The sequence below is a fragment of the Hippopotamus amphibius genome, chromosome 6 (genome assembly GCF_030028045.1).
Source record: "Hippopotamus amphibius kiboko isolate mHipAmp2 chromosome 6, mHipAmp2.hap2, whole genome shotgun sequence".
In the NCBI taxonomy this organism is placed as follows: Eukaryota; Metazoa; Chordata; class Mammalia; order Artiodactyla; family Hippopotamidae; genus Hippopotamus; species Hippopotamus amphibius.
The window spans coordinates 149,198,327-149,486,684 of record NC_080191.1 but is presented as its reverse complement, the minus strand read 5'-3'; the positions used below and the strand labels follow the sequence as shown (position 1 = coordinate 149,486,684).

Below are 288,358 nucleotides of genomic sequence, written 5' to 3'. Positions count from 1 at the left end.
TCTCATTTTCCACTTAGAACAGAAATTCAGATATCTCAGCTATTTGAAAAAGGAACGACACATCTCTTCCCTTCCCATGCTTACAGAAGACATCAGTATGGATCACCAGGCTCTATCCTGCTGAGCCAGGTATGGCCTCAGAATCTTTCTCACCATAGCACCTGAGACCGCCACTACCATTATAGTGAGATGAAACTATTTGCCATCCTTATTCTGAATTTCCATTAGTATGACCTTGCTTGATCCAGATTCTATTGCTATAAAATGAGGAGAGTAATATTTATGATTTAAATCAAAGATTCAGGAGTGCAGTACTAAAACCATCATGGCATCTTCTAGCTTCAAATGACACAGAGACCATGTGAATTACTATTTGCTATGCTTTTTGAGTGCATTTGGTGAAATAGGCTGAAAGTGCACAGTGATACATTATTATTTTCAAAACGTGTTTTTACTTGCCTACCCCTAGCAAGCTACAAAAAGACATGCAAGTTTCCTAAAATGATACATAATGCTGAGATTTCAAATAGCTGTAGTCAAATCAAAACAAATATCCCTGTTTATGACATCAAAGAATTCTGTTTTTTTTAACAGACATTTCATAGGTAATCTTTTATTTATTTATTTATTTATTTTATTTATTTATCTTATTGGCTGCATTGGGTCTTCATTTCTGTGCGTGGGGTTTCTCTAGTTGCGGAGAGCAGAGAGTACTCTTCATTGCAGTGCACAGGTCTCTCATTGCAGTGGCTTCTCTTGTTGTGGAGCATGGGCTCCAACCTCGGGAGCTTCAGTAGCTGCGGCACGTGGGCCTGCACTCTAGAGCCCACAAGTTGTGGCTTGTGGGCTCTAGAGTGCAGGCTCAGTAGTTGTGGCGCACAGGCTTAGTTGCTCCACAGCATGTGGGATCTTCCCGGACCAGGGCTGGAACCTGTGTCCCCTGCATTGGCAGGCAGATTCTTAACCACTGCGCCACCAGGGGAGCCCCTGTTTTTTTAATAATTACTTCTTAAGCACTATTTCTTCCTTGGGGTAGACCTTCTAATATGTCCACCCCAAAATCAGAATGTTAATGTATATTGCTAATACAGAAAACAACTTTTAGAACAAAAATTATTTGCGTTGTTGATAAATCATCTCTAATCTAATTCCCTGTCATTTTGAAATCCAAATTTTTTTTTCTCCAAGGTGACCAATTTACTAGATTCTCAACTAGAAACAATCCCTTATTGAAGATCAGTTGTTGATGCCAACAATTGTTAAGTAAAAATGCAGTAGTTGTGTAGATAAGGTGGAAAAGTCAAATGAGAGTGATATAGAGTCACAGAAAGCAATAGTCAGAGAAAGGAAGACTATATCTGCCATTTGTATACTTTATTTTTTATTTGTTCAGGAACTTTTATTGAGCTATAACTGACATACAATAAACTGCATATATTTAAAGTGTACAATTTGATTTTTTTCTCTTATTAGTAATGTATATATGTTAGTAATGTATATATACCAATTTCCCAATTCAGCCCACTCCAACCCCCCTTCCCCTCCGCTTTCCCCCCTTGGTGTCCATATGTTTGTTCTCTACATCAGTGTCTCTACTTCTGCCTGCAAACCAGTTGATCTGTACCATTTTTCTAGATTCCACATATATGCGTTACTATATGATATTTGTTTTTTCTCTTTCTGACTTATTTCACTCTGTATGGCAGTCTCTAGTTCCATCCATGTCTCTACAAATGCCCCGATTTCATTCCTTTTTATGCCACTTGTATACCTAAAAAAGTATTGCAGTGAACATCCAGGCAAGAGATTGAAGACATTCCCTTCTCAGGTTCTCTAACAAATATTAACAAAAGTTTTTGTTAGCTTAAAATAAACAACTAATACGATTTTAGCTATAAAATCCAAAATTTAAGACAGTGAAATACACTAAGGAAGATTAGAGAAATGAATATTTCTAGACTTTTCTTGCTGCACTCAGTACAAATTAAGTCTTAACAGAATTAATTCAAATTAAATATATCTTTTTTTGATAGCCTAGTATTTTCTGCAAAATTGCTAAGTTTATTACAAATACACTAAAAATCTGTCAAATTTATTTAAAACATAGGAGGCTTTAAACTCTGCTAATTTTGGCAAACCCAGTCATATATTAAGAAACTGATTTATAAAAACTATCAACAGTGATTTGGTACCTTTTAGTAAGGATTCATCAACTGACTTTAGAAGTCCTCAACTTCTCCCTTTAATTTGGGTTTTCCTGGCTCATCAATATCAGTATTCTCCTCTGGGCACACAGACTACTTTCTCTAGCCTCCTTGTAGTAAGGCTGGGTCAACGTGTCCATCTAGGACCTGTTTTCTCCCAGATCCTTCCCCTTTCCCTTGACAGGTCTGCATTGCAGGGCACTGACCCCTGCAGCCTGTCTTTCCCAGTCTTGTAGTAGTAGCTTCAAGCTGGATTTGGCAAATGAGAGGTACTGGAGGAATATCAGGGCGTAGGAGGAAGGGAAAGACTTGCATGGCTCCAGCTCCCACAAGACAGTGCCACCATGATTTCAGCTTTCCAAAAGCAACATGACCTAGATTCTGGTAACCCTGCCTCCTCTAACGGGAGGAGGTAACAGCTTCCTGCTATTGCTAATCCCTGAGGTTATTTATTGTCCCTTGTTTGGCTTCTCAGCTCTTTTATCACCTGTACAATTTTCTGTATTAAATTTCTTGTAACAAATTCTTTATTTTAAATCCTTAAAATATGTTGCTTTCTATCTGGTTGGGCTCTGACTGTTAATACCATGTTTCTGAATTCTGATCAAAATAATATGAGCAGAAACGATGAGTGACATTTCCACTAGGACTTCACATGTGTCATCCTCACTCCTTTTTTCTTTCCCCTGCTGACCAGAAATGACTGGCAGGACTCATAAGACACGAGTCTTTAGCCCACTGGCATATATTATATTTTGACATGAACAAGAAATTAAACAATTATTAAGTCTCTGAGCTTTCAGGGTGAATCTATTACAGTATCTAGCATTTACCTTAACTAATACAGGTGCCTTTTTGCTTTTCTCATGCCCTATGATTCTCAGGTCTCTATACTCACACATGGAATTATGACTCTTGTATTTCTTAATGTCCAAAATTAGAGTTCAATAATATTTACCAGGTAATATAATTTTTGGATTAATTCTTAGTAATTCTCTCCAGAAAAAAATTATTAAAAAGGTGGAGTCAGACTTTGATATATCTCATCTGTTCTTTACGGTGAATCCTCCAAATTTTTGTGAACCTACCTCATGTTAACATAATGATCTTACTATCTTTTAAAATACATTGACTTAAACAAAATAAAAAATTATGTTTTCTCTTATATGGATAAGCAAAGATAGTCCAGTGCTAGTAGGATGACTCAGGGACATTAGGGCTTTTTTTTTTTTTATCTTATCTTGTACCCTTGTTTTTTGTCCTTGGAGTTATTGTCAAGATGGCTCCCCACCATATCCACACTCCAGCCTCAGAGAGGATAGAATGCAAGAAGAATGTTAGGGTAGAGAAGTGGAGAAAGTTCTTTTTATTCTGGATGCCCAAGCCAGAAATTGTACATATAGCTTCTGTTTACATCATATGGGCAGAACCTAGTCACTTTGTCATAGCTGTAAGGGAGACTGGAAATGTGTTCAGCCCAAACCAGTGTTACTGTAGGAAGAGGTGACGTATATGGGGACAGGAGGGGTAGAAAAGCTACTGCTTCTGCCATAGAGGCCTGAAAAGCAAATTAGATCAGACTGTTAGACAGTTCTGTACAAACATCACGAAGAAAGTGACTCCCTAAAACAAATACTAAATTAAGGAAGCTGACAGATCTTAATGAAAGGCTTTACTGAAAGATCATACACATTTTAATATCATATTTCATTGACTTAAAAGCCATCAATGAGATGATTAGTAGATGTACCACTATCTTAAAACCACTAAGAAAAATTCCTATTAAACTATGCCACAAGCTTTCTTATTATTTATTATTTTATGCTTAGTGTATCAGTTCTTCAAGGTTTATTTATATACACATTTTAGCACATATTGACTGCTGTTTCCCATCTTTCTACATACACAATAACTCTTTGTATTATTGCTGAATCATAATGTACTCTTCCTGATATTTTAGACAGCAGTTAAACTCAATGCATGTAGTACCAACAACGTGAATTATTCAATTGAAATGATGATATTATGAGCAACTGTGATTAAGGTTTCATATAAGTAGGCAATAACTACTAGATCACTGACCATTGCCTGACCAACAATAACTATAAGGTGCATCCCCAAATTAGAGGTGTTCAAATGTTAAAAACAAAAAGCTCACCTTCAAATGACTGAAATACAGTAATTATAATGCATTACATGTACCCTCCCACTGTCCCTCTACCCACCTCCACCATTTCTGTTAGTTACATTTCTTTCTGAGCAACACAAGTTTTGTGCTGTAAGAGCACACCATCTTCTTTTAAAGGTTAAATTTTACTTTTGTTTTATGGTGAATATTTACATAACTTTGATTTTATATATGTTGGCTATTGTTTCTGTTTCTAGATACCACCTATAAGCATAGCAAGGAAGACTGATATATAATAATAAAACAGAAGGTGAGTAATAATCTTTGACAACAAAAATATAAAGATGTAGTAATAGGCGATTGAGAATTGGAGGTAACAAGGAATGATGAAGGAATATATAAGGGCACTAAATCCTTCATTTTACATTCTGAAAATGCAAGCAATGCTGTCTAAAGATGGCAGATGATAAAGGCTTAAGATGGTAAATAAATCTTTAAATTTAATGAGATCTAAAAGGAAAATCACAACTAGCGGAAATATGCACATGCAGAAAAGAGAGAAGAGAAAGTACAGACCAAGTGAATTGAATTCTTCATCTGTAATGGTGGGGAATCAACAGGTAGAGTCTATTCTTCCCAGCAATTAGGTGAGGAAAGAGAGAAAAGGAGCTATTCATTTTCATCATATAACCTCTATCATTTTGAATTTTTTTAAATTTTTAATTTCAATGATTACATTTTAAAAGTTGTTTCATTCTTTTTCAAGAAAAACTGAAAGTTTTTAATGATTACTTATTGTTTTCACAATTTATATTCCATTTTTCTTTGCAAGTTGCATAAACATTTAACTTGTATACTTTATCTGGTAATTCCAATCACTAAGGTCCTTGGAGATCTACATCTTGATGTTCCTTCCACATCAAGTTGCTTATTGCCTTTTGTTTGCTATTGGTTTTATTTTATTTGTGAGTTCATATTTTTTAAATCTAACTTTTGGGAAGAATTATCCTAAAGGCTTGAATTGGGTAAACCTCTCAGGGGACTATTGCCCTGTAGCTTCACGGTCTCCTACCTTGCAGTGAAACCCAGTCTTGGTCCCCTATTCCCAGAAACAAGTCAATATTTATCTTAGGGTAAGATTTCCATGCACAGGTTTTAGTTTATTTCATCCTTGGAAGTATCTCATTTCCTGAGATGTTAGTGATTCAAGCAATACGTTAAAAAGTATATATTTTAGCTTGAATTTTGCTGTATTGTAGTGGGAGAGTCCTTCATAATATTCAGTCAGCTGTGCTAGTAGAGGTAGAAGAACATAAAATTCTATAATGATTTATTAGTTATCCATTACTGTGTAACAACTTATCCCAAAACTGGGTGGCTTAAAACAACAAACATTTCTTAGCTCATAGTTTCTGTGGGTCAAGAATCTCAACATCAGATTGGGATGTTAGCTGGGTGTCTCTGGCTCAGGGTCTCTCACAAGCCTGCAGTCAAAGTGTTGACTGGAGCTTCAGTCATTTCAAGGCTGGACTGGAGGATGCTATGCCTCCAAGCTCACTCATTCACTCACTGAGGTCTCTGTTAGCTGTTGGCCAAGGTCACCAGTCCCTTGCCGCATGGGCTTTTCCACAACCTGACTGCAGGTTTCCCTTAGAGCAAACCAGAGAGGAAGCAAGCAAGGATGAGTTGGAAGCCACAATCTCTTTGTAACCTAATCTCAGAAGCAGCATCCCATCATAGTCTACTCTTTAGAAGAGAGTCATTACGTTTAGCCCACACTCAAAGCAGAGGGTTACACAAGGATTAGAAGGCAGAAGTCACTGGGGGCTATTTTAAAAGCTGCCTACCAAAATGACAAAAATACCTAAGTTTCAACAGAATAAATTTGGTGTTTATATAAATCATTTATCACTATTATTGACATATCTTTCCTTGAGTCCTTATTACTGTGTTACTTGACTGAATTGCCCTCCATGAATCTCTTCTAGCTATTGTATGTGTATGCTTTTAAATTATCTTTCCTGCTTACACGATACTTTCATCATGCAATTCCTCTTCCATAAAGCTTTCTTTAGCTCTTTATTTCTGACCACTTCTCTGTTACCCTGATCTATCCTACTTGATCAACCTTATTTCCTCTCCTCCCTAGGAAACATTTTGTTCTTTAACTGGTGCATTCCTTGCCACTTCCCTACCTTTACTCAAGTTATTTCACATGGCTGTTTAGCTTTCCCTATTTCTGGCCTCCTAACAAGTATTCTCATAATCTTTCAAGATCTAGTTTGTTCCATCTCTTCTACCTACACCTTCGCTTCTTCCAAGCTCATAGAGTGACATTTTATTACCCACATCAGTCATTTGACAGTTAATCACATACTATTTTGTGGCAGCTCTTACAAGAATATTGCTTTCAACTCCCACTGATATTTAATGTAAATATAATATTTCTTCAGCTAGTTATTAGTACCTCAAAAGTAGAAATTAGTTTTCCAGAATTATTATATCAGCCACAGTGTACCTAGCATATAGATGTCAATCAAAAAAACATCTGAAACACTGACTTATACAGAAATAAATGAAAACTTTCACCTTTAAGACTACTTTTAACCTACAACCATCTGAGGTCTAACCTACCCAATGCATTAATGAATCTTTTTGTATCCCAACAAAATAAATTTTTTATCAATTTACTGTGGGTGGTCAAATGTATGAAAAATTGGTATCAAAACAAAACACATCAATTAAAATCAATAATGAAGAAAAATCAGTGATGACACTTTCAAAGTTTACATGGAATTAAAAAGAGTTAGGAAAATCAAATTTAATGATAAACCTTTACGATCTTAGTTTTCACAACTATGAGTGCCTAATTTTCTAAGTGCAGACATTCCTAAAGATGTGAGGGGGAAAAATGAGGGGGCTAGTCATAAAAGACATGGAACATGAGTAGAAAATTAGCCATAGGAGGGTTCTAAATGATTAAATAACCTTAAAAATGAAAACCAAAATTTAATCTTATTCCCACTCATGCAACAAAGATCAGGTTAAAATGTTGGTAGTCAAGTTCTCTTTGTGGCATAGTAAACCTGCGTCACAGCCTCACCAGGGCATGGGCAGTGGATGGTTTCCCTATTACCTTGCTAGAGGATGACCTAATGCAAGGCAACAGACAAGAAAATGATCGGTTAGCCATACCCCAACTTGAAAGATGGCTTCTGAAGAGATCTTCACTCTGAGTCCAGAAAACTTTCAATCTTAATTCCATTACAAATTATGCTTGAACAAATCACAGCAGGATACCCAGGATCTCAAGTACTTTAAGAAAACAGAGGAACAGCACAATGAGGAAAACTGAAGTTTTCTCTTTTCAAATACAATTTAGTTTTGAAAAAAGGAAAACCTTACTAGGTTACAATGTGTTAAGTGAGGTGTCCAAGGGCAGAGAATGACTCATGACAAGGCTAAGAATAAAACATGGGTTTTACACCCTAGAAAACATTTATTTAAAATAAAAATCAAAAACCTATGTGTAATTGAAAAAGTTTTCTTACGAATTTCTAAGTGTTTCACAGGAAACGTCCTCTTCTCTCTCTCTCTGCCTCTGTCTCCTTGCTCTCCCTCTTTCAATTTAAGGTTAGCACTTGCAAAACATGTTATTACTCTCAGGACATAGAGGCCTTAAATATAGAGAGCAGAAAGGAGAAATGAAAGTGGGCAGGGAGAATTAAATGAAGTTAACATTTATGATTTTTGCTATAGTTGGACTAGTCTAATAGGCATTTGTTTTTAAAAGAAATTGTTGTGTAGTACAAAGAGCATAAGTTCTAGATCAAAAAATCTGAGCACAAATGCCTGTACTACCCTATGAGACCTGAGTCTCACTTAGACTGAGCTTCAAGGTCCTTATCTGTAATTTGGGTTACTGCCCAGCCCAATAGAGATTTTGTATGTAAAAATCCTTTGTAAACTCTAAAGCTTACATAAACATTAGGTCATGTTTGGCTTCAAAGATTTTACATTTTCCTTCCTAATGCATAAAAGGATAGAAGCTAGCTTTAGCCAAAACTGTCCAATAGACCAAATTTGATTTCATGGCTCTTCCATTTTCCATGTTTCACCCTCTTCATTATTTCTCACCCATGTCTGCTGCCATAGTGGAAATACAATTGCCTCTCCCCTTCTGTTACTTCCTTCCTTTTCCACACTCAACCATGATGAGAAGGTCCATATCTGTATGAACACACACACACACACACACACACACACACACACATTGGGTTGGCAAAAAAGTTCATTCAGATTTTTCCATTACATCTTATGAAAAAGCCTGCACAAACTTTTTGGCCAAATAAATATCTCTCTTTCCCTGTAGTATAGCCACAGAATGAGGAAGCCTTATGGAAGAAGAAGTAAGATCTTCCTCCCTACTTGTAGCAGTTTATCAGTGGGCTCCAAAAAAAAGTGTCCCCTATGCATATTCCAGAAAATTTGGTGCTATGATGCAGATAGTGGACCACGTGAAACAAGACATCCCAGCAAAACAGGAGTTTGGGGAGAAAGCAAAACTTTCTGCGGCCCTATTTGCGGAATAAGACATCAGCCACGGGCACACGCCTTTCATTTACTTTCTATTCTGTTTTTAGAAACAACTTAAAGATAATTTCTGGGCACATGGCTATATGCGTAGGGTTCTAATTGACCTTGATGGAGTTTGACACTAGAATCACTAAGGTGTTTATGAACCAAAGTTACCAAATATGAACAGTATCCATTTTTAAAGATGGAACTCCAAGTGGTATTAAATAGCAATTTGAATTAAAATATAGTTCAGCCAGATGTATATTTACAGGTTGAATGATTGCCTATAAATATTTTCCCTTTTTGTCCTGGAGATATTCTAAATGTATGAAAAGCAGCTTTTCCTGCAATATGCAGAAAAACTAAGTGAAACAATAAAAAGCAGCTCACCACAATCCAAGTGAATTGTACTGATAATGCTACTAGATTTAAGCAACTATAGAGTCTCTAGTAGTTTTCTGATTACCATTTGTTGATAAAATGCATTTTAAAAGAATAATTACACACTCCAAGTAAGACGTCTATACTATCCTTGTGCCAAGAAATTTTATAACATTATGTATATACACTCTAGAGGATCCAGGGGTTTCTCCCTATCTCATACATATTATTTCCAAAACCACTGGCTTCTAACCTGATTATGAATATTCATAATTTTGACATTAGTGAAAACTGCTTCAGAGGTTGATTGCTATTAATAGCATATATTTTAATACTGTCAATGTGTTTATTTTTCATGTACCATATGTAACCCTATTTTTGTCTGCCTCCATATTTATGCTCGTAAGTTATCAATAAGAGACTTTACAAATCACATACGAATAACATTTTTTTCTGACTTTCAATGATTATCCTCTAGCAATTTTTAAATCCATTTCCTATTGCTTGTAATATGTGCCCCTTCATTAGGAAAGTGCTACACATATATCCTCCTAAAATATGTTTATGTATAATAAGTTCCCATTATAATTTTAATTTTCATCTACTATCCCAGCCTTTTTCTACAATCATGTAGTGTTTCAACATGGCTGAGACAATTTTGTCCTGGCATGAGCACAGGATGGAAAAGAATTTCCAGACACTTAGCATTTCAGAAGAGAGTGAGTTCATTGGGAACAAAAAGCAGAGTTTAGTGAAGGGTGTTGTAAAGACAGCAGGACGACTTCCTGGCAGGCCAGGGAGAGCGGACCCTCTCTTGGGTTCGCAGCCAGCTTTTATAACCAAAAGACAAAGAAAATTCCTGCTAGGAAAATGGCATTAATTGACTGACCAATGCACCATAAGGCAAAGGGTGTTGTTAGGCAAATGGTCAGGTTGCTAGATATTGGATATTCTACTTAGTAAGGAGTTGGGGGCTCTTTGGCCAAGGTCAAGAGAGCCCTTGCCAACAGCTGCTATTGGACTCAGTCCAGGGACTTCTTCTGTTCTGTGTCCTTGCCATAGGCTCCACAAATTTGTAATTAATTTATTTCTAGTTTTACAAATTTCATAAGAAAATCTCAGCAAGCACTTGTCTTTGGAAATCAAAATTCCTATGTGGGCCTTTTATTTGAAGAAATAAAATTCTTCTCCATGTCCTTCAATCCTCAACTCTTCATCTGAAGATGGGAAGTTCTGTGTCCCCATGTTCCTCAATCCTGCCTCTCTGGCCATTCGTCACACTGCCTGGCACACCCCAGCCTTAAATAAATTTCACTGCCTGCTGTCTCAGCCTCTATATCAGTGCTTCTGAGCGCCAATGGAGAAAATCACACAATGGCTCAGATCGATTCCAATTCCAATTTATGGCCTCCACATCCACTGGGCACTCACAACTGCCTGGCAAACCTTCTGTGTTTCCCTAGTCATCCTATCTCTCAGCCTCAAGTTGGCAATTTCAAACATCCTCCCCTCTCCTCATCCCTCCTACCTCATCTCCTGATTTGTCATTCTCAACACAAGGTTTTTCTTCCTATCCAGAGCCTTTAGACCCTCCTCACTGCTGAGCTGTTCCTCCTCCCAAGCCTGGCTGGCCCCACCTGTGTCCTGGACCCTGGACGTCTGGCCTCCTCAGAGAACTTGCCCTTCCACTCAGGCCCTGTCCCTCCTGCTTTTGCAGAATCCCTCTTCTACTTATGGCTTCCTTCTCACCAGCATTAATCCTCCCAAGCGTTACGCATGTTAAAATAAATGTTCCTGATCTTTCCTATACTAGTTGCTTCCATTTACTCTCCTCCCCTTCATTTCCCAGTTGCTCACATCTCACCCCATCCCCAAACTACCAACACTTCCCCTGCCAAGTTGCCAATGATCTCTTTTTATTGATCCAATAAATGCTTCTTAATCCTACTCATACTTGATCTTTTCGGTCTATAAAGACTTTTTATTTGTCTTTCTTACCTAAAATTCTTTCCTTTTGCATCTTCTGTGACATTACACTCTCCAGATTTTCCTTGTCTAGTATTCAATGCTCTTTCTTGCTCTCCAATCAAGGTGTTCTGCCTATCCTTTTCAGGCAGGTATCAAGGCTCCACCCTCAGCATAATTCTCTTGTTAGGTTAAATATGGTTCCTTGATGATTTAATCTATTTCTGTAGACTCATTTACCATTTAAATGCTGATAACTTCCAGAAGTATAGCCCAGCTGTCTCTCCTGAAACTCAGACTCACATATACAACTATTCACTAGGTATTTCCACTGAGACGTGAAATAAAATCCTAAGATTCATAAGGTCAAAGCATAACTGGTCAAGTACAAGTTGCCTGTTACAAATCCATCTACATTCTCCTGGTTGTCTGTGAATTTCTCTGGCTTAGTAATTGGCACCTCAAACTTTCTCACTTTCTTAAGCCAGAAACTTATCTATGTATTTATATATAAATTGAGTAATACACACACACACATAAATTTTTTCTGACATCATTTCACTTTAAACATAAAATCCATGTAATTCTTCTTTCTCCATATACCTTGATTCTATTAGTTTCTCTCCAAGCCCACTGCTGCTTGCCTAATTCACACCATCATCATGCCAGGGTTAGTGCTGGTGGGAAGGAAGCCATAAGCAGAAGAGGGATTCTGCAAAAGCAGGAGGGACAGGGCCTGAGTGTGAGGGCAAGCTCTCTGAGGACGCCAGACATCTGGGCTCCAGGACTCAGGTGGGGCCAGCCAGACTTGGGAGGAGGAACAGCTCAGCAATAAAGAAGGTCTGAAAGCTCTCTCTCTCTGAATGAGAGGAGAGGTCTTATGTTGAGAATGACAAATCAGGAGATGAGGTAGGAGGTGTGAGGAGAGGGAGGAAGTTTGAAATTGCCAATTTGAGACTGGGAGAGAGGGCACCTAAGGAAACTCTTCTAGCTTACTGTTACAGCTTCCAGCTTGTCTCTCTGCCTCCTGCATGGTCCTTCTTACATACTGCACGCTGCAGCCAGGCTGACTGTTTAAAATACAAATCTCCTTTTAAAAAAAGCTTCAATCCCTTTCAATAATCTTCAGGAATTTCTAATCTGGGCATGGCCTGAAGACCATCACAGTCCTGGGACTTCCCTGGCAGTCCAGTGGTTAAGACTTCATGCTTCCACTGCAGGGGGTGCGGGTTTGATCCCTGGTTGGGGAACAGAGATGCCGTGTGGTACAACAACAAAAAAATCAAACTCACAGTCTTGTCCCTGCACCTCATCCCTTGTCACTGCCAGCTCCTTCACCCACCATCCCAGTCCAACTGAAGTCCTTGAAATGCCCCACAAGTGTCATGTTCTCTTTCCTCTCAAGCCTTAGCACATGTCCATGCCTCTGTCTAGAATGCTGCTATCTCCCCGTCTCAGCCTGTCCTCTTCTTCTGTATAGTTCCTCCTCCTGTTTCCCCAGTCTTTCTTTGGAGGTTATCACCTGCAGTAAACCCTTCTGCTATACTCCCTGCCATAAGTAGGCTGTACCCCACAGTGGTCCCTCAGTACCCTGTGCTTTAGCCCTTTATTGGTATGCATACTGCATCATGATTTTCTCTTATTTTCTTTTCCAACTAGCAACATAGCAAGGCCAGAGTCAGTGCTATGTAAACAATTTTGAATGAATGAAAAATTAAGTCACCCCAAAGCAGGTATTTGTTGTACAAGTGTTTATACCAGTTTTTTTTCCTTTGCATCTGCTTTTACTTATTTTTTGACATACAATAAACTGCATATATTTAAAGTGTACAATTTGATATTTTTTCTTATTAGTAATGTATATATGGCAACCCCAATCTCCCAATTCATCCCACCCCAATCCCCCCACACCCGCTTTGCCCCATTGCTGTCCATAAGTTTGGTCGCTACATCTGTGTCTCTGTTTCTGCCTTGCAAACCAGTTGATCTGAACCTTTTTTCTAGATTCCACATATATGCATTAATATACGATATTTGTATTTTTCTTTCTGACTTATTTCACTCTGTATAACAATCTCTAGGTCCATCTATGTCTCTAAAAATGGCCCAATTTCACTCCTTTTTATCGCTGAGTAATATTCCATTGTATATACATACTACATCTTCTTAATCCATCTATCTGCTGATGGACATTTAGGCTGCTTCCATGACCTGAATATTGTAAATAGTGCTGCAATGAACATTGGGATGCATGTGTTTTTTTGAATTATGATTTTCTCTGGGTATACGTCCAGTAGTGGGATTGCTGGGTCATACGGTAATTCCATTTTTAGCTTTTTAAGGAATCTCCATACGGTTCTCCATAGTGGCTGTATCAATTTGCATTCCCACCAACAGTGCAAGAGGGTTCCCTTTTCTCCACACCCTCTCCAGCATTTACTGTTTGTAGGTTTTCTGATGATGCCCATTCTAAACAGTGTGATACCTCATTGTAGTTTTGACTTGCATTTCTCTAACAATTAGTGATGTTGAGAAGCTTTTTAGGTGCCTCTTGGCCATCTGTATGTCTTCTTTGGAGAAATGCCTATTTAGGTCTTCTGCTCATTTTTTGTTTGTTTGTTTAATATTGAGCTGCCTGAACTGTTTATATATTTTGTAGATTAATCCTTTGTCTGTTGACTTGTTTGCAAATATTTTCTCCCATTCTGAGAGCTGTGTTTTTGTCTTGCTTATAGTTTCTGTTACTGTGCAAAAGCTTTTAACTTTCATTAGGTCCCACTTATTTATTTTTGTTTTTATTTCCATTACTCTAGGAGGTGGGTCAAAAAAGATCTTTCTGTGATTGATGTCAAAGAGTGTTCTTCCTATGTTTTCCTCTAAGAGTTTTATAGTGTCTGGCCTTACATTTAGGTCTTCAATCCATTATGAGTTTACTTTTGTGTATGGTGTTAGGGTGTGTCCTAATTTCATTCTTTTACATGTAGCTGTCCAGTTTTCCCAGCACCACTTACTGAAGAGGCTGTCTTTTCTCCATTGTATATTCTTGCTTCCCTTGTCATAGATTAATTGACCATAGGTGCATGGGTTTATCTCTGGGCTTTCTATCCTGTTGCATTGACCTATATTTCTGTTTTTGTGCCAGTACCATATTGCCTTGATTACTGTGGATTTGTAGTATAGTCTGAGGTCAGGGAGTCTGATTACTCCAGCTCCATTTTTGTTTGTTCGTTTTTTTCTCAAGATTGCTTTGGCTATTTGGGGTCTTTTGAGTCTCCATACAAATTTTAGGATTTTTTTGTTCCAGTTCTGTAAAAAATGCCATTGGTAATTTGATAGGGATTGCATTGAATATGTAGATTGCTTTGGGTAGGATAGTCATTTTTACAATATTGATTCTTCCAATCCAAGAACATGGTATATCTCTCCATCTGTTTGTGTTGTCTTTGATTTCTTTGATCAGTGTCTTATAGTTTTCTGCATACAGGTCTTTTGCCTCCTTAGGCAGGTTTATTCCTAGGTATTTTATTTGTTTTGTGGCGATGGTGAATGGGATTGTTTCCTTCATTTCTCTTTCTGCTTTTTCATTGTTAGTGTGTAGAAATGCAAGAGATTTCTGTGTGTTAATTTTGTATCCTGCAACTTTACCAAATTCATTGATTAGCTCTACTAGTTTTTGGTGTCATCTTTAGGATTTTCTATGTATAGTATCATGTCATCTGCAAATGGTGACAGTTTTACTTCTTTTCCAATTTGGAATCCTTTTATTTCTTTTTCTTCTTTGATTGCTGTGGCAAGGACTTCCAAAACTATGTTGAATTGTACTGGCAAGAGTGGACATCCTTGCCTTGTTCCTAATCTTAGAGGGAATGCTTTCAGTTTTTCACCATTGAGAATGATGATTGCTGTGGGTTTGTCATATATGGCCTTTATTATGTTGAGGTAGATTCCCTCCGTGCCCACTTTCTGGAGAGTTTTTATCATAAATAGGTGTTGAATTTTGTCAATAGCTTTTTCTAAATCTACTGAAATGATTATATGATTTTTATTCTTCAGTTTGTTAATATGATGTATCACGTTGATTGATTTGCATGCATATATTGAAGAATCCTTGCATGCCTGGGATAAATCCGACTTGATCATGGTGGATGATCCTTTCAATGTGTTGTTGGATTCTGTTTGCTAGTATTTTGTTGAAGATTTTTGCATCTATATTCATCAGTGATATTGGTCTGCAATTTTCTTTTTTGTAGTATCTGTGTCTGGTTTTGGTATCAGGGTGATGATGACCTCATAGAATGAGTTTGGGAGTGTTCCTTCCTCTGTAATATTTTGGAAGAGTTGGAGAAGGATAGGCATTAGCTCTTTTCTAAATGTTTGATAGAATTCACCTGTGAAGACATCTGATCCTGGACTTTTGTTTGCTGGAAGATTTTTAATCACAGTTTCAATTTCAGTACTTGTGATCGGTCTGTTCATATTTTCTATTTCTTCCTGATTCAGTCTTGGAAGGTTATACATTTCTAAGAATTGGTCCATTTCTTTCAGGTTGTCTATTTTATTGGCATATAATTGCTTGTAGTAGTCTCTTATGATGATTTTTATTTCTGCAGTGTTCACTGTAACTTCTGTTTCATTTCTAATTTAATTGATTTGAGTCCTCTCCCTCTTTTTCTTGATGAGTCTGGCTAAAGGTTTCTCAATTTTGTTTATCTTCTCAATGAACCAGCTTTTATTTTTATTGATCTTTGATATTGTTTTCTTTGTTTCTGTTTCATTTATTTCTGCTCTGATTTTTATGGTTTCTTTCCTTCTACTAACTTTGGGTTTTGTTTGTTCTTCTTTCTCTAGTTTCTTTAGGTATAAGGTTAGATTGTTTATTTGGGATTTTTTTTTGTTTCTTGGGGTAGGACTGTATTGCTATAAACTTCCCTCTTAGAACTGCTTTTGCTACATCCCATAGGTTTTTGGATCATTGTGTTTTTGGTGTCATTTGTCTATAGGTATTTTTTGATTTCCTCTTTGATTTCTTCAGTGATCTCTTGGTCATTTAGTAACATATTGTTTAGGCTCCACGTGTTTGTGTGTTTTTTTACAGTCTTTTTTTCCTGTAATTGATTTCTAATCTCATAGCGTTGTGGTCAGAAAAGATCTTTGATATGATTTCAATTTTCTTAAATTTATCAAGGCTTGATTTGTGACCCAAGATGTGCTCTATCCTGGAGAATGTTTCGTGTGCACTTGATAAGAAAGTGTAATCTGCTATTTTGGATGGAATGTCCTATAAATATCAATTAAATCTATGTGGTGTATTGTGTCACTTAAAGCTTGTGTTTTCTTGTTAATTTTCTGTCTGGATGATCTGTCCATTTGTGTAAGTGGGGTGTTAGAGTGCTCAACTATTATTGTGTTACTGTCGATTTCCTCTTCCATCGTTGTTAGCATTTGCCTTATGTATTAAGGTGCTCCTATGTTGGGTGCATATATGTTTACAATTGTTATATCTTCTTCTTGGATTGATTCTTTGATCAATATGTAGTGTCCTTCCTTGTCTCTTACATTATTTTTTATTTTAAAGTGTATTTTATCTGATATAAGTGTTGCTGCTCCAGCTTTCTTTTGACTTCCATTTGCATGGAATATCTTTTTCCATCCCCTCACCTTCAGTCTGTATGTGTCCCTAGGTCTGAAGTGGGTCTCTTGTAGACAGCATAAATATGGGTCTTGTTTTTGTAGCCATTCAGCCAGTCTGTGTCTTTTGGTTGGAGCATTTAATCCATTTACATTCAAGGTAATTATCAATATGTATGTTCCTATTACCATTTTCTTAACTGTTTTGGGTTTGTTTTTGCAGATCTTTTCCTTCTGTTGTGTTTCCCACTTAAAGATGTTCCTTTAGCATTTGTTGTAGGGCTGGCTTGGTGGTGCTGAATTCTCTTAGCTTTTGCTTGTCTGTAAAGCTTTTGATTTCTCTGTCGAATCTGAATGACATCCTTGCTGGGTAGGGTATTCTTGGTTGTAGGTTCTTCCCTTTCATCACTTGAAATATATCCTGCCACTCCCTTCTGGCTTGCAGAGTTTCTGCTGAAAAATCAGCTGTTAACCTTATGGGAGTTCCCTTGTATGTCATTTGTCATTTTTCCCTTGTTGCTTTTAATAATTTTTCTTTGTCTTTAGTTTTCATCAATTTGATTACTATGTGTCTTTCTTGGTGTGTTCCTCCTTGGGTTTATCCTGCTTGGGACTCTCTGCACTTCCTGGACTTGGTGGCTATTTCCTTTGCCATGTTAGGGAAGCTTTCAACTATAATCTCTTCAAATATTTTCTTGGGTCCTTTCTCTCTCTTCTCCTTCTGGGACCCCTACAATGTGAATGTTGGTGCGTTTAATGTTGTCCCAGAGGTCTCTTAGCTGTCTTCATTTCTTTTCATTCTTTTTTCTTTATTTTGTTCCACAGCAATGATTTCCACCATTCTGTCTTCCAGGTCACTTATCTGTTCTTCTGTCTCAGTTATTCTGTTATTGATTCCTTCTAGTGTATTTTTCATTTTAATTATTGTATTGTTCATTTCTGTTTGTTTGTTCTTTAATTCTTCTAGGTCTTTGTTAAACATTTCTTGTATCTTCTCCATTCTTTTTCCAAGGTCCTAGATCATCTTCACTTCACATCTTTTTCTGGAAGGTTGCCTACCTCCACTTCATTTGGTTGTTTTTCTGGGGTTTTATCTTGTTCCTTCATCTGGTACAAAGTCCTCTGCCTTTTCATTTTCTCTCTCTTTCTGTGGCTGTGGTTTTAGTTTCATAGGCTGCAGGATTATAGTTCTTCATGCTACTGCTGCCTGCCCTCTGGTGGATGAGGCTATCTAAGAGGTCGTGCAGGCTTCCTGATTGAAGGGACTGGTGGTGGGTAGAGCTGGGTGTTGCTCTGGTGGGCAGAGCTCAGTAAAACTTTAATCCACTTGTTTGCTGATGGCTGGGGCTGAGTTCCCTCCCTGTTGGTTGTTTGCCCTGAGGTGACACAGCACTAGAGCTTACAGGCTCTTTGGTGGGACTAATGGAGGACTCCAGGAGGGTTCATGCCAATGAGCACGTCCCAGAACTTCTGTTGCCAGTGTCCTTGTCCCCATGGTGAGCCACAGCCTCCCCCTGCCTCTGGAGGAGACCCTCCAACACTAGCAGGTAGGTCTGGTTCAGTCTCCTGTGGGATCACTGCTCCTTCTCCCTGGGTCCTGGTGCACACACTGCCTTGTATGTGCCCTCCAAGAGTGGAGTCTCTGCTTCCCCCAGTCCTGTGGAAGTCCTGCAATCAAATTCTGCTGGCCTTTAAAGTCTAAATCTCTGGGTACTCCTCCTCCCATTGCCAGATCCCCAGGTTGGGAAGCCTGACATGGGACTCAGAACTCTCATTCCACTGGGTGGCCTTATGTGGTATAATTGTTCTCCAGTTTGTGAGTCACCCATCCAGTGGTTATGCAATTTGATTTTATTGCTATTATGCTCCTCTTACCATCTCATTGTGCTCTTTGGATGTAGGGTATCTTTTTTTGTTAGTTCCAGTATCTTCCTGTCAATGATTGTTTGGCAGTTAGTTGTGATTCCAGTGCTCTCATAGGAGGGAGTGAGCACATGTCCTTCTACTCTACCATCTTGAACCAATATCCCTATACCTTTATACATGATTAAATCCCCAAAAAATATTAAAAAGAAGGCAAAATGTTTATCCTCCTTAGATGGATACATATATTCATTTTAAAACAAAGAATCAAAACATATGATAATATCTCAGCAGGTGGTAGGGACAGAGTATATATGAAATCTGGATGTGGTTTAAGACTGCTGAACTCAGGCAGGTCACAAGCCTCTCTTGTTTGCCATCAATAATAAAGCCTATCAATCAGTGGGATGATGACAGAAATGTCAGCAGTCAGAAGAGCCAACGTGTGGCTCATGCTATCTAGTTCATAGACTGTAGCTACTAAATATATAATAGGTTAACAAAAGAGAGTAGTACAATAATCTTCTGCATGACCATCATTTTTCACAAGCAGCTGAAGATTAAGAAAATACTGGGACAGCCCAGTAGTTAAATGTTACACTTACTAAAATTTTAAACTCTTCTAAGTTTTCTTTCTCCATTTTAATATACAAACTACAAAGTTATTCAACTCAATTTCCAAGCCAGACACAAATTTAATACATTCTGCTTTAAGTAAAAGGTCTAATAGCTTTTCTTTCATCTCTCTCTTCTTCTGGTAACAGACCTTTCCTATCTACCACTCCATGTAGAGTCTTTAAGTCTATTCATGGATTAGCCTGGCAACTTCTTATGTCAGCACTAAAATGTCACACAATTTTGGTTTGTTGTTGTTGTTGTTATTTTATTATAGAAGTGGTATTACAACCTGAGCAAAAAAAGAAAAAATGACACCTTCTCCATCCCATGCTGCATAGGTATCAAACAACTACCTGGCTTCTGTCTTTACAAACTAATGTTCTATTTTTTGCTATAACGCCCTACTTGTCCAGCTTAACTTGTTGAGACAGAATAAGTTGTTATTTACCGTTATGTAGAGTTGCCAGACAGAATACAGGACACAAAGTTAAATTTGAATTTCAGATAAGCAATGAATAATTTTAAGTGTAATATCCCTGCAATATTTGTAATATACTAAAAATTATTCATTAATCAACAAAATTAAATTTTAACTGGATATCCTCTAATTTTATTTGCTAAATCTAGTAACCCCAGCTGTGAGGAGTGAAGCCTGGAAGAGATCATCTCAAAAATCACTTTCTATTTCCCAGCCAGCCACATCCCACCTGCTATTACCACCATCTCATCTCCTTACCTGAAAAGTCTCACCATAAAAGTTACCAACTCAGAGATGCAGCAGGGAAGGGTTTAGCTATTCAGGTCCAAGCCCAAGCCCAACAACCTCATTTTCCCTTAAGGAAATGGAGGTTCAGCATTCAATGGCTTGAACAAGAACACACAGTAATGGGATAGTGGAGCTGGAAGGGGTCCCAGTTTTGTTGTTATTGTCATTGTTGTTAGTTACAAGCCTTGCATCCTAAAGGTCTTAGTGAAGAAGAAGAAAAAAAAAGCAGAATCATTTTCTTCAGAATGCAACTAACAAAGATAGCTAATCTTGGTTGGCTGGAAGATGGTTATGGATCCTCTCTTAGAAAGTAGAAAGGTCATATAAATATCTACTCAATTGAATTGCATGCAATAAAATGCTCAGCAAACCAGTGGCTAAACCAGGAATTCAGATATGGGTATGGAGGTATAGCAAGAGAACACAGAAAAGAGTTAACACTAGAGGTGTCTACATGTCTAAGGAAGCACAGAAGCCCCTGGTGACCCTGATGGTTTCTGCTCAGGACTGTACAAGAGACTTTATAAACCAGTGATGGGCTTGTGTGGCACAGCTGATACTTACCAATGTAATGGTGCATCAGAAAACAATCAACATAAAATGATACATCTGCATCTGAACATATTCAACTTATTTATGCTTAGAGACAACAGCCTTTGTGGATCCAAGTGTGGGCCTGGTCTTCCCATGAACTTTCACTCTACTCCCCCGCAGATAAAACATCCATCTATACATCTGTTATGTTTTCCTAAGGTGTACTATAATATTAATACTGTAAACTCTCAGACATATGATTCTTAAGATCATACCCCCTTGCCTCCAGGCTCCTGAATGATGCAGCTATCAAAGAAATCAATGGAAATAACACTCCAAGCAAAGAAAGGCCTCATCATACATGAAGCTCAGAAACTGTCTGCTGTCCTGAAAGTGTGCTAAGTGGGAATTTAGCATGTGCTTTGGAACAAGAAGGAATAATAGGTTTACACTGTGCTGGTGGCTGGAGTGACTTGATATAATCAGGCACAAGGAAAAGGCAGTGTACATGATCAGAGAGATCCTTTGACTATGTAAACCACACAGAGAAACTGGCTTGGAACTAGCCAACCAAGCAAAAAGAAGACCTTGTCTACTCGTAAACATAATTTATAAAAAATTAAAGGAGATAGAGAGAAAAGGATCAGGTGCAAAAGCCATAGTGGCATCTAGGAGTGAAACTCAGATGTTGTCTATAAAGACAGACATATACAGGGTGCTGAAGCCAGCTCTGGCCAGAGTCTCAGGGCCAACTGTGCACTTCTCTTCCCAATGCCTCATGCTGGTAGTTTGAAAGTGGCCATGGTAGGAATATTTATACATGGAAATTGGCAAATGCTACTAATCAGTGTTTGATTGGTTGGTTGGTTGGTTGGTTGGTTGGTTGGTTGGTTTGCTTTCTTGAGAGCCAGTTTAAATGCACAGCCCAGCCCACTATCTAAAACCCAGTAGAAGAAACATGACAGGGACAGTATAGTGCCAACAAGCCCAGGATACCTTCAGAGAAGATGGCCTGGGGCCAGAGGATGTGTTCATTGAGGCAGAAGAGGCAGACCCAGAAACAGAATTGGAAAGAAGAGTCTGGTATAATTTCCCCAGATTTAAAAGTCCTACCAGAATAAAGAGGGTGGCAAACTAGAAGGACATGGAATGCATCCCTCTCCACATATGCATCAGGAATACATCAAAAGACACAATAATTCCCACAGAGAACCAGCTGAACACCAGTAGACAACCTTGGACACCAGAATGGACTGCAAAGATCCAGACATAACTGGGTAAGACAGAGGAGAACAAAAAAAAGGAGAAAGAGGAGGAGAAGAAAGGAAAGGGACAGGTCCCATACCCTGGGGCAGGGGGATCTGAAACAGAGGAGAGATTGCTAAATTCAGGGAAACGTCCCTTATCTGATGAGGAAACCCCTTCTCCAATGGGAAATTTCCCTGGGTCAGAAGGGAGGCATTTGGGACTGTTCAAAGAGGGTGAAGCTGATGATCTGTGGCAGACGGGAAAGAGTGAGAAACACACGGAGGGTCCTCACCACAGCTCAGCGTGTCCAGACTGAGATGTTGGTTCACAGCTGAACAGGGGGTCTAGGAGCTGGAATGTGGGGACCGGAGAACTGGTTCAGGGTGAGAAACATTGTTGGCAGTGGGGAGACGGACTGAGAGGACAGGAGGGAAGAAATCCACAGCGGAGAATGCCTACTGTGGAAAGCTGGGCAGCCATGGCAGTGGCTCGATACTGCTGACTCACAAGCAGGGGGGAGGAGCTGCAAGTGTAGCCTCTCTCTCAGTACCTGTGACAGAGAAAGGAAGTACCCATCTGGGCCTGGTGCCCACTCTCACCATTATCATTTAACATAGTTTTGGAAGTTTTAGCCACAGCAATAAGAGAAGAAAATGAAATATAAGGAATCCAAATTGGAAAACAAGAAGTAAAATTGTCACTCTTTGCAGATGACATATTATACATAGAAAACCCTAAAGACGACACTAGAAAACTGCTAGCACTAATCAATGAATTTAGTAAAGTAGCAGGATACAAAATTAATGTGCAGAAATCTCTTGCATTCCTATACACTAACAATGAAAAAGCAGACAGAGAAATTAAGGAAACTCTCTCATTTACCATTGCAGCAAAAAGAATAAAATACCTAGGAATAAACCTGCCTAAGGAGGCAAAAGATCTGTATGCAGAAAACTATAAGACACTGATGAAAGAAATCAAAGACGATACAAACAGGTGGAGAGGCATACCATGTTCTTGGATTGGAAGAATCAACATTGTGAAAATTACTGTAATACCCAAAGCAATTTACAGATTCAATGCAATCCCTATCAAATTATCAATGGCATTTTTCACAGAACTAGAACAAGAAATCTTACGATTTGTTGGGAAATGCAAAAGACCCCAAATAGCCAAAGCAATCTTGAGAAGGAAAGACGGAGTTGGTGGAATCAGGCTTCCTGACTTCAAACTATACTACAAGGCCACAATGATCAAGACAGTATGGTACTGGCACAAAAATAGAAAGGAAGATCAAAGGAACAGAATAGAGAACTCAGAGGTAAACCCAAGCACACATGGGCACCTTATCTTTGACAAAGGAGGTAAGAATATACAATGGTAAAAAGACAGCCTCTTCAATAAGTGGTGCTGGGAAAATTGGACAGCAACATGTAAAAGAATGAAATTAGAATACTTCCTAACACCATACACAAAAATAAACTCCAAATGGATTAAAGACCTAAATGTAAGGCCAGACACTGTAAAACTCCTAGAGGAAAACATAGGCAGAACACTCTATGACACACATCAAAGCAAGATCCTTTCTGACCCACCTCCTAGAATCATGGAAATAAAATCAAGAATAAACGAATGGGACCTCATGAAACTTAAAAGCTTTTGCACAGTGAAAGAAACCATAAACAAGACAAGAAGAAAACCTTCAGAATGGGAGAAAATACTTGCCAACGAAACAATAGACAAAGGATTAATCTCCAAAATATACAAGCAGCTCATGCAGCTTAGTACCAAAAAAGCAAATCCACAAATGGGTGGAAGACCTAAATAGACATTTCTCCAAAGAAGACATACAGATGGCCAACAAACACATGAAAAGCTGCTCAACATCTCTCATCATTAGAGAAATCCAAGTCAAAGCCACAATGAGGTATCACCTCCCACCGATCAGAATGGCCACCATCAAAACATCTAGAAACAATAAATGTTGGAGAGGGTATGGAAAAAAGAGAACTCTCCTGTACTGTTGGTGGGAATGTAAGCTGGTACAGCCACTATGCAAAAGAGTTTAGAGGTTCCTTAAAAAACTAAAAATGGAACTACCATGACCCAGTAATCCCACTCCTGGTCATATACCCAGAGAAAACCATAACCCAAAAAGAAACATGTACCATAATGTTCATTGCAGCACTATTTACAATAGCCAGGACATGGAAGCAACCTAAATGCCCATCAACAGATGAATGGATAAAGAAGATGTGGCACATATATACAATGGAATATCACTCAGTCATAAAAAGGAATGAAATGGAGCTATATGGAATGACACAGATAGACCTAGAGTCTGTCATACAGAGTGAAGTAAGCCAGAAAGAGAAAAACAAATACTGTATATTAACTCATGTATACGGAATCTAAAAAAAAAAAAAAAATGGTACTGATGAACCCAGTGACAGGGCAAGAATAAGGATGCAGATGCAGAGAATGGACTGGAGGACATGGGGTTGGGGGGGGCAGGGGGTGAAGGGGAAGCTGGGACAAAGTGAGAGAGTAGCATAGACATATATATACTACCAACTGTAAAATAGATAGCTAGTGGGAAGTTGCTGTATAACAAAGAGAGATCAACTCGATGATGCGTGATGCCTTAGAGGGCCAAGACACTGAGGGTGGGAGGGAGTCGTGGGAGGGAGGGGATATGGAGATATATGTATAAATACAGCTGATTCACTTTGGTATACCTCAAAAGCTGGTACAAATGTGTAAAGCAATTATATTCCAACAAGGAGCTTTAAAAAAATTAAATTTGAAAAAATAAATCAAGTCCTACCTATCTAAATCTAATTCAGAATAAAATTTAAGAAGTTTATCTCAAATTACGTTGAGACAGAGAAAAGAGAACATGCAAATTTTAAATAATATTTAGAAATCAATGCTCTGTAAACATGTAAATATTTTTATTTTGTTTGCTTCCTGAATTTTCTTTTAAAAAATTCAAAGCCTGTGTTTGCTGTTCTAAGGAGTATTGCTTCTAAACCTTAGTCTTGATAATCCCAAATGATGTTGCTAGAGCCAGGGCAGGGAGTGGGACAGAGACACCAAAAAGGCAAGAAGGATGTAAAGTTAAACTCTGCCCATTTCCAAACAGAAACTAATAGCTATTTGACCAAGCAGAGGTATACCTGGAATTTGCAAAGCTGCCTCAAGAGGGTCCACTGGACACTCACACACCAAATATATTAACAAGGCCTCAGCCTGTATCCTCAGGGGTAGCCCCTGAATTTGCTCAACCACGTCAAAATTGCCCATTAATTTGCTTTTCCTGTAACTTCAAGACAAGGACAAACCTTAAACAATCTGCGTTTGCATGGCAACCAGATGATCACTTTTACACTTAAGCAGGAAGTAATTGCTAAGCCTATTCCAAAGAACAGAAAAGAAACGCACTTCTCATATTTTCTGTACCAAAAGTTTTGCCAATCCTGATCATTTTAAAAACAACCCTGATTATGAAATAACCCAGTATGTGCAAGAGAAAACATTTATCTCTTTTGCTCTGATAAGAAATTATTTTACTTACTATTGCAAATGTAATAGTCATTTTATAAAGAATATGTAAAATAATGACTCGGGATACTATCAAAACTAAGTACAATTATGTGGTAAACTGTGTGTGTGTGTGTGTGTGTGTGTGTGTGTGTGTGTGTGTGTGTGTGTGTTGGGTTCTCTACTTTGAACTCAGGTGAAAACCTCCTTGATGTTTCCTTTTAAAAACATACTTAAAAATCATGATTCAAGAAAATTTTCATTTTAAAGTATATATATGTATATACAGTTTTAGAGTAGAAAAATTATCTTAGTAATTAATCAATTCAAAGCCTAAATGCTACAAATGAGGACACTCAGCTGGTTTGCTAATGGAAGAGCTCAAGTCCAATCTTCTAGTTCTGAAACCAGTTTTCTTTCTAGGACTATGAGAAGCTGCTTCCCTGAAAAGAAATAACTTAATAATTATTGACTGAAGGGTATAAAATATTAAAGTATGTGGTATATTTAACAATTCCAGTGGAGTGAGGGCAAAGCAGGTTAACCAAAAGCAAAATAATATGAAGCCTGGATAATCCTGACTCCTACCTTCAGCAACCAACGAGAGCCTCAACTGGTGGCTTAAATTAGGGCCATTTGCAATCTTCAATCCTTCCTCCTAACTTCATGCTGAATGATTTTGATGAAGTAACCACAAAGGGTAATTGCAAGACAAGATGGCCTCTAAAATGGTTTCTACTGTAAAACGATCATTGCTAAGTGCATGGTCACTTTCTTAATCATCTGAGTACTTTCCTATACACTGGCTCACCAAGTAACTGCTGTTATAGAATCTGTATTGCAATTGCCTGATATTTATAAGAAAACATCCTAGTCTCTTTTGATGCTTGAGAAGTCTTTATATACATCCACAGAGAGTGTTTTAACTGTATTTCTCTAGGGACAAACTTGCTTTAAGTTTTTTTTCTCTTAGTATTATTTTATGCCTTCTGGAACAACGAATGACCCTTGATGCATCAAATTTTTGTATCAATTGTTTTGACAGCTAAGAGCAAAGTTCAGAATGAGGTTTCTAATCCAACATCACTTATTCTATTTCTAGTTTATACTGACCTATGCTCAAAAATCACTTGTTATTATAAAAAGTAAATAAATATTAAGAAATTGCTGATGATGCAGCTGTGAATCAGCAGAATTCCAAGGGATGCCATTCAAGTCATAATGGATGTGGTTGGTGCCCCGTTTGGGGTTGTGTCAGGTATACCCTGCATGGCCATGTACAGTGGCATGATCTCCTTGGGGACTCATTTTCCATTAATTATGGAGTATAAGAGGTGATCTCATGTGTTTTGCACTCTTCAACAACTACTTATTCCTCTGCCCAGTTTTTCAAACTCTCCCCCAGAGTCTCAAATTTACAGATACCGTATCTAATAGAACCTCAACTACTAGATCTGTGATGATGGAGGGAATATTTTTAGCTCAAAACTATCAAAAGTAGAGGATCTAAGTAGGAATATGCAGGTTCAAATGTTCATTCAGCAACCTGAGCAAGTCATATATGGACTCAACCTCATTTTCTTCAGTTGTAATGTAACAGTAGTGGAACCCGACTTTCCTCACTTAGTTACTGCAATGAGGTAATGAAATTGAAATCATCCATCACAATCCTGTCATCTACAGGAAGGTGTAGGGGATTCAACAGATATTAAAGAACACTGAAGGAATTCCTATGATAGTCCTGAGATTTAGACCAATCGTTGACTTAAGGACCACAATTCATTTATGTTAACCTAAGGGATTCAAGCACAACAGGCTGCTTATTAATGGAGAAACCAACGTCAAGACTTGAGACTGCAGGAAAATGTATAAATAAATCATAAGAGAAATATAAATTAATAATAAACATGCATAATCAATGCTACCTATAATAAAAGGAGTGCAAATATAAACATTGAGAAAATATTTCTCACCTACCAAATTAACAGATTTTTTAAAAATGTTGAGGAAGTTGAAATGAGATACTATCACACACTACCAGCAAGACTATAAATTGGCATCATTTTTCAGTAAAGCAATATGACAGCAGAACACTGGACCATTAAAAAGTTAGTGCTCTTTCATACATACAATGGAATATCACTCAGTCATAAAAAGGAATGAAATGGAGCTATATGGAATGAGGTGAATAGACCTAGAGTCTGTCATACAGAGTGAAGTAAGCCAGAAAGAGAAAAACAAATACTGTATGCTAACTCATATATACGGAATCTAAAAAAAAAAAAATAGTACTGATGAACCCAGTGACAGGGCAAGAATAAGGATGCAGATGCAGAGAATGGACTGGAGGACACAGGGTTGGGGGGGCGGGGGGTGAAGGGGAAGCTGGGACAAAGTGAGAGAGTAGCATAGACATATATGTACTACCAACTGTAAAATAGATAGCTGGTGGGAAATTGCTGTATAACAAAGGGAGATCAACTCAGTGATGGATGATGCCTTAGAGGGCCGGGACAGGGAGGGTGGGAGGGAGTCGTGGGAGGGAGGGGATATGGGGATGTATGTATAAATACAGCTGATTCACTTTGGTATACCTCAAAAGCTGGTACAAAAGTGTAAAGCAATTATATTCCAATAAAGAGCTTAAAAAAAAAAAAAACAAGTGGTTGGCACACGGTTAAAAAAAAAAATTTAGTGCTCTGACTTAGGAGTTCCACTTCTAGGAATAATGCTAAAGATATAACCCAGAGATGTACATAAAAAGATATGCAAGAGAATACATATGTTTGGGAGAAATTGCTCCCCCCAAAAAAGCCCTGTACTTTCAATAAAATCATCCAACGGATTGGTACATCCATCCAATAGACTATAAGGCAAAAACTATTTTTTAAAGCAGAATGTTGTGACATGCAAAATGACTCTATACAGTATTAAGTGAGGAAGAAAGGATATAGACTTGCAATATATGTAGATAGTATATGGAGTGTACTTTGTAAAGGATAACTATAATCAATGGCAGTAACAGGAAAACAATGACTGGACTATTTTTATAAAGTTCAAAAATAGGCAAAACTAAACTATGGTGTTAGAAGCCAAGACATTCATTACCTTTGGGGAATAGAAAAGGGATAGCGATTAGGAGGGTCTTCTGGGGGTGCTAAGGATGTTTAATTTCTTTTACTTGGTGGCAGTTATCCTGGTGGGTTTACCTTGTGATAATTCATTTGTAATTCATAGGTACATTTTTCTATACCTATGTCATACTTCTGTAAAAGTGATACATATATTATTCGTTAAACTATAAAAAAAAAAAGCAAGGGAATGTTTGTCATACAATTCATGACATTGTGAGAAAGATGCAATCCTTATTTATTGTTAATGTTTTACTTCCAAAAATGTGTGGAAGGTACATGGCTCATCTTTCAAAAATTTTTAACTTTTTAATATGCACAACAGGACTTTAACTCCCACATAGGTATATTTTAGAGTAAAAAAAAGTTTTAAAGTATTTTTCTTTAAAAAAGAAAAGGTATACAAAATTTTATAAAGTGTATTTATGTAGATCCTATCTATGCCTTTATGTATATGTCAAAGAAGCAGAGAAGAAGCACGATCTATTTGTTTTTTATCTATCTATTCATGGTAAAGAGACTGCAAAGATGGTCTTAGTATTTCTCTAAAAACTACAGGTTATCTTTACTTTATATACATCTTTTTGTATTTTCCAAAGTATTTTTAACGATCATATTACTTTTAGAATCCGAAAGGAAAAATACAAACTTTTTTACGATTGAAAAAAAAAAACAAACCAGGTGCCACGCAGGTGTCACAGGCAACGCTTGTGGGTGGGGCCGCGCGCGCAGAGTCGGGCCGTGCGCAGAGGGGCGGGGCCACGCGGAATGTGACGTTTCAAACCTGGGCTTCCGGGAGAGCACAGAACAGAGTGGCCTCGGATTGGGACGTTTGGACCGGGGCTTAGCCAGATGCGGAAGCTGGGAGGAGTCCAGGACTATGCCCCGCCCCCGCCGGGCTGAGCCGCAACTGTGTAGGTAGGAGGCGACTCAAGTCTTCTCAGTTAAAACTTTTCCACTCACCTGGCTGGGTGGGAAAAAAGGAGGCTGCCTTTCAGGAGGAAGCTCTAGGGAGTTGGAGAAAGTAGGAGCTCCTTTCTTCCTTCCCACCCGAGGAACGAAGAACGTTGCCTGTTGATAACCCTAATAAGTAGCCAAGAAACCATTTCCTGCAGGCAGTTAGAAGATGAGGAGTTCCAAAGTGGGTCCCTGTCACCTACACGGCACACCCTGTCACATTTGATGAGAAAGGAAAGGCCAAGATCCTATTTGGCTTCCAAGTAACAGACTTTTAACTTTTACCTGGTTTTGTCCTAACTTGCATTCTTTGATAAAGTGTATAATATGAGGACATTTAGTTCTGGTCAGGCGAAAGATGATCACTATTTCAGAGGCCAGATTTTATTAGAGGCTGTTGTCTCCCTAACTCATGATATTACTGTGTCTGTAATTCATGGTATTACTGAGGAACTGAAGATGTCCAATGTCTCTGAGTATGGTTTTAGTTAGAGAGACAATCTGAGCTCTCTAAGACACACACCATGTTTTCATCTGTGCACTGTAACATCACACCTGGCATAAAATGTGTGCTCTGAGATGTTTGATGTATGAGTAAGTGAGTGAATGTTTGAATGAATGAATGTCTTTAAAAGAAATCTGCCATTCAAAGGTGGTTCAGCATGAGTGATGAAAAATAGTGTCAAGCTTGTTTGAAGTTCACTTTTCACATTACTTGCCTATAGAATATTTATAGGTATCCGTAAGAATCTGTGTTTTGGAACATCAACAAAATATTTGCCACTTTTAGTAAGCCACTAGTTTTAAATAAATGCATAAAAACTTATTTGTAATGATAAATATTTTTGTTTAATCCCCTATGATTAACTTTAATGTGCTACTAATATTATTATACACACCAAAGAGCTTTGGATCTTTCAGATTGCACCATTAAGACCTTGGGTGCCATAGAAGTGCTCTCTTTTAAGTATTATTGCAGGCTGGATGGCCTGTTTTCCTGCAAATGGAAAAATAAATTAGGACCCGATAATAATATTTCACACAGGTTTTTGTTTTGTTTTGTTTTGTTTTTTCCCTTCATGTGCTACAAGAGCTCAAGGATTTTTGTAAAGGGAAAGGTAAGTAAAGGTACAAGAGAAAAAGAATGCGCTGGAAGCAAGAGATGGGCCAGAATCCTTCTACCCACCTAATTCTGCACACATTATGTAGTTTTCCTTCATTGTCCTGATCTGAATAAGGAATGGAATGTTGATTCTGCTATGGGAGAAAGGGATACTACTGGAGGCAAGATTGTGTTGTGTAGTATTTCAAAGAGGTTTTTAATTTTTAAGCCTCTTTTTCAAGTGCATAGAACCAACCTAAACTGGTGACCTGTCATGGTGTATAACACAAATACACAATCAAGATAGAACTGAGAATTTTTTTTGTTCCCAAAGTGGACTTTTCATTGAAGTACCTGTTCAACCCTGTTCAATCTGTTACTTATCAGTGTTATTATACCAAATATCTAAAACTTGCAAACTGGTCATTTTCAAAGATGTTTCCAAAGAGAAATAATTTTAAAGGCCATTCAGGAAAAGTACCCTCTTTTTTTTTTTTTTTTTTTTGGTCACAGTTTGGAATGGAAAATAACTACTTGTAACAGTAACTGCCCTAAATTCATAAAGTTGTTCATCTTCTGAGCAGTGACACCAGTACGCTGGAAATTAATTACAACTTAAAAGAAAACAACAAATGAACATGAATAATAACCATGATATATAGGACCTTAAAATGGTCTCCAGGCATAAACCCACAGTTTATTCCTTACAACAGGAGAATTTTTTCTAATTAAGAAACACAATGACTAAAGCCACATCTCTCCACATAGAATTTGACTGCAGTTTCTTTTTTTTTTTAATTCTTTTATGCGACATATCAGTTGAAAATAGGTGAATAGGTACCCAAACAATGGAAGGCTATGGTAACAAAAGCCCATACAAACACCATATGCTCAAGGGTGTTTAAATCCTTTTACATCAGGGAGCCCAGATTATTGCCTCTCAACCAGTGTAAAATATATTGAGTCATCTTCCTGGAAAATAACATTCAAGTTGTAGCATTTCGAACCCGTGAACAGCCTTGTTGAATTTTTTTCAGGGATGTTAATAAAATATTACAGCAGTCTAGTTTAAAGATCACTGAAGTAGAGACTATAACTTATCACAGCTCCGGCTAAATTTCAAAATACACATGATAAATGAGCATGAGTGAGGGGTCCAATAGAAAGAGCATTTTCCTAATTGTCTAATTTTTTAAATTACTGAGCAATAACAACACTAAAAATGATTATTACAATAGTATAACAGTTAGCATTTTTCAAGCACTTACTATTACCAGGCAACCTTCTTCTGTTACTCTTCTCAACAAGCACATGAGGCATATATATTATCATTAACCTCATTTTGTAAATGAGGAACCTGAGAACACAATGGCTATTACTGATATCAACATCATTCCAAATTCTCCATACCATGGGAAAATATGTGTGATGGAAAAGATTCAGCTTTACGTCTACATTTTAGAATGCCTTAAGGGATGAATTTATTTACATGCTATATGATGTGATATACATCTATATATACCTAAGTATGTCTGTTATAAAATGTTGAGGATTCATGTATTTGAACCACTAATATTTCACAAATTTTAGGCAACTTTGAAAGGTAACTGAGCTGATTTTACACAGGATAAGCATTAGAATGTGTCCCTTTAACCTGCATGAGTAGAAGCTGAAGCTGAAGTCACTTTGCAGTCTAGAATTGCATGACAAGTAGAAAATTGATATGGCTTTAAGTAGATCATTTAAAAGGAAATGTTTCAGGAAGACTAGTGTTATTATCACTGAATAGAAATAGAAATTACCAATAGAAATCAGAGCTCTTGATTTCAATTTCATAGATAAATTACTTGTTCTATTTACTTAAAAAAATAAGATTTATTAAACTGTAATAAATAGAAACATGATAAAACAGTAATTAATTTATTAATAAATTAATTAAATCATATTAATACATAAATAAAATTTATTAAAGTAAATAATATGATTTATTTACTTACGATTTACTTAAGTTGTATATGTGCCTTTCACAAGTAGGCATTAATATATGGAATCAAAAATAAGACAGTAAGATTAAATACCCTTTAACAGAGGAAGGGACTTGTATATAACTCTGTTTGAGCTGGTGTTTTTAAAATGTGCTTGAAAATATAGACTTGAAAATATTGGTCTTTCTTTTCTTTGGGCACCTTTAGTTGTTACTTATTCGAATGATAGTTCCACATGTTAATTTAAAATTATTGGCACTCAACCTGGGCCTGTGTTTCTCCACTAGAATAACTTTCCTTAGGAAATTCCAATTCTGGGTGTTCATCTGATTTCACATGCATGAATGCTTCAATGCTTTCCTACCAGTTATCACTTAAATTCCTATTAGCCAGCACAGCTCAAGCAGAAGAATTCAATGCTGTCTTTAAAGATCACCTAAGTTATAGTTTGAGAAGACATTGTATTGTCACCCCCTCTTCCAAAAACAGTGTACTTTTAACTTGTTAGAAATCAGCTCAAATTTATTAAGTTTGAAGGAAGGTATAAGGAGCAAAACTATGATATATTGACCACTTCACACCTCTGTTCAACAGACATTTGGAAACCTAGGTATAAGTTGTAGGAAAAAAGGAATGCAGTAGTCCCATAGCCTCCACAATGAGCTCTCAGCATATATTCCGAAACCTAATGTATCTGTTTTACTTTAGGGAAGGGTGCGTGTGTGTGTGTGTGTGTGTGTGTGTGTGTGTGTGTGTGTGTGTGTGTGTATGTGTGTGGGGGTGCTGAGAGTCCATGGGATCCTACTCGGACGATGGAGGAAAAACACACAGAAGGCATCTCAATCTCCTTAGGTACTGGGGGCAAGCCTTAATTGAAGACTCTCAAAAGTTCAGACCTCAGTGAATTCCCCCATTTTTTATATTCACTAATTGAGTTCACAGTGAAAAGAACACCGTGTTAAATATGAGAGCCATTACCAGACTGAGGGGCAAGACTTGATATACATTAAAAATCACAACATTTATTAATTTAAATATATGTACAGAATCCCTTCAGATGTTGCCCATATATTCATTGGTCAGTTCCATGAATACAGAAAAGGAAGTATGATCTGCAATTCACAGAAGCACTATCCTTTCATGCAGTTGCCATTTCTTCCCATTTTCCTCCCAGAGATTCTGCCTTCCATGGGCCTTCATGTTACCCTGTCTGTTGTCAAGAGAATTTGTTCAATCAGTACCCACACTAAACTGGTCATCTAGCTTTGGTCTTATCTTCCAATAGCAGGTGACTACCTCTGTTTTCCACTTATCTCTCCATCTCCCTAATTCTCAATATTTTTCATTCTCCTAGATCTTTCATATCTACAGTATGCTCTCAAGAATAATGGGATGGGGACTTCCCTGGCAGTCCAGTGGGTAAGACTTCGCCTTCCCATGCAGGGGGTGAGGGTTCGATCCCTGGTTGGGGAGCTAGGATCCCACATGCCTCGCGGCCAAAAAAACAAAACATAAAAAAAAAGCCAGAAACAATATTGTAACAAATTCAATAAAGACTTTAAAAATGGTCCACATCAAAAAATAAATAAAAATAAAATCTAAAGAATAATTGGATGGAGTTGGGTTATGGGTGGAGAGGGAGATGTAGTTTAAAAATGTTCTTCTAGGAGCCTGACTCAGCTCTTCCTCCAGGCTTGAGAATGCTGCTTCACTTTGGGACATTCATTCCAGGGGATGTTGCCCTATGCTGGTACAGATGTTTTAAAGTGAGGGCAGAGGAAAGTTGATTCCATGAATGTTTGTAGCAGAATTCATTGAGTGAGCTCTTGAGGCCTCATTTCTTTTAAAGTTGGAATATGGGAATCCAGAGAGGGACTATTTGTACTTAACAATCAGAGATAACTCAGTAATGATTTAAAATAGCCTCTTTGGGTAAATATTTAATAAAATTGTAGCTCAGGTATTTATTTGTTTATTTGTTTGGCTGCGCTGGGTCCTAGTTGCGGCACGTGGGATCTTCGTTGCAACATGTGGACTCTTAGTTGCGTCATGTAGCATCTAGTTCCCTGACCAGAGATCGAACCTGGGCCCCCTGCATTGGGAGCACGGAGCCTCAACCACTGGGCAACCAGAGAAGTCCCTCAGGTTCTCATTTATGTCTCTTTCTCCAACTCAAGTAGTTATCATTTTCTTCCTCCTTCCCAAGACAGAGAACAGGGGGAGCTTACTCATCTTCACGGCAACAAAAATGGGAAGGGACCTTGTGTCAGTGCCTTCTCTGGTCCTCCCTGGGCTCTATTGATACACCCTTCTTTTCACATTTTCCCCACAATTGAGTGTTGACTAAAGAATGGTTGATCCTGAGGTCATTGATCTGGTCAGCAGGTCATCATATTTATTAATATATCAAACAGGGAGATTGAGTCATAAAAAAGTTATCCTTAGAGGGATTTTTTTCCCCTTATCACAACTAAACTTTAAAAAATGATGATAATAGCAAGCAATTTTTTCCAGTTTGTTCAGGCTCTTTGGGGACTTTAGAAACACAGGCAGAAAAAAAAAGGAAGAAAGAAATACAGGCAGAAAATCTCTTTCACTCTACCCACCATACACACAGCCTAATAATTTCCAAGCTACTTGCATGAACTGCATTTCATTTGTTTTGTATGGTTTTGCCCTCCTGGAGAGTTTTGTAGAAAAACACTTTCTGATTTACTGTCAGATTCTTGCCCTGCATTATCAGTTGTATTTTCAAACAATGCAGAGATTGTAAGTGGTAGAGTAGAGGGCAGGTGTTTGGGAAAGTCTTACCTCTGTTGCCCTGAAAATAGTAGAGATATTTTAAATTCCTAGCTAATGCCTATGTCTTGATCACCTGTAGATGTGTTTCCATTGTCTATTTTTTTTAATTATGATTTTGGTTATGTTATCTCAGGGTATTTTGGGGCCATACTTAGTAATTTTTTTACTAAATGTTGAATATTTTGTATAGGAGATTGTAGAAGAGCCAGATGATGTGTCCTCCTCTCTAATAGATTCATCCTTCCCTTCACTAGGCAAACAACACAGTAATTCATCTTAATTTAATCGGGGACTGTTGCATGTTGAGGCTGGGTTGCAGGCCTGGAAATAGTCTATCTCTAGTTCACCCTGGTTCTCAAGAGTTTTCAGCTATAAATCTGATGTTTCTTTAAGGTCACTTCTGTAGGTCTCACAAGACTGCCAAAACTTTGCATTGCCTCTACTTAGGTCTTTAGCATCCTGCCCCATGTAGCCCCCCCAAATTAGCATTTTCTCTAGATGGTAAACATCTCTATGCTTGAGGATCCCCAGATATCTACCCGAAACCAAAACCATACTGGTTTCTCCCAGTACCCTAAGTGAAATGCTGAGATTCTCAGCCCCCTCCCTACCAAATTGGGAAATGTCCCCGGATAAAAATGGCTGTGAAAGTCAGCTCATTTCCTCGAAGAAGTTATACCCTATCCATTTCTCATTGCCTCCCATATCTCCAGTACACTCAAACAGATGATTTGTTATTTAATCCTGCTTTTCTACTTGGTCTCAACAGAAATTCTGACCTGGTACAAACTATTCTACCCTAGCCATAAGCAGAAGCTAACATGTAACTGAATAGTCTGAATGATGTATTTTGGCAAGTTCAAATTGTCAAAATAGTAATTTTAAAGTATGACTTTTTTAAAAAGTTTGATTACACGTCAAAACTTTTTTCTTCCCCAAGAAGTTCTTTGATTTCATAGTTCTCTTTTTCTGAGATAAATTGGGAAGATATTAATGGATGATTAATATACAGTTTTCAAATATTATTCAACTCTGTAAACCTGTACATCTTCATTAAATGTAATTGAAACATGATTGAAAAAATAAAAAATATATCTCTAAACTAGTTTGATATCTTCTCTAGCTTAATTCCAAGATTAATTTCTCCCATAGATAAATGCATTTCTGCAAAATAAGTATCATTATTTATACTAGAAAAAGAAGATTCAGAAGAAATCTTCAAATAATTGTTTCAAAAACTATACAAGTAAGGAATTAAATTATTATTTTTCTTTACTTATTTTATTTTTGATGGGGGAGGAAGGGGCAAAGGAGTGTGGATAAGAGGAGAGGCCCAGGAGGCTCTCTTTTCCTCTTTACCTCCTTTTTATATACCAAGGGAGAGTAGAGGGAAGCTGCCTATGCCTTGAAATGAGGCTCTGTGCTTCAGACCTGGGTAAGAGAGGATCTGTGCTCTGGGCAACCTGAGCCAGAGGCAGAGGGGTTACGTGATGTTTATTGCTTTGTATGTTTCAGTGGGAAGGAGGGCAGCAACCAGGTTTGTAAACTGAGTCTGCTGGCTTCAAGAAGAGGAGCAATGAAGTCGAATTAAATATGAGTCATTTGTGCAAAAATAAATATATACAAGATCTAAATAGTTCCATTTGAAAGTACTTCACGATTATCTTTAGTAAAATATCAAAATAAAACTCTTGCAAAGAATCAGGTAAACCCTACTTTTGGCTCAGATATTTACGATGTGAAATGGCTTGGCATGCATAGAAAGGCAGACAAATAGTTCATTTTCTAATCACTCGCGCATGCTCGCTCTCTCTCTCTCTCTTCTCTGCCAGATTCTATGGTAAGTGCATACAGCACTGTACCATTAATCCTCAGGCAAATCACACAAAAAATATAATCCAATAGTTTCTCAAGTGTTAAAAATGACCTTTTAGTTTTTAACCTCTAAAGGAAAAAAAAAGTTTAGGGATTATTAAGTTAAAATGCATTGTAAACGTATTAGAAAATATTAAAATGACAATAGAGGTAGTTCTATTATACAATATGTTTGGAGTTTAGGAGATTTCTGTGTTCACTCTCTACCCATCTCCAGCCTACTCCAAAGAAGGAAATAGTTTACAGAGATTTATAATGATCTTAGGTGAAAATAAATATCCAGTTTGGCCTCAGGGGAAAATAATTCAGGAGCAGTCTCAAATTCGTGCCTCACGTTCTATGTGGGAGGTAAGAGTGGCAGATGTTAATTGTTCATGCATCACCCATGGTGCACCCATCTTATGGGTCATACCCTATGTGACTGGTTATATATGATAACAGTGACAGTAGATTAGCTATCCCTGTTTGTGATGGAGGTTCTCTCATTTTGCCTAGTGCGCTCCAGGACACAAAATCTCTGGGGCATAAATATCCTGAGATTCAATTTTTATGTAGATATTAGTTGCCAACATGTTGAAATGTAAGAAAAAAATGATGTGTGTATGTGTGTGCACATGTAAATAAAGTTTCACAATGTAAAACAAAGCATCAATAATGTTATTAGTATGCTTTATATATAAATATTATGTTTATAACTTGTTCATGATATAGTAATATAGACTATATTTAACACCATAATAGCTACCCTTTGTAGAGAACTGATTATATGCCAGATGATGCATTAGTTCCTAATAAACGTTGACTCGTTAATCCTTCAGTCATTCCTATGAGGAATGACTTGGATTATAAAAACAAGATCCATCGAAGTAAAGTAACTTACTGAAGGTTTCTTCAGCAAAGAGGAAACAGAGTTAGGATTTGAGCTCATATCTCCTCAAGTCTAAAACACAGGTCTTATCTGCTATCCATTTCAGTTCCTCAGCTTGGGACACTCTCCCAGGAAAGTCGGATAGCAGCTCTGAGCTCTTACTGCCACGCTCCTATGAAGCACGGTACATTTTATTTATCTTCATAATCCCCCAGGAAATAGCCCAGTATTTTCACCTAGTAGGAATCTAACAAGTGTTTGTTGACTAAATGGATGAATGAATGTCTAACAATAATCCATCCTTATAAGCGTCTCTTTCAGGAAGGTAAGCATATAGTCCTTAAAGTGTTTCTTTAGCATCAACACCTAATGCAGCCTGTCTTCCTGTCAGACTGTTTCATCACCGTGGCAACATCAAATATACAAATGCATTGGCTCAGTGCCAGCATGGTCACCCTACCACCTATATCAGACTCCACTGGAATAGGCTGACCTTGGACATGCTTAGAGCACCAGCAAAGTACCATTACCAAAAAAATAATTTTCCAGGAAAATCTTGCATTTAATATTTCAAAAAAAGTAATGATCATAATATTGAAGCTTGTTGAACATTTTAAAAATTTATTTTATAGTGTGGCATTGTTTCTACTAATACTTTTAATTTCGAGTGGTAGGGAGTAGGAGTGGGAGAGTCAGGAGGTAGTGCACATACGGTAACTACGACGGTGAGTCAAAAATTATCCGCACTCTGGTTATATTAAAACTTCTTTTGGCCACACTGTCTTATGAGCACTTTCCGTTCAAGGCTACTGTCTCCCCAGTCACTGCTGTGCAAGTGTGAATGTGCTACATTAGCTCATTTGTAACTATGGTGCAAGCAAAAATGGATGCCCCACTTGTGATCTGCATGAAAGAAGAGCAGCGTGCAGTGATTCATTTTTTGTGGTCTGAGGGTGTACCTGCTGCTGTTATTTATTGAAGACTGTGTGTGCAGTATGCAGAAAGTATTTTGTCACGAAGACGTGTGTATGAATGGATAGAGGAGTTCAAAGAAGGTTGCACAAGTGTTAGCCATCAAGAAGGATCCGGCATAACATAGGGAGATCAACTCGATGATGAGTCATGACTTAGAGGGCTGGGATAGGGAGGGTGGAAGGGAGGGAGGGGATATGGGGATATATGTATAAATACATCTGATTCACTGTGGTGTACAGCAAAAACTGGTACAACAGTGTAAAGCAATCATATTCCAATAAAGAGCTTAAAAAAAAAAAAGTAGCTGGACGCCCGTCCACGTCCACGGCTGATGACGACGTTGAGCGTATACGTGAAATGATTCTGTCAAATAGACGAGTGACAGTGGATTATGTGGCAAATCATTTGCAAATCAGCCATGACTCAAAGGTTCAACAATCAACAGTGCTCATTACAGTGAGACGCTTATTGAAGAGCTGAAGCCTAAACTTTGGATTAAATGCAGAGGACTGTTATCTAAGGGCATTGCGATCTTGCATGACAACACACATCCGCATACTTCTGCCCACACTGTTGACACTGCAAAAACTTCGTTTTGAGGTGTTAAAGCATCCTCCCTATAGTCCTGATCTTGCTCCATCAGACTTTCACCTGTTTGATCCCTGAAAGCAGCCTTACAAGAACAAAGATTCACTTCTGATGAAGAAGTAAAGACCGCGGTGCATTCGTGGCTCACAGCTCAGCCTAAAACATTTTTTAATGAGGAAATATCAAAGCTTGTTGACAGATGGACAAAGTGTATTGAAAAGCAAGGAGATTATGTTGAAAAATGATGTATTTGTCTTTCCTAAAAGTTAATTAAAATAAATTCTACAGCCAGAGTACAGACAATTTTTGACTAACCCTTGTATTTTATCACTTTGGAGCTCTTATATTTCTAGTACAGCCCTCCTCTGCTTATTAAACAGGAAGATTCCTATGATCACCCCAGAGCTAGTAAATCAAAATTTGTTGGAACTGGACTAAGACGCTTCAGAAGATTCTGACACATACTAATGTAGGATCTCCCATTAAAGTATAAACTTCTTGAGAATAGAGGTCATCTCTGGTTCAATATTGCATCCCAGGGCCAACACAGGTCATGACACAGGGTAGTTGCTTAGTCAATCATGAATGAATGATTGAATGAATTGATGAATTCTTAAGTTAAATTTTTAATATCATTACTATATCATCCACCCTTATCTTGCCTACTTTACGCCATGAGTTTTTGCTTATAGCTAATGAGAATACTCTGTTTTTAACAAATAAGTATTGTTATGTTTAACGTCATGTGGGTGTGATGGAACCCAGAATTAGAGCCCTTAGACCAGTTTCAAATCCTGCTGTTACCACTAAATATGGCTGTGCCCTCTCCTGCCCTCATCTCTAAAATGAAGAAATTGGAGTATATGTACCCTGTGATGTCCCCTCTATTGCTAAAAATTCATTTTGCATATTTAAAAATGTCAGTTTTAACATAATGCAATAATTTTATTTAAATGTTTTACTGCTCTTTTACCTAAGTTGTTTCTTGAAAGCATAGGTTTTACTTTAAAAAAATAAGAATACATAAAGTCAAAAAACCCAAAGCACTGCAGAAAAAGACAGACTAAACATGGTTGTATCAGATACTTTAGTGGTGACCAACCCTCCATCTGAGCATTCAAATAATACTATGAATTGTGCAGAGAAAAATCACCACATGGCAATCATCACAGCTAAGACTCGTGCACACAGGAATCATCAGTGGATGCGACATCGAGAGGGAAGTTTGATGAGGAAGAGGATAATCGCAGGGTCTCCGAGTTCTGAGTGTCTCCCCACAGACTGCTTATAAGTTGCAACTGGGAAATCTTTCTCTGGAGAAGCTGGATAACGACTTGACCAGGTAATGAAAATTGGCATCACCAAAGAAAGACAAATACACTGTATGCCTCCAAATGTGAGACCCTGAGAAAGACACAACATCAATTTGTGATACATTCTGACTGGGGATGCTTTACCTGAATCTAAGCCTGTGGAAGTATCACTATCTACCAATTCTAGGTAGAGTCTATGGAACAGCTGGCTCATATTCTTCAAAAATGCCAACACCTTGGACAACGAAGAAAGGCTGAGGAACCGGTTCACAGTAAGAGAATAAAGAGACATGACAACTATATGCAATACCTCATCCTGAAATGGATCTTATACCGGAAGAAAAAGTACTAAAAGGACGTTATGAAGACAACTGACAAAATTGAAATAGGGACTGTAGATTAGACAATAGTATTGTATCAATGTTAACGACCCTGGATTTCATAACTGTATTGTGTTACATAAGTGAAATACCCTTGATCTTAAGAAATGTGCACTGAAGTAATAAAGGGTAATCAGACATGATACATGCAACTTACAAATGACTCTGAAAAAAATAAATATAAATATAAATGTATATATGTGTATGTGTCTATGTATACCTGTCTATACTATATACACACACATACACACACACAGAATTATAAATGTGGGCAAAATGTTTAAAATTGGTAAATATGGGTAAAGGGCAATTGAGAGTTCTTGATACTATCCTTACAACTTACCTATAAATTTAAAATTATTTCCAAAAAAGTTAATTGGTTCATTTTAAAGATACATTTCCCACCTCTGGGTAGACATAACTTTAAAACGTTTGCAAGCAGTTAATAATTTAAATGGTAAGTCAAAGGATAAGAAATCTTTGTGGTTACTGCTCATTAACTGTGTGACTTTCTGCAAACAAAGCACTAAACTGTTCAATATATGTTTCTTCATTTGGAAATTGCAATTGTAACAACCATTTACCTTGTGTATTGCGGTGGAGGCAGTAGAGTGAGGTAGAAAGAACTCTGGGAGTTGGAAGGTGTGCTTGAAGGCACTAATTTGCTGTGTGACCATGAGCAGGGCATTCGACCTGCACGAGACTCCATTTCTTCATCAGCAAAACAAGGAGATTAGAGGAGAGTATATTGAGAAGGCTTGCCATCTCTACCCTTCTACAACTCTGAGCTATAGTTTAAGAAAAAAATGTTAAAGTCTAAGAAGTAAGAACCATATCAACAGAATTAAAGAGCTGGCCAAAGTTAGAGGAAAAAAGAATTATTTTCTTTATACATCTGTACAGTCTCAACCTCTTAAGTAAATAGAAACTTGGATTACTTTATAGAAGGACAGAGCAATATTTGCGAAGAAACAGAGCTTTCTCTCAGGATGCCAATGAGTTTGGCAGGCTGATTGCATTTATGTTTCAAGAAGAAATGTAGCCAGAGGTCTCTGAAGTACACTGAAACATGACTTGCCCTACGCTCATATTTGTCCCACACCAAATGAGTTGTTTTTACAATTAAATTAGATTAAGGATTTTAGAGAAGAACAGTTGTGTCCTCATGGACCACACCTGCAAGGATAGGAAGTTATCAATTCCCCAAAAAGGTCTGATCTGTCTGATGCTTTTGGTTCTGAATGAGCCACTTTTTGTCAACAAGGAATCAGGGAAATTATTTACTCCGCAACAAAGACTAAAATAAAAGAGACCAGGGTAGGCATATCATAAATATTGTTGACTCAGAGTAGCAAACAATAAAAATAGAGAAAAAGAACAAAAGAAAAGACAGAATGAGGATGCCACAGTGTCTGGAGAAGCTTTCCATAGTGAAGTCAGTTTGTAAAAAGCTAGCTTATATTTAGGTGACTCCCAACTAAACTGTCTAAGCTTCTGTATATGGTACAGCAGGTAAAAAGAAGGTAATTTTGAATATGTCAATAAATGTACAATAAGATACAATCATCTGTTTGTCCAGTCAGCAAATATTTATTGTGTGCTTACTCTGTGTCAAGCACATTCTGAATATATAGCAGTGGCTTAGGCATACAAGGCTCATTCTCTCAGGGAACATATTTTCTGGTGGAAAAAGGTATATATGAATTATATATTTATATATATATGTTTATATATGAGTAAATATATCTCTGTAAGTGGTTTGGTGAGATTTAAAATAGATAGATGACTGGGGGTGGTTAGAGAAGGTTTCTTTAGGAACAGACATTTAAGCTCTGATCTGCATAACGTGAAAAACGCAGTGGAGAGAACACTCTCAACTAGGGCAAAGGCTCCAAGGTGGGAATGAACTTGTTAAATTAGCAGAACAGAATAAAAGCCAGGTGGCTGGAACATAGTAGACAAAGGAGGAATTACATGATGAATTTTCAGAGGGTGTCGGGGTATAAGGAATTTGTATTCTAAGTGTTGTGGGCAGCCATTTAAAGGTTTTAAGCAAGAACATGGTGGGATCTGAGTTTCATTTAAAAGGATGACTTCGGCTGTTGTGTGTGAGAAAACAATTGCAATAATCCAGGTAGGAGATCATGGGGTCTAGAAGGTATCATCATGAATATGGGAAGAGGAGGACCTTTGAAAGAAAGAGTCAGTAGGACCTCATGATGGATTGGAGTTAAGTAAAAGAAAGGAATCAGAGAAAACTTGTCAAGTTCCGTCCTGGCCAGTGGATGCAGGGGCATGTACTAGAATAGGGAACACTAAGAAATGGTCAATTTAAGATGAGATGAGATTTAAGAGACCTGTTTTGGGCTTGTTAGTTTTTTGGGTTTTTTGTTTGTTTATTATTATTGATTTTTTAAGCTCTTTATTGGAATATAATTGCTTTACACTCTTGTACCAGCTTTTAAGGTACACCAAAATGAATCAGCTGTATTTATACATATATCCCCATATCCCCTCCCTCCCGCTCTCCCTGTCCTGGCCCTCTAAGGCATCACCCATCATCGAGTTGATCTCCCTTTGTTATACAGCAACTTCCCACTAGCTTGGGCTTGTTAGTTTTAAGATGCATATTAGACAATCCAAGTAGAGATGTCACATAAACAGTGGGGTATACAATTTTGAATTTCTGGGAGTATTATAAGGGCTAGCATTGTAACACTGGGAGTTAAGAGCAAATGATGGTATTTGAAGTCACAGGACTGAACACGATCCCCTAACTAGAGAACGTATGTAGAGAAAAGTGCTTCCAGCTATTGGGTGTAACAGCAGAGGAAGAGCCAACCCAGGAGACTGAGAATGAGTGGCCAGTGAAATAGTAGGAAAATCAGAACGACATGGTGCCACAGAAGGGGAGAAGATGACGTTTCACTAACAAGAGCATCATCAGTAAAGAAAGTTGCTAAGAGGTCTGGCAGATGAGAGCCTAGGCAACAGGAAAGTCACTGATGACCTTTATCAGAGCCGTCTTAATGGAACAGGAGGGACTGAAGCCTGAAGAGACTGGGTTGAGAAGAGAATATGTGATGAAAAAGTGGAGACAGAATGTAAAAAAACTATTTTCAGTCCTTTTGCAGTGGAGGGGAGCAGCAGTATGGGATAGTGGCAGGAAGGAAACGTGGAGGCAAGGGAGTTTGCTTGTTTGTTTTTCTTTAAAGTATTGCTAGATCTGTGTATACATTAACAGGTTTATGCAAGAGAGGAAGAGCTGATAACGGAAGGTGGCAACGTGACAATCACAGGAGCACAGTGGTTGAGAAGATGGAGACGTGGGATTGAGACAAAAGGGTTTAGCCTTTGAAAGAGTGGAGGCATATTCAAGGAGGCTGCTTGTGGAATTACCTCACCTCTTCTCTTAACTTAGGTGCCGTTATACAAATTATCTCATTTGATTTTCCTGTATCCAATCACTCCCATTTCCAGAGGAGGGAAATCACGTTTAGAGAGGTTGGATAATTTCTCCTAGAACATACAGTTCATAAATAATAAATCTAGAATCCAAACCTTTCTTGCGACTCCAAACTGAATGCTCTTTCCACTGTGTAATACCACAATGAAGGCACCTTTCTAATGCTCTCTCTGATGCAACGTAGTAAATGTTCACAGTGTACCAGGTACAAAGAAGCACAGTTGCTTTGATGCCATTATTCCCATTTGGTGACTCAGTGATCAGCAGCTGCATTGGCAATTTCAAGTTTGAAATCCCTGAAATCCACTCATGTGGAAGTGTAATGCTCACATTATTTTTTTTCAGAATTTAATGACTTCTGGAATATAACAGGACCATACTTACACTTGCAACTAAAGTTCTAATTAAATATCAAAAACCAAAAAAACACCTAAAATCTAATGAGTTTCTCAACAAATTTTGTTCATATACTTGTTAACCATACATTGTCAATTAATTTTGTTATCATTTTAAAAGAATCCTACCCAATAAAGTAGCAGTAAAATTGAATACCTAGTTACTAAACATTTAAAAATGTTTTGTAAGGTAGGGAAAGTATAAATCCCAATCAATGGTGGTGAAATGCAGAGGAATTTATTATCCTATGGTCCAAAATCTAAGGAATTTGACATCAGTGTCCCAAGTTCAAGTCTTAGGTCTGGTAAATTCTCTTGGTGATCCCTCAAGTTGTTTAATCTCGCTTTCCTCGTTAGTAAAACAAGGATAATAATATTTATGCAAAAGAGTTGTTGTGAGAAACAAATGGAATAATCCAGTGAGGAACTTTGTACACTAGGAGTACCTATTGGCTGCTATTATTATTCATATACTACTACACAGTATATTTCATTTTGTATTTCTCAGTAAGCATCGAGAGCCCCATTGACTCTCCCTTCTGATAATGGTTCCTTATGGTGACTTGGATATAAGAGAAGAAAAATTGCCCATATAGGGACATCTCTCATTCTGCCTCTTCCAATAAGCAAATGTCTTAAAACTGTATCAGTCCCATGTTCCCACAGAAGCATGTTCATTATTGCTACCACACTAGTTACCTCAGCCATGCACTCATTTGAATAAAAACTGTGTATTGAGGACCTACTATATTCCAGGCTCTGAAGGAACTAAACATCAGTATAAAAAAAGGACTGTGATACATTTCTGCCCCTCCAGCAGTTCACAGTCTTGTAAGATAATGTCTCCTCTGTATAAAGTTATTTATCTACACATCCCTCTCCCCATCCTACATCCTTATCCCAACTATGAGCCCTAGAATGCCAAGAACCCTGTCTTAGTCATCCTTAGTTTCCTCTATAACACATAGCACGGTACATTTCTCTCTGTAGGTGTCCAATAAATAATTATTGGATTGAAAAAAAATCTTTTGTAGTGTGTTTTTTAAAATATCAAGGTGTACTAGTGGACTAACAAGCAAGATGTTTTTCCTTATAATGTCTCTCTGGTTACATTTAACAGCAAGTTAAAATTAGATCCTTTTTTTTTTTTTAAGAAAGAAAACCATAGCAACTGTGATGTTGAATGTTTCAGAGAGCAAATTTTTAAGGATTCTCTTTTTCTGAATTGCCCATGTTTGAGCTGCTTATTTCAATCAAAATGCTAATAAATAATCTGTTGTACTAATAGCCATGTAAACCGCTGATTGTATCTACGAAGTGATAGAATCTCCCACATAAAGCAGAATGCTTAATGAAATGCTTGCAGAGAAAAAAATAAATGTGTTGAAAATCCACTGAATAAATTTTCAGCGGTTACCCGCTGGAAACGCTTGAACATTAACCTCTCTTTGTTTCTAGTACCTGTATTCATTATAAAACCTTCAAGATTGTTCTGTTTCATATCAATATTTGCTGGAGATCTTTTTTTAAGGCATGCCTCTATGAGGAAATCAATTTTACAGTCTTCTAAATGAAAGAACGGGCATTTTTACAGAATGTTATCAGTGAATACTTCTTTGACGTACATAATGATTGCCTAATAGTTTTCTCTAAATGTATTTTTATTGAAGTAATGATTAAAGTGTAACAGTGCCTCAGGAACACTGACTAATGTCATGTTGATCAACTCGACTACTAAAAAAAAATGAAGAGGTTGATAGTTTAAATCTAGTTGGTAGATGATTCACTTGAACTATCAAAGAAGAAAATGTACTTTACGCAGGACCAAATTTAAAACAAAACCAAACACAATCTAGCAAAACACCTCTCACAAAGTTACAGAACAATACCTTTAAAAAAATCCAATTTTATTTCTCTTAAAATGTTTAAATTAGCCTTTGGTTGACAGCATCCAGATTGATCAACATCTATTAAATGTCTACTCTATGCAAAGCACTGAACTAATGTAAAGATAAGTAAAGCACATTTCTGCTTTTACAGAGTTTAGTGGAAGAAATAAGTCATCCACACATAACTGCAACATAGAAAATAGGACTATAAATGCCATCGGTATTCTGAGGAGGGAGAAACGGATAACTTCAGGCTAGATTTGGACAGGTAGAATGAGGTGAGAACAGGAAGATGGAGATTTCTTAGCAGACAGACTGGAAAGAAGTATCTTTTTGGAAGTAACAAGAAGTTGGGCTTGACTTCAGAACAGTTTACAGAAGGCGTGCTAAATAAGTCTGGAAACACACATTGGGCTAGGTGGTGAAAGGCCTTAAATTCCAAATTATTTAAATGGAGTTGTATATTTTTTTAAAAAAGCTGTAAGTGAGCAGTTTCATAACTCTTCTGCAGACATGCAACAATTTTTACAAAGAACAGACTCTAAATCTGAAGCTGAAATCACCGTATTTGGAACAACACTGAAAAATATTGGTTGTGTTTCGCCATGTTTTTCAGCCTGTACATTTAGGCCACTTTTAGACATTAGGATATTTATTCTTGGTTTTTGTTGGGAACTGAATTATGTGTTTCTTGGACAAATTTGGAATATTTGTTCTTCCAGATGTTTGAAAATGTTACAAATGTTTTTCCACTGATTGTTCTGTGTACCATGTAAAATCCACCCCTCCCCCGTTATTGTGTCTTGTAAAAAAAAAAGTGCACTGAAGAATAAAATTATGATTTCTATAGAGAGGCTTAAATACTGATGAAGAAATACTCAGAAGCATGTTTCTCAAAAACAATAAAAGCTTTCTTTCCTGCAAAGTAAAATGGTGCATAGTTGCGATGGGGGTGCAGACAACTGACAGAAAGATTGGACTAGGGGAGTTTGAAGGAAAAGAGGCAGGACGGGGGAGGGAGGTTGAGGGGGAGGGGAGGGAGAGAGAGAACAATTACCTTCTACAAGAAGTGGTTGTAAAGTTTATGTGTTCAAGAGATATGAAATAAATGCAAAAGAGAGAGGTAATCCTGCTGTAGATGCTAAAATTGTTACTAACTACAACCAACTATAGAAATTCTGACACATTTTAACTAATGGTACTGGACGCAGTTTAGAAAAGATATCCAGAAGATACTATGAAAATTTTGAAATAGCTCAACCACATTTCCTGTTTATATTTTTGAAGCTGATTGTAAGAACAAATACGAATCAGAGATCCTTAAAATCAGATATTTTGAGCTTTAAACAAGTTTCAAGAGCTTCACATCTCTTTTGCATTACAGATAGTATTGGACAAAAGGGGGAACACAAATATAATTTCTATAGTATTCATAAGAATCGAGCTTTATTTGGAACTTAGCCATGCTGCGGTATAGAAATTTTACTCAAAATTTCATAGGACACTTAAAATATCATACAATGCTTGTGGGGCATTGAAGTTGCGCTACTTGCATTTCTGCGTCTGTGCTACTGAAAGAAACGTCTCGATATAGATGTATATCCCGAGTGTCCATCCACTGGAGATCTTAATTCAAGGACTGAAGCTAACTTTTCAAATCAAACCATATGCGGCATAAAAGGGCAAACAAAAGATAGAGTGATGGTAAAGACAGTTTGTCCCTCACCCCCCTGAATAGCCACATTAATAGTCCGAAAGACATATTGGATGCCAGCGATGAATCCAAGAGAGGAAAAGAAAACAGGGCCTTTCCCAAAGTAAAACTGTGGTGATGGGTCTAATGATGACCAGCCATGGCTATCTCCTTCAATACTGAGCATAGCACAGACTGGCAAAATTTTAATCTTTTAGGTGTCCCCTCCACCCCCACCAACAGACACAAAACTCGAATACATCAGTATAAATCACTGGGGAAATATTTTTCTAGTATTCAACTTTTGCAAATTTAACATCCAAGATAGCTGCTTTGGGAATTATTTGGAATTCGATCTTTACTATGAGATCATTTGGATCATCATATTAGATGTTCTGATATGTCCATGTTTGACCTAAACTTTTTCTGATGACACAAGTACAGTAATGGGGGGAGGAAAGTGCCTCAAAGGTTAGGGGTATATGTACAGTTTTATATCTGCCTCTAGTTTCCTTAAGAATAACTGTGTCAACTTTCAGGATCTTTTCAAGGTTTTCTGGGGCAAACCTGTCTTTCAAGCAAACAAATGAAAATAATCAACGACATTAACAAAATCATAAGATATGAGAAGCTAGTCAAGAGTTTATCTTGATTCAGGCCTTGTCCCTTTAGTAGATGAAAAGAAGCAAGAATGTTAGCTTTTAATCTCATTATTATCCTGTTATAATACTCAGCCCTTCTTTCTTGCATTTTCTCTTCTCTTTGTGTTCTGATGGCAGTTTCTTATTAGCTATCCTAAAGAACAGCTTGCTTTAGAGGAAACACCTCAGACTAGGAGTTAGTGAGTAGAAGTCTCAGGGAGAAAGTAGCAATCCAGCTTCTGCTAATGACCAACAGTGTGACCTGGATAAGCATCTTAACATCTCTAACCCTTAGTTTCTTTGAAAAATGTGGTCCTTATTCCTATTTACCCTACAAGAGTTGTTTCCAGGACAAGATATCATAGGTGAAAGAGTCTTAAAAGTAGGAACCAAACAGACTACATCACTATCAGGTCTTAACACATTTTATATTTTGAAACTAATCTAGAAGCAGAAATAGTATGTGGAAACCTTCGAATCAAAAGACTGTTAGTTATATTTTCTGAACATGAGTGATTTAGAAAAATGCCTCATCTTCATATAGTGCAACATTGATACCATTGCTACAGAAATATGATTACAGTAGACTCAAGATGACTATGTGGTTCCACATTTAATGAGAAGGTGAAGGCCATGTTCTGCTTTCAAGTCAGTTCTGAATAATAGTTACCAACTTGAGATAACTGTTCCTAATAGAAGAAACAAGTTGAGAAAACATTGTGCTCATAACATTTCTGGAAATCTTTCGGAGGAAGCAGCTGTGGTTTCTTTGGACTCCCAAGTCTATTATTCAGGTTAGCAGTAAATTTTATAATAAGTTCTAGACCACCTGCCTTTCTGAGGAAATTAATATTGAGATAGATTTTTGTTTTGGTCTTCCTTTTGTCCTCAGTGGCTATGTGTAAGGTTTTCCTTAGGCACACCATAAAAATGTTTATTCAACATTGTTCAGCTGTAGATGATTATTTTTTAAGACACTGTCTAAATGTGTTTTCAACAAATTCTTGGTTAATTTTGAGACAGAAACATATACTTCTCTGGTAAAACATTCAGCAGATGATGTACGTACAGTTTTACTTTAAGGTGATGAATACCTACAATGAATTAAACAGTATTTTCAATGAATTTGACTATAGTGTAACTAAATTAAAGCCACTGGAATTTCAAAATCTTGTTTTAATTATTTTTCTTCTTCTCACCCCTGCAGGTGTTTCAGGGGGAAATCAGTGGATTCAGGAAGCAGTAGGAGTTTGGAGAATACGGTAAATAGGGTCTATCCTGCTCAACTTGTTCCAAAGATAAACACAAGCAAGAACACGTCCACCTTAGCAAACCCATCCAGCATCCTGGAAATGCCACAAGAGATTAAGAAAAGCTGTGGGGATAAACAGGCAGAAATCACAGTTGAAAGAAGAAAAATGGCAAAGAGCATCAAAGAAAAACAAAGCAATGATTTAGAGAAAGCGGCCTTTAAACGGAAGGCAGAAGGTGAAGAAAAGCCAGCTGCAAAAAAAGAGGCAAAGGTAATTGAACTTGACAGCCCGTTGATCGCCATGCCTCTGCCTCACATCCCCTTAAAGAACATCATGGATGTGGAAGGGAAGTTGGTCTACGTTGACGAAGAGGACGTGAGCTATGAGTTTGTAGAGTCCTACATGTGCACTGCGAATCGACCAACGTGCCGAGCTGCTGAAATAACAGACCCTTTGCGTGTACCTAATTTCAGCTTTCTGCCTCAGATCGACAAGTGGCTTCAGGTAGCCTTAAAGGATGCCAGCTCTTGCTACAGACAAAAGAAATACGCCGTGGCAGCAGGACAGTTCAGAACAGCATTAGAGGTATGGGGTTTAAAAAAAAACATAGATTGGTGACAGGAAGCTGTGAAAAGGAAAGTTGTGATTACATTGAGCAGCTCTGATTATACGGTAATGAACAATGATCACAGGGTGAAAATATTGAATGATATCAGGATTATGTAGTTCTCAGTTTACATAAATAAGATGTGCCTGCAAATTAATATGCTTGTGTGCCCTTGACATATAGAAATCACCCCAAAAGTATATATATCTCATGCTTTTTCTCTAACAAACTCTGCAGTGAATGGTAACATATTAAAATGCAGTTGGTTTTATAATTTAGATGTACACCTATAAAAGCCATAAAGTTTTAGTACAGTAGTGGTGGGTAGAATATAGATTCTCTAGAAATAGGCAGTGAATAAGTATACAAATTGTCCCCTTTTGATATGTAGTCTTTATGATTAAACATAGCCATCTTTACTTTTTAGCATGGGCTGATAATTTATGCATAATACTGATTAAAAACAAAATAACACCATTTTACCTAACCATCAAACTTCACTTTCCTTCCCATCCTACTGAGCTTTATGAATAATTATTTTTTCCTCTTCAGGCAGGTAAGCTGGTCAATTTCTTGGCATAAAGAAATAGCCCATGGGCTAAAATAAAATAAGTATCACCGACAAAACACAAAAAAAGGTTGTAGGAAAATTGCACCATCTCATCACTCACTGAACTTATAAAAGGACCAAAGTGTTTAACTAGAACTCCCATTGGCTTGGCAATACTGGTGACTGCGTATTTCATTAATTACAAAAACATTTTCAATGTATTTTATATATGTCTGGTGGCCACTGGAGATATTATAAAATGAGTTAAGACAAGGTCCCTTCCCTCTAACAATTTGGTGAGGGAGACAAACCAGTAAACAGTTAAATAGAGATGGCGTCAAGGGGTGACTGATCCACCATGGAACCCGGGGCATGGGCAGGAGTTAAACGTGAGAAGTTTGTGATGGAGATTTAAAGAGTAAAGTATTATTCACACTGTTACGCTCAGGTTAAAAATGACTACGCCTACCATGAATTATTAATGGACAATACTAGACAATGGTGCCCTTAAATATTTAGGGCACCCTCTAGGCCCAAAAAAAGGAGGCCCAAAGAGACATGAAGTGATGAGGAAGTGCGCAAACAGATGCATCTATAAATATTGCTGTCCTTATAAAGGCTCATTTACACAAAGAAGCAAGGAGTGATGCACTATGTACGCTTCTTAACTATGGAAAAAGTTCCCCCAAATTAAGTTATCCACAACCACTGAGAACCCTCTGCTGTTCTTTGAGCTAATGACCAGAAGCCACGGACTGAGGAAAGGAAGCTACGTAAAGATTCCAGGAAGAGCCGTGGGTACTTCTGCTAGGGCTATTTTCAGCTGAAAATTTTTTTGGGGGGGTGGGGGGCGACCAGGGTTAAAGTTGTAATTTTATAGATAAAGGAAAAGAATCATTTTGGCAATGGGAAAAAAAGGCATAAAATAAAAAGGAACATAAACTGCAAATTAAGTCTAGAAGAGATTTGCGTTAACTGGAAGAAAATATCCACTTTTTCCATAAAACCCAGTATTCAAAATTGTAAAATTTGAATCAGGTTTTAATGACCCCAAGATGTGTAATTGTACTGGAAAATGCTTGTGTTCTGACCCTGTTGTGCACATCCTCTCTCTCTCTTCCATTCTCTCTCTCTTGCTCTCTCTCCCTGCCTCCTCCCCCTCCCTCAAGGGTTTTCAGGAAAGAGTTGGATGCTGACACTAATTACTGGTAATTAACAAAGGTAATTATTTTGAGACCAAAACTTAGCTTAGACATCTGGCCTACCTTTCGTCTAATTATCTTGGGAGTTAACTTTTGAAATCTTACCTAGAATGTCTCTTAATAAACCAAAGTTACTGGGAATAGAAAAGATTTTTAACCTCTTTAACTCTTTCCTCTCCTGAATTTAACTTCTCTTGAATTTAACTTTTTCAATACAGAGTGTTCTCAGGTATTATGTAATGCATTGCTTGCTTTTCCTTAGGTCCTAACATGACTGAGTAAGATAGGACAGGTGACAGACACCAAGGCAGAATGATAAAAATCACACCTGAAAGACAGATGCACCAGTGAATAAGTGTGTGAAGTTGGGGTTAGGTTTGGCTGCAAGTGACAGAAACCCAAAACACCTTGTCTACAGCAAGAGAGAACTTTGTTTTCACATAAATGTCAGGTAGTCAAGCACTGGTATGGTATGATCATCAGGTACTAGACTCTATTTTGTTCCTCAAGATGTGGCTGTTACCTCATTATCCAAAATGGCAACTCCTGTTGGTGCCATCACACCCACCTTCTAACCAGCCAGGAAAGGGCAAAAGGAAGGAAAGAGTCACACTGCATCCTTTCATGCACACTTGATGGGAAGTTGCACACACCATTTCCATTTTTTTTCAATGACCCATATTCGGTCATGTGGCTGCACAAACCTACAAGGGAGGCTGAAAAATATGGTCTTTATTCCTGATGGCCCTAACATTCAGGGGTTCTGTTACTGAGGGAGAAGGGGAAAGTGGATACGGCTTTTGAAGGATAACTAGCAACTCTCCCATGGAATGATTATTACGTGGGAGGCATCGTGAGGCATACAAAATGCTTGGCAACTGAGTGGTACAGAGTCAGCTGTAGAAATATACAGAAGACTGGTTGTGGTGGTTAAAGGTAAGACCACAAACAAACAAACAGAAACTAAAAACTGGGGAAAGGCCCTGGAAATTTGTGAATGTTTATTAATAGACACAGTAATTTCCAACTTATCTAATAAACACATGAGGAATGTTTTGTTTAAACGTTAGTTTCCCTGTGCTCTTGACAAAATATTAGCTTGCTTTGTTTTTATAACATGGCCACTAACTAGACAGGTAAATTTATGGTATTTTATAATGAATAAGATAAAATGATATGCAGTAGTTTAGAAGATAATAGTTTAGTTTCCAAAAGCAGTCAACTTTAATCTTTAGGATTTCAGAACACAGGAGGCACTTATTTACATGTGCTTGATGAAATAATTTATTTTTCTGTGCTTTCTTTTTACTATATAAAGTTGAACCAGTTACATAGGTTAGATTAGTTCTGAGCTCTGTGACTAACTTAGCAATCTGTTAAAATCAGTCATCACTTGCTCTTGTGTTTGAAATCACAGCAGGAATCACTCCAGATGGGCAAAAGGTATAAATTGAAGATAAACAACATAAATTCATATTAAATCACAATATTATGTCTAGAGGCTATTACCTGTAATTTTTAAAGAAAAACTATATAAAGTCACCCTCTGTTAAAATAGTAAGGATTCTATAAAAAAAATAAATATAAGACATTGGCCTCATGGGCCAATGAGGCATATTAGGCAATACACACTATTTCTAATAAATTGTTTGGCTGTCAGTAAAAAGTAAGAAGAGATTCATAAACATTCTAGCTGTACTTTCATGGGGAAAAATTAATTATTAATAAAAAGATTTATTAATAAAGACCTATAGGAAAACTTAAAGGTCTGGGAATGCACTAGTCGTATTTTTCTTGTCATTTATAAGAAAAGCACTCAAATTATCAAAGGTTCTAATAAGTTTGTGACATGCAACCTAAGTCTTACCATCATTTCATCCCTTACTCGTAGGATCTTAGTCATTAAGAGCCTCCCACCCTTTGAATTAGGACAGATTTATACCTACCCTTTAAGATTCGCAGCTTCAAACAATCCCACTGAACCAGCCAATCTTATCCCTCACCAAACGGAATTTTAAATTCTTCCCATATCACCATGTAGGAACCCCTTGAGGTACTAATCTTTTTTTTAACATCTTGGTGCTCCAGTCACTGATCTGTAAGGTTAGAGTAATAACTCACATTTATGGAGCTCTTCCTACATGTCAGGTACTATATTTTACATTCTGGGAATATTTACATTCAATATTCCATTTTATACTCATGATAAGCATATGAGATGGGACTATTATTATTCTTTTTTTGCTAATGAGACAACTAAGGGATAGATAGGTTCAGTAACTTGCTCAAGGATCATCAGCTAGACGTGGTAGTACCAGGAGTTGAACCAAGGTGATCTGGCCCAGAGCTCACCACCTTAACCACTATAGCTTTGGTACTTTGAGAGTTTGTTGGGAATACAGAACTTTGGACTGTGCCAGACCTGCAGAATCAGGATCTGCATTTTGACAGATGCCCAGTGGTCCTGGTGCACATAGCAGTTTGAGGAGCATTACACTCTGTGAGATGCTGACATGGGACAAATTTGCCCTCCAATTAAAACGCTGCAGTTTGGCCCCCAATTTAAAATGCTCTGTGCCCTTCGTTAATTTCATAGGAAATAATTTTCTTTTAAGCAAGTTTTTTCTACAACAATTGTTCAGAATTTTGGGATTTCAAGGACCTTAAAAATTTTTAAGTCAGAGGGGGGAGAAGCTTGACCTTGTATTTGTATTCTGCAAGAACATCACAAAAATTACCGTCTATTATCATCATCATTTCATTAAAATATGGAGCAGTTTAACACCAAAAAGATAGAAAATAGAAAGGGCATCCTCTCAAAAAAGGGCATACTCTCAGAATGAAGGATATTTTTAAAATAGATTATAATTCAACTTTATGAAAAGTTGACTAAATTGTCTTTTTTTCTTTTTAATTGCCCCTTGGATGAGTAAAGTATTGGTCTGAGAACCAGCTTTTGGGAATTACTGTTCTAGAACACATTCCCTTTATGGTAAACATTAGGTATCCAGGGTGATTGAACCCGCACCAGGGCCTTCTTATGAGATTACTTCCAGTGTAATGGAATTTGGTATGAGGCAGGTCCATTTTGGAGCCCATCCAAGAGGATTTATTTCATGAAGTAGCGAAGATATCTCATTATAGGGCAGCCTCACCTATAATTGCTCTGCTGAGAATAATTCTGTAGCCAATCTCTAGGGCATGAAAATGTGGACATCCCAGAAAGCTTAATTTAAGTGGATTCTAACACAGATAGTTCCTAGTCCAACATAATCAGGAAATTGAGAGTTTACCAAATTCACTGAGTGCCTGAGCTATCTTTTTACATATCTGTGGATGTGCATAGGGATTCGGTGTGCATTTCTTAAACTTCTGCTGGGGTCCAGGCCCATTTATTTAGATAATCATCACAATAACCCTCAAAGACAGATATTATCATCCCCATTTCACAGATTTAAAAAAAAGCGTTGATGCTCTAATTAAAAAACTTACTAAAGTGCCCCAGCTAGTTTGTGACAGGACTGAGAGCAAATTCAGGTGCTCTGATTTCACATCTGGAATTCTTTACACTCTTGTTTTTCATACTTTAAAGTTTATAAAAGTTGTAGAGGAGTATTGTTTAAAATGCATGGGGTCTGTAGTAGAGCATCCAGATGCCTCATTTCAAATAAGCTCCCAAGTGATATCCATCTCGCTGGTCCAGGGACCACCTCGAATAGTGGAGATTTATGCCACACCACTGATAGGTTTGCAACACCTGCCATTGCCCATCTGGCGAGTTAGCAGTAAGCACTTCCATGTATCTAGCTCACATAACCCTAGGTGGCCAGAAGGGTCCAGAGCTCTGATGGACAGAGCACTGAATCTGGAGTCAGATTACCTGTGTTAAATGCTGCTCTGGTACCTAATTGCTGTGTGACTTTGAGCAACTTTCTGAACCTCTTAGAACACTGCTAAGCAGGAATGGTAAGAACTAATTGCCAACCACAAGGTGCTTTCACATAGGATTGCTTGTTGGGAAACATGATGAACTCTAAATCCACGTTCAAGTTGTCATTGTATTTCTCAAGTTCCTCATTTCCCTGTACAATATGTATTTAACTTAAAACTTTAGCACCCCAAAGGATTTTGCCCAATTCAGTAGTTTATCATCATTTTAATCCATATCCCTTTTTCCTTTAATTAACATTAAAAATGTATAGTATTCTCTTAATGATATATGAAATTCAGTCAAAGCAAGGGACCAAAATAATTCATTGCTTTTTACTCTGTTCCCCCTTTCAGAAGCAGTGAATTAAATCAAACACTATTTTGGACTCCTAACTGCTTCTGACAAAAAATATCAGTTTTCACTTAAATGCACAAATCGTTATGCTAGAAATAGTTCATTTTTTCTTAGTTGTTATATATAAATTGACTCTTGACCTCTGTATGGTCAGAATTTAACATTTCAGTTTTTATCTTGATTGTTGCCATCTTTGTTCCGTCCAGGGGCACCATAACTATTTAATAATACAAAATATTTTAAAATACTAGCAAATTTACATAGCAGGAAAATACAAAACAAATGCCCCCCTTAATCTCAAAAGCAAAAGAAAAAAATTAGATATAGCCCTATATTTAAGCAGTAATTAAGTAAAACATCTCTAAAAGAGGAGGATTTTTCACTATAAGAAAAAAGTATGTTAATACCACTAACATCACTGGCTGTTTCAGCCTGACATAGTGCTAGATGCAGGGGACACAAATATAAATAAAACTTAGTCCCTGCCCTCGAGTTTTCCCACTGTGGTAGAGTGTGGAGGGAAGAGGCGAGTAGGAGAATTTTCCAATAAATAAGACTATCGTATAATTTGTATCACATTTACAAATGAAAGAAGGATCATGTTTCATATAAACTATTATAAACCTTATAGAGTCTTGACATAATTACAGTCACCTAGGGGAGCTATTAAACATATATGTATACATGGGTGCCCAAAACCACCCTAAGAGAATCTTATACAATTGTCTGGGGTTCAGACAATGACCCTGCTTCAGGCACTGGTATTTTTAAGTTCCCAGAGCAGCTAAAAACAGTTGAGAACTGCTCGCATAGAAGGTCCTTCTCCTTTAAAATCACCTAGAAGAGATGTTAACCCATACGTGCTTTTTTTAAAGGGAATTAAGAGAATTAATATCTAAACATTCTAAAGCTATTACCAAGCATCAAGAAAAATGTGAACGTCACTGTCATGAAAATTTACTCTGGAAATTTACATTTAACACAATCTTCTTATGTTCACTTAAAAAGCAAATTAACTTAATGACTACTTTTCTATTAACACTAATAAATAGATTGATACTAAACACCAGTCAGTGGTTAGTTAGCATGTGTCTCTAAATTCATCCCATTGGTGATGACCTCACAAAGAAACAAATTATTATTCCATAGCGAGCTAAGCAAGACCTTTTTAGTGAGCAAGACCATCTTCATAGTTTACGGATGGGCGTTAGGGGTTGGATTCAAAGGACAATGAACGTTAGTGTATTTTTAAATGCAGTTAACTCTGTTTACATTGTTGTAAATCAACACTCAACCGACTCACTGAAGTCTTACACAACCCTAAACTGGAATTCAATTTGATGATTCCATGTTGAAGTCCACACATATTAAAAAAAAAAAAGATGATTCATATCCAAATATTGAATAATGTTGCCCAACATTTCTTCCACTGTCCAACTGTCTAAATTTCTAGCAAGGCTTCCAAAGCCAGATAAAGTTGAAAAGAGCAATCCTCTCTCTCTTTGTCCTACCCCTTTCCAGCCTTCATACACAACACAGTGTGATGTCCAAACAGACTCTGCAGGTACTGAGCAGATGAGATCCACTTAAATTTGTTCACAGGGATGTAAAACAGAGTAAGGTTGTGGTTTCTCTGTTGATTCAGATGATCTAGAAGAAAGTTAGGGAAAAACTTTTATTTAATCATCTGGCTTAACTCTTTGGCTGCCTCTATTCACTAAAATAGAGAAGACTTTCTTTCCTCCTGAGAGGTGATTCTGTTTCTATCAGAGAACAGGATGTAGGTAGGCAGGGTGTAATAAAAAAAAGGAAAACAAATTTTCATTACATTTTCTCAGTATGGTTTCCTTATTTTGAATGAATTTTTACAGGTACCGAGAACACTGGATTCATACATACTTGAATGCTACCACCAAAATATGTTTTATATCCAATAATAAATAACTTCTGGAGTACTTGCTCTGGGGTATGATGATGATGTTTCAAATAATGCTGCTAATCTATGAGTAATTAATAATTGATCTTGTGGGATAAGTTTTACTAAGAAATCAACCACAAGTTATTAAGTGACCAATTTCTCACTACTTTCTACCAACCTGTGGGGTGATATGGGGATAAGATCACATTATATGACAGGGATTTGGTTCTCAAGAAACTTAGATTCAAGCTTTAGACAGAAGTTCTATAACTGTAAGGAAAGTAGAAACCTATCAAGTGTTCAGTGATGTGCAATGGTCATGTAGAACGAAGATTTAGGATGGGGACATTTGATGGAGTTTGTGATACACATTTATGAGCACGAACTCTGCGGCAGGCACTCTATCTATACTTACACCTTTAATTCTCACCGTAACCCAGTGAGTTGGGAACTGTAATTATTCTCTATTAAAGATAAAAAGATAAAAAGTACTCATGGAAATGCTGAGAGGATTTGGGGTGAATTTAAAGGCTTGAATGAACCTCAAAAATAAATAACCAAATGGAAAACTGGAGTGGGTAGAGGGGACAGAAAAATGAGTGTAATATTTGAGATAAACATTACTAACAGGATGGAGAACTTGAGGAAGGAAGCATGAAACAGAATAAGGACAGCAAAGAGAGGGGCGGGCCACAGGAAGGCATTATTATGAAATAAGACTGAGAGACATAGCCAGCTGCTGGATGGTCTTAATAACCAGGCAGAGGAAACTGGAATTTGTATTTAAGGCAATAAGTGGGTTCTTGGATAGGGAAGTAATAATGTAAAAAAAAAAAAAAAAAAAAAAGACAGGTTGAGAATCAGTTGAAAAAATACCAAGTAGTTACTACTTTATCAACACTATGCTGGTTACTACAGGGGCTACAAAGAAGTATGATTTCAATCCCAATATTATAGCTCTTTATCCTTTCTTCTGTTACATGTGTAATATAACTATACTCTTCTTATAATAGACACTTTATTTGCCATGATCCAAGTGTTGATTTTAGGGGGAAACAGCCAGGGAGATGAAGGTATGAAGGAACTAGAAAGAGAAAACTCCCGGCTAAAATAGGAATGAATAGAGTGTTCCTATGGAAGAAGGTGCAGGGCAGAATGGGGAGAAATAAAGCTAGAAGAGCTAGCAGGTTGCCAGGGGGCCATGCATACCGTGTCAAGATCTTGGACATTATTCAGTAAATAACAGGAGGCCTCCCAAAAGCATTATTAATATGGGGAATGGTGGAGTCAATTACATATTTATTTATTTTTTGCTATATCACTCTAGTGTATGTAGAGAACAAAAACTGTGCTTAATCTCTGAGTTATATCTTATTACTGGGTTATGAAATCAGTTTAATGGGTTGTGAACAGTATTATGTTTAACTTACATCAATTTAGAATAGAATAGAATAGAATAGAATAGAATAGAATAGAATAGAATAGAATAGAATAGAATAGAAATACAAGAGAAAATGTCAGAGTTCATAAAATATAGGAAAGTTTTACTGTGTTATATACCCGGTTTGATTCTGTTATATATCCAGGTATATCTGTATTTATCTATAAATAGACATGTACCTAGGAAGAAGAGAGAGAAAAAAATTAATTGTTTATGCTGTCTAGCTGTGTGTGTGTGTGTCCTGCTTGTGGTGTAAAATATATTTCTTATCATGGATCTGGGTCAAAAATATTTGCAAGCCACTGGTTTAGAGGCAGATTTGAGAGGGATAGGACTACAGGCCATTAGGAGGTTATACCGGTCTTATCTAGATGAGAAAAGCAAAGGGTAGAACCAAATAAGCAATAGTAAGTATAAAGAGAAAGCAAAATAAGGAAGGGAGGAAGGGAGGGAGGAAAGAACATGTTCACACCTTAGTGGCAGGTGAGAAATGAAGAAGCATTTTCTAAGGATCAAAATGCCACCAACTCAGGAACATGAGGTGAAGGAGAGGAATGCAGTTTGGGATGTGTTTTGTGTGAAGGCTGGTGGCAAGCTCAGTTGGTGGGGCACATTTGATGGCTACAGCCATGTAAGAAGAAGCACAGAGGAAATTTTATGACCACAGACAGACATTTGGAGGAATCATCCATACCTGATACCACCTGAAATGTAACAAGAAAGAGAGATGAGGAGAGAATCCTGGAAAACATGGATAATTAAGAGAAGACTACCTCTCAGATTAAGAAATAATGAGGCAATTAATTAAGAGAAAACTCTAAGAAGTTACTCCTCATGGACTGGAAGTTTTAGGAAAATATCTAATTACAGAGTTTCTAAAGGTAGCGTTAAGAGTGAAAAACAATCTTTGGCTGTCAAAGGTCTGTGAAGAGAACAATTTTAATGGGTATCACTGCAACTCACCTAGAAAGCAAGAATGGGACCGGACACTAGAAAGCCTGGGGATGAAGTATCCTAGATCTGAAAAATTAGACTCACCATGTTCACATGTACCGTATTTAGAATGTGCACTAAAATTAAGCAAGCATAATTTGTACCCTGAAATTTCACACAGCAGCATGATTAGTCTTTGTACTCATTATATGGTCGAGCATATGATATAATGTCAGTGATCTCTGTTAAAAGAATAAACCATCATCCGAAACTAATGCCTGATTTCATTGCTTGTAATCAAGGGTGTGCTTCTAAGACACAGTCTTTCTCAATAAAGATAACTGCCAGAAGCAATGTGAGATTTGGAAAGGGAAGAAGTGAGCACCGTGTCCGAAACATTTACCTTGAATGGAAGATGAGAAATGGAACAGTATTTCAAAGCGAATATAGAGTGAGGAGCTGATTTTTACTTTTTTTAAGGATATGGGCCCTGGACAGGATTATGTTGAAAAAGTCCTTAGAGACAGAGAGAATAAAAGTAATGAGAAGATGATTGAAGGTGTGAGATCTCACAAGGAAGTATGAAAGGCTGGGGGTCTGGGAACAGATGGAAAGGTTAGATTTGAACACATGGAAACCTGTTTCCCTGAGATAGGAAGGAAGAGTTTTTAGGAGTGGAGGACAAGTTGAGGCATTTTTAGATATCTATTTTTGAGTTTGAAGCAGTTGAGGAATTTGAGAAAGACTGGACAGATAGCAGAGATGAATTAGACAAAGGCTAAATAGGATTAAGGCAGAGAATTCAAGGGTCCCTAAGAAGAGGGACCATGAATCTATAGTGACAACAAACTGCAAAGTTATGTGATTTTTTACAGTGTGTCTCTGAGCATCCAAAAGTTTTCATGGACTCAGACTTGAGGTTTTGATGAAATGAATGAGAGGGCAGAATTACTGTGATGAATGATCAGAGAATGGTTATCGTGATGGACTCTGGGTCTGGGCTAGGTAGGAAGGGACAGAACAGAGGGTGTGTAGTGGTCCAGGGGCTGGCAGTTAAAGGAAAGGCATTTGAGGAGAAGAGAGTGAAAGAGCTGAAAGGCTAGGAGGTTTGATCAAGGAGTAGTACTGGAGGATAAGATCTGAGAGATTAAGTTCCATGAGATTGGGTTGCTAAATTAGAGGAGTTCAGGAGTTTAAAAAGAAAAAGCAAGAGGCCGAGGTATTGGATGAGTCATCCACAACTGGATTCTGGATATCTGAAATCGCTCAGGGTGATGTTGGGACAAAGAGCAAAGAGGAATCATAATCCAGGTGTCCACTCTTAGTCAATGTGGGGAAATAATGAGGAGTCTGGTAGATGACAGAGTTAGGGTAGAAGAGCCAGATGACACGATGTTCTGTGACATTGTGCTATGGGATAGGAAAGACAAAATTCTCCATGTGACAGAGGCTACAGAGGACATGGGCTCCTTGGGGGGCCCAGCTTACATTGAAGAACATGGAAAGAATACTCAACCTCTTGATTAAGGGTATGGAGTGATTTGCTTACAGTGAGAGGGACCATGACCCTGAGAGTAGACCAGGGAAGAAGGATGGAAAGACTTCAGAGAGGAGCCACAGCGCACAATGGGAGTGGGACGTTGGGACTGTCTCATTCAAAGAGGGGGTGAAACATGCTTGGGGCAGCAAGTATGAATTGTCCCTCCCCTCCATTCCGGCTGGTCAGTATGTATCCACTTGTGCTCAGCCAGAGAAAGCTCAGCAAGTCTTAGTCTGAAGGAAGAGAGGAGGAAAGAGGGTTTCACACCCAGCCAAGTGTAAGGGTAATTTTCTTCTTTTTGTTACTTGTACCTCCCCCATGTCCTCTTTTCCTATGTATGTACACCATTAATGAAAAAACAGTAAGGGTTATTAGAATTACTGCAATAATAATATTGCTTTTAAAATACACCTTTAAAGTTAGTCAGCAAGGTTGTTTTTATAATCTTGGCATGTTCATTTATATGTATTGGATTCTTCTCTGTTTTGATATTTGGAGTATTACTGAATACTTGTTTATGACTGCTTTAAGAGGAAACATATCAATACATATAGTGATAAGCACATCTTTTTAATAAAAGAATGACCTTAATTTACCTTGAGTGCTTAAAAATTAATTTAAAATATGGCTAAATAAGACTTCTCGGTGGCTTTATTAACACATTGTGTGTGTGTATGTGTACTCTGTGCTTTTAGTATACTCTATTTGGGGTGTTTCCTAGAGCACTGGCTTTGAGATAGGGTGGTGATTATTTGCCGGCATTTAGGTTTTAAACACTACAAGTAAACACTTTTAAATACCAAGCATAATGGTGAAAAATGAAAACTAATGAAACAGTCAATATTCACAGTTTCTGATGCCTTCAGAAGGTGTGAATGTTGAAAGCTGGTAACTTCACACCCGTTGCTTCTTCTGTTTGTATTTTAATCGTTTTTTGACTTCAATACTTCACTCAGCAATGGACCAAAAAAATGATACCTAAAGTAGTTTAAAGCAGCTTAGCTGTGATACAAACCTCAAATTAGGAATGAAGGAGATGTCCTACCATTCGTATGGGTTATGGGAGCAGCAACCAGCTATCCACTTAAGCATAAGATGTAAGTAAAATATTATGATCTCTAACAGCAGAGATGCATGTCATCGCAGAGTACAGGAAGCCATGGCTGGCACCAGGGGCCTGCTCAGCATTTCTCGTTCCCACAGAGAGTTATCCTCACAGATACTTTAAAATTGAGTTATTGTATATTTCACTCTGCTTTAGTGGCATGAACACTGTGGGTGCATTCTAAAACAGGTTCCTACTGCTAAGGAATGGATTTAGGCAGAGTTCTTCTCAGAGGAGGCGTCCAGGGAACAGGATCTCACACGTGGGGATGTCCATTTATGGCATCATACAGTTGCTGCCACTGCCTCTAGTTAATTTAGGCTGTCAGAGGAGGAATATGAAAAAATGAAAATGAATGCCGAAAGGCTTAGCTGAAGCTGGGAGAGGTGTAGGTGGCTGTGATGGGTTTTTGACCTCCACTTAAGTGCATCCTGATGGCAGTAACGTACACAGTGCAATCTCAGGCCAATCATCAGCTCATCCCCACACAGCGTGACTGTCACAAGTGGGAGGTGTGCCACTCACTGTGTTTGGATTATATGTTTTAACTTTCTCACATATTTTTTGAATAGGTAATATATTCACATAGTTCAAAATTCAAGAGGTATAAACTAGTATGCAGTGAAAAATCCCCTTTCTAAGTCTATCCTCCAGCCACCCAGTTTCCCTCCAAATGGGCAACCATTGTTTATCTTTTAAATTAATAAATACAAGCAACATGGTAGTATATGATATTCTTTCTGCAACCTTATTTTACTCAGAAGTAAGTCTTAGAGGCTGTTCTATATCAGCATATAACACACTCCTTCCTCTTTATCGTTGCATAATATTCCACTATTTGGAAGATATATATTCCCCATTGATGAACATTTGGACTGTTTCCAGTGTTTTGCTCTTAGAAACAGTGCTGCAATTAATAAGCTTGTACATATGTCATTTTGCACGAATGCAGGCATGTCTGCAGGATACATTTCTTAAATGAGAATCCGAGAGTTTGCACATTTGAAATTTTAATAAATATTTGTCAAGCTACACTACCATCAGCTGTGTATGAGAAGACCTAGTTTTCTTTATTCTCAGCAAATCCATGTGTTATCAATTTTTTTGATCTTTCCAAAATATTGGATTTTTAAAAATCAGCATAAGATAAATTTGCATTTCTTTTCTGGTGTATGAGTTGAGAATCTTTTCCTATGTGTAAGTATCATTTGCATTTGCTTTTCTGTGTATTTCTACTTCTATGCTATAAACCCTAAGTTTCCAGCGGGTTCTTGGTATTTGTCTTAGGAGTGCAATGGTTTTAAATTCAAAACAAGTTCTAAAAGTACCTTTTGGGCAAATAAGTTTTCCCCTGTATAATTCTAGTAATTCTTTGCAGAATGGGAGAAAATTACTTCCCTTTAATTTGCATTGGGTTATAAACTTGCATTAGGACTCAATTACCATCCTTTAGGAGTGCCAGTGCTGACCTGATTGGCTATTTCTTACAGTGTGAGGTAAACGTCTCTAAAATGAAGTGCATGCCCATATTTTCCAGAAATGGGATAGTAGTTAAGCAATAACATTTAGAAAAAATATTCCTAGTCTATAAAAATCAGAAAGCTCTTTATTAGTAGTAAGCTTCTTATATAAAAGCATAATTTCTCTATTATTTAGAGATTGTAAAATCTTCGGTACTTTAGGAATTATGCATTATTTGAGATTGTAACATTGTAGATTTTGATGTGGTTTCTAATGTACCAAATCTAGCGTTGTTCTCTCCTAGAAAATCCTTAGAGGAAAAATAAACATGGTAATAGCTAGCTAAAGGTAGATTTCACCTGGAATATTCATCTAATAATGTGTTTTATAGGTAGCATATGGTAATTCAGTTATATTAATTTTGAATGAATTTTTCCTTGTTAAATTTTGTTGAAACTGTTACATTTTAATTAGTGGCTGGTATAAACTATTGATTCCAAATAGAAAAAATAATGCGATTCCTCCTATTACATATTTACTCTAGAACAATAAATGAAAAGACTGTCAATAATGGCTAAGTCAATAATGATACTCAACTTGGAATTCCCTCTGACTGGTGAGAGTGATTTGACAGAAAGGCTGTTTTTATTCCATGACATCAGTGCTGAACTTTGAGTAGCAACTGCCTCCAAAAGTACTGCTTTTAAAAAATACCTGAAATCTATAGATGGAGTATGGATACATAGGTAGATTTAAAAATTCTTTTTACTCATTCTTCATCTCTAAGATACAAAGGAGAGAAAACACACTTCCACACCCAGCTAAAAAAAAAAAAAAAGAGTAGTTTTCTATTGTCCTGAAATTGCTTCCATTCAAATACTCAGAAGTATAGTAACTCTGATTTGCTCTGTTGTTTGTGTGCTTAAGTCAGCATTTATTAAGTGGTTAGTGTGTGCCAGCTATTTACTTACTACACCCTTTCAGTTCTCACAACCACCCAGAGTCCCACTTTGCAGATAAGGAAACTAAGGCTCTGGGAAGTCAAATAACTTGCTTAAGATCACCCAACACATAGCTAATAGAGTTAGAGCCTGAACTTAGGTCTATGTGATTCCAAACACATGGTAACTATGACCACTATGTAATGCTGCCTACTTAGTAGTGGAGCCACTTTTCTAATAAAATCCTGCATAGAACCATGAGCGATATTCAAAATAGTTGATAATCAACATAGCCAAAGCCCAGCATGATCATAAGAAGGACACACACTAATGAACAGATGCCTACAACCAATGGCTAAATATGAGCTCAGTAAATTTAGAAAAATAAAGTGGAAATGTCCTGAGGCAGCTGTGGAGGGCCCATGACTCACACCTGTGGCCTGCCCATCACAGGAAGAAGCTCATTCCATCCTCCCTTTTCCTTCCAACTCCTACCTCACAGAAACTGGGGTTGGTAATAAAGAAAAAAAAAACTCTCATGAAACCACATACTATATTTATTAACACATAATCCAATAGAAAAGCTTATATTCCTTTTACTTGTACTCTTTGTAACTAGAGATAAAGATATAGATTCATTCAAATCCCTTAAAAAAAATCTTTTGACTAGACCTAATTCTAATATTTCTAGTATCATTTCAGAGGGAAAGCTGTCCTTGTACGTTTTAGCTTATAAAGACATATACCTGCTGGGAAATAGATGTCTGTCCTTTATGGTCATTTACTGAATGTTCACAACTGTGAGTAAAGCTCCGTTTAGCTCAAAATTACTTTCCTTTTCAAAATGTTGTATAGAGAGTATAATGTCCAAGAGGGGATTTGGCTTTAAACATTTATGATTCATTTATTTAAACAGTTACCAGATAAACTGCAGAGTGGGAGAGTGGACTCTATTCTTACTGTGAGAAAATCAGACAAAGATTAGAGGGAAGCGTGTAGGACAAGCCTAGAAATCATGAACATTCATGTATTGGAGCCTTAATACATCAGTGATTGAGCCAGTTAGTACCTTAATTTTTTTTTCAGAAAGCACATGTGTTGGCTTACTATACAAAGAAACATAGCTAAAATAAAAGCAGAGGAGCACAGGTCAAAAAAGGGAATCAAATAGGGAAGGAGCAGAGGAAGTGGGATGCGAAGAGGAAATAAATCAGAAAACCTATTCAGTGCTTACTAGGAGCCAAGGTGAAAAGGGAAAAGGAATTCATTTAGCTAGCTCACATTTACTAATTTTAAATAATACTGACCCATGAGAAGAGACAGTCTTTTTATTACTACTGAGCACTAAAAGAAATTTGTTACATAGGAATCTTTATGAGAAGTATCAGTATCTTTTGAGGTCACTGATTTGGAAATATAAGTATAATTTTAGGAGCAAGCAAAAGCAATGGCTCTGTTTTTGTCTCATAATGTATAACTTTTGAAGGTTTTCATCTTGTGGCATTTGCATGCTGAATATAATCTTAATATTTATATAGTACCATCATATACATATTAATCTCTGGGAAATTTTTATTTCATAATGCAATGTCATTCAACAAATTTTTATTATCTGCCTGTTCTATGCCAGGCATTGCATCTGGGAATGCAATCCAAAACAGTTGTATTCTCTCCCTTCAGGAGGATTCTTGTTCAGAAATTTTTAAATAAAAGCAAAGAAAACAAAATGTGGTGTGTGTTCCAGTGAAGGAAGAATGAGATGCTATGGCATCTGACAGCATCTAGAACTATGGTTCCCAGATTTTTTATTTCATGAACAAGTGTAATATTTTTTAAATGGGGGTCAATATAAGTTGCCAACATTTTATTAACCAAGAAAAGGCATTGAAAAGAGGGGGGAGAAAGGCACTACAGTTGACCCTTTAACAACATGGGCTTGAACTGTGCGGGTCCACTAGCATGCGAATGTTTTTCACTGAATGAGTACTTCAGTACTACGTGGTTCATGGTTGGTTGTACTCGCAGATGTGGAACTGACCATATGGAAGGTTGACTGCAAAGTTATATGCAAATTTTTGACTGTGCAGGAGTTGGAGCCTCTAACCTGTTGTTCAAGAGGCAACTGTACTGCCTTCTAACAACATCATTTCCTTTAAAGGACATTTTAAATTAAAAATACATGAAGAACATAGTCTTAGAATGAAGGGCAGACTTTCACCAAAAGAACACAATAGACAAAGATAATTTTCAATTTCAACTTGAGCTATATATAATGTTTTAGTGTGGAAAAATTAAAACAAAACCTGATTTTAATCGTAATTTGATTATGATTAAATCATAGTGCTATGAAAGAAAGTATCAGGAGGGGCTAGTTCAGAATGGTAGAACAGGAAGCTCTCCTTAGAAAAGATAGAACATTTCAACTGAGGCCCAAAGGATAAGCCAGGCAAGCAAGGAGGGAAAAACCCAAAACTTTCCCTGTCAGAAAGGTTTAACACTCTCCCCTCTGTATGTGTTCTGCGATTGCTGTAAAAGATTACCACCAACTTAAACACAGTTTATTACCTTAGGATCACTCACTAAATGAGACTCACTGGACTAAAATTAAGGCACTGGCAGGAGGACTGCATTCTTTTGGAGGCTCTACAGGAGAGTCTGTTTGCTTGCATTTTCCAGCCTCTAGAGGTTGCCTGCATTCCTTAGCTCATGGCCTCTTCCTCCACCTTCATATCTACAGTGTAGCATCTTCAAATCTCTCGTGACTCTGACATTGACTCCTGCCTCACTCTTCCACATTCAGAGAACACTTGTGATTACACTGAGCCCACCTAAATAATCCAGGATAATTTCTTTATCTTGAAGGCAGGCGATTAGCAACCTTAATTCCATCCGCAGCCTTCATTCCTCCTCTCCTTGTTACATAACACATTCATAGATTCCATAGACATCTTTGGGAAGCCTCTGTTCTGCCTACCATTCCCTCTGACTCACGGAGAACACAATACATGCTAAACTGCTTCCTTTTCCACTACCGGCTTGTGAAGAACTGTGCAGAGTATGAGATATTTATCACTTTACGTACAAGCTAACTGGATAACCGGCCAGAGTTCACAGATGGCAGTAAAAAGCATGAGATTCCTGGGTCACGGCCAAAGGACTTTATTATTCACGGTAGAGCAAGCAGCACGAGCATTATACATTTGCCTCAGCCCCTCTTATCTCCAAGTCCCACAGGAGTGATACAAGTTTAGGGAACCCAAATCATTTATAATGGGTAGTAAGAAAGCCTTCCCTTTTTTCCAAAGGGAAACACTACCTCTCTCTTCCAAGGCGGTTCAATATATAAACATCCTTAAAAGGATAATCCAGAACAAAGAGTGGTTACTACCTTGTCGGCAAGATGTACAAAAAAACAAGAGAAACTTGGAAGATTGTCCACGAATATCTCTATGCTGCATCTACTTTTAATAACTCAGTCTACAGTTGCTTAAATGTAGGGACTAGTTCTTTGAAAATCATTTTAAAATCAATCCATTTTAAGTTAAAAGATTTGGCTTTCTCTTTTCAAATATAATTTTTTCAACTTTCTTTCTTGTTCACCTCAACCTCTATTTATACACTGTATGGAAGTGTTTTTCTAGTGCCTAATCTGTTCCTTGTTACCCTTGACATATCATCAGATAATTCTATATGAAAACATGTTGATTTTTTGGCTAGTTTAATAAACAAATGATTAATGCAAAAAGACAGCATGACCTCAGTTCATAATGAGGAAATAAATATTAGCAAATTTACTAATGAAGGCCCTGATACAAACAGATAATTATAAAGAAAACCAATATGCCAATATGGTGCCAATATGACCCTGATGTGAAATGTCAGTCTATAAACACAGAGACTGAGAGGGGGCCTTTATTAAGACGCGGTAGACGAACAAATTCATTCATTTCTACATATGAAATCCAAATCCATTCTGAGAGCAAAAGATGGCTTCAGAGTTAGAGACCCAGTTGAATAAACACATGATTATATTTTATATTAGAAGTATCAATATTTACGAATTTGCTAATGGGTCTATTCCCTCTTTTGTTGACATTCTTTCTTAAGTTCAAGCTACCGAATAGATATGTTTCCAGCTTTTAGGGCAAAGAAGGTTGCAAGGAAAACATTAAACTATCTAATGATAAAAATGATCTGGGTCAAAAGAAAAAAGAAATGAAATACATTTTATCCTCTGTGTGCAGAAATGATGGTAGTAGATGCATATCAATAAGACATATGCTTTGAGCAACTTCTTCCCCAGAAGTGGTAACACAGAAAGCGAGTTGTCAATGTCCTCCTGTCTAATTGTCCTGAGACCAACAGTATGTTGTCAGACCAAGGGAAAGATGGCAGTCTTTATTCCTAAAAGAGAGTTGCTCAGAAGCCAACTAAATTATGTTTACATTCTACATATGTAGTGATTACAATCTTGCCACTCAATTTTTTATCCCATTAACGGTTTTGAAAAACTGAAATAAAGCACCATCCCTACTTTTACCATATCCTTGCACTTCAATAGATCATGGCTCTTTGGTTAAATTTATCAGTTTGTATAGTATGCTGACAAATAAAGCACTTACAAATTGCCAAAGAGCATGACAAACTGCAGCAGCTCTCCTTGACAGGTAAAACGCTGCGGCAACTCAGTGGAAGGCAATTTAAGAAATGCAATCAGAAAACCTGCATTTTAAATCTGGCCCCTCCCCACTGGATCTCTGTGAGCTTTAAGCCTCAGTTTCCTCATTTGCAAAAAAAAAAAAAAAAAAGGATGAACGTTTGCCCTGTCTCTAATCTCAGGGTGACATGATGTGGTGTTTGTGGAAGTACCTTAACTCATAAGGGTAAGGCTTCCTTTTTTCTTTCTTTCTTCTTTTTTTTTTTTAATCTGATTTCATTTTCTTTATTTTTGCTTTGGGATTTCTGTTGAGGGATTTCAGCAGCACTGGTTAACAACAGGATTTTTAGTAAATAGTACATTTGAAAACTAAGGAGTGTGATTACAATTCACAGTGATGCCCTGCTCAGGTCAGAAATCTCCACGCAGATCTCACAATGCCAGCCATGCCTTAGGACCTGCTGTGTGGAAAGGGCTGCATGTGCTGAGTCCAGGAGGGGCAATTTACTGGCACCTTCCCAATTCCTCCTGCCTGGAGTCCCAATCCCCTCCCCATTGCTGATCAAAGACCCACTGGTGACCTCCTCACTCCCGATTGCAACACAGCTCACCATGCTGTGCCTGTGACAGTGACAGCTCCTCATCCTTGCCTTTCACATCTTGACACAAACTGCCACCCCCATTTCTTCAGGTCCCCTCAAGTCACAGAGACTCCCCTCTTCAGAGCCTCTGCTGGCTCATCTCCTGCAGAAACTAATGGGCCATATCTTTGTCTCCCCTGAAGGCTGTCATTGATACAGGCAATCATGCTCTCCATCAGCTGTTAACTCCGAGGCCTCCTCTGCCTCCCAGTTCTTTCCGGAAGCTTCCTCGCAGGTACTAATTTTCTCAGCCATCCACAGATAAGAACATTTCAATAGCTAAGCTGAGATAAACTTGCAGGGGCCATCAGATGCTGCCTCCTGCCTCTGAAGGAGAAGAGACTGTTCCACTCAAGATGAGTGTTTCCACAGCCTCTGTCAGTGTTTCCTCTAACTTCTAGACACAACCTGAAGTGAAATATTTCTCTGAAAGTAAGTCCGTCCCTTAAGTCCAAACCAATTCTCTACCCAGGTAGTTTGTCTTATTTCTCATCTTGGGTCTCCTCTGGAGCACTTATCTCTCATTTGGGTGTGAGATAGAGGGAATCTCAAAGTTCAAAAGTCTTCTGGTCCAATTACATATCTACTTTTAAAAATACCATCACCACCAGTGGGTCATGCAGCCTGAAAGAGAATTGGCTTCATCGTAGGTGGTCTGTCCATCCTTGAAGAGCTCTGAGCAGGAGAAGTGTTTAACCTGAATTCACTGACATCTGCCTTCCTGAGTGTTACATCCTCTGGTTATACTTTCTCCCATCAGGACATCACAATAGTTTCCATGATCACTCGCCTGCCTAGTACTATTCATCACTGCTTCTCTGGCATCTAGCATAGGCTCCCAAAATATAGCAGGCTCTTAAGAAACATCTGTTGAATGAATGAATGACTGAATAAATGAATGTTTGTGGCCTTTTCTACAGGATTGCAGTTTGTATCTAAGACATTTATGAAATATAACCTGGGTCTTCTTCAGGCTAGAAGTCCTTAGTTTTCATAAGGAAAAATTTCAAGTTCAAGTTACATTCCCCTTCCTCTGGGCTTTCTCCAATGTGTCTAAATTTATCTCAGTAAACAATATAAAAATTATATATATAAATTACATTAAAAATATAAATGTAAATTATCATTAAAAATATAAATTACATTTAAATATACATTTTATGTATATGACTATAATCATATGCATGTGAGTATAAAATTCAGTTAATCTACTCTTCTGAATAAGTTTACATCAGCATACAGAGCATGAGTAAACAAAAACTAATTAAAAGCACTCTCTTAACTAAGAAAAAATACTTTGGCACTCAAAATCCACTTACACTTAAGTGGTTTTATTTAGTATTATTAAATTTTTTGTTTTGTACAGAGGCTTCGTTATAATATTAAACTATTTTTAAAAGAGAAATTTGAACCACAAGTCTACCACCCTGCTGCAGCTGTTATTTTTCTGACTCCCCCCCAGCTTGTTTATATATAAAAATAACTTTGTTACTGTAAATATATGGTATACATTTTGCATGGTACTTTTTCACTTAAAAGTACAATGGAACAGGATAGAAAGCCCAGAGATAAACTATGGCCAACTAATCTATGACAAAGGAGCCAAGGATATACATTGGAGAAAAGGCAGCCTCTTCAATAAGCGGTGCTGGGAAAACTGGACAGCTACATGTAAAAGAATAACACCATATACAAAAATAAACTCAAAATGGATTAAAGACCTACATGTAAGGCCAGACACTATAAAACTCCTAGAGGAAAACATAGGAAGAACACTCTCTGATGTAAATCACAGCAAGATCTTTTTTGATCCACCCTCTAGAGTAATGGAAATAAAAACAAAAGTAAATAAGTGGGACCTAATGAAATTTCAAAGCTTCTGCACAGCAAAGGAAACTATAAGCAAGACGAAAAGACAACCCTCAGAATGGGAGAAAATATTTGCAAACGAATCAACAGACAAAGGACTAATCTCCAAAATATATAAACAGTTCATCCAGCTCAATATCAAAAAAACAAGCAACCCAATCAAAAAATGGGCAGAAGACCTAAATAGGCATTTCTCCAAAGATGACATATGGATAGCCAAGAGGCACATGAAAAGCTGCTCAACATCACTAATTATTAGAGAAATGCAAATCAAAACAACAACAAAGTATCACCTCACACCGGTTAGAATGGGCATCATCAGAAAATCGACAAACAGTAAATGCTGGAGAGGGTGTGGAGAAAAGGGAACGCTCTTGCACGGTTGGTAGGAGTGTAAATTGCTATAGCCACTATGGAGAACAGTATGGACGTTCCTTGCAAAACTAAAAATTGAGTTACCATATGACCCAGGAATCCCACTGCTGGGCATATACCCAGAGAACACCATAATTCAAAATGACACATGTAGGACTTCCTAGGTGGTGCAGTGGTAAAGAATCCGCCTGCCAATGCAGGGGACACGGGTTCAAGTCCTGCCCTGGGAAGATGCCACATGCCACGGAGCAACTAAGCCCGTGCGCCACAACTATTGAGCCTGTGCTTTAGAGCCCATGAGCCACAATTACTGAGCCCATGTTCTGCAACTACTGAAGGCCACACACCTAGGGCCCGTGCTCCACAAGAGAAGCCACTACAATGAGGTGCCTGCGCACCACAATGAAGAGTAGCCCCCGCTCGCAGCAACTAGAGAAAGCCCGTGTGCAGCGACAAAGACCCAACGTAGCCAATAAATAAATTAAATAAATAAATAAATTTATTAAAAAAAAAAAAAAAAGACACATGCACTTCAATGTTCATTGCAGCACTATTTACAATAGCCAGGACATGGAAGCAACCTAAATGTCCATCAACAGATGAATGGATAAAAAAGATGTGGCACATATATACAATGGAATATTACTCAACTGTAAAAAACAATGAAACTGGGACATTTGTAGAGACACGGATGGATCTGGAGACTGTCATACAGAGTGAAGTGAGTCAGAAAGAGAAAACAAATACTGTATATTAACACATATATGCGGACTATAGAAAAATAGTACAAATCAACCGGTTTGCAAGGCAGAAATAGAGACACAGATGTAGAGAACAAACATATGGACATCAAGTGGGGAAAGTGAGGAGGATTGGAGGGGAATGAATTGGGAGACTGGGATACCAAATTGTATGCTCTAAATATATGCAGTTTATTGTATGTTAACTGCATCTCAAGAAAAGTTCTCAAAAAAATTATATTGCACATATTTTTCATATATCATTAATCTTTATTTTAATTTCATCAGCTTATAGTATGTCATCAGTTTGATATACTATAACCATTTCCCAATAGTACTGATTTAAAATGTTTCCAGTTTTCTTTCTTATAGAAAATGCTGTTAGGAATATTGCATACATTTAGACTTTATTCCTAAATATCTTGTCATATTTAAACATATTCCCTTCTCTCTTTTATCATTTGAAAGAATTTTTCAGTTTCTATGTGTATGAGTTTTAGTTATGTATATGCTATTTATTTCAAGTTTTATATCAATGTAGTAAAAAGCTGAAGCCTATAAAACTTTGACCTTTAATTAAAATTATTCATTAAGCCCTAAAACATTATAATTTTTGTAAATTTCACAGATATACTCTAAAAGATATAGCCCCTTTTAAAAATGATTAGCATTTTTTTTTTCATTCCAAAAATATTTATAAATACCTAATTGATGCAAGTCACCATGCTAGGAACCTGTGATGCAAGAATGAACAAGACAGACCCATGCCCTCATGGAGTTTAAGGTCTAGCAAGAAATAAAGAAGTGAGAATAAACTGTAATAAGTTTTATGATAGGAGAGTTCAAGGCACTACTACCCTTAGACCCAGGCAAAAAGGGTCCTTAGCTTCAGGCCCAGGTTTCAGGGAACCCCACTCTGGCCCTCCCCCAGCCGTGTCCCTTCTCACCAGGCGAAGAGACAGCAGGCCTCCGTGGGGCATCCTGGACATGCCCATCTGGAGCCCACAACCCCCACTAGACCCTCCCCTGAGTAGCAGGGATGCCAGAATCCCCTGCTCATATGGTCCAAACCCACTCCTCGGGCCAGAGCAGAATTCTCTAGAGCCACCTGCTGAATGTGGAGCTTGTGCTTACATGTCCAGCAATGGACACGTAAAACACAATGGCTGGGGCAGGCTGTGAACAGGATTCGAATGTGTGGTCTGCGTTGTCTATGTGCAGGGAGACGAAGCCCCTGGCAGCTCTGGCTGGAGGCAGGAGTGGGAAGGGGAGGAGGAACGGCCACAGACTAAGGACACGGGGCTGGGGCCACTTCTCCCCAAAGTCATGTTCAGGCACAGAGCTCTGAAGATTCTGAAAATTCTAATTTGAACCTCGTTTTCCAGGTGGTTTTGAGGATATATTTGTCAAGGTAGGAGGCTGCAACATATTTTATTTAACGGTTTGTTGGCTTGATTGATAATTTTAAAATATTTAGACATATGGGACGAAGGCCTTCCTTTGTGTTCTTGCCTCAGGCCTTGCACATGTTGGGACAGGCCTGGTACAAGGTGCCGTGGGCACACCTAACAGGAGTATCTAACCATCTCTGGGGGTGCCATAGAATGCCTCTCAGGGTAAATCAGGGTTCAGTAGCCTAGGCTCTTCCACAGGATATCCACTTATATAACCACTACATCTATAGGCTAAAGATGAACAAGTCATGTGCTCATCTTAATAAATGCCACAAATGTATTTGATGGAATGCAAGAAACAGTCATGTTCAAATTAACACAATACTCTACAATAATAACACAGCACAATAAATGCTTTATCTACATGAAACTAAACACCGACATCACATATAAATGTTTAGTACCAACAGTGTTCCCTTTAAATTTAACCAAAAACAAGAATTTCAACTATCACTCAGTTATTTAACATGGGTAAATCTCTCGCCAGTTCATTGTGGCAGATGTTAATTTCTTTTCCCTTTTCCATGGGGTTAATGGACAGTTTTAAGTGAGAAGAACTGTGCTATGTCATTTACTCCATCACTTTTTTTAAAGTCCTTTACCTTTTTCTGCTTCGTCATCATTGTTGTTGTTGGTCTATACCCCCTTTTGAGTTCCATAAAATTACTACCTGCTTGTTAAAATATACTTTTATTTCTTTCAAGTTTTCCTCTTTCAAGAGTCAGTGGAAGCCTCCATTTTCCTCCTTATGATTTTGTATTTGTTTGGTCAACCATTGCCTGGAGCTGGTGTTTAGCCCAGGAAGCGACTCATTATTGTCCCAAATGGTTCCTGTGTCTCAGTTATTAATCTGCATCAGCTAGAGGCAAATAGCATTCCCTCTCCCCTCCAGCCTTAACACATAATCAGGAACTTGGCATAGGAAAAGAGTGGTGGCGGAGGTTCTGGCCTGGCTGGCTACAAGGAGCAAGCAGTTAATTGAACGGAAACAAGTCATATGGCATTTTTAATTTGAGTAAGAATACAAGTCTATTTTAAAGTTGTTTGCCTGGTCAATGCCAGGCATCTGTTAGCTACTGTGTTTGCAGATTCATTTTCTCTCTCTCTTTCTCTTTCCCCCTCTCTCTCTCGTATTTCTAAACTATAAATTCCCAGATAAGAGTTTGATTTTTGATACTTGATAAAAGATTGTTATTAAGCAATGATTAATGAAAAGACAAGATATCTTTATTAAACAGCAGTTGTGGTGTTCCTGTCTGGCTCCTTCTCAAATTTTACAGTAGAACACGTGAGAACTGGGATGCTGCCTGTTCTCAAAGTACACTTTCAGAGAAATTCTCTCATTCTGAGCTTGTATAAGATGAAATTCTTTTCTCATCAACAATTTAGGACCCATGATAATTTTCTGGACATCAAGCATGCTTATGCAGAACTCTCCTACTTTCATGAGAAGGCAGGACTTGAAGGTGTGCGCTTTTGATCATCCCTGTAGGGCCATTTTGTAAGTTCATAAATCAGAGAATCCATCCAGGATTTTCTAGAGGTGCCCTGTTTGCTTAAATTCAAGGTCTTGGCAAGATCAGAAATTGCCTAAAGCTGATTTTCCTGTTATTCATCAAGTAAAATTTTAACAACAAAAGTGATATCCAAGATACTATTTCCATAAAACAACAAAATTCACCATGGTGGCTTCCCCATATGTCTCCAACGGGCCTCACTTCTCACCATCCTCATCCCTCCTTTCTTCTCCATCCCCATTAACACCCACAGCCCTGGGTCTCAGTAAGAACAATCAAATGACAAGTGAAAGGCACTGAAGCGGCTTCACATAGCATTTTGGGGTCTCAACATGAAAAGCCCATTCTTGGTTCCTCCTCCTTGAAGGAGAAGGCTCCATTCACCTCTGCAGTGCGCTTGCCAGCTTTCTGACTCTCCAGTCTTTGCCTAGTCTTTAACTACCTGACTCCTGCCTTCTGAAGGGTACTTCAGTGGATTCTGGTCAAAGGAATACTGGCCTGGGCCTAGGGAAATCTCTTAGGGCATTGCCAAAACACAAGGCTTGTGTTCTGTCCCCTCCCAGACTTCTGTTCTAGAAAATCAAGTTGCATACAACCCCCCACACACTCAGAGAATAAGGAAAAGAACATTAAAATTGCAAATAATTCCATGACTCAACAATGATAAACACTGTTGATATTTTAGGGTATGATGTGGCATGGTATGGTGTGGTGGGGTTTGGTATAGTATAGAATATCTAATACATGAGACATAATTATACTAAACAATTATTCATTGTTCATATAAAATTCAATTTTAACTAGGTGTCATGTATTTTTACTTCCTAAGTCTGGAAACCCTATTACAGCTCTAATCCCAACAGACTTGTTTTCCTTCACATACACCCTTACCAATAATTTCACATTTTCAAAAATTGAGAACCATTAAAATAGCGTTTGGTAACATTTTGTACTCATGCACTGGGTGGAAAAATTGTTTCCTTTATTGATTAGTAGTATGTTAACGAAGAAAATCAGAGAGATTTTAGTTTACATTTTTGTGTCACTGATTGGGAATTACAGCTTCAACATGTACTAACTCCTCTATCACTGTGTACCAATTATTTCTGTTGATTCTGAATGCTAAGTGATGAAAGAAGGCTTTTACTAAAAAGTAAACAAAAGATAAAGTTGCCAGACAAATACCATACAAAGAAGAAATTAATTCCTGCAGCAAAGATATAATAATATCATTGCTTTTTCTTCCGATACATTTTGAAAAATGTGAAAAACACAATTTTTGTAACCCTCTGCACAAAGTAAAAAAAATGTTGTTTTATCAGTGATGGGGTTCCGTTTTAGGGAAGGAGCTTGGAGATTGTTTTAGTAATTTTTAATTTTTTGGCTTATTTTAAATGAGGAGTTCATCATGGATTTTTTTTTCTTTTTTATGTTCACCATAATATTAACAACAATGTACTTCTTGAAGCTAGAAGTGACTTCAAGTCATAATGAGGACTGCATACGAGATATTTGTGACTTGTCAAGCTCACAAGAAATACAGAGAATTGCACCTGAACTTCTGCCCTATCTGTATCAACTTACTGTCAATCTTTTGACAGTATCATATTTCAGACAGTAACTTTATAAATTTGGGCGCCTAGAGAAATTTTTTAACAAACTAAAACATTTTCAGGGTGACATTAATGATAGACATTTTTAGGTAACACGTGTAGGCCAGAATTCCAAAATGGGTTTGTACTGAAAACTTTCCCAAGTTCTTGTAATTAGTGTAACCATAATAGATGGAAAGTAATGGCAGGAAGAGTTCCTTCTTCTCATCTGCAGACCTGTTTCCTTCTATTCATTATCCCCAAAGGCTAGTGTGAAAGACAGCCATAAAGGTTGCACATTGGAAAGTCTGCAGCTGCTCAGTGGGTATTTCTGGAAAGTGACGTGGCATCAGGGTTCACAAGGACCCTGAAGGAAGATGTGCAATACTAATTAGAGGGAAAGCAATTCTTATTCATCTGGCTTGTTCTGATATCATTTCTTGGCAATAAAAAGAGACTAAGATAATGTACAAATCTGACAATTAGGAAGTCAATGAGTTAAAGTGGTACTTGATATCATCTCTCCTTTCTGGTCATCTGGCGTCTGTGCTATTTTAAATATTATTTTCAGCATAGAAATTATTTTACATGGTCAGAATCACTCAGGTGTGGTCCACAGTAAATATGATGTGAAACAATGAAAATCAGAATCAATGCATATTTATAGTTGGTTCAGCCTTCAAATATATTTAATCAACGGATATACCTTTATCCAAAGAACTCCCCATCCTAAAGATATGATGCTTTCAACTCTTTTTTTCCTCAACACATTTGTCCTTTTAACTTTGCCATGACTGATAAAGGGCAGATGCCTATAGAAAGATATATACATTTCCTGTCTGAGACCCAGTACTATAGAACCAGCACTGTACTAGCCAGTATTTAAATAGCACTAGATTATTTTTAAATGCAGTAGTTTAACTATACATAAAATAGATAACCAATAAGAACCTATTGTATAGCACAGGGGATTCTACTCGATACTCTGTAATGACCTACATGGGACTAGAATCTAAAAAAGAGTGGATATATGTATATGTATAACTAACTCACTTTGCTGTACAGCAGAAACACATTATAAATCAACTATATTCCAATACAAATTTAAATAAATAAAATGCAGTAGTTAAGAGAACACCCTCTGGGCTCTGAGTTATGTGGATTTGAATCCAACCTTAGTTGTTTACTATGGTTTTGTGACCTTGAGGAAGTTATTTAAACTGCTTACACCTGAATTCATCTATCAAGTGAAAATAATGTGAAAATAATATTGTATCTGTCTTATAAAGGACAGCATAATTCATGGCATATGAAATAAATTTCATTTATTACTATAAGGATATTATCAGCAAATTTAAGTTACATGATAGTATAATTCAACTACAGAAGTGTTATAATTATCATGTTTCCTCATGAATTTTCTCCCCTCCCATATGACTAGCTAAAATATTGAGGTAGAAATATATTTTCTCCTTCATACATTTTTCTCCTAGGGGTTCCTGCAATTAGTTAGCATTCAGACAGACAGCAGATGGGAAGTGTTGTCTTCCTCTTAAACCTGTATTTCCCGAATGAGGTCAATACAGAAACTCACTTCCTATTTATCTAGGTGAATCTTTTCCTTTCAGAAATGGAAAACATTTTCACAGAGCCTTTACAGAGACTCTGATGTGAGGGTATTAGTTGGTGAGAGAGAAAGTAATTGTTCCCTTGTTATGCACTTGGACTGAGAACCATCAAAGTAAGTTATCACCTGTTCTCACATCCCTTGAAATCCTGATTAGTTCTCTAGCAAAAGTATTCCTTTCTGTTATGTCTCCACATCAGCTCTGGGAAACAGCATGCCTGCTTTTACATTGAAACGTCAGTGGTTGCGCTTTAAAGTTTTATCCTTGTATGGAGGAATGACTTGCATGTACTATAAAAACTTATTTTTCTCTGCATACATCCATAAATATTGCTTTAAAGTCCCTTTCGGGAATTCAGGTCCTCTTATTATTGCTTTTATGCCTCTTTTCACCTAAAACATTTAAATTTGGAGACAGTATTTTTCCTAAACTCCCACCCTTTCTACCATTTTTTAACTAAAGTCACGAGAGAGAGATGAAGTCTAGTTTGTAACATGAACTATATACATTTGGAATCAAAAAACAAATCTTGTGAACAAAACATTTTAGAAAGAAACATACAAAGATGGGGAAACACATTGAATTTGAAATGAGAAGAGTTATTTTTAGTTTCTTCCTCAGCTATTTATGAACAGTGTGACCTTGGGCAGGTTACTAGATTTCTCTGAATCTCAGTTTTATTACCCACAAAATAGGAGTCAGTGGCTACCTGACCTGCTTCTTAGAGCTTCAGTGAAGAGAAAATAAGATAAGGTACAGAAGGGTTATATAAATTCCAAATACCCTGCAAATATTCTTAGTAGTACAGGATTAACTGTTCAGCTGCTCTCCAGAAACTCTCCTGAAAGGTTCCAAAGAGTTTGCTGCCCTCAAAACTGGGGACCATACATTGCCCTGCCATGTTACAGGGACTGCGGTTCACTACTGCCAGAACATCATACCCCACATAATCTTTCCTTTGACATTAGAATATATTGATATGAGAGGGATTATGCAAAAACATACTGACATTTTACCTGAAAGATAAGTGAATAATTTTCCTTTATCCTATTTTTAAGAGCAAACTCTTAAAAAGTCACAATATTGATTAATATAATCCCTTCATCTACATAATATAACATATTCTTCAAACTTTTTATTATCCCTGACTGTTTATAAAATGTCAACTATATAAAATGATTTTTTTCAGATTTATAACATTCTATAAAAATTTTAGGTGTAAAAATATATTTTCTACTGAGCTAGAACTGTCCTAGCCTCATGGGCGTTTTTTTAAAAGTGTTATCCTTCATAGCATAACATCAAGGTGTTAGTTTAAACATGTATTCTGAGAAGGAAAATATCCATTGGTATTGCTAATTAAAAAAAAACAAAACTTTATATTAACCAGAATTTTACACCTGATGTAACAGGATGGATTAAATGACCCCAGAACTCCATTCTTTCTGGACCTAGAAAAAAAAAATCTCTTGACTTCCATCAACATTAATTTCTAGTATGCTTTAAATGTCCACATAGACATCTCTGAAATGTTTAAAAAGAGAATTTTAAAAGACAGTGAGCCATGCCTGGATTTGACTAACAATAGAAACATGAATAACACATACATTGAAATAGAGTATACTAGCTCACATCAATAATATCATTACACTGCCTTCTGATCACATGTGCTAACCCTGCTTTTTCCTCTCTTCAAATTCTTTTGAGAGACATTTATCTCAAAATTGAGGTATTAACCAGATGCCAGCCCCACTTGAACTAAGAAGTAAGAAAGATGGAAGTTGCCTTAGGACAGCATTTCCCAAAATGAATTTCACAAAATTCCAGGCCCTCAAGATGTTCTTTTTTAAAAAATGAGTTTGTTGCAGGGAGGGGATTCTATGGTCAAATAAGTTTGTGAAATATTGTATGCCATATCTTCCTCTTAGATATTTGCAATACACATTAGTATGCTAAGTAGTGTTAGTAGCTCTACAGTTAAGCATATCACCAGCTTATTTAGTCTGAGAGACGTTTTTGATGTAATAACTCCTTAACTTTCTGTGGAACTTACAATTTCAGAACAGCTTCTGTCCTGAAGGCACCTGTGGTACTGAAAGAAAAGGAAGAACCCAGTGATATTAGAGACCCAGACTTTTATACTGTGTCATTACCCACATAGCACACCTTTACGTGAGGGTGTGTGGATGAGGAATTTGGAAAAATAATTTAGAACTGAGAGACATAAATCTATTTCTCTGCTTCTAGTAGATTAAATTATTGGTTCCAATTCTTCACCCCCACCCCCACCCAGTCATAGCATTAGTCATCCACATCCCCGCCACGGTCCCAGCACTTGACATTGGGCTTGGCCATGTGACTTGCTTTGGCCAACAGAATTTAGTGGACCTGAAGTGACTGCGGCTTTAAATGTGCTTGTCCAGTTGTCTTACTCTCTTCTACTCCTGCCTTTTCCGTGAGAAGATCATGTCTCAGAGAGCTGCTGTTACGAGCCATAGTTAACCTAGAGTTAACTACCATCTTAGAGCCAAGCCTAGCTGAACAGCCTAGATTGGCCAACCTTAGCCAACCTGCAGATGTGTGGACAAAAAATAATTGCATATTGTTGTATGCCAGTGGGCTTAGAGACAGTTTGTTCTACAATGTTTTCATGGCAATTGCTGAATTATACACTGCTCCATAGGAGTTTGCTCCGAAATAATTAATAACGCTATAAACATCCACAATAGCTAAAAGAGAATATGGGGGTGAAATCAAGTGATGTATCATAGGGCACTGAATTTGTGGATTATTGTTTTATTAATTCCCCTTATTCTTAAATTCTTGAAAATGATGTCCTGTCAAAAGCATATAATTTTTTGATATCTTACTTCTCTCAGTATGGTTATCCCAACATTTTTAAAGAAAGTATATACTCCCTCTAGCAAAGAGAAGCCCGGAGAGGCTGAAGTTTCCACGCAGGGCACCGTCGGGGAGACGCAGCCCGGGAGGACGGAAGGGTTGGGCTCGCTACCTCTGCACACCGGCGAGCCGGGGCTCCGTCGCTCAGATTGCTTTGGCAGAAAAAGATGGCGGCGAAGTAGAGAGACGTGGAGTGCATCCCTCTCCACAGATGCATTGGGAATGCATGGAAGGAGGCAGTCATTCCCACAGAGAACCAGCTGAACACCAGCAGACGGCCTCGGACACCAGAAAGGGCTGCGGAGAACCTGACATAGCCGGTAGGGAGGCATCTACGAGGGCTCAAAGAGGGTGAAGCGGCGGAGCTGAGGCAGACGGGAGGGAGTGAGAAACATACGGAGGGTCCGCAGCGCAGCTCAGCGTTCCCGGACCGAGACATCGATCCGCGGCTGAACGGAGGGTCCAGGAGCGGGAGCGTGGGAACCGGAGAGCTGGTTCAGGGGGAGAAACATTGTTGCCGGTAGGGTGACGGACCGAGAGGACAGGAGGGAGGAGGTCCGCGGAGAGGAGTGCCGATCCCTGAGAGCTGCCCGGCCATGATGGCGGCTGGAGGCTGCAGGCTCCCGGGCGGCGGGGAGGAGCCGCGCGCATAGCCTCTCCCTCTCTTTCTGCGCCTCTGCAACAGGCAGCGGAGAGACGCCCTGCGGGGCCACATAAGGCGCTCAGGGATAACAAGCACCCTCAGGCGCTCGGGCGGGGCTAGATTAAAACTCCTTGCAACGCCAGCAGCAGGGAGGCTGCCGAGAGAAAAAAAAAAAAAAAAAAACCAGCATCAAAAAGAAAAAACCCCGAGAGAGGCCCAACTCTAAGACTTTCTGTGTACGCCTGAGCCACCAGCGCTCTATGCAACAGGCACCTCCAAGCCTGACTGAAGCAACAGTGCGCCACTGCTCACTCCCTCCCAGGAGAAGGAGCCACTATTGCACCCTCTCCCTCCCCACACACCGAGGCTTACAGACGAACAATAAAGGAACCTCTGCTGGTCACAGAATAACGCAAAAAAAAAAAAAAAACCCAAGGCAAGGAAAAGGACACTTACAGCTGAGACGCTAAGGAAACAGAAATAGTAGTATCAATACCTATTGAACTGGTCCATTCGGGGATCAGTTCTGGATTTTTTTTTTTTTTTTTTTTTGATTTATTAAATACGATCTTAGCCCTAAGGGATCTACAAGTTTTACAACATAATTTTATAAGGATATTTTTCACTCATTTTTTTTTTTTTTTTTTTTTTTTTTTTTTTTTGCCTTTTAAAATACTTCTATATCTAGCTAAGTTTTTGGTAGTACGGACAAAATATCTTTCATACTTTCCTTTCATCCCTTTCTTTTATACACTTCTATTCCTTTCTTTTTCTTTGCATATTTCCAACCACATTACGCTCTTCTGTTCCCCTTTCTTCCAGCCATTTTAAGTGTATTTTATCTTAACATACTTATAAGCAACACTATCGGTCTGCTCACACTCCTTGCTCTATTCTCCAGATGATGCACTGCCTTGGTATTAATATTAGGCTTTTGTCTTTATCTTAGTTCTTAGTACAGTTGTCTAATTACATTCTGAGAATCTCCATTCTCTCTGGTGGTACTCCAGCTCTTTTCTATATTTGATCCTAGCTTACAAAATCTCCCTGGATTGATGTTTGTATGTGTAGGGTGTTATTTGTTGTTTGTTTGCTTTTGCTTTTGTCTCTGATTCGTTCTGTTTCAGTTGTCAATTTCTGCTGGGTTTCTCTCTGAACATCTGATAGCACACTGGGGTTCTGTCAGGTCTTTCTAGAGCCTTATGTCCTAACGGATTCAATAATTGTGTGTCTTATACATGTAGGTGTTTCCTAGACTGAATATTCGTCTAATCCAATACTTGGACATTAGTCTGAGGCTTGGACAGTCTTCTATAAACACCTCTATCACCAGGACAAGCAACCCCAAAAGCTTGGACAACCATGAGGAAACAAAGAAACACCATGCAGGCAAAGGAGCAGGAAAAAAACCCACAAGACCAAATAAATGAGGAGGAAATAGGAAAAATGCCTGAAAAAGAATTTAGAGTAATGATAGTAAAAATGATACAAAATCTCGATAACAAATTAGAGAAAGTACAAGAAACAGTTCATAAGAACTCAGAAAAACAAACAGCAATGGATAACAAAATAACTGAAATTAAAAATACTCTAGATGCTCTAACCAGCAGAATGACTGAGGCAGAAGAACGAATAAGTGAGTTGGAAGATAGAATGGAAGAAATAAACGCCACAGAGCAGGAAAAAGATAAAAAAATAAAAAGACTAGAAGACAGCCTCAGAGACCTCAGTGATAACCTTAAACGTACCAACATTCGAATTATAGGCATCCCAGAAGAAGAAGAAAACAAGAAAGGGTCTGTGAAAATATTTGAAGAGGTTCTAGTGGAAAACTTCCCCAACATGGGAAAGGAAATAATTCACCAAGTCCAAGAAGCACAGAGAGTCCCATACAGAATAAACCCAAGGAGAAATACACCAAGACACATATTAATCAAACTAACGACAATTCAACACAAAGAAAAAATATTAAAAGCAGCAAGAGAAAAGCAACAAACAACATATAAGGGAAAACCCATCAGGATAACAGCTGACCTTTCTACAGAAACTCTGCAGGCCAGAAGGGAATGGCAGGATATACTGAAAGTCCTGAAAGAGAGAAACCTACAGCCAAGAATACTTTACCCAGCAAGAATCTCATTCAGATTTGAGGGAGAAATCAAAAGCTTTCCAGACAAGCAAAAGTTAAGAGAATTCAGCACCACCAAACCAGCCTTACAACAAGTGCTAAAGGAACTTCTCTAAGTAGGAAACACAAGAAAAGGAAAACACCTACAAATACAAACCCAAAACAATTAAGAAAATGGTCATTGGAACACACATGTCAATAATCACTTTAAATGTAAATGGATTAAATGCTCCAACCAAAAGACACAGACTGGCTGAATGGATACAAAAACAAGACCCTTCTATATGCTGCCTCCAAGAAACCCACTTCAGACCAAGGGATACATATAGACTGAAAGTGAAGGGATGGAAAAAGATATTCCATGCAAATGGAAGTCAAAAGAAAGCTGGAGTAGCAATACTCATATCAGACAAATTAGACTTGAAAGTAAAGACTATTAAAAGAGACAAGGAAGGGCACTACATAATGATCAAGGGATCCATCCAAGAAGAACATATCACAATGGTAAATATCTATGCCCCCAATATAGGAGCACCTCAATACATAAGGCAAATGCTAACAGCTATAAAAGGGGACATCGACAGGAACACAATTATAGTGGGAGACTTGAACACCCCACTTACATCAATGGACAGATCATCCAAACAGAAAATAAATAAAGACACACAAGCTTTAAATGACACATTAGACCATCTCGACTTAATTGATATTTATAGGACATTCCATCCAAAAACGACAGACTACACTTTCTTCTCAAGTGCACACGGAACATTTTCCAGGATAGATCACATCCTGGGTCACAAATCAAACCTCAGCAAATTCAAGAAAATTGAAATCATATCAAGCATCTTCTCAGACCACAATGCCATGAGACTAGATATCAATTACAGGAAAAAAACTGCAAAAAATACAAACACATGGAGGCTAAACAATTCACTATTAAACAACCAAGGAATCACTACAGAAATCAAAGAGGAAATCAAAAAGTATCTAGAAACAAATGACAATGAAAACACAACAACCCAAAACCTGTGGGACGCAGCAAAAGCAGTTCTAAGAGGGAAGTTTATAGCAATACAGTCCTACCTTAAGAAACAAGAAAATGATCGAATAAACAACCTAACCTTACACCTCAAACAACTAGAGAAAGAAGAACAAAGAAACCCCAAAATGAGCAGAAGGAAAGAAATCATAAAGATCAGAGCAGAAATAAATGAAAAAGAAAGGAAAGAAACCATAAGAAAAATCAATAAAACTAAAAGCTGGTTCTTTGAGAAGATTAACAAAATTGATAAACCATTAGCCAGACTCATCAAGAAAAAAAGGGAGAAGATGCAAATCAACAGAATTAGAAATGAAAAAGGAGAAGTCACAACGGACACCTCAGAAATACAAAAGATCATGAGAGACTACTACAAGCAACTATATGCCAATCAATTGGATAACCTGGAAGAAATGGATACATTCTTAGAAAAATACAATCTTCCAAGACTGAACCAGGAAGAAATAGAAACCATGAACAGACCAATCACAAGTACAGAAATTGAGGCAGTGATTAAAAATCTCCCAACACACAAAAGCCCAGGACCAGATGGATTCACAGGCAAATTCTATCAAACATTTTGAGAAGAGTTAACACCTATCCTTCTCAAACTCTTCCAAAATATTGCAGAAGGCGGAGCACTCCCAAACTCATTCTACGAGGCTACCATCACCCTGATACCAAAACCAGGCAAAGATGTCACAAAAAAAGAAAACTACAGACCAATATCACTGATGAATATAGATGCAAAAATCCTCAACAAAATACTAGCTAACAGACTGCAACAGCACATTAAAAAAATCATACACCACGATCAAGTGGGGTTTATCCCTGGGATGCAAGGATTCTTCAATATACGCAAATCAATCAACGTGATACATCATATCAACAAATTGAAGGATAAAAACCATATGATCATTTCAATAGATGCAGAAAAAGCTTTTGACAAAGTTCAACATCCATTTATGATAAAAGCTCTCCAGAAAATGGGCATAGAAGGAAATTACCTCAACATCATAAAAGCCATATATGACAAACCAAAAGCCAACATTGTTCTCAATGGAGAAAAACTGGAAGAATTCCCTCTAAGAACAGGAACAAGACAAGGGTGTCCACTCTCACCACTGTTATTCAACATAGTTTTGGAAGTGTTAGCCACAGCAATCAGAGAAGAAAAAGAAATTAAAGGAATCCAAATTGGAAAAGAAGAAGTAAAATTATCACTCTTTGCAGATGACATGATACTATATATAGAAAACCCTAAAGACTCTACCAGAAAACTGCTAGCACTCATTGATGAGTTTAGTAAAGTAGCAGGATACAAAATTAATGCACAGAAATCTCTTGCATTCCTATACACGAACAACGGAAGAGCAGAAAGAGAAATTAAGGAAACTCTCCCATTCACCATTGCAACCAAAAGAATAAAATACCTAGGAATAAACCTGCCTAAGGAGGCAAAAGATCTGTATGCAGAAAACTTTAAGACATTGATGAAAGAAATCAAAGATGACATAAACAGATGGAGGGATATACCATGTTCCTGGATTGGAAGAATCAACATCGTGAAAATGACTGTACTACCCAAAGCAATTTACAGATTTAATGCAATCCCGATCAGATTACCAATGGCATTTTTCACAGAACTAGAGCAAGAAATCTTACGATTTGTATGGAAACGCAAAAGACCCCGAATAGCCAAAGCAATCTTGAGAAGGAAAAATGGAGTTGGTGGAATCAGGCTTCCTGACTTCAAACTATACTACAAGGCCATAGTGATGAAGACAGTATGGTACTGGCACAAAAATAGAAAGGAAGATCAATGGAACAGAATAGAGAACTCAGAAGTAAGCCCAAACACATATGGGCACCTTATCTTTGACAAAGGAGGCACGAGTATACAATGGAAAAAAGACAGCCTCTTCAATAAGTGGTGCTGGGAAAATTGGACAGCAACATGTAAAAGAATGAAATTAGAACACTTCCTAACACCATACACAAAAATAAACTCCAAATGGATTAAAGACCTACATGTAAGGCCAGACACTATCAAACTCCTAGAGGAAAACATAGGCAGAACACTCTTTGACATACATCAAAGCAACATCCTTTTTGACCCACCTCCTAGAATCATGGAAATAAAATCAAGAATAAATGAATGGGACCTCATGAAACTTAAAAGCTTTTGCACAGCAAAAGAAACCATAAACAAGACTAAAAGGCAACCCTCAGAATGGGAAAAAATAATTGCCTATGAAACAACGGACAAAGGATTAACCTCCAAAATATACAAGCAGCTCATGAAGCTTCATACCAAAAAAGCAAATAACCCAATCCACAAATGGGCAGAAGACCTAAATAGACATTTCTCCAAAGAAGACATACAGATGGCCAACAAACACATGAAAAGATGCTCAACATCACTCATCATCAGAGAAATGCAAGTCAAAGCCACAATGAGGTATCACCTCACACCAATCAGAATGGCCATCATCACAAAGTCTGGAAACAACAAATGTTGGAGAGGGTGTGGAGAAAAGGGAACTCTCCTGCACTGTTGGTGGGACTGTAAGTTGGTACAGCCACTATGGAAAACAATTTGGAGGTTCCTTAAAAAACTACAAATAGAACTACCATATGATCCAGTCATCCCACTCCTGGGCATATACCCAAAGAAAACCATAATCCCAAAAGAAACTTGTACCATCATGTTTATTGCAGCACTCTTTACAATAGCCAGGACATGGAAGCAACCTAAATGCCCATCAACAAATGAATGGATACAGAAGATGTGGCATATATATACAATGGAATATTACTCAGCTATAAAAAGGGATGAGATGGAGCTATATGTAATGAGGTGGATAGAACTACAATCTGTCATACAGAGTGAAGTAAGTCAGAAAGAGAAAGACAAATATTGTATGCTAACTCACATATACGGAATATAAAAATGGTACTGATGAACTCAATGACAAGAACAGGGAAGCAGATACAGAGAATGGACTGGAGAACTCGAGGTATGGGAGGGGGCGGGGGGTGAAGGGGAAACTGAGAAGAAGCGGGAGAGTAGTACAGACATATATATACTACCACCTGTAAAATAGTCAGTGAGAAGTTGTTGTATAACAAAGGGAGTCCAACTCGAGGATGGAAGATGCCTTAGAGGACTGGGGCAGGGAGGGTGGGGGGGAATCGAGGGGGGGGCGTCAAGGAAGGGAGGGAATATGGGGATATGTGTAAAAAAAACAATTGATTGAACCTGGTGTACCCCCAAAAAAAATAAAATAAAATAATAAAAAAAAAAAAAAAAAAAAAAAAAGAAAGTATATACTCCCAGACAGCCCAGCTTTCCTCACTTAAGCAAAATGAGGTAATGAAAAACATTTAATTGACATGAATATAAACTTTAAAAGAAATACATCTACAATTTAATATATTAAGACCAAGGATTCCACAAAACCCCCCAATTATTATCAAATGTCCTCAAAATATTTATTTTAGTTTTACTGCTATTCAGCAAAAGGGATAAAGGAGTAGATTAAAAACTCCCCTGCCTAAGGAACTAGTCATTCTGACATGACAACCTTCGGCCCAGCAGGCTCCTCACTGCTACCCATGAGGCCTTCATCCCTGGACCCCAGGCAAAGACACTGTAATCTTGACAAGAACTGTGCTCTTTTTTTCCCCTAGAGCACCTCCATTATCTCTTCTTTTTCTCATTTGTGTACATCATCTAGTCCTTCTTCTATTTCTACATGTTCTAACCTCCTCTGCTTCTAAAATTAGTCATCCCTCTGATATAAAATGGGTGATTGTAGGAAGTAAGTGATTCTTATATGTAAAAGTGCCTTACCTGGTTGCTCAACAAATGTTGATCTCTCTCTTTTCCTGATTGTCCTACCTATCCTACCATTTCCTTAATGTAGTCCAGTGAGATATAGATAGATAGATACATACATACATACTTATACAGGTATCTATATCTCACTAGACTACCATATATATCTGTCTCACAGCATGTATGCTTACGAAAGAAGTAGTTCATTAATAAGAAACCAGCATTGGGCTTCCTAGGTGGCACAGTGGTTGAGAATCCGCCTGCCAACGCAGGGGACACGGGTTCGATCCCTGCTCCAGGAAGATCCCACATGCCGCAGAGCAACTAAGCCCATGCGCCACAACTACTGAGCCTGTGCTTTAGAGCCCGTGAGCCACAACTATTGAGTCCATGTGCTGCAACTACTGAAGCCCATGTGCCTAGAGCCTGTGCTCCACAACAAGAGAAGCCACAGCAATGAGGAGCCCGTGCACCACAACGAAGAGTAGCCCCCACTCACCACAACTAAAAAGAAAGCCCGCACACAGCAAAAAAGACCCAACACAGCCAATAAAAATAAATAAATAAATTTATTAAAAAAAAAATAAGAAACCAGCATTAACGATAATTGTTGGGATTCACATTTGTCCTTCTAGGATTTGACTGTGATTCACATTAACAGCCAGCCGAGGAACACACTATCTAAAAAACACAGGATCTAGGTGAGACTGCAGATCTGGATCTGAATCATAGACTTAGAACTTACTGTCTGATAAGTTAGTACCCTCTCTCCAAACCAGTTTCCTCACCTGAAAATTGGTAGTAATAATATTTAATAAGATACCAGCTATAAAAGATAATATCTAGTGGAATACTATATATGAAGAGCTTAGCACAATGCCAAACACACAGTCAGCACGCAGTAAATGCTATTATAATTACTTACAAGAGCTGAATTTGTTTGTGATAATATATTTACTTTATAATATAAATAACTACTTTGAAACAAGCATGCTATTAACATTATATTCATTTTAAAATCACTACCTTTATGAGCTGAAATGCAGAGGCAAGAAGGAGGGAAGTTTTATTGTATTAATTCATCTCACTCCCACCATGTTTCTAATCTGCTTTACACATCAGATAGCGAGAGTTTAGGGGTATCCCTGAAAAAAAACCTGAAGGTTAATGTGTATCATTTACATGCTTCAGAGAATAAGCAAATTACTGGCTGGTCAGATCAAGGTGAAACACAGTGGAATGAACCCATTGTGGCCACACCTCTATTTTAAGGCTACCTGTAAGGGAAAAAAAAAAGATTGAAGCATAGCTATTTTAACAAATAAGAGTAGGAGTGATTAATTACTTTTTACTGTCATTCAACAGCATGTCACCCAGGGAGTAACCTCATTTCTCCAATTCCCATAAATTTAATAGAGGTCACATCATGGCCTACTTGGCGGAAAAGCATTGCTTCTGAAACCCTGATGGTACTTTTAAGTCCACTGATGTGTGAACATAATTCTCTGCGTCTCTTAGCCCCACATACTCTGTCTCTCCCAGGGAGACACTTTAGTAGATCTATGTGGCACCATGTGGAAAGTTACAGGGATGAGCTCTCTGATTCATTCCTCTTTCATGCAACAAGATGAGAGAAAATTTAAAACCAATGGGTGTTATTCTATAGTGTAGAGATACTTTCCACTCTGTTAAGGGAGTATAAAAAGATATTTATTAAAATTGAAAACTATTAGTTATCAGACCCTTGCAGTGTGAACATTTAGTTTGGTATCTAAAAAAGGCATTTTAAAGATCCCGTTGAAAAATCTGCAGGATAGGACGGCGGTTAGCTGTTGTGCCTAAAGCCCATCTCACTATATGCATTAACCCAGCGGAAGGGATTTCTAAAAAGTAGGATCATTGCAAAGGCCTGCCAGACACCAGGTGGAATTTCCAAAAAACAAAGCCTCAAGGAAGAACAGATGATAAAAATTAGATTATCACCTATCTCTATTGCATGCCCAACTCAGAGACATGGGGCCTTTTACTACTAGAATGCCAGCAGTCCCCCACTTTGTTCAGGGACTAATTTCTGGGGCTCTCAGCGCTATTTAATCCACTATTAGTACTCTCTTTTTATACATAAATGTTAATCCCTTCAACGTTTAGGAAATGGAAATTGACAAGCAATGGTTTATTTCACCTTGAGATAGAAAGTTAATGAGAAGAAGAGGTGGTGAAAGAAAGAGCAGTGAACTCTGGAGGTTGAAGTTTGTTTTGTTTTCGGGTTTTTTCTCCTTACAATTCTCCTGGCAAAGAAAGTTCTATATGTAAGTTCTAACAGTACCAAGGTGAGCTGCAAGGAGAACCAAGAAGAAGCTACCAACCCAATCTCTAGTCAACATTTGGCTTGGACCAGACTCTTGTGCAGTCAGGCCTTAGGAAAGATTCTACATGGTGGGGGAAAAACAAAGTGAAGCATTAAACTCAGATGGAATACTGAGTCATTTTTTCCAAAAGAAAACCACTGGAAATTTTCATGAGAAGTTCTACTGAATGTCTAACAGAGGTGCTAGGTACTAAGATTTTTTTTTTTAATTAGCAAATAGAATAATGACAGGCTCTATCCTTCACATCAGGACAATAAGCCTGATGTGAAGGATAGAGAACTTTCCATTTAAAAAAAAATCAGTTTTAGCCCTTTAACTGGGAAAATCATTAGACTTCTTTTAGCATAAGGTTTTTTCTTCTTTTTTAAAAAATTTATATACATTTCAGGATGTTATCGTTATAATTCAACATCTGTATACACTACAAAGTGGTCACCAGCACAAGTCTATTTACCATCCATCACCATGCAGTTGACTTTCTTCACCCATAGGTTGTAATACCTGTCAAATAGGACAAATTGTTTTATCTACTTCATGGAGATACTAAAAAGTTAGATGTAATTATATACATGAAAATGTCTTAGAAATTATAAAAATTCATTAGTAACGGAGTCTTTAATATCTTTCCTATTTTAGAGATTGTCCTTTATATTTCTGACTTGATACTATCACTTATTGATTCTTTACTTATTGCTTCTAGTTTAAAATTTATGCTGCAATTTAATTTTTGATTTCTTTATAATTTTCTTTATTTTCTTCAATTCCCTAATGTCACTGTTTCAAAATAACAAATGAATACTGCCTTTTCAAATTATCTTTTATATTTTGATTCAAGGGAACATCTTCAGGATTCAGTGTTAGGCTTTCCAGCGTCTCCTTCTTTGGCTCCACTCTTTCTACACTGGCTTCATTCTCAGGCAGACGTTTGTCCCAAGTAGTAAAGAAGGGTCCCTCAACATTGCACTCCTGTAGTCATAACACCGGTACCTTGAAAAAGGCTACCACATGGGGTAAGAGGAAGTTCTCTAGACAAGTTCAGATCTGTAGGATGGGGAGAGAAATGCAGAATAGGCCAAAACACAGGCATCCATCGCTGATCTCACAGAAATTAACAAGAAAAAGAGTAAGAGCATAAAAGACAAATGGTAAAGGATCTGAGCAGGTAATCCATAAATGATGAAATATCAATGGCTAACAAATACGCAAGAAAGGCCTAGTCTTACGAGTAACTAAGAAAAGTACGTAGTAACATTTTAAAGAATAATAAGAAGCCCACACTTTCTTAAAGAGCTGTTGGCAAAAAAGATGGAAATAAAAGCTACAAATTTTTTTCCTGAGTAAAGCACACAAGCACACAACACACTTCTATATAAGAAAAACTAAAATAAATGAGCCAAGTATTAACTAAAGATATTAGTTAAAAAACAACAACAACTACTACAGAAAAACTAAACAAAAACCCTTAGGAAAGCAGGAGGAAAGAAAATAACAAATCCAACATAAAAACCAAAATCAGTGAATTAGGAAGCAGAATAGATAGGAGAATTAATAAATTAATCTAAGAGTGTCTTGTTTTTAAGAGAACAAAATAATCAAACCCCTGCAATTCTAATTAACAAACAAACAGAGAAAACAATACTGTATAGTACTGAGAGTGAAAAAGAAAATGACACCACTGGTACACAGGCATTTAAAATGTTCTAAGAATATAATGTTCTTCACTGTAATGACAGATTTTAGAATCTGAATGAAACTGATAATTTTCTAGGAAAATATAAATTAACAAAACTGATACAAAACATTGAAAACCTACACAGAACAATAATCAAATAAGAAAAAAAAAAAAAAGAGGTGAAAAGACCTGGGCTTAAAATTTTTTTTTAACTATTTATTTAAAGTGTTCCAGAGTATTGAAAAAGATGGGAATCTTTCCAATTTGTTTTATATAGCTAACATAAACCTGACACCAAAACATGATAAACATAACTCAAAATAAATTATACATTTGGGAAAAAATCTAATTATATATTTACTAATTGAAAATAAATCAATATGAATTAGAAAAGCCTAATTTTGAAATGAATAAAATTCATGAACAAACAATATACGCATACACATGGACAATAAACATTAGCAGTTGATTTAGTAATCAAATTAAGGTGAGGTGACTTTGTTGCCCACCTGATTAGCAAAGAATAAACAGATTAAAACATTGCTAATACCTAGTATGTATGATGATATAGAAAAACAAGAACTTAAATACCTTGCTGGTAAAAGTGTAAAACTTTTCTGGAGAGCACGTTCACGATGTATAGTTTCTAAAATATGTTTTTTGGGTTGTAATGTATACGCCTGACTAGGCAATTCTGATATGCAACAGTACATTATAACAGATAGAATATGAAAATTTAGAAATTATCAAATTGTGGACAAAGATGTATACACAAGGCTATTCAATGTACATATTTATGACATTAAGAACTTTCAGTGTCTCTGGAGAAAGTTCTCACTAGGAAAAACATTAAATAAGGATTTAGTAAGATTGTGCAGCCTTTTTAAAATTGGTATAAATCTATATTTATTAATGTCCTAGATATACTCAAAGAAAGAAGTAATATTATGGATAATGAAGGATATAGACATAGATAGATGATAGATAGACAGACAGACAGAGAACTAGCTAAGATAGATAGAGCCACACCAATATCTAATATGTAGCAATGGTCATTTTTTAATAATGGAATTGTGAATTTTTTTCTCTCTATAATTTCTTAATTGTCTAAATTTTTAACAGTGTAGTAGAGTTCTTTTCACTATCTGTAGTAAAGAACCCATTCTGTTTGGTTTTGGTTTTGTCCCAATCTGTTGTGGACTGATACTTTATTAAAGAGAATAAAAATAAGTTACTAGGAAAAATGAAGTAAAAATATGAAATAAAAATACAAAAACTAATTTTTATTATAATTGAACAGATACAATATTTCTCTATCAAACTGCTACGAAAGTTCCTAAATGCTTATTCTCTGTTTCTGTAGTTATCTCACCACGGGTCAGTAGCACATGAAGTGATTCTGTGTAGCACTGTGAACAGTACGCTGTGTAGTCTGTGTAAACACACAGACTCTAGGGCCAGACATCTAGGTATAAATCCATATTACTAACTCTGTAGCCTGAGAAGATTATATAAACTCTCTAAACTTCAGTTTCCTCATCTGTAAAATGAGTAATGAGTGCTATGCACTGAATGTTTGTCCCCCCAAAATTCATATGCTGAAACTTAATCCTATATCTGATGGTATATGGAGGTGGGGCCTTTGGAAGGTGATTAGGTCTTGAAGGTGGAGCCCTCATGAAGAGAATTTGTTCGCTTATAAAAGAGACCCCAGTGAGCTCTCTGGTTCTCTTTCTGCCATGGGAAGTTACCATGAAAAATTGACAGTCTGCAACCTGAAAGAGGGCACTCACCAGAACTGGACCATACTGCACCCTGATCTTGGACTTCCATGTCTCCACAACTGTGAGAAGTAAATATCTGTTAAGCCACCCAGTTTATGGTATTTTGTTATAGCAGCCTGAACTAAGACAATGGGCATGAAAACTGTGATTATTAAATGAGGCAATAGATGGAAAGCTCTTATCATTATAAAAAGTAGAGTTAATAGTGGGGGAAATAAAGCCAATAATTTAGCAGGCAATCTTGAGACACTCTCCTAGAATGCAGAGGTGAAATAAATCAGAAAGCCCAATAGACATGAAGAACAGAGATGGAAATGCCACTTAATTACTTTCCTAAGAAAGAAACATGACAATTGGAATGGGAACAATAATCAAAGATGTAAGTGAAGAAAACTTTTCTAAGTTAAAACAACAACAACAACAACAAACTGGGTATGAAAACACAAAGACCTTACCTCTTTCCAGGCAAAATAGATGAAAATAGAACACATCTGGATTCATGGTAGCAATAATTTTGAATTACAAGAAGATAGAAAAAAATATCACATGCTTGGAGAAAAGGAATAAATTTCTACTCAGGAAGTTCTTTTAAATTATGCCTAGTTTCATCCCAAAAAGTACATTTTTTTTCTCCTCTGCATGCTAAGTACAAGAGCATAAATGGAGAAATACGTATTTACAGAAATATGGTTATGTGTCAAAAAATGTGTCCTCAGCCACATTTCTTTACATGTATAAAGTCAGCAAAAATACATTCTCAGTTATGCATGAGCTCAGAAAAGTTACCATCCACACAACCTCTCTTTGAAAAATTACTTGGAAGTGGGTGCTAGCAAACTGAAAGATGGTTTAAAAAAAATAAATAATGAGGTCATAATACAAAAGGACTTGCCACCGTCTCTCTGTGAATGTCACTAAGCCCAACCCTCATCTCATGGCAAATGTCCTCAAGTAAGAGACCAAAATAATGAGAATGTAAAGAGACTGATGTATCCTTTCACAACAGCTGCCAAATAAAATTTCCGAGCAAACCTCATTATGAATTATTACCCTTCATTATAAGAGTCAGTCTATAATTTGACAAGAAAAACCTCCAAGGAAAATTATTTCCCTTAGATATGATTATTTATCTTCTCATCCCAAATCTCAGTTAAACATGATAATAATTATGCCAAAAAAAAGGGGGGGGGATAATATGAAAGACACAAATCTTAACATGATTATCTTTTTTTTTTTTTAGCTCTTTATTGGAGTATAATTGCTTTACTCTGTTGTGCCAGTTTCTACTGTACAACAAAGTGAATTAGCTGTATTTACACATATCATCCCCTACCTCCCATGACTTCTTCCTACCCTCCCAATCCCACCCCTCTAAGTCATCACCAATCATCTAGTTGATCTCCCAGTGTTATGCAGCAGCCTCCCACTAGCTATTTTACATTTGGTAGTGTATATATGGCAATGCTACTCTCTCACTTCATCCCAGCTCCCCCTTCATCCCCCTTCCCATATCCTCAAGTCCATTCTCTACATCTGCATCTTTATTCTTGCCCTGCCACTGGGTTAATCAGTACCTTTCTTTTTTTAGATTCCATATATATGTGTTAGCATACAGTATTTGTTTTTCTCTTTCTGGCTTACTTCACTCTATATGACAGACTTTAGGTCCATCCACCTCACTACAAATAACTCAGTTTCATTCCTTTTTATGGCTGAGTAATATTCCATTGTATATATGTGCCACATCTTCTTTATCTATTCATCTGTTGATGGGTATTTAGGTAGCTTCCATGTCCTGGTTATTGTAAATAGTGCTGCGATGAACATTGTGGTACATGTATCTTTTTGGGCTATGGTTTTTTCAGGGTATATACCCAGTAGTGGGATTGCTGGGTCATATGGTAACTCTGTTTTTAGTTTTGCAAGGAACCTCCATACTGTTCTCCATAGTGGCTGTACCAATTTACATTCCCACCAACAACATGATTATTTTTTAATAAAACTTTAAGATAACTGTAGATTCTTAAGCAGTTGTAAGAAATAATGCGGAGAGATCCCATGCACTCTTTGTGCAGTTTCTCCCACTGGTAAGATCTTGCAAGACTAGTACCATCACCAAAATATTAAGATTCATGCATTTTACCAATCTTAAAATTTCTCCAGCTTTACTTGTACTCGTGTGTGTGTGTGTGTATGTGTTTCCTTCTGTGTATCTACCCACAAAAGTCAAAATACAGTACAGTTTACAGTTCTATCACTACAAGGATTCCTTCCTGTTGTCCTTTTATAACTACAACACCCATTCTATCCCTAACCCCTCACAGTCACTAATCTGTTCTCTATTCCTATAATTTTGTCATGTAATCATATAGTATATAACCTTTGGGGATGGCTTTTCTTCACTCAGCATAAATCCCTAGAGATTCATTTAAGTTACTGCATTATCACTCACTTGTTCCTTCTTATAGCTGAACAATACTTTACAGTATAGCTGTATCAGTTTGTTTAATCATTTACCACTGAAGGACATCTAGACTGCTTCCAATTTGGTTATTAGGAATTAAGTTGCTATAAACATTTATGTATGGATTTCCATGTGAACATAAGTCTTCATTTCTCTGGGACAAGTGCCCAACGTGCACGTGTTGAGGTGAACAGTGGTTGCATGTTTAGTTTTTTAAGTAACAGCCATATTATTTTCTCTATTGGCTGTACCATTTTATATTCCTAACAGCAATGTGTGAGTGATCCAACTCCTCACGATTCTCAGCTTTTGGTGTTGTCACTATTTTTTATATTAGCCATTCTAAAGGTATGAAGTGATACTTCATTGTAGTTTTAATTTACATTTCTCTGATCACTAATGATGTCAAATAATAAACATGTCAAACATCTTTTTATGAGCTTATTTGCCATCTGCATGTCCTCTTCAGTGAAAAATCTGTGCATGTCTTTGCCCACTTTCAAACTGGATTCTTTTTTTTTTTCTTAACTATTGAGTTTTGATTCCATTATGGTAGTGAAAATACTACAAATGATTTCAGTATTTTTCATTTTGTTGAGGTTTATTTTATTGCCCATGGTATGCTCTATATCAGTGACTTTTCCACGGGTCCTTGAGAAAAATATGTATTCTGCTGTTATTAGCTGGAGTGTTTTACATATATTTCAATTACCATTGGTTGATTATGTTGTTCAGATCTTCCAGATCTTTGCTGATTTTCTTTCTAGTTTTCTATCATTTGCTGACAGTGGGATAGTGAAAAACCCAACTATAATTATAATGAGTATATTTTAATGTTTTATATTTTTAATTAATAACATATAAAAAGCAGAGCATATGAAAAAGAAATGCAAAAATTATATACAATATATAATTTATTATAAAAACATGAAAAGTATGTTAGGAAATATGTAAAAAATTAATGGCAATTATACATGGTGATAGGGTTATGGGTAACTTACTCTCCATCTAGATTTTTTTGTAATTTCCAAAACAATATAAAAACCTTAAAAATTTCTGACTGGATGAATGATATATACTCTTATTTGTAGATAATTGATAAATAATTCCACATTTTTCAACATTTATTTTTCTCTCCTAGATCTTCAGGGATCACTCAAAATTATATCCCAGGAATATGGTGGGAAAATACTCACCACAATATTCTAATAAGGGAGAACCTATTAGCAATATCAATCTTATTAATGATGATACTAATTACAGAAAAATGTGTGGCTGCATTTTCAAGAATGAGACCTATAATATAATATTTAATCTTGGTTATTTCTGCTATTATTGGGCTTTATGTTATTTTTGTGTGTTTTTAAACAAACCCTGAAATTCCTTTATGCCACAATTTCTGAAAATAGGTTTGATATTTATTTCTTAAAAGAACTTTGAGGTATCTTAGAAAAAGGTTTTATATCTCTTAAGTATTATCCTTTTTTCAGAAAACTACCAAATATATTTTGTAAAATGTGTATTTTTTATTAAAATTTGAGCTTGTGATTCTAATTTACTAATTAAATTTCATTTTAATCTAGCTTCTCATCAAAACAACAACTATACCCATAACAGTCTTCACTGCATGTTCCCTTAAATATTATGCTTGTCCATGCTTCATTCAAAAATATTTTAGGCTTCTTTTCAAAACAAAAAAATAACACTTAATTTTTGTTTCCTAGTTTAAAGTCTTCTGAGTGATATACTATATCAGGTAGTTTAAGGTTTCTATTACCTTATCTCCATGACTTATTTCACCAAAAAGGTAAAGTATATAGCTTTAGACAAATACAACTTGAACTAAGTCACCCTTCCTACATTCAAACAAATACATCTCACATTAAAGTCCTTCATCTTCTAGAGAATTAACTTCTCAGTCTCTACAAATGTCTGCACGAAAATTTTAAATTCAGCAAAATATTTGGAATGTTCTTTATAATCCTGATACCAGTACTTTGTTTATATTTACTATAATTCTACCATTAACTTCAACGTATTTATAACAATTTGCAAAGCTTATTTCAATGGCACTCCACTTTGGCAAACAAATAAAGCAAACTTTGATAACATCAGAAAGCTCTCTATCTTACAGTACTTGACTGATAAACCAAGATCACCACAAATACGCATAGACCTACCCAGCAGGCTGCCTGTTTTCCCAATTTAATGTGAATTGAAAATTTATCTTGTCTCTCCTTGCTGTCTTATAGTTTGGCTTCATAAAGTATACTCTTTAGGGTGTTAAGATTGATCATTTTATTCCTTCTCTGGCCTTGAATCTCACAGAAGTAGAGAATATTGCAGACATTAGAAGACCAGGCACTTATTCTTCACTTTATCTCAGTGTTCACAAAGTCTTTAATATTATTAAATCTGAAAGTCAGCTTCCTCTTCCCAAGAAGGATCTGACTGTCCTTGTAGATGCTATTCCCTGAACGGCCCACACATTTATCCCATAAGAAGTGTGCCTGAGAAAGGAGAGTGCCTGCTCCATCGTCACAGAGGGGGACACAGGGGGAAGCAGCAAAGGGTACATACGATGAGGGGCTTGTTTGTTTCCTTTTTGTTTGTTTAAGATTTTATGCGAAACATCTATGAGATCTGAACATTTAAGACTTGGGAAAAATGCTGATTTCGAGGATTAAATTAATCAAGAGGTTCTAGAATTTTAATACAATGATATGCTGACAAACAAAACTATGTAATTTCTACTCATTTTGTTTTCTACTGATTTGGGCTTTATAAAGAGCTATGTCATCCAAAAACCTTTTTTTTTCCCTGAAACACTGTTGCTTTAGGTATCTCAGGGTCCTACAGGATCAGATTGGTTGAAAGGAGAGGTGCTGTCTCAAGCTGTCATGTTCAAACTATAACATTTTCTTAAATTATATTTTAAGCTCTATTTACAACCACATTGACATTTGTGAGGTCAGGCTCAGGAATAGTTAGTAAATCAGTGTTAAATGTTTTGTGCCTTTTATTATCAATTTTATCAGGTAATCTTTATAAAGCATCCATACTTAGCATTGACTGAAGTCATTTACTTTGTATCTTCCACAAGAGCCTTTGCTTTTCTCCCCCCAAAATAATTGAGAAATGTACTCTGAGAGTCCTTATAAGAACATGAATAGAAGTTAACTCTTTTCTAAAGGATCATTTGAGGGGAAAAACCTTTACATTTGATTATGTGTGTATAGTTGTATGGGAAAAGGAATAATAGATTATATATCTAAAGATTACAATTAGTAAGAAAAAGATTATGGAAATAGGCAAGGAATAGAAAACAGGAATTTACACAGAACTAAAAATAGCCAAAATTTATTTAAAAAGACCTATCTATCCAACTCAGATTAAAATGTAAGGGCAGTAATTTTTGTCTGACAATTACTAGTAATTATTCAATAACTATACATTGACTGAATGTATATAGTAACAAATTTCTCCCATCAAATTGAAAAAGACTTTAAAAAATGATATGAATTCTCAGGCAAAAGATAGTAGCACCAGGTAACTATCAATTCAAACTAGGGATGTTAAACATCTAGATTCTCCTTCTGCTCATAGTTGTTGAATAAAATTAAGAGAAATACATTTTAGAACATGATATAGCCATTCTCAACCCATTTGCACTTTAAAAAGTAATTGACAATAATGCTAGTGTAAATGACAAGGCAATGGCAACTTAATTTATGAAAGAAAAATTAGTTTAAATATCATTTAAATAAAAAAGATTTAGAATATAAGAAAGTTTACACTGAAGTATACATAAATAGATATTAACTCAAAATATTACTATCCATGATAAGAAAGCATAGAAGATATAGAAAAGAACAAAGAAACAGATATTCTGAATAAGGTCACTAAACAGAGGTGAAGTTTCTCCTCCCCCATCAGTCTTGATTCTAAGAAACAACAGAAAACTCTGAGGAAAAAAAAAGTGCCGATCTATCCTTGTCATATTATTGACACTTCTTAATGTTTGGGGTTCTACCCCCCAAATTAATTATTTTCTTCCTCTACAGTTTATCTATGGTGCCCAGAAACCACTGACTTCCTGGAATTTTTATTAAGAATTCCACATTCCTGCCATGTTTTTCGGATACGGTGGCCTCTGCCAATAAATTCTAATAAATTTTCACTTCTTTTCTTTCAATACCATCTTAGAGAATATAATTCAGACTCAAATTAATCACCGATCATGTTAATGGCTCCTAGGAGTTTACTTTCGATACCCCTTATTATATTAAATCAAACTTGATAGTGTGCTAGATCATTGCTTAGCTGGGTTTTCATAAAAGCACTGGTATTTAGTATGATTTATATCTTGTTTTCTGTTAATATCTTTGCTTATTGTGTGCTTTATTTTTAAAACAGACATTCTTAACTAATGGCACCCCTTTAAAATATAGCATACTTTAAAAATGTTTTACAGGAAGCATTTTACAGTAAAATGTGTTATTTTGTATTATAGTCACTTAATAGTGAATAGGAATTATTTAATTTACAATCAAAATATTAATATTTTACTTGTAGTTTGGAAAAAGTATGTGTACATATATATGTTTTGCTTATTTAAAAGATCAATTATATGTCAAGATTATTAGAAAATTTAAAGCACTGTATTCTTTTAAAGCTTTGCAGCAAAGGGGCAGCTCTGGGAAAACCATTTGAAGCATCTGCTGAAGATATAGCAAGTGTGGCAAGTTTCATTGAGACAAAGCTTGTTACATGCTATCTACGGATGAGGAAACCTGACCTTGCCCTGAATCATGCGCACAGGTAAAATGAAGTGTTAATAACTGCAAGTAAGTACTATCCATGCAAGCGGACAGTATTATGTGAGCTTGTATGATTAAGTTAGATTCCACTTAAATTTAATGACAAAACAAAAAACATTTCTTTACCACTCAATTTATGTTAAGCTAGACAATCACATTGATCACAAAGGGCATCTCAAAACCTAATGGAAGAAATAGAACAATAAATAACCATCCATAAAGCAGGACAAAATAAAAAGGCAGATAACTGTAGTAGCAAATTACTGCAGGAAGGACGGAGGGAACGAATAAGGTTAAATAAGGGATGAGAAGGATTTCCAAAATTGTCCAAATACAGAGAATGGTAGAAGGAAATTTCAACTGTGAAACATGAGCAAAGACTCAAAAGCTTATTGCTTATTTGGTGATAGCATAACTAATTCAAAGGATGCTATGCAGGGATGAGTGTGATAGCTGTCCAAAGGTGTGAAACACTTTTTTATCTATGTCCTTAAAGATTTCTTTTATATATTTCTATCCCTCCTCAGAACTCTGTATTAGCTTGTGGCTTCCTAGAATCCTCAGGGTTACTCAGCCCTATCTTTTTTTCTATAAAAATGTCCTTTCCTATGTCCTGTTTCCTAAAGGCCTTGCCCTTCTCATGGGTAATATTCAATTTAATCTACAGCAACAATAAACTGATTATGTTATGTCTTTCAAATAACTCTTTTCTTAGAATTATGATGCCTCTCTCCCTCCCTGCCTGACTTAGAGCAATGAACCTAAAACTTTAGTCTTCTTCATTTTCTGATCTCACATATCCTGGACTTCTTTTGGATACAAATAACAAAACTAATTATCAATGTGAAAACTTAATGCCTGCCCTGTTAATAACCACTAGGAAACAACTATCAATTATATTAAGACTCATTATGTGATCAGGAGATTGGCCAACAGGCTAAAGCCCATTTACAACTCTACATCCACAATGATGTAAAAGTTCCACCCAAGAATCTTCACAGCTCTAAGGAGACCTCAAGCTTGTAGGCTTAAGCTTGACGTCAAAGACCTACAGACAACAAAATCACTTTGAAATTCATAAGATAACCTGCTTGAAAGAAATTTCCTTGCTTTAAGTAAACTGCAGAACCTAAACACAGATTCTCTTTGACACCCAAGAAAATTCGACTCTACATTTTCTGGAAACACCTTATGCAACCAGTTTTTAAACCCAATATCAGGACATATGGTTATGTCAAATAATTTTATTCCATTTCCATTTAAAAGGATCAATATTGGAAATGTAATGTATACTTCAGTATGTCAAAATATTGGAATTTCTGAGCCACTTGCGTGACTTGTGGACACAATGGAAAAATATTTGATATTGGGAATAGCGCAGAAAATCTATAGGCATACACAAACAATACTGAATTGAAATGCACTTGAAAGTAATTATTTATCACCTTCTCCATGGTTTTCACTACACGTAAGAAGTGCTGCCAACATGGCCTACATATTAAGGAAAATATCTCCTGGATATTAGAATGGTTTGAGGGGTTTTCAAATCATTTTTAATAATAAAAGGATTCTAAATGGTATGATCATGTCAATATGTAATTCAGTGTTATAAAAATAAGTAATGAACATTAATCAAAATTGTACTCTAAGAAACAAGGATGCAAGGATTAGTTTCAATAGGTTCACTATTTTAGATTTACAAACTTTTGTTTTAAAACTAAGCATGCTCTTTCAAGACCTTGAAAATTACTGAAGGGAGGATATATAATGATGAATAGTAAAATAATCTTCCCTATTATGCTAGGATTAACTTTTGCATCCTTTTTATTCTATTGTAAAATAACTTTTACTTCTGTTTCTAAGTTGAACATTAAGTAAGAAATGGAAATCAACAGAGGTTAAACAGTCAATTCATACAATTAATAACGCAGCAAGTGAAATAAATCATTTTGCTGGTCTTGTCATATTGCAGAACTGCAGAAGACCATGCATATTATTCTAAAATTAAAATGTTTTTAAAGACCTCAGATTTTAAAATAGTCTGAAACATAAATATATTTTTCAAAATAAATAAATTAATCAGGATACTCAGTCTATAAATAGCCTACGACCATTAGTTATACACTGAATACAGAATCTTGCTTTTGTATTATTACCACATTGTGATGGTTGATACTAATCATGGATCAAAATTAAAATATTCCCTTTTGCATTTATTTGCATTTGCTGAAGCATCCTTTCTTTAATTTTATGTAAATGTGACGTCTACTGCATATCTTTAGGAGATTCGTTAACACAAAAATTAGCTTAAAAACCATCATATAGTTTTGCTTCTGATAAAAATTAAGTGCACATTGTTTTGTCATGTAGAAGACTACAAGAACCATAACTTTATTGTTTTAGATTCAACAAAGATACATTTTGAAATTAATTAGCTGAGCATTGCCATTTAAAATATGATAATAACTAATACAAAAGCTTTAGAAACAACTATTAACAAGTTTTTCTTTTTCTACATAATATACACAAAGCAGCAAATATGGATATCATTTTTTTTTTTACTTCAACCAAAAGTGATGCCTAGACTCACCAAACACATCAACTCTGTACTCACTTCATCAAACGAGTATCATTGTTTATCAGTGGCATCTTGAACATTCATAAGACTGATTTCTAATTACTGCTATCTTATCAAGAACAGAAATCCTGCTATAACTCTTTTCCTATCACATAATCATATGTTTATATGTATAACTGTAAAGATTCTAATGCTGCATATCACCTCTTTTGCATATTTCCCACCTTTAGATTACTGTTGTTTGCTTGTTTTTGCTGCAGAATTTTGATGTCACAAGGTGGCAAGCAAGATGAAGTCCAAAATAGCAAATATTTGGAAATGAGCCTCTTTTCAAAATTGTTTTGTAATAGTGTCATCTACATTCATTCATTCATTCAACAAATATTTACTGAATGCTTACCAAGAGCTTGTGCTAGGCAGTGGGGTTGGCAGTTGTAAATAGGAAATATATGGTGTTTATACACATTAGAGGAGGTAGCAAAGTTTAAAAAACAAATATTGATAAATATGATAAAAAGAGTGTGATAAATGCAACAAAGGTAATAAACATAATTTCATTTTGCAGAGGCAGCATCATATATTAAATCAGAGCATGGAGTCTGAATCTGACTGCTCAGGTTTTAATTCTGACTCCCCCACTCACCAGTTAGCCTGAGTTTAATTCTCTATAAAACCGGTTTATAATAATAGTACCTACTTCACAAATACTATCTCACAGGGTTTTATGAAAATTAAACATAAACCCTTGGATTCTTTATTTCAGCCTAGACAGAGTTACTGGTACTGGACCTGCCTCCCTGCTATAAATAAGTATAAAACTGAACAAAATATATGAAACAACTCTGGGCACTGGAAAATGGACATAGCAGGACTTTGATCCTTGAGAGAAGGGCATTATTACATGGTGAACTGCACAATTTTCTCAGCTTTTTGCTGGGGTTGTTTTCCTTCCCTAACTCAGGGAGTTAGAGATCACATTAAACTGAAATCTCAATGAGCTGAGGAAGCAGAGATTAGAATAACAGGCTGCCAAAAAAGCTGTAATTTACAGGGCAGGTGACCAAAGGAGAAATAGCTATGTGAGGGGGTTGGGGGTAGAACATTGCATGAGGATTTGCTGCAGGTTCTTGGCCAATATAAGAAGTGAGACTTCAGGTAGCAGAGACTGCCTGCTAAATGAAAATACCAGAGGAGCTGCAGTGATGGGAGATACTGAGGTACCAGGGTGAAGAAACCTCACTGATTACCTCAGGCATTCAGCTGAAACCCCAGAAAGACCATGCTTTAAGAGTTAGTATCATGACATCCAGAAAGGACCACTCCTTAGGATTAAGCTCAAAGGCAAAATAGACCTGCCTTCATAGAGACTAAAATCATGCATGAGAAGAACAAGAGTATTTGCCATTTAATTGCCTGATAGGAAAAAAAATTCAACAACTTTGCAGGGATGATGTCATAATCTCAATTCCTTACAAAGTTTCAACCAAAATGTCTAGCATAAAACTAAAAATTTCTGTATATTCAAAGAAATAGGGAAATGAGACTCATGTTTCAGAAAATATACAGTCCATAGACTCAGACCCCAAGATGACCCAGATGTTAGAATTAGTAGAAAAAGATTTTAAGGAAGCTATGAAAAATAGGTCCAAGGATCTTGAGGCAAAGATGGTCATAATAAGTGAAGAGATAAGAATCTCAACAGAAAAATAGAAACTATAGAAAAGAACCAAATGGAGATTTTAGCATGGATTAATTAAATATCTAAAATAAAATTATACTGATTGACCTTGACATCAGATTGAAGATTTAATACTAAAGAAAGGATTAGTGAATATGAAAGCAAATCAATAGAAATTACCCAATATGAACATAGAGAAAAAAAGATATTTTAAAAAATAACCAATGCTTCAGTGACCTATCATCAGAGACAGAAACAAGTAATCTGGCATACATGTAACTGTCCCAAAGGGAAAGGAAAGAGAGAAAAGGGTGTAAAAGCAGTTGCTAGAAATTTTCCAAATTTGGTTTTAAAAAATGTAAAATCCAGTTAGCTACAACTAAAATAAACACAAAGAGAACCACATTTAGAAACAGCATAAGCAAACTTTTGAAAACCCAAGATGGAGAGAAAATATTAAAGGCAAAGAAAGCAAACAACATATTACACATAAGGGATAATGATACAAATAACAGATGACTTTTAATCAGAAATAATGGAGGCCAAAATACAATGGAACAGGAAAATTCAAGTGCAGAAAGAAAAATGATGTCAAACGAGAATTCAACAACAAAAAATTCCTCAAAATGAGAATGAGATAAATACATTTTTATATAAATAAGTTTAAAAATTATTCTTAAGCAGGTCTGCACTTTGGGAAATGACAAATAAGATATTTCAAGCTGGGGTAAATGACAGTAGATTAAAATTTGGATCTACGAAAGGAATGAAGAGCATCAGAAATGGTAAATAAGTGAGTAAACATAAAACACTGTTTTTCTTCTCAAAATTTATTTAAGGGTGAATGACTATTTAAGAAAAAAATAGCATTTTATAATATTGTCTAAAAGTAAAAATGATAAATAATAAGATTACATGTTTTGATGTGCGATATTTGACTACAAATATCACAAAAACCTATGGGAGGAGGCACAAATGGAATTTTACTACTAAAGTTTTTACATGTGGTAGTACAACATTAACTCTAAGTAGCCTGTGTTAAATTAAAAATGCATGTTATAATCCCTAGAGTAATCATTAAAAATATTACAAGTATAGCTAGAAAGCCAATGATGGACTTAAAAGTATATACTAAAGAATATTTAGTTAACTGAAGTCAAGAAAGGAGGAAGAGAAGAACAAATAATGGATGGGACGCTGGAAGATAATAGCAAGACAATAGGTTTGAACCAAATCATTAATAATGACATTAAACATACTAAACTAACTGACTAAACATTCCAGTTAAAAGGCAGATACTGTCAGTCTGGATTAAATCACAAGATTCAACTATGTGTTATCTACAAAAAGACATAACTTGAAAGTAAAAGGAAGAAAATTGATATACCATACCGTAAACATCAAAAACCTGTTTTCCTATCAGGCTTGGCTATGTTAATATCAGACAAAGTAGATCTCAAGAAAAGGAGTATTACCAAAGAGAAAAATTAGGCTCAACAAAATTTTGAAAATTTGAAATCTGACAGGCTTGTTCTCTGACTATAATGCAATTAAATTAGAAATCATTAACTGTAAGATATCTAGAAAATCCCTCCAAATACTTGGAAATTAAACAATACACATCTAAACAATGCATCAGTCAAAATATAAGAAAATAAAATAACAAAGGCATGGATTTGAATTTCTGCTTCATCACTTAGAGCTTTGATTTTCACAAGTCACTTAACTTCTCTTTGCCTCAGTTTTCTCATCTTTAAGTAAACTGGTTAAAATCACTCCTAAATCGTAAAATATATCAGATTTGTATTTTGTTTCAATCCCATCACCAATGACAAATGAAGATTATTTTCAATAGTAATAATAGCAATAAACTCTATATTGCATAGAGGAGACTATATATTTTAAATACCCTTTTTGACATGAAAAGATGTTTAGCATCACTACTTAGTAGAGAACTATAAATCAAAACTACAATGAGATGCCACCTCACACCAGACAGAATGGCCATCATTAAAAAGTCTACAAATAATAAATGCTAGAGAGGGTGTGGAAAAAAGTGATCACTCCTACACTGTTGGTGGGAATGTATTTTGCCAAAAGCTTTACTTTCAGTTTCATGGTTCATAGGATTCTCTGGCAAAGTAACCGCTCTACACTCAGTTAAACAAGAATTTAGAGAGACTTTATTAAATTAACAAAGATTACAGTATACTAAGAAAGAATAGTAAAGACAGAGGTTCATACATCACTAAACTGGGGAAGCATCTACATTCAGATCCAAGCAGTGCTAGGAAGTCCTGAGTGACAGCAATCTGGAGTCCCAGTTGGGAAGGGTCCCAGGCAGTGCACCCACTCCATGGGTGAAACTTCAGATTGGAGTTCTGGGGGCTTCTGCTTATAATTCCAGGCCTCAAACTGATATCATCAGTTTGCATGAAAAAGTGCAGCTCTGGATTTACTTTAACAATGTTGTTGTTTTCGTTATGTGAGTCACAAGATTCTCCAGACCCCGGGGAACTGGCCAGGTCCCCAGGGTTCAAGAAATTCCAAGAACCACTCCCTTTCTTATAGTGAGCACGATTTGACTTGCTAGCAGCAATTGTTAGATGTGTGCTTAAGCAGGCACACAGTCCAGGCAGGGTCACAGGTCGGTCAGAGGCCTGCTTCTGTCTCTGAGGCCTGAACAAGACTATATTACTAACTTTCCCAACAGAATGTAAGTTGGTGCAGCCACTATGGAAAACAGTATGGAGGTTCCTTAGAAAACTAAAAATAGAATTACCATATGATCCAGCAATCCCACTCCTGGGCATATATCCAGACAAAACTATCATTCAAAAAGATACATGCACCCCTGTGTTCATAGCAGCACTATTTACAATAGCCAATACATGGAAATAACCTAAATGTCTATTGACAGATGAATGGATAAAGATGTGGTACATATATACAATGGAATACTACTCAGCCATAAAAAAGAAAGAAAGAATGCCATCTGTGCAACATGGATGGACCTAGAGATTATCATACTAAGTGAAGTAAGTCAGAAAGATCAAGACAAATACCATATGATATCACTTATATGTGGAATCTAAAATATGGCACAAATGAATTTATCTACAAAACAGAAACAGACTGACAGACATAGAGAACAGACTTGTGATTGCCAAGGGGAAGGAAGGGTGGGGGAAGGATAGACTGGGAGTTTGGGGTTAGTAGATGCAAACTATTACATGTAGAGTAGATAAACAACAAGATCTCACTGTATAGCACAGGGAACTATATCCAATATCCTGGGATAAACCATAATGGAAAAGAATATAAAAAACAGAATGTATATACGTGTATAACTGAGTCACTTTGCTATACAACAGAAACTAACATAACATTGTAAATCAACTATACTTCAATAAAAAATAAAATAAAATGCCCTTTTGAACCCAATATATACTCAGTAGAGTAGACAATTTGGAAATGTCTGTGAAAATACAACTATTGGGGCATGATTATTTATAACTTTGAAGATAATTTAAATGCTCAGTAGTAATATGAGCTTAAAGCATTAGAGATATTCATGAGTTTTAGAATAAACTGGTTCATAATACAAGTAACAGCAATTTTGAAAATTTCTTGTGGATCTCATGAAATGAGATATTTTAAATACAATACACTCCTCTTTTACTATAACTGAATGTTTAAAATTTGACCAGGAGTGACATCAGTGATATGGCAGAACAGGAGGTTCCCAGTTTGTATCATCCCTGGCAACAATAATTTGGCAGCCATTAACAGACAAAAGTGTCTTTGTGGGAGCTCTGGAATCAAGGTAAAACACTGTGAAACCTCAGGGGGGCCCAAGACCAAGGAAGTCTGTTTTAATAAAGCAGGCCCAAACCAAGGGTGATGACACCCCTACAGTGCTCCTAGCTAGACTCAGAAACAGTTCTGACCCCTGTAGATTTGGCTACAGCCCATTTGACCTTGGTCCTGCCACCAGCACAAGCTGCCAAGGAACCTAGGAGAAGTCATGCCTGCCTGTGCCTCAATAATAAACCCACAGCTATGGACACTGAAGTAACTCATGATCTGACTCCATCCCCTTTCAACCACCATCCATAAGCAGTTCTACCACCCTAGGGATCTGGTTGGAGACACACTCATTTGCATCCCCAGAGATCCTGAAATGTCCTGGTGACACAGCTCTAGGCCCTTCCCACTGCAGTCAAGGAACAGTTCTACCCACCTAGGAATCTGGTGGGAAACATGACGATTCATGCTTTCAGAGCCATGACTGCAGATCTCAGTTCCAGCTGTGTACCCTGAAGCAATCCTGGGACTCGGTTCCAGCTCCTATCAACCATAGTCCAGAGCCAGCCTGCCTGTCCAGGGACCCACCCCATGGCCCAATAGAAGCCCTCCCAAGGGCCCAAAAAGAGGCAGATTTTTCCACATACCTGATAATAGAAATGCCATCTGTAGACCCAACTGCAGACCCTGAAGTGGACCCTTGTCCCAGCACCAGCCCTACTAAGAAAAATACTAGAGGCAGTTCTGTCCATCCAGGGACCAAACAGGATCCATACCAGCCCAAGTCCCTGGTAACAGGCTCACCAAACACAGACCCCACTGTGAACACAACAACAGCCGGGTGACCTAGCTCTAATCCATCTCAACTATAATTCTGCAGGTAATCCCATCAGCCTGGGAAACCACTAGAAGCCAACACTGGAGCACCTAAATATTTAAGGCAAATATTAACAGACTGAAGGAATAAATAGACAGCAATACAATAATAGTAAGGAAATTTAATACCCCACTTTCAATAATGGATAGATTATTCAGACAGAAAATAAATATGGAAAAAACAGATTTGAATAACACTATAGACTAAATTGATATAATTGACATATACAGAACATTCCATCCAACAGCACAAGAAAACACATTTTTTCCAAGTATACACAGAACACTCTCCAGAACAGATCATATGTTGGCCCATAAAAGAAGACTTAACAAATTAATGAAGATTGAAATCATATCATGTATCCTTTTCTAATCACAATGATATAAAACTAGGAATAATAATAAGAGGAATATTGAAAAATTCACAAATACATGTAAGTTAAATAACACTCTGGAAAATCCAATAGGTCAAAGAAGAAATAAAAAAGAAATCAAAAAGTATTTTGAGACAAACAAAAATGAAAACACAACATACCAAAACTTATGTAATGCAGCAAAAGCAGTCCTAAGAGGGAAATTTATAGCAGTAAACAATTACATTAAGAAAAAGGGAAGATGTCAAATAAACCACCTAACTTTACACCTCAAGGAACTTGAAAAAGAAGAACAAACTAGGCCCAAAGTTAGCAGAAGGAAGGAAAGAATAAAGATTAGAGCAAAACAAATGAAATGGAGACTAGAAAAACAATGTAAAAAAATCAACACTAGAAGGTATTCTGAAAGGATAAATAAAATTGACATTTTATCTAGACTAACTAAAAAAGAGAGAGATGATTCAAAAGTATAAATGAAAGAGAAGACATTACAGCTTATATCACAGAAATACAAAGGATCATAAGAGACTACTATGAAATATTATACACCAACAAATTGGAGAGCCTAGAAGGTGTGGACAGATTTCTAGAAACATACAATCTTCCACGAAAAAAGTCATGAAGAAATAGAATATCTGAACAGACTAATTATAAGTATGCATTTTGAAGCAGCAATTAAAAGCCTCCCAACAAAGAAAAGACTAGGACCAGATGGCTTCACTGGTGAATTACACAAAACATTTAAATAATTAACAGCAGTTCTTCTCGAACTCTTTCAAAAATAGAAGAGGAGGGGACTTCCTAGGTGGCACAGTGGTTAGGAATCTGCCTGCCAATGCAGGGAACCCGGGTTCGAGCCCTGCCCTGGGAAGATCCCACAGGCTGTGGAGCAACTAAGCCCGTGCACCACAACTATTTAGCCTGCACTCTAGAGCCTGTGAGCCACAACTATTGAGCCCATGTGCCACAATTTCTGAAGTCCATGTGCCCAGAGCCCATGCTCTGCAACAAGAAGCCACTGCAATAAGGAGCCAGCACACCACAATGAAGAGGAGCCCCCACTTGCCACAACTAGAGAAAGCCCACATGCAGCAACGAAGGCCCAACACAGCCAATAAACAAATTAAATAAATAAAAATAAATAAATTTATTTAAAAAAATAGAAGAGGAGGAAATACTTCCAGACTAATTTTTCAAGGCCAGCATTACCCTAATACCAAAGGCAAGTAAGGACACTACAAGAAAGGAAAATTACAGGTCAATATCCTTAATGAACATAGATACAAAAGTCCTCAACAAAATACTAGCAAAGCAAACTCAACAGCACATTGAAAGGATCATACATTGTAATCAAGTGAGATTTATTCCTGGGATGCAAGTTTCCCAGGACATATACAAATTAACAAACATGATACATCACCTTAAGAAAATAAAAGATAAAAATTATATGATCATCTGAATAGATGCAGGAAAAAAAAAGCATCTGACAAAATTCAACATCCATTATGATTAAAATCTCTCAAATTAGGTATAAAAAGAGTGTACCTCAACATAATAAAGACAGCATATGGCCATCATACTCAACAGTGAAAAGCTGAAAGTTCTTCCTCTAAAATCAGGAACAAGACAAGGATTCTGACTCTTGTCATTTTTAATTCAACATAGTACTGGAAGTCCTATACAGAGCAACAAGAAATAAAAGCCATCCAAATAAGAAAGGAAGGAACTTCCCTGGTTGCACAGTGGTTAAGAATCCACCTGCCAATGCAGGGGACACAGGTTTGAGCCCTGGTCCAGGAAGATCCCACATGCCACAGAGAAACCAAGTCTATGCGCCACAACTACTGAGCCTGTGCTCTACAGCCCATGAGCCACAACTACTGAGCCTGTGTACCACAACTACTAAAGCCCATGTGCCTAGAAGCCCGTGCTCCACAATAAGCAAGCCCATCGCAATGAGAAGCCCATGCACTGCAACAAAGAGTAGCCCCCACTCAATGCAACTAGAGAAAACTCAGGCACAGCAACAAAGATTCGATGCAGCCAATGAATAAATAATAAGAAAGGAAGAAGTAAAATTGTCTCTATTTGCAGATGATACAATCTTATAAATAGAAAACCTTAAAGCCTCCACAAAGAAATTTAGAACTAATAAATGAATTCCATAAAATTGCAGGATACAAAACTAATATACAATAATCATTTGCATTTCTGTACACAATAATGACTATCCAAAAAAGAAATTAAGAAAACAATTTTATTTATAATAGCATCAAAAATAATAAAATAATACTTAGGAAAAAATTTAACAAAGGAGACAAAATACCCATACACTGAAAACTGTAAGACATTGACGAAAGATGGAAGAATACACAAATAAATAGACAGATATCCTGCATTCACAGACTGGAAGAATAAATATTGTTAAAATTCCATACTACCCAAAGAAATCTACAGATTTAGTGCAATCACTATAAAAATTTCAATGGCATTTTTCAAAGAAGTAGAAAAAAAATTAGTCAAAATTCATATGGATCCACACAAAAACCTGAATAGCCAAAGCAATCTTGAGAAAGAATAACAGAGTTGAGGGCATCACACTTCCTGACTTCAAACTATATTACAAAGCTATCACACCAGAATGGTACTGGCAAATAAACTGGCACATAGACCAATGGAACAGAATAAAGAGCCCAGAAGTAAATCCACATGTCAATGAGTCTAAGACAAGGATGTGAAGAATACACAATGGAAAAAGGATAGTCTCTTTAATAAATGGCATTGAAAAAACTGGATATCCACATGCAAAAGAGTGAAACTAGACCCCTATCTTACACCATATTCAAAAATCAATTCAAAATGGATTAAAGACTTAAAAGTAAGACCTGAAACTATAAAACACTTAGAAGAAATCACAGGGGAAAATCTCCTTGATATTGGTCTTGGCAATGATGTTTTGGATATGACACCAAAAGCATAGGCAAAAATAAACAAGTGGGACTATGTCAAACTAAAAAACTTATGCACAGCAAAGGAAATAACAAAATAAAAAGGCAACCTATGAAATAAGAGAAAATATTTGCAAACAATATATTAGGGGTTACAAAACATGTTAATGAGTTAAATATCCAAAACATGTAAGGAACTCTTACAAGTCAATAGCAAAATAACCTGATTTCAAAAATGTGCAAAAGTTTAGAATAGACATTTTTTCCAAGACATACAAATGGCCAACAGATGTATGAGCATCACTAATCATCAGGGAAATGCATATCAAAACAATGAACTGTTAGGATGGCTGTCATCCAGAAGGCAAGATAACAAGTATTAGCAAAGATGTGGAAAAAGGGAACTCTTGTGCACTGTTGATGGGAATGTAAATTGCTATAGCCAAAATGGAAAACAATATGGAGGGTCCTCAAAAAATTTTAAAGGAACTATAATATGATCCAGCAATCCTATGATTGGATATATACCCAGAGAAACAAAGTCAGTACCTTGAAAAAACATCTGCACTCTCATGTTCACTACAACGTTATTCACAATAGCTAAGGTGTGAAACAATCTAAGTGTCTGTTGAGAGATGAATGGTAAAGAAAATGTGAAATAGATACATGCACACAATATTATTCAGGCATAAAAAGGTAGGAAATCCTGCCATTTGTGACAATATGAGTGAATCTGGAGAATATAAAGCTAAGTAAAATAAGCCAGACACAGAAAGACAAACACTCTATAATCTTATTTACATGTGGAACCTAAAAAGTCTAACTCAGAGAACCAGAGAGTAGAATATTTGTTGCTGGGTCCTAAAGGTGGGGAAAATGGGGAGACATACGTCAAAGGGCATAAACTTTCAGCATGGCGACTATAGTTAATAATACTGTATTGTGTGCTTGAAATTTGATCAGAATAGGTGCTGAGAGTTCTCACCACACTGAAAAAAATAAAAGTGACTATGTGAGACGTGAGGTGATAGATGTATTAACTTGATTATAGTAGTCATTTCACAATGTATACATGTATCAAACTATCACATTTTACACCTTAAATATACAATTTTGGTCAAGTATGCCTCAATAAAACTTAGGGAAAAATTAAAATAGCTAAGCTAAAAAAAAGTGGCCAAATTCAACAGTTTAATAGCATTCGATGAAACAAAATAATTCTCACAATCTTAGGTGAACTTAAAATGACAATACTAAGAGTAAAACGAAAGGGGACATTACTGGAGCCAGTTTTTTTTTATATGAAAAAAATGTTTAGGCTACTAAGTATCAGTGTTGATACTACTTATAGGGGGATAATAATAGGAAACACAAAAGAAAAAGATGTGATCTTACCTGACTATACATAACCCTGGGTACCTTACAGTGTCTTGCTTTGGGAGAACATAAGGGTGACTGTTTTGATGACACTGCCATTCATTTCAGAAAGACTTTACATTACCCACACTGTTTTTCCCAACTCTTAAAGAAGGGGCTTCAGTTTAAATATCTCTGTTCTTCCTAGTCCTATCCTTGTGTGATCCCTAAATTACAGGCTGTTCAATTCAATGAAATAAGCACAGCCTGTATGTGTTCATGTGCCCGTGTCTGCTTGTATGTTTGCATGAGCTTGCAAGCGTGGAGAAAACAAGGGGGAATCATGGCGTGGCCATTTTAAGGATATCTGGTTGGACTTTTAGCAAACAGGCACTCTGCCTCTCTGAAAAGTTAGAAATATTAAAATACTGTATGGATCATTAGTACATTTATGTCTCTTTCTATTTTATCCCCATAAAAATATATTTACCCATAAAAAAGATGCTTTCACTGAAGATTATATTAAACACTCCAAGTTTTCCTTTCAACCCTAAAAAGGAATATAAAACATGCCAATTTCTATGGAAGGGCAAAGATTATGTTCACTGTACCATACTGCAGGGAACAGCTACGATACCTCTCTGCAGTGCAAAGTTGACCACGTTAAGAAATAGTTCTCGAGCAGGAACAAGAATAAGCACCTACCAGGTAGCAGGTGTGAATTAGTCATCTCAGTTAATCTTCCCAAATAAATTCCTGAGAAGGTTTCCTTACTACCATTTATAGATGAAGGAACTACATCCCAGCAAATCTATGATATCACAGTAATTTTTCTTTCTCCTAGATATTCTGCCTGTCACCACATTTCATCCTAAAAATGGTGAAAATCGTAGCATCTTTAAAATCTAAAGGGGTTGCCATACAGGTGGAGGTAGCAGGAGGATGTGTGGTGGGCATTTTCCCTGATATTATGAAATCTAGGTTCAACTACAATTTCACGGGTTGTTTTAAAAAGGCTTTATTTCCTCATATATGATTTGTGGATAATAATGCTTAGCTTGGCAAGCCTACGGTACAATATTGATGCAACACAGCTTTTAAATCACAAGATTCTAACATATGTCACCAGTTTTCACCCTTCCTTTACCTGAAGCTGCCTCTTCTTTGTGATCATCACATGAATCAATAAAAACAGCCTTGTAAGGTAAATACATGGCCTTATTTCTGAAATAAATAAATAATAAGAAAAAAGGTAATGAAGGTAAAGCATATAAATTCCAGAAAACAATTAAACATAGCCATATATTACCCAAGGAATATAAATGGCTAAGTGTCCAAGGGTCATTATGTGCTTATCTTAGTAAGAACCCAAGAAATAGGACATTGATGGCTCAGATATCTTATTAGAAATTTCTTATCTGCAGAAGGAGGGGGAGGAGGAAGAGGAGGAGGGGGAGGGATGGGGCGAGGGAGGAAGAGGAGGCGATAACAATGACTATGTTTGATAAGAGAGGAAATTTTGAACACATGGCAAAGGCAGACAAAAACAAAAACAAAAAGCAAAACATATTGACCCCTTCTTTTAAGTTTTCAATTATAGACAGGTTCTGAGGCTGGATCAGATTCCTTGAGTTGCCTGTCCAAATTGCAAAAGATGTGATAAAAGGATCATACTCTGTTTATATTAAACATATTTACAACCTTTCATGGTTATACTTGTAACATTTTTCACTATAACGGAGCCTGCAATAGATTAATTAAAATAACCCCGCTACAGCGTTCCTGTACTGCCTCTGTTACACTTTGCCATTCCTTCTGTGGCTCTTCACCGAGACATGTCACCTCCTACCCTTATGTTCAAGTTGACTGAGTTTTAGTTTACAGTCATCTTGCTTGATGTTTTATTTCTTATCCTAGCTTCCACTTTTTTTCTTCTAACAAAACAGTCTAGTCTTAACTCTGAGGTCAGTATCTATTCAGCTTTTATCTTTCCTTTCCATTTACCCATTGATATAAAAATGGTTCATGAATGAAGGAGCAGTATATTAGTGAAAGGGAATATCTGATGCAACAATGCATCTGGTTATCAGGACCTCTCTATAAAATTTATATCTACCAGTTATTGTTGGTTTGTTTCCTTGTTTTTGATTTCCATATGGTTTTTGGAAAACAGAACAGAGAGTGCTAATGCACAGTTCCCATGCTGAGTACTGCCTTCAGGAAATGTTCATTTTGGTCCTTGGAGCTGGCAAGAAGGCTGCACAGACACTCCTTGTGGGTGGGTTTATTCTTATATTATTTTAAGAGGATTTTTTTATATTTATTTCCTACTTTCTAATACACCTGCTTTAAAATCCATTCTGATGGTTGAACAAGTCACTTAGCCTTTCTGCAATTCCTTCCTCTGTAAATTCTCACTGGGATATTAAAAGCATTCATGTACTTAAAATTTTGAAATGTTCTAAAATTTGTAAAGAAAAATAGAGGAGCTGTAAGTTTGTTTATAATGTAGAAAAGAAACAAGCTTCAGCAACCTGGATTTGTATCTCTGCACATCACTGACTAACCTTGACTTTCACAGATCATTTAACTTCTCTTTGCTTCAGTTTCTGTATCTCTGAACAAGGGATAATAACAACATCTTCCTTAACACTTGTAAAGGGGGTGAAAGGATATCATAGATACGAAAGTATTTGGGGGGAGCGGGGTGGGATGAATTGGGAGATTGGGATTGATGTGTATATACACTACTGATACTAGTATAAAAAAGATAACTAGTGAGAATCACTGTATATAGCACAGGGAACTCTACTCAATGCTCTATGGTGACCTAAGTGGGAAGGAAATCCAAAAAAGGAGGTGATATATGTATATGTATAGCTGATTCACTTTGCTGTACAGCAGAAACTAATAAAACACTATAAAGCAACTATTTAATTAAAATTAAAATTAATTAAAAATTAATTTAAAAAAAAGAAAATGTTTTGCAAATGGAAAATATTTGTGGAAACCTTAACCTTAAAGTCACCATTGTGTTTTATTTTCAAACACATCAGGTGACCAACCTAAAATTTTACAAGATTCTAGAATTCACAAACTTCTTTTCATGAGCACATTTGCTCTAGTTAACAGTGTTCACCAACAAAGTGAAAACTATTTTGATAGTCCCCATGGGGTTGTTTGTTTTTAGCCTCCTAATTTGTTGCCTTTACATGAAAAAAGGTTTTCACACACATCGTCAAAAAATGGACTAGTTTAAGACAAATACTAAAAGTGAGGAAGTCTAGGGAAAAACAAGTTCCTGGTGAATATTAGATGTCTAAAAAGTATTAGAAATAATTAACTCTGAGGGAAAATGAAGGACTACCCACATTTCCAAATTTAACCAACACCATTTTAAGGGACTAAAGCTTATTCCTATTGATTCTGCTTCCCATAGGCTAAAATGTAAAATTGACATTTGGGTCTTATTCTCAAATCAACATCCTTCAATGTTTTCTCACACTCTCAGTCCTAAAGGTCTTTCTGGGGATACTTGGGGAAGTCACAAAATAGGCCATTACATATAGGGCTACAAGAGACACACCTGGAGCAGACTAGTTTCTGGTTGGAGCAGGTGAAAAACATAGCCTAGATGCCCACCCCCAGTCACTGTACAGCTCTTGCCAGCCTGTGTTTGATATTTAAAATTTTCTCTTTACTCCTTTTCCAGATAGAAATCTCATGTTAGGTGAGCCTGACTTGCTCTCATTCTAACAGTTTACCTTAAAAGAGCTGACTACCTTACAAATAAAAGTGCCACTCTCCTATCCATCCTCCTTTAAGAGTGTGGATTTCATCGATATGGTTATTTTCGTGGATATTCCATGAATATTTTATATCACTGACAACAGAGTACTAGCCTCAACAAGCATTTTGCATATTCTGGGATTGCACTGTTACTGCTGTATTTACCTAAACCCTTTCTCATTCCCTCTTTTGTTGCTATGGCAAGAATTCCTCATGTTCATCCTGTGACCTTTCCTGATTTTTCTTAGAAGTCTGAAGAGCAGCCATATGTTAAGTTACAACCATTAATTTGAGAAGAGATGACTCCTTAGTGGTGCTGCCTGTGCTCTGCTCACAGGTCATAGCTGTGACACATACATTTCTCATGAATCTTATTCACTGGAAGAAATGCAAACCATGTGCCTTTCCTAGATCACCTGAGGCAAAATAATTTTGTAATTAGATATACATGGTCTTGTGATATTAACAATTATTAAGCTTTTAATAGGAAAGAGGACTTTTCCACAGAAGACAGTTAATTTCAGAGCAGTATTTGATTTATTTTTTTTTTTAGTGTTTCACATAAGACATTAGGAGAAGAAAGAAATCTAATACATAACTTTACGTTTAACCTCATTCTTTTTGCTTTTTTAGACTTTTATTTCCCATAAACTTTCCCTATAGCACCTGTTCAACACATACAGGCTCTGAGAAAGTTTTTGTTTTCTTGTGGAAAGAAAATATGAGAATAACACTGATAAGTCACATATACAGACCCCCAAAAAGAAGGAGGAAAGGTATTTTGGTTTTAAGAGAGAGGGTGAAAAGCTGGTATGATATAATGCAAATTATTAAACAAGTATGTCCCATGTGCCTCTTTATCTTCTTTCTTATAGTTAAAGCCTTCGTGCAAATTTTGACTATTTACTCGTACAGGGGTCCTCTAAGTGGTCCTCTGACCCCATTATATTTTTAAACATTATCGAGGATCCCAAAGATTTTTTTGCTTTATGTAGGTTATATTTAGAAAGGTTTATCATATTAAAAATTAAAATGTAAAAACTTAAAAATATGTAGTTATTCATTTAAGAACAATAAACCCATTACATGCTAACATAAAATGCATACTTTATGAAAAATAAGTATATTTTTAAATGCATACAGGAATAGCATTGTTTTACATTTTTGCAAATCTCTTTAATATATGGCATCATAAAATAAAATTGGGATCACATCTGATTCTGCATTCAATCTGTTGCAGTATGGTTGAACTTTATGAAGAAATCCAATCTGACACAAGATGTATTGTTAGAAAAGGAAAGAGAATGTTAATAGACTTTTCAGATAATCCTGAATATTCTTCTTTGATACTACACCAAGACTTGACAAGGAGTAGTTTCTTAAAAATTAGTTACAATGAGGATTCTTAAACCATATCAATCAACTTGTATTCTGTTTCATTAAAAGCAATTGGTCTTCCTTACACTTTGAATGGATTGTTTACCCATGCATGAGTTAGTAACATCATACATTGGTTATTTGGGAAATAATGCATCACTTGCAGATTTCTATTATGCAATAGTAAATTTTAAAAATTGCATATGTTAATATCACCAATACCATCAGAAAAGTCTTTAAGCATTGGGTGGCTGTCACGCTCACAGTGACAGATATAAGTTTTCCAAAATTCTAATTTTTGCTTGAAAGCTCAAACTTCTAGTACTGGCAATAAATACTGTCAGTTGTGTTCCTTTAAGTGACAGGCACACTCATTTCATTTTCAAGAAGTGTCTTCCAAAATCCAGGTCTGATAATCATAGTTTGTTAGTTGTTCTTCCAAGTAAAACATGATGTTCCATGGAAACAGCAGCTAAGTCAGCTTACAAAGGCAAACAATGGCATGAGTGCACAAGTGCTTTTCCTCAAGACAGCCATCATGCTTTGTTATGCTGGAGAGAAGGGTTTTCTGCTTATGTCCCGTCTCATCACACCAAATATTAACAAGACACATACTCAAGGGCTGAGATTTGTAATTCTGAGTGCGGCAAGTGCACACAATGATGAAGAATACATTCAATTTCTACTACAACAGTTTGCTATCACTGATTCAATTCCTGCAAAAAAGCCAGCAACTTTACCCACCATGGCTTTTACAACATCAGTGCAAATATCAACACAGTGAAAAGGGAAAGTGATATATTAATATTATTATAAAAATAATAATAATATTGTAACCCTCCTTGGCAATCTGCAGACCACACTTTGAGAACCACTATACCAGTTTATAGCATACGTACTTGGGATCCTCTCAGCTTTGGTATCTCTCATGTTTCTTCAGAATAGTTGCAATGACTGTCTTCTTAAAAAATGTTTCTATCATGTGCTTGCTTAGTAATCCCTAAAGCCTTAGTAATTTCTTCCATAAAATTAAAAATATTTTAACTAAGGAACAAATCCTTAATAGGATTCTGCCTTCCCCTATAGTGAATTTATTACTTTAGCTAAGCAAATTTACATGGCACTTTTTAATATGATTTACCATCCTCTATCACCAAGTCATTTGGGGGCCACTCTTCCAATTTGGATTTTCTACCTCTCTTCTCTAAGTGTGATCACTTCAAAGAATAGCTCAAGACTCACTTCCTCCTGATGTCTTTCCAAAGTTTGCATTTTCCTGTCATTGCAGATCCTTTACACAAACCTTTTGGTTTTTTCCATCTCCTTTGTATGTGTCCCACAACTGTTTCAAGTTTCACTTTACTTATTGTTGGTTATGTGTGTATTTTTATAATTTTTCACAATTGGATTAAGACTTCTTTTGGAGGCTAGTTGCTTAGTACCTAACACAGCTTTTTAAACAAACAAAAAAATATATGCTGTTGCATTATATTCACAGAAATGGCAGCACTTTTAAAGATATCTGGAAAATGTATTCTCTCAAAAGTAATGTGAGATGACACTTTTTTTGGCACAGGTCACAACAGGTTGCGATTCAGTACTTTTAGCCAAAGAGAACCAGATATCTAGACAGGAGATTTAGTCATCTTTGCCAACAAAGAGAGAGTTCATAAACATATTAGAAAACCCCTTTGAATTTCAAAGAGAAACCATTAACATTCTCATTTATAGTTTTAGTAATTAGTAGACTTCCCTAATTGGAGTCACTGAGTAATGGTGATTTGGTCTATAAGTAAACACTGTATCCAAAATTGAGAGCCTTTCCCATAATCAAAGTCCATATCCAATTCAAATTTTGGCTTTCAACTTGTAAACTGTAATACAGTATATAGTCAGGGGTTTAGCTAGAATGGACACTCTATACATAAATGCAATGCTCGTTATGGTAGATTTCCACAAATTCTGTTATTTCAACAAAGGAAAATCACAGGCAACTGTCAGAAGTCCAATTGTTTCAAGAATAAGAGTTATATTAATATTTATCCTTTGGTATAAGAGCAAAATGGGGTTTTCTAGTAGGTAAAATATTGTTTCTGGTTGTCATTTATTAGTCTCCAGACCAAAAAAATCATGTTAATATGAACAATTTGATAATATATGAATAGTTTTGATTTTGCTATCTCATATTTTAAAAGAAATAAGCATCTCACTTCATTATCCAGTAAAACTATATAGTAGAATTCACTCTAATTTATTTCAGTTCATTTTAAAGATTCTTGCATAACTGCTAGTTGAAGGCAGCATAAAAAAATAATAGAATGCAAGCAGACATTTATTTCCATACAATAGGGCTACTCAAAATATGAGTTTATGTATTTACCCTTCTGGTTCTTTTCTTTAGAACCTGTACAGTGTCTGGAACATGGTTTACTCTCAATAATTGTTGCTGAATGAATCATAAGTAATTTCTGGTAGGTTAGAACAGAGGGGAATTTATTAATCATACTTTTCAAAGCTATCATTCTAAAATGCAGCCCACCCAAGTAACACAGAGAATAGAAAAAAACATGTGCTATTTGTCATGCTGTTCTTGAACCACCACCACCACCACTCCACCCTCCTCCCCCACAATATTACACAGGCAGATGAATAAGGCTTTACATCTACATCTTTGGTTTCTGAATTTTGATAGCTTTTCTACAGGTGAGCTGATAGCTGGTATTTGGTTCATGAACCCTACAGAAAAGATAATAGGGCCAACACCATATTATTTTTTAAGAGAAAATGCCAAGAACAAAAAATGAAAATGTCAAAAGATAGGTTGATATACTGTATTACTTAAAGACTGTTTTGTTGGGAGAACTGACCAAGTGATTTACTCACAGCTTTTACTGGACAGTCTTTGGATTACAATGTAGATGAAAAATAAATGGGAATCCATTTCATGTTTATTCTGTCTAGGCATTTGACTGATGGAAAAAAAATGGGAAGACACAATTACAGTCTACAAAAATGTGGGGGTTTTTTTTCAGATTTTCAAATTATGAAAAATAATTTTGTATTGGGAATTTTTTTCAAAGGGTCGACTTATCTGTATCTCTACATCCTTTTATTACATAAACTGCCTATCATTCCTCAACACATCTGCATACAGGTAGGGATTATGAAATTGCATAAAGCTGACGTTCAAATAGCATATAGGTACAAAGGTCAGTGGAGAGAGGACCTTGGTATACTCAGGTCAAAACAGATGTAGATCTCCCTGGTGAATCTCAGATAAGATTGGGTTCTCTGGTGGCCCCTGAGGAATCGTGTGTTCAGCCACTCAGTAACACTGCTTTATTCCATAAACATTCATTGAATGTCCATGAATTTGCTAGAGGTCTCCAATACAGAGTAATTAATAGAGTGAAAAAAGTAAAAGAAATAGAAAAAGAAATGGTCTCCCTTGGTCAAAAAAGGCATTTCACTGCACACTTCTAAAGATCCAGTAGAGAGGGACTTCTCTGGTGGCACAGTGGTTAAGAATCCACCCACCAATGCAGGGGACCTGGTTTCAATCTCTGGTCCTGGCAGATCCCACATGCTGCGTGCCTCGGAGCAACTAAGCCTGTGCACCACAACTACTGAGGCTGCACTCTACAACTACAGAAGCCCGCGCACCTAGAGCCTGTGCTCCGCAACAAGAGAAGCCACTGCACTGAGAAGCCTGCGCACCGCAACAAAGAGTAGCCCCCACTCCCCACAACTAGAGGGAAAAGCTTGCCCACAGCTACGAAGACCCAACACAACCAAAAAGTAAATTAATTAAAAAAAAAGATCCAGTAGGGTGTCATACTTATTTCTGATGATTATTTGATGTATGTTAACTGATGATATTCATACTCATGAAGAATATAGAAGACTAAAATGAATATGGAAAAATATGTAAGCCCTAAAAGCTCCTTCTAAAGGTTCCTATTTCTGCATACTGATGACCCATTAAGTCTGTTATTTGATTCCCTTAATCTTCACTCTATTTTTGTCTATAAGGAAATCTCATTCTCAAATTCTAAAGCAAAATATACCTAAACATGGATCCTAATGATTATTTAATGTGTATTAACTATTAGGTCTATAAAGAGGACATGCAATATAACATCTCCCTTCTAACTATATATTTTTCAGAACTATGACAATACAGCAATTTTTTAGAATATTTATTCTATTGACTCTTGGTCATATCAAGAAATTAGGTGTTTGTTGCTCACTTGAGGAATTCCAGAATTTAATATTTTCTACATAAAATTAATTGTAATTTGGGGGAAAAAACATCAGGGATGATATTCAGGTTACTCCCCTGTTTGGCTCCTTCTTTAAATTTGTTTTCTTCTGCTGTGCCATGTACGTGCTCGAATCTCAAGACATAGTTGAGAATGATTTCTTGTTGCTATTTCCCTAAAGAGTTAAGTTTACTTTCATACTTTTGCAAAAACATGCTTTGCCACTGATTTGGCAGAGCTATATGCTTTATTTGACAACAATCTACTGTAATTTTCTTATTTCAAAAACCAATGCCTTTAATTCTAATTTTATGCTCTAATACTTTATAAAATAGCTCCATTTCTCCCATGTAGATTAAATTGGGTCATTTCATTGTTCTGTCTTGCTTGGCAATGTAAGATATTCAAAGTGAGTACATGGACTTCTCAATTCTTCTCAATTTGTTAAAGACTATTATGCTTTATTTTGGCTTTTAATTCTAATTATCAATCTTTTGTAGTGAAGCAAGTGACCAAATAAGACACAACCATGATTTCATTGAATCCTTGTGTAGTGACAGCACTATTGCTTAAGTTCTCTTTACATTATGATTGCTTTCACCTACCCAGGAATTCTGGTTACTATGTTGAGATTTGGTATTATACCAAGAGCCCATGGGGAAAGAAGTTCTCAGAAGAAACCACATAGAACAATTGCTGATTTTTCTGTAAATCTGTTACGAGGACACAAATTGTTACGTTATAGTACATCTGGTAAGGTGAACTTTCTGGTTGTACTACAAAAAATTTTCAAATTGAGCAACTGGCTTATTTAAAACAAACTCTATGCCTTTCTTTCCATTAGCTACCAGTAAACCTAGAAAAAAACAAAGAGTTTGGTCCATCTCAACCAAAACCTTAGAATCTTGTGACATGTCTTTTATACACTAACATCATCTAGGTGTCAGCTTAACTACCCTACTTTCAATCTTGCTTTCCTCATCCAGTTTTTTTTTATTATTAATTGTGATAAAGCACATAAAATGTAAAATTTACCATCTTATCCATTCTTTAAATGTACAGTTCAGTAGCGCTAATTACATTCACTCTGTTGTACAGTCTCCAGAACTCTTCATCTTGCAAAACTAAAACTTTATACCATTTAACAACAACTCTCCATTCCCCTCACACCCCAGCCCATGGCAACCACCCTTCTACTTTCTGTCTCTATGAATTTATCTACTCTAGGTACTTCATATAAATAGAATGATACAGTATTCATCTTTTTATGATTGGCTTATCTAACTTAGCATAAGTCCTGAAGTTTCACCCATGTTGCAAGCATGTGTCAGAATTTCCTTCCTTTTCAAGGCTGAATAATATTCCATTGTATATATATATCACATTGTGTTAATCCATTTATCTGTTGAGGGACACAGGTTGCTTCCACTTTTTGGATATTGTGAATAACAATGCTATGAACATGGAGATGTATCTTTGAAACTCTGCTTTCAATTCTTTTGGGTATATACACAGAAGTGGGAATGCTAGATCATATTGTAACTCTATTTTTAATTTTTTAAGGAACTGCCATACTGTTTTTCATAGCAGCTGTACCTTCTTACATTCCCATAAACTGTGCACTCATGTTCCGATATTTCCACATCCTCACCAACACTTGTTATTATTTTCTGATTTTTTAATAGTAGCCATTCTAATGAGTGTGAGATAATATCTCACTGTGGTTTTGATTTGCATTTCCTTAATGATTAGTGATGCTGAGCATCTTTTCATGTGCTTATTGGCCATTTGTATATCTTCTTTGGAGAAATGTCTATTCAAGCCCTTTGCCCATGTTTTAATTACGCTGTTTTTTCATTGTTGAGTTTTAGGAGCTCCTTATATATGCTAGATATTAATCCTGTATCAGATACAAGATTTGCAAATATTTTCTCTTTCCACTGCTGCCTTTTCACTCTGTTGATAGTGTCCCTTGATGCACATAAGTTTTAATTTTGATATGGTCCAATTTATTTTTCCTTTTGTTCCCTGTGAGTAATTTTTACTCTGACTTAACCTCATAAATATTCTATAAGCTGCCTTCAAAGCTACCTAAAACAGAATATAAATAGATAATAATGTAATCACTCATTCTTCAACATCACGTATTCTGAGATTTTCCTATGATATTTTAATTTTTTGGACCTTGTTATGAACTCTTTTTTATTTGTTAATGGTATGAATGTAACAAATACTGTTTGCCTATCTGAACAAAAATTATCCATGTAGAGAGGCAATTCTCCTTGGGTCTCCTGAATTTTTGCATGTCTTGTGAACAAGGCATTCACTGGCCTTTGCTCTGAGCTATCTTTTCAGAGATGACTGTGTGATAAACAACCTTGGAAGAAAAGAAAGTCTGCTTACAGCCTTGGAAGATGAAGATAGTGTCTCCCTCTAGACCTACAAATAGGCATGCTTACCATCCATTATAAAACATCTACATTCCCTAAGCTCGGGATTGCTTTCCTATAATGCAGCTTACTCCATAAGGCTTCACCTGGCCTTCTTTGCATTGCTATCTGGAAATTGCAGCTAAAGGAACCAGTATAACAAAAGACTGATACATTGGCTACTGCTATTGCTATGAGTAAGAAACTGTCCTTTTTCTCTAGCCTTGGAGGTTCAGGTCGTCTACAAATACCATGAAACTATCTCATGCTAACTCGTTAGCTTGAAAGTAGGGGAAAACTCACGCTTCACAGTGATCAACAATATATTCTAAGAGATTTTTTGTGAATATCCTTGAAAGTCATTTAGCCTAATCTCCCACTCAGTCAAGAATTTCTTCTACACATCCTGACAGATGGCATTCTAAATATCACCTAAATGATTCCAGTAAAAGGAAACTCTTCTCAAAGCCTGTTGCATCATTGGTTATTAAGTCCCTCCTTATGTTGAACTGAACTATTTGTAACTCTATAATACTGGGTTTTTCTGTATCTCATCTGTTTTTACATAGAATAATTATTCTACTTTCCACATGGCAGGTCTTTGTATTTGAAAGTACTTACTTAGTCTCCACTAATCTTGCTTTACTCTCTAAACTTATCGATTTCATTCCATATTCTTCATACACTATGTGCTCTAGATCCATTGGACGTTCTAGACACACTCCAAAATGGTGATGATTCCCACAGATGTGTCTATATGGCTAAAGCACAATTCAGTGGAAATATCATTTATCATTTGAACAGAATGCCTTTGATTCATTTAACATAAATTTTATATACAGTTTTTGTAGCACTATCATATTGACCTATCATGTTTATCTTGTGATTAGTTAAAATATTCAGAATTTTTCCACAGGGCCACTCTCAAGCCATGATTATATTAGTAAAACTGATTTTTAGAATCCATAAGATTTTCAACCTGTCCATATTGCTTTGAATTTAGTTCCTGTCATCAGTGATATTATTCTTCGTTAGGTAAAATTTATGCCATCTAAAAAATTTATAGGAATCCTTTCAATCTCTTAATCTTAGTCACTAATGGAAATATTATCCACAAAAAGGACTAAGAACAAGCCATTAAACTTTCATAATAATCTAGACTATACTTCAACAGTACTGATCAGTTATTCAACGGGTTATAATCTACTGAATGATGCCATTATCCAGAATAAATATCACCATCGTATCCACAAGGATATCACGCTTTGGCAAAATAAAAATGTTTCATATCCCTGGCATTCTCTAGATCTGCCAACTATTTCTAAAAGAATATGTCAGCATTTCACAAGATATTAAGACGAATGTCATTCAGGAGGATGAGTCACTGCTAATTTACTTTGCTAATGACTAAGCAAGGTAAAGGAAACTGAATTTAGGCATCTTAGCCTAAGTAAGAAATTGCTTCCCTGATCCCTTATCTCATAAAAAACTAAAGTCTTAAGCCCCTGAAGCAGTGATAATTAATGTTCTCACTCACAGAGTTCAGGCTTCTGCTTGAGATGTAGAAGCAAAACACATCTTTCTCTGCGGCAATAGGTATGAAATTCTCCTACCTCCATTGCCACTTTTTGATGTGGTTGGAAAAAGTCTATATCTTTATTGTGGTGATGATTATAAACTTTAAAAAGCATTAAACTGTATACTTTAAAAAGGTGAATACTACTATATGTAGATTATACCTCAATAAAATTGATTTAAATAAAAGTACATAAAACATGAAGTTAATTTTCTAAAGATTAGAGAATAAATATAAAGATGGGGAAAAGAACATGAAATCAATATTGCCTTTAAAAAAACTTAATTTTGAAATGGTAATAATCACCATTAAAACTTAGGTCTTTTGATGATGGGTGATGCCTTAGAGGGCCAGGACAGGGAGAGTGGGAGGGAGTCGCGGGAGGGAGGGGATATGGGGATATATGTATAAATACAGCTGATTCACTTTGGTGTACCTCAAAAGCTGGTACAAGAGTGTAAAGCAATTATGTTCCAATAAAGAGCTTAAAAAAATAAAAAAATAAAGGAATGAGTAATGACATCCTTAAAAAAAAAAAAAAAAGATAAAACTTAGGTCTAGAAAGATCTCCCAAGGAACTTGAGTAATCTATCTTAATCTTTGATTTTAATATTCTGTTTAATTTAACACTTTTTTTGAATTAGTAATTAATCCAAGTTATCTCTACAAATGATAAATGATAAAGGACAAAGTCCACAATCATGTCAATAGATCCAGAGGGTATTTGAAAAGAATTAAGCATTTATTTCTGATATTAACTCTTGGAAAATAATATTTTTTCTCAAATTAGTTCATAATCATAATTATCAGTGAAATACTGAAGCATCCCTAGACCACCTCACTTAAATTCCTTTTAAAAAAATTTAGCCTATGCAGTAAGAGAAGAAAAAAATGTAAATATTGAAGATCAGTACCAAACATCATTATTTGCAGATGATGTGAATAAAACTAAATTATTGCAATATTAAGAAATAAAGATACAAAAATAAGTAATTTTCAAATACATACCTAAATGCTAGCAATAAGAAGTTAGGAAATATAATGGAAAAAAATCCCATTCTTATCAGGCTTACATGTGGTGCTTCTCAAACTTTAATGTGCATACAAATCACTTGAGGGTTTTATTAAAATGCAGATTCAGTAGGTTTGGGGATAAAGATTTTACATGTCTAGTGAGCTCCCAGGTGCTCACACACACATGCATATATTACCAGGTATAATAATTATCTATAATTTTTAAACTTTAGAATTAATAAGAAACTTATAAAACCTCTATTTTTAAAAAGGTAAAAGGAAGGTTAAAATATTACTGGAAGACATAAAAGAATATTTGAAAGAAGAGAATGTTACGTTCTTGGATAGGAAGGCAATGGTACAAAAATGTCTATTCTTCCTAAAATTAGTTTAATGCACTTAACATCAGTAGAAACCACAAAATGTGGGGAGTTTTGCAACTTTAAAAAAATGAAGATTATAAAGTTCATCAGAAAGAATAAATATGCCATATCGGATCATTATTTTCATAAGGAGACCATTAAGCAGTTCTTTCCCTTCCAGAAATTAATGTCAAGAATTAAAACCATTTGTTTCTGTCACAGAAACAGACAGGTCAAAAGTATATATACAAAGTCTAGCCACTGATCCAAGCATGCATTTGAACCTAGTGTATAATAAAGGTGCATTTATAAAGGTGGCATATCCAATCACTGAGAAAAAGATAAATCATCTGACAAGCGAATTCTGGCCTCACAACATTATAACCTTAGGACTTAATAAAACAAGTGCACATGCAAACATATACACACACACACATTAAATTATGTGAACTTTAATATAAAAGAAAATTTTTTAAGCATTCACAAATAGGAATCATAAAGATCTAAGATAAATCACCAGGAACCAAATGATAAAGAAAGTAAACATATCTATTATAGTATTTGTTACTTCATATGCTCGCATTCTCTTAGAATAAAGCTAGTGAGAAATCATGGCCCATTATTAACACCGTCTTCATTCTTCTGACAACAATTCAATGACTTCCATAGTTTATCTGTTCTGACACGATGCTTGTTTTTACCACCATCCCCATTGGCATAACTAAATCAGAGTTATTGCCTCGCTTTTAAGATCAAACCGATTAGCATAGAAATCTCTCTCTGATTATAATTGTAGTCTTTTTAATTTTCACTACAGTCCCAGTCAGATTGTCCATTTCAGTCAGAGAGAGCCTCCTACAGTTCCTCAAGTGGTATTAAATGATAAATGATGAAGAACCTTTTAAAGGATCAATCAATATTTCCTCTACAAGTTGTACACAACATAAAAGAAATCTTTCAAATGGTATGTCATTTTAGAAAGCATCGAATAAACCAATGAAAGTATAAAAACTAGGCATTGCAATCACCAGTAGCATTTTCTTGCCAAATGTCTAATTAGGCATATTATAAACACACAGTGAATGCTTCAATAATTATAAGGGAGCCAAAAGTAATAAATAAAATATAATATCTCATCCCAAATTTCTAAACTTCCTTCTATAAGTATATCTCCACCTCTCAGGGTAGACTGGGCCCTGGTCTTTTTGATCCCTCTTATGAAGCTATGATTCATGCGGCTCAGTGTAGGGTGGTGCTATGGTGTAAAAGAACCTAGCCCAGCTTAGCATTAGTGATTTCCAAACTCATGTCCTCTACTGTATTTCTTCAACACCAAAGAAAGGACTTGTAATTATAAGCAATTTAAAAAAAGAAATCTATTCTTTTTAAAAATTACACTGAAACAGTGTTTATCTCACCAACTCTCACTACCCACAAAAACTTCCTCCTCCACCAAGGCCACTTTGATCATTCTTCCTCTCCCTCCTCCCTCTATTTTACTAAACCCTTCTCTTAATACTCGCACCACACCACATCCTTTTCTTTAGTCTATTCCATTTTTACCAAAAGAACATGTCTGACAAATGATATTCTTGGAGAATAGCATAGCAAAATCAAAATACCACATCATGGGCAAAGAGATGTCAAAGGCAAGAAATGTTCATTCAGTAAGGATCTGTCTCATCACATTTGCAGACATTTGCCAAAAATGCGTAAGTGAATAAAGATTACAAAGTAAAAGGAAAGAATTAGCTATGATGTGGAAGAATATGTTCTGGTCAGAGTCAGAAGACCCAGGCCCCTAAACAGAGCACTGTTCTTTTCACTCTGATCTAATTTTACAAGATTACTTTTACAGGGATAAAATATACAAACATGCTTTGTAAGCATACTTTTTTCTGAATTAAAATTAAGTATTAGTAGATATTAATAGTTCAGTATGGATGTGGAATAAACTCATGTAATAGGCATTAACTTTCCAATATTTTAATCAGAAATCACCAAAGCAAATGGTCATTGTTCTTGGGAGACTAATGTATTCACATGTATTCATTTGTACAAATTACTAGTCATAGAATGCAGTAAAACTTTACTAATTTGAGCCCCGCTAATTCAGAAATCATCATAGAGAAGGAGTAAAGTGTAATATGAAGTGCTGTGGCTAGAGATGGGAAACATAATAATAAACTTGAATCAGCATTGCAACTAACTACTGTATGATTTTAGAGGGGTCCTTTAGCCTCTCTGGATTCTGTTCACTTGTGTTTAAAGTGAGCTAAATTATTCAGTCAATCCATCTCACCGTCATATAATTCTATGATTACTATGTAGGTCAGATAGAGGCTTCTTTTTTACTTTATTCTTTCTATAAGCAATGTTTCTTGGAATGGAATTATTCTTGTCTGCATTTTTTTTTTCAGTCTGGAGTTTGTGAACAGCCTTAAAGGGCCACATGAATTAACTAAATTTGGGCAACCATGTTTATGTGCCTTTTTCTGGACAGAGATCCATAGCTTTCATCGGATTCTCAAAAAGCTCTGTGAACCTCTCAAAAAAAGATTAGGAACCACTTACTTCAGTAATGAACTAATTCCAAGTGATTCTCATCAACTTGTAAAAACAGGCTCACATAAAGATTGCTTAATAATCCTGTGTTGGTTCTGTAACATTTTGTGTCATACGTCGATAACACAACACACTCTATTTTGATATAAGCTACACCTTGAACTTTCACTAATGGCTGTCTCCTCATTCGGTGATGGGTCATGGCCTACATCTGTCTAGTTCACCTCATTATATCAAATGCATTGAACAGTGCCTGGCTCTCCGTGAAGCAAGGAAGAGGAAGGCTACCAGTTTATCTTTAGGGGAAGAGGGCAGCGGTGGAGTGATCACCTCATCTGAGCTTGAATTGAGACTCCAGAACTCTGAGATAATGGAAGAATCAGTGAGCAAGGACAGATAATCTTATTCAAAAGTCAAGCCTTGTAATTTCAATAAAAGACAATGGAAACCCAAAGTGAACAAGGGCCTTACCAAAAGTGGCAAGTTCAGGACCAGAGTCCTTAGCCGATGGTACAGGACTCCTTCCATTCCACTACCTTATCCAGCTGGATGAAAGACACAGAACCCACCTTGGAGTGCAAATGAACACGTTAGCTAAATTCCAGTTCCTTTCTTTCAACTGAAATTCAGCAGCTAGCAATCTCCTCCTTCATTATAAGCAGACATACCATGAATAATCTGTGATTTTTGCCCGATTTATTAATATATAACAAAGAAAATAACGCCACGTCCTATATGCAATGTAAGTTGGATTCAAATCCGTTGTCATTGTTATATCTATAAAAGTTAGCCAGTGTTATAAATAAAATTGCTTTTATCATGCAAACAATTTTTCAATAATGCTTGTTTATTTGTCTTAACTGACAATTACAGGAAGAAAAATGCTCCATTACTATCTTTTAAAATGTGTAGTATGTAAAATTGAACAAATGTTATTTCATTCCTGTACACTCCTGGTAATTGACTTTTAAAAGCTTAACAACATTTGCATTTCTTTTGTCTTTTCAGGAGCATTGTTTTGAACCCAGCCTATTTCCGAAATCATCTCCGTCAGGCAACAGTGTTTAGATGTCTGGAGAGATATTCAGAGGCTGCCCGGTATGTTTGTTATAACTTTTGTGAAGATTTATTTCACGTTAAATTCATTTTATTCTCAGCTTCTGGTAACAGCATAATAGAATTTTCCATTTCTCTCATGGAATATGATTTTACCAGAATTATTGTCTTATAAACGTCAAACCAACAATTATTGACTATCTTTTTTTTTTTAATTAAGGCCATTCTGTGTTCATAGCTCTTAGTAAAATTCAAACTTTCCAGCCAAGAGGTCACTGATAATGTTGAGAAAACTTCCAGGGAAGATTAGAAATGAACTTGACCTCTTGCTCTCAAGTACGTTCCTGATCCTGGTTGTAATGACACAATTTTGTGGCTGTCTCTTTCTCGAGTTCTGGAAATAAAATCCAATCACATAAAAAGGATCCCAGAAGCCCACTTCTAGAGAAGACGGCATCAGTTATAACACCAAAGGTTTTTAGAGGTGCCCTAAAGTATTGTCTCTTGGACCCACAATATGTTTCATAGAAACCTAGTGAAGTGGCTCCTGATATTCTCATCCTCAGAACCTAGACTTACGGCAAAGAATTGCAAGAATTGGGCAACAGCCTCAAATGCTACATTCAGATTTCCTTTGCACCTGTGACAACCACAGCTTTTTATTTCTGGGTCAAGAGCATCATATCAGACTCCCCTTCCCTTTGATAAATTCTCTCAAAGAATTTTCTTCATCTCCCAATGTATAGGTACCTATTGTTTCTTAACCATCCATTTTACTACCCCAGGAATTTATCAAGAAAGTGTGAGTGGTTTCTACACATACTCCAACCATAACACTTAGGGAGAAATCCACAGTAACAGGAATGTGCAGCCTAGGTTGCTGGTGGCTGCTGTCTCTAGGTTTATATGTATATGGATAGCTGATTCACTTTGCTGTAGAGAAGAAACTAACACAATATTGTAAAGCAACTATACTCCAATAAAAAAATTTTTAAAAACTTTCTTGGAAAATGAAGTTTAAGAAATTTAAATAGATAATAAAATGGTTCCATAAAATTGATACTATGAGTCTGACATGAATTCCATTTTATAAGATGGAATTAAATGATGGGTATGGAAAGCAGAATTAATCTCAACTACTCTCACTTTGCAATCAAACAACCAATATGCCACATATCTATTTACCTATGTGTTAATGTCCACTTTTAAAAATTAAAATAGGTCTCTTATCTCATTTTTACATTCCATTTTTCCTTATACTTTTTTCCTAAATGTTTTATCTTACATTACCCACATGCAACTTCTTTCTACTTTTTAATTTAGTTACTGAATTGTCCCTGTGGCTTACTTTCTGCCTACACACACTATGTGAATGAGAGGGAGTTTAAGTGATGATAGTAAGCTTCCTTCTGTCCCACACTTTGTAAAGGTCACTAGTTACAAATGAAGCTAATAAGTTCAACAGAAACAGATACAGTTATCTGTAAAATAGTTTTCTTTAAGAGGTGGTTCAGGACTTCCTATGTGGCCCAGTGGTTAAGAATCCATCTGCCAATGCAGAGGACACCGGTTCGATCCCTGCTCCAGGAAGATCCTACATGCCGCAGAGCAACTAAGCCTATGCACCACAACTAACAACGAAGACCCAACACAGCCAACAAATTAATTAATTTTAAAAAAAGCCTCTTAAAAAAAAAAAAAAGAGGTGGTTCATTAATGTGTCTTCTGAATCTAATCAAAAGATAATAATAGGAGAAAGTTAGATGCAACTTCAGAACTAGATTGCAACTAGTTAGAACTGCTAGTACTGTGCTGGGTTAGTTTTTACAGACTCTAGAGAGCCCACTGTTAAATATTCAGGAATATTGGTAGCACTAGTTGTTAACTGTAGGAGAAATTAGCAATTGCTAGGAGAATTTACACTATGGAAACTGGCAAATGCTACAAATCCAGGATTTTGGAGTTTGGGGGTGAACCAGATACCAGTAGTCATTGATTATAACTTAATTGTTTCAAACCTGTTTGAGTTAAAGTGGTGATAAAAATTCTTTATGGTTCCTAAAATAAATGAACAAACAATGAGAATTTGAAAATTAGGAATTTGTCAGTACTTACCATGTAATATCGGCACTAAATATCAGTTTCCCTTGACATGTATATCCCTGCAGTGCAATATGTGTATCTGTTTAATATAATTTGACAACTAATTTGACAATGCTTCTTGAGAAAATTCCTGATAATTGTTGGCTATACTGGTGTGGACTTTGCAACAGAGAAGCAGATATAATTACTTTCAGATACAAGTGTTTTTCTTCTTGGTTTCCTTGGCAATTATAATCCTCAATATAGTCATCCTCTTTTCCTCTCAGGCAAAAGAATAGTATGAACCATCACGTGAGTATATCAGTGTCTCTTAGCTATTTGATTTCTAGTGTAAAACGATAAATATAAATCAATATATTAAGCATTCATATTTATCAATCAATTGCTTGGATACTTAGGTAGTTTGGTAGTTTGTGTGGGCTTTCTTTTTAGTTGCAGTGAGTAGGGGCTACTCTTCGTTGTGGTGTGCAGGCTCCTCATTGCCGTGGCTTCTCTTGTTGTGGAACATAGGCTCTAGGTGCATGGGCTTCAGTAGTTGCAGCACATGGGCTCAATAGTTGTGGTTCACGGGCTCTAAAGCGCAGGCTCCGTAGCTGTGGCACACGGGCTTTGTTGCTCCACAGCATGTGGGATCTTCCTGGAGAAGGGATCAAACCCGTGACCCCTGCATTGGCAAGCAGATTCTCAACCACTGTGCCACCTAGGAAGCCCTCAAGGTTATTTTCTCTAAGAAGCCAAGCAGTCATGTTTCTGAGATTGAGAGGTACCTACTAAATACAAAAGAATGCCATTACCATGTAACCTAGGAAGTCTTAAAACCATGATTCCCAGTGAAGTAGATCATCTCCCATCTGGTCTAAGACAGTGCATTTATAATCAGTCCCTAGATATCAGGCTATCTAAAGTTTTCTGAGCCTAACCAGCTCTACCCAGGAAGGAATTCCTAGTGAATAGGCCAGAAAAGATTCCCAGGACAGTTTCACAAAATCCCAGATTCTCAACCAGAGAGGCTAGAGGAAATGTGATTGACTAGAGGGTATTGGTCAGGTTTATGACAATGGGCTGGTCCTTTTATTTTACTGGTCAATATCTTTTCAGAAACATCCTACCAGAAGAAAGAGCCAGAATATATAAATGGTAGAAAGCTGAATAAAAACAAGGGTATTTAATTTTGATTTAGGCTCTGCAGCGATGCTGGTCACCCTTGAGAAGATATCTGGCGCCAGTTAAATTGATGAAATCACATTTTCATACCATAAATCTAAATAGAGATTACTGTAATCCCCCAAGAAACAGCCAATCTGTGAGGCCTTATCTGAAATAGCTAGTAGCCTAGCTCTTTAACATTTCTGTGTTTTCATGCCTATAAAGGTGTATGTGTTGAAGCAGAATGTTCTTGCTCAAATCTGTCCCTCCTCCAACACACACACACACACACACACACACACACACGGCCTAATTTCATAAGAAAGATAAGACGAGAAACAATATGCAGAGATGTAAAAAAGCATACAAACAAAAGTCAAGACTGACTATTTTATGAAGGAACTAATAACTCTTGATAATATGAATAGCACAATCTCTTTCATTTCTGTAGGCTCGATGACTAGCACAGGGCTTGGCACAAACCAAGTTTGGGGTTTACAAATTAAACTAGCTATTTTTTGAGTTTGTGGTTAATAACCATTTAACTGCATCAGTAAGGAGATACTACATGAAATTCTTGGTACAACCCTGGTTGAAAAATAAATATAAGAGTGTGTACATGGTAGTAAAGTCATGTGATAGTGTCATGCCTTCTATAGTGAAGATTCATGAGGCAACAAATCGATGACATTGCACTGAATCTTTATTTAAGACCATGCTGTTTAAGAGGGAGCAAACAGAAGGTAACACTAAAGGAGAAAACACAACCAAGCCTCTTTATCCACCATTAAGGAAGAATTAGCTGTGTGTTTCTACATACATGAACTAGACCAGGGGACACTACAGCAGGAATAACACATTCAAAGGCTTACAAAGCCCATGCACATGATGTGTGAATTATAAAATAAAAGGATTTTGTATGAGCTACAGAAAACTGGAGCTCACTAACTAGAGTGACGGTATAATTTATCTCTCAGACTGAACACTGTGATAGTGAAAGTGGGCACATTTAAGAATTATACCAGGAAAACGGGCATAAACTAGGACTAGCATTAGCACACGTTGGCCACATGGTCACCCTATGACGGGTTCTTTTGAAGGGAGTAGTTTTATTCAAGTCCAGGTAGTATTGCTGTATAGAAATATAGGTTCAGCATTGCAGATTTTTGAGTCTTCAAGAAACAATATAATAATTCAGAGTTTTCCAAGAAATTTCTTGACTTTTAAGTGTTGGCAATTACTTCAAGGTTTTCAAACACAGTGTCATTATAAGAAAGCTGCAGTAGTCCCACTCATGAAAATGTAATTCTCTGAAGAATCAATTGGCCAAGTGACCAATTTGCAGAATTCACCAAATTTAACATTTACTAAAACAGTATTTTAAGAAATAATCTTATTGACAAACTAATATGAATACATTTTCTTATGTACACATTCCTCATGAATACATTCAGCAAATCTTGTTAATTTTTGAAAACTTGCAGTTTTTCAAAAGCTAAGATTAGAGAATGATTTATTCTCATAAATATGTTCTTCTTCTGTGTGTGATTATTACTCTACTATTCTTGAATATGCTATGACTACTTTCTTCTTATTAACATAACCAAAATTTTAGTTTGGACGTTTAACAATTTATACTAATTTCTTTCTGATATTTTAAAAGTCATTTTTTGTTTTTAACATTTTCTCATTTTTAAGATTCATTTCCCAATTTTTGGAGAGTGACCAAATTTGCCCGTGTGATAAAATGTATTTTTAACTGTTCATAGCATTTGCAACAACTTGTATTTAATGAGGCAATTTTAATAGCATTCTACTTTATCTCCTGAAGCTAGAAAAAGCCAAGATAGGGAAAATGGACAGTAAGCAACACAGCACCATCTGGGCTGTGGATCCCACAGAGGCGAAACTGAAGAACAGAGAGAAACCAAAGGCCTCAGAACCCTGGAGCCCTGACTCCTTCAAATCCAGATGTCAGGATTAATACAAATTTTCTAAAGAGTTAAAATAAGCTGTTTTAGTAAGTAAGCATATTTATAAATTTAACACATTGGTCATTCGACAAACTTATCATCTGATGAATTAAGCAGGAGCCCATAGAAGGCTATGGGCCACAGCATCAGATTTGAAGCCAGCTCTAAATGACTGGAGTTTAATCCTCAACAGTACAGGCTGAGCTTCCTCCTACCAGCATGAGGATTCCTTCCCACACCAAATTTTGTGCAAGGCCACTTGGGGGAAGATTTTAGCCTAAAAACAGCAGTTAGGAAAAGATGTTATAGAATTCAAGAGCTTTAGTTTATTTACTATCTACCACATACCTGGTCTGCTCTTTATTTTGAAATAATATTATTTAGTGTCATGTAATGTATGTAGTATTGTGAGAAATAGATTAAATAATACAATACGTAGTCTAAATTTTTTTTATCTTTGCCCTTCTTAAAGTACTGAACTAAATGACACACTGGATTTCAGAGCTATTTTATATTACATGTGCCTTTCGGGATTAAAAAAACAAATTAGTGAGATGCCACCAAGTTGTACAGTCTTTTTGTTGATACAGTAAGACTTTTCTCCCTCTTAACTAATTCTCAGCTTTGCCTCTCTCACTCTTGACCTCTGATAGTGTTTTTTTGTTCACTCCTATTTTACCATTTTGGCTACCTGCCATTCTTACCCTCCTTATCTGTATTTGCCTTTTTTCTTGTTTCATGATGCTTGCCTTTTTCTGGAAAAAAAAAAAAAAAAAAAAAGTCCCTTCCTTTTGAGCACCCCCTTGCTTCTGGTCATTGATATGCCGTTCTCAAAGCATCTCATTCATTCTGTAAGGACTTTGACTCTCCTTGGTGATTGCCATTGTTTTAAGTGATCAGTGGTTGCATTTGCTTTTGCTTTATCTTATTTTTGATACTCTGAGACAAATCAGAATGTTTGCGTTTTTAGGAAATCTGCTCTACGGATGAGTGTACAATGAAAATCTCAAACAATACATTCCATAAAACAGATTCTTTTAGAAATGAATTGTCAGCTATGCCTAAGGTGTGACACATTAGAGTAGCAATGTTTGAGTGGAGAATTAGTATAAACACTTAGGGTCTGGGCTCTATATGAGTATCAAGATGTTCCAAGGTTGTTCCTTTGCCAGGTAGTATGATACTGTTAAGCCACTTCAAAACATGATATTTTAAGATGCATTAATTCATAGCTACCCTCACTGACAAGCCAGATAGGAGAGGTTAGGAGAGGTGGAAGTAGGTGAGTTTTTTGAGACCCAGCAGAGGATTTGGGGATGTGGTTTTGTTGTTGTTTTCTTTTGTAAGTTGGTCCTACTGGAAATTGGAAATAATGCATATATAAATCACAATCTGTCAAAAGAAAAGAGTAATTCAAAAACAAACTGAAGTTTGTTCAGAAATCTGGTAACATAAAACAGTGGTGTTGCTATAGATATGCAGTCACTCAGGAGTAGTAGTACAATAGCAAGAAGGAAGAAACTGTCAGCTTTTTTGGCGTCATGGAACTCTATGATTTTAAATGAGATTATTATGTATCTTGCAAGGGAGGAGAATATACTGACAGATAGACTCAAGATAAGTGATCCTGAAGAGATGATAGTAGTGTTGGGAGCTTATTTTAATAGTTCTGATTCAATTGGAAGTGTAAAATCCATTCATTCACCATGTAAGATGCTTAAAATACATCACAGGGTTTTTTGGTTAAAATAAGTTCCCATTTATGCCTACAAATAGATTAAATGAAGACTATAGGCTAATTTTTATTCTTAAATTGGCCATCTGCCTGAAGGGCTTTCTTTCTCTTTATTGGAGGCAGTTCACCACTGTGAGAACAGCTTTAGTGTGGTCTGGCGTTAGTCAGTCATACTTAACATACAGTTAGGCATAATCATTCCACCACTAAATTGACTTTCCTTTTCCCTACACATGACAAAGCTGCATGAACCCTAAACATTGTAAAAATGTTGCTTCCTGATGTATGATTTCTAAAACTGACATTAATAAAGAGATATTTAGTCATTTCACATGACAGGTTAAATATCTAATTATGAGACTACAGCACACCCAATTTTTATGTATGTAAGGTGTAGTGTTTTTGATTTCAAGGGAAAAAAGTGAACGTTAAAATATAATACAGCTTCAAGTTTCTAGCCATCTGTTATGTCTTAAGGATTGAAAATTGCAGATTTATAAATGTCTAATTTTAAAATAAACACACTAAATGTAAAGCTGTAATGACATCAGGTGGCTTAAAAAGTAATTCTGTTGCCTTAAGAAAAGTTTTGGACATGATCCAAATTCTAAGTAAATTATTGGAAGGATACATAACCTTATATAAATATAGAAAAAAAAATTAACTCAGGCTGTTAAAAACATCTGAAAATCCATTAGAGAAAAACAAACATTGATTGACTTTGTGAATTCTCCATCTTGCTGATGTTTATCATAATTATTTTTGTCCATTTTCTCTTTTGCATGATATGCTGTGCATTTGCATTACCTTTAAACATTTCTAAAATGATTTAGAAATGCACAGCTCTTGGACTGTGTGCACTTTCTGCAAATATTGATCTAAAAACCATGTAGCAGAGTACAGAGAATGATTTCTTTGCTTTGCTATAGATCCAACCTTGCCTCTTTTAAAAAGTGGGTGGAGCAATGAAGATGATGTAAGAGAGAATGCAGAAAGGCCCTAGGGTGTCACATTTAAAATGTGCAGAAAGGGACTTCCTAGGTAGCACAGTCGTTAAGAATCTGCCTGCCAACGCAGGGGACACAGTTTCAATCCCTGCTCCAGGAAGATCCCACATGCCGCGGAGCAACTAAGCCCGTGTGCCACAACTATTGAGCCTGCACTTTAGAGCCCCTGAGCCACAACCACTGAGCCCACGTGCTGCAACTACTGAAGCCCGTGTACATAGAGCCTGTGCTCCGCAATAAGAGAAGCCTCTGCAACAAAGAGCCCATACACCACAATGAAGAGTAGCCCCCGCTCGCTGCAACTAGAGAAAGCCCGTGTGCGGCAATGAAGACCCAACACAGCCAATAAATTAATTTTTTAAAAACTCAAAAAAAAATGTGCAGAAACAAAGATCTCCTCCCTCCCTTCTTTTCTTCACTCAGACATCCACCTGATTCCATATTTTCTACAACAACAAAATGCAGAAAACCAACTAAACATTAAAAAGTTTAATCCAAAGGAGCTGCAGTTTAACTCAGAGTTCCTCACTGTTTTCTAAGTGTTGCCAAGTAAATTAGAGTTTAGTCTGTAAATGTTAAACTTATGATAAATGGATCAAAACCTCCATGTTTTTAATCTGTAAATTGGAGATAATAATAGCATCTGTGTCACAGAGTTTATTATGAGGATAAATGAGACGATTTATGTTGTGCACTTAGCACAGTACTTGGCACATCATGAACTCTCAGTAAAAAATGAGCTATTATCATTGTTTCTGTTGTTGTTAGGAATTAGAGCTCTTTGAAGATAGATGAAGCTACCTCAAGAGACAATGAGTTTCTCAACACTGAAACCAGAATTTATTGAGCAATCCTTAGCTGAAGTACTGCACTACAGGAGACAAGCTTGTACCCCAAGACTTTTGATCCTATCTCACTCTGAGAGTCAGTACATTTAAGTTTTCGGAAAGACCACTGTTAACATAGGGGTTGAAGGACAAGATTCTGGCTATTTTAAGGTGTTAAAAGAGGCAAGATTCTGACTTTAAAAAAAAATGTGTGTATGAATATATTATGAATTTTAGCATTCTGTTTCAGTCTGAGTGATATTCCAATTATTCCTGAAGGGAGTTACAATGCGTAGGTCTCTGGGGTTGGCGGGTGGAACTTTAAATTACACAGAGAACGAGAAGTGTTCAGGTCACCTGGTTCTTACATCAATTTCCCCTTTTTTCCTTTTCTCAATTCTGTCAAAAATAGCAATACCATGACAAAAGATTTAGGCTGGAAATCCTAACACTGCCAGAACCTCTGACCGAAATTCTTCACCTTTTTTTTTTTAATACTGGCATAGGTTCATCACACTATTTTGCACATACATTGATTGTGATGTCACTAATTGTGAAAATTGCTTATAAGTCAAAAGTTCTAATTTTGTATCTGTCTGCTAAAGAGGTATCATCTGCACTAGAGAACTATAGTCAAGCAGGAAAGAATCGTATTCTACTCCCAGGGCTACAAGTGACTGGGTATGTGTGACCCTGGGCAAGTTAAGTATGCTCTTTGAGTTTCAATTTCCTCAACCATAAAATGAGGATACTACTACTACCTTACAAAGTAAGTATAAGGATTAAATAAAATAATGAATATGAAACACTAAACTCAGTGCCTGGCACATAGTAAGTCCTCAATTAATTATTGCTGCTGTTATTGTTGTTGTTACAAGCTTTGAAGAATGAGCTTTAAAGTCCTATTACATTTATTCTGAATTAATTCCGTTGAGTAAAACTTTGGTATAAACATTATAATACTTGACTACTACCCCAATTTGTCTCAGTTTTAACAGCCTTCATCTATGACCCCCTGCTCTTTGCCAAAATTTATGTCAGATGCTTGTCTTGCATCATCTTTGTTCCTCACAACTCTGCAAAGAAATTCTATTCTGCATTCTTTAGGTGAGGAAACTTAAGCTAGAGTTTGAATGACTTGTCAGAGATTACACCATTGGTAAGTAGCAAATCTGAAATCCAAGTTTAATCTTATCATCAAATGCCTATTCCTGCACACATACAAAAAAATGCACTTGTTATTGTCAGACTATTTCATATCTGCCATTTGGGTAAGTTTGAACTGGCATTGCTGTGTTGAGATTCACATTTTCTTTTTTATTATTATTACTAATGAGCCTGCGCAGTTTTAATATTTAATGGCCAGTAAGGTTTCCTATTCAGTGATATGTTCATTTGTGTATTTATCTTTTGCTCATTTCTTATTGACTTGTTTTTTTATCATTAAATTTAGGACTCTTTATATAATCTAGGTACTACTAACTTTTGGTAATATGTGTTGCAAGTCCAGTAATTTCTTCCAACTTGTAAGCATAATCTTCCAGTTCTATGACTTGTATAATCGTATTCTTCATGATATTTTTTGAGAAAAAATAAGCCTATGGACTTAGTTTTAGTGTAGTCAAATGTATCAAATTCCTTTATGATTTGCACTGTTTGAGTTTTAAGAAATATTCTTCTATTCCAGGCTCATCAAGATAGCCTTCTATATTACAGTCAAAAATTTTAAAGTGTTCTCTTTGCCTTTAAAGTTTTGACCCAATGATAACTGATTTTTCTGTATGGTGTGAGGTAGGAATCTATTATCATGTTTTTCCCTCAATGGATAGTCAATTATCTTGACATTATCTTACTAAATCCTTTTGCTATTGATCTTCAAAGCTGGTTCTGTCTAGATCAGTTTTACACATGTGAATATGTTGATTTCTGGTCTGTATTCTATTCATTCATCTATTTGTCTGTTGCATTGCCAAAACCACACTATCCTACATAGAATGGTTTTATAATATATCTTGATACCTAGTAAAGCAAACCTCCCCAACTGATTCTTTTTCAAGAATGTTTTATCTATTATTGGTATTTTACTCTTCCACAAAAATGGGAGAAAGAGTGAATTCGAATTCCAAACCAGTATAGTGTAAGTTCTTGTTAGGAATTCCAAAGGAAGACTTTCTTATTTTTTCTTGTGTTCCACCAGGATTCAAGGTCAAGACTGGTATGTAGTTCCACTATTTCGCTGTGTAAGAGTTTCTCCTAGTTCTTTCATTGAACATGTTATTTCTTAAAGAAACCATTATGCAGGTGGTCTTCTATTTAATCTTCTCTATGCTTAGACCTCAGGCTATGTCTCCTTTCCTCTATGCACATGTCTTCTTGAAAGATATCTACTAGACCAGTAAATATTAACCACAAAGCAAACCAGCTGTCCCAAAATAGGAGAGACAAAGAGAACCCCAAGTTACTGGAGGAGAAATCTCTTAGCAGAAAACTCCATGGCAACCAGTGCTGGGATAGGAAAACTGAACTGTAACTGACAAATTTCTTAGAGGCTCAATGTGGAAAACTCTGAAAGGTAAAATTCCAGGAGTTGGGGAGCCCCGGCCATAAGGAGGTCCCTACACTTTTGTGATCTCTACCAGGTCCTCACAGTGAATATGGGAGAAAAATTCCCTCATGCTTCCAGCAGAAGGAAGGGAAAAGAAACCATTTTGAAATATGCCAGAGCATTCTGTTCTCCTTAGCAAGTCCCTCCTTCAAGTGAACCTACTTTACCAGAGCCTAACATACCTAGAAGAAGAGAAATACCCAACTCCAGCTCATTCTAGCCTTCCAAATGAGGAAAGAGAAATATCCAACCCCAGTCCCTTCTAGCCATGGGGGGGCAGGGGTGAGGGTAACAAACTGGGAAGTACTGGTGAAGTTCACAGTCCAGGACCACAGGGTCACCTAAGGTAAATCAAAGACTGAAGCCTAATCATAGGCTCCCCCAATACCTTACCACTACATACCAAAGGCCTATTTACTGCAGTTCCTTTTACTCAATATATCATGCCCCCCTTGCAACAAAAAGTTATGATGCATACTAAAAAGCAAAAAGACACAGTTTGAAGAAACTGAACAAGCATCAGAACCAGAATCATATGTAACAGGAATGTTGGAATTATCAGAATGGGAACTTTTAAAAATACATAATTAGGATCTCAAGATGGCGGCGAAGTAGAGAGACGTGGAGTGCATCCCTCTCCACAGTTGCATTGGGAATGCACGGAAGGACGCAGTCATTCCCACAGAGAACCAGCTGAACACCAGCAGACGGCCTCGGACACCAGAAAGGGCAGCGGGGAGCCCGACATAGCCGGTAGGGAGGCATCTACGAGGGCTCAAAGAGGGTGAAGCGGCAGAGCTGTGGCAGACGGGAGGGAGTGAGAAACATACGGAGGGTCCGCAGCGCAGCTCAGCGTTCCCGGACCGAGACATCGATCCGCGGCTGAACGGAGGGTCCAGGAGCGGGAGCGTGGGAACCGGAGAGCTGGTTCAGGGGGAGAAACATTGTTGCCGGTAGGGTCACGGACCGAGAGCACAGGAGGGAAGAGGTCCGCGGAGAGCAGTGCCTGTCCCTGAGAGCTGCCCGGCCATGATGGCGGCTGGAGGCTGCAGGCTCCCGGGCGAGGGGGAGGAGCCGCGCATAGCCTCTCCCTCTCTTTCGGTGCCTCTGCAACAGGCAGTGGAGAGACGCCCTGCGGGCCACCTAAGGCGCTCAGGGATAACAAGCACCCTCAGGCACTTGGGCGGGGCTAGATTAAAACTCCTTGCAACGCCAGCAGCAGGGAGGCTGCCGAGAGAAAAAAAAAAAAAAAACAGCATCAAAAAGAAAAAACCCCGAGAGAGGCCCAACTCTAAGACTTTCTGTGTACGCCTGAGCCACCAGCGCCCTCTGCAACAGGCACCTCCAAGCCTGACTGAAACAACAGTGCGCCACTGCTCACTCACTCCCAGGAGAAGGAGCCACTATTGTACCCTCTCCCTCCCCACACACCGAGGCTTACAGACGAACAATAAAGGAACCTCTGCTGGTCACAGAATAACGCAAAAAAAAAACCCAAGGCAAGGAGAAGGACACTTACAGCTGAGACGCTAAGGAAACAGAAATAGTAGTATCAATACCTATTGAACTGGTCCATTCTGGGATCAGTTCTGGATTTTTTTTTTTTTTTCTTTCTCTCTCTCTCTCTTTTTTTTTTTTTTTTTTTTTTTTGATTTATTAAATACGATCTTAGCCCTAAGGGATCTACAAGTTTTATAACATAATTTTTTAAGGATATTTTTTATTCTTTTTTTTTTTTTTTGCCTTTTTATATACTTCTATATCTAGCTAAGTTTTTGGTAGTACGGACAAAATATCTTTCATACTTTCCTTTCATCCCTTTCTTTTATACACTTCTATTCCTTTCTTTTTCTTTGCATATTTCCAACCACATTACGCTCTTCTGTTCCCCTTTCTTCCAGCCATTTTAAGTGTATTTTATCTTAACATACTTATAAGCAACACTATCGGTCTGCTCAGACTCCTTGCTCTATTCTCCAGATGATGCACTGCCTTGGTATTAATATTAGGCTTTTGTCTGTATCTTAGTTCTTAGTACAGTTGTCTAATTACATTCTGAGAATCTCCATTCTCTCTGGTGGTACTCCAGCTCATTTCTATATTTGATCCTAGCTTACAAAATCTCCCTGAATTGATGTTTGTATGTGTAAGGTGTTATTTGTTGTTTGTTTGCTTTTGCTTTTGTCTCTGATTTGTTCTGTTTCAGTTGTCAATTTCTGCTGGGTTTCTCTTTGAATATCTGATAGCACACTGGGGTTCTGTCAGATCTTTCTAGAGCCTTATGTCCTAACGGATTCAATAATTGTGTGTCTTATACATGTATGTGTTTCCTAGACTGAATATTCATTTAATCCAATACTTGGACATTAGTCTGAGGCTTGGACAGTCTTCTATAAACACCTCTATCACCAGGACAAGCAACCCCAAAAGCTTGGACAACCATGAGGAAACAAAGAAACACCATGCAGGCAAAGGAGCAGGAAAAAAACCCACAAGACCAAATAAATGAGGAGGAAATAGGAAAAATGCCTGAAAAAGAATTTAGAGTAATGATAGTAAAAGTGATACAAAATCTCGATAACAAAATAGAGAAAGTACAAGAAACAGTTCATAAGAACTCAGAAAAACAAACAGCAATGGATAACAAAATAACTGAAATTAAAAATACTCTAGATGCTATAACCAGCATAATGACTGAGGCAGAAGAACGAATAAGTGAGTTGGAAGATAGAATGGGAGAAATAAACGCCACAGAGCAGGAAAAAGAAAAAAAAAATAAAAAGACTAGAAGACAGCCTCAGAGACCTCAGTGATAACATGAAGCATACCAACATTCGAATTATAGGCATCCCAGAAGAAGAAGAAAACAAGAAAGGGTCTGAGAAAATAGTTGAAGAGGTTATAGTGGAAAACTTCCCCAACATGGGAAAGGAAATAATTCACCAAGTCCAAGAAGCACAGAGAGTCCCATACAGAATAAAACCAAGGAGAAATACACCAAGACACATATTAATCAAACTAACGACAACTAAACACAAAGAAAAAATATTAAAAGCAGCAAGAGAAAAGCAACAAACAACATATAAGGGAAAACCCATCAGGATAACAGCTGACCTTTCTACAGAAACTCTGCAGGCCAGAAGGGAATGGCAGGATATCCTGAAAGTCCTGAAAGAGAGAAACCTACAGCCAAGAATACTCTACCCAGCAAGAATCTCATTCAGATTTGAGGGAGAAATCAAAAGCTTTCCAGACAAGCAAAAGTTAAGAGAATTCAGCACCACCAAACCAGCCTTACAACAAGTGCTAAAGGAACTTCTCTAAGTAGGAAACACAAGAAAAGGAAAACACCTACAAATACAAACCCAAAACAATTAAGAAAATGGTCATTGGAACACACATGTCAATAATCACTTTAAATGTCAATGGATTAAATGCTCCAACCAAAAGACACAGACTGGCTGAATGGATACAAAAACAAGACCCTTCTATATGCTGCCTACAAGAAACCCACTTCAGACCAAGGGATACATATAGACTGAAAGTGAAGGGATGGAAAAAGATATTCCATGCAAATGGAAGTCAAAAGAAAGCTGGAGTAGCAATACTCATATCAGACAAATTAGACTTGAAAGTAAAGACTATTAAAAGAGACAAGGAAGGGCACTACATAATGATCAAGGGATCCATCCAAGAAGAACATATCACAATGGTAAATATCTATGCCCCCAACATAGGAGCACCTCAATACATAAGGCAAATGCTAACAGCTATAAAAGGGGACATCGACAGTAACACAATAATAGTGGGAGACTTGAACACCCCACTTACATCAATGGACAGATCATCCAAACAGAAAATAAATAAAGACACACAAGCTTTAAATGACACAATAGACCATCTCGACTTAATTGATATTTATAGGACATTCCATCCAAAAACGACAGACTACACTTTCTTCTCAAGTGCACACGGAACATTTTCCAGGATAGATCACATCTTGGGTCACAAATCAAACCTCAGCAAATTCAAGAAAATTGAAATCATATCAAGCATCTTCTCAGACCACAACGCCATGAGACTAGATACCAATTACAGGAAAAAAACTGCAAAAAATACAAACACATGGAGGCTAAACAATTCACTCTTAAACAACCAAGGAATCACTACAGAAATCAAAGAGGAAATCAAAAAATATCTAGAAACAAATGACAACAAAAACACAACAACCCAAAACCTATGGGACGCAGCAAAAGCAGTTCTAAGAGGGAAGTTTATAGCAATACAGTCCTACCTTAAGAAACAAGAAAATGATCGAATAAACAACCTAACCTTACACCTCAAACAACTAGAGAAAGAAGAACAAAGAAACCCCAAAGTGAGCAGAAGGAAAGAAATCGTAAAGATCAGAGCAGAAATAAATGAAAAAGAAAGGAAAGAAACCATAAGAAAAATAAATAAAACTAAAAGCTGGTTCTTTGAGAAGATTAACAAAATTGATAAACCATTAGCCAGACTCATCAAGAAAAAAAGGGAGAAGATGCAAATCAACAGACTTAGAAATGAAAAAGGAGAAGTCACAACGGACACCTCAGAAATACAAAAGATCATGAGAGACTACTACAAGCAACTATATGCCAATCAATTGGATAACCTGGAAGAAATGGATACATTCTTAGAAAAATACAATCTTCCAAGACTGAACCAGGAAGAAATAGAAACCATGAACAGACCAATCACAAGTACAGAAATTGAGGCAGTGATTAAAAATCTCCCAACACACAAAAGCCCAGGACCAGATGGATTCACAGGCGAATTCTATCAAACATTTTGAGAAGAGTTAACACCTATCCTTCTCAAACTCTTCCAAAATATTGCAGAAGGCAGAACACTCCCAAACTCATTCTACGAGGCTACCATCACCCTGATACCAAAACCAGGCAAAGATGTCACAAAAAAAGAAAACTACAGACCAATATCACTGATGAATATAGATGCAAAAATCCTCAACAAAATACTAGCTAACAGACTGCAACAGCACATTAAAAAAATCATACACCACGATCAAGTGGGGTTTATCCCTGGGATGCAAGGATTCTTCAATATACGCAAATCAATCAACGTGATACATCATATCAACAACTTGAAGGATAAAAACCATATGATCATTTCAATAGATGCAGAAAAAGCTTTTGACAAAGTTCAACATCCATTTATGATAAAAGCTCTCCAGAAAATGGGCATAGAAGGAAATTACCTCAACATCGTAAAAGCCATATATGACAAACCAAAAGCCAACATTGTTCTCAATGGAGAAAAACTGGAAGAATTCCCTCTAAGAACAGGAACAAGACAAGGGTGTCCACTCTCACCACTGTTATTCAACATAGTTTTGGAAGTGTTAGCCACAGCAATCAGAGAAGAAAAAGAAATTAAAGGAATCCAAATTGGAAAAGAAGAAGTAAAATTGTCACTCTTTGCAGATGACATGATATTATATATAGAAAACCCTAAAGACTCTACCAGAAAACTGCTAGCACTCATTGATGAGTTTAGTAAAGTAGCAGGATACAAAATGAATGCACAGAAATCTCTTGCATTCCTATACACTAACAACGGAAGAGCAGAAAGAGAAATTAAGGAAACTCTCCCATTCACCATTGCAACCAAAAGAATAAAATACCTAGGAATAAACCTGCCTAAGGAGGAAAAAGATCTGTATGCAGAAAACTTTAAGACATTGATGAAAGAAATCAAAGATGACACAAACAGATGGAGGGACATACCATGTTCCTGGATTGGAAGAATCAACATCATGAAAATGACTGTACTACCCAAAGCAATTTACAGATTTAATGCAATCCCGATCAAATTACCAATGGCATTTTTCACAGAACTAGAGCAAGAAATCTTACGATTTGTATGGAAACGCAAAAGACCCCGAATAGCCAAAGCAATCTTGAGAAGGAAAAATGGAGTTGGTGGAATCAGGCTTCCTGACTTCAAACTATACTACAAGGCCATAGTGATCAAGACAGTATGGTACTGGCACAAAAAGAGAAAGGAAGATCAATGGAATAGAATAGAGAACTCAGAAGTAAGCCCAAACACATATGGGCACCTTATCTTTGACAAAGGAGGCACGAGTATACAATGGAAAAAAGACAGCCTCTTCAATAAGTGGTGCTGGGAAAATTGGACAGCAAGATGTAAAAGAATGAAATTAGAACACTTCCTAACACCATACACAAAAGTAAACTCCAAATGGATTAAAGACCTACATGTAAGGCCAGACACGATCAAACTCCTAGAGGAAAACATAGGCAGAACACTCTTTGACATACATCAAAGCAACATCCTTTTTGACCCACCTCCTAGAATCATGGAAATAAAATCAAGAATAAACAAATGGGACCTCATGAAACTTAAAAGCTTTTGCACAGCAAAAGAAACCATAAACAAGACTAAAAGGCAACCCTCAGAATGGGAAAAAATAATTGCCTGTGAAACAACGGACAAAGGATTAACCTCCAAAATATACAAGCAGCTCATGCAGCTTCATACCAAAAAAGCAAATAACCCAATCCACAAATGGGCAGAAGACCTAAATAGACATTTCTCCAAAGAAGACATACAGATGGCCAACAAACACATGAAAAGATGCTCAACATCACTCATCATCAGAGAAATGCAAGTCAAAGCCACAATGAGGTATCACCTCACACCAATCAGAATGGCCATCATCACAAAGTCTGGAAACCACAAATGTTGGAGAGGGTGTGGAGAAAAGGGAACTCTCCTGCACTGTTGGTGGGACTGTAAGTTGGTACAGCCACTATGGAAAACAATTTGGAGGTTCCTTAAAAAACTACAAATAGAACTACCATATGATCCAGTAATCCCACTCCTGGGCATATACCCAAAGAAAACCATAATCCCAAAAGAAACGTGTACCATAATGTTTACTGCAGCACTCTTTACAATAGCCAGGACATGGAAGCAACCTAAATGCCCATCAACAAATGAATGGATACAGAAGATGTGGCATATATATACAATGGAATATTACTCAGCTATAAAAAGGGATGAGATGGAGCTATATGTAATGAGGTGGATAGAACTACAATCTGTCATACATAGTGAAGTAAGTCAGAAAGAGAAGGACAAATATTGTATGCTAACTCACATATACGGAATCTAAAAATGGTACTGATGAACTCAGTTACAAGAACAAGGAAGCAGATACAGAGAATGGACTGGAGAACTCGAGGTATGGGAGGGGGTGGGGGGTGAAGGGGAAACTGAGAAGAAGCGAGAGAGTAGCACAGACATATATATACTACCAACTGTAAAATAGTTAGTGGGAAGTTGTTGTATAACAAAGGGAGTCCAACTCGAGGATGGAAGATGCCTTAGAGGACTGGGGCAGGGAGGGTGGGGGGGACTCGAGGTGGGGGCGTCAAGGAAGGGAAGGAATATGGGGATATGTGTATAAAAACAGTTGATTGAACCTGGTGTACCCCCAAAAAAATAAAATAAAATAATAAAAAAAATAAAAATAAAAAAAATAAAAAAAAATACATAATTAATATACAAAGGGCTTTAAAAGAAAAAAAATAAACATGCAATAACAGATAGATAATATAAGCAGAGAAATGAAAATTCTAAGAAAGAAACAAAAATGCTAGAGATAAAAACACTGTAACAGAAATGAAGGCCTTTGATGGGCTCATTAGTAGAGTATATATGACTGAATAAAGAATCTCTGGGCTTGAGTATATGACAATAAGAATTTCCAAAATGGTACACTGAATAGCAAAGAGAAACGGGACCAAACAAACAAACAAAAAAAAAAAAAACAGAATATCTACGAACTGTGGGAAAACTATAAAAGGTATAACATACATGTAATGTGAATACAAAAAGAACAGAAGCAATACTTGAAGCAATGACTGAGAATTTCCAAATATTACTGTCAGACATGAAAACGCAGATAAAGGAAGCTTAGAGACCACAAAGCAGGACAAATGCTAAAATACCTCACCTCAGCATAGCATATCAAAGATAAAGAAAAAATTCTGAGAAAAAGCCACAAGAAAATAAATAACCTTACAAATACAGAAGCAAAGATAAGAATTACATCTGACTACTCCTCAGAAACCATGCAAGCAAGAAGAAAGTGGGTGAAATATTTAAAGTGTTGAAGAGAAAAAAACCCACCAACCTAGAATTCTGTACCTAGCAAAAGTATCCTACACAAGTGAAGGAGAAATAAAGACTTTCTCAGACAAACAAAAATTGAGAAAATCTGTTGCTGGTAGATCTGCCCTACAAGAAATGTTTAAAGCAAACAAAAAAAAAGTTCTTCAAAGAGAAGGAAAATGATATAGGTCAGAAACTCAGATCTACATAAATAAAGGGACAGCATGAGAGAATGAATAAGTAAAGGTAAAATAAAAACATTTTTTTTTAATTCTCAAATGAGCTAACTGATAAATTTATTGAAAATAATAATAGCAACAATATATTCAATTATGAATGCTTGTGTCTATGTATATAGGCAGCTTTGCATGCTTACAGATTAGTGAAATGAATGATAGCAATGATACAAGGAATGGGAGGGATGAATTAGGAATATTTTGTTATTTTAAGGTATACCATAAAGGTATATCTTTCCACTTAAAAGTTATAGTGGAAAGGTATACCATTCCACTATCTGTAGAATGGCATAGTATTATTTGAAAGTGTACCTGGATCAGTTGTAAATGTATATGGGAAATTCTAGGGCAACAAATGAAAAAAAAATTTTTTTAAGTATAAATGATATGCTAAAAATGGAGAAAAAACTGAATCATGTAAGATGTTCAACCAAAAACACAAAAGGCAGAAAAGTTGTGGAAGATAAAAATAGGAAAAATGGCAATAAAAGACAGTAACAAATATGGTAGATATTAATCCAACTCATCAATAATTATTTTAAATGTTAACACTCTAAATATACCAATAAAAGACAGAGATTGTGAGAGTGGATCAAAAAATAGTACCTAACTATATCCTGTCTACAAAAAACTCAATTTAAATATAAAGACACATACAGATTAAAAGTAAATGGATAGAGATATACCATGTTAACACCAATCAAAAGAAAGTGGGCACATCTATATGAATTTTAGACACAGCAGACTTCGGACCAAGGAAAGTTTTCAGGGATAAAGAGTATTGCATAACATTGCATAACAGTAAGTGGATCAATACTTCAAGAATATAAGACAATCCTTAACGTGTATGTGCCTAACAACAGAGGATCAAAATATATAGGACAAAACCTATAGAAATGCAAAGAGAAATAGGTGAACCCACCATTACAGTTAGAGATTTTAGCACCCCTTTATCAGAAATGAAGAGATTCAACAGGCAGAAAATCAGTGAAGACGCAGATGAACTCAACAACACTATGAATCAACTGGATAAAATTGACATCTGTAGTCTACTTCATCCAACAACAGCATATTATACAGTTTCCTCATTCTCACAGGGAATATTCACCAAAATAGACCACTTCTAGGCCATAAAATCCACCTTAAAATTTTTGAAAGAACAGAAATCATACAATGTCTGCTCTCAGACCACAGTGGAATTAAACTAGAAAAGAATAACAGAAAAATAGCTGGAAAATTCCCCAAATACTTGGAGATTAAACACACTTCTCAATAATATGTGAGTTAAATGAGAAATCTTAAGAGAAATTTTAAAATATTTTCAACTAAAAGAAAATGAAAATACAATTTATCAAAATCTGTATGTGCAGCAAAAGTAGTGATTAGAGTAAAATTTTTAGTCTTGAACACATATATTATAAAAGAATAAAAATCTGAAATCGATAATCTAAGGTTCCACCTTAGGAAACTAGAAAAATTAGAGCAAACTAAATTCAAAGTAAGCAGAAGAAAAGGTATAATAAAAATTAGAGCCAAAATCAATGAAATTGAAAACAGAACATCATTAGAAAAAAAAAAAAATCAACAAAACCAAAAAGTGGTTCACTGAAAAGATCAATAAAATCAACAAGCCATTAGCTAGGCTAAGAAAAATAGGACACAAATCACTGTGTCAGAAATGAAAAAGGGAACATCACTACAGATTATATAGATATTAAAAGGATATTAAAGGAATACTATGAACAGCTCTATGCCCACAAATTTGATAACTCAGATTAAATGGAACAATTCCTTTAATGACACAATTTGCCAAAATCCACAAAGAAGAAGTAGACAATCTAAAATGGCCTATGCCTATTAAAGACACTGAATCAATATTTGATAACCTTCCAGAGAACAAAAGCAACCAGGCCCAGGTAGTAGGTCCACTGGTGGATTCTGCCAAACACTTAAGGAAAAATTATACCAATTCTCAACAATCTCTTCCAGAAGATATGACCAGAGAAAATACTTTCTGACTCATTCCATGAAGCCATCATTACCCTAATCCAAAACAAGACAAAGACATTACAAGAAAAACAAAACAAAAACAACAATGAAAAGCCCCAAACCTATAGACCAACATCTCTCATGAATATAGATGAAAAATCCTAAACAAAATATTAGCAAATTGAATCTAGCAATATATTAAGAGATTATATACCATGACCAAGTGGGATTTATCCTAAGTATGCAATGATTGTTCAGTATTTGAAAATCAATTAATGCAACCCATCACATCAACAGGCTAAAAAAGAAAAATTACATGATTATATCAATAGATGCAGAAAAAGTCCAATATCCATACATGATAAAAAAACACTCAGAAAACTAAGAATAAAGGGGAACTCTCTAACCTTAAGAAAGACTACCTACAATAAAAACCTACAGGTAACATCATACTTGATGAGAAACTTCAAGCTTTCCCACTAAGATCAGGTATAAGCTAAGGATGTCCCCTTTCACAACTCCTTTTCAACATTGTACTGGAAATTCTAGCTAAGGCAATAAAACAAGAAAAGAAAGTATACAGTTTGGGAAGGGAGAAACAAAACTGTCCTTATTCTCAGATGACATAATCACCTGTGTAAAAAATCCGAAAGAATTGACAAAAAACTCCTGCAACTAATTAGCAGTTACAGTAAGGTTGCAAGATAGAAGTTGAATATACAAAAGTCAATTGCTTCCTATATACCAGCAATAAATGAGTAGAATTTGAAATTTAAAACACATCATCATGTACATTAACATCCAAAGAAATGAAATACTTAGGTATAAAACTAACAAAATACATTTGAAATCTATATGAGGAAAACTATAAAACTCTGATGAAATATATCAAAGAGGAACTAAATAATAGAGCAATGTCTATGTTCATGGATAGAAAGACAATATTTTCAAGATGTCAGTTCATCCTTCCTTGATCTACAGATTCATTCCCAATCAAAATCCCAGCAATTTATTTTATGGATATCAACAAACTAATCCTAGAATTTATACAGAGAGACAAAAGATCCAGAATAACCAACTCGGTCATAAAGGAGAAGAGCAAAGTTGGAGGACTAAAACTACCCAACTTCAAGATTTACTATAAAGCTACAGTAATCAAGACAGTGTAGTATTTGAGGGAAAAATAGAGAGATCAATGGAATATTACAGAGAACCCATAAATAGACCTACATAAAAATAGTCAACTGATCTCTGACAAAGGTGTAAAGATAATACAATGGAGCAGAGACAGTCTTTTCAATAAATGATTCTGAAACGACTGGACACACACATACAGACACACACACACACACAAATCTAGACATAGACCTTACATCGTACACACAAAAAATTAACTCAAAATGGATCACAGACCTAAATGTAAGACACAAAACTATAAAACTCCCTCAAGATAACATAGAAACTGTGTAACTACAGTGGTAGATAAATATCATTAAACGTTCATCAAAACCCATAGGATATACAACATCAAGAGTGAACCCACAAGCAACCTAAATGCCCATAAACAAATGAATGGATAAAGAAGATGTGACATATATATACAATGGAATATTACTCAGCTATGAAAAGGGATGAGATGGAGCTATATGTAATGAGGTGGATAGAACTACAATCTGTCATACATAGTGAAGTAAGTCAGAAAGAGAAGGACAAATATTGTATGCTAACTCACATATACGGAATCTAAAAATGGTACTGATGAACTCAGTGAGAAGAACAAGAACGCAGATACAGAGAATGGACTGGAGAACTCGAGGTATGGGAGGGGGCGGGGGGTGAAGGGCAAGCTGAGACAAAGCGAGAGCGTAGCACAGACATATATATACTACCAACTGTAAAATAGATAGTCAGTGGAAAGTTGTTGTATAACAAAGGGAGTTCAACTCGAGGATGGAAGATGCCTTAGAGGACTGGGGCGGGGAGGGTGGGGGGGACTCGGGGGGGGGAGTCAAGGAAGGGAGGGAATACGGGGATATGTGTATAAAAACAGACAATTGAACTTGGTGTACCCCCAAAAAAATAATAAATAAATTTAAAAAAAAAGTGAACCCTAATGTAAACTATGGACTTTGAAAGATAACAATACACCAACGTAGGTTCATTGATTGTAACAAATGGACCATGTCATGTGGAATGTTGATGGTGAGGGAAAGTGTGAGTGTGTAGGGACAGGGAGTATATGGAAAATCACCCTACTTTCTACTCAGTTTTGCTGTGAACCTAAAGCTGATTTAAGAAAATAAAGTTTATTAATTTAAAAATTTTTAAATATATACATAACTTTTTTTAAAGATCCTCTAATGAATGCTAACATTAGTAGGCAAACATTTGAGGAGAAATATGATATTAGCATAGACTCAAAATATCTCCCCAAGTATTTTTCAATCGAAAAGGGAAACCTACTAACTTTCTGGTGAAGAAAAACAGCAAATACTTAATCAAATGATCAAGGTTAGTATCACCAGTAATAAAACATCAACATTGTACCCCCGATTGTATGCAATGAGAAAGACAACACATTGCTTCTATGGTATTCTTGCCTAAAATGCATAACTTCACTCTAATCATGAGAAAATATCAGACAAACTCAATTTGGGACACATTCTTTATAGTAACCAGTCATGACTCATTAAAAGTATCAAGGCCATGAAAGAAAAGGAAAGAATGAGAAAACATCAAAGACTGGAGGACCCTAAGGAAACACAACAAAATGTATTGTGGGATCCTTGACTGGATCCTGGAACAGAAGAAGAGCATGAAGGAAAAAACTGGTGGAATTTGGAAAAGTCTGTAGTTCAGTCTATAGCAATGTGCCAATATTAATTTCCTGATTTTATTCATTGTACTATGGTTATGTAAGTTGTTAAAATTAGAGGAAGCTAGGGGAAACTGGGTGGAAGCATATATGTTAAGTCTCTGTTCTATTTTTACCACCTTTCTGTACATTTTAAATTCTTTCAAAATAAAAAAAAAAAACTAAAAACACCTGTTTGTTATGTTTGTTTTCAGTCTGTCTTGTTTAAGAGTATCAGCTGTTCTGGGTAGGGTTTCTCTGATCATCTCATCTACCATATTCCCAAATTTGAAAGCCAAGGCTTAACATTTTAAAGACATATTTATCATCTTTCTCTCCCAACCTATTTTGGGATATCCTTTGCCTGCTATAATTTAAGAACATGTTCTTTTTCTACATTTTATATCTCCTACAGAATCCATCTTAATTTTAGCTTCTGAAGCTTGTTCTGCTATTCTTTTACACTTTTCTTTAATTACCTGAATCATAAAATCAGGTGCTAACTTCATTAGAATTGGGATTAGACAATCAGGTCCAGCAATCCAGTTTTATCACTTACAATTATGTTGGCTTCAGCAAGACCCTTAGCCCCTGGGAAGAGGATAATAATAACGCCAGTACCTGGACTCATGTCTCTAAAAGCTATTATGAGAACCAACTTTCCCTTTTCCCCCAGACTCCCTGACATCATATTCTCTGAATTTTTTCCCATTTCTCTAACTTCTCCTTCCCAATCTCTTATTCCTCAACCCACTGCTTAAAAATCAGTATTTTCAAAAGTTCTATCCCCTTTACTCTTTTTAAAAATTGTGCATTTTCTTTTCCTTGGTCATTCAATCCCTTTTCCTGGCTTCAACTAATCAATATACTCATGACTCCACAATTCATGCCTACATTCTCAGATCTTGCTCCCAGCCTCCACATTCCTATATTCAAGCACCTTTTGGTTATCCCCATTTAACTGTATTATAAACATCTCAATCAAAACATGTTCTAAACTGAACTCTTTATTGATCTCAAAATCTTAACTTTCCAGTATCTTTATTGTCGAACATAAGGGAATGATTAATGAGTGAAAATACCCACAGAATACAATGCAACCATTTTAATTAATAGACAGATAAATATTTACTAATGGGGAAAATATTCTCAACATAGTACTCATTTTTTAAAGTAGGTTAAAAAACAATATGTGTAGTCTGCTTTATTTACAGAACAAATTTGAACACATCTCTCTCCAGACTAATTACTTTAAACGGCTCTCCATAATCCACAAATTAAATCCTGGCAAAAAAAATTAACGGTCTCTTATAATTAAGACCCTGTTTATCTCTCTAGACTGCTCTACACACATACAAACAGACACATGCACATACACTTTTCAGTGCTGATATTCTACCCAAGCACAGCATGCTGTTTCATGCTTGTGCACATTTGCATATTCCATCTCAGAATAGCTTTTCCCTCTTTGGTCACCTCTGAAGCCTTTCTTGGGGCCCACCTCCCCGGGAAGGTTTCATTGTCTCCATTTTCTCCAAATAGGATCAATTATTCTTTTTTCTGTGCCTTCTTTTCACAGTTACTAGTGCATATTCTATGTCATAACTATTTCCTTAAATGTCAATTTATCTTAAAAGACCATGAGTTTCTTGAAGATGGAGAACTGACCAATTCACCTTTTTGTACCTTCACTGCGCATATTCATGACTCAATCACATTTTCACAGTATAAATATTTGTGGAACTAAAATTAGAATGTATATGAAAGCACGCAACATATCACAGAGTGCTCTGAAATGAAAGATGTTATTATTGCTATTTAAATTCATACTGTAACAACTGACATTTTAATCAGCATTACAAAGAATAAGTTCTCCCAAAGGGGGCTTCATACCTAGATTAACAAAATCTAGAATCTAATAGTAAAGTCAGTAAGATTCCCTTAGACCAGATGTCTATATTAAAAAAATGCAGGATAAAAGAGAGGCACCATCTTCCAAAACTTTATAAAAGTCAACAAAAGAATTTACTGGGAATAATCTGGCCCAGACTCTGTAATGAAAACTTTATGGTTTTTACTCTACATTTTACGTGACTTGAGTTTCCCCAAGTCTTAGCAACCCCTGAACACAAATCAAATCATAATAATGGCAGCAATTCAATATACTGGCTTATATCCCCACCTGCATAATATAAGACTTTACCTCTCCCCCAGCTTACTTGGGATTCTTGGAAATGAGTCACACACACTCCAGAAAAAGAATAGAGTGAAACAGCATGATATGAAGAGGTTAGTTTTTAATGTCTTTGTCTACGACAAAAAAAAAAAAAGAGGTAAAGTCAAATATCCTTAGAAGTCTATGTGTATTGTCCACTATCATCATGTACGTGGTTTTGCATATACAGTATATACACGAATATGCTAACAAAACATGTAATGTTTATTGTAATGATCAGTATGTAATTCCCAAATGAGAATATAATCAGAAACCGTCACTCAAGGATATCTCTGCTCGGAACACTTCAGCAAATTAATGAAGATTCTATTTTGTTGGCCCTTCTTGTTCATCCTCATCATTCCATCTTCCATAGATGACTTTATCAATCCATCTAACTCTTCCTTAGCCCTCATTTGTCTAAGTTTTTCCTATAAGGCCTGGAGGACCACCCACTTGCCTGGAAACTGTTTGATCTCTTTGCCATTGATCAGGCAAACCCTTACATCTTTCTCACATTTTTAAAATAGGTTTCAAACTTGCAATGATTATTGCTGATTTGACTGACTCCATTCACTGCCCATGAGCAGTGAGCTCATTGAATAAAATGGCGAGTTCACACTGGGCTCTTTCTAAATCTTCATCTTCCCTTTTATCTTTTGATCAATATTTTGGAATCCAACTAGGTTAAATGCATGCATAATGTGACCTTGATATTACTGGGGTTTCATATCAGTCTTGAGTTTCCGGGTTCCTCACCAGGGAACTGGGAACAAGTTCCAACCCCAGGGGCTAAAAGAACTCTCTTTCTGCTAACATAATGTGGATACTTCCTTAGGGATCCCATAACATTCTTTTCCTAGGTTTGTTGTGTGCCAAGTGTAATTGCTCAAAAGAGTATCTTTGAGTCTTGGGTCTCTAACAATTGATTTCTATGAAAGCTTTTGCTTTCCTCAAATAAATTCTGTAAAATCCTGGCCATGGCACTAGATTCCTAAATCCCTGCCTCTCCTGAACAAATGATTACATTTTCTCTTCAGGGATGCAAGCCCCAGTCCTTTGATGGGAAGTGTCCTTTCCTGAAACAGGAAAAGCTGACATGAATCCCATTTGTACAGGGCCTTGAGACTTCCTGTGTCTCAACTTGATCATCCCCAGGTCAGTAGTAGCAGCTCAGAAGTTCATTAACGAGCTTACTATTAAATCTTTCCTACCCAGAATCAAGTGGACTATACAAAGCAGGGTCTTTGCTACAATGGCTATGAATACTAGATACCTACAATTCATATTGAACCACCCGAGCCCTCACTCTTCGCTGCTAACCTAGAGACACCATGGAGCCTCACACCTTCCTTCAAGGGATACGTTAATTCTCTTAAGGTTTTCATGAAATTTGGAATTTTCAGATGTTCTTGCTTCGTCTACTCTTCTATGAACTGGCATGGTTTGTTTCTCCATACCCACAGAACTGTTTCTTTTTTTCCTTAAAAACAACTCACATAAAAAAAGACTTGCCAGCTGTTAATGCTTTCCAAAATTATTTATTTATATTTTAATTTATAAATATGCTACCGTTAATGCCTATGGGCACATTTGCAAAACTAAAAACACAATTTAAAAAATAAGGCAAACATCAGGCAAACTGTGATATAGGGGGAAAAAAAAGAGCATTGTCTGTGCCTATATTAACCCCCCTTCGAGCGAACATCTAAATAAACAGATGGATAGTGTACTGTGCCCCCAAAGAAACGTAAATGTTTCCTCAAATCAATACCATGAACCAGTTCAGGGATGCAAAAAACTTCTCTCGAAAGTGAAAGGGTGATCACTTCGTAGTCTCAGCATCTGCAGTGCTAGAACCTAACATCTCTCTACTAAGGTCTTCCATGTATTCTGTCCCAAAAGCTCAATAAATAAATACTACTTGTAAGTGACATGTAATAAGTGCTCAATAAATAAATAGTTGTTTGCTTTTAACATGCATACCGCTTTAGTTCCAAACTCTTTTGCTTTCTTTATGCTGTTTGCCATATCTGGTATCTCTCTCTCTCTTTTTTTTTTTATTCAGTCTTGCTTGTGTTCTCTTTTTATCTGAGGAACAGTCAGTAGAAATTTTACTTTATGTTAGTGTAGTTGTTTGTGTGTGTTGCATAATCTATGAAGTAGTGAAAATACATCTTAATGCTTATTTGCCAGCCTTTCTGATTCCAATGTATAGATTAAAAGCTACAAAATGAGCATTTAGAAAGCACAACTTCAGCATAAATCAAGGTTTCTATGAATTACATCTCCTGATAAATTCTGTAAGAAAGTCATACAGCAAGTTGTCTGAGGATAAATGCATGTATCTCTAAGAAAACATACATCCAGTAGGGAAAAAATGCACACGTATATGTATTTTCTCCATAGAATCTTAGGTCAGGGAAAAAGTTAAATAAAATTTAAGAAGAATCTATTGCAGGCTACTATGTAAGCAGCTATGCCTGGAAGAAGGAATAGAAGAAGCAGAAAATGAGATTCTTGTCCTTGACGGGCTTACAATTCTCCAACAGAAAAGGTAAACAATTCTCTCTATAGAGTATTAAACAGGTACATTGAGCTATGGAGGGTGGCATACAGCAATGCATTCATCCTCTAAAACATTTCCCCTGAGAGAACAGAAGACCACATGATTTATTATCTAAATTATGAAAATTTTGATAGTGAAAGGGGCCCAATTAATTACCCTAGGACAGCAGGCATAGACTAGGACGGTCTTGGTAAAACCTAGGTGTATGGTCACCCTAAGCATGGAGTCAAGAAAGAATGTGGACATCACAGTGCTGACCACTCTCTGTTGAGGTTTCTTCCTGAGCAAACATACTGCTCTCAAGATGTGTATCCGTCAAGGCAGCAAGTGCAGAGGAAGATGAAGGACAGGGGACCTAGAAGGGGTAGAGATCACTTTGCTTTTCTATTCTCTTCTCTTCCTTCCACTGACTGTTTCTCTTTTGAATATCCTAGTTCTTATATATCTCTCATCACTAATCATGCACGTTTTGGCCAAAATTTTTGGCCTGGGTGACCTCAACTGTCTGCAAAAGTTGACTGCCCAACCTGGTCCAGACAGAAAGACGATCAGAATCACCAAGACCTGCTGTTTCACGTTGGAGGCATGTCCAACTCATTTTCTCTTAGAAGTGGACTGGATGAGACCATCACACTTTATTTACAATGGATGAGCGCACTACACTTTTTCAGTTACTCAGACATACATAAACTCTACGATCAACATTTTGGTATATCCTTCCTGCCTCATGCCACCCATCATCAGCCACAGTGCCTTTCACAAACCAAGTGGTCAGTAGCTTTTGTTTGACTGAATGAGTAAATGACGCGATAGCTATGCCTAGAGACAGGAGAACAGAGCTTACAGACAACAACTATTTCTACCCTCCTCTACCTGCAGAGAACTACCCAAAGGAGCAAGCACATATCCTAGCACGTGTGCCAGTTTGCTTCCCCAATGCACATTTTTTCCTGAAGGAACAGATCTCAAAATGTTTAACGTAATTCAGTGGAAAATTTGGCTTTACATGTAGAATTCCATTTTAACTTCAATAGCACATCTGTGCCTCCCTTCATTTAACAAAATAATTAGCAAATATGTATTGACCACCTACTATGTGCTAGTCACTCTTCTAGATGTTTGAGGACACAGCAGTGAGCTAACTTTCAAAAGTTTCTGTTCTTATGGATATTTCAATTCATTCACTTGATAATCATGTAGGAAGTCACTGGTGAATTCATAACGATGAATGAGAGGTGATCCCTTCCCTCCAAAAAATTGCACTATATCCAAGATGCCTTCAAAGAATACCAAGAGCTAATCTACAAGGGAAAGTTAAAGGGTTCTAGGAGAAGACTTATAAGCAAAGTGTTATGACAGGGTGGAAGACAAGAATATTTCAATGCAATAAGGGTTAAAGAAGGCCGAACTAAGAAAGTGGCATTCTCATTGTAGGCTCACAAAACTACACCGCCTGTATTAGTCACACGGTTCTATAAGTTTTTTAAGTGCTGGGAAAAACTTTAACAACAATGAGAAAATCAATACACCTTTGAAGCAGTCTAAATAAGCCTGTTTGGGTATGAGCTCCTCAGTAAAACAATGTGTATTTCATTTCCCTAAATACCAGTGTTAGCGCCTGAACAGAATAATCATTTGCAAATTGAGTGCTTACTAAGTGTCAGGCACTGCTCGATGTGTATTACATATAATGGCGCATTTAACCTCCCTGACAATCCTATGAAGTTGGCACCTATTATTATCTGCATGGTAACAGGAGGAAACTGAGGCACAATGATGTTAAGTCACTTGTCCAAAGTCATACAGAGAGCAAATGGCAGAGTTGAGAGTCAAAAGCAGTCTAGCTCTCACATCTGAGTTCTCAGTCTCTGCACTGGATTGCCTCTCTGTTGAGCTGATGAAAATAATTTCTTCAGAGTTATTAATGAATGATAATGCCTTCATCTTCAGAAAAGACACAAATGTACAATGCCATTTAATACTGCAACCTAAAGAAGTGACTCATGTGCCATTTTTGTCATTGAGGGAAACATTTGGGGGCCAGGATTTTCTGATGCCTCACAAACTATCAACTTATTTTGAGATGTACTGCTGCCTTGAAAAAAATTGTATGCTTGAATGAAGGAAGGTATTGAGGAAGGAAGAAACTGAATCCTATAGTACTGAGCTGAGGCCAGGGGAAAGAGGGTTTCATCATGGGGGAAACTTTGGTGACCAAAATACAAACCGAACACAGTGGAAGGAAAGAAAAGAGATGCCAGAACAGAGGCATGGGCTATTTAAAGGGGTCTAAACATTCAGAAAGCAAATCTGAACACATCATAATTTTGTCTGTTATCTACCCTGAATAGATATCACCCATAAAAATCAGCAAGTGCTTTTATGTTACTTGTACAGCCTTCTGCTCTCTTGGAAGAAGGCACCAGTCTTCTACCAGTGAGCTGCTAACACTTGGAGAACAGATTCTTTATTGTATCCTGGTGAGATTTTCACAAATAGGTTTTGTGGTTAGTGATGGTGTTTTGTTAAGGTGGTTCTTCTATTTGGATTAAATGGACAGTGCTACACATAAAATTGTTTTAAAGATCCATTCTCCTTGGATCACAAGTGTCCTGTGTAACAATTTTGACCATATAAAGATAGTCTCCAGGTATAAGCTACCTCTCTCCCAGCTCTACATTCAACTCATTCTGACCTTTCACACATTCCTATCCTTTCAGTACAGGAAACAAGCTTGCCTGAGTTGGGAGCATAGGACTCAACTTGCAACCCTCACCATCACCATATTCACCCTCTGGCTGACAACACTAGTATTAATAACAATGGTGTCAACCTAAAATGTGTAGATTTCATTTCATAGATTTCATAGATTTCAAATGGTTTTACAAATATTATTACTTTGACACACCGAAGACACACACACCCTTCCAAAATATCAGTTTTATTAAAATCATCTTTATTCTAGAAATGGACCATAGAATGTTAGGAGGAAGACTTGGATTAAGTGACTTGTCCAAGGTCAAGCATGTTCTGAAAGAGTAAGAGGCATGATGCCACGACCTGGGTTCAGCCTTCACACAGGACCACACAAACAGTGTTTCCCCCTTTCCTTTTCTCTCCCACTATTTGGTGCTTAGGTTAATACAACCCAGGGAACCTTTTCTAAGACATACATATTCTTCTGGCATTGGGCAGCTTTCTTCTGGCTTGTCTTTTTTTGTTTCATTTTGGAGCCAAAAAATTATCCTGCTCGAGATCGATCGGTAAGAAAAAAATGCTCTTGATAATGTAGTCTCAACTAAGAAATGTTATGAAGTAAAAGACAACCTAAAAAAACTGAAAACCTGTTCCATCAACCTTTAAAGTGCCTCTGATTCCCTTTCAGAATCTCTGTAAACATCTTTGAGTGGTTCCCAGCCCCTATCCATCTTGCGGGAAGTGAGTGAGGGTGTTGGGGTTGTCAAAGCAACTGGCAGCCACTACTGGTGTGTAAAATGGGGTGCCCGGAGCTGCTGAACCTCCTGCAATGCACAAGACAGTCCCAAACAACACAAAATACAACTGCCTAAAATTTCCAAGAGTAACCGCTGTTGAGAAACATTAAACATGAGACCTGCTTCTACTCAGTTAAAAATTCAGAAGTATTAAGTACCTTTATTCTTTTAGTTGGTTTTATTTTAGTAGTAAAATATCACAAAGCTGTGAAAATGCATATCATTTTAGTAAACTGTAGTTTAAATGGGCATCTGTAAGCTGCCTTTGAAATCTCACCGCAGTGTATGTATATTTTGGTTCTATTGGGAAATTGATTCCAAGTTCCAAAGAACCGGTTTACCATATTGGAGCCTGCCTATGCCAGCTAATAACTCTTTACCTCACTCTTTTCCTCTTTACCTGGAGGTCCCAGGTGCTTGAGAAATGTGTAGCTGAGTTTATGACTGTGGTCCAGTTTCACAATATGATAGATACTCAAGATGTTTTATCAGACTGTATATTCTCTATATACTCCAGGATTTTTTCCTACCCAAGCAGATTAGGAAATAGAATGGCAAGCAGTAAGACTATACTTTCTCCTTACTTCTAGGGAGTTACAAGAAAGTTCTGGCTACTTTTGCTGTAAGCTGTTCCTCTGCTGTGAATGGATTTATTTTCTGCTCTGTATACTCTTCTTTCCAACTGCTTTACATTTTATATTGGCTGTGGAAACTGCTGGTGTGAACTACTGAAAGCAAAATTAGATTCAGGATTGTCTGTTTTTGTATGGCCAGACTCTCCTCTAGAGATTTTGTCCCTTTTCAGGATGACCTAAGATAACGTTCTTTGTTTTTCCCTGATCTTTGCACAAGAAGTTGGATAAAACTTTATGATCCTCTACCAGATTAGAGAAACACGTTCTGGATTTTCACACATACCAAAAGGTGAGGGTGCCCTCTGCTGGGGAAGAAGTGCTCCAAGCATGGGGCTCAATTCTTGGTCCTGGGAGAGTGCCCTGGGCTGTGGTGGGGCAGGAGACAGGTCACAGGCAAGAGCATTTCCCGGAGGAAAGCTCCAGAAGGAAACCTTTAAGAACAAATACTCAACAAGCTTCTCAGGTTTATCAGGCTCCACAAATGCTCTTCAGAGAGTCAGGGCAGCACATTATTTAATTTGATGCTGTTCTGTGATACCAGTCAGTCTCTACCCTAGAGTTATACCATTGGCTTCAGGCTAAACCTGTTAGTGTGTTATTACTTATGATTTCCTTGAGATTTGGATATTATTTCATTCATCTGGAAAATGAAAGGATTCACTTTTAGATTTTTCTTTTCTCACAAGAGTAGTAGGAACTGCCTTTATGGAAACTGACCCTAGTGGCTGACACTGGGTCACCCCAGGACCTGGAATATTACCATATTTAAGGACTCAAATGCCTTCACACGTGCCTTTGTAGTTTAACTTTGTCCTTAGGAATGGTGCCAATATCTAATTTCCTATTAGCCTGCAGTCACCGCCTAGTTTAAGCTCATCCATTACCTCTCAGGAGAATTCCAACAATGACCTCCCACCTCCAGTCTTCTCACCCTCAAAAGCATCCTCTAAAGAGTTGCCAAGGTCCTCTCTCTAAAGTGCAGAACTTCATGTCATTTAGTACTTAAAACCTGTAGGATAAAATCCAAGCTCCTTCATGCCTTCTTCCTGCTTTCCTCACCTGCTCTAAACTTAGCAAGAAGGTCCTGCTGGGGTTTCCCACTCTTCCTTCTACTTCTCAGTTCTGCACCTGTGTTCCAGCTGTACCCTATACATAGAATGCCCTTCTCAGTCTTATTCTCCCTTTGTTTGACTAATACCTGCTCATCATTTTAGGCTGAACCAGGTTCTCATCTCTAGGTCTCCCTCCCTAAACACATCAACCCTCTCAGCTGCACTTGTGTATATATCCTCACTTAAAAAAGTGCACAACATGAGAGTTGAGAGTTAAGTTTTATCTGGGGCGCAATGAGGACTGCAGTCCAGGAGACAGCATCCCAGATAGCTCTGAGAAACTGCTCCAAAGTGATGGGGCGGGGGGGGGGCGGATATCAGTATATATGTGATTTTGGTGAAAGGGGAAAACATGCAATCAAGCACATATTGTTTACAGAAGGTTTCTGCTAGGCTGGTGCAGGTGATTGCTAGGTATGAGGAGCAGACGTCACCATGAGAGATTTTAGCATTTTTCTAGATATGAGGAGATACAAGAATTAGGCTCATAAAGTTGGCTCCTGGAAATATCTGACTATCTGAAGAGCTGTTCTGCCAGTTCTTCACAGAGCACGGAGTGCCTCATTTCAGCTTTCCACCCTAAACACCTTTCAGGAGGGCGTTGGCAGTCCGCAGCTGCAGCAGCACATGATTTAATCTTTGTAGAGGTAGATGGCAAATGCCAATGGTGTGTGCCAACTGTAGTTGACACTCCACTTTACTTGTTGTGATATAATCATCTTTGTGCATGTCTGCCTCCCCATTAGCACTTAATGATAGGAAATGGCTTATTCATCTTAGAATCTTTGTGGAAAGTATGAATTCATAAAGTATTCAAATATGAGTCTAATAAAAGTATATACTCAGACCTATGGCCCTATCAGGACTCCAATTCCCCATAAACCCATACCTAAAAAGCGAAGTAGAGATACCCGGTATAGCCAGAGGCTGTCACTGTCCCTGCTAAACACAAGAGATCTTGGCTGGGTAAGATCCCACATTACTTTCCCTAGCAATAATCCTTCAGTTGTTCCCTAACTTCTACAGGAAAAAGTCCAAGCTCATCTGCCTGGAATCCAAGGCTACCATAATCTGTCCCCAACATAATTTCCTGGCCCTCTCCTTTTACACAAAACTTCTGCTTCTCTTCAGATTCTACATTAACGCTTTCCACCTTCAATGCCCTTGTATGTACTATGTCTTTGGCCAAAGGTGGGGGGGGGAAGCTCCTTTTTCTTCATTACCACTTAAAAATAATGATAGCCATTCTTCAGGTCTTAGCACTGAATCAGTCCATTAGAGCCAAAAGTAATCATTTCCCCCTTTAAAATTCTATAGCACTTATGCTCTGTACTTCTTAGTTAACATTATGTACTTAACATTTGCATAGTTCTTTATGGCTATAAAACTGTCATATTTTGATTACTCTTTTCAAATATGGCTGTTATATCAATACTCAAATTGGCAGCTCACAGAGGTCAGCATCATGTCCTTATACTTTTGAATGTTACCATGACGCCAAACCTTATGGTAGTAAGCATAATAAACATTTACTGATAATGTTGATAACCCTATTTGGGGGCTCCACATGGAAAAATTAATCATGAAAAATAAAGTCAAACAGGGCTTCCTAGGTGGCGCAGTGGTTAAGAATCCACCTGCCAATGCAGGGGACACGGGTTTGATTCCTGCTCCAGGAAGATCCCACATGCTGCGGAGCAACTAAGCCCATGTGCCACAACTATTGAGCATGCACTTTAGAACCCCTGAGCCACAACTATTGAGCCCATGTGCTGCAACTACTGAAGCCCATGTGCCTAGAGCCTGTGCTCCGCAACAAGAGAAGCCACGGCAATGAGGAGCCCGCACACCACAATGAACAGTAGCCCCCACTCACTGCAACTAAAAGAAAGCCCATACACAGCAAAAAAGACCCAAAACAGCCAATTTAATTAATTAATTAATTAATTTAAAAAACTAAAAAAATAAAAAAGTCAAACATACATATACAATCTGAAATGAGTTCTATTCATCTAGGCCTCTTCAACTAGACATATATTTTTCTATAGGAGTAATAACACACTTCTTGATAAGGCCAGGAAAGGAAAAGTTGACTGTATCAGATTAATAAGCCAGAACTAAGGAGAAAGCATGTCTGCTGGTAAGACAAGCATGGGATTGGGATAGAGGAGGTGGACCAGGCACTAAAGGAAATAGTAATTACCTGCACTGTTTAATCAACCACATAATAGAGTTTTTAGAGAGTGCACCAGTGGTCAATAGTTTGGCAAGAAATTAGCATCAAGGAATTCCAACAGAAGTTAATAAAGTTTTGTAAAAGATGCACGAGAAAAGAATGACATTATGGAAATAGTACATTACCACAGTTAAGAGGCCAAATTTTGATGACAAATATATCTGTTTCAATTCTGACCCTTTCACTACTTTTTTGGAAAACTAGTCTCAGTTTGAGGAACCTCCATTTCCCATTTCATCGCTTGGTTGTAAGAATTAAATGAGATGTAAAAGCAATTACCATATACATGGTAGGCACTCAAGAAATACTGGTTGCTGTTACAAATAACAATACTACTATTGTTGCATGTGGTGATTATCAACTGAGAATCTAGAGACAGGCGATATTTGAAATTTCAGGCTAGTAGGCAGACACTGAACTTCAAGAAAAATTCTCATCCATTACTGAACAATCTTGCAGGAGCAAGCGTGGCTAGAACTCCATAATAACCACATCTGGTATGATAATAAAGTAGGAACACATCAACTGGATTTGGTCTGCAAAAGGTAGAGGCTTGGTCTCAGGGACAACTTTCAGCTATTAGAATTAAGCAACTTGGCAGAGGCAGACTTATTACAAAGGTCCAGAGACCAAACTATAACTTCTTTAATGTCCACCAGCTACTGAAATGCACGAACCCACAGCACTGTAGGGGCTGCACCTCCTAACGAACGTCAAATGACTAAGGATAATGGAGTGGGCGAGAGGAGGGATAAACCAGCACCACTTTGGGGAGGGCAACGTGCTTTACTCCATCTACAGATTTAAATATTAATCTCACTCCGACTCCAAAACACCCTCACAGAAACACCTAGAATAATATGTAATCAAATTATCTGGGCACACCGTAGCCCAGTCAAGTTGACACTTAAAATTAACCCTCACAAACACCTACTATTTACCAGGTACTGTAAGAGGCACTAGAATGGTAGTTTCCTGTGGCTTAGTCTAGAGCTGCTTCCAGAGTTGATGGAGATGTTCTCTCTCATTCAATATAGTAGCCACTAGCCACCTGTGGCTACTAAGCACTTGAAATCTACCTGTGTACCCAATAAGCTGAATTTTAAATTTTAATTTTAATTCATTTAAATATAAGTAGCCACACATGGCTAGTAGCTACCATATCAAATAATACAGGTCTAGGGAAAGGAGGTAATAAACAAGTAAACCAACAAGTAATTACACAATGTGAGACTTATGCAGGTAAAGGACAAGGTTCTGGCTGAGGTAGGGCAGAACTTATTTAGATAAAATGGTCAGAGTAGGCCTCATTGAAGAGGTTATCAGTGTTTAAGCTTAAAGCCTAAAGGCCTAAATCTTGAGAAGGAGCAGCCAGATGAATAATTGAGAGAATAGATTCCAGGCAGGAGGAACCACATACACAAATGCCCCAAGGCAGGAAACTTCATATTTGCTTTGAGCAACTGAATAAGCCACACTTGACTGGAGGATGATGGAAAATGTGTTGAACAGGAAAACAAGGACAGCCTATTACAAGAGTGGCAGGCCTCCATAGGAGCTTGGATTTTATTGAGGTAATTTACAGTTACATTTTTTAAAGATCATGGTGGCTGACTGCTGCATAGGAAATATATGAGCCTTCAAAAAGATGCTTCTTGTGTGTGTGTATGTGTGTGTGTGTGTGTGTGTGTGTGTGTGTTTGTTTTAGTGAATTTGCTAGTTTTGCTCTCCTCCCAATCAGAATATAATCTCTTTAACACTACTGTCTATTTGTATTCAAAAGGAATACGCACTTTGCATCAGTATTAATTTATGTGAAAGTAATGGCATGTATATACATATGCTCTTGAGCTTTTTTAAGTACAGGAAGAAACAACCTGCTAAATACGTTGCAAATAAAGAAGAATTCTGTAGTTAAAACCAGCCAACAAATACACTTCTAAGAAGTACCTATATCAGTTACATAAATGAAATAGCTGCATACAAACTCCATAAGATTGTCCTTGGACTCTTGAGGGAGGTCAATTTCTGGTTATAGAATAAAGAAAAAGAGGAAGAACTTTTTCAAAACAAGTTGAAAAGACAGCCATGAAACTGACTAATGTCAAGCAAAGCAGACCCATGGAGAAAGATTAAAGCAGTTGGAGTTAATTAATTAACCTGGGGAAGAGAAGATTAATAAGTTATTGTGAGGATAGGGTAGAACTGCTATCCAGAGGATAAAGGCTAGTTGGGGTTGCAGTATCACTGGATAGAAGACTGAAGCCTGCAGACTAAAACTGCAGAAGGTGCTATTTATGGCTGTGAAACTCTGGAATCAGTGAGGAAAGCAGAGCAATGTCCTTCCATGGAGGTCTTTAAAACAGAATAGATTCTCATCAGTCTCATTTGAAAGGTTTAAGTGTGATCCTGCCCAAAGGCAAGGTGCTGAACGGAATGACTTCTCAAGGTCCCAGCCAGGCAGCCCAATGAGACCACACAGCTGATGGTGTGCTGTGATTTTCTTTTGTTTACTCATATCTTATTGTTTTACACCACCATGTGGCCACACCGAGTAGAAATGCTATAAATTTTGAATCTGAACATTGGCCTTAAGAAATGTCAATAATAGATTCTCATACTTTTAGAACTGCAGTCTGCTTAGAAATATTCAATGTGTAAAGTCACCTGGCATGAATATCTTTATATTATACATAGTGATCCTTTTTCAGTATTAATTTGGAAAACAATACTGGTATCTATCGTATGAATAATGTGTCAAACTCCTTTATTGTGTATTTGCTGTTTGATAGAAATAGGATTTGATTCACAATAAGCTGAGTTCATAACATAAAAATCTTTTATTTTAGATTCATATATATTTGAAAGCCAGATTCTGACCCTTTTACATTTAACAGATGTATTAAGAAAATATGGCTTCAGAAAGAATTTTTTTAATGAATTCAAATACAGTATCAAAAGAATGGCAGATTTGCTTGCAGAAAAAGCAATAATTGTTGACACATTTCTGAAGACATCATGTTAAAAATAATTTTAAATCCAACACAATAAGACACTGTGCTTCCTGGTACTTTTCTTCTTTAATTTATGTAATAAATACATCAGCATCCATTAGCATTTATTAAGCTCTCAGATGAGCTAATTGTCACATTGGATTCTACATTGGAGAAATTAAACCAACAAAGCCCAGTCTGTGCCTCCATTCCCATGTCACCTCTACTACAAAAGCTTTTCATTAAATTTGGACAGCAAAGTAGACCTTGGGCCAGACTGCTTGTGTCACAATCATAGTAAACTATATAACTCTGTAGGCCTCAGGATTTTTGTAATAAGAATTTAATTTTTTAAGTTTAAATAAATAAATAAAATCATGCTTCGTCATTTAATCAACACATACTTATTGTGTGCTGACTACACTGTATAGTGCCACGCTAATAATTCCTGGGCACTGCAGAGACAGCAGTGAATTAAACAGACAAAATCCCTGCCCTCTGGGAGCTTCCATTTCAGTAAAAAGCCAGATAGTAAATATTTTAGGCTTTGTGGGCCATAAGGTCTCGGTCATAATTATTCAACTCTGCTTCTGTAGCACAAAAGCAACCATAAACAAAACGTAAACAATACACAGATGAATGAGCATTGCCACGTTGCATTAAAACAATGAACAAACCCAAGTGGCAGACCATATTTGACCCACAGGCCATGGGTTGCTGACCCCCGTAATAGAGGAAGACAGCAATAAACACTACCAGAATGAAAAATAATAAAATAAACACTATGTGGAATGGCGATAAATACTGTGGAAAAAGTAAAAACAAGCAAGAGTACGGATAGTACTGGAGTGTGTCAGGGTAGTCCTTACTGAGAAAACAATACCCGATAAAGACCTGAAGGAGGTGAACAAGAGAGTCAGGGGGCGTCCAGGGAAAGGATATTCTAGGACAGGGACTGTCAGGTGCAAAATCCCAGAGGCAATAGAGTACCTGTTCCTTTTGAGGGAAGCAGGTGGACAGTTTGGAGCAAGTAGGAAATGAGATCAGAGAAGTACTATGTGACCAGATGGTATGCGGCTCCACTGCCATTTTAAAGACTGGTTTTCACTCCGAGTGAGATAGGAAGCCTTTGCAGTTTTAAGCACAGCAGTGACCTGCTCTGGTGCACTAATTTTAATGGGATTGTTCTGGCTGCTGTATTGAGAATAGACAGAGGGAGAAGCAGGGAGTCCAGTTTGGAGTCTGCTGCAGTAATCCCTGTGAGACATGATAGACCAGATGGTAATGCTGGAGGGGGTGAGAAGTGGCAGGATTCTGAAATAGGTTAAAGATAACCTGACCAGAATTTAATCTTTGATTGGATGGGGAATGTGAGAGAAAGAAGGGAATCAATGATGACTCCAAATTTTTGCCTGAGAAATTGGATAGGTGGAGAAGACGATTAGAGAATGAAAAAGAGGAAGAAAGGAACAGCAGGGTCTCAGGTATGGAAATAAGTTTGAAATACCTATTAGGTATCCAAGTAGAGATGTTGAGGAGGCAGCTTTTGGGAGAGTCTGCAGATCCAAGAAGAGGATTAAACTCAGGGTATAAATGTACAAGTTGCCAACCCATGGTTTTAAACATGGTTTAAACATGGGTGGTGTTTAAAACCATGAAACTGGTGAGATCACCAAGGCATGAAATATAGAAAGAAAGAGAATGGGTCCAAGCACTGTGCCCTGAGGAACTCCAAGGTTAGGAATCCAGGGAGATGAGGAGACAACAGCAAAGGAGACTGAATAGAGCAACCAGTAAGACAGGAGGGAAGTCATCAAGAGCAGAGCTGTGGAAGCCCAGTGGGAAGTGGATACTGGAGGAGAGAACAGTCGCCATCAGCTATACTTGAGAGTATGTGTATAAAATAAAGACTGAGAATTGAGCCATTGCATTTAGGAGTATGGAGACCATTTGTAGCATTGACAAAAGCAGTTTCAGGGAAGTGGGAGGAATAAGAGCCTTGCTGGAGTGAATTCCAGAGGGGAGTTCTTGTCCTTTCATTTGCTTGGGTTTTCTTTAAGAGAAAGAATTCAGATAACTGGAAGGGAAGTGGATCAAGAGAGGCTTTGGGGGTATCTTGTTTCATTTTAAGGTGGTAAAAAGAACAGCATTTTGGTGTGTTAGTAGAAAAGGAGAAATTTAAAGAGAGAGCAAGAGGGAAAGAGAGAAAGAAAGAGAATTGCTAGAGCGGTTGCCATAGGTGGGCAAGACAGGATGAGATCTGGTGTAGAACCATGGGTGGGCTGGATTCATATTCTGCATGTAAAGCGCTTATCATGGTGCACAGCACTTAGTAAATCTCAAAACCGACAGATATTAAACTACCAACTGTCAATTAAAAGAGTTTGGCTGATGTCATCTTACAGTTCCAATGCAGCTACAACATTTGGTAGATTAATGAAAGTTAGTTGAATAGAATAAAGATGATGAAAGGAGGACACTTAGAAGCAACACCGAATCATTTTGATTAGCATCTAGGATAGTGGTCTAAAGGCAAACAAAGATACCTGAAGAAAAGTAGGAAGAGTGATGGGCTACTGTTTCCTTCTGACTCATGTGGTGAGTCAGCCAAAACCAGGATCCCACAAGGTACTTGACTCCTTGTAGATACTCTGGGTTAATTAATTATCTTTGCCCTTTGAAAACTCAGCATGATGAAAAACCACTGTCTCTTGCCTCACAAATATTGCATGGTACACATAATGTTATTTCCATGTCCTTTTCATGTTCTTCCACTGATTTTTACGCTGACTCATAAATGCTAAGCTGTAAGGCAGAGCCATGATAGGGAACCAGACAAAGGAAGGTGGGTGGTAAAAGCATAACTGCCATTTCCACTGGGAAGAAAATGGGGTTGGAGCAACTGCAACCTAAATTGTGTTCCTAATATGAACACAGCTCTGTGCCAGGTTCTGGAAGAAATGCATTATACTTATGAAAAATATCCCAGCAAACATGTAGCTCCATGAAGCCATATTTTGTTATTTAACACTGGTATCTTTTATGATTATAATAATTGTGCTTCACTGAGGGCAAGTAGCAAATTTCAATGAATCTTAATTCCTCACTTATTTCAATATAGATTTGGAGATGTGTTCCTTTGGAAAAAGACTTGAGCACCCAGGTGTCATAAAACCGTACTTAAGAAAGTAGCAATTTGACAAAACATTATAATAGAAAAAGGAACTTTTGGAAAACATTAATAAAAGTGCTAAAACGCCTAACTTTACAATGGTGAATTCAAAACCAACTCCCCAAAAGCTTTACAAACGCAGGAAAGCCCTAGAAGCCCACTGTAGTGACCTACCTCCTCGTCTCTCACAATCGTTCCAATCCAAACATGGCAATAATTAACATGATGGAAACAATTGATTTAGATTTTGCTTCACTCAAGATGCCGTGTCTATGATCCAGGATTATCTTTCACAGTTTTTGCTTGTTTCAAAGTTGTAAAGTTTCTTTCCTGAACTCTGCTTAGTAATTTTAGTACAATGTGTACGTTGTCCCTGACATAGTTAAGGAGGCTTGTGACCAGAATGTATAGAAGCTGGCGTCCGCCTATTGATTGACAATCACACCAATGTTTGCCACCTGTTGCTCAACCTAATAATTTGTTTCTCTTAGAGTTAGGCAAATTATGCCAAATCTGATCCAGCACAGGTGTTGTGTAAATACAGTCTTACTGGAACACCATCGCCTTTATTTTTTTAACTTATTGTCTACAGCCACCTCTGAAAGGCAAAGGTGAATCATCATGGCCCACAAAGCCTAAAATATTTACTATCTGGCCCTTTACAGAAAAAGGTTGTCCACCCTGATTTAACTAATAGCTGGTGTCCTCATCAGGCAACGTTTGTTTGAGCCATAAGTATATATCCAAATGCTGACGGAAGGAGGAATCAGAGCAAAGAATCAAATCATCACTTCAGAGGACCCAACTTCTATGAATACAGTGTGTGCTGTCCTTGGCAGTGAGACTTTATGTTTTTCCTTGACTTATAAATCTGGTTTATAAAATGGATTTCTATTAGGCGACAGGCACCTACATGTCAAGTAGACTTCCTTTTTAGGTTGTCAGGGGAGGAAAATTTTTGCAAATGTTTTGATCAAAATGCAAATATTTGAAATTTACTGTGCCCCCCTCTAGTCTGATTTCTATAATTGTTTCCTACCCCATATATGTTCACGCACTATGAAAACCTCCTAGCTCATTTTATCTTGTCATTAAACTAGGGCTTTGAAAAATATAAAAGGATTTCTGAAAGATTAGTTATTCTTAAATTATTGTCATTTATTTTGAAATGTCAGTGGATAGCTTCTTTCCAATACCACATGTGTAAAAAAAAGAAACGCTAAGCTGAATAATCCTTCAAACGGTGGTATTTTTTTCCATTGTTAACCTTTCTGAATTTTTGTCTGTCCTGAGCGAGACTCTATACGTTCTTATTCTTCAACGGAGTACCATAGTAAGTTCATAGCTGCTCTGCCTCAGATGACATATATATTTAGGGAAGGAAAATTTCTAATTCAATTTACAATTATGTTAAGAAACAATACATATCTGCGGGCAAAGATAAGAAAAACATTCAGGGTACACAGTGATAGGTCTGCTTACATAAATAAACTTTTGGTACTAGTGATTAGGTACGCAGGATTATTATATGTTTAATTGGCCAACGTGACAATTTGGAATTACTTCCAGTCACATTTAATTGGATTTGGACTCTCTGGAGAAAAGAAATAGAGAGGGCTAGCAGAGAAACAGCCATAAAAGTAAACTGTTTTTCTAAAGGGTGCTAAGCAATGAATTAATATCCTTTGCACAATAGTTTTTAATATCCCCTCAGCTTAATAAGACTAATGCAGTAGTTGTACACAATAGATTTCCAAACTAATTCAATTAACCATAAAGGCTGGGGGAGGGGAGCATTTGTTGAATTGGAAATTTTTTACTTTCAATTTTAAGGAGACTAGTTTAATCAGAGGTGAATAATCTTTAACTTAGGTAAAGTCTGAGATATGCTTTAGACCCAGTATAATAGTAAGCTATCTATGCTATGCTATGTTTGAAGGTGTTCTAGAGTCCGTAAAATATGTTACTCTATAAATGTTTTGAAGCTTAATAAGAGGTAACCAAAACAAAGCCTCCTTTCATAGTCTTTACATATTCTATACCGTACAAACAGGGAAACCATGTAGAAGACAAATGGCATGTTGCTTCTCTTATAGTTTTAGTTTTGGTACCAAAAAAAAAAAAAGACCTACTTTCTACATTTTAAAATGTGCCTTATGCTTTGCTTAATATTAGTCTAGTCAAATTTATACATTACAAAATCTTCTTCGGTATTTATATATACTGCCTGTTATAGTTTTCCTTCTGTCCTATAAGCTTGTTTTTTAAAAAAATCTGTCCTTGTTCTTAGGAGTGCCATGGTTGCTGACTACATGTTCTGGCTCTGTGGAGGAAGTGAACAGTGTATAAGCAAGCTCATCAAACTGTATTGGCAGGTAAAAATTGATGTCCCAACTTGGGAGGAGGAGCCCATTTCATTTTTAGAACCAAAATGAAGGATTGGTGCTTAAAAGACTGCTGAAAAAGGTAGCTCTGGGCATATCAATCAGAAGGACACTACTCACTAGTAATGTATTTATAATGAAGTAGATTTTCTGAGACTAATTTTAAGGGCAAAATTCAAGGTTGTTAACCCTTGGCCCATACTTCAGTTTTACAACCCAATATAAATTTTAGACATCCCAGGAACTATTTTCCCAGGCATGCTGCTATAATGACATGATCCTTTAAAAAATGAACATTGTATTTTCATAGATTCTTCTTGGTCTATGACCTGCAAAAGCAGATGTGAGAAGTATACCAATTACATGATAAAGGAAAATACAAAGATCTGTTTTTTTTGCGGGGTAACATAGTATTTGAAACACTTAACCAATAATAAACTGCAGATCATCATTCTTATTTATTATTCAAAATGGCAGCAAGAAGTCATACCAAAGGTCAATTAGATGTCAAGAAGAGAGCCATAATTTCTTAGAATTGTAAGGAGAATTAGAATTTACTAGTTCAGCCTCCTTCACAACAAACAAATCTGTTCTTATCTTATCTTCTCCCCACAAATTATCAATGACTTTCTGCTCAAATATAGTCAAAGTGAAGAGCTCACTTATCCCCCCAAAACAACCTCTACTTTGGTAATTATTAAACTGTTTTCCTCATTAAAATGGATTTCTACACCCTTAAAACTTCCATCAAGTAGTTCCCAGTGAGGCCACGTGGACGAAATGGGAACTCACTTCCAAATCAAATATTTCAAATATTTGAAAATCCAGTACAGAAGCACTCCCTCTTCCAAATCTTTTCCTCTCCAAGAAAGGATTTCTTTTTCCTCTCCAAAAAAGGCCAACTGTGTGTGGCCTTTTTTTTCTTTGTATTTCAAGATGGTTTAATGTAATTGAATGTGAACCTTTCAACCAACTAGGGTAAGATCTGCTAAAACACATATGAAAGTGATAAATAATTGTCAACAGTCTTCTGATGCTTCCTGATTTTTCCCACATTTTCACTATTGTGTCTTGGCCCCTAGTTTTCTGTTTCTATATCACATGTTATATCCATTAAACATAAAGTATTAACTTTATCATATAAAATTCTCAGCAATTTATATGGTTCTGTCTAAATATTTGGAGCTCAATTTGCCTACTATAAAAAATAAAGATTTAAATTAGCTCTAATATACTTGAGACCTGTAAATTGACTTTCAATTCAAGTAGATAAAATTATTATCTCAAAAAATGATTAATTTGCTACTAAGTGTAAGACTTTCCTAGGGAGTCTGGAACATGCAAAATAGTAGTATTTGTTTTTATATGTAAGTAGTTGTAAAGAATTGCTAAATGTTAAAAATAAGCAAATAATATCTACTACAGATATAGTAAAAGAAAAGAGCTTTTTATTAAAGAATTTCAGTGGCTTTTTTTTTAAGCTCTTTATTGGAATATAATTGCTTTACACTCTTGTACCAGCTTTTGAGGTACACCAAAGTGAATCAGCTGTATTTATACATATATCCCCATATCCCCTCCCTCCCGCGACTCCGTCCTGCTCTCCCTGTCTTGGCCCTTTAAGGCATCACCCATCATCGAGTTGATCTCCCTTTGTAATACAGCAACTTCCCACTAGCTATCTATTTTACAGTTGGTAGTGTATATATGTCAGTGCTACTCTCTCACTTTGTCCCAGCTTCCCCTTCACCCCCCACCCCCGCAACCCAGTGTCCTCCAGTCCATTCTCTGCATCTGCATCCTTATTCTTGACCTGTCACTGGGTTCATCAGTACCTTTTTTTTTTTTTTTTTAGATTCCGTATATATGAGTTAGCATACAGTATTTGTTTTTCTCTTTCTGGCTTACTTCACTCTGTATGACAGACTCTAGGTCTATCCACCTCATTACATAAAGCTCCATATCATTCCTTTTTATGGCTGAGTAATATTCCATTGTATATATATGCCACATCTTCTTTATCTATCAGAGGCTTTTGAAGAAAGGTGGGAAAGGAGCTGAATCTTGAGGGTTAGATGATATTCATCAAGCCTGGCATTTACTGAGTCCCAAACAAATGTTTGTTTTAATTTATTCATTCATTAAACAAACATATATTGAGTACCTACTGTTTTTTCTACACAGCTAGGAAAAAATAAATTCAATGTTGGTGCAACCTAAGATAGGTTAAGAGCTTAAAATTTTTGTAAATAAATTTTTGTTTTCTTTAGCTTTAAAGAGCATTAATATCCCTATTTTACTTACCTAAAATAAATTTTTTTACTAAAAAAAACTCCACTTACCAATATGTGCATATTTGCTATACAAAAAAGGAATAAAAATGAATACTATTATTTTACTATCCTGCATTAATAAAAGATCATTTAAAACCTATTTGTATTTGTATTCTCTTTTTCTCCTTTAATTTGAAGCAGCTTGGTATATTGAAAAAGGGCCCTTGTCTGTAAGTCAGATCTGACTCAGTCCAAGTTCTAACACCAACATCTAACCTAAAGCAGGCTGGCCTCTAGAAGAGCTTCAAGTAGAAAATAAGAGGTGACTAGCATAAGATGTTTGAGAAAGTCTATTCTTTTTTTTGTTGTTTTTGTTTTTTGTTTTGTTTTGTTTTTTAATTTTATTTATTTATTACTTTTGCGAGGGTACACCAAGTTCAATCATCTGTTTTTATACACACATTCCCTCCCTCCCTTGACTCCCCCCCCACCCTCCCTTGAGTCCCCCACACCCTCCCCGCCCCAGGCCTCTAAGGCATCTTCCATCCTCTAGTTGAACTCCCTTTGTTATACAACAACTTCCCACTGGCTATCTATTTTACAGTTGGTAGTATATATATGTCTGTGCTACTCTCTCGCTTCGTCTCAGCTTGCCCTTCACCCCCCACCCCCTCCCAAATCTCGAGTTCTCCAGTCCATTCTCTGCACCTGCGTCCTTGTTCTTGTCCCTGAGTTCATCAGTACCATTTTTAGATTCCGTATATGTGAGTTAGCATACAATATTTGTCTTTCTCTTTCTGACTTACTTCACTCTGTATGACAGACTGTAGGTCTATCCACCTCATTACATATAGCTCCATCTCATCCCTTTTTATAGCTGAGTAATATTGCATTGTATATATATGCCACATCTTCTGTATCCATTCATTTGTTGATGGGCATTTAGGTTGTTTCCATGTCCTGGCTATTGTAAATAGTGCTGCAATAAACATTATGGTACATGTTTCTTTTGGGATTATGGTTTTCTTTGGGTATATGTCCAGGAGTGGGATTACTGGATCATATGGTAGTTCTATTTTTAGTTTCTTAAGGAACCTCCAAACTGTTTTCCATAGTGGCTGTACCAACTTACATTTCCCCAACAGTGCAGGAGAGTTCCCTTTTCTCCACACCCTCTGCAACATTTGTTGTTTCCAGATTTTGTGATGATGGCCATTCTGATCGGTGTGAGGTGATACCTCATTGTGGCTTTGACTTGCATTTCTCTGATGATTAGTGATATTGAGCATCTTTTCATGTGTTTGTTGGCCATCTGTATGTCTTCTTTGGAGAAATGTCTATTTAGGTCTTCCGCCCATTTGTGGATTGGGTTATTTGCTTTTTTGGTATTAAGCTGCATGAGCTGCTTGTATACTCATGAAACTAAAAAGCTTTTGCACAGCGAAAGAAACCATAAACAAGACTAGAAGGCAACCCTCAGAATGGGAAAAAATAGTTGCCTATGAAACAACGGACAAAGAGAAGGTCTATTCTTAAAGCCCATCTTAGCTCTAAAATCTTATGTTTTCAGGTACATCCAAATATGATGTCACACAGCCTACTGAATGGGAGAAAATATTTACAAGTGATATGACTAATAAGGGGTTAATATCCAAAATACATAAACAGTTCATACAACTCAACATCAAAGAAACAAACAACTAAATTAAAAATGGGCAGAAGGGACTTCCCTGGTGGTGCAGTGATTGGGAGTCCGCCTGCCAATGCAGGGGACACGGGTTCAGTCCCTGGTCCAGGAGGATCCCACATGGCGAGGAGCGGCTGGGCCCGTGCGCCACAACTACTGAGCCTGTGCTCTAGAGCCCGTGAGCCGCAACTAATGAGCCTGTGTGCCACAACTGCTGAGGCCCGTGCACCTAGAGCCTGTGCTCCACACCGGGGGAGGCCACCACAGTGAGGAGCCTGCGCACCACGGTGAGGAGTGGCCCCCGCTCACCGCAACTGGAGAGAGCCCGTGTGCAGCAATGAAGACTCAATACAGCCAATAAATAAATTAATTAATTAATTAATAAAGATATGTTTCTATCATATTTTAAAAAAAGAAAAATGGGCAGAAGACCTGAATAGACATTTTTCCGCAAAGGACATGCAAACGGCAAATAGGCACCTGAAAAGATGCTCAACATTGTTAACTATCAGGAAAATGCAAATCAAAATTGCAGTGAGATATGACCTCACACCTGTCAGAATTGCCATCATCAAAACGACCACAAATAACGAATGTTGGCGAGGAAGTGGAGAAAAGAGATCCCTTATACACTGTTGGGAATGAAAATTGGTGCAGCCACTATGGAAAACAGTATGGAGATTCCTCAAAAAATTAACTAACTAAATAAATAAAATAAATACTAAAAATAGAACTACCATATGACCCAGCAATTCCACTCTCAAGTATATATCTGAAAAAAAGTTAAAAACTAATTTGAAAAGATACATGCACGCCAATGTTCACAGAAGCATTACTTACAATTGCCAAGATATGGAAGCAACCTAAGTGTCCAGCAACAGATAAATGGACAAAGAAGATGCCACACACACATACACACAGACACACACACACACAATGGAATACTACTCAACCATAAAGAAGAACAAAACTTTCCCATTTGCAACATGGGTGCACTTGGAAGGCATTATGCTAAGTGAAATAAGTCAGGCAGAGAAAGACAAATACTGTGTGATGTCACTTTTATGTGGAATCTTAAAAATACAACAAACTGATGAAGTTAAAAAAGAAGCAGACTCACACATATAGAGAACACACTAGTGGGGATAGGGAAGAGGTGGGGAAATATAGGGGTAGGAGATTAAAAGACACAAACTATTATGTATAAAATAAGCTACAAATATATTTTATACAATGCAGGGAAGATAGCCAATATTTTATAATAACTATAAATGGAGTACAACCTTTAAAATTTTTGAATAACTATATCATGCACCTGTAATTTATATAATGTACATCAACTATACTTCAAATAAAAAACAAATATGATGTCACATATTTAAGGAAATTTGTAACATAATTTGTTACAGAAAAAAGTAACATGATTAGAAAATATATCCTCCAGATAAGTTCTATAAACAGAACCCCTCTAACCTGCCCCAACATCAGCACACCATACCAGCGTCTCAATAGTTACATACTTCCTTCTGCTGGCCAGCCTCTCCCTGATCTTGATTCAAATGCATACATCTTCCCCCAAACCTTGCTCTGTTTAAATCAGAAGGGGTTTTGAGAATGCTGCCAGAAAGTACACAGTCCATGCCAACTTTAAAGAGAGGGCTGTCCCACTATGCAAACCACCATGGCAATTGCGCTGTTGAATGTAAGAGTGTCTCATACATCACAGACTAGAAATTACGTCTGCATGTACATTTGTAGACATCCATTAAGGCTGAAGAGATAGGGGGTATTTTCACTACTTTTCTAAGTGGAAAAGTTACTATATATCTGCGTTTCAACCATATAAAATCCCTATCACCCTGGTCAGTTCTTTTAGAGATGTTAAACGGAAATGGAAAATTCCAGAAGGTAAAAATTTAAGAACAAGTCTACACCTATTCCTACAGATTGTTGACTTACAAACTCTGATGCAGAAGAGATGTTTGCTTTGGTGAGCTCAAGGACACCTTTCAACTGTATTAGGAATACTTTCATATCAACTCAGCAAGTAAAAAAAGGCATAAAGCTCTACCCTATATGACAGCTCATACTGGGATATTATCATACTGGGATATATCACTTTCATTAAAAGTGTTTGCACCCATTATTCTATAATAGTATCACCTCTTCAGAGCTAGAGAGGACTGGAAATAACTTGTCACACCATACCTGCATTCATGCTTCTAAAACTTGATACTCATTTTCTGTTATCACCCAGTCTCCTCAAACACCCCCAGGCCTCACCACAATTCCAAGCTAATCAGCAAAATGGGAAGTCCCTAGTCAGGCTGGGAATTAGCATTTTGAAGCAGTGGCTCTTATGTATTTATATATTGTTCCTAAAGTCATAAAATTATTCCAAGAAAAACTTAAGAGTAAACTCTAGTCTACCTCCCAAGCCCCCCTGCCCCTTAGATCCAAAGTTAGATCTAATAGCATCAGGAGCTGAGTGAGATTTAATAGCATCAGGAAATGTAAAAACAAACAAGGCTTCCTCTTCCACTCCTGTTTCCCTTTCCTGTTTTCTCACCTTCGTTTTCAGCCATGCTCTCAGCCACGTGAGTTATCTTGTGTGCGGCTTTATCTCCTGCAATCTGAGGAACAGTGTCAACTCTGGTCTGCATCACCCAGCAGAGTGGAGTGAGAAAAGGAGAAAACAGCTACTTTTGTTTCAGAACTCCCGCGAAACAAATACAGAAGAACCACACTAAATGCGGGCAAGCTGCCTGATCAGTTCATTCCCCACCTTGATTGTTCATTTTAAATTCTTTCTTTCCTTCTTTCTTTGAGTCATAAACCCCTCTGAGAATCTGATTCAATTGTCAAGGATTCACCTAAAAATAATACTTATAAGCCAATACACAGAAAAAAATTGTGTTTATTATTTATCTCATTGTATTGGGAATTGATCTACACCTAGTTAATAAAACAGCATTGACAGGGAATTATGGCTTTCTCACACTTATGAGAAGGTTGTACACTTTTTCTGGAATAAGAAACTGAAATATCATATTTGACATTGCATCAATGTCAATGTATCATTTTAGTGCCAATAAGAGGTAAAATCCTGATTCACAAAGTCTCTGAGAGCAAAGGAGTCAGAGCTCCTGTAGCTCACAATATCTCATACAGGGCATGCGTCAAGAAATACCAAAATTCATATTACATCATTTCCTCGTCCTCAAGTCAATGAGATTATCTTTGTTAACTTCACATTATCAAAGCTATCTATATGCAATTTGTTTCCATTTTAAAGTCATCTGGACAAAAAGTGACCTTCATAAGAGATAAGCCACTTGCAGAGTATCTGTAGATTTTTGTCTCTAGGAACTGTCAAGACTTTGTCAGTCTCACCTCCAGTATTAGAAAATTCAGATTTCTATCTGACTTCAGCCGCCTCATTTAGAATAACAGCTTGACCAAAAAAACTCATCGTTCTTCAGCAGTATCTCTAATAGAAAATTTAGCATTTCAATCAAAAGATTTGCCTCATTGATGTGACTAAGATATGAGCCACTGTAAAGCTAGTCCAGGAATGAACTTCTAGTATCCAATTTGTTCTAAGAAGGAGTTTTCTTTCCTCTTAAAAAATTTAAAAGAATTAACCAAACCAAATCTCTCCTAAATCTCTTCTCTGGATTGCCAACGAACTTCTCTAATAGGAAAGAACCTCATGGTGTGCTCTTGTATCTTGACAAAGATTTACTGAAAAGGCACTGATTCGAGTTCTTGGCTCTAAGGAAGTTGGAGACTTTCACAGTAGAAGGACCTCTTTGGGGATTGTTGGAAGGGCTGCTGACACTAACACAGGCCTGGGTAAAAAGCCCGACATGTGGAGCAACTTTCCTTAGTGAAGCAGCAGGGGTTGAGGCAGTGCCAACTTCTCGGGTCCTCCATCTGTGCAGAGAATACCAAGACTTCCCATCCAATTCAAGTTGTACTTGGCATTGAAACACGCACCATCCTAAAGATATCAATGGCCTAAATGGTTTCCAAGGAAGGCTCACCAAAAAGAAATATTTCTTTGGTGTAATCGGTCTACTTTCAAAGGACAAAATCAGGAGCTAGCTGCACTGAGAGACAAAAGATTTTCCCCAGGCACATGCCTGAGGAAGATGGCGCACAGTCTGTGGTCCCCTAAAACCCTTCCATGGCTTTCAGGGGTTCACAGACCACAGGATAAGACCCTTGCACTACTGCTTCTCTTTGCAACAGCCCTTTTTCTCTTTGGTATCGGGCCTAACAGGAGACATTTACTGCTTCCAGCATTCAAAGCAAAAAATAGCACCCAGAATGTTAGTGTCACACACACAGTGCCTCCTCAGACTGCATTCAAGCTTGAAATCTTTCCAACCCAGTGTCTCCAGACTCCTCTTAAGTTAGTGGATAGCTTTCTTCTTTACTCTCAAATTCTATTTGTCATTCATACTCCTTCAGCACATATTTACTGAGCACTTAGCGACTGTGTTCAGCACTGTGCTGTGTGTTGGATATACAGCAGTGAACAAAGTAGACATCACCTTGTCTTCGAAAGCATATATTCTAGCACAAAATGTTTACCAAGAAAAACAACTGGTACATAAATTAGACTTCACTTTTTAATCTGTTTTTCTTCCACAATATCATCAAAGTACCACAAACCATCATGGTTTGACATGAAACACAAACCAGTAAAATTGAGAATATTTTGCTATAGTTGTTTTGTTTGTGATTTTAAAATTCAGTGCTTATGTTAATTCAATAAGAATGTGCGTGTGTGTGTGTGTGCGTGTGTGTTAAGTTCAGAACTCCAGACACTTTTTGTGCTTTACTTGAGTTTTGGATTCATCAGAATGTTTGGAGAAGGTTGCAGTTTTCCAAGAGTCTTTTGTCTCATTGGTTTCTGTGCTCACAGGTGTCTTCATGCAAATTCTAAGGCCTTAGCTATTAGCTTCTTCTTTCAAAAGTGGTGATCAAGGTAGCAGCAAGCTAACGGGATTCTCTGCACTAACCAGAGAATGATGTAAGATACCTTAATACCGAACACAAGTTGATCTCTTAAACTAAGTTTTTCACTCCGGGTCTTCGTTTTTCTTGATATTGCAAAATTATCACAATATTAGTCATTTACCTGGTAAGAACTTATGATATCTCAACTCCAGAATAAAAATAAAATCTTCAACATGAAATTACAAGCAAAGTAAGGTCAAGGAAGCACAAAATTTTTTATTATCTTTAACAAAACACCTACATATTCTGGAGAAGAAAAAATGTGTTCTCTCTAAAGATTTGCTTCCCTGTGAAAATTTTTTCCACAGAAGGAACAGAATAGAAATATCATATGAACATTTCTCTTAAATTGCCTGTTTTATGGTTTTGTTTTTTTTTTTTTTTTTTTGTTTGGCCTGTCAGACGGAGAGTTTATAAAATATTTGGACAAGGAGTATTTAAGTACAATCCAGGACTTATAGATTTGGATTAGATATAATTTTAGAAACACCAAAGCCACTCACCTAAAAATATTTTCCCTATCACATGCCATATATTATGCTTAAATTCCCACCATTTGGCATTAAGTGTCTAGTCATCCCCAAGTCATAGGAAAAAGAAATTTTATCCAGAAGTGTTTAACTCATTAATGGGTGACCTCTAGACACAGTTGTGGGAATTAGTTTGAGACTTTCCTAGTCTCTTTGGAAACATGAAAAAAGAATCCTGAAGAAACAAGATGTGGAAGGAAAGCTAAGCTCTGATGAGGAGAGCTGACAATGTTCTGGCATATAGGAAATGTAGACCGATCAGAAGGACCTTATGAAAGCAATGGATATCTGTGCTTAACTCTATGAAGGAAACGAAGAGAAAGGAAACAGGCAGTACACAGCAGTAAAACAAGGTCAAACCTCAGACTCACAAGATATAACTTCTAGGTCCAATGCTAGGATTCAATTTTAGATAAATCACTTCATTTCTGTATTAATCAGCTACTGCTACAATAATGCTGTATAACAAATCACTCTAAAACTCAGTGACTTACAATAATAAGCAGGTTAGCTTGGGTTTGACTGATCTAGGCTGGGCTTGGCTGAGCTTGGCTAGGCTTAGCTTTAAGGTGCAAAGAGACCCAAGTGTGATCCACATGTCTCTCATCCTCCTTAGACCAATGGCTACCTGATGTCTCTTTTTCTTACAGCAAAATGCAGGATTCTAAGAGATAAGGCAAAACAATATAAGCACATTTCAAGCCTCTGCTCATACCATGATTGCTAATATCCCATTAGTCAAAGAAAACCACGTGGTGAAGCCCAAGGACAAGGAGTTAGATTCTTCTGCTTACTGCAAAGTCATGATAAAGTTGTGGATATGATATTGCTGTAGGAAGAGGAAAACAAAGACCAGCAACTCAGTCTACTCCAGACTACTCTAGGCTTTAGTTTCTGCTGCTATATGATGAAGAAGTAGGCTTAGGTCAATGATTCTCAAACATTGGTCTAGTGACCAACTGCATCAGAGGCACTTGGTAAACCATTTGAAGTATTAGATTCTCCACGTTGGGTGAGGTCCTGAAAATCGTATTTGCCTACTGCCCTCATATTAGGTGATTCCGCTGCACCACTGTGGGCTAGATGGTCTCTTAGACCATTAATAATTTTTTAAATTAATAACCATCTTAGCCTACCATAGAGTTTGTGTAGGGCTTCTCTAGGTGCAAAGGTAAAGTGGCAGAGGATCTGCACAAATGATGCCACCTACCCGACAATGCAACTGATATAAATCATAAGCCCCAGATCCTCCCCTCCCTCAGTCATTCCACTACATAGACACCTCCAGGAAGGGAGGCAAACTGTGCTTCCCATTTTTAAAGATCAACAACTACTCTCCCCTTCTCACCATGATGTAAGTCAGGTTTTCCTGCCCACCTCCCATCCCTAAAGCAGACTCCTTAGCTGCCTGAGGATCCTTTCCTACATTCAGTATTACATTCTAGACATGGGCATTGCCATATTTTTTAGTCATATTTTTTGCCTACAAAGAGATTTGTCCATTAAGCTAGGCAATATTATAAAATTCTCATTTTATGAATTCTCATATTTTTCAGTTAGAAGACAGGCTAAAGAGGAAGTGTCCAAATTGAGAAGAGAGGTAAAAGAGAGCTTCTTTTCCTGGGTCTTGGGAAAAAAAATAAATGTAGAAATGAATTTCTCATCTAATTATTCATTCCTGTTTATATATTCTTTAATGATATGTTTCTATGGTTACCAGCCTGTGTTTCATTTTGTTTTGATGCTATTTGAGGTAGTATGCCAGGAGAAGAGGTTCACTTTTAAATGAAAGCTGTAATTGAGGCATGTATTTGATCCAAGGTTGAGTGTTCCTATGAAGGAGATAGTGACCGTGACATTATTTTCTGTTCGTATAGTTTTGTATAGTTTTTCTATTGATGTTCTCTGAGTGTCACAGGGACTAGGAAGGAAGAAAGGAAGTAAGGAAAGAAAGGAAGGAGGAAGAGAGGGAGGGAGGGATGGAGGAAGGAACCTGAACCATACACATATTAATTTCATCCATACATATCAGTACTATGTATATATTTGGTGGCACTGATTTGACCAGACTGTCAAGTAGGTGAGGTTGCTTTCTACCTGCCCCATCCCTCCCTTTGCCCCACACTGTCCCTCCTCCTCAATCCCACATGTACATGTCAGGAGCCAAAGCTTTCTTTGAAAAATGAGTCAAACATTCAATTCCTTCATCTCAGTGTGAATTCTAGTCAGAGTGCCACCTTTTCGGAGGTTGTCTGCCTTTGAGACCCTAATTCTCACTGAGCAATAAATGGCTTTGTCTCCTGCTAAAACAACGTCAGGCATGCAGATCACACAAGAATGTGGGAACAGAGCCTCAGAATGTGCCCCGTAGTGGGCAGCACCTTTCACTTGTACATCAGCCCTATGTATCTGCAAGTTGATAATTCAAGCTCCTTAGAAAAGAGTGACATCATGTCAAGCAAGAAAATTAATCCTCAGCCATGCCTGAGAAATATTTATTTAGCACTCTTCTTTGGAAAGATATATCTATATCTATACATTTTTTCATGATGCTGGTTTGGTTTTGCAGTAATATCTGAAGGTGATTAAATAGTCAGCTTTTCCTTTTCTTTTTTTCTCTCCTAAAAAGCTCTCTGGGTTTCTGACTGTTCTTAGGAGAGGAAAAAAAAGTAACCTCTAAATTTCTTTTCATTTTCCTTCATTTGAGAATGATGTGGGTTTCAGAGATCTAAGACAATTTGTGCCTTCTTTTACTTGAACAGATTTAGGTATAACTATTTGATTCCCAGAAGACCTGTGGCTATTCTGCTAGGTTGCCATGAGGTTATTTTTTTTACATGGAGGCTTTGCCTTCCAGTTCAAATTTGTGAACATGTTGATTCCTTCTTTATTTTTGTTTGCATCCGAAAATCAAAAATTGTTATGAGCAAAACCAAATTTAGAGGGGTTTACGGTTATCTTTTATATTTCCCATAGATTTTTATGGGTTATTGATTTACAAGCTTGCAGAGAAATTGAGATCACTTTTTTTTAGCAGCCGGAGATGTGGAATAACTATTCCATGAAATCATGACATTTTTTAAGCTGTGTTCACCCAGGTATAAGATAATCTGTAAAGCTCAAAGCTTTTAATGTTTTTATTTATATTCAGCCATCCTTTTGATGGTATTGCACACCAATTAAAAATAAATTCTCCTCTGTTTTTGAAGTCATATGATTGTATTTTCCTCACTAATTTTTGAAGATTGCCTACTCTACCAATGCTATAGTTCCTGGTGGAATCATTTTCTTTTTCATAATTTCCCCTCTTTCAAATAATGAGACCTTGGCATTTTAAAAGTCAACCTTTAACATGTGGTATGATTTACTTTTTCTCAGGATCATAAAGTAACTGTTGAGCTAACCTATTTTTATCCAAGAAAGCACAGGTGCTATTTTATATAGCTCAGTCTAAACCAGGCATCAACAACCTGTGAGAGACAATAACCTCCAGAAAACCTTAGGAGAACTATTTCAAGCCCAATCCTACAGGGATGGAAAACGTCGTAATTAGCATGGCAAGTCTTCATTTTATTCATTCTTCATCAGGTGGAAGTTAGCCTGCTTTAAAATTCACTTATGAGACGCAAATCAGAGATAAAACTGGAGACTGGGGCTTCCCTGGTGGTGCAGTGGTTAAGAATCTGCCTACCAATGCAAGGGACACGGGTTCTATCCTGGGCTGGGAAGATCCCACATGCCGCAGAACAACTAGACCCATGAACCACAACTATTGAGCCTGAGCTCTAGAGCCCTAGATCCACAACTACTGAGCCCACGAGCTGCAACAACTGAAGCCTGCATGCCTAGAGCCTGTGCTCCACAAGAGAAGCCACTGCAGTGAGAAACTGGCGCACTGCAACGAAGAGTAGCCACTGCTCGCCACAACTAGAGAAAGCCCATGTGCAGCAATGAATACCCAATGCAGCCAAAAATAAAATAAAAATAAATAATAAAATAAATCTTAAAAAATAGTGTGTGATCATGAAATGACAAAAAATATATATTTCCAAAAAAAACCCAAAAAACTGGAGACTGGACACAGATAACCTGGAAATATAGCAGCAGGTCTCTTGAAGATAGCATTGCATTTCCTTTCATATCACTTGAAGTTGTAGTTTGCTACTGTTGTCACAGAATGTATGTATATACACCTTCTCCAAATGTGTGTGTGAACATATATGCACATTGTGACAAGTCTGTTGTATTTCTCAGATGCAGTTATCCCCCTTCTGAGACATCCTGATGATGAGAAATCACATATAGGAGGACATTTACCCCATAATATCATCCTTCTGCAATCTGTTGCCTTCTAAAACATAAAGTCCTCTGTGAGGAGCCACAGCCCAGAACAGATTAATTAAAGGCAAATGAAAGACATAAGAAAGAAAAAGAAAAGGTATCTGGTGTCCAGGTAAGGCTGAAACTTGAGGGAGAAAAGAAATTACTGGGAGGCAGGAGTCCACAAAAGACAAACTTCGAGTAATAGACCCCAGCACTATAAAGACACATTTCTGGTGGCAGAGCAGTCCCTCTTACTGGATTCCAGATGGATCAACATCCTCCCGTGGCCCACCAGGGCCATGGAGCTACTAGCTTCCAAATGAGCAGTTCTCTCATTGGAAGGTTCTATTAGGACTTTTTCCCTCCTGTTAAGGATTCTCCTATTTGTAATCCTATCTTAGTGCCAAATGGGGCTCTAGACCTCATTTACAAGTCCGCGTAGCATAAATGGCTCAGAACAGAAGGCTCTGAGTGAGGCACAACTGACTTGAATACCAGCTCTGTCACATGGCAGTAGTTCTGCCATGTGCACTACTGCATGTTATAACAGATGAAAACTGAGATTTTCTCATCCGTGAAGTCGGATGATAATGTTTGTTTTCCAGTGTTGCCTTAACAAATAAACGGCATTTATCTACAGCACTTAGCCAACATACAATGAACACTTTTAATTAACAAAATGAGTTTTCCAGATTTATCAATGAATTAAAATCTACATAGGTAGAGTCCAAGAGGGGGTTGCTCTCTGGTGACAGAGTCAGTTTATACAGGCTATGTCTTGTCTCCAAATTAAACATCCTTGGACTCTTTCAACTTCTACAACATACATTTTTTTCGACAGCATCCTTGACTCTTCCACTCAAAGTTATCATGCATAGCAGCCCAAGAGAGAAAACAAATTTTTGGTAGAAAAAGCAGTACAAGCCTGGGAATCCAGTTCTTGTCCCAGTCTTACCATTAATAAGCTGTGTGTGCCAGCCCTCCATACCCAAAGAACACCAGTCAAGAAATATGATCAGAAAACAACAAACATGCAGTTAGGGGGGAGGAATACCTACTTTCATATAACTAGACAAAGTGTAGAGATGAAACACACAACAACAACAAAAAGGGTTCTAAACTGTGTTGGCATTTACCACTGAACACCGGGGCTAATGCTTGTTAGTAATACCCAGATATGCTTATGAGATAATTACTGGTAATACAGCTATATTCCTGTGATACCTTTTGGCGACTCTTTAAGTATCAAGAATAAAAGCTCTGTGGCATCCTAAAGAGTCTGGAGGCTGATGAAACCCACACTTTTAGCTCTGAGTTTCTATCAGCTGGTGTTTCTCCAATGTGCAAGCAGAGAATTATTCAGGGTCTTTAGAACAAGAACATATTTTATATTCTATTTACAAGTTATATGTGCTTTGCCATTAGATAAGTGAGACCAATTCAAGCACATTATTAACTTCCCCCATCAAGAAGCATTTCATTTAATTTTTGTAAATGTTTCTCTTTGAGACAGGCATACTAATTGATAATGTATTCTAAATCTTATGAGCAGCTGGTGGGCAAAACAGTCATATTGTGGCCAGTAGGAGTGAAGGATGAATATTCTGTTTTGCATTAGGATTACTGTTGTGAAGAGGATCTTGACCTGGTTTAGTTTCGATGTGGTCCACTCGTTACTTTGTTAGCATTAGCGTCAAATTCTCCTTGTCTTTGTTGATAGGAACAAGATAGTTATGCAAAAAAGAGAATGGAAAGTAATACTTGATCTTATACTTCTAGGAAACAATCTAATTACAAAGATGAAAATTCTCTCAGTGTAAGAGAAAGCATTGGTCCAAGAGACTTGTGTTCTTGTCTTGCTTCCATCTTTAATTTTGTAACCTCAAAAGTGAGTCACCAGAACCAAAACAAGCCTCAGTTTCCTTGATTATAAAGTTGAGTAATTTTAAAATTATATCTCAGGTCCCTTCCATCTCTTTAGTTCCATGCTGAAGGGGTATGGAAATAAAAAACCTGCTACAAAATATAAATGCTTAAAAATTAACACAGGGTAAATTTGGGGCATTAAAGGCTGAAGTTATTCAGCTAATGGAAGCATCATATATAATCAAAACCTAAAGAAAAAAAAAAAACCTTAAATCTAACCCAACTGGAGAGTGAACAGTGGAGTGTACACACACACACACACACACAATATGTGAATACATATACATATATATGTTCTAAAAATCTATAACACTCATACACTGCAAAACTAAGGTAAATTAAGTACTTTAGAATTTGGTATTTATTGTGACTGTTTTAAACAGGCAGGTTGCAAAGTAGAGAATTCAAAACAGCTATATAAAAATTTGCTTACCTTGGTACAAGTAACCTGTCCATACAATATTTGGTAATTTTCATAAAATGCAAATAAAAATTTAAATACCTTGATTTAAACTGCATGACAATATTTATAACTTTCACATCACTGGGCTAATAAATGTAATGGAAAAGCTGCCAAATATTCCCTTATATTAGAAAAATACAGAACCTACTGTGAAGGTTGTTTAATAAAAGAACTCTCATAAATTCAAGGAAATATTTCAGCATTAAAATGTTGATTATCAAGGCGGGGCAAACAATCAATTATTACATATTTTATTCTGACATCACCATATTAATAAAATTATCATAAAAATGTCAACCCCAGCTATTTCATAAATGATACTATGAAGAGGTTTATAGGTAAGTCTCAAGGTAATATATTCTGCTCCTTAGGAAAATCTGCTCTTTAGGTTAACTCTAAATTTCAAGAAAATTGAAATCTTTTAAATTAAATCCATATATATTTAAAGGGATTAAGTTTGAAAAATATTGCTCAAAAATTTTGTTTCCATTTTCTAGAAAATTCTAGGTATCATTCAAAATTCATCATTATTAATATAATAACAAACATCCATATTAACCACTAAGGACTGAAGGTTCCCATCTCAATCACTTGTAGCTTTCAAGTATAGCACTGCTTCCTTTGAATCTAATATCATCAACTCTGAAGATAAAACAATATAATCATAATATTCGTCCACTAGGAATACTTATTTAGATGGACTTTAGGAAGATTACAGGGTAGGATATATAAAAGTATTTATCACACTGCTAAATAAAAAGTTATTTTATCTTAAAATACCTTTATTTACATTTTTAAATAATACATTAGGCTTAATTGCAAAAAGTGGATGATGAGAGAGATTCCAATTTTCCTTTATTATTGTTTGTGTATTTGGGTAGACTAACTGCTACAACGAACAACTCCAAAATTTCAGCAACTTAAAACAATAAATGTTGAGGACTTCCCTGGTGGCACAGTGGTTAAGAATCCACCTGCCAATGCAGGGGACACGGTTTCGATCCCTGGTCCAAGAAGATCCCATATGCTGCAGAGCAACTAACGACATGCACCACAACTATTGAGCCTGCGCTCTAGAGCCCTCGATCCACAGCTACTGAGCCCATGTGCTGCAGCTACTAAAGCCTGTGTGCCTAGAGTCTATGCTCCACAACAAGAGAAGCCACTGCAATACGAAGCCTACACACTGCAACGAAGAATAGCCCCTTCTCGCCACAACTAGAGAAAGCCTGTGTGCAGCAATGAAGACCCAACACAGCCAAAAAAACAAAAACCAGAAAACAAACAAAAACCCCCAATAAACGTTGATTTCTCACTCACGATATAGTCCAATGTGGGTGTTCCTGGCTGGTTCTCCTCTAGTCAGCAACAAGAAAACCCATACTCCTTCCATCCTGTAGCTCCATCTTCCTCCACATCCTAGGATTCTTCCTCTCTAGTCAGCTGATAAGGAAAGAAAATAGAAGAGGTCTAATCTAGGCAGGGTTTTATGGGCTAAGCCTGGAGAGAGCATCATTCCTGCCTACATTCCATGGCCTGCACTCAGCCACAAGGCCACACCTAACTGCAAGGGAAAATGCCTAACCACATGTCTAGGATTTCAAAATTTTTTAAATTCTATAGCACGCACATATACTGCAAAACTAAATTAAATACTTTAGAATTTGAAATGATATTTATTATGACTGTTTTTAAACAGGAGGGTAAAGCCCAGAAGGTAGACATAATTTTCCAAAGAGAAAGTGAAATATAATATTCGAGACCCTAATTCTAAATTCCATAAAATTAAAAAGCTGTTAATCCTTAGAAAAGTCACTTATGCCTCTCCAAGTCACTTAAGTCATCTGCAATTCAGTGAATTGAGCTGGAAAATTCCCAAGGTTCCTTCCAGATCTAATCTTGTAAGTAAAGCAATTTACTGCAATTATGGTCTACCCCAATATTGGGATCGTTAAAGGAATAATTTGATAATAATCTATACTAATTTTATCACATTGTCTAATTAGTGGTGAAGGAATTCTACTCACTGAACTATCATCATTGGACACATTGTTAAAAGTTACAATTTATCCAAATCCTCCAGCAAAAAGATAAGGGAAAAAATTTCATGATCCCCTCATCCTGGAAATGTTTGAGGCTTATGGTTACTGCAAGATTGAACCTGGACACTCTGGGTGCTCTTAAAAATGTATCAGGAATATGTGTATAAAAACAGATGATTGAACCTGGTGTACCCCCAAAAAATAAATAAATAAATAAATTAAAAAAAAAATGTATCAGGAAGAATCAACCCCCTTGGGTTTAGAAGAGGGAGATAAATTTTGTTTCTTTTCTTTTTAGTCATCTTTTACCTCTACTTTGCTTTTCCTTTACTCTTGATGGAGCATCTCTCTCTCCTGTCTCTCCCAGTCTTTCCTGATTTACAGTTATCCTAGGCAAGTTGATTTCTGAGGTAGGAAAGGGCTCTTTTTGCTTAGCTAAAGTATAAGGAAAAATTATTGTTACTGTTTGTAGAGGAAACGAGCTGCCCACACACACTCTTGGTTTATGTAACTATAATCTTTAAAACTTGATAACATGAGGATAACAATAGAGACTTATTAGAACTCTCAAATGTAACCACCTAATTTCGAAGCTTCTTTTTGTGTAGCAGCAAAGAAAGCATAATTAATAGCGTGTACACTTAACAACAGGACACGTGGACTGATCGTTTTCCCCATTCACTGCACGCATGCCACATTTATTGACACCAGAGAAACTCACACATTGGGAAAGAATGACTCAAGTGCAGAAAATTTTTGTCAAGTTAAAAGCTATCATTAGAAATCTGCCTTCATTTTTAGTGCAGCTTACTTTTTTACAAGCTGCAATTTCTCATCTGGTCTCTTTATTTATTTCCAAGACCAAGGAAGATCTTTGACTGATAGCAAAAAGTAAATTAAAATTTATATTTTAATATCTATCATTAATACAAAGTATCCCAGTTTTTTAAAATCTTTAAATTTAAAATCCTCAATTTGCACATATTAGACTGTTCATGCACCATTAAAAATCTACAAACAACAAATACTGGAGAGAATGTGGAGAGAAGGGAACCCTCCTACCTACACTGTTGATGGAAATGTAAATTGGTGCAGCCACTATGGAAAACAGTATGGAGGTTCCTCAAAAAAATAAAAATAAAGCTGCCATATGACCCAGCAATTCCACTCCTGGGCATATATCCAGACAAAACTATAATTCAAAAAGATACATGCATCTCTATGTTCATAGCAGCACTATTTACAATAGCCAAGACATGGAAACAACCTAACGTCCATCAACAGATCAATGGATAAAAATGTGGTACATACATACAATGGAATATTACTCAGTCATAAAAAAAATAATGAAATAATGCCATTTGCAGCAACATGAATGGACCTAGAGAATGAAGTAAAAGTCATAAAGATCAGGACAAATACCATATGATATCACTTATACATGGAATCTAAAATATGACGCAAATGGACCTATCTAAGAAAGAGAAACAGACTCACAGACATAGAGAACAGACTTGTGGTTTCCAGGGGGAAGGGGGTGGGGGAGGGATGGATCGGGAGTTTGGGATTAGCATATGCAAACTAGTATATATAGAATTGATAAGCAGTACGGTCCTACTGTATAACACAGGGAACTATATTCAATATTCCTGTGATAAACCACAGCAGAAAAGAATATGAAAAAAGTATATATCTGTATATGTGCATATATATAACTGAATCACTTTGCTTTACAGCAGAAGTTAACACATTGTAAATCAACTATACTTCAAAAAAACACATTTTTAAAAAAACTGACATAGACTGCTCATGAAAGACAAGCCCAATTCTAAATTATCAAATTATTACTACCACGAAATGAAAACCTGATATTTTGGTGTCCAACCAAAAACAGTCAAAAATTTTAAATAATAATTATAATATCTATAATTATAATATAGTAATAATATATATTTTAAAGCTAAATTTCTTCTAGATTGCTTCACAACTGAGTCATTCAATAATGTACAAGAAATGTTATATATATGTATATTTATATTTAAAATATATATTTAAAACTTTATGTATATTTAAAATTACATCACTATTTCTTCTTGGGACTCTAATAATTTCCTTTGAGAAAGTATCTCCATTGAAAGTTCAATTCTTATTCTTGCATACATGCTGCTCACTCACTCACCTCCTTACTCATCTTCAAGATGGAGGATAGCCGCCACTAAAGAACCCCATTTCTACTGCCTCTGAGTGGGGAGCTCTAGAAGGAGGCCACACTCCAGCATGTACCCTCCTGAGAAGAGAGTCCTGTGAAAGCCTGAGTGCCATGCCTTGAGCATCAAGCCAAGAGCACAATGCCTTAAACAAGCAGATCAAGCTGCCACACAAAACCCACACTTCTGCCACTTGCAAAAAAAAAAAAAAAAAAAAAAGGAAAGCTGGTGTAGGCTCTTGGGCACAAGTCTTCCTGTCCTGCTGTGCAATGGCTTAGCAAAGCTACCCTGCCAGCAGTCATTTAAGCTGCCAGCAGTTGGAAAAGAAATGGGATGGAAAGAGTGTTTTCTTCTGTCCTGGCCTTACTGGGATACTGTTGATATCTTTCTGGAAGCAAACTAGAGGATTAAACACCTTCACTAAATTTTTTGATCCAGAATTTAAACCAAAATACCCTTCACCAAGATATTCAGAGAGACCATCAGGAAAGCTGTTTGGGTATTAGGAAGTGTTATGGGCTGAATCATGTCCCCTGCAAAATTTATATGCTGAAGTCCTAACCCCAGGCTGTAGATTGTGATTGTATTTGCAAATAGGGTCTTTAAAGAGGTAATTAAGTTAAAATGAGGTCTTTACATGGGATTTAATACAATATGACTGGCATTCTTATAAGAAGAAGAGATTAGAATACAGACACACACAGAGGGAAAACCATGTGAAGACACAGGAAAAGGTACTTGGCCATCTACAAGCCAAGGAAAGGGGCCTAAGAAGAAATCAACCCTGCAGACACTGGATCTCAAGACTTCTAGTCTCTGGAACTATGAGAAAATAAATTTATGCTATTTAAGCCACCCTGTCTGTGAAACTTGGTTATGGCAGCCCTAGCAAACTCACACAGGAACTAACAGCTTACAAAAGACAATAAAGTCAGATCAAAACCTTAGAACCGAGGTCTAGAACAGCTTCCTTCTTCGGCACCTCATTCCACATGAATCCAGGTACAACTACTTACTTTTTTGGTCTGGACAGGCCATCCCAGGATTGGTTCCAGCAATAAAGGTATTCTCGCATACTCCATGTTCCAGCAATGAACAATGAAGCACCAAGCTGGAGAAAATATTCTTCTACTCACTATAAAGGATGTTTACTTTTGTTGGAGGACCAGAACCTGGTACCTAAACAGCTTGAGTTCTTAATCCACATCCCTGAATTCCAGACCTGCTGCCTGCATTGCCCGTGTTTGCCTTTGATAGTAGCATCCAGGCCTCAGCACCCGGACCTGCTGCACACTCAGAATCCACTGCTGCATCATCCGTGGCTACCTGCATCTAAGTGCTGGCTCCGGGTTTGGCATCACAATCATATTCTTCCCCTCCTAGTTCCTCAAACCTGGAAAGGACAGTGTTGTGGAAAATATAAGTTCTTTCCCTCAGCCATTCAGAAATTTGCCCCACAACAAATTTAAATTGTAAATTAGAAAATTGATCATAGGGGCCATTTGAAGTTACTGAGGAATGAAGTAGGCAATCAACAAGCTAAATTCAGCTTCTCAGTTTAAAATCAACTCCTTATTGCTTTTCATATTAGCCTAAAACTTATTCACAATATACTATGCTGGCAATAATATAAATTGTTTGGTAAATGATTTTTTCTTTGTTGGAAACTTCAAATCTATTATTTTTCCTTGTTGGTTGTTGACCCTCTTAGTTGTTGGGAAAAAAATATTCCTATAAATAAATATGGATTTTTATAATATTCTTTTATGCTATTTTCAGAAAAATGAGATAACTATAGGCACTTCCACTTTTTATTCAATGTTCAAGCCTTGTTAGAAGGAAAGTTGTAGGAAAAGAATAAATTCCTTTTAAAACTTCATATAACTTTCCTTTAGGTCTGTTTCAAATAGTAATGGACCTAGTTAAAACAGGAAGCTCACGGTGATGGCAGGCTTTATCAAGAATGGTACCATACATGAACAAAGAAAATTTAAAGAAATGCTTAAATAGCTGAATCCATCTCAAATGGCTCTTGTGATCTGGAGGGAAGGAAAGCTTTGCTAGGAGGAAGTCAAGAAATTTTTTTTTTAATTCCAAAAGGCTTTGCTAGGTATTGGAAGAAGAGAAATATACAGTTTGTCTAGTTTGTCATGTTATTTATAGACAATACTTAAATCTAGATATTTTAATTAGTTTTTTAAAGTACAAATTGCTCATCAGTGTCTGTTCATAAGATAATTACGTTAGACTTAAGAATTTGATTTTTAAGATCAAGTTAAAAATGACACCTCAGAAAATAGGATTTTTATTTTTATCTTAAAGCAAGCTCAGTTTAGAGGTGCCTGTTTACAAACTTTCTTCATTTAATTAGTTTTCTTAATATGAAATAGTATTTCCAGAACTAATTAAAAGTTCACTCTAATGAATATTCAAGACCCAAATATGTTATCTTTGCAGTACAGTATATAGATTTTTAAATCATCCATAAAGGTAATTATGTTTTTTTACATTCTTAAAAAGTCATATATTGTTATTGATGCCAAGTGAGTTGTTTGCTTCCTCTCAGGCCATGATTGAAGAAGCCATCACCAGAGCGGAATCTTTCTCAGTTATGTACACACCATTTGCAACAAAAATCAGAGCTGATAAAATAGAAAAAGTAAAAGAGGTTTTCACAAAAACTCATCCTGCATATGTGGAATATATCTACACAGGTAAGATTCAAGATCTTCAAAGTATCAACTGACCCTTATTTCCATAAAAAACAAACACAGGGATGTTTCTGATTTTTTGTTTATTATTTCAGTTTTAGGGATTTTTTTTTAATCTGATGAGTTGAAATGGAAAGTTATTTTAAGGTTTTAAGTAGACCTAGCCCTATGGGTCTAGCATAATATTCCTTGTGCCATCATGTTTCTTTTTTTAAGAGGAGAGGTAAACCTAGAAACTCTAAGATTATAAAAAATGAAGGAATAACCTGTAGTAAAATGTTCCCTTTCCCTATATACTTCATCAGCAAACTAGGTGATTACAGTATTTTCCTGAATATAGCTTTTTTTTCTGCCATCCCTGCTATTTCTGCTTTCCTTCCTGTATCTATCTCATACCTCAAACATCCCTTTTTTTCTTTTTTTTAAATGTTCTTCAGCCACTGGTATCCAAGTGAGATCTGGATAGTCAAGTGTACACAGGAAACACAACACTGGTGGTGTCCTTTTTTCCTGTTTTTGTCTTTGGAAGCCACCTGCTTTTATTCATTCATTCCAAAATACTTTTTACTATCTACCATGTTCCAAGTGTCATTCTGAATTAAGACAAGAACTTTCTTAATTCTAAATTAAGAGCCAGTCCCTAATGGAGATGGAGATTTCCAGTTATCTAAGATACTAAGAGCTGTCAAAAGCTTTTGCTGTTTTACTGTCTTTAAATCATTGACTCAAAACAATATTAGAATATTTTGTTATTTTCAAAATAAATAAATTAATAATCAACAATGACTACCATGTTAAGCAAAATCTCTTAAATACACACAGCTAATATTATATCCTCCTGTTAAGGTCCCTGCATTCCTTTTGCCAGGGTTTTGGGGCTAAGTCACTGATTTAGATGATTAATAGTATACACCATTAGTGATCACTTTTAAGGTGCCAGGCCCTCTACATTCATTATTTCTTGTCACTCCCATAACTTAAAAAGTGAGTAAGATGATTCTCATTTAGAAATAAGAAAACAGCAACCATAGAAAACAAACAGCTTTTCCAAAGATACGCAACAAATCAGAAAAGCAGTGGCAGCAGGCCTTGGATTTGAACCCACATCCTTGCATTGAACTACACTATTTCCATCTGATAGAAGCCGAGATGTGACGGAAGCATTAAATTCAGGTCCTGTGGAATCCTTATTTCTCCCACAATGCTTCAAGCTCTTCAAAAGAAACATATTTTAAAAATATAACTAGGGATGATTGAATAGTGAATCCCTAAGGAACAATGAAAATCTGAAGGCAGAGAAAGGGAAGAGAAGAAATCACATGCATGCTATAATGACCACTGATGCTGATTTACTTAGTTTGAGCATTTTGTAAGGAAGTAGATAAAAACATTTCAGAACTCGCAATTTTTGCTAACTGCTATAAATCATTTATCACTTTGTTTTGGATATTTTCGGGGGGGTAGGCTGAAAGGGGAATCAATAGCACACAAAAGTTATGTCTATCTAGTATCATGGAAAATTAATCCAATTCAGCTATTTCAATATCTGCTCTCAAATCCACTGGTAATAAAGAGAGATTAATTGAGGAGATCACCAATTTGCCAATTTCTCTACTGGTAGAATAAGTTTAGTTATAGTTAACCTACATCGCAACTCGAGGTTTGGGGGGGCAGGGGATGAAGGGGAAGCTGAGACGAAGTGAGAGAGTAGCATAGACATATATATACTACCAACTGTAAAATAGATAGCCAATGGGAAGTTGCTGTATAACAAAGGGAGTTCAACTCGAGGATGGATGATGCCTTAGAGGACTGGGACGGGGAGGGTGGGGGGGAGTCGAGGGAGGGAGGGAATACTGGGATATGTGTATAAAAACAGATGATTGAACTTGGTGTACCTCAAAAACAATAATAAATAAAATTTTAAAAAAGTCAAAAAAAAAAGAAAATAACCTACATTGCAGAGAAGTCATGAAGATTAATTAATACTTAGGAAGCACTGTTGCTACTGAGGGTTTAAAAACAATAATAACATTAATGAGCCAGATTCATGTCTCATGTAACTCCATCAAACCTGTTATCAACATGAATTATGATCTGTTGGCAAGATGATTCATGCTAAAGGATCTTATACTTTAGAAGAGAAGATAATTATAAGTTACTGATGATTGTGTCTATTATTTTGTAATTACTAATTGCTGGAGTGCGACAGTGCTATGTGAGAACGGAGAGAGGAAAGACAGAGTCTGGAGCAGAAGGGAAGGTAGAGAAGACAATCTCGAACTTTAAATTCCATTAGGACTGGTTAGGTTCTTTGCTCTGTAGAATGGGTGCTTTGGGCTAACAGGCTATTACACTGATGACATTATTTGCCTCTGTTTTTTGCAAATGAGTAAAGGGTCTCTCCAAAGCCATTGCTGGAATGATGGTGAAACCACTATTACTAACTGTATGTGCAAGTCTTAGTGGCATCTCTTCTCCCACCCCACCCCCCATCCCCTGGTAATTCCAAGGTGAGGAAGAGGGCAGGTCAAATGTGATCTTTAGTTTCTGGATACTTCTCACAGGAGGTGCAGAGCGGTGATTTGGGCCGGCGTCAGTAGCCATATGCAGTAGCTGGAAATTGAGTCACACAAAGAGAGAGGGCCTAGAAGAGCAGTAACCTTGTTTTGTTGCATACTCCTTTTATCTGCCTTATAGATAGAATTTAAGAAGCTTCTATGCCGCCAAACACGTATTCAGTTATTTATTTCAACAAACAGTCATGCAGCAGGTATAACTGAACAATCACATGGCAAATGTGTGCAAACATGAGACTTTTTTTTAACCTACACATATTTGCCTCTGGTCTGCCCAGAGCCAAAAATATATTTTATCCCACCCCAAGGGACTCAGTCCCATCCAATCATTTCTAAAATTCAGTCTGTCTTCAGTTACTATCTAATCAAATTCACCAGCATTTTCCCCCTTTCCATGGGACTTTCTTCTCCCCCTAGTCTGGTGTCAACTTTTACAGAGCTCAAGCCTACCCAAGTGTCCAAAGAAGCCTGTGGGCATGTGAGGAAAGAGTCCTCTTATGAAGTCTTGTGCAGGCTGGCACAGTTGCTGATTACATGGCTAGTGCAAACTGAGACAGCACTATTGGCTTGAGCAGGAACTGATGTGCTCATTTATGTGACACATTAGGTCACCCAAGGGCACCTGTATGAGTTCCCCATGCTGCCTCCTGGCGTAAATGCTTCTTTATATGTAAACCAACAACCCCTACCACACACGTTGGCCCAGACTAGAACTACTTTTAAGATTCCCTCTCACTGCCAGAATGCTGAACACTAGATCTTACTTTAGAAATCCCCTCTACTCCACTGGAGACTGGAATTCGTTTTAATCCTCTCTCCAACTTGCTATGTTTTTCTGCCATTTCTCTTCTTTTTTCCATGCTTCAGAATCCCAAGATCCTCAGGACAAGAATAGGATCTACAGTGGAGATGGGTGGTGTATTCAGCTACTCATTTATTCATCAAAAATTTATTGAGCACATATATTTCAGGCACTATACTAGGTAGTGCTAGAATATACCTGCTTCTAAGAAAGAATGTGACTCTAGTAATTTATATTTCAGGGTGAAAATTGGACTATATTTTTCCTCTCTTCTAGAGACTATTTCAATTAAAACTTAAGTTCTAATTGTGGAATGGAAGGTTGAGTCTAATTAAAAGAATGATGGAGGAGAAAACAGATGAAGGAGCAGTATGGGAACAGAAGTCCTTGCCACTGAAAGTGGCAAAGACTGGCTAGTTGTTTACCAAACTATTTTCTTTTCCCCCTGTGCATGTAACTAGAATACATCTCCAGTCACCTCTATAGTTCGGTGAGGCTTGTGACTCAGTAAGGTCCAGTGGAATGTGGACAGACATTACCTGGGAATATGCCACACCCAGGCCTGGCCCGTAAACCTCTGCCATGCAGAATGCTCTTTCCCTAGCCACTGACTGAGTAAATACAACTGTGGAATTAAAGAAGCTACAAGGTAAAAGAAGCTTGGATCCCTGAATGACCACGTGGAAGGCAACCCACTGAATATTCACACAAACAAAAGCCCAAATTCCCCTGCTTTAGATCACTGAGATTTGGAGGTTCTTTGTTAAATCAGGTAGCTTTACTCTAACTAATACACTGCCTTACAGCATAACAAGTAGGCATCTTCCTACTCCATCTATAGTGTACACAATAAATTCATGTGAACTCAGTGGAGGACGGATAAACATTCCCCCATGTGCAGTCAAATTTATCCTCAGAGACACTCAGAGTTTGTGTATATTCCCTTCTACCTCGCGCTCACTCATCCTTCCTTGGACAACTACAGGTAAATGTTCTGATACATGTGTGTTTCTAACCACTCACAGAAAGGGAACACTCCAGGAGAGATACAGAGATACAGATGCCCCATGGGAGATAGAACACAATTACACAGTTTTCATTGTAGCAAGAGAAATTGAGCCCATAAGTAAGAATTATAGAAGTTATCTAAATACACAACCAACAGAGCAAGATTATTGAAACCTGTTCCTTGAAGATCTTGGCTGAAAAGTCTACATCAAAGTTCTGCTGGATACGTAGGTATTATCATTAAAACTTGGAGACTAACACATTTAGTTCTCTCAGCAGAGGCTGGCAGACAAATCTCCAACTCAGAAACCCTGCCCAACTCCAGGTCACCTTCATCAAGCCTAGATAGTATTGAGTTCATTCCTCCTTGGTTATGTGATGGTGCCATGAGCCCAGTAGCAGCTGGCACAGGTGGTGGTGATGAGCAGAAGAGCATTCATGACAGAGTCCACCAGGCAGTGTGTGCTTTCTAGCTAGCCCGTAATTCACCGTCACCCTTATTATGGATTTCCACATGAAAAAGAGATGAAAGGGAAAACACTGTACAAATGAATTCATTTTGAAATGCACAGAGGCCTAAGAATTTTTAATTTTTTATTGAATGCACTAAGTTAGTGATTTCTTATGAGAAAAATCCACTTCACCCTCGGGGGTCAGGCACTAGGACTATACTGTCCTTATAACTTCTACAAGACTGATAAAGGAGGGTTAAAATTCAAATCTGCCTTGTGGGACAACCAGGCTTATATATCCTCGGGAACTCACTGTGCATTCTTTGCTATTTGGGGAATGTGGTAAGACCCACCAAAATCTTAAAGCCATGTTATAATAGAGCTATATTGTATTATGTTTCATGGAGAAAAAATTACTGAATTTTTAGCAATGCAGCTATCCATTTTTCTTATTTAAGGAAAAATCCTGTTTGATTCATGCAGAGTAGTCAGGGTATATAAAACAAATAATAATTCACCAGCCCCAGAATTATTATGTTTTCATTTATAAAGATTTTGCTTCAGATTTTTATTCATATATTCCAGTGAAATAATCCAATTCTGTATAGTTCTTATTCTTGCATGGTTGTATTTTAATAATAATAAAGTAATACAATAAGCATATCCTGTCTCCTTTTGATGAAAATATCAAGATTTATTTGCTAAATAAATAAATATTTAGTAATGGATCTGTGCTTAGTCATGTTTAATAGAAAAGTTTTCTGGATCAGATATCAATTACTTTAACACTTAGGTGGATAGACTCATATTTTGTCTTTCCAATGCAATTTAACTCCCAAGAGTAAATATGTATGTTCAGAGGAATAATATATTGTTTTAAAATAGACCTTTAAAAATTGCTTTTCACTGAAATTTATAACCTTGTTCTTGTTCTGTCATCATTTACAAGGAAGGATAATACATTCTTATGCTCTCTAAAATATGAAGTTAAAACTCCTCATTTTATTCTTTCTTCTTTAAAATATTACAATTTTATCATGATCAAGAGTTTCTAAGATTAGACTTTTTCTCTTTCTAACTCACTTTATCAAGTAGAAAAGTTTATAGAATTAAGGAGCCTACATTCCCAATATCATTATGAAAGTGTTACAGCTAGGTTGATTATAAAGATGATAAATCAGCTCACATTTGTACCATGGAATTCTTGTTAGAAATAGACAATCATTCCCAAAGAAAAGAAATTCCTCATATATGGAGCTGAAGTCTCTCTTCTTAAAATATCTAAACATTGGTCTTCCCAATGGGAAGCACGCTATTCTGGCACTATTGTATCCAATGAAAGTAAACACGTATCGTTGAGCAGTTAGCTTGTCCTTTGCAGTAGCAGGCTACAACACCATTTGCCTCTGGTCTCCATCACCTACTGTCTCTTACTGTCTATGACTGCATTCCTCCTGGACCTCCCTGGAAGTGTCATGCATCCTGCTTAATATGTTTTCTTATGGGATCTTACTGAAGACAGACTATGCTCATTTACAGAAATACCAGTCAATAATCCAAAAATAAATGGAAGTAATATAAGTTTGGGGCTTCCTAGGTGGCATAGTGGTTAAGAATCCGCCTGCCAATGCAGGGCACACAGGTTCAAGCCCTGTTCCAGGAAGATCCCACGTGCCGCTGAGCAATGAAGCCCATGCGCCACAACTATTGAGTCTGCGCTTTAGAGCCCGTGAGCCACGACTACTGAGCCCATGTGCCGCAACTACTGAAGCCCACGTGCCTAGAGTCCATGCTCCACAACAAGAGAAGCCACTACAGTGAGGAGCCTGTGCACCACAACAAAGAGTTGCCCCCACTCACCACAACTAAAGAAAGCCCACACACAGCAAAGACCCAACACAGCCAATAAAATAAATAAATAAATATATATATACGTTTTTACTCTAGCCTCTTTAAAAAAAAAAAACCAATGGGTCGGGTGGGGCAAGGTGGTGTGGTTGGAATGAGATACATGGCAGGAAGCAGGTATCAGAGGTATTCCATCCATAATGTTCAGCAAAACCTTGTAATGTCCACACACACACACACACACTTAGAAGGCAGCGTCCCTCCAAGTTTCTGTTCCTACTCTAAGCTCTCTAGATACACTCCACAAGTTTATTCCCTCATTAACAGATAGATTAACCCCTTTCCAGTGTCAGTCTTAGTAGCCTTATCAGTTTCTCATGTTCTTATTCATCACCAGTTACCTCCATCTACATAAACAAGCTATATAACCATTTCAAAACAAACAGAGCTCATTTGGACAGATAAAGAAGTTGTGAGGTAAATATTCAGGTTAAGACTTTATGTTTCCTGAAACACTTACTTATGCTGCCTCATTTAGCCACTCTGTAACATTACAGCTAATCATTAGGCACCGCCATCTAATAAGTCATGCCGCTGAGCCTTCAAAGCCCTGAAGACTGAACTCTCCATCATATAAAACAATATCTCTATGCTCTCAATTTTAAATTCTACAAGTCGATTGTGTGCAGGATTAGAAGTTTCTATTTTGTAGTGTTGTCCTTTTTGTCTTTAGTTTCACGTATTTGGCATTCAGGTCCTATTTATTTATGCTTTAACACTTGGCTCAGTTAACTCACATCTTTCAGGTAGGAACTTTTCTTGATGACCTTGTGGTCCACAGATCATCAGTGCATTTTATACCTGAAATAGAGCCCCATCCAAGTTATTTTGTATTTTTGCTTTTAATTTATTCTTTAAAGCATTTTTATTGTGAAATGTCACAGATATATAAAAATACACAGAACAAATGCACCACGTAACTAATTATTACAGAATAAACATCAAGTCAGAAAACAAAACACTGCCAGCTCTCCAGATATCCTCTGCTGGCCCCCTAAAAATTCCAGACCACTCCCTACCTCCCACCAAGGTAACCACCGTCCTCACTTGGAAGCCACTGTGCCCCATAATCTAAGGAATCACGTCTTTCATAAATTCTGAAAAATTGTCATCTTTCAAAAAAATTCTGCAGTCCTTACTTCTTGCTGTTCTTTCATTTAAGAATTGTAACTGGACATTTGTCACGTCTACTCACCCTGTCTTGTACATCACTGAAGCTGTTCCTTACATTTCCTATTTCTTTGTCTCTCTATGCTGTCCATTTTGCTTCTTAATAACCATCAAAAATTGCTCACCCTTCTGACCTGAGTCCCTTCACCTCCCTCGTTTCCCCTTTTTGTCTCACTCCTATCAATGTCTGCTATATTCACCCCATTTCTTAACAACCATTAAAAAAATGTCTACCCTGCTGGGATGAGTCCCTTGACTCTCCCCTTTCTTTTTTCCCATTTTCTTCTTAATTATCCTAATGTTTTATTAGCGTCTGTAAGACCTAGAAAGGGAAGCTGAGACGAAAAAATTGATAAGCCTTCCCCAACTATTGCTCTATTTTGCAGCAGTCAGGTTACGTGGAATGCCCTCAACCACAGCATTTACCATGACCTAGGTAATGCGAATATTCAGTAGGTGAATATCTCAACTCTCATAAACCCAGCACCACATGGCTTGCATGCAAAACAGATCCACTCATTCGTGTGCGGTATTCCACTTGTCATTTATGGGAATGTTAGACAATCTCCCTTCTCAAGGTAAGCTGACCATGCAGTAGCCTTTAATCAGGCTGGCTGCCCCCTTAGGAATAACCTGCTGTGAAACTGAATCCTGTACAGCCACCTGAGATTGTTCTATCGTGAGCCGTGGGTCCTGAATCAACCTAAATAGGCTCTTCCACTCTTAAAAACAACTAACTGCCCCTGAATTAGTCTCACTCACGATGCATGTTAGTGAAGGTTCTTTAGGAGGCTGATGGTACCTACCTGCAATGTAATAACTCCCTCACCTATACCCCTTGGTTTCAATGATTTCTTGGTTTTGCTCACCTCCATGCAGACTATTTTCTTGGTGATCAGAGGTCTGAGATCTACTCTGTGTTGTTCCCACATAATTTTCCCCTTTGAAGGAGGCTCTGAGCTAGTGACCAAAAGCTCAGATCAACCAAAATCTGAACTGGGTCCAGCTTTAAAGTCCAACCCAGACTCTCTTTTAATTTCATTTTACCTATCACAGGTAACAATAACCAAGGGATTGTATATTTTGCTTTTTCTTGTTAGTTTGTATTTCTTATGATGTCCAGTGAACCAACTTCCCACGAGCTGGATTCATCTCTACAATTGGTAACTTTTACCTTTAGTAGCTGATCACAGCACAAGCTGCAGTTTCACACCATGGGTGGCCACCCAGGAATCAAAGATTCCTCACCCTCCACCCTATTATCCTTTCTCTCCCCAAACCACATGTTTCCATGAGCCAGGACCATTCTAGCAAATCTCACTTCTGACCCCAATTCTGGGATTTTTTTTCCCTCACAACATTCCCGACATCACATATGTGGGGGTTTTCCGTACCACGTCTCCAGCTCTCAGCCACCAACTGGGGTTTTAACAATTCAATTCAACTTTGGTACTAACTATCCAGAGTTAGCACAGATCTCACAGATTAATTAAGAGTTCAGTCCTACAAGACTGCCGCCCACCCACCACTTCAGATGCCAGTCACAAGCCCCGGGCCTCCTGTACCTCTGACCAACCAGCTATAAATTGGGAGTTCCCATGACTCCCAATTCAGGTTCTATAATTTTCTAGGATGACTCACAGAACTCAGGGAAGTGCTTTACTTACTATTACTGGTTTATTATAAAGGATACATCTCAAGAACAGCCAAATGGAAGAGAGACATACAGCAAAGTAAGGTGGGGGGTGTGTGTGTGTGTGTTTAAGGAGCTCCCATGATCTCACTGGGTGAACCACTCTCCCAGTACCTCACTGTATTTCACTAACCCAGAAGTTCTCCAAACCCCACCATCTGGGGGGTTTTATGGAGATTTCATTATGATTGATTAAATCATTGGCCACTGGTGATTAACTCAATCTCCAGCCTGTCTCCCCTGCCCAGAGCTTGGGGAATGGGGCTGAAAGTTCCAAGTTTCTAATCAAGCCTTGGTCTTTCTTGAGACCAGCCCCCATCCTGACAGAAGCTATCTAGGGGTCTGCCAAGAGTCACCTCATTAGAACAAAAGACATTCCTATCACCCTTTATCACTCAGGAATTTCCAAGCGTTATAGAAGCTCCATGCCAGGAACTAGAGACAAAGACCACCTCTCTTTCTATGATACCATATCATCTCTTACTCACTGTAGATAATATCATTGTGTGTTTTTTACTCTTGGGTACAAGACACTATTCAGTGTGGCTTTATCTGTGAGAATCCAGTACAGCCTGGGTTTATTTTGTACCAACCAGAGATTTTTTTCTGATTTTTCCAAACACAATAGAGTACTACCAACCAGAGAGCCTTTATTTCTAGAGCTGAGATTTCCTGGGCCATTTAGGTAGTATAAATTCAAACCTTAGCCCTGTGCCTAGAGTTAAAATTCCCAGAAGGGGGAAAAAAATCCTACTCTAGGCCCCAAAAATGTCAGACAAGTTTATTTTGTTGACTACATCAATGGTTGGATTTTTTTTTTTTATCTCCATCATTCACTGGTACCCCAGTCTCACCTTTGTTTAAGAATGTACCATGCTGAATCGATCGGTTTGCAAGGCAGAAATAGAGACAAAGATGTAGAGAACAAACGTATGGATACCAAGTGGGGAAAGCAGGGACGGTTGGGGGGGAATGAATTGGGAGATTGGGATACCAAATTGTACACTCTAAATATATGCAGTTTATTGTATGTTAACTGTATCTCAATAAAAGTTCTTAAAAAAAAAAAAAAGAATATACCATGCTGTACTATAATTGACTGCTTACTTGTCTACAGCATGCACCAAATGGTAAGCAACATCATGGCATTCATTATCTTACCATAATCCCTGACACATTTACATAGACTCTGGTAAGGGGAGCCTATAAATATTTGTCAGGTAAATTAGTTAATCAATTCTTCATCTAAGCTATTTATCTTATTGAGATTATTTCTAATATTTCATTATTTTGTTGCTATTATGGATCAAACCATTATTTTCATTATACTGTATATTTTACTATACTTATATATTTTGATTGATTTTTAAAATCTTACCTGTATTTATTTGAGGATTTGTATATTTCCTTTTTTTGATACCTTACTGAACATTTGTCTATACTAACAGATTTTCAGTTTATCCTCTTGGATTTTGTGCATAAATAACCATCTTTTCTTAAGTAATGACAATTTGGTCTCTTCACTTCCAAAATTTCTCTCTCTCATTTTTATTTCCGGTCTTATTCCTTTGGCCTGAAATTCCAAAGCTATAGAGAATAATAATGGTCAAAGGCAGTCATTTTGTTTCTGAGCTTAACAAGAATAAAACATATTAAAAGTAGTTTCACCACAACCAAACTGACTACTAATAATGAATAGTGAATAGTAAAGAGTAATATCTAATACCTAATAGTCAAGATAATCTCCTCTTTCAGATTTCCATTTTAAGCAACATCTTATCAAATCCTAGATCAAATCTTTAATCAAAGCCTAATTTTATATTTTAACTATAGGAAATTACTGAGTCATTACCACAAGATCATTTGCTCATGAGCCATGATAATTCATGAGTAATAATAGTCCTTGTACATGAGAATCATGATAATTCTTTGTTTTTTAATTGTATTCAACAACTGCACTTACTAAATGAAAAATCGTAGCACTCCAAAACCAATTTCAACAGAAAACAAGGGAAAATCTCTGGTCTCAGGAAAAGAAACTGCTATGCTTCTCTGGGATGGTAGTTTTGTTCGTTTGTCTGCTTGCTTTTTGTTTTTGTCTTAAACATTGTGACAGAGATAGTTGATCTTCTTCACTTCTAGAAAGTATATAGGACCTTATAAAATACGTTCTGTGTATTCATCTCACCTATGTCTTCATCACCTGTCTCTTACTTTTCCTTTTGATCTTCAGCACTCTTTAATACTTTTATGCTGTATGTATTTATTTAAGGCCAGTCGTTACAATTCCAGAGTGGGATAGAAACAAATAAGTAGATTACCAGTCCCAATAGTAAGGAAAATTAAGGTTTTCAGATTGTGTAAGACTTTTATTATGCATTATTAGTTAACTACCCAAGAGTCACTTTTTGCAAAATGTAGAATTTAATTAAAAGTGAAAAAATAATAATTATGTATAGATCAAGAAAAATGATGCTACACATTTATTTTTTATCTCATATACTTAAGTCTAGTTATTAGTAATAGTGTTACAATAATGTTATAATAATAGCATCACTAAGACAGTCAATTTTGCTATCTTTGTACTAGATGTAAAAATTAATTATTCTTAATCATTAAACCATTATGTTTCTTAAATAAGGAAATTACTCATCCCAGATTCTTGAGGAATTTGACTATCTTACAGTCAGCTGTGATATTTTAAGGATTCCATAGTATTTGTAGATATATTGAACTACTAGCTAAATCCCTCTATCAGAATCTTTGTTTCAAGTAGTGGGAATCACAGCTTAAACTGACTTCAGTATATTTAAGTTTTAAAGGGGTAGGAGGAGGCATGAAATACATTGATTTATATAATTACAGGGGACTACCTTTAAGTACAGCTTGATCCAATAGTTCACTCACTGCTCAGTCAGCTTTATTCTCAAGTTCTACCTGGTATTCTACTAGCTGTACCATGCCTTTAAGTGCTAGCATTTTGAGTCATAGCAAAATGCTCAAATATCATTACATGTCTCAAATCACACTGTCCCAAGAAGCAGTGAATGTCACTTCCACCCAATTCCTAGGATTCACTCTTTCTCACTGGCCCAAATTACATTATATGCTTATACTTGAACCAAAACTGAGGTCAAGGTAATGCCATGGATTGATCTGCATAAGTCAAATATTGATAGGTCTCACTTGTAGAGTAGGTAGGGATGGAGAGAATTCTCCAAGAGGAAAAAAAAGCGGGAAGGAAGGAATGCATGTTAGGTAGCCAACCTACCAATGTCCATTTCAATGTGTGCAAAAATATAGCTATTTAAGGTCATTATAGCAACAATGCATTATTTCACGCACTGTGAATTTAATAAATATTGAAGGAAACAGCAGTATCTTTCATGTTTGTTTGCCTCAAATCTACTTTGTTGGGTATGGAATTAAAGAACTTCCCCAGAATAAATATAATACAGTTGATTAAACATAAAACATTGGAACTGATCAGAATTCCAAGTGAAATAAAAATGAACTATGTATAAAAATCTTGTGTAATTATTTGTTTTTTAAAGTTTACAAATGGGTTATGAGAGGAAACTTATACACACAAAGGTTGGTTTTCGAGAAGTAGACCAGCAGCCTGAAGGAAAAATTAGGAATTTTAAGGATGAAAACCAATTTTTTTCACTTGCATCTATAAGTTTGAAATTATAATGAAGGTCGAAGGGAAAATATAATCTATTACACAAAGATGCATCACACATATAGCTTTCTCACACATCAGATGTAAAATTCAAAATACGCTATGTTTTTAAAACTGGAAGCTGTTTTATTATTTATGGGGGGCAATAATGATAAGTTAGCTGCAAAGTTGCTGCCTTTTGCTATTTTCTTGCTGACGTGAATTTGTGGATGACTTCCAAGATAGAAGTATTGGCATTAAAAGGAGTACAAGATAAAACTCAGAAAATGATTGGGAAAGAAGTAATGACAAAGTGTTGGCATTATGAAGGGACTAAAATCTGAAACTGATCACTAAAAGGAAGTCATATAAAACTGACATGGTCCCATCTCACACTGAACAACTGGGACCTTTAGAAATGAGATTTTGCTCTAACCCAAAATGTCAGAACATTTTGTTATGGACAAAGGGCAGAGAAATGACATAGACACTGGAAAACAGGGAAGGAATTGAAACAGAGATAGGTGATGATAGAACCCTAACAAATCTGCATATTTCTAAAAGTTTTAAAACCTCTATGATGTTTCCTTTTTCAAAATTGCTTTGAAAAGTTGACTGTGGTTATGATGAGGTGTCCAACAGAAAATACTGATGATGGTGGTATCTATGTTTTCTACTTTATGTCCAGAGAGCTCGAATTTTATTTTACAGATATTTAACTTCACAAAAAATATGCAGTCGCTCATATACAGAGATAAGTCTGCTGATCTACAGTCAATAGCCCACAGTTTTGCAGATGCTTTTCTGGTGCTGCTGACAGTTTCACTAAGCCAGACTCCATCTTCTTTGGGACTAAAAGTCCATATTTCCCAGAGAACAAGCTGCAGCAAGGGCCCAACCCTTGAAACTAAGTTTTCCATCTAGGAAAATCTGCTCTGTTCACTTATGCATCAACTCCACCGAGTTATCTAATACAGATTATTTTACCTCACTCACCCTTTGTAAATTGATCAGAAACCACTTAAAGTTTAGGTAAAATAAAGAACAAAGATTCTGTGATATTCTTTTCTAAATTTAGTAACAGAGAAATAAATCCTATCTCAGAAGCTCTGAACATTTCATTAGCTTTGATTTTTTTTGAAGTTCTATTCTTATTTGGACCATTAAATATTCAGGATTGTGAAAAGTTTGTTTTTACATTCAACTCGAGTATTGATTGAGCACCTACTAGGTTCTTAGCGCATGAAGATAACTTTAAGATGCAATCTTGAAGAGGATTAAAACTTATTGGAGAGATGAGATACACCCTCATGAAACATTAGGCGGTTCACTCTAGAGTGAATGGTATAGGTGTTCTTTAAGAGTTTGCGGGGGTTGGGGGGTACTGAAATACTCAGGTAGCCTTTTATGGACTAGGTAGGACTTAAATTAGGCACATCTGGAAGTACAGTAATTGACTGAAGAAAGGAAATACTGAGAGAATAGGTAGGTGTTTCTGGGTGGAAAAGCAAAGAAAAATTCAGAGGCAGGGTGAGCACAGGCTGGTACAAATTAGTGAAATCAGCAGAGCTGATGAGAAAGGTTTATACTGGAGAAAACATAGGAATGAAGAATAGATTGTGAAAAACATGCACACAGTTGAGAGCCTTGAATACCAGCAAAGAAGCACTGAAATTCCTGAGGAGGAATGTGACAATGATAAAGGTGACATTCCAGAAATATTCACTGGGCGGTGGTGTGGAGATATATCCGTGTGAAATCACACTGGTGGCAGCAAGGCCTGTTGGGAAACGTTTTCTGTAAGCCAGATGCTATGTGATCAGAAATGTGACCAGGGCGGTAGCAATGATAATGCAAAGAGAGAGGTTAATATGAGTTACATTACCATGGGCAGATTTAATGAGTTTTTGAGATTCACTAAATGTCAGGGAATAAGAGGAAAGAAAAGTTAACAATGGCTTCAACATTTTAAGCCAGAATAATTGGGTGAATAATGGCCATCCCTACAATACACTGGTGAAAAGTAGGGAAGCGGGATGTTGTGGACATTTAAAAAATCACTTTCAAGGAGTATACTTGCTGTATTCGAGGTAACGTTTGTAATGGTGACCAAATAGCAATATCCCAGTAGGCATTTGGAAATGCTGTGTTTGAAAGTGGTAGAATTTTGCAGAAAAGACTATGGCTTTGGGTCCCTAGTCTTTTGATTGGAATAGCTAAATGCCACAAGAATAGAGAATTCCCCCACGAGTGTTAATATCAAGAACATATCCGTGAGTCAGAGACAGCTTGGAGGTGCACTGAATGAGAAGCTGGAAAAGAAAGAGAGGGAGAGGAAACAACATGTATATGTGTAGGAGAGATGGGGAGATGCAGACAGAGAGACAGAGAAAAAGACAAAGAGAAGGAAACAGAGACAGAGAGAGAAAGAGAAGAGACTGTCACTGAATTCCAGGGAGGTGACTTCAAGGAGGGAGGAGGGAACCTACAGAAGGTCAAAGAGCATGAATGACTTGTACCTGAGAGCTGGTCAGCTCCAGCCTCCTGAGGTACAATAAAAAGTTCTTGGTAAAGAGCAAACGTTACCCTCTTTTGCTGAGAGTTGGACATCTTTCACTTAGAGAATAAAGAATTGAAAGATCATGTTTCTACAAGAAAGTTAATCTGCATGATCTATCTTTGATATTCTTTTTTAAAATATCTGCTTCCCTAATGGTAAAAATCTGGAACTGTGTCATACCTACAAACTGGTTTTTTAATAATAAATTTGGTCCTAGTTATCTAAATTTCATCTGCAATTGTGATAAATTGTAAAGGAATGCATTAAGGGATTTATTTCTCCCAAGTTTTCTTCCGACGTGACAGGAGCAAAGAAGACATTTTTAATCAATTCAACTTTCCTGCAGAAGGACAATATATTCTGGTTAACTTTCATATCCATCAGAGGCACAGGGCTTTTTGGACGTAGGTAGAGGTTTATGAGCATAAAATTGAGAACAAGTAGCACTCAAATTAATGTTACATGAGATTCAACATCTGGTAAGTGTGTCGTCATTTTGGATCATAGACCACCTGCTAGGCTGAATGTTCATACAACTGCAATTTACTCTGCATACAAATGGAATAAAAATGATACTTTAAAAATATTTTTTTTTAATTGAACAGTATGTATGTAGGGGCCTCTCACATTTCTAAACCTTGACTAGAATTGAACAATGGATTGAACAGGATGAAACATATGGCATCAAAAGGAACAGAAAATACATTTTTGCAAGTGTATTTTTTTAATAAATTGGTTATAGTGCTAATATTAGTTTCTCTAGTTGATCTAACCACTGTCAGTATTAATACAGGTCTCCTCTTTATCCATCAAATATTTAAGAGCAAGAAGAGATCAACCTCTCAAAGTCTTTATGCTATTTATATAACAGAGCCCTCAAACACCAGCCGATTCTAGCAACAGAGGGGCATCAGAAAATGTCAGATCTCAAGATGCCTCCTGCAACCTGCCACAAACACCAGCTCATGCACAGCACACCCTAACCTGTTCTGAACTTCAGGACTCCAGGACATCCAAGAGCACTTTAATGTAGACCCTAAAGTACTAGAAGTGTTTTGCAGGGAACTCTCTCTGAATTGGAAGCAGGTGCTAACAGGAGGCTTCAGGGTACCTGCGATCCAGCAGCTTCTATGTCAGCAAGCTACATATACCCTGGGTCTGTGGTGAAGTCAGAGCAGCCATAAAGCCTACACCCATTCAGGGGGCCTCTGGGCATCCAGAGTTACCCAGAAAGCTAAGGCTCTCCCCCAGAGAATGGCCCCAGACTTCATCACCAGCGTGGCCAGGAGGCCCTGGGGCCTTCTCAGTCAGGGAGCAAAACCAGATTAAAGAGCAAACCATAGCCAGGGGACACATACCTTCTCCTGCCCTCCACCTCCAGAGGATGCTAATTCCTGAAAATACTGACAATTTAGACATGCCAGCATCTTAGAGAGTGCTAAAGAGTAACCACAATCAAAAAAAGATGTTATCACCATTTATCAGGAGAATGAGCGCGTGTCCATTTTATTTTTACTTAGCTGCTTTTTCACATAATCTGGTTATTAGCAACTTCAGTAAAACTGGTAAACTCTTGGTTGGGTGAGTCTGTGAGTATCGGCAGCAGATTTCAAAAGCAAAGAAACTTTCTGCACTTTTGAGGTGGAAATGTGGAAATCACATTTTACCTTGTTTATAGAAGTGACCCATCCTTTTAAAAAGAGGCAATTTGGAATTCAAACACCAACTAAAGAAGCATCTAATACTGCAATCTGCATTTAAAGTGCCTAAAAACTTATGCTATTCATTCTAAGAACCCTTGAGCCTTTGTTGTACTCTTCTAGATAGAGTAAGGAAGTGTTCCACCTAGAATTGTGTCTGTTAAAGCCATCTATGTACTGGCATTGCCCTGCTCCTGTAACATGCTTCCCGCTGATTGTCAGACTGATGATCATTGGCATAGCATTGTTTTGAGAGTTAAGCCCTGTGCTTCGATGTTCAGCTGTCTGACTCTCAGTTCTGGTCCCTCCAATTGCTGTGTAATCTTGGGCAAGTCTGTAACTTCTTGAAGCTCCAGTTTGGTCATCTGTAAGGTGGGCATAATAACATGTCCTGCTCTACATGGTTGTTGAGTAAGAAAGATAATCCTGATCAGGTGTATGGCACAGAAGAAATGCCACATAAATGTCAGCCCTCAATAACATTTAGCGGTTACCAGATCCTGAGTCACCAAAGACTAAATCATGTTTAATATATCTTTGTTCTGTGCTTGTTTAAAAGATACTTTGTAATATTTTCTTTTAATTATCAGAATACATGTTAACTCTCTATTTGGCAGCCATATGCTATTTACTTAACCAAAATGTGCCAAATAGCATACTGCAGTGTTTTCCAAACTGTGCTCTGAAAAACTGGTGGTCTATGGAGGGTTCAGGGTGGCTACTGTGGCGGGGTGAGGGCGGGGGGGAGGTATAGAATGCGGCACAGTGATGAGGGTGAGTGGTCAGCGATCCAAGCTTCAAATGGAACAGCTCTACCTTTATCAGTTTTAAATATCGGGCTTCTCAGTAAATTTTAGTTTGAACAAAGTGTTCTGCAGCTAAAAAGCAGGGTAGGGGAGTCAAAGAGGGTGGATAATAACACTCATGGCTTACTGTGTCTATTAGTTTTTAAAGAAATGCTACAGATAGCAAAGACTGTATTTGAAACACTGCTATCTGAGTTCTGATTCTAGATTAAAAATTGGCATTTAAACCATAAGTTAAGGATAGTTGGAATTTCATCTTTTCCCCTTTCTGGCCGTGTTAAATAGCAAGGGCTCATTCAACCCTCTGTTCACCATCTTTCATTCAAGAAGTCTGCTGTGATAAACCAAAACACTATTACTCATAATGGAAATGAATCGGGCTTCCTAGGTGGCACAGTGGTTGAGAATCCACCTGCCAATGCAGGGGACATGGGTTAGATCCCTGCACACCACAACGAAGAGTAGCCCCCACTCACTGCAACTTAAAAAAAAAGAAGCCCACGCACAGCAAAAAAAAAAAAAAAAAAAAAAAGACCCAACACGGCCAATAAAAAATTAAAAAATTTTAAAACATAAATAAAATTTAAAAAAAAAAAAGAAATGAAGTACATCTGGCCCCCCATTGCTGATATTTGCCCCTGTCCCAAAAGTAATCCAAAGTCAAGCAAGCCTAAAGCAGAGTGCAATGGTTAGGCCCATGGTCTCTGGAGTCAGACTGCCCAGGTGTGAATCCTGCTTTGTCCACTTATAGGTGTGTTTCCAGACAAGTTGCTTCCTATCTGTGTACCTCAACCTCCTAGTTATTTGTAAAAATGAGGACAATAGCACCAATTATGTAAACTTATCATGAGGATTTAAAGAGAATGCACACAAAACAAGCATGGTTACCAAAAGGGAAAGGGAAGGAAGGGAGGGATAAACTAGTAGCATGGGATTAACAGATAGAAACTATTATACATAAAATAGATAAGCAACAAGGATTTACTGTATAGCACAGGGAACTATATTCAATATCCTATAATAACCTACAATGGAAAATAATCTGAAAAAAATACATATATATAATTGAATCACTTTTTTGTACAGCTGAAACTAACACAATATTGTAACTTAAATATATGTCAATAAAAAAATGTTTAATAGAATGCACAGAAAATATTTAGAACAAGTGAAGGTAAAAAATAAGTACTAAGTAAATATTAGCTCTTCTAGTCATTAAGAACAGAGTTTGTTTTAGAACCAGTTTCTTGACACATGAATTTATTTCCAAGTCTAATTACAAAAGTTAGTACATTTATCATTTTAAATTTCCTTCAACTATAGGAGGGATAGCAACTAAATTAAGCCTTATATTTTAATTCTTACTTGGTAATTTTTCTCTTTCCTTTCATGCAACATTATTTTCTTAAACTGAGAAGAGAAAAATCAAATTCTCTTGAAAACTGTCACACAGAAAAATATTAAGCCTGCAAACTGGTCCTGAATTTTGCATCATTTTGAATATGGGAAAAGAGGACCACATAATCTAGCCATATTTTATTGCTATACTTTCCGTATGTTTATATTTTAAGCAAAATATGAATAATACAGTATGATTTTGATATATCATCTCTTTGACCTTTTGATGCACATACTTTTACTTTGTATCTTTAATTTTTTCCAAGTATAATTCTTGAAATCTAGGGGGAAAAAATACCCTGGAAACAATAAAATGATCAATTCTTCAGTTCTTTTCCTGTCATATTTCAGACCTTCAAGGATTCCACGTGTTGCCTCAGACAGTTGACTGGTCATCTTTTCCTCCTCAACAATATCTCTTGACTCTTGGCTTCAAAAACAAAGAAGATGGGAAGTTTTTGGAAAAAGTATCAAGTAGGAAGTTACCAACATTTACAGGTAAGTCACCTGGACTTGTTATCTTCCAATACTGTTTTAAGTCAGGAATCATGCATTATTCATTCAGCTTTACCCATCACAAGCCTAGCATATAGTAGGGCCTGGCCACCAAAATGTTCATTAGGTCATACTTAACTCCTTCCAGTCTTCTCTGTGGGTTAGTTAACAATACTTGGAATTCTGGTTCCCTGAAGATTTACCCAACTTCCTCACTCCAACCATCTCACCCCAACCACACCATCACCAATGCCTAATCATGGGGCACTTAAAGAATACAAGCTTTTGTTATCATCAGTTAGCAAACACAGAAGAAAATTATGCAACAAAACTAATGTATGAAATCAAAAGTATAGCCAATGACCACCTTAAATCACTTGGATTATCTGCCATTGTATTAATATCTGTTTTATTCTTTTCTTATGTAATTAACTAAGATCTCAGATCTCCTGAAGAGTATTAGAGTTAAATGGTGCTCAGTAATTCTAGTTGAAACTTTCAAAAATCAAGAAAATATTCACATGGAGTTGAAGTCTGATACTTGTGAGTTGAATTCATGACCAGGTTGAGTTTATCCCTTCAGCTCTACACACGTAATTAAGGATTTTTGTTTTGTCTGGCACTCTATCCTCTGAGGCTTATCTCAACTTTGAGCTACATGCAAAGTCAATGGGATCTGCACACTTGAATGATACCTGGGAGGAACAAGACAAGAATCAGACACATTTATGATGACATTTTTTTCACGACTCAGGAAAAGCATGCTCTGCAGAGAGATGTGAATTGTTATAGGCTGTCCCTTAGATCTCTCAATCAAGAAACACAACAAAAGGAATAAATGATAGTCTCTAAAGGGCAATGTCTCCTCTACCTTTCTCCTCATAGATCTTTCACTGTTATACTTGTGGTCTTTGAGATGGCACTCGTTTCTATCCTAAAGATTTCATGTCTATTAATATTGAGATATCTGTTTATAGCTTGCTAAGGAAAGCATTTTGAAATGGAAGTCTGGAAAAAATAGTATAAAACTTTATTGTTACAATTTTTAGAACATAAAATTCCCTTCGGCCTGCTGACCAGAGAAGACACAGTGAGACACATGGAGACAATGGGGAAGCGAATCTTGCCAATATTGGATTTTATTAGAAGCACCCAATTGAATGTAGGTATTAAATCTTTTATATTTGTTCAGCATACAAATATCAGACAATTCTAGAAGTATGGAAAGTTTATTGTGTAAATACTGCAAGTATTAAAGGATTTTAGAAATTTTCACAGTAAATCTCATTTGCAAAACCAAGCAAAGTTGAGCTAATGACTTTATTCCTTTTATATCTTAAAATATATTAATTATAATGCTACACTTCGCAATTTTCAGCATTTTTCAGGCTAGAGCCTTTTCTTTGTGGCTTCCTCATACCTAATTGAAGGTTGAATTGAATTTCATGCCTCAAATCAATAAAATTTTAGTAAACACAGTGGTTTCCTTATTTCATATATTGGACTATTGCATATAACCATTGTGTCACCTACACCAGAATTCAGAACTTTGAAAGCTAGTTTCTCCACATCACACTGATAAATTGGATGCTAAACATTGTCAATTGGTCTTTACATACACTTACGGTAAATTATCTAATCCCTTTCTCCGACCCGGGGAAAATATGCCCTTTCTACTTTCCAGTCTTTAAAAAAAAGCCCAAAATAAGACCTGAATTATGCTGTGCTATTTTACAAAATTTAAGCTATTGTATTGAAAGTACATAAAGGGGACGTCTCATTAACAGGCTATAAAGGCTGCAGATTTCCCCTTTTAAAATATTTTTCAAAAGCCCTTTAAGCTGGAAATTTTAAAGAATTCTCTTTTTGTGGCTTTTGTATTACATCATTGAATTTGATGCTCTTACCTTACAAGGGGAACCAAGGGGGTCATCACGAACAGCTACTTAACATCTGTTCAGCAGTTTATCTGCTCAGTAACATTATTCAGCATTTTAGAAAAGCTATAAAACCCCTAATCTACTTGCATGATTTGTAATTCTATGCATTACAAATCCAAAAGCACATTTTTACTGATTTTCCTACCACACAGTTTCCCCTTCCTCACAACTGTGTTCCACTCAATTATCTCCCCTATACTACTGTTAATAAGAAACCCATCTCTATCTTAGTCATCTTGGACTGTCATAACAAAATACCATAGACTGGATGACTTAAACAACAGAAACTTATTTTCTCACAATTCTAGAGGCCAGAAGTCTGCGATCAGGTGCCAACATGGGCAGGTTCTGACAAAGACCCTCCTCCTGGCTTGCAGTCGGCTACTTTCTCTCTGTGTCCTAACACGGCCGAGAGCAAGCTCTCTGGTGTCTCTTCTCATGAGAGCACTCATCCCATCATCAGGGCCCTATTCTCACAACCTCATCTAATGCTAATTACCACCCAAAGACCCCATCTCCAAATACATCACATTGGGCACTAAGGCTTCAACATAGGAATCTTGGATGGACACAAATATTCAGTTTACAGCGATCTCATTGGCTCTATCGCAAATTTTGGGTCTTGTTCACCAATCCACAATCTCCTTCAAACATATATACACACACACACAACCTCCCTCACCAACCACACCATCCTAATATAAACACACACACATCATCACTGCCATCATCAGGCTCTTGCAAGCTGTAGAAGCCTTCCTAGCAAGAACCATCGCCATGTAGTATTATTTCACCTCACCTGCACATGGTTAGCCTTGCAGTGCCAGCATGCTGGATGTTGGGGAGGTAATCTGTCTGTGCCCTGGCTCTTTGGTGGTGATACCCACCATACCTTGGTACTTGCCAGGAACCTGCCATATCATCATTTGTTGCCAGCTCAGATCTCCCAGAATGTTGTGAATGCAGGTTTGGCCAATCTAGGCATCATGTATTTTTTAAATGCTTCTAACTCATTTTCTTCTCACGTTTCAAAGGGCATTCTGGCCATTTAGAAATGTGTATATGCACGTATCTTTGTGTGTCCATGAAGATTTGGAAACCATAATGAACAAGATTCTTAGCACCTAAAGAATAACGCAGTCTTCTTTAGAATGAGTTAGCACCATTTTGCTAAGTGCAAGGGATTCCATCAGCTTTCTTATATTTGCTTCTATGGGAAATAACAGTTTTTGGAAGACTGTCTCAAATGGTTTGAATGCAATTGAAGCGAGGGAGCCCACAGGTATCCAGGAACCACGAGAATATCCAAATATTGGCCTCTACCTTTCTTATTATATGCCCAACCACAGCTTCATAAAGCAGGACTGAATAAAACTGGCTGCAAAGGTAACCTAGCTTAATGAAGCAAGTAATGAGTTGGTGAGCAGAAATTATTCCTACATGGTACCATTAACTGTGACCCAAGATCCCTCAACAGTGTTCTTAGGATCCCCTGAGGTGTGTTTTCTTGTCAGATGTCACATGCCATCCGTTTGAGTGTTTAGGCATTGCATTGTCCTTATTAGTTGTGCCCCTAGCTTGCGACACCTGTAGATGAAGACTTTTGTCCCAGGCTGTGCTGCTCTGGCTGTGCAACCCTAGGCTATCACTTAACCTCTGAGTTGGTTTTTTCTCATTTATAAAATAAGCTAATATCTGCCATGCTCACCTCCCAGAGCTGTTGTGAGACCAAAAGTATGTAATCCACATTGAAGCCCTTTGTGAAATATTAAGAATTATGAAATTCTTAATTAATTGTATTGGTTTTTGTTTGCTTTGACAAATGGACTTTTATAGATCTTTCTCTTTTTTTGTAAAAGTTGTATACTTTGAGATTACATATTTTTCTAAAATGAAGATTGTGCAAGTGTCCTGTGGATTTTGAATTCTTTTCCTTAGATCACTGATGTGCTCAGATCTCTTCACAAAAGCAGGATTAGAGATATAATCTCCAGCCATGGAGTAGATCTACTGCCCACAGTAGGACTTTCCAGGGAACGTGAATTTTCACCTCTTGCCATGAGGTGGTAGAAAGAGTTGGTGAAGGAGACAAAGGCATTCCTAGTATAAGGCTTCTAAGTTTCAGAAAATAATTCTCCTTATGCTCTGACACCAGTTTTCTTACCTTTATAGATTCCTTTTCTAGGCACACAAAACATGGCTAGACAAGAATGATTCTTGGAATCTTAAGAGTTATTGTCTAAAACACTCTCCCACCCTCCTATCTGGTGCCTTTTAGTCTCACTAAACATCAAACCCATTCAACCAGTAGCTCTGCTCTAATGGTATTTTTCCTTCTCTGGATTTTTGTCCTAATTATTTCACGTGCTACCAAATGCTGCTGTGCTTTTCCATTCATTAACTTTATTGGCTGCTGTCAGTTTAAAACCTTATGTACTGTGCTTCCCAGGCTAAATGTTAAAGAGTTAAAATAATAAAATCTCTCGTCATGCATGAAGCTTCCTTCACAGGCTGACTTGCCAAAAAATGACCTAACTAACCAGGTTTTGAATACCTCATTAATTTTACTTTTAATTTCCTCCAAATGAAGCATAAAAAATGTTTACATATACATATTTGAAATGAACAATAATGTTTCCTACCCCTTTTCTTTGCAATTAATGTTTCTATATGTTATGTCAAATGGAAATACATTCCCAATACTTGGGCTCTGCTTTTCAGCAGTATCACATTGTGCCACTTATTTTCCAAACATTTATCCATACCTGCTATTAAATCTAGACCATTGTTCGGCTGAAGCCTTCATTTGAACTTGCTATTTGCCTAACCTTCATTGTACCTACGTGAGGATTTAGCTTCAATCTTGGCCACTTTATTACACTCTCTCCAGCAGCTCAGGAGCCCTTCGATCGCTCCTGAAGCCTCATTGAGAGGGCTACTTCCCTTTAGATTTAGCCCTTGCTGGCATTAGATGTGAGCTAATTCCTTCGTGTTTCATTATGTCCTTTATTTTCTTAAAGCAACAGAATTAAAGCATTCCTGCTGGCATTTATTAATTTTTATTTCTTTTTCACTTCATCTCTCAAAAGCCCCAATCTTGTATCGGTAACATATTAATCTATAGTTTCCTGATAACCAAAACTGTATTTGGCTTGGTGTCGGGGGAGGGGGAGAGGGAGGACTCAGCAGTCAACTGTAGTCTTTCCCTAGTATCGTATTCGTAATGAGCACTTCCTGTTTTGTTATGCATGCAACCATCAAGCTAACAAAGCACCATTGCCTTCCACTATGTTTATTTTCCTGATGTTTTGGAAAATTACACTGATAGATTATGTTCCCAAGCAGGCCACAGTTGTTTCTGCTCTTCGGAGTTGAGTCACTATACCACTTTCCTACAACCAGCTCCATTGTTTATTTTAAAGAAGGACAAAGAAAGTAATTTTTCTTCAGAAGGAAAACTGTTCCTCCTGCCGCTTTTCGGTATTTGACAGTATCCTATTGTTTGGCTACATGTTTAAAGTCGATGGGTAGGCTGGCTATTTCATCAGTTCTGGGAAGGGATCTCAGATCCACAGCTGGCGATCGTTGTTCCTATGGGTTTATAGGTTTTCAGATAAATGATTAATTGGAAAGAGCAAGTTAGCAGGGATCGAGAGACATTAGCCAAATGGCAGGGAGAGATGTTAGGGAGAAGTACAGCAAATGCAATGCGATTCCTTTATCACCAAGATTCTAGGAAAGCGCCAACTTCTGGAGGCTGCTGTCAATCGAGATGTGGGTATGACGTTTCGGAAAGGACTGCCTTCTAAATTCCAGTTAAAATTCCCACGCTCTTTAGTAATGCTAGGTTCTGATCATTTTTATGCTTAGAAGAGATTCTATTTTAAGAAGGAAAAGTCATGTCTGCCTTCTCTAATTTCTGGGGGAAAAAAAAAATCTGTTTTGTAAGAATGCACAAACTGAAACAGTTCTTGGGCAGATACTAAGCTTTAAGGTAGTGGTTTGTTCTCCAAATTTGAGATATTTGAATATTGGTGTGGGGCACTTAGCTAAAATTCGTATTTCTAGGGCCACATATCAAGAGATTGTAATTCACTGAGTAAGGCCCAGGACTCTTCCTAGTTAACAAACAAGCCTAGCGATTTTGGTGCAGGTGGTCCAGGAGGAACCACCCCATAAATGGACACCACTCATCCAACCTGCCACTCCTGAGCAACACGATTGGGAATGCAATCACCAAACTAAATCCTCCTGTGACTTCCCAGTTCTCATCACCCTCCAAACATGACAGGAAACCAAGGCTTTTCTTTTAACACCTAGATGCCCCCTTATGTCAGAAGTACTCTTTCCTAAACATAGATGTGAGAATTTTATGATAAACTTTGTCTCTCCTATCAATTTGTATTAAACTTTTTAGAGAAGGTAATGTCCTCTTTTATGGCTGCAGTAGCAAACACAGAGGTGGGCCACCTTAATTATAAGCGTGTCCCATTTTAAGAAAGCCCAAAATACCAGTAGATTCATGGGGGTTGGTGTTTCTTACAAGTGCACAACAGTCTATTTCAAGATGGATCATGGCCAGAATGGTCCTAGGAGCCAGAATAAATCACTACAATGCCACAAGGAGAGGATCCAGGGTCCATGGCCATCCAATGAGAACTAAAGATAAAAGCAGAGCTGGAGGTTTAATGGAAGCCACTGGGGTAGACAGAATTCTACTTGCATAACATTTTTCAGGATTCAACTTGCATAAGAAATCTTCCTTTGTATAAACAAGATAGTGGGGAACTCTTAACTCTTATGATGCCTTGGTGACATAGATAAAGTCACCCCTCTAAATGGACACAGCTTTGTGGGATCCCCACTGTGACAGTGGAGTTCAGATTCAGTTTCAGTCCCCTTTTTCCCCTCATCCCAGCTTCCTTAGGCAGGGACACCTGCAAACTCTTCTCAACAGTCCTGCAAAGTGTTCGCTTTTATATAGCAATACATTCAACTGTTTGAAGGAAGAGTACAGACAATTCTCTAAAACGATAGAAGAAAACATTTATTTGCACTAGATACCATTACTTCAGAGGAGTTAATATGTTATTACCACGAGCCCTGACTTCAACCCCCAGGGAGAGGTTATTTCTGTGGTTTTGTCCTAAAACATTTCCTTCTACTGGGAGACTAGGTGAGTTTTCGTGCATGCTCAGGTGTGATGGAGAAGTTGCAATATGCCAGCCTCCTCAGCCGGCTGCAGAGAGTAAAGGAGCAGTCCCAGGTGATCAATCAAGCAATGGCCGAGCTAGCAACCATCCCCTATCTGCAGGACATCAGTCAACAGGAGGCGGAATTGGTAAGCATTTGTTTTCCTTTGTTTAAGCCTTTCACAAGCCCTGAGCCAACAAAAGAGTGATATGGTCTGAAAAAGAATGTGATGATAAATGCAGTCCGAGGGCAAACTCCCCAACCCTCATGAAGCATTCTAATGAAAAAACTGGAAAATGTCGAAATGTGTGTGTGTGTGTGTGTACGTGTGCGCGCGCACCTGTGTGTGTTTTATTTGCTCACCCTGATTAGCTTCCTTTCTTTTTTTTAATAGCAAGACCTTTGTGATGTATGAAAATGTGGAAGAGGGCTGGTTATTCATATTTTGAGTCAGGCTTTTTTTTTTTTTTTTGGCACACGGGCTTAGTTGCTCCGCGGCATGTGAGATCTTCCTGGAGCAGGGATCGAACCCGTGTCCCCTGCATTGGCAAGCAGATTCTTAACCACTGCGCCACCTAGGAAGCCCCCAGGCTTTTTTTTCCAAGTAAAGTGAAATTAATACATTGTTTCCTAACTCCAAGATATATTAATACAGGATTCTCTTCAATGGAAAAGTAAGAGGAAGAAACAGTAATTGCTGGATAGAAAACAGACCCTAGAAAATCATCTATAGAATTTTCTTATTCACTTCTCACGTCACATAGACGTTGGCAGTGCTAGCGCATGCACGCATACATACATTTAGTTAAGTGACTTGTTTTATCTGAAGGGGAAAATGTAGTCAAGTGGGGGAGTGGTTTTTTAACTGAATTGACCAGTTAACTCAAAAAACACAGAGATAAATAAATAAATAAACAAACACAGAGCCTGTCAAAAACTAGTTGAATACCTTACAGAACAAATCTTCAAACAGGTGTGTCTATTATAACCATAATTAATATTTGAAACAATAGCACCTTGTTTGAAAAACAGTTACTAATCAGTGTGCTGGCCATTCAAGGAAAGGTAAAATTTACTCCCTATAAAGCTCCTAATGTGTTGCTGGGAAGGGCTCTTTCCTTTGAAGCTCTAATGGAAGGTAGCGAAAACTAATTATGGACCTGAACTGAATTCACATAGCAAGGATGAGAACAGCCCAAACTGATCACCTGTAATTTTCAGATAACTAAAGGAACCCTCCCTCTTTGGGCTTTTAAAGTTGTAACAAATTAATCAAGAAATGAACTGCCAGCATTTAGAATGTGCATCTGAATTTGCACATGCATATTAAATACTGATATTCAAAGTAAACATATAAAACTGTCTTGAGTAGCCAAATAATAAAACTCCACACACTAAACATTAAAGCTATGAGGGAAAAAAAAGTCTATTAGTCAAGAAATTACTAAGTCAAAACTGGCAATAATCCTTCCTAAACCTTTATGGTTGTGTGCACAGAACGCCCTTCTAAAAGGCTAAGTGTTTATCCTACCATTCATGAGGCATTCAGGAGTGCAGTAAGTGTGGAGCTTTCAAAGTGCATATTATAGCCAATTTTAGATGATTAATGCTCCTCTGAGATAAGAGGAAGTGAAGAAAATGTTAATTTAAGAAGCTGGCACAGTGTTGATCCCGTCTTCCTGAAAAGCACATTCAAGATTTAAATGAAAAATACAGGGGAGTTTTCTGCACTGAGGTCTTCTTAACCACACATCTGAGGCTTTCTTTTTTCTGGAAATACTTACATTTCTACATATACACAAAAAACCACAAAACGAGCATTTTTGATATCCCTAACTAACATGTTAGTGCAATACTTCACTACCTGAAACCTTGGAAAATAGGATTTCATGAGATATTTTCATAATTTATATACCTACTAGAAAAAAAGTAAATGTATAGGAATGTATATGTGCAAGCCAAATATTTTAAAATCATTTGTCTTTCAAGATTTCATCACTTAAGCAATAGATTTTACTTTCCAACTTCCAAGTATGGGTTAACCTAGATAATAAATCCTCGAAATAACTTTTATGATGCCATAGAAAGAGTGACTACTCAGCAGAAGTTTTGAGTGACTCAACTCTCTACCCTCCTGCTTAAGCTCTGCAATATCTAAAGAACAGAAAGATTAGCTAAGAGTTCATGATGCCATGGTGAACTGAACTGGCATATGCTCTTTTTAGAGAACTTCCTTTTTTAGCTTTGAATGACACATGGCTTGATGTGGCCTCCTGACGTTGCAACCACATACACACATGTGTATAGGATTATTTTAAACTGAAATACAGCAGTTTGGGACAAAGGGTGGAATTTTTTTAAACTTGCCTTTGAAATGGAACCTAAGGAGAAATCTTGGTTATTTTGAAATTTTAGAAAAGAATAGTAAAAGAACTTAAACGAGCTAGATCCTTTAAGAGGCAATAAAACAACACAATTTTAGCGTGGTCCTCTGGGGAGCTTTTGCATGATGCCTCAGATTATGATATATTAGCCCCAGGAGAAAATACTAAAGCGCGTTCATGTACTACATGCCATTTCCTGAGAGAATTAACTACCGCCTTCATTCTTTACAACCCAAATCTGTTTTTACAAAACATCAACACTTACTACTTTAAAGCCTATATGTTTCCTACAAATTTTCAAGAAGAATCTTGCCATTGTTTCAATATTTTATATCTGCAATAATACTTGGTAATGACTGAAGCAGAGATGAGGTGGCAGCGTTCACTGTCGGAAAGAACAGTAATAAAATCATCAGCGTACAAATGATTTTTTAATTAGGTTTTAATCTGTGTATTTAGAGAAGTTATTTCTGTATGAATTCCACACTGATAATTTTTATCTTGGTGCCACAGCTGCAGTCACTAATGGCAGATGCTATGGACACCCTTGAAGGAAGAAGAAACAATAAAGAACGTGTGTGGAATACAATTCAAAAGGTAAAACTTTCAGCTGAAGGAAAAAGACATATTATTCTCAAAGAAAATGTCCATCTTGGGTCAAATCTGTTTAAAAGATAAAAAGAAGAGGAAGTTTCCCTTTTTAAAATAAATGCAGCCCTCTCCCTGGAAGTGCAGCCAAAATCAGAGATGGACTTATTTACTCTGTTCCCTCAGGTCTGCTGCTTTTCTGACTGTGGTCATATGCTTTTATGGGTCTCTTACCATGCTCCTTTGCATATTCTGTTTTCATTATCTGCTCCTTCATTATTGGTTATTATAGATTTTTTTCAAGCCCCTTCATCAATGTTTTAGTTCGCTCCCCAACCCTTTCTCCCATAATTGTCACTTGAGGAATAACAGCTACGTTTCAGGGAACTACAAAGAAACTAGCACATTAATGTTTGGGGTGAAGGAGTAACATACTGATTGTTAGAAGTAGGAGAACATCCCTTCATCGGTTACCTGAATTATGCAAAACAAGCACTGAGATGCACCTGGCCCCAGGCACTCAGGAGACTTGTGTGATCCCACGGGGCCCTCTGACAATATAGGAAGGAGTAGTGTTGGGTCTCCAATCCAGCTGAAGGTGATAAATTCTGATCAACCGACTCCCCACTCAGTCTCCTCCAATCATGGTAAGAATCCACAAAGGGAAAACTGGTGTTAGGAGATGTGAGAAAAACAAACCAAAGAAGCCTTCAGTTTCAGAGCTAAAGTCAGCCATGAGGGATTCTGATGCATCTGCAGAAATGTGTCTTCTGCTGTCAATTCAGAGGCCCTGTGATAAATGTATAGAACAGAAGTCAACTGAACTCAGCAAATATTTGTTGAATATCTACCATGCCTGAAAGAACACTGTGTGTTAAGGACACTGTGCTGGGCAAGACAAACACAGCCCCTGCCTATCTGGACCTTACCACCTAGAAAAGAGGAGAGTTATTAAACATCTATGTATAAGTTCACTGAACACTATATTTAAAACGTGGATGTTTAGTGATCTACAGAAACAAATAGAGGAATATAATCTGGTCTCAGAGATCAGGAAATCCACCTCTGAGAAAGTGGTATTTATACAACTTTTAAAGGTTAGTAATAGTTACCCAGAAGAAAAGGGAGATTTCTACACAGAGGAAAAGTTTGTACCAAGAACGCTAAGAAAGCATGGCAAATTCAAAAACTGACAAAGGAACATATCTCAAAATGAAGTGCAGAGGCAGGAGAAGTCAAATCACAAAAGGTCTTATAAATTATGCTAAGGATTTGGAATGTTTCAGGAAGTATTTATCTGGAAAATATTTTTAAGACACCTCTAGGGGGCAGCGGGAGAACAGACTGGGGTTACAGAAACGTGGGGAGATCAGTTATAAGGTGGTGGCTTGATCTACGGCGGTGGACATCGAGATGGAGAGAAGCAGACAGATATAAGAAGTATTCAGGAAGCAAATCTACAGGCCATATTCACTGATTGCATACAGGAGTTTAGAGAAAAGAAAAAGAATGATGTCCAGACATTGGGCTTGAGCCACTGGGCAGGGAATAGGGAGAGGTTTGCTGGTGCAAAGAAAGGAAGGATATATCAATACGTCAGAGAAGCAGCTTTTAGCTGAGAACATAAACTCATAGTCCAGTCAGGAGACAGAAACCACACCAGATATTTGAACAGAAATTTAATGTAAAGAATAGCTAACTGGGTATGAAATAGGTAACTGAAAAAGCAAAGGAAAACAATAATTTATCACCGAGGAAGCAATTAAAGGAAGCAGCTACCAGTCCTTAGGGCTGCAGAATCCAAGAGAAGAAGTTGCAATTGCTAAAACTTAGAAATTTGGAGCAGGGACCTGGCTGGGCCAAAACTCAGATCTCCTACTAGGAGGTGCTGTTTAGCTGGTGCAAGTATCTCCAAGCTTGGAGGTGGGGTCGTGAAGGGCTGAGACTTAGACTTCTGAGGAGGGGGCACTAAGTCACTGGTGCTGATGGGGAGTGAAGGAAGGCAGTTTTAATGGGGGTAATCTGGCAACTTTTGGAAAAACTAGATTCTACTGCTACTACAGAAAAGAATGTATGTTTCCGGAGCAAAGAAGCTTTGCTGAATATATAGATGCTCACAGGAACCCCAAGCAGAGAGGAAGTCCGCAGCAAATAAACAAGCAGCAGCAAGTCCTTCTTTTAGCCTTTGAGTTTAGTGTCCCTCCATCGCCCCCTACTGACAGAGACGAGGAGCTGGCAAAACAGAAATGGTGTTGGCAGAGTTCCAGCTCCAGCATCAAAGAGCTAATTATAGAAGGGTGGGTTTGGAGTTAAGAGACAACAGGCTAATAACTGGCACAAAAGTGCATTGAACTTAGGGTGTTGGCAAGATATCCAAGGTGAAATACAGGAGTTTGGAGTTCTGAATAGAAGATTGATTAGAGGAAAAGATTTCTAAGTCATTGGCAAATTGGTGGTAAATGAAATCATTTGAGTGGGTGACATGGTAGAGAAAGAGCATATAATAAGAAGAGAGCCTTGAGGAGCACATTTCAAATTTAGGAGGAGAACTCTACAAAGGAAACTAAGAAGGAATGGCAGGACGAACTGGAGCTAGAGGTAAACCAAATCCAATGCTCGTGAGAGTCAAGTAATATAAATTTTTCAGCTGACTATAGAAATAATTGCTTAGCAGAGGGGGTAGCAAACTACAGCTCACAGGTCAAAACAACAACCACTTATATTTGTAAATACAGTTTATGGCACACAGGCCATGCCATTCACTTAAGTATCATCTATGTCACCTTGGCCAAGTTGAGTCATTGCCATAAAGACCATATAGCTCACAGAGTCTAAAATATTTACTATCTGACCCTACACAAAACAAGTTTGCTGTACCCTTGTTTACAGCATTATCCCTCCCAGAAATATTTGCATTTGTACAGTAAATATTTATATTTACAAATCCAAGAGGTAATAGAATAGTCCAATTATGAAATTCCAGGGACTAGCCAAAAAGGTGGAACAGTGATTGACACTTGTCTATACCTGTCTGCATCTTGTAGATAACCACCAGTTTCACCTCACCCTAAGCTAGTGTTCTAATGCCCACATTCATAGGAGCACAACTTGTGGCTTCACACCTTGCCTTTATTGCAGTTATCTATTGCTGTGTTAAAAACCATCCCAAACATAGTGGTTTAGCAAAACAAAATTGTCTCTCATAGGTCTATGTGTTGACTAGACCCAGCTAGGTGGTTCTTGCTCGTGTCTTCCATGCAATTCACTCATTCATTCATTTTTTGGCTGCGTTGGGTCTTCATTGCTTCACATGGACTTTCTCTAGTTGCTGCGAGCAAGGACTACTCTTCGTTGCAGTGCACAGGCTTCTCATCGTGGTGGCTTCTCTTGTTGCAGAGCACAAGCTCTAGGCATGTGGGCTTCAGTAGTTGTAGCACACAGGCTCAGTAGTTGTGGCGCATGGACTTAGTTGCCCCATGGCATGTGGGATCTTCCCGGACCAGGGATCGAATCTGTGTCTCCTGCAACGGTGGCAGATTCTTAATCACTGTGCCACCAGGGAAGTCCCTCTCATGCAATTCAATCAGATGGCTTCTATGCCTGGGGCTGGAGTCACCTGAAGGCTAAAATATACTGGACTCCAAGATGGCTCACTCATGTGGTTGACAGTTAATACTAGTCAGCAGAGACACTGACTAGAGTGCCTAAATGTGGCCTCCCCATGTGAAGAAGGCTTTAAACAGTGGAACAGCTGATTTCCAACAGGAAGTATCTCAAGAGAAAGAAAGTAGAAACCATCAGTCCTCTAAAAGGCTAGGCCCAGAACTGGCATAGCAACTGCCACCATATTCCATCAGTCAAAGCAGGCTCAGGGCAGCCCAGAATCACAGGATTGGAAAAATAGATTCCACTTCTCCAAGGAGGAGTGATATGTGCGTTTGTGGAGAGAATGAAATGATAGCATCCGTCTTGGAGATAAGCTTTAGCAGTAGAGCTGTGGATCAGGAACCTGGACTGGAAAACATACCTGAAAGCAAGTAGGAGTCAGGAGTGTGGTCAAGTCAAGGCCTATGAGATTGGAACACGTCAGGGTGACTCCACCCAACCACTGGGTATCTAGAAAGACTCACTGATGAGGAGCCAATCTTTCCAAATTAAAAGCCCGGGTAATGATCCTAGCTTTCTAAACGAAAGCTCCCGAGAGGTCTTTAGGAAGATGTGAATGGGAAGGAACAGGGTGCCAAATTTTTCCCAAGGGCTTTTAATTTGGTTAATATGACTCTACAAAGCCTGATAGTATCACTTTCAGATGATTCCAGTAGCAAGTTAGTAATTTCCTTTTACTGCCACAGAGTTAATTTGCGTGTGCAGGAAAAAAAAATAATTAAAAAAAAAAAGCTAATTGTACAAGCTACTCTGTGTTCTGAGCCCACTAGAAGTTGATATCAGCATCACCACCTCTGAGATCTGTTATCTGTAATAGAAACAGCTGTCGTACCTAATGAAAACACTTGAAATTTTCATCTGAAGCAGCAGAATTATAGCAGCACCTCCTAGTTCCATGGGGTTAAAGGGTCTGTCAGAATCCCCATTACCTAACACAATTTTTAGGGCTCCACTTTGTTATAGGTCTATAAAAAGACTACCAAGATGAAGTCTGATTTATGAGTGCTGACCTCCTGTCTATATTTTGTTATCTTTGAGATTTCTCTAAGAACCCAGAAAGAGAAAGAATGAGACAATTGTGGGTTTTTTTCCTAATTCATCAGAACTAAAATACTGTGTATTCTTTATAGAGTTTTAGGAAAGTGGCTCTTGTTTTGATTTGGCTTTACAGAGTATTTCCTTTCCAGTAATTAACTCCAGAAAGATATATGTATGTTGCTTTAGCTGTGCAAATATAAAAATAAGCAGACTATGTCAAAAAAGTGTAAATTTTCTTGTGCTGGAAAGTCCCATCCCACAACAGGATTCTTTAAATAAGAGTATCACACTTTGCTTAGTTTTAGTCTATAATAAAGATACCTGAGAAAACACACCCTTTTGACTATCCCACAGGTCCTGTTATCACACTGCTCATTCCTGTTCATTCAGTGTCTGGGGCAGACACTGTTCTAGACACTGGAGATACAGCCATGAAAAAGCAGTGCCCTCATGATGTCTGCATTCTGCTAGAGAAAAGTAGGCAATAAACTACCTAAAGAAATGTGGAATATAAGTAATAAATGCCATGGCTGGAGGAAGCAGGAAAGGAAAATGGAAAGTACCAGATGATTGCAACTACAATAGAATAGTCAGGGCAGGATTCACCAACGTGATGACTGAACAGATATCTGAAAGAAATGCAAACCATGCAAATATACAAAGTATTCCAAGTAAAGGAAACAGCAGATGCGAAACCCTGAGATTGGAGCATGTCTGTCCTGTACAAGGATCTGCAAGGAGCACAAGGTGCCTGGAGTAGAATGACAAGAGTAATACGAGATGCAGTGAGAGAGGAGAGGATATAATGCTTTGTCAAACAGAAGAACGAAAAACACTCTAGCTGCTGAGTTGAAAACAGATTGCAGGCGGCAAGGGTAGAGTCAGCGAGACTAGTTAGGAGGTTACTGCAATGATACAGGGGAGGAATAATGGTGGCTTGAACCTTGAACCCAGATAGTGACCATGGATATGAGAAGTGGTCCAATTTGATCTTCTGTCCATAAGAAGAACAAAGGCTTATTTACAGGGAGGCTTGTACAGTAAAAAGCACCCTGAACTAGTGATTCAGAGACCTGGGTCTATCACCGATTAGCTCGGAAGCCACATCCTTTCTCTGGACCTCAGTTTTCTCACCTGTAAAATAAAGATATTGAACTGAAGATTCAAAATCCCCCCTCAGCTCTGAATAAACGGGTCTTTTGAAAGCCAGACCCTCAAAATGAAAGGAGTTAATGTTTACTGAGCTCTTATTATGGGCCAACACTGTCCTATTCACTTTACACAACCAACTCACTAACCCTCACATAAGGTAAAAGGTATAATTTATTAAACAGAGAAGCTTAGCAGTTTTCCTAAAGTCACACAGCCAGTAAGTGGTGGAACCAGGACTTGATCTGGCCTTAGAGCCTAATCTCTTTCTTGATAGAAGTCCAAGCTTTGTGCAACCTGAAAAAGCCTAACTGACCAGCCTTGTTTTCTGTATGGCTGAGCATTGAGGTGTGAGGCCAAATGGGGAATTACAGTGACCTCCAATCAAAACGGAAGCTGGCCATAAACTACCCCAGTTTGTCTATCTTCAATTCTCAAAATAAAGTTCTTTCAATCTGAGCCAAAGAAGTCACAGGAATTTTCGGTTTAGTCTACATTTGTAATCCAGCCATAAAGAATCCTCCTCCTGTGTTCCTTTGTTTGCCATCTATAACCAGAAAGAATACAGAGCCTCAATCTACAAATTCTTCACCGTGAATTCAGCTCCCACTCGTGGGACCTTGGGCAAGTCACCACCTACTGAGAAACAGTGTGTTCATACCCTTACCACCTTCAGAGTCTATTATTTTGTACTACTTAGCATTGAATCCTAAGGCTCTTTGAAGCATTATGAACTAGCCCTGAAGAGAAATAGAAAAAAGGAATCTTTAGAAAAAGCAGTCTTTAAAAAAAAAAAAAGTACCAACTGTTAAGTTGGAACATTCTTATTTCATCTCACCAGAGACTCAGTTTAGAGACACATTTAAGCAACACTGTCTACAACTTAGGAGACAAAGTTAATGGCTCTTCGTTTACATTTCATCTAAATTTCGCACTGCAAAGATCAGAATTTAATCTGGTATGACATAAAATATTGTCTTATTCTGCTCTGCCTCTAGATCTCTGACTTAAGACTAAATAAAGAGAAAAAAAACTTTGTTATTTTAAAAGTAATGAGAGAAATACTTCAGCATCTAATCATGATCCTATAAATTTTCATGAGAAGAAATGCTACCTTAAAAAATTTCTTCAAATATTAAAATATAACACAGTACATCATAATCTTTAATGAGTCCAATGAATGGAGTTAAGGTGGATATCTTTAAAACATCCACTATTTAGCTTTGGGGGTTCCTTTTTATCTCGAAATCCTAAGTTATAAATCATACTCATCGTCATACAGAAATGACTAATTTAGTCTTTTAAGATAAAAATGGTATAGAATTGCACGTCACTTAGCGACTCTGTTCTGTGCAAGGCTGTTGACATAGGCAGAGCAAGAAGGGAAGAGTACAAATTCGGGAGATGGGCTGGGGCAGTTGGTTGAAGAGGGAGAACAAATTGGAACATTCTATTTACTTTCCACATCAGCATTCAAACCTGAGTCCTTCCAGGAACTGTGCAGAGAGAGCTTGCACATGTGGTGCTATCATTCATTGGCCGGTCATCTGGGCTAATATGTGGTTGGGGCCTGCAGTTGAGTCTCTCTGACAGTACTTCTGTCTTTTCAAAGAATCAGCAACCGTACCGCTCATTTGCAAAGCAGTTTTTCCAGCAATCAGGCTTTTCCTGTGTGTCTTGTTCTTTAAGGAGTCTCCACAGATTTATTGTGATTTGATTGTGAATCTTCTCAGCTTATGGTTATGGGCTTCCTTATTAGCATATCTCCGAATTCCTTTACGGTGTGTGCTCGGAGCCCTGCTAAGCACTTCCGTCCGTGGCGTAATGCAGCTTGTGCACAGAAACTGAAGTGCTCTTGTTGCTGACCATGCCAAGGGGAAGGCGGTAGGGAAGCAAGACCCAAGGGGCTAAAGAGGCCAGGTGCCTGGGATAAATCACTGAGGTTCCTGGGACAAATGAGTCTGTGCCAGTACGTTGCTAAGCTGGCAGTTGTGGTGGAGGAGCTGCCGCCAAAGCCCTGGCAGAACCTCCTGGTTATGGTCAGAGGCTGAGCCCCGAGGCTGTCAGACCTGGAGGGAGGACCCCATTCTCAAAGGTACAGCAAAGCCACGTCCAGCCTGGCAAGTGCAGAAAGCCGAAAACCTTGGTTCTGGTCACTTCCCCTGGCCACTGTGCAACACTCCAAACAGACAGTGGATTTCAATCACCATTTAAACCAAACAACACCTTTCTCCTCTGACTTGAAGTATGTGGTTAATTTGTTAAACATTTTAACAGCTGCATTTCCTAATCACTCACTTTCCACTGTATTTGGCTTTTTTTCCAAAACGAGGAGTACCTCTTTTTTGTACTTTGTTGGCTGAAAGTATTCTAAAACTTTGATGGTTTGGCAGGAAATTTCTGAAGCAGAAACATTTCTGTGCAGGAGTCGCATCTAGCATGGCCCTCATCTAGGAAGCATGAATCCAGGAGCTGTGTCTTTTTAACCAGAAGCTATCAAGGGACAGACAAAACTAATCAGCCATTTATTAGGTGCTCACATACTTAATAAAATACTGTGGTATCCAACAAATTATCAAACTATGTTAGTCTGAAGTTTGCTTTTGAATAACTATCACAATGGAAACAAGCTATAGAAAAAATTTATTTCCGGCAAATAATTAAGTTAATAATGTGATAAAAAGTTAATAAGGAGATGAGAAATATCAGTGATGACTATTGATGTCTTAGTATATGCCAAGCACTTCAAGAAGTTACTGCATTTAATGATTGCAACAATCCTATGCGAGATATGTTATTATCTCTCCTTGGAAAGATGAAGAAAAGAGTTTCATAGAATTAACAAGGAAACAAGCCTACGTTTGTAGGGACAGTGTTTGGTTTTGAATCTGGTTTGTTTGGGTCAAAGGCTCTGTTCCTAGTCATTAGCTAGAACACTTATGGTAAACCAAATGCAGCTACTAAAAGTCAGTGGCACGAAGAACACTGCCTGACCCAAGTTCAGAATTGTAAGGCAACCAACGAGACAACCTTTGAGTCTGCTTTTCAGCAGTGAGTGGGATAAAGCATTGCAGGCATCTGTCCTTCTCTAGATCACAGCTCATAGACCCAGCTGGCGACTTATCCAGACTGCTTTGCAGCAGCTGCCTGACCAAATCCGTGGCACCCACCATCCCCTGGATCATACAACTCTCACTGTCCTCCTTCACCATCGCCCCCTTTATGGACATACCTGTTTAGGTTGCTTTGATAGCTTGCCATTTCCCTTCTTCCTGCAACATCAGCACCCCAAGAAAACAGCTTGGAAGTCTCATTATTCCTGTAGTGTATTTACTGTTACTCTAAGGGTCACTTTCCAGTGAATTACCTAAATAATCACATTGAAATGCACCAGAATCTCAATGAAAACATAATTTCAGAAGCACATACCATTGTAACCCCTCCACACCTTACCTCACAGCACAGAGGCCTTGTGGCCAGTACTGGACAGCAGCTCACTGTTTACTTCTCCACTTCCAGGACCCCCTCCCTGCCTGTCCCACTAGTGAGCTAATAATATAGGGATGTAACTAAAACAGAAATTGGAAACGCTCATATTACTCCAAACCTATTAGTGTTTTTATCTCTGGAAAAGCTTTTTAAAAATGCATCTTTCAGAAATTCAGTGAAATATTCTGGGGCAAGGGAGGGGAGCATTTATCTCAATTTCATATTGAACTGAAGAGTGAGTTCGTTGTTCATTCTAAAAGTTATTCTCTTTAAATTACCTAAGTATCTCCTTTGCTTGGAAGCCCAGCATTTTACTGCATGTATTTTATACATTGAGCTTTACAATCCTTTATAATTCTAGAGAATAACAAAATATCAGCTTATACCACTTGGTAGCTAAATGAACCATAGGACATCTTCCATTCTGTATTGGAAGTGGGATTAATACAGAGTTCAGAACAATTGACTTGTCGCTCATTCAGTCATTTATAGAGTACTCATTATACCTTTCATCTAAAGGAAGGAATGGGTCATTTATCATTCTGATTATGAGTTTCTTAAAATGGTGCATGTGGAGGAGGGAACAAGACTAATCAAAAACATACACGAATGCCATAAACATCAACATACCCAAATCTCTCAGCATCATCAAAGCTGGATGTGTAAAATGTATGTGTACTCTGCTAAAATAGCTTTCTGCTGGAGAAGAGATTCTGGAGAAGAACATGAGTTTGCTGATGAAAAGATGCATATGAACCTACATTAGAGATCCTAACCCAGAGGTATGATAAAGTTAGGCTTCTTTCTTACTGAACTGAAAGGAATTCAAGAAGCTTTTAACTTTCTAATACCTGAGAGGAGACCCCCTTCAGCTTCAGTGATTCACTGCATCACCCTGATGAAAATTTCTAGGAGCAACTAGGAAAATGGATTCAAGAAATAAAAGTACATCTCCCTGAGGAACAGAGATCATAAATCATTTTTTAAAAGCCATGATAGAGGGTTTCCACTTCCAGGAATATGGAGGAGATATGCTTTTCCCTGTTCCTCACATTAAGTATAAACTTGGACATTATATATAAAACAAATATAAGACTCTGAAAGGTGGAATGAAAAGGGAAATGACATAGAGACATGGGGACTGTGTTCACTGGATTTTCCTTTTCTTTCTTTTTTTTTTTTTTTTGCCTCATACATTCCACACTTGTCGATGACGAAACCTGGTAACTCAGAAACACTAACATGTGCAGACAAAAAAAGCCCCAACAAAATCCCACTCCCTCCAGCCAAAGGACAAGGAAAAAGACAACCTAGTAAGACAAAAAACTATTGGGCAATAATCATTCTACTCCAGCCAGAACCCACAGAAAAAAATGGTAGGCCAGCCCCATCCATGTCAGCAAAGCCCAAGTGAGGAGTTAGATTTCTACCCTCACTGGGCTATAATAAGGTGTCTCAACCTTCCCATCCTAAAAGGGTGGTGTCAAAGAAACCAAATAGGGAGCCTGGATGTTCATTCCCACTGGGTGTGGTGTCAGAGGAAGCCTAGTAGATGGTCAGGATTTTCACCATCCACCAACGATCATGCACCTCCCTCATTGATGTGATGTCAGTGGAGACCACATGGGGAGCAGTGATGAGGTACTGCTAGAGAGGTATCAATGGAAACTCAGTGAGGAACTTGAATGCTCAACCCAACCCAGAAGTAATGAGGAACCCCTCCTTCAAGTGTCAATGGAGGCTGAGTGTAGAACCTAAAATTCTATTCCCACTTGGCACTAATGCAGCAGTGTCCCTCCCATCTCTTGCCATAGCAGTGTCAGAAAAATCCAGCTAATGCAGAAGGCTTAAATAAGATCCAGATTCTCATAACATTGATACACCAAATGTCCAGATTTCAATCAAAGGTCAGGCATCATACCAAGAAACAGGAAGATGTCAAACTGAATGATTAAAGACAATCAATTGATGCTAACACAAAGATGTTACAGCTATTATAATTATCTGACAAAGATTTTTAAATCAGCCATCATAAAAATGTTCTAATGAGCAATTAGAAACATCTTAAATAAATTTTAATATATGACATCAAACTATACTACAAAGCTACAGTACTCAAAATGGTATGGTACTGGCACAAAAATAGATACAAAGATCAATGGAACAGAATAGAGAGCCCAGAAATAAACCCACACATTTATGGCCAATCAACCTATAACAAAGGAGGCAAGAATCTACAATGGAGAAAAGACAGTCTTTTCAATAAGTGGTGCTGGAAAAACTGGACAGCTACATGTGAAAGAATGAAATTAGAAAGAACACAAATAGCAAATTGTTGGTGAGGTTGTGGAGAAAAGGGAACCCTTGTACACTTTTGGTGGAAATGTAAATTGGTGCAACCACTATGGAAAACAGTATGGAGTTTCCTCAAAAATCTAAAAGTAGAACTACCATATGATCCAGAACTACCATATGACTATACCACTTCTGGGTATAGATCCAAAAAAAACAAAATCACTCATTTGAAAAGATACATGCATCCCAATGTTCATAGCAGCATTATTTATAATAGCCAAGATATGGAAGCAACCTAAGTGCCCATCACAGATGAATGGACAAGAAAGATATGGTATATATGTGTGTGTGATATACACACACACACAATGGAATACCACTCAGCCATAAAACAAGGATGAAATTTTGCCATTTGCAATAACGTGGATGGACCTAGAGACTATTATGCTTAGTGAAATGTCAGAGAAAGACAAATACTGTTATCATTTATATGTGGAATCTAAAAAGAAAAACGAATATAACAAAAAAGAAACAAACTCAGATATAGAAAACATACTAGAGGAAGGGGGGGCAAGATAGAGGTAGGGGATTGAGGTACAAACTACTATGTATAAAATAAATAAACTACAAGGATATATTGTACAGCAAAGGGAATATAGCTAACATTTTATGCTATAAATGAAGTACAATCTATAAAAATTTTGAATCACTATATTGTACATTTGAGACTAATACAATACTGTAAATCAACTATACATCAATAAAAAAAAATAGAGAATCTCAGCAAAGAAATAGAAAACTTAAGAAGAACCAAATAGAAATTTCAGAACTGCAAAATGCAATAATTAAAAAAAAAAAAAACTCAATGGAGGGGCTCAATGGCAGAATAAAGGGGAAAGAGGAAAGAATCAATGAATTGAAGACAAGACAATACAAATTACCCCAGTTGGAACAACAGAGAAAACAGATTGGAAAAAAAACATGAAAAGATCCTCAAGAAGCTGTGAGTCTAAAACAAAAGATCTAATATTCATGTTATCAGAACCCCAGAAGTATAGGCAAAAATGGACAGAAATGAAAAAGTACCCAAACAAATAATAGCTGAAAACTTCCATAATTTGACAAAAGACAGAAAACTATGGATTCAGGAGTTTGAGTGAGTCCCAAACAGGATAAACTCAAATTCACACCAGGATGCAGCACAGTCAAACTTCTAAACATTAAAGACAGAGAAAGATCTTGAAAGCAGCAAGAAAGAAATGATTCACTAACAATAGGGGAAAAACAATTTGAGTGACAGTGGATTTTTCAGTAAAAAGTATGGGGGCCAGAAATAAGTGGCACATTTTTCAAATACTGAAAGAAAAGAATTGTCAACACAGAATGCTATATCAAACAAAAATATCTTTCAGGAATGAAGAGTAAATCAAAATATCTTTCAGGAATGAAGAGTAAATCAAGACATTCTTAGATGAAGGAAAACTAAGAGAATTTGTCATCAGCTAACTTACCCTAAAAAATGGCTGAAGAAAATTCTCTAAATAGAAAGGAAACAATAAAAGAAAGAAGCGTAAAATATCAAGATAACTGAAAGAACACAGCAAGCAAAAATATGAATAAAAAGAATAGACTTTCCTCTTCATTATGTTTGATGGTGCAAGCAAAAATAATATCATATAATATGATTCTAAATATACAGGGAGTTGTTTTTCAGTTCCACATATAAGGAGATTGGAAGTCACCACTCCATCCTAAAAACAAGTAAAAAGTTGATCAGACTGAAAAAATCAATAACTCTTCTTGGATCTATAAGACAGTGTCAACATAGGATAAACCACTGCTACCAAAAAGTGAGAGACTAAGGTGAATACAGGGAGATGTGGCTTTCTGGAGCAGAGACTCATGAGCAGAAACTGTGTGGGAACCAGTGCTGGGGTTGGGAAGCTGGAATTATAATTAACAAATTGCTGGATGTTCAGTGCAGACAATTCTAAGTATTAAAAACTCTAGGGAGACTCAGTCATAGCAGGAGTCACACAATATTATGAGATTTACCTCCAGGAGGTCAACCAGGTTCCCGTGGTAAATATCAGAGAAAAATCCCCTTGGACCTCTGGAAGGAGGAAGGGAAAAGGAACCACTCTGAAATATGCCAGAGAACTCTTTCCTTCTTAGCAAGTCTTCCCTCAGAGGAAACCAGTTAAACAGAGCCTCACCTTCTGGGGTGTTATCAGGGCCTCACTTACCCGAGGAAGGAAAATACCCAACTCCAGCCCACACTAGCCATCCAGTCCCACCTAATGGGGGAGGAAAAAACTGAGGAACACTTGTGAAGTTCACAACCCAGAGGCATGGGCTCACTAAAAGACTGAAACCCAATCATAGGACTATAGGATGCTTCCCCTCCCCTCCCAGCTGAGGACCACACTATTAAAGGTCTATCGATAGCAGTTCCTTTTACCCAGTACACCATGTCCACCTATCAAGAAAAAAATTACAAGGCATACCAAAAGGCAAAAAACATAATTTGAAGAGACAAAGCAATCATCGGAAGCAGACACGGCAGAGATGTTGTAATTTTCAGACTACAAATTTAACACAACAATGATTAATATGCTAAGAACTCAGATAAAGTAGACAGCATGCAAGAAAAGATGTGTAATAATAATAGCAACAATAAAATAATAATAGCAACAATATATTCAATTATGTACGTTTATGTATGTCTTAGGCATGTGTGTTTATAATACATATATACATATATAATGCACATATAATATACATATATGTATATATAACATAAATGTGTTTGCTTATATATAAATAAAATGAATGACAGAAATGATATAAGGGACTAGAGAAAGGAATTAGTATTACTGTATTGTTGTAAGTTACTCACATTACCTGTGTAGTGGTATAATGTCGTTTGAGAATGGACTTAGATCAGCTGTGAATGTATAGTGCAACCTCTAGGTCAACCACTAAAAAAAAGGAAAAAGTATAACTAACATGCTAAGAAACAAGAAAAAATAAATGCAGGAAGGTAAAGAGACATTAAAAAAGGCAAGATTTCTTAACTCAATAGAACTTAAAGACACCAGTAGACTGAAAATATCTACATACTCTAGAACAACTACTAAATATGCTACACGAAAAGATAGACTAAAAACACTTTATATATATTAAAATGAAATTATGAAAGATGTTCAAGTATCCATAGGAAGGTAAGGGGAAAAAAGAGAAGCAAAAACCAAAGAGAACAAAAAGAAAACAAAAAAATAAAATGACAGACTAAGTCTTAACATACCAATAATTATATTATGGTCTAAATACAAGAATTAAATGACAGAGACTGGCATAATTGATTTAAAATTATGACCCAACTGTATACTATCTACAAATTCACTTCAACTATAATGACATAGGCAGGCTAAAAGTCAAAAGATGTGAAAAGATATACCATACAAATATGAATATAAGGAAAGCAGTACTGACTATATCAATATCAAACAAAGTAGACTTCAGAGAAAAAAAAGTGACCAGAGACAGGACATTATAGAGAGAAACATTATATAATAGTAAAAGAATCAGTCCACCAAGAAGACATAGCAATCCTAAATGTGTATGCACCAAATAACAGGGATGCAAAATATATGAAACAGAAACTGATAGGACTGATAAAAGGAAAAAATAGACATGTGCACAATTATAGTTGGAGATTACAAACCCTCTCGGCATTTAATAGAACAACTAAACAAAAAAAATTAGCAAAGATATAGAACTGAATAATACCATCAACCAATGGAATCTAACCAACATTTACAAAATAATCCATCCACTAACAGCAGAATACACATTCTTTTCAAGTGTTCATAGAACATATACCAAAATAGACCATATCCTGGACCATAAATAAACCTTGACAAATTTTTTTTAACTGAAATATTAAAGAAGGTTTTCTTCAACTGTAACAGAATCAAACTAGAAATCAATTAAAAAAAAGATAACAGGAAATGTTCTAAATACTTGAATAGTCCATGGATCAAAAAAGAAGTATCAAGGAAAGTGAAAAAAATAGACTGAATTGAATGAAAATTAAAATATAACATATAAAAATGTGTGGGATACAGCTAAAGCAGCACTAAAAGAGAAATTTAGAACACCAAATGCATACATTATAATAGAGAAAAAAATCTCAAACCAATAATTGAAGCCCTGACTCAAAAACCTAGTAAAGGAAGAGCAAAATAAACCCAAAATAGGAATATAGAAGGAAATAATAAAGGTAAGACTAGAAAACAATGAAATGAAAAACAGAAAAATAGAGAAAATCAGTGAAACAAAGAGCTGATTCTTTGAATATATCAATAAAATTTACAAACATCTAACAGACTAATGAAGAAAAGACAAAATCATCCACATCAGGAATGAAATAGGATATCACTATAGACCCTGCAGACATCAAAATTATAATAAGGGACAACTACAATCAACTCTACACATAAAAATTTAACAAAATGTAGATGAAATGTACCAATTTCTCAAGAAACACAAAGTACCATAACTCACCCAATATGAAATAAGCTGAATCACTCATTAACTTTTAATGACATTTAATTCATAATTTTAAACTTCCTCAAAAGAAATCTTTAAGCCCAGCTGGTTTGACACCAATTCTACACAATCTCTTTCAAAAAGTATAAGAGGAGGAAGCAGTCTCCAATTCATGGTATAAAGTTAGTATTACCTGATATCAAACAGATAAAAACAGTACCAAAAAACCAAACCAAAACAACAACAAAAACAAAAAACCCTGCAAATTAATATCCTTTATAAATATACCTGCAAAAATCTTTTTTAAAATGTTTTAAATGTTGGCAAATAGAATTCAGCAACATGTTAAAAGAATTATATGCCATAACCAAGTGAGGTTCATTCCAGAGATGCAAACAAGGCTATTTGAATATTTAAAATTCAATGTAATCTACTATATCAACAAAATACAGGGAAAAAAATCACAATCATATCAAGTGATGCATTAAGAAACTGATAAAATTTAACATCCATGCATGATAAAAACTCTCAGAAAACTACAAATAGAAGAGACCTTCCTCAAATTGTTAAATAGCATCTACAAAAATCCTACAAGTAACATATTTAATTGTGAAAGACTGAATGCTTTCTCCCTAAAATCAGGAAGAAGACAAGGATGTCTGCTCTCAGCACTCTTATTCAACATTGTGCAAGAAATTCCACCTACTGCAGAATGGCAAGAAAAATAAAAGGCACATGGATCAAGAAAGAAAAAATAAAATTTCATCAATAATATAGGTATTACCATCAACATAGAAAAAAAATAAACAAAAAAAAACTTCTTAAAATGAGTTCATTAAGGTTGCAAGATACATGATAAACATACAAAACTCAATTATATTTCAATACACTAGCAACAATCAGGGACAGTAAAATTTTAAATATAGTATCATTTACAACTGCTCAGAAAAAGTGAAATGCTTTGGTGTAAATCTAACAAAATATATATGGGACTTGTATAGTGAAAACTACAAAACTGTAACAAAAGAAAGCAAAGATCTGAATAAATGGAGAGACATGCTGTGTTCATGGATTGGAAGACAACATAGTATAGACATCAATCTCTCAAAATTGATGGTTTAAATGCAATTTATATTAAAATCTCTGCAAGAATTTTCATAAAGACAAGACTTTTAAAATTTATGGAAAGCCACAGTAAACAGAATAGTTAAAACACTTTAGAAAGAGCGTGAACTGAAAGGAATCAGTCTAAACTGATTTCAAAAGTTTTTATATAGCTACAGTATATAGATTGGATTTTCAAAACTTTTTATATAGCTACAGTAATCAAGACTTTGTTGTATTGGTGGAATGATAGACACAAAGATCAATGGAACAAAATTTAAAACCCATAAGTAAACTCACGTAAATATGCTCAATTGATTTTTTTATAAAGGCACAAAAGGAATTCAATAAAGCAAAGATGGGCTTTTCAATAAATAGTACAAGATTATTTGTACATCTATGGGAAAAACAAACAAAAAAACAAAAAACTTGACCTAAGTTTCATACTTGGTACAAAAATTGACTCAAAATGTAAAACTTTTAGAAAAAAACATAGGAGGAAATCTTTGGAATCTTAGTCTATGCAAGGCGTTCTTAGGCTTGACACCAAAAGCATGATCCATAAAAATCTAATTGATAAATTAGACTTCATCAAAATTGAAAACTTTTTCACTGTGAAAGATTCTGTTGAAAAGGATGAAAAGACAAGCTACAGAGTGAGAGAAAATATTTGCAAATCACATACCCAATAAAAGCCAAGTATTTTGATTTATAAAGAACTCTCAAAATTCAACAGTAAAAAATAAAGTTACTTCAATTTGAAAGTGGGGAAAAGACATGAACAGACATTTCACCAAAGAGAATGTCAAGTAAGCACATTAAACGATATTCAACATCATTAGCTATTAGGGAAATGCAAATTAAAACCACGATGAGGTAAATCACACCTATCAAAATGGCTAAAATAAAAATTAGTGGCAGCACTAAATGCTGGTGTGAATGCAGAGAAATTGTGTCACATGCATTGCTGGTTGGAATGTAAAACAATATGGCCACTGAGGAAAACAATATGACATTTCTTTAAAAAAAACTAATTATGCAACTAACATACAACCTAGCAATTATACTCCTGGGCATTTATTTATTCCAGGGAAATGAAGTCTAATGTTCACACAAAAACCTGTACACAAATGTTCATAGCAACTTAATTTATAATCGCTAAAAATTGGAAGTAATCTAGATAGCTTTCAAAGAGTGAATCATTAAACTGTGGTGCACCCATACCATGGAATACTACTCAGCAATAAAAAGGAACAAACTGTAGATACACACAACAATAAATCCCTGGAGAATAATGAAGTTACATACTATATGATTCCATTTACATAACTTTCTTAAAATGAAAAGATTATAGAAATGGACAACAGATTAGTGATTGCCAAGGGTTAAGGAGGTGGAGCCAGGAGGAAAGTGGATGTGGCTATAAAAGGGCAACACAAGAGATCTTGTGGTAATGGAGCTGTTCTATATCTTGACTGTATCAGAGTCGATATCCTGGCTGTAATATTCTACCAAAGTTTTGCAAGATGTTACCATTGGGGCAAGTTGATAAAGAATACACAGATTCTTCCTATACTCTTACTGATGCATGTGAATCTGCGATTATCTCAAAATAAAAAGTTTAAAAAAACTACTCAAACCTTCAGATAAATTATGCCATTAAATGTTGAAAAATAAAAATTTAAAAAGTCATGATACATTGTTTCATGAACAAAGTGATAGCAAGGTTTCACAATTGAGCTTTAATTCTATACTAAACATAATTTTTAAGAAATGCTATCATGGGAATTTTCAATTAGGAATTGGTAATACAGCTTAGCAGGTAGTTTTTTTGCACATTTTGTAACATATCACAGGTAGATGCCTAGATTTCCACACTGTAGTTTTATGACTAAAATACCAACTAACATACCAAACTCACTAAATTAAAATGGAGAAATATGAGGCTTGTTTGAATGCTAACCAAAAGCTAAAGGAAACTGCTATATTATGAATAGCAGAAACAACTCCGTTTCAGAAACTGTTTATTTTAGAAATTAATTTCAAGGCTGTTTGAAAACAATTGTCATTCTAATAAGAATTAAAATTCAAACCATTTTGGATGATAAATATTTAAGAGCATTTGGTCTGGAAACTAAACTGGAACAGAGCAAACTAATGTTATCAAATCCACTGTGGTCCACACTGCTAATCATTGGAAAAACATCCTCATTCTGTAACCACCACTACAGTCACAGAAACATGATATTTATTCCTAAGGGCCCAATTCTTATTTCAACTATCTTTTGTCTTCTTAAAAGACATCTTTAAAAGCTTTTATTTTAAAAATATCCTTTGAGCACCCAATTCCTGAGGCATGAACATGTACAAACAAATCCCTATAAACATACCTAATCTCTCCTAAATCCAGACTGCATGAAATCCAATAGGAAGTCCCATTTCAAGCCCAGTGTCTTCCTCCTAAGTGCAATTTACCCATGCATTTATGTTTGAGATCAGCCTCCACTAATTGCCATTACTGGAGAGAAACCATACTGTTTCCAGGAAAATTGAAAGGTAGAAATCAGCAAAGTCATGTTTGAGAGGAAAATTAGAACTTAACTGAGCTTTATGGCTTAGTACAGTTCTCCTCAATTTACAATGGGGCTACATGTCAATAAACCCAACATAAATTAAAAATACTATAAGTTGCAAAGTATTTAATACATCTAACATTCTGAACATCACAGCTTAGCCTAGCTTATCTTAAATGTGCTCAGAACACTTACATTAGCCTACAGTTGGGCAAGATCACTTAACACAAAGCCTATTTCATAATGTTTTGAGTAGCTCACGTAATTTACTGTACTGAATACTGAAAGTGAAAACTAGAATGGTCGTATGGGGACAGGATGGTTAAAAGTGTATGGGTTGTTTACCCTTGGGATCGAGTTGCTGATGGGGAGCTCACTGCGGCTGCCCACAATCACAGGAGTATCAGACCCCAAATCGGTAGCCCAGGAAAAGACCAAAGCTCAAAATACAGTTTCTACTGAATGCATATTGTTTTTGCACCATCATAAAGTTGAAAACTTATGAGTTGAACCATCCTAAGTCACGGGCCATCTATAGTTGTATTAATTTGCTAAGACTGCTGTAGCAAAGTACCACAAACTGAGTGGCTTAAACAATATAAGTTTATCATCGTAGTTCCAGCGGCTGATAGTCCAAATTCAAAGTGTCATCAGGGTTGGTACCTTCTGAGGGCTGTGAGAAAGAATCAGTTCCATGCCTCTCCCCTCATTTCTGGTGGTTTGCTGACAACTTTTATCATACCTTGGCTGTAGGAGCATCACCTCAACCACTGCCTTCATCTTCTCAAGTTATTCTCTCTGTGTGGGTGACTGTGTCCAAATATCCCATTTTTAAAGGACACCAGTTTTTTTGGGTTAAGGCCCACCCCAACTATCTCACTCTAACTTGATGACCTCTATAAAAACCCTATCTCCAAATAAGGGTACATCCTGAAGTACTAGGGGTTTAAGACCTCAACATAGGAATTTTGAGGGAATGAAATTCAACTCATCACAGTAGTGTTTGATTTTAAATGACTCTGGGAGGGAAAGGGCCACCCAAATCTTCACAGTGACTCTCCTTCCCCTCTACCACATCTGAATGACTCCCCTTTCAAAGCTTTACTAGGCCACGGCAGTGTGTTCCTTTCTGTTATCATCTCTCATCATCTTTGCTCACGTTGAGCATCTTGTCATTTTCTTCCTTAGTTTCTCCCCATTTCTCACTCTCTATGCCCTGAAACTCAAGTTTCTTCCCCAGCAATGCCCTTGGTCTCATGGCCAGCCTTTGCAAAAGAAATGGAAAGTGGTACTATTGCTTTCACCTCTGGCTCACATGCCTTCAATTACCAAATGAAAATAGCTTGGATTTATGTGCAAATGAAGTCACAGTCAGCCCCACAAAATGAGAGTGAGTCAGTAGCAATCCTGACCTCAGGGCATCCCCATACTTTCCACCTATACATAAGATACAAACCAATTTTGCAGTAAAAGATTATTAGAGAAAATATTCAAGTACTTTTTATCATGCCTATACTGAAAGTGACTGTGAAGTGATTTTATGTGGGAAAAACATTTTAATCTGTAAAAATGTTGCATTTTACCTGGAATCTAGTCGAAAAATCTTAAGTTTTGATATGCTAAAAAAAAATCATTAACTGAGAAGATGAATAATCTGATGAATGAATAATGTGAAGCAGTTCTAGGGTAAGAAAGAAACAAATTGTGCTATAAACTACCTTCTAATGTTAAGCTAATTCATAATAGGTGTCCTTTGGATGCAAGATAAAATGTTGATACATTTGGAAAAGAAGATATAGGTCTTATAGATATAATTTTATAAGTGAAATATAATGAAGAACCCTAGTTATCTATGCGTGTTTATATCAACCAGCTCAATACCTTTCATCATATACAAAACTACAACAACAGAAGTGGTTGGATCCCTCTCATTTCTATAGTGCTTCTCCAATGTGGTACAAGGCAAATTGCAACGTGTCCTTCTTCCACTGAGCACATTTCTGTGGAGTGAATCCAGGCTAAACTAAATATCGCTGTTGGAATGGATGTTAAAAGTTTACTTAATCCAACCCCCAACTCACACATGACCCAAATAATTCACACCTGCCAAAAAAGTCATCTAATGTTTGATTTCCAATCTCTGGTGATGAGGGTCACTATAACTGACCCAAAACCCCTTCCATTTTTAAACAGTTGTGAATATATTATTATATTTCCTTTTTTACTCACTTAAGTACTCATTCAGCTGTTTATTGCTTCAACAAATATTTATTGAGAACCTATTATGAAACCACCAGGCACTACACAATGTGCTATTATAAGCTTCGTGGAAGAGGACTTAGCCATTTATGAAGAGCTTTCCACAAACATCAAGCCATTTAACCCTCACAAAAAACCTGTAGAATAGACTCTGATTATTCTTTATTTGTTATTTACACTAAAGATGAGAAAATTAAAGTTCAGAAGTCACATCACCAGTGAAAGAATTGAGAATCAAATTCATTTTGTAATTCTAGATAGTCCTCCTTCGAATGTATAAGCTAACACAAAACAAATTCATCACCCCTTCACATAATAATGTTGATGTAGCTAAACATACCACAGATTCCTGTTATGTTTTCTTTCCTCCCCAGTAAACACCTCCAGATCCTCCAACTTTTCTTCATACAATTTGTAGTTAAGACCCTGGACATACCCAGAACCAAGCATGATAGTCCAGATGAGACAGGACTTGACCAGAAAAGGGAGAAAACTACTGCCCGCTTTGAGATACATTTTAAATATTGTAGTGTATGCAGAGGTCACGGGTTCAATCCCAGCTCCAGGAAGATCCCTCATGCTGCGGAGCAACTAAATATTGTAGTGTATAATCAGATGAGTTTTGGGTAACCAGGGAATGCTGTTGATTTATATTGAACTTGTAGCTAATATGTACTATCAGAAACTCATATCTCCCCACTCCTTTCTCTGCCCCCTCCTAATCTGGCCTTTTGTATAGTGGAATTTTGAGACCTAATCACTAGACTTTAAAGCATGTCAAATACAGCACAGTTACTGAGACAGCATCCTTCACAGAGTGGAGGTCATAAACACAGGGACTATTGGATAAAGTTGTTTAGCTTTTCATTTTATTTCAATTTTATATGTATTTTTATTTATTTATGTTTTTTCTATTTACTGGGCATACACTTCCAGATTTAAGTATTAACGCTACTATTAAATAATAGCAGTTCAGACCTATGCAAATACTTTGCATAAATTGTTTAATCTCATTAGGACGTGAAGCAATTGACAGATGAAGAAACTTGGATTCCAAGAAATTAAATGTTTGCCCAAAAGTCACACACTAAGCGCATGCTGGAGCTGGGATTCCAACCTAGATATATCTGACTTTGACCCAGCAGGCTCTCTCTCTGCCATGACCACCTTTTTGTTCTGAGTAACTGAAAGCGTCATTTTTTGTTTGTTTTCCTTAGGACTTTTAACTGCTAGAATGCTTTTCACATGGTAGACTACGAAATGCTGGGTTCTTTTTTCTTTTCAATTAGGAGTTTTGCATCATTCTGGCTTTTAGCCTAGGACTGGGCTATTATTACAGGTCCTTTTTTTTTTAAACATTCCTGATTATGTGACCTATTTCTACCTCTTACATTTGTCACTAATCAAACGCATCCTTTTTCCCTAAAACTGTTCATTGAATTTTATTCCTTACCTCATTAAGATACCATCATTGTCTCAAACGAGAAACTTCACAGTCATTGCTAATTCTGCCTGCATTCTAACCCCAACACAGAAGTTTTCATCAGGACTATAGCTCTTACTTCCCAAATGTCTCTTAAATCCTCGATGCAGGCCCCCATAGTATTTTTCATATCATATTGCACTGGCCTCTAATTGATCCACCTGCTTCCAGTCTCCCTGGCTGCATCCCATTCCACACAATGGCGCCAGACTTATCTTTCTAACCACATAGCTAAATATTTTTCAACTTTTTATAAGCTGACACCAATCTATATTTCCTGCTCTGTACATCTCTCCTCCCAGTCCCCATATGCCCACATCTATGCTATGTGACTCACCCCAATCCAACAGCCCATGTTCTTTCACAGCCTTGCTGTTATGGATGCCATTTCCTCTGTCTGGAATGAATTTCTTGTCCTGGCAAAGACCCAGTTCCTATCACCTCCAGGACACCTCCACAATTCCTTCAGATAGAATTCACTGTTCTTACACTTTTGCTAACAGAACTTTTTGTACATAATTCTTGTATAAACATTCATGCTTTGTTGCAATCATTTTTTCATTAACTGCTTCTATGTGAAAATGAGTTTCTCATAAACAAGCATCTTGATATTTTTATCACCTTAGCACAGTACCAAATACATAGTAGATGTTCAATAAATATTTGCATGAAAGAACGAAAGTACTTTCTTTGAGATCTGAGCTGACTAGAAATTTTCCTATAATACATACTGGTTGGTTTAGTTACCTCCACATTTCTTCCTAATTGGCATTATTTGTTTTTGTACTGTTAGAATTTCAACTTTGAAATCTCCTGTACTTTTCAGGCTGTCTTCTCTTTTATGGTTTCAAAGCCATCTTTGTTCTGAACTTTTTGACTCCACACTAAGTCACGACTGACAGACTTTTGTATTTAAGAATTAAAAAGTCCTCAGAAACAAGTTGATAACAATTTCCTAATTCTTTGATGTGGATTATGATTGATAACTGTATGATAGGTGAGAATCTGCCCTTTTACTGAATCAGACCTTCAGTGCCCCCTCGGTCATCTGGCATCCCAATATTCTCTACAAACTCATTTAGTCTGATGTCTATACCTCGGTAATGCCAAGTCAGCACTGGCATGTAGATAGACCAGAAAATGTTATCTGTCCATTTTGCAAATGGGAAAGTTCGACCCAGAATGACCAAGGAGACCCTCTGATATATTTAAGCAAGTAGATCCTGTACCAAAAAAGGTCTAATAAGGCCTCTGCTCCAAAAACTGGCTCATTTCCTTCCTTACATGCTTATATATTTCTTTGTGTTTTATTTCCCTAAGGGCTTTATAGAAATTTCTATCATTTGCAATCTGTTCTTCTTAGTTATATGAATCTATTTTCTCTTCAACCAGCATTTTTCTTTCCTTGACTTAAAAAAAGAAAATAAAGAACCAGCTTTACTAAAAACATGTTGCAGCTCTCCTACACTTCAGTAAGTACAGAAGCTAAAATTGACTTACTTTACTGCATGTTGTGTCATTCATCTAATGGTATAATCTAAAAGAATAACCTCTGATTTGAAAACTGTAAGGGCACATCTTAAGACTGGACAAACTTAAATCTGATATGAGTACAGTCATGGAAATTTTTGGCTTGGTGTGTCCTTGGAAGTAATCCAGGCTAACCCTTTCTTCACTAAAGGCGGGTGAAAACTGAAGCTCAGAAAGGCCAAGTGACTTCTCTGGGATCAAGATTGTAAGCCAGGCCAAGAGCAGAATTCAACAGTCCTGACTCCTTACCCAGTTCCCTTTCTATTTTCGGCTGTTTCAAGTATGGAGATCACACCTTGCTAAGACTCAAAGCAAAATAATGGTAATAGAATGATGGCATATGAAAGTGATTATCTAATTTTTAAGAGAAAAGAAAGCCTTCTGCTATGCTTCATACCAGTCATCACTTTGAGTATGGAAAAACACATTGGTTTCTGAACACGCACTGATGCCTTCAGCCCTATTATCAGAGAGTAGGATCATTGAGGGTCTACCATATCCTAGTTATTGGGAATAGTGAACACTGTGGACCTAGTTGCCTGCCTTATGGAGCAAGCTCAGATGGGAAGATAGATATTATATGTCATTATAAACAATCAAGTAAAAAATTACAATACGCAAAGAGATGAATGGGCTGCTGTGGGAATATGTAACTGAGAGCCCCAACCCAGTATGGGTCATCAAGGAGTATGTCCCTGAAGCACTGATGCTGAACCTGAAATCCAGAGGCTATGTAAGGGTTCCAACAGGAGTATTCCATCCATAGAATTAGGAAGATCAAGGGTGCAGAGAATGCTGCACGGTTATGCTTAGAAAACGGAGAGATGTACCACAGGGCTAAGGCAAATGAAGTGACAGGGGACAGAATTAGAGATGCAAGTGTAACCAGATCACCCAGAGCTGTGTAGATCATGTTAAGGGCTTGGAAATCCATTTAGGCACTTTAAGCTGGGGAAAATGTGTCCAGATATACATTTTAAAAAGATCATTCCAGTATCATTAGGAGATTGGGTTGAAAGGATAGCATGTAGACAGACCAGGTAGGATGTGAACACCTCGGCCAGGTGAGACATACACAAAGTCTGTACTCTAGACCTCCCAGCTTAAATCAACAGTACTCTCTATTCAAATGACCCATCGCATTTCTTCTTTGTCTTTTTTAATGAAAGGCAACCCAGTTAGTCAACACTGCTCTTTTAATAAACACAATTTTTAAAAAAAGATAGCAGCCACCTAGTAGATAGTTTAAAACAACATTTTTCTGTATTATTGAAGGGAGCTTTTTTTGTTGCATTAGGTTGTAATTTTAATTGTATTTGGGCCAGTTGCAAACATTATCATTATCATATCATTATCATTGTAAAGAGCTTTGATGTAAATGATAAAATTTTGGTGCAAATAACATGAGTGAGTCATCAACTCCACTATCGAAGTAACAGTAAAGTACCATCCATCATGTTTGCTTTGATCGTGCTCTATGTTAATTTTTAATTACGGTTTTGGTATAAGCTGGATAGTACAAATGGATGGAATACATAGAATAATGTATTGACTTCATGATGGGATCCAAAAATATTCTGTCAAATCATTTTGATGATTGCTGCAATAATCAGGTATCACAAACGACATGTACTTTTGGAAAAATTTACCTGAAGTAATTTTAGGTTTTCAAAAAGAATTGTTTTCACGTAAATAAATTATCTTATTTTCTTAAGGAAGCCAATGGACAGTTTTCATCACCTTGTGTGATATAAGACTTAACTATAACATATAGATGAGTGCTACCACTTATTATTCTCTTTTTGACAATCTGAATTATCTTTGGGATATTACTCTGAATGATAAATCAAGTGATTTAAAAGTAGAGCTCAAAATTGGAAAATTGAACTTGTAAGTGCTTTTATCTTAAGTAGATGATATGTTCATGTACCTTGAAGAGTAAGTGCTCTAGCTTTGAGCTAACTTTATGACAATGGGCTCTTCAGTGAGTGACTTTAGACTAATACAATATGCAGGTCCTGGAATCAGGGTTATGTATGAATCGTTATTCATAATCAAAGCCCAACTCAGCATATATGTAAACTGTTTTACTCTGACGAGTAGTACAATACATTCAACCGTCATTGAATTATTATGTTTTCTTTGGAGAAAGACAAATAATTTATTTTTAAGAACTACTGTTTTGTATATCATTATTTTATTTTTTTTTTCAACTTTTGATTTAAAAGAGAAATGGCTCTTGCTAAGACAATGGGGAATATTCATTTTTCTCCCAAGTTGGCCAGGGACATACTAATGCTAGAATCTCTGATTTTGAGGGGAGTAGATTTTGTTCTATTCTTCTTTCAGATAATGGGGTAATTTTTCACCATTTATTTCTTTTTGAAATCCCTGGTTTTACTGACCAATAAAGACAGCAGGTGATGATAATCCCCGGTCCCATCCCCATTATATAGGACTGAGTGGTAAAGCAAATTCCTAAAACAAAGGACCCTGAAATGAAAACAAAAAGAGGGCTTTTATGTTTAATTGTATCTGTCTGTGCCAGTTCTGTTCCAACACGGGCCTGTATGTGCCATTTACTCTTAAATACCTCGTCGTTTTCCTAAGTACACAAAACCTCGGGAAACAACAAGTCTTGTTGTATCTGTTTATTTCTTCTAGGTTGGACGAATTGAAGACTTTCTATACCAATTAGAGGATAGTTTCTTAAAAACTAAAAAACTGAGAACTGCTCGAAGGCAAAAAACAAAAATGAAGCGGCTTCAAACTGTGCAGCAAAGCTAGTCATTGGGGAGCAAGCGCCACCACCAAGATGTTCCAGAGAAAGGGGCAATGGCATCCCGCCAGCCTGACTGTGACAGCCCAGCAACAAAGGCCTAGCGCCAAAAGAATGAGGTGGCGCTCCTCTTGGCAAAGATGTTCTACACTCCGTTAATCTCAACTGGCAGCAATAAATGTTTTCAGCAAGTTTGACCTGACTCTTGTTCAAATTCCTCTCGCTTAAATAGCTTATAAAACAACCATTGCTGCCTCTTTCACCTGTCTTGCTCTTTCAACATTGACTAAAGTATACCAGGTCTACCCAAGGCCACTTATAGTATATGTGCATATTCATGTGTATTCATTAAGGGTTAGTCACATACCACATACACATATGGACAGACAATATAAAAGCAGATTTTATAAATTACAAAATTGATAATATATTTTCTCGATCCTTATAGAGATAGCCCTAAGTGGTATGGCTGATATCATCAGTTATCTCATTAAAATCTATATTCTTTCCTCTGGATCCTTCATATCCCCTCCCCTTAAATGACTCAACACAAATGCACATATTTGACAAGGTAATGAGTCAATAGCCATTACTCAAGACCTCAGTTAACACCAACAAGGAGGTTTGAAGATAGACTAAAAAGGTGGAACCCAGATACAGAGTAAAATAAAGAAAACATAAATCTTAAAAATAATGGAGGGACTTCCCTGGTGGCACAGTGGTTAAGAATCCGCCTGCCAGTGCAGGGGACACAGGTTCGATCCCTGGTGCGGAAAGATTCCACATGCCACCAAGCAACTAAGCCCATGGGCCACAACTACTGAGCCCATGTCCCACAACTACTGAAGCCTGTGTGCCTACAGCCCATGTTCTGCAACAAGAAGCCACCACACTAAGAAGCCCGTGCACCACAACAAAGAGTAGCCCCTGCTTGCCACAACTAGAGAAAGCCCAAGTGCAGCAATGAAGACCCGGTGCAGCCAAAAATAAGGAAATAAAATAACAAGTACATCTTTAAAAACATAAAAATAAAAAATAAAAATAATGGGAAAAAAAGAAAAAGACTCAGAGTACCCTGATGATAACACAAAAAGGGGAAAAGGGAAAAAAAAACAGTGCTGAATTTTTCACTATACAATACGATTGTGAAGGAATCAATAATCTAGCCTTAAGCATACGTTAGATTTGTATAGTCATAATTATGCAAGCTGAGAATATTTTGGAATTTTGAAATAGATTACGACCTCGGTTTTCCTGCGGACCACTTGCTCAGTTTTTCACTTTATCAAATAGTTTTTCTCTTTCAGCCCCACCCCACCTAGAGATCGTTAACATTGCCATCATGTTCCCTCAGATTAGTTATTAATATAACGGTAGTCAGTTACAGACAGGGGCATTTAAGAAACGCCTTTCTATTTCTAGACTCACACCAGCACAGCATCTCAGTGCCGTTCTCATAAGCACTGGAAAATAATTTCTCTCTATGGACACCTGTGGGAGTCTGAGACAAATGGCTCAGCCTCCCATCCAGCAACCTCTGCTGTTATCCCTTTTGACCACTGTCCAGGAATTTCCTATTATTTTCTATTATTAAAATATACATATATATACACACATACATAGGATATATCATAAGCACTCTGAAAGTACTTTGTAAACTTTGCTAGCTCTGGTATAAATTTTTTAAAAAAAACTAATACCATATTGCTTTACAAATCCTTTACAAAAACAAACAAGGAATGGGAGGCCAAGTGCAGTAAATTATACTGCATTATTTCTATCCAAGGCACTTGAGAGCTCTCGCACGCGCGTGCTCTCTATGTATATATATGTATATATTTCCTTATAAAATCTCTAGGAAACAAAGCTTGTTGAGCTTTGAAATTTAACTTCAGTATTAAAATTTTATTTTCCAGAAGAATGTCTATGTTCTGTGAGTAAGTTTTTTGTTTTGTTGCTCTTTTGGTTTTTTATTGGTTTGGAATCTTACTTAGCACTGCCTGTTTTCTGAAAGCCTTGTTGATATTCAGTAGCTGTTCAATTGCTTTATCTTTGTCCTTCAAAAATTAGTGTTCTCTTACTCCACAGTGCTGAAGATTATATTTGAAAAAATACATAGTTACAATTATTAGATTATGGCTTTACTGTGTGACCATTTCCTCCAAATCCAATACTAAATATCCATTGGTTATTTTTGGCTGGGGCTTGGGTAGGGGAAGGAAGGTAGTTCTAGTTTGTCTTAGAAAGGATGATATAAAATGGAAATCAAAAAATTCAAAAGAAACTTTTTTTCAGAAAAAAATTAATCAACACAGCTCTTCAACAAGGTATCAAATCTTTAGAATTCTTAATAGGTATAATAGCAATGCCCATATGAATGAATTTTGCTCATGGTGTCCATATAGTGTCAAGAGCCGTGAGTAGCAATAATGCAGCATAATTTACTGTACTTAGCCTCCCATTCCTTGTTTTTGTAAAGGATTTGTAAAGCAATATGGTATTAGTTGTTCTTTTTTTAATTAATACCAGAGAAAGCAAAGTTTACAAAGTACTTTCAGAATGCTTATTTTATATCAACTTCGTAAGAATTTCATCATGTATGCATTTTCTCCTTTTACAGTGGAGGAAACCAACACCCAAAGAAGTTAATGCCTCGCTTGACCCCAGAGACTGGTTCTGTGCCATACCTGCTATTATTTGAAATGCGGTCCCTGGACCAGCGGGGCCAGCAGCATCAGCAGCACCAGGGAATTCACGCATCACGCAGAATTTTAAACCCCTCCCCAAATCTAATACATCAAAATCTGCATTTGTAACAGCTGCCGGGGTAATTTACATATTCCCATTAAAGTCTGAGAATTGTTCCTTTACCATATTGGAAAATACTTTCCTGTCAGCTCAAAGTTAACATGACACAGGACCTGAGGATGTAACTATTCTTAGGGTTTGGCCCCAAACTATTCCCTAATATGATCATTTCTGCAAAGGTTTATGCACCAAAAGAACCAAAAAGTAAAAGGTCAGTAATAACAGGATGTGTTTTTTTCTCAGCCGTTTTATTCTAAGATATATAGGATTTTATTCTGTAAAATTTCAAAAACATGAAGTGAAACAAAAGAAAGACCTATTGGCTGAAACGAAGCGGTATACACTTGATGATCAGACCAACGTAAATATTAATTGTATAGCTAGTCCATGCCCTAAATGCTTCAGTGGTTTCCTCTGTCTTCCCCTATCATTTGTCCTATGTCCCTCCATCACTTCCTGACACATCTAGGTGGGAAGCAGAGCTCTGCTGATCTCTAGAGCTAGGGGCAACTTATCTTTCCAAATATCTAAACAGATTCTTCCCAACTTGTCTACATGAGGGTGATCAATTCTGTCCATAAAATGTATTTGGGGACACTGCCACTGGGTATTATTCTGTAAGAAACAGTTCGAGTTCAGCAGTCCCACCCCCAAAGGAGACCACCTCTGATCATAAGAAAATCCTGTGTATTCTGATCCACATCTCCCTTATTGTCAGGTACTTGACCATTCTCAATCATGCCTTCATCATCCTTCAAGGCATTTTGGTATTGTTTGTAGATGCAGAGGTTCAGAATGTGTCACCCTAAAATGTTACGTTGGCATATTATTTTGAATTAAAGGTACTTGAGAAACTGCCAATGCAAGAAGAACATTCTGAACTTCCTTTGTCCCCCGAAAGCAGGAAATAAATCTCCCATATGAAAGGTACCCTCCCTGTAGCAGGAGGCAAAAGACATCCTTACTGCCAGAGATAGGGAAATCAGGGCCAAGAAGGCTGTATAAACAAACCTTGTTACCTCTTCACTGTTTACTAACCCCAGCCCAAACATCTCTGCCTTGTCAATTCTAAATACATTTATTGGGTTTTTGTTTTTTTTTTTGTCCAAAAGGTATGAAAGCTTCCAGCTTTGGTCATTTCTTGAGTCTTGTATTTTTGTGAGGCTCCTGTGTGTACATATGTAAATTAAATTTGTTTTTCTCCTGCTAATCTGTCTTTTTACTACAGGTGGATCTGAACCAACAACCTAGGAGGCTAGAAGGATAATTATTTTTCCTCCCCTACAGATGTTTTTCTCAGCTTTTCAGTTTCAAATATTTCAAACCTATGGAAAAGTGGCAAGAATAGAGCAACATAATTGATATACCATTTGCATAGATTTCCCCAATAATTAACATTTTCTCATTTGTGTCTGTGTTCTCTCTGCTCCTTGTCTCTCTCTCCCCCTCTCCCTTGATCTCTCTCTCCCCTCCGCTCTCTCTCTCCCTGTCTCTCTCTCATCAAGTAAAACACATACCATAGAAAAACCAAATTGTTTCTTTTAATAGAATTACCTTATCATGAATACACTACGCTAATCCCCCATTTACAGGTCTACATTTGTTCTCTGCATCAAATGAGCCAAGTGAGCACAGCTACTTATAAACTGCTGGGGCAAGCGGCTATGGACAGCACACACCACCGTGTCCCTGTCCTCCTCCTCTCTGCCGGCCTTTATGGACCATTGCTTTGATGATCACAACAGCATTGAGCAGGGGCAGGGTTCTTGAAGAAGGAAAAGTAAGTAGCAAATGCTGTTTGTTACTTGCTGGCAAGGTACAGCTTCAGAACTAGTAATTAATACTTTTTTATATCTTCAAGGGTGGCCAATCTTTACTCTTTGAGAACAGATGTTGCAATTTTTGAAAACAGCCAAATGTTACTCAGAACCCAAATCAGTGACTAGAGTAGATGGTCAACTGAGTAATGTTACTCTGTGTCCAAGACCGTGTGCCTCTCTGAAGTAATGGCAGGCACAAAGGCAACTGCATTGAAATAAGGAGAGCTTTCCAAGTGACTTCTCCGAAGAGAGCCATGTGTACCTTGGTATCTACATGTTGTTGATAGCATGCTTCTACATGCTTTTGACGGAACAGAAAATTGGATAAATTTTAAAACCTCTCTAGAAAGCTCTTTGTCAGTGTGTATCATGAGCTCTAAAGATGTTTATACACTTTGCCCCAATAATTCTACTTTTAGGAAACTAGAACTATACTAGAGGAATAATCAAATACATATTATAAACGTTTAAAGGTATTCTCACAGGGTTATTTTAAATAGAAAAATAAAATGAACTCAACCAAAATTTTCCCACGTAGGTAATAGACTAAATGACTGATGACAGTCTATCCAATGCTTAACCTAATAACAGATAAAAATTGTATAATGTTAGAAGAAAAAAGATATAAAACTGTATAGGCACAATTATAACTAGGTTATAAAATATATGCATATAAAAACTGGAAGGAAATACAATAAGATATTAACAATGGTTATTTTTAGTAGAGACAGTTATGGGTGATTTTATTATCTTTCCCCTAATATTATACAATAAGTATATGTTCCTTGATAATAAGAAAAAAAATTACTAAAAAATATTATTATTATTTAGTATCACTGCAGAGAAAGACCAATTTATCAGCTTTTGTTTGCCTGTTTACAAGAAAAAAAATTATATATTCTGAAACTTGCATCACAGATAATTGCCATTACATAGAGGGCAGTAGAGACATTTTATTTGCAGAATTCTTTGTGGCATAAAAATTTTTATGACTGCCTCCACCAAACATCTGGATACACAGTCCAGAAGGTCACTGAAGTAACTATTACACAGAGCACCAATTATGGTGTTTTACCTGCCTTTAAAAATAACAAACTGACACCACATGTGAGTTGTCCCCATCTACCTTGCTTGTGTTCCTCACAACTTTCTCCTCTGACTGTTTGGTTTCATTCTTTCCCTGTACTCACAAGATATCATCTTATAAAATATGAGATGATCACACACCAAAGTCCTTTAAATCAAAATGTATTGAAAGTTGAGAGACCACTGGCAGAGCAAAGCTTTGATTTACAGTGGCTTGATTCATTGAGATGGGGTGACGGAGTCCAAGTTCAATCAGATATTTCACAAGTTGCCTGATCCACTCAGCAGCTCCCTGCGCTCTCGGGACATGGATACAAAGGGCTATTGTGCAGCCTTGACAAGCAGATTGTAGGTGTAATAGAATGTAATGACACACCTGGGGCAGGCACCTATTTTTGACAACTCATCAAAGGGAGGGAATATCAAAAAACAGACCCAAAGAGCATCCCAAAAGTTATAAATGTAAGCATATCCTGCTTGTGCCTCAATGAAAAGAAGCCAGAAACATTCAGACTGCATGAAATAATTAGCGATTAAAATTTCTCTCCACGTACATCATTTAACAAATGGTATGGGAACTTGAAAATTAAATATTGGATATGCTCTTTTATTGCGATCTTCTATCGATCCAAGGGAATGTGCAGAACTAATATGCATTAATAGTCAAGACTTTTTAATTTTCTTCTTAAATAAGTGTTTGGGGAAGTAGAAAGGCAAATATTCATTGAGGAATGAGAAGACTAAATCCCTGATGTTGAAAACAAGCCAGTCTTTTTCTAAGCCTTGTTCAATAAGTTTACAGATATGAATAGCTGTATCAAGCTATTCCTTAAACCAGAAGTGGAAATTGGTGTAGTACAGCTGTTAAATGTAAACCCGAAGAAGAGTACCTCTCACGGGTTCTGCTCAGTTCAGGTTAACTGACCATGGTGGTACTCATGATATGGAAAGCAAAACGGGCTTTGACTTTGAAGACCTGGGTTTCAGTCCTAGCTGTGTTGTATGAGGGATAATAACTTTTTCCCTACCTAATAAGGTTTCAGTGAGGAGCAAATAAGATAATGAAATATAAAATGATTCTTAAACACTGAAGCAATAACGCCTTTATTGACAATTCATGATACGCTAGGCATTGTCCTCTTTAGTCCTCACTGCAATGCTGAGAGGAAATGTTATCTCCTTTTACAAATGAGTAACCTGAGGACCAGAAGGTGAAGTTTTTCCTTAGAGCTAGAAAGTAGCGAGTTCAAACCCAGGCAGCTTTACTCCAGAGTAGGGACTTAACATTGTACTTCGCTCTATTGCAGTTTGCAGATACTGTGGTTTTGTTCTTTTTTAACACATTGAAGGTTTGTGGGAACCTTGTGCCAAGCAAGTCTATCAGCGCCATTTTTTTTAAAGCATTTGTTCACTTCATGTCTCTGTGTCACATTTCAGTAATTCTCAAAATATTTCAAACTTTCTCATTATTGTGATATTTTTTATGGTGGTCTGTGATCGGTGAGTGATCTTTGATGTTACTATTGCAAAAAAGATTCTGTGACTCATGGAAGGCTCCGACGATGGTTAGCATCTTTTAGCAATAAAGCATTTTTTAATTAAGGTATGTATATTTTGTTTAGACATAATGCTATTGCACACTTACTAGACCACAGTATAGTATAAATATAAATTTTGTACGCACTGGAAAGCTAAAAAAAATAGTGTAACTCACTTTATTGCAATATTTACTTTACTATGGTGGTCTGGAATTGAAGCTAAGATATCTACAAGGTGTGTTTGTACCACCTCTCTATATTTCTGTCTTTAAGACCTGGGGGGGCCCGTGGTAATATTAGCATCATGCACACCTGAGGTTGCCCAAAAATAACCCCAGGAGCTCCTGTGTCCAATATAGTGGCTGCCAGTCATGGAGGACTACCAAGCCCCAGAAATATGCCTAATGCAACACAATAACTAATTTTAATTTAAATTTTAAATTTTCCAACTTAACTTTTTAAAGTTAAATTTAAAAATGGACACAATTCCATTTTAGGAAAACTTGGAAATATATTTGGAACAATTTGGATATGAAAATCTACTATTTAATAGTAAATTTTATGAAATCAAAATACAGATCAAGTATGTCCAAAGAAAATTTAGCATCTTAATTGAGAGGTTCTATAAGTATTTAAAAAGACACCTGATTTCAAAGACTTAGTATTAGAAAAAAATGTAGGGAATTCCATGGTTGTCCAGTGGTTAGGACTCAGTGCTTCCACTGCCCTGGGCCCAGGTTCAATCCCTTGTCCAGGAACTAAGATCCTGCAAGACACAGAGCGCAACTGAAAAAAGCAAACAAAAAAATTGCTGTACACCTGAAACTAACACAACATTGTAAATAAACTATACTTCAATAAAAAATTTTTAAAAAGAAACTGTACTAAAATTGAGTATTTCCAAAAAAAAGGATGTAAAATGTCTCAGTAACAAATTTTCTATTAATTACATGTTGACATAATACAAAGGTGAGTCAAAAGTTATCTGCACTCTGGCTGTAGAATTTACAGAAGTTTTAATATAACTGGAGTACAGATAATTTTTGACTCATCCATGTGTTTTGGATAACATGATTCAAAGAAAATATATTATAAAAATTCATTTCAGGACTTCCCTGGTGGCACAGTGGTTAAGAATCTGCTCTCCAGTGCAGGGGTCACAGATTCAATCTCTGGTCCAGGAAGATCCCACATGCCGATGAGCAACTAAGCCTGTGCACCACAACTACTAAGCCCGCATGCTGCAACTACTGAAGCCTGAGCACCTAGAGCCAGTGCTCTGCAACAAGAGAAGCCACCAAAATGAGAAGCCCGCGCACCACAACAAAGAGTAGCCCCTGCTCGTCTCAACTAGAGAAACCCTGTGCACAGCAATGAAGACCCAACACAACCAACCAATAAATAAATAAATAAATTTATTAAAAATTTCTTCATTTTACCTATTTCTTTTTACTTGTTTTTTTCACTGTAGCTACTAAAACACTCAAAATTACATATACGGCTCACATTATATTTCTATCGGCCAGCAGTGGCCTGAACAATAACTCAGCTGGAATGAGGAGTTCTCCTCTCTTCCCCGCAGGAAGGGCTAAACAGGATCTTGACCTTCCCATCCTGGCTGTAAACCCCCAGGGTTCCCAGAGGCAGAACAAGTGGCTTTCCCAGACAACTGGGCATGAAAGCCCTGGAGTCCGGTGGTATCCCCCCTTGATGAGTTTGTTCTCATGTTTGCCCCGTGAGAAATCAACAAGGAGGCATGTCCTGCTTCTGGAATACACACCCCCGGTGTGTCCAGCACAATGCCCTACAGCCAGCACACCTTTCTGTGGACGTTGTGTACACCACATCTTATTGAACCTTGCTTGAAGTTTCCCTAAGCCTTTCTAACTCACAGAGCTGTAGAACTAGCTTGCATCCTGACAAATGGTGACCACAAAGGGACCCACCTTACCCAATAGGCACTCTGGGGATCCTAGGAAAAGACTGAAATTCCTGCCAATAGGAAGGTAGATACTCAAAGAGCGCAGAAATGTGTGATCTAATTGTAAACGTGACACATGTGTAGTTAACACAGGAGAAGCCAAGGACATACTGGTTACACTTGTAACTAGTGTTAGTCCCCTGAGTTACATTATCCCATAAAAACATAAGTGGCAGCAAAGTGAAATTCCTGTTCTAAGACACAATACTGCATTTAACCCACAATAAAGCTAAAACACAATATGATTTATATACTCCAGGGACAGAGGAATCCCTAGCCACTAGCAAGCACGACAAAGGGCTACCTAATGATGAGAAAATCCACCTCTGTTTAAATGCTAATTAAACATCTCCTGAGAGCATCTGGCTATATGCCAGGAAGCGAAGTAGACATTAGAACAGTAACGTGAAATAATATAAAAAGCATTGGCTTTCTCATGATGAGATCTGGGTCTTGGTCTCCTAATCTGTGAAACAATGATAACAATCCTTATATGGGTATTGAGAGCCTTAAATTGATCACGTATTTTAATTGCTTAGACAGTGTGTATGACACATAGTAAAGACTCTTTAAATCTTAGAGCCCTCCGTCTGAGAGAGAGAAGAGGGAAAAACAGTCCCTGCCCTGCAAGAATTAATACTATAGCCAGAGAAGCAGCAGGCCAGCACAGCCCTCATCCTAAGGCTCCTACTGCAATGCTGTAGCCCAGGGGTAAACGTGCACCTCCATGGTGGCAGGAAGGGAGCGGGGCCACTGATGCATGTGCCTGTGAATCTAGGACAACCAGAAAGTAGATGTTCAGAGGCAAGAGGGGGCAGGAATGTGACACAGAAGATGTATGAAATTGAACCGATATGATCCCAGGACAAAAAGTAGGAATTGCTTCCTCGAAGATAAAATTGCTTTCAGCTTGCTTTCTTGTCATTTGCCTTCTCATAAATGTTTAGCAGAGAAAAACCAATGATTTGAGGTATTTAATGAGCTGTGTTCCAAATAATCACAGTTTAAATATGTTCATGTTTTACCAGAATTCTAGATTTTTGTAAAATGGAAATGTCTTTCCCCTTATACTTTGCAACTAGGGATTTTTTTTTTTTATTCTAGGTCAAAATCACAAATTTCTCCACCCCAGTCCCTTGATTACAGACTTTTTCTCATTTTCATAAGTTCTTACTGTTCCCGACAGGCCCTATTCTCCCAGTTCCCCTTCACTTCAATACATCTTCCACATTAAACCCAGAGCAATCTTTCAGAATCCCACAAGTGTCAGTCACTACACTGCTTCTCACACCATCCGCAGCTCCCCGTTACTAGAGAAGCCAGGCCACTTGGGTTGCTCGGAGACTTCAAGACCCAGTCCTGCCTAATTCCCTGCCCCAACTCTTGAGTAGTCCTGAAACCCCATATTTCAGAGACACTGGGCACCACACTTTGACTATTTCCTATCATCCTTACCTTGCTCTTACTCTTCCCTATGACCTTTCCCTTCTCATCTACCTGGCTTTCAAAGCCTCAGCTCAAAATGTCACTAATTTTTTAAAACCTTCATCCGTTCACTTTTCCTGTCTCCAACCCCTGGCGAATTATCACACTTCTCTCAACATTTACATAACACTTTGTTCATCTCACTAGCATAACTCTAGTCAAGTCATATCATATAAGAATGAATTGCATATACATTCTTTTTCTCAGTTACATCATGGACTTTTAAAGGAAAGGGTGATTTTTTTTTTAATCCCTAATTTAATGATGGGATGGGAAAGATATCCCTGTATAAAATCAGGGCACCTAGTCAATAGCCCTTTAAAGTGTCTAGGAAAGAGTGAATTCTCCAAAAAATATTATATAAAGAAGAAAACGAGGGCTAATGAAAGAGAAGGGGGATGGTTAGCAACTGAGTTTAGAATTCAACACAATTGGTTTTTAGCCTAGTTCCTAGAGATGAAGTTGCTGTGCTGTGACCAAGGACAAGCTACATTGTTTCTCTAAATGTCACTCACCTAATCTGCAAAATAGAAATAGAAATAATAATAGTAGATCTTACCTCATTGGTACTGCTCCAGGAACAAAAGAGTTGAAAGAGTGGCTGTAAAATTCCAATTTTGAACTGAGTCCAAGGTTGCTCTGTTTTTATAAATGTATTTTTCAGAGAAGGAAAATTGGAAATTTGCTCTAAAATTTTTATTGAAAAAATATCCTCTTTTGTTGAGTAATGATAGGAGATAAAACATGCCACAGTTCCAACTCATCCCCCTTTATTAATGAATTAAGCCACATCAAAATGCAATAAAAAGAGTATAAGAGGCTCCTAAGAATCATTCAAATTTTTATCAGTCATTTTCCCTCCATAAAATGAGCATTTCTATTAAAATCATATTACATAAAAATGGGATTTTGATGTGTGAAGATACTTTAAAACCATGAGACCACCTGGTAAAAGGGAGGTTTAAAACTATTTTTTCCCTCCATAGAAATTAGAAATGAAAGAAATCAGAAATGAATTGTTAGAAAATGCAAAACCAAAATAGCCACAAAATAAAATGTGCTCTCCAAATATGGAAGTGTTAGGATTTCCAACTCAAAGATGCCCACAGTTAAGAGCAGTAGACTCTTGGTCAGCAGTGACCATGGGAAATGAGAAGTTCTGTGGGGGTGGGAAGACAGAATGGGTTATGCAGGAAGGCACAACTGCAAGGGAAGAAACAAAGTGACTAGAAAACAGGGATTGTGACATCACAGACTTGAATTACTTGCCAACAAGGTATATGCCATGAGAAAGAGTCACAGTAAACAAACAACCAATTAAGTTGAAAGGACAATCACTTCAGAGGGAAACGGACTCCTCGAAGAATAGGAAAAGGATGCTTTTTATAAATGTGTATTAATAGGCAAACCTTGATGTCTTTTTCAAGACTTGACTATAGCGGTGAATAGAAAGCATTTCAAGGTGAGGTGCTGAGATAATAAGCATAACACTTCATACACTATCTGTAAATATTTGGGGGGTGTGAATATTTATCTTGGTCATCTCTGAAGAACTTGAGTTTGAAAAACAATGAAAAATGTACGTGAGAACAAAATATCCAACAAACAAGGTTCTTCCAGGGTATAAGTTGAGAGCCTTGGAGCATACATCACCTCTGCTGTTCCGTAGGACACAGCTAAGGAAATACTTTTTCTTACACCCAAAGTCACCCAAGTGCACTAGAAGAAGAATTGGGTCTCCCAAGGGACTTCATTCAATGTTAAGAGTCTTTTATAAACAGGAAAAATCTAGCTCAAAGTATTCAGTGTATTTAAGAAATCTACAAGGTCACAAATCACTATGACTATTACCTCCCATTTGGCTTTTTCACCTCATTGTCAATACCAACACTACCAACATTTTACATTTGTGATATTGTGATTCATAGGAAATATATATTTGGTCTGTGTCCACAGTTCCTAACAGCTCCCAAATCCCTTGGAATTTCCTTAGTGTGGAGAGTGATAAAAGTGTCTTTTGGTATATTAATGAGGTGACTTTTAAAGAAAGCACCAAAGGATGGGGCTGGTTATCACTGGAATCAACTATGTGATTAGAGGGTTGGAACTTTTGGCACCACCACCTGACTTTCTGGGAGGAGGAAGGGACTGGAGGTTGACTCAATGGCCAATGATTCTATCAATCATGCCTATGTAATGAACTCTCCATAAAAACCCCAAATGGATGTGGTTAGAAGAGCTTTGGGGTTGATGTACACATGAAGGTCAGGGAGATTGCTGAGGCTGGAGAGAGCATGGAAGCTCCATACCCTTTCCCCATACTTCGCCCTAAGCAGCTCTTCCTTCTGGCTCTTCCTGAGTCATATCCTTTGATAATAAACCCATAACCCCCATAACCTAGTAAATTCTGTAAGCCACCATAGCAAATTAATCAAATCCAAGGAGGGAATCTTGGGAAACTCTGATTTATAACCAGTTGGTCAGAAGTACAGGTAACAATCTTGGGCTTGTGACTGGCATCAGAAGATGGCGGGGAATGGGGGGTGGAGGGGTGGGGGAACTGAATGCTTATAGGACTGAACGCTTCGCCTGTGGAGTCTGATTCCATCTCCAGGTAGATAGTGTCAGAATTTAGTTAAATTGGAGGACACCCAGATGGTATCTGGAGCACTGTTTGTTGCTATGGGGAACTCTCCCCTCCACACATGGTGGAACTGGTCTCAGAACACTATTTTAACAACTATTAAATTTTCAAATAAAAGCTGGTCATGGACTTCTTAGGTGGCGCGGTGGTAAAGAATCTGCCTGCCAATGCAAGGGACACGGGTTCGAGCCCTGCCCTGGGAAGATTCCACATGCCACGGAGCAACGAAGCCTGTGCGCCACAACTATTGAGCCTGTGCTCTAAAGCCCGTGAACCACAACTACTGAGCCCATGTGCTGCAACTATTGAAGCCCACATGCCTAGGGCCCGTGCTCCACAACAAGAGAAGCCACTACAATGAGGAGCCTGCGCACCACAATGAAGAGTAGCCCCCGCTCGCAGCAACTAGAGAAAGCCCGTGTGCAGCAATGAAGACCCAACGCAGCCAATAAATAAATAAAATAAATAAATAAATTTATTAAAAAAAACAAAAACAAAAAAAAGCTGGTCATCGTTCCCAAAGCACCTACATACACATTAGCTCCTTTGACCTTTGACACAGCTCCATGCAATACTGTAGGGCAGTTACTTTCTGGATGAGAAAACGAAGTCTCAGAGAAGGATGGTCAAACTCCTAGAAAGACGCACATTGAAGATAAAAACCCAAGTCTCCTGGGTCCAAACCTACTGCACCTCCCACTTGCATTTTAAACTGCATAACGAACATGAGGATGGTTGAATTCTCTGAGAGAGCAAAACCTTGGACAAGTGCTCCTAAATTTTTTCAAAGCCCCTTGGAGGAGTCAGTGCTGTGTTTTAATCCCTGGGAAGGGAAGAGACTGTGGTGGGCTGAACTTCTGTGCGAGGCCTCAGCAGCAGGCTCAAGCTGCAGATGGGCAAAGGGAGTGGAGACCAGGGTGCAACGCTCCAAGCGTGGATTAAACATCCAAACTGGAAAGAGAACAGCTGTAGCCCCTGTACGTTACGGTTTTAAAATTCTGAGCGTGTAAAGAGCTATAAAAATCACAAGTAGGCCCTGGATCATAACAGATGAATAAGGGATTTATAATCTTGAAACTGCAAGGAGAATGGCTTACATTTGGGCCATTTCCTATTTTGATGGCAATCATTGTCCTGAGAGCAGATTCATGTTGTGCCTTGTCTGATTCATTTTGCAATCCATCACAAGGAGACAACAGAATGGTGATGCCACTGTACATTCTTCGAAAGGCAATAAAAGCCTGTGTAACTTCAGGCCTTTTTCTTTTTTTTTTTTTTTTGCTTGTTCGCCATAATTTGATTGGGCAGTTGTTTGCTATTGTGGCCTGTTAGCCACCTCATTAACCTAGAAGGGTGAGATGGTCTGGACAATGAGCTTCTGGAAATTTTAAGAGGTTAAAGCAAAAAGCCTGCTACTCAGTGCTCTTCATAAACTAGCTGGGATATTAAATTCTGATATCTTGTTCCAGGGTCCCAGACAGTTTCATAAGAAATGGCACAAAGCAAGGCTCTTCCTGAATTGTTTTAAAATGACATTCTTCTTCTAAATGCTTTCTGGCCCCGTGCAGTTTATATGTCAGTAAGCCTGGCGGAAACGTCTACCCTCCCTTCCCTACAAAATCCTCCTACAACAGAATGTCCTTTATTCCTTAGGAGGGACTTTTTTTCAGCTCAGTCTGTTTTCCTTTGTATTATAGAAACTTCTATAAAATTGATAAGAACCTCTATAGCAACCAAATTCTCTATTTTTCTAGAAATTCATGAAATGCAGTGTGAAGATATTGAAGCTCATATGCAAAGAAACAAATGCAAAAGTTTTAGAACCAGTGCCTCTGGGCTCTAGCCTGGCTATTAACTATTATGGCCTATAGTAGAGCTATCACAGTGCCCACCTACCTGTATTATGTGCTATATGTGCAACCATCTGGAAAACTATAGCTGCACCAATGCAAGAAAAATGAAAAAAGGCATGGATTACGTTACAATTTTTCAGATGTTACTCAAATCCCACAGTTGGGTAAATGCAAGAAGGACATAAAAATCCAGCAATTTCTAAATTAAAAAGGAAACATTCATTTTTCCTCTCTGTGTTGATTATTTTTTTTCACTCTTGATCTAGCTAGATTGCCTAGCCTTTTACAGCAAAGAAAACCTATGGAGCATAAGAAAATGGTAGCATGCCCCTAGCTGACCTAACTTTATGGAATTACACCCCATCCCTATCACCTACGCGATACTCCAACTTCTCCTGGGTGGCTCTGCACACAGGTGACAATTGGGATCTGTGGGGATGTTCCCCTGGGAGGCTGCAAAGCTTGGGGTAAATTATGTCACATGTGCCTTATCTAGGAGCTCATGAAAGCATTTCCACATAATGCTTTATGATGGATAAGGCAGTCTCAGGAATTCCAGTTGGATATATAAACAGCCTCTTGTTTGTTATTCTAACTGTGGTCATTATACAAATGCAAATGAAATGTACACTCTTCATTTGCATGTAAATTTGGCAAGCAGTATTTGAAAAAAAGTCTTATCACCCACTTCTTTACCAATAACTACTCTTCTCAGACAATAGATTAACTCATTCATTCATCCACAAACATTTGCTCTACTATGCACTAGACAGGGTGAGAGGGTAACAGGCATGGAATATACAAAAATGATAAAAAGATAGCCCCTTCCCTCAAGGAGCACATGTCTAGTGGGAAGAGAAGCAGAAAAATTTCAAGTACTATTTGTTTGTTAAGTGATGGAATTTGGGTACAAATAAAATTCTTTATCGGGAGACCCTAATAGGCAGGTTTAACAAAGATGTTATTTGAGTCGGATTTTGAGGAATGAGTAGGACATTTCCAAATGGAGACAGCTCAAAGACGTACTTGATAGAGGAAAGAACAAAGGCATTGAGAAAATGTGTGTCAAGGAAATGCAGTTTTAGTTCTGGCCTCAGCAAAACATAATTAAGTAAAGGCAACCCACTTTCCTTTGTTGCCCCTTCCCGTTCCATAAATCACATAATACAGGCAAATTCCAATACAAATAATTTGGGACTTTGCTTCTGTTCACCTCCATTCTTATGAACAAAGAGAAGACTCTGTTACTAACAACCACAAAGAAAGCAACTAACTTGGGTCCCACAGTCTCCACATCACTATCTCCCTTGATTTCATGGGTCTTCGGAAATAATTGGACCAAGCTTGTTGAGAACTGCCAGCTGACTAAAGCCTACTTGGAATTAGGAATACATGTTCGTGACAAGGCATGAGAAGTTTTCGATGGGGTCAGTCAATATTTCATGCCACCGTGCAGCGGTGTTGCAGGGACTGGATGAGCCCAGGGCTCTTGCTTTCTCAGATCTTACTAGCAGTCTCCAGCAGGGCTGTACCATGCAGTGACAGACCAGACGACTTCTTAAGGAGCTGGCTACTGCCCCAGCAATGAAGTGATACAGGGACCATATTTTCTAAAGACAAAATGAAAACAACTGGCCTGGTAACAGGACCTAGTATCTGAAGGCAAGACCATCTTGAAAAACTGCCGAGATGGAAGGGTATAGCAGCCATTTCTTTGAGGAGGAGCTGCTCTCTATACCACGGCTGTCCAATGAAAATATGAGTCACAAATGTGAACCACATGTGTAATTTTAAACGTTCTTATAGCTGCATTAAATAACTAAAAAAAAAAGTAAAATTCATTTTAATAATATATTTTATTTAGCCTGATCTGTTCAAAATATTGCGATTTTACAATGTAAATAATATTTTTAAAGTATTAAGACTTTACTTCTTTTGTTCATAGTTTTTTTGTGCATAAGTGTTTGACACCTAGCATGCATTTTCCACCAATAGCCCATCTCAATTTAGACTAGCCCCACTGCAAGTGTCTTAGTGGCAATGGTATTGAACAGCATAGCTCTACACCAAAGGAGCTGTCTGTGGTCCTCCCTTGCTTACACACTCTGTATTGACAGTAATACCCAAATAACCAAAGCATTAGCCAGGGTTAATCAAGACTCTGGCTAAGGACATATGGTAACTATCCTTGGCTCTTTCACTCTTTCATTCATTTATTCACTTAGCAAACATTGGTTCAGCAACTATTATTGTATCAGTTAAGTGCTTCACGTGGAAACACAAAATGAAATGAGACTAAGTCTCTGCTTTCAAAGTCTAGATGAAAAGAAATATGTAAAACAATAATGTTTCAATACCTTGAACTCTTTGCCAGTATGTACACAGGGAGCCTTGGGAGCCCAGAGGCAAGTCAGGGAATGAGTAAGGAACAGAGGAGAGCCGAGGAACCGTTCAGAGCACTGCAAGACTAGTGCAAGGTTAATTGGACAGTTGTAAAGTCGAAGGAAAAACATTCCTTGGTAGAGAAAGAGAACAGGTGCAAAGACCTAAGGCACCATGCCACTGAAATCAAAAGTACAATCTGTAATAAAGAGGTTCCAGGGATGTCAGAGAATGTTAGGAAACCTTATGTGTCTGTGTTGCACACCCCACCATAGCTGGCACAGCACGGAACCAGAGAACCTGCAAACATCCGACACCTAGTTTAGAGTCTTCTGATAAGTTCCAGGCAACTCCCTGAAACTTGTTTTTAGATAGGGACAGTAGATGTCTGCTATCAGCATTCCAGAACCAAACTAAAAATCCAACAAATTTTGTTGCAAATGTATATGCTAGATGGGAACATAAGGTGCTGTTGTAGTTATTCAGACTTAGAATATTTTCAAAGCAAAGGCTAGGCACTTAAGGTCAGGATGTTTTGTTTATAAAATGGAACTTTTTGTACCAATTCAGAGAACTCTTTGCTAAACTATTTTCAGCAGCAGTAGCAGGATTCCACTTACCTGGGTTGACTCCCTTTAAGATGGCAAACAAGGTTCCTCCCTTGCCCACCTCGCCACCTTCATTCCCACCCTGAAATTCACACACTCAATCCCCTGCACTCCAGTCATAGGAAATGACTTGTGGTTTCTGAAACACAGAGCTGCAGTCACTCTCAGCTGCAGACCTTTGTACATACGATTCCCGGAATGCACCAATTTCTACCTGACCAACTGCTTAAAACTCAGCTCAAGTGCAATTTCCTTGAGGAAGTCTCCCCACTATCACCACTCTCCATCCAGGTGGGTGCTACTCTCATGTGCTCCCATAGACCCCACTGAATATCTCTACCATTGTTTTTTCTACCATTTACTTGTTATCTTCTCCCTCAAGACTGTTAACTCCTAGTGGACAATTTTTTTTTTTAATTTCTATATCCCCCACACCTATTCAAATGCTCAATAAGTGAATGATAAATAAATGCATGCATGAAACAATCAATAAATCATACTGTCTTTAGAACAAAATGACTCAGGTTGGAAAAGTTATATGTTATGAATAATTTAAACACAGAACTGTAGCTAACCAAATATTTTTTTGAACAGAGTAATGCATGGTAAAGGGTATAAAAAGTTGTGACTAAAGGGAGGCAGATTTTGGCTCAAGGTAGAACTTTCTAATACCTAGGACTGTCCCACAAAAGAATGGTCTATCTGGGGGTAGGGAAATTATGCCTCTGGGCCAAATTTAGCCCACCATCTATTTTTATAAAGTTTTATTGTAACACATCCACACCTATTTGTTTACATATTGTCCATAATTGCTTTCACAGGCAAAGACAGAGTTGAATAGTTGCAACGAAACCCTAGGACAAGGAATTCCTTAGTGGTCCAGTCATTAGGACTGCTTTCACTGCTCAGGGTGCAGGCACGAGTTTGATCCCTGGTCAGGGAATTAATATCCCAAAATCCACATGGCATAACCCCCCCACAAAAAAAGAAAGACAAAAAACCTAGGGCCTGCAAAGCCTAAAATATTTACTATCTGGTCCTTTACAGAAGAAGTTTGCAGTCCCCTGGTCTAGTAGTCTAGTAATGAGGTTGTGAGACTTCCATTGTAGGAAATATTCAAGTAGAGGCTGGGTCTGTCCAGGATGTGGAAGGAATATGGTCTTTAAAAAGGATAATGGTAACCTTTAAATGTCCTCCCCTCTGGACAGGTCTATGATTATATGCCTACTTTCCTATAACAAAAACCCATCATACTTTAATTTCTCTTTGATAGTCCTATAATGGGCAGTATTCCTAGTGAAATGGAGCAGGACCCTGGGCCCCCCACCCCACCCCAGATCAAATCCTTTCAGTGTGCCATCTAAGTAGAGGATGGTAACTTCAGGCTGAGCATAAGACTATGGGTATCTTACCACCAGCCAATCAGAAGAAAGTCTACACACAGTGAAAAATAATGAGGACCCTGAAATCCTCCCCCAAATGATTTCCCCTTCGAAAACTTTCATGGTCAAGCAGAATCTTTGGAGTTGGATTTTGGACAAGAGTCTGCCTTCTCCCCAGGTTGCCAGCCTCCTGAATTAAGCAACCTTTCCCTTCCAGCTAACACCTGTCTCTCAAGTATTGGCTTTCAAGCAGCAAGCTGCCAAACCTTAGTTCAGCAATGCTAGTTGTGGAAGAGGAAATCATCACCTATACAGCCAAGGTTTAGGTAAAGCACCCAACTTTCTAAATACAGTTTACACTCCGAATAATGAAGGAAATACATTTTTGGCTTCAAGCATCGCCAGGAGGCTACCATAGGAAGGAGTCAAGAAAGAGTCAAAGGAAGCCAAGGGGACAGTAACCTGATCTGTTGCTGACTCTGCATTTTCCAACAGACTTAAAATGAGGCTCTCCCTCCAGACCACAGGTATTAATCAGGGGACAGCCCTTCAGCCTTTGCTGTTCTTTATGAGGTTATGTAGTCACAGTGGGAAGGGAGCTGCCTATGAGATTACTTCTTCTGATTGCTTTATTCTTATTGACTCCCCTCAACATTGCTGGAGGTCAAGTCTCCAAGGCTGCTTTTTCATCCTTTAGCAGGTTTATTTGCTTGGAATGAAAAATTTTCAAACGGAAGCACTCTGGATGAAAAAGAATTCCTTTTCAGAAATCATTCCATTTTCACATATTACAATGCCACACCATGAAATATTTTTAATGTTGACGTAAAGCCATGTGTATACATTCATTTGGTGTTTATTAGGAGGGTTGACATGTCTGCATGCTTCCATACTTTCAATTCTAGAGGAGGTACTTTTGAGTAGATTAAGGAAGGAACTACTGCATCAGGAGGAGAAAAGGCATTCCTGCATCCTGTTATCCTGGAGAAGGCGTTGCTGTAGGAAACTGGCCAAGGAAGTCAGGTCTGGAGGAAACGTGATCCTACCACCGCATCAGTCAAGCTCAGTGGTCATCTCAGCACATTTCCCAGATTACCAGGTATATTGTTCTACAAATAAAGGAGGGACAGGAGCAAGTCCTAACGATCCCCCATTTTAAAGTGGTTACACGGGTTATCCCCAAAGACACCATCCCCTCTTCAGTGATTTCCTTACCAACTATATCAAGACCCAAAGATGTTCAAAGATGAAGGCAGCTGAAAAGACCCCAAATATTTGTGGTAGAAATTATTTATAGCTGGTTACTTTCTGGTGGTCACATTTACAGGTTTCTAGTAAATTCTCCATCTTTCCCTCCTATTTCTTTATGAAATGATTCTCTCTCCTCTTGTTTACTATGACTGCTGTGCCAGTGAGCTGCACTCTTTCAGATTTCTGCCGACTCCTGTTATCAGTCTGAAGGAATCGGCTGCTTTAGGAGCAAGGGGAAGAAGTCTCTCCAGCATTTTGTAGTATAAGGGGAGGGTCACGTATGTTACAGCTGGGTGGGGCCAACTTGTGCAGATACTCAGCATGTGTGCTTTCCTTCCTCCTCCCCATCTCTCCCCCTGTGCTGGAGGATACCTGCTGTAATAAAAAATAATGGGAAAATTTGCTCCTGTGAAGCCTTACTGAAATGCTCCACTGGCAGGAGCAACTGTAGGTCGGGAGGGGAAACATTCGGTCAGTGGGATTCAGAGTGACGCTCTCTCTTCTGAACTCCCGTGACACCAATTGGCTGAACCATTCACTGGCATTTATCAAATCCTGTTCTGCTCTGTTCTCTGTGTGTGTCTACCTTATCCACTCAGGGTGTAAAAATTCCTTAAAGGCAGTCTAATCCCACATATTCTCCTTTGGACCTCCAATAGCTCCTAGCACAGGGCCTCCCATCCTGAAGTCATTTGAAAAAAATTTTTTGCTGTGCTACTCTTGAAGCCTGTGAATTAGTCTGAATGCATTTTAAGAACTTTAAAAACTTTTAAAAGTAACCAGAACACAGACGAGAAGGGGGCAGATTTTAAAATCCTTCTATACAGGGATAGGTAGAATGACATATACTCCCAAAGATGACCAAGCAAATATGTTATGCTACATGGCAAGGAGGAATTAAAGTTGCAGATGGAATTAAGGTTGCTAATCAGCTGACCTCAAGAGAGGAAGATTCTTCCTGGATTATCTAGGTGGATCCAACATAATCACAAAGGTTCTTGAAAGTGGAAGCAGAAGAATTAGTATCAGAGCAATGCCAAGTGAAAAAGACTTCACTAGCCATTGCTGGCTTAGAATATGGAAGGAGAAGAGACAAACCAAGTGATGTGGATAGCCTGCAGAAAGTGGAAAAGACAAGAAAACAGATAGAGGCTTCCCTGGTGGTCCAGTGGTTAAGAATCCGCCTTCCAATGCAGGGGACGCGAGTTTGATCCTTGGTTGGGGAAATAAGATCCCACATGCCTCCGGAACTAAGATCTGATACATCCAAATAAATACATAAATAAATATTTAAAAAAACAAAAAACAGACATTCTCCAGGGCCTCCCAAAAGAAATGCAGCCCTGTTGCCTCCTTGCTTTTAGCCTAGTTCTGAACTATAATAAGTTTGTGTTGTTTTAAGCCACCAAATTTATGAAAAATTATTGCAGAAGCCATGAAAAAACTAACAGGTTCAACTATCCTTGACTTATGCAAAAGTAAGGAACGTTTAATATTGAAGCACTTTCTTCCTGAGAGTTTCTGCCTTAAAGAGGGCCTTCAGTCCTGTCTGTCCAGAAAGTTTCTAAGTGACAGGGACTAAGAAGGAGTCAGGTGACTATAAGGCAAAATCTTTAGCCTCCAAGGTCTTTGCATGTTTCAGGTAATACCTACTGTGGAAGGAAGAGCTAGCCCTGCTCTTGTATGAAATGAGCGGTTGCCTCTGTAGTGTTATTTCATGGGGAAGAATAAGGTTTCCCAACCTCCTCTCCCAAAAATGTCCCTCCTGCCTCCCCACTGGGCTCTGAGAAGTGGGAAAGTAATATCACAGCCAGTTGAATAGGGTGCCGTTCCTTGCTTTAGGTAAGGAAATCTTATATCTATGGATATCAAGGGTCTAGTTTTCACAATGGAAAACCACTTGCTGTAGTGCCTGCACAACAAAATGTCACTTGAAATTGGTGTCTCCAAACCTGATAAGCAGATGTTACTAATTGAGATGGGCTCAGAGCCAATGGTACTGGCTGGAAACACAAAGGGATACATGGAGACACAGGTATTTTCCAACCAGGGAGGAAAACAAAGAGAATTGGGCTCCAAGACGATCTTTGCTAATATCACAATTTTACTTACTTTTAACACTTAACGGGGCAGGCTCCCTAATTCAGTCTTTATCAAGTTGATTAGCCTGGAAGGGCTGCAAAGGCGGCCTCTATTACATCCTCTGAGTGAAATAGGAACCTCCAGGGCTCTTATAATTGTTCAGTACTGAGGTTCAAGTCAAATACATTTATGGGAGTTGGCCTCTAGCCTGCTTCTTATGAATACACATAAACACACCTTTTATTGCTCAATAATGTTTTCCCTTTTGCAACTTTTTATGAAACACTAAAAAAAATGGGACTTGTATTTTAATTTTTTTAAGAGAAGAAACCACACAAATACCAAATCTTCCAAATGGGAACTTTTCTTGTCTGCTGCCTCAATCAAAAATTATTTGCCAAGGGACCGGTCGAAGCTTCAACATCAACAACTCAAGATATTAATTTGGTCCAAATCCAACTGACTTACTCTCCAGACTGAGTTTCTGCATCCCACTTTACGAGCCCAACCTCCTTCTCTGAGGTGCTTGAAGTGCAATGCGATGGAATTCATCAGCTCTATATGCCTATGGGATGTTCTCCCCACCGGCTCTGTTACAAATCAGCATTCTCTCATCTTGGTTCCTGTCCAGAAGAATAAGAAGGTCTTTCATACACTCACACCTTTGCATTGCCACCTCTACATCATGACTCCGGGCCTTGGTGACCCCCTACCTGGACTGCAAGAGTTTCCTACCTAATCACCCTACCTCCAATACCCACATTCCTCAATTTGTATAAGCACACTGTCATCACATTAATCTTGAAGGAGAGATATAATCGTATTGCCCCAGCTTAGGTGCTCCAACAGTTTTCCATTTTTCACCAGGTGAAGTTCAGTATCCTCAACTGGCATTCAGCCTCATACCACCAGGCCCCGAATTTCCTTTCCAGATGTAGCTTTCCCTACTCTCTTTCACGCATGCTGCACTGCTGACACACTGGAGAGTCCAGCCCTCTGCAATGTACCTTACACATGCCTTTATTCTTGCCACTTTGAGTTCTTTGTTGCAAGCCACAGAAACTGACGTTGGCTACCTTGGGAACAAGGGGATGTGCTGAAAGGATGTGTGGAAGTTCACAGACTCCGAAGAGCAAAGCACTGAAAGGACAGAAACCAGAGTGGTTCAGTGAAGGGTGCTCAGTAGCAGAAACTGCTGGACAATCTCTTCAGGGCACAGCCAAAGTGAATAAGGGAGCCCCAGATTTTTGAGTCTTTTGGTTTGCTTTTTTACTGCTCTGCTCACATTCCAGCTCCAGAGAGCATCAAATTGACCTGCCCTTGGCTGCAGACAGTCAGAGCACCTTGATAGATCATTTCACAAACACGATTCAATGAGAGAAGAGAATTCCTCAAAAGTAAATTTGAGTGTTGGTACCAAAAGAACAAATAATAGAGGCCTGGCAACCAAAAGCAAAAAATACCTATGACACATTATCTCCACCTGGAATATTCTTTTTCTGCCAGCATTCTCTGCCCATCCTTTAAGACCCAGTTGAGACATCATTTTGAAGCCAGAGCTCATCT

The 288,358-nt window shown here is 37.2% G+C and overlaps 1 protein-coding gene across 1 annotated transcript; it reads left to right on the top strand.

Annotated features, from left to right (window-relative positions):
- Positions 1–50,572: 50,572 nt before the first annotated feature.
- SPATA16 (spermatogenesis associated 16) lies at positions 50,573–263,880 on the top strand. Its single transcript, XM_057737812.1, has 11 exons — positions 50,573–50,577; positions 50,724–51,354; positions 104,745–104,890; positions 136,889–136,978; positions 182,330–182,414; positions 205,469–205,616; positions 225,705–225,851; positions 226,898–227,010; positions 232,965–233,129; positions 235,879–235,962; positions 263,758–263,880. Exons 1-11 carry the CDS (start codon positions 50,573–50,575, stop codon positions 263,878–263,880), a joined length of 1,737 nt encoding a protein of 578 aa, XP_057593795.1.
- The last annotated feature ends 24,478 nt before the right edge of the window (positions 263,881–288,358 follow it).

What these genes read in the sequence shown, in the direction of transcription:
- SPATA16 (XM_057737812.1), top strand. An exon ending in GAAGTTACCAACATTTACAG is followed by an intron (nt 225,852 to 226,897) that starts GTAAGTCACCTG and finishes TACAATTTTTAG; the next exon opens with AACATAAAATTCCCTTCGGC. An exon ending in TGTGGAATACAATTCAAAAG is followed by an intron (nt 235,963 to 263,757) that starts GTAAAACTTTCA and finishes TATTTCTTCTAG; the next exon opens with GTTGGACGAATTGAAGACTT.